The sequence below is a fragment of the Argentina silus genome (assembly GCF_951799395.1).
Source record: "Argentina silus genome assembly, chromosome: 3".
Lineage (NCBI taxonomy): Eukaryota > Metazoa > Chordata > Actinopteri > Argentiniformes > Argentinidae > Argentina > Argentina silus.
Window position 1 is genome coordinate 29080039 of NC_139657.1, and position 274235 is coordinate 29354273.

Genomic DNA, 274235 nt, shown 5'->3' on the forward strand with positions numbered 1-274235 from the left:
AGACTTTTGAACAGCTAACCATAGCTGCTCACCTGCACCTAAGACAATTTGCACTTACTCTGCACATAAACCATATACACACGCTCTCTCCTATCACTCGAAAACACACACACACACACACACACACACACACGCACGCACGCACGCACGCACACACACACACACACCCTTTTTCTACCTGCCAGCACAGACAGGAGACCACCAGATAATATTTATAGGCCTATGGTAAAACAAGCTAGTGTAAATATGCGACAAACCTTTCCCTGTCAGCGGGTGCAGATCACAACATGTTCTTCTCAATATCACTGTAATAGGCTAGGCTTTTAAAATGGGTGTCACACGCTAAATGTTGGTCTTTGGAACATTGTATTGGTATGGCTAAAACGCTGGGATTAAACTCTTCAACCACGGACATTGAAAAATGCCTATTTCAGTGTGCATGACTGATTATGTTAAGGCATGCCAAATGGAATAGCCTGCTCAAATATAAAAATTGACAGTGAACAAACAATTTTCATGATCTTTGCAGTCCTGATTAAACACACTGTAAGAAGCTAATGAAAGTAATAAGCCTCCTATTATTTGTTACTTTTAAGGAATAATATTCCATTATTTTGATTCCCATTCCGTAAGTAATGGAACAGTGAAGCATTTCATGTTCGTTTGGCTCTCTACACTCCGACAGTTCGGATTTAAATCAAACAATTACTATGAGGTTAAAGTATAGATTCTCAGCTTTTATTTGAGGGTACTTGTGTACAGTGCATATTGGTTTCACCGTTCAGAAATTACAACACTTTTTAGAGTAACCCATAGTCCTCCTATTTTAGGCCACCAAAAGTGATGGGACAGATTTATCAAATGTCCAAATGAAGCACTCATATTTAGTATTTGGTAGACAATCCTTTGCATTAACTGCCTGTACTGCATGCATGTTCAATAAATAGGATTTAAATCTGAGGTTGATTTGGCCAGTCAACAGCTTTCCACTTTTCCACTGGTCCTGATAAAACTCCCTAATTGCTATGGCAGTATGTTTTGGGTCATTGTCCTGCTGTATGATGAAGAGCCGTCCAATGAGTTTGGACGCATTTGCTTGTACTTGGGCTAACAAAAGGTTTCTGCACACTTCAGAATTCATCCTGCTGCTGTCAGCAGCTACATAATCAATGAAGACAAGTGAGCCAGTTCCAGTGGAAGCCATACATGCCCAAGCCATAACACCCCCTCCACGGTATTTCACAGATGAGGTGGTATGCTGTGGATATTGGACAGTTCCTTTTTTTCTCCACACTTTACTCTTGCCATCACTCTGGTACATATTAATCTTTGTCTCATCTGTCCAGAAGACCTTTTTCCAGAATTATGCAGGCTCTTTTAGGGACTTTTTAGCAAACCGTAACCTGGCCATCTTGTTTTTGTGGCTAACTAGTAGTTTTCACCTTGTAGTGTAGCCTCTGTTGTTCTGCTGGTGAAGTCTTCTGCAGATGGTCTCTGTCATGCCTACCTCCTGGAGAGTGTTCCTGATCTGTGGGACAGTTATTTGGGGGGTTTTCTTAATCATGGTGAGCATTATTTGGTCATCCACTATAGAAGTCTTCCTTGGTTTAGCAGACCGCAATTTCTAAGCTCACCAGTGCTTTCTTTCCGTTGAATGATGTTCTGAATGGTTAATCTTCGTAGGTTTAATGTTTTGGCTATGTTTTTGATTGATTTTTTGCTGATATTTCAGCTTCATAATGACTTTCATTGACGTCTATTTGGTTCTCATGTTGACAGACACCAATCACAAACTCCAAAGGCAAACAAACGCCTAGAATCCATACTAGACATTGAGAGCTGTCGTATGACTGCACAAATGAACCAGAAACACCTGTCAAGCCAATTGTCCAATCACTTTTGGGGACCCTGAAATAGGGGGACTATGCATAAAAAGTGTTGTAATTTCTGAATGGTGAAACCAATATGTACACAAATACCATTGAAGGATCGGGGAAAAGTGGTCATAGGTCAACTTATGAGTTTGGTGCCCCCACAGCCATTGAAAGTAAATAAATGTCTAGAATATAGAACCAGGGCTTTAGTGATTCTGACTGGTGTATTATTGCTATATTTGACATATTTTGCTTCAACAATGTAGTTAACTTTTGATAATAGAACAGAGCCTCTTTGTCTGTGAGGGTGAAGTCAAACACAGGTGTCCAGCATTAATTAGAGAACTGTTTTACTCCTTAATGTTACCTCATGGGACCCGGAGAGTTTGTGGTCCACAGAACATGGCACAGGGCAAGATAAGATGGGGAAATTGATAAACAGCTCATTGTTGCTTTGAAACCCAAAACCTATTACGGTGTTCTAATATGATTCTAATATGAGGGTTGGTTTTGATTCCTCCCATAAGAAAATACAAATCAGTGCAACACTAAATCTGACGTAGAACCAGGTATAACTGTGAATGCAGAGGAAAATGATTAAGGATTAATTAAATTAAGGAGACTTTGAGAAATGGCTGATCCAGAACTTTCTCCCAGGCACCTGTCTTGTTTGCTGCTTTTGTGCCTGTTTCGTCTGCGCCTGTCTTGTCAATAAAAACATCATCTTATTCTCAGCAAATCCACTGTCTGATATCTCTTCACTATTGACCACTTCAAGGAGTCCTTCACCATGAAATAAAAGCTGAGAATCTCTACTTTAACCTCATAGTAATTGTTTGATAGAGCCAAAAGTATAGAAAATGCTTCACTGTCCCAATACTTACACTGGGCAATGTACATCTTTCTGTGTTCGATTTATTGAAATGATAGAGAGGACACAGACATGTTAATTAATCCCCACATTTGATGTTTCAAGTGGCAGACTTGGTGCATTATTCACCACAAATCAATTCCACTCCAAAGCAGTTGGGCTATGGAAAACAACAGGCTATTTAGTTGTTATTTAAAGCCTAATGTGTCACAGTCCCTCCTCCTAACCGACCCTCTGGCACTACCTTGAGGCCCCGGTGATCATCGCTGGAGCGTCCAGCTCCCGGTCAGCAGTGCACCTGTTCTCTATCACCAATCAGTGCACCTGCAACCCATCGCCAATCACTTACCTATAAGAACCCTGCCCGGTCTTCACTCCAGTGCCAGATCGTACTGTGACTCATATTAACTTTCCATGAGAACCGCAGACGCTTCTGCCCTCCTAAGTATCCTTGCTATTCCTTGTGTCTTGTCTTCCCCTTGTGACTCACCTCGTTCTCCTGTGCCCCTCCAGAACCCTTGTCTCCCTCAGACCCCTCCTCATCTATCCATTCCACGGATCTAGCCCCTACCCGTACCTCGATGTCTCCCTGTTGACCGGTCACATGCTATAATGGGCCGTCGCTGCCCTGGGCAGTAACTCTGCCTTGGCGTCCGACTACGAGGGCTTCAAGGCATTTCGTTTTGTTTTCGATCACCCCCAGGAGGGCTCAGACGCAGCTGCCCGCCTCCTACATCATCTGCCAGGGGACCCGTTCAGTGGTGGATTACACATGGAGTTCCGCACCTTCGCTGCGGAGAGCGGCTGGGAGGATAAAGCGCTTCACAGCGCATACAAGCGGGGACTCAATGATGACATAAAAGACTGGCTCCTCAAGAATCACCCCGCGTCTTACCATGAGCTGGTCACCCTCGCCCTGGAGATGGACGACTGTCTGCGTGAGAGACGCTACGAACGTAGCCTCGGCCGTGGACCCCCCAGCTCTCTTCCCGGACCTCCCAGAGCTCAAGACCCCACAACCCCCATGACCACCTCGGTCCCCAGAGACGAGGAGGAACCTATGCAGGTGGGCAGGTCCCGTCTGTCCGCAGCGGAACGCGAGCAGCGTTTCCGGGACCAGCGTTGCCTCTACTACGGGCAGACCGGCCACTACATCCGGGCCTGCCTGACCCGTCCTCGTCCCCCGGGGGTAAAAGACATGGCTTACCAGAGAGAGGGGTCCTGGTAAGCCACACTACGCTCGCCCACTCTGGCACCCCTCAAAGTTGGGTCATCCCCACAACCCTTGCCTGGAACTAGGAGTCCTATAGCCTGGGTGCCCTCCTGGTTGCCCTCCAGCCTCAATGATGCCACACTGGCGGGATTCCCCTGCTCCCACTGGATACCCCTATTCACGCCCAGGCTCTGGACGGCTGAACCCTGGGTACCATTACCCACAGCACCATGTCTCTCACCCTCACCCTGTTGGGGAACCACCGCGAGACTCTCCGGCTCCTTGTCATCCCCGCGTCCATGGCTCCCCTGGTGCTAGGTAGACCTTGGCTTGAGAGGCACAACCCCCACGTCTGCTGGACCTCTGGGAGGATCCTGGGATGGAGCGTGGGGTGTCATGCTAACTGTCGAGAAGTGCCAATTCTGTGGAGTACTTGGGCCACATCATGGAGAAGGGTCACCTACGGGCAGACGAGAGGAAGATCCAGGCGGTGGTGGAGTGGCCCCAACCCTTGAACCTCCAACAGCTGAGACGTTTTCTGGGCTTTGCGGGGTTCTACAGCCAGGTGGCCGTCCCACTAACCGCCCTCACCTCCACGCTCCGCCCGTACTCCTGAACCTCGGAGGCGGAGGCCGCTTTCTCGACCCTGAAGATTCTGTTCACGGTGGCCCCGATGCTCATCCACCCCGACTCCCAGATGTCCGCGGAGGACCAGAGGATCCACCCCTGTGCGTACTTCTCCCAACGGCTGACACCAGCGGAGAGAAACTATGACGTGGGAAACCGGGAACTGCTGGCAGTGTATGCGGCCTTGGTGGAGTGGAGACACTGGCTCGAGGGGGCCCAGCAGCCTTTTGTGGTTTGGTCCGACCACAAGAATCTGACATACATCCGGTCGGCCAACAGACTCAACTCCCACCAGGCGTGCTGGGCCCTCTTTTTCACCCGTTTGAGTTCACCATCACCTACAAACCAGGCTCCAGCAACACCAAGGCCGACACACTCTCCCACCTGGCCCCGGAGGAGGTGGCTCCATCAACCCCCGGCACCATCCATTCCCCCTCCCAAGTGGTTGGCGTCGTCACCTGGGCCATCGACTCAGTGGTCAGAGCTGCCCAACGCACTCACCCCAGCCCAGGAGGCGGACCCCCTGCATATGTCTTTGTTCCCCCGTCAGCCCGATCCCAGGTCCTGGAGTGGGGGCACGCCAATAAATTCGCCTGTCACCCAGGGGTAGGCCGTGCTCTGTCTTTCATCCACCGACGGTTCTGGTGGCCCGCCATGGAATTGGATACCTGGGAGTATGTCGCATCAACCCCCGGCCGGACTAATACAACCCCTGTCTATCCCCCGCCACCCTTGGTCTCACAAAGCCCTGGACTTCATGACCGGTCTCCCTGCCTCCCAGGATAACACCGTGGTACTTACCATCGTCGACCAGTTTTCGAAGTCTGTCCATTTCATCGCCCTCCCCAAACTCCCTCCTCTGCCGAGACCACCGACCTCCTAGTGATCCATGTCATGCGACTCCATGGGATTCCCCTGGACATCGTGTCTGACCGTGGTCTCCAATTCACTTCCCGGGTGTGGCAGGCCTTTTGTAAGGGCATTGGGGCCACAGTCAGCCTCACCTCCGGGTACCATCCCCAATCTAACGGCCAGGCTGAACGGGCCAACCAGTGCCTAGAGGCTGCCCTCTGTTGCGTCTCCTCCAGCCATCCTTCCTCCTGGAGCCGACACCTGCCATGGATTGAGTACGCACACAATTCCATGGCCAGCAACGCCATGGGTATGTCCCCATTCGAGTGCTCCCTGGGCTACCAACCCCCTTGTTCCCCAGTCAGGAGGTAGAGGTGTCAGTTCCATCCACCAGGGTCCACCTCTGCCGGTGTCGGCAGGTCTGGAGGACCGCTCGGGCCGCTTTGGAGTTAGCCACCGAACGGTCCAGGTGCACCGCCAACCGCAGACACAGACCCGCCCCGACCTACCGTCCCGGACAACAGGTTTGTTTACGGGCCAAGAACCTTCACCTTCCCTCCACCTCCCAGAAGCTCGGCCCCCGCTATGTGAGTTCCTTCCCAGTCGACCGGATCATCAACCCTACAGCGGTACGTCTCATCCTCCCAACCTCCATATCAATTAACGCCGTGTTTCATGTGTCCCAACTCAAACCAGCAGTCTCCAGCCCTCTGTCTTCCCCTGTCCAAGCCCCTCCACCACCCCGGGTACTGGACGATGGTGATGATGGAAGATGCCTGGAGGCCAGGTGGGAAGAGTAAATCGGTGCAGGATTTACGATCATCCTTGTTTAATTTTTGTTGGGAGGTGACTCCTACTCTGTCACCCCTCCCTCCTCTTCTTATTGCGGTTATTTATGATAGAAGTTCCCCGGTAGCCACTGTGTGCCCTTTCTGTTTAGACCACTGTCTTGTTTGGTTTTATGTCTGGCTACTTGTGGGCACCCTGTCACTAGAGTACATGACAAGATACTGACTTCACAATTTTGCACAAAGGAGACAGTAGACCTCACACAAAAGTATGAAACTAAAGATACAGGGAATTATACCTACAGTATCTGCTGCAGACCACCGTAATGATCGGTACCTTCGCAATCTAGAAAAAACTGGAAGTCAGATCAGACCTCTGACCTGAACTGAGTACACACACACACACACACACACACACACACACACACACTCCCTCAGTGGCTGATATTGCATTATTGTACACTTAATAATTTAACATGTACATTGTTCACAGAGGTGGGAATGGGTTTACTTCCATGTTTCTCTGACAAAAGCAATATCATTGTGTTTCTGCTCGGTAGGTCTTTGTAATTTCACACCACAATGTCTCATAGGTTTGTGTCCATACTGGGCATTTAGACCTGAATTACAATATTCATTCTTAGAGCAGCACCATTGTGGGAGTGTTTGCAATAACCAATCAAAACCAGATTTTGATTGGTTATTGCTTGAAGTTTATAGAATTTTAATTGCATTGGAATTTCATTCAAATTGCACCGTGTAACTGTGAAATTGCATGCAATTTATTTGCACGCAATTTCACAGTTACATGGTGCAATTTGAATGAAATTCCAATGCAATTAAAATTCTACAAACTTCAAGCAATAACCAATGGAAACTAAGGTGTATATCATGTCATTCTCTATGACACAGTATTCTATATGACAAGCTATATTCTAGAATACATTCTTGATGTGTTCTCCCATGCTGCCATGCAGACATACACGCACAAACAACGAGAAATTTATGATGCAGTTTACATCGCATGGGGCATGGGGATCTTTTTCTCAGGGGGCCTCCGTCGGTAATACATCAGGAAAAGTGTGTCTCAAAACTATCTCCAGCTGCTCCCTTGCTGACCAGCATCAGCACTACATATGCCAACTCCTGCTGTTTTTGAGTGTCATGGCCATAATGCTTTTGTGGCTGTACATTTTGTGATATTAACTGTTTGGAGTAACTCTTTGTGATATGTTGATCGTGCCTACCGTGGTTAAGGAGAGCTGTTTATCTGGGGTTTGCTGTTAGCATTGTAACTCAGGTGTGTGTGCTCTGCCAGATTTCAGTCTTGATGAAGACTGACTTAAAGAGCAAGTCACAAGTGAAGAGAGCAATGTCCTGCATCTCTCTTTTGGAAAGCCATTGCATATGTATGGCCTATCAGTTGTAACATTTGTCTTCCTGAATCAGTTGACATTTAGCCTGCATATGTTTGCATTAAATAAGTTATTAATTAATAGTTTTAGAAGTTTAGTAGGCTAGACTAGTAGAATGTGAGCATTAGTAATACTTCAGGGCATTAGAGAATATGTGGCCAATTGATAGTTTCGAGACACACTTTTCCTGATGTATTACTGATGGAGGCCCTATGTATAATAAGATCCCCCATAATACTACAAACATGTCTTGTAGTTTAGATGTAGTGACAATGTCAATCCGATCCATCTGTGCTGTCTGTGTAGCAATGATATGTTTTGATAAGATAGGAGTGCATTTAGTTTGCATTCCCCTTATGTTTTGGAGACTGAGGCAATACAGTGACGATGCAATACTGAGGTCTGTCTGGGTCAGGGAGAGTTTAAATAAGTTGGACAGTGAATTGGCGGTTGTTTTTGTGTTGTGTTCGGCTTTGAATGCTGGGGAGCAGCCGGAGTTCAACATGTGACATTATTTTCACTCTTCACAAACTAGAGTGATTAAAAAAATGCCTCCAACACACTAGAAGAGCCTCTGTGGAGGTATATCGACTGCAAAGTCCTCTCTTCTCCCCTGTCACTTTCTATGGCAGGAGACTCCTTAGGCTGACAGGTTGCGCCAAATGACTTCAACTGAGCTCTCCTGATATTTCAGTCTCCAACTGAAACTGCCCACTTTTTTGTCAGATAGCATGGCCAATGCCGGGATAAGAAGTTGTTATTTGCCTAATTGTAGACGTTCCCCAACAGGCCGAAATCCTCAGTTGCCCCTGCTTAAGTCAAGCTCACTTTATTCCCCCCCCCCATGATGAAATCGGAGAGGGGACTATAGATCGGCCTCTGTCTGTTCATATGTCACAAAATTCTGGCAGTTCGTATATCACACGCTTCATCTCCGACACCACTTGGACTATTTAATGAAACTTGGGTGAATGATGCGCCTTGCCATACAGATGCAGCATTTACACAATTCAACTGATTGGCCCAATTTTGACAACACTTGGATGAATGATGAGTCTTGCCATAGAGATTGATAGAAGTTTCGAGGTGACAATCGAGGTAATTTCGAGGTGATGATCTTGTGATGGTACGGTTAAAATTATAGGTTGTTATCATTAAAGACGTAATAATAGGATGCAACGAGGAGAGCACTGCTCAGACAGCACCAATTGACTGTTTTCAAATAATACTGTCAAATCCTTGGAAATTAATCAAATAACCACTACAAGCTCCGGTAACTTTTCAGTCTACCTCAAATCCGTTGACTGCCTAAACGCAAAGCTGTAAGAAGCAAGACTGATAACGAATCAAATAAACCCAACATCCTTACTCCTGTTTCGCATGGAAATTCCTAACTTCATTCCATAATCAATACATTACATTATTAATGCCGACTTGCGCTTATTCATGTCAGACTGCGTTAAATCATTTCCCTCTGTTTCTCTGTGCTGAGAGAACGCATATGAAATTAGATAGGAGTTGGTCCCATTGCTTGGTCCTCGTTAAAATAACCTGATATTTAAACCATTTCCACTCTTCACCTCTGCAATTCATGAGCTGCTATAATAAACTTGACACAAATATACACAAATACCATCACATAAAAGCTGATCATTTCTATTTTAACCTCATAGTAATTGTAAACTTTTGAAGTATAGAGCCAAAAGAAGATGCTTCTCTGTCCAATTACTGACATATACGATATATCTATATCTATATATATAAGACATGGAAAACAGACATACAGCATAGTATGCCAATACCAATTTTATTTAAAGTCCAGTATTGACTTAATTGACTTAATTATATTAAGTCCAGTATTGACTCATATTGCGTTATAATTTCTTAAGAATCTTGAATACAGTTCGCAACAGTTCCACAACAGTTCCACAAAATGCTTCCTGAAAATAATCATACACTGAGGCCTTCTTGGCCAGGTCTCCCTTGAGAAAGAGGTATTTTGACCTCAATGGGATTTAATGGGATAAATAAAGGTAAGGTTGTCACCAGCATTGCAGATTAACAAGGAAATAGCAAATGAACACAAACACTCCTGAAGCAATCTTACTATCCTGCTGTTCGTCTCTGCCAGTGATGGCAGCAAGTATCCCTTTATCTTGCAACATCTTGGCTTGATCCTCCATGATCAACAGCAAAGTACATACCACTAGTAAAATTGGATAGTCTGGCCCTTGATAGTGGTGGTCTTCGGCTGACACTGAACTCAGTGTTGGCCATGCCAGGTAGATTAAGCTTTTGTCATAACCTGCTGGCAAGCAAGCAAAAATGTCTCTTTTGGAGACTAGTTTTCTCAAACAAATCCTCGTAACAGAACTGCATCATACACTTCTTCTGAAATGTCCAAGTTGGAGAGTAGGCGAGGGCATCCCAGGGGAACGCAAACTGGGGGGATGGTAAGGGGGAAGGTATTGTTGGACATTATTGGTTGATAGATTAAGCCGATTAAGCCAATGGTAATGCGCCATCCGTTTTCTTTCTTTTGGGTTAATGAAGGCCAAGTATAACACGTTGGTCCACCAGACCTTTTGCGCATTCGGGGGAAGTGTCTGGGAACAAGACTATTGCTCAGGAGAATGTAGACGAAATGCTTGAATAGTTAAAGGGTTCCTTGTACTATCAGGTTCTTTTTGCGATAAAAAATGGCAAGTGAAGACATGGACAAAGAGTTTGATGAGTTTTGCTAGGAGACTGTAGCCATTTTACTCATAAGCACCCTTTTGGAAAGCCCTTGACTGTATCTTTGCAATATTGTCAGATGCAATTCCAATGTAGTGTATGCTGCAGTGCTTCAACCTCGGCTGCTTGCTGGCCTTTGATATCCTCAGAGGGTTGACACTGCATTCTATCTCCCCTTCACAAACATTGTATATACAATATACAAACTGTGAATACAATAATCGCTGGGGGAATTTGTGCGGATGTTGTCAGTCTCAGTCTGCCAGTGTATCAGGAGCTTATAATCATGTGTGCATGGGTGTTAGTAAGCAACCTCTGCCACAGAAAGTTGAGTGTACAGACGTTCTGATATGCGATTTGAACAATAATGTATCCCGTGGCGCTGCTGACACCTGACTACTTATTCTTGAAAGAAAAGGATCCAAAGAATAGGAACTTTCCCACAGTTTGTGACAATACGTTTGAAAAACTGAGAGAAACTTCAAACGCAGAGCATGTTTACTTATTCATATTATTATCCGAGACAGGAGACAAACAGGTATAGCGATAAAAATGTTTTCCCAAGCAAAAATGTGCCTTTCATCCAACCCAGCTTGTAGGTCGTGGGGCATGGTCAAAAAAGCATGATATGAATTATGGAGCGAACAAGGAATGAGATCACATTTTAAAAAAGGTTCAGAGTAGAGCATTGTTTTAGTCCAAAATGTAACCACATTGTCAAATCTATCCAATCCTCACAGATCTACAGGAATATGGGAGACCGGGGACAAATGTAACAGGGGTCAGTTGTAACACTCTGTTTTTATCCAATCAGAAACAAGCTAGAGAGATGAACTCACTCAGTACATGCACAGTTAGGTTCAATCCAGTAAAATATCTCACCACCTGCAGGTTTTATTCTGAAAATTAGGGGTAAATGCAACTTATCCCACCACCTGTATGTTTTTTATACCGTCCAGAGCTTTAATATCCAAGAATAGCTAAACATTGACATGATGGATATGTTTTTGTGTCTTGCTAGCACATGAGGTTTTGTCATGGCTGTTAGGGTCGGGGGCGATTGTAACACAATGTTACATTGCCCCTAAGCCAAGCAGCTATATGATGACAACTAGTGATTTTAACTTTGAGATGGTATGAATTATACAAATATCTATCTTTTGATAGCCTTTGGATTGTGAAGTGCAAATAAAGCTTTAGACGGGAATGGGCTGGGCACTAGGGCAAATGTAACATCAGAATTTTGGGATTGGAATCAATAATGTGATCCAAATGTCCTCTATAATGATCTATACATGGTATGAATGATTAGAACTGTTGTATGTTTTTTAGATGTAAATATGACTGGTCTCGGTTGAGTGGGATCTGAGTAATTGAGTTAATTGCAAAAATGTGTACAATTGCCTCCGGTTACCCCTATATAGGGGGTGGGGGTGAGGGGTCGAATTGGAATTCCACATCACTAGGGCATTCCAGTCAGGGCCATGACCATAAACACTTGTGCTTGGTCACTGCGGTCTTGATAGAGTCAACACTCTGTACTTATGGGCTAATGACTCTCTAAGGCCATAGTAGCCAGACACAACCCCTCCATCTGGCTCCAGATTTAATGGCCCTCTGAGTTCTATGAGTTCTAATTCAACCCAAGGATACACATACTGAATAATGGGAGATAGTGTATAATAGCAATGTATGAGTATGTCTTTGATGGGCCGTTTGACTGTGCCTATGGGACTGTTTCATGGACTGTTTGACTGTCAGGACTCTCATTAAATCTCCCTGGCTGAGTGCATCTGCTCTGAGCTTGTATAAAAGCACTGCCATTACCGGGTCATAGACACATCTGTGGGATGTGACTGAGGTTTATAGGGCCTAATTGTACCCTGTGGACAGGATGTTCTGGGTGTTGCTGCTTTGACATGCATACACACCCTTTTAAAAAGGACCCAAATCAATATGGCAAAGAGCCCATAACTGTTCAAACCCCCAACACAACAGAATCATCCCACACACGAAATAACTGACTAGTGACACTGGTTTCATTTGAGGTGAACCCCCTGGTGTCCCCCCTGCACCTTCTTAAGTGCAGAGATACTTTTGGCCTTATGGATCAGACAGAGGTCATTCTAGCATTATGTGAAATAGCAGACTATGGGCCCAATTTGCATCCATTAAAGATTGCTGCTTTTCACTAAAATCATGTTTAATACAGACTGTTTTGGTAATTTGGTGTCACTGCAAAGTGCATCTGCCACAGACTAAAACAAACTTTGCACCAATATAGGCTGAGCAGTAAATGGGAGTGTAACGAGGTTCTTTTCACACAGAGGCAGACGCAGTATCTTAGTGAGGGATTTGGTCCCGTTTATTTGCACACTCATTCAATGTCTTAGCTTTTCAGCCCGTCTTAAAGTTTTGGCGACTTTCCAGTCGTCAGTCTCGAAAAACCTCCGTCGTTCCCAGCCCACCTACTGAAAAAGCAGAGGCACACACATCTTAAGCATCTAGTCAACGAGGCTTCATTTGCAACAGGTGTGCAACGGAGCCTCGCCAACATAACCCTGGCCACGGTCCTGTAGCTCCCTCTACAGGCCGAACGCTGCATGTCCCCCCACAGGGAGTGTTCAGAGGGTTGGCAAGGGGAGAGGGACAATTATCCATTCGATGTTAATTACCAATAGGCAAAAAAAGACACTTTACAGTGCCCTGCATAAGTAATGGGACAGTGAAGTATTTTGTCTTCTTTTGGCTCTACACTCCAAAAGTTTGGATTTGAAATCTAACAATTACTGTGCAGTTATAGTAGAGATTCTCAGCTTGTATTTGATGGTATGTGTACATATTGGTTTCACCATTCAGAAATTACAACACTTTTTATGCATAGTCCTCCTATTTTAGGGTATCCAAAAGGTGATGGGGCAATTGGCTTGACAAGTCAGGTGTGTTCCATAAAATCATTTGTGCAGTCATAAATTAGCTCTCAATGTCTAGTATTGATTCTAAGCTTTTGCGTTTGCCTTTGGAGTCTGCTATTGGTGTCTGTCTTACTTTATGATGAAGACCTGTCTAATGAGTTTGGAGGCATTTGCTTGTACTTGGGCTGGCAAGATGTTTCTGTACACTTCAGAATTCATCCAGCTGCTGCCGTCAGCAGTTACATCATCAATGAAGACAAGTGAGCCAGATGATATTTCACAGATGAGGTGGTATACTGTGGATACTGGGCAGTTCCTTTTTTTCTCCACACTTTACTCTTGCCATCACTCTGGTACATTTTAATTTTGTCTCATCTGTCCACAAGACCATTTGCCCGAACTCTGACTTGGGGCTGGTATTTTAACAGTTTTATAGAAAAGGCATGTAAAGATCGAATGAGCAGCCTACTTCTAATATGTGCACCTCTCCTTGGCTTTCCTCAACAACAACAATGCACAAATACACTCGCCTACTGCTGTTGCCTCTTGATTGTGATCTGTCATACAATTTCAAAAGAGGAAAGTATTTGAATATGAACATGTAATTCCATTCCATTAAAAAGGGTAATGTTACCATTAAAGTGCATAACCTATATCAACTAAATGCAAACCTAGAAGGCTATTCTTCTGAAAACAGTCCACTATACTGTAGGGTCTATTACCTCTTTGAAGAGTAAGTATTAGGTTGTTAAAGAGAAGCAAACAACATGCCCAGTGCTGATTGTAGCCTATGTTGTTACAGTAGCCCAACATTGTAGCAAGACTCCAAAATTAAGTTCAAGTTGAATGGCGCAGCTGTCTGTCAGGTGACGGACCCTCAGGTGACGGACAGCTGATTCACACGTATGCAAAACATCCATCACATGCCTCTACATCCTCATTAAAACCTCTTTTGGCGCAGTATACAATAGTGCCCTCCGCTTCATTATGGGAGCCAAATTTAACACACATCATTGCTATCTCTATCAGAAAGTAGGTCCTCTCGACGAGGAGAGAACAACATTGCCTTCTGTTTATTTATAAAGCCCTTTTATAATAACTTCCAATCTACATCACTCCTAAATTATAGGAGTTCGTGAGGTCTTGCACGTTGCATGTACCTTGGAAAAACAGCTTTTAGCCAGTATGGTCCAAAAAAGTGGAACAAACTCCAAGTGATATTAAAATTAGACATTAGGTTGATGACATTAGCAGCTCCTTCCCTCTACCTCTCACCAACAATGCTACCTTTCCTCCCAAACCCACTGTGCAACACCCAGTCTCTGGTTTATCAGATTTCTCCCCCCTTCCCCTGACGATGTTCTAAAACTGGTCACATCCAAGCGGGCAACCACCTGCCCCCTCGTTCCTTACCACTTTAATCAATTCCTCTCTATCCACAGGATCTGTCCCAGCTGCCTTCAAGACAGCCAGAGTCAAGCTTCTTCTCAAGAAACCAACTCTTGACCCGTCTGCTGTCCATAACTACAGACCGGTATCCCTTCTCTCCTTCTTATCTAAAACCCTTGAACTCTCTAACCAACTGTCTAACTACCTCCTTCAGAACAACTTCCTCGACCCTCACCAATCCGGCTTCAAAGCTGGGCACTCTACTGAAACTGCTCTCCTCCCTGTCACAGAGGCCCTCCACTCCGCTCAAGCTTCCTCCCTCTCCTCTGTTCTCACTCTTCTGGACTTGTCCGCTGCTTTCGACACAGTAAACCACCCGATCCTTCTCTCCACCCTCTCAGAATTGGGGATCTCTGGCTCTGCACTCTCCTGGTTTGCATCCTACCTGGCCAGTCGCTCCTACCAGGTGACGTGCCCTAACCACTGGGGTCCTCCAGGGCTCTGTTCTTGGGCCTTTACTGTTCCCTCTCTATACCAAATCTCTCTGCTCTGTAATTTCTTCACATGGTTTCTCCTATCACACCTACGCTGATGACACTCAACTTTTTCTCTCCTTCTCCCCTTCTGACTCACAGGTGGCAACACGTGTCTCTGCATTTCTGCTTGGATGTCAGCCCACCACCTCAAGCTCAACCTTGACAAGACTGAGCTGCTCTTCCTCCCAGGGAAAGCCTGCCCTCTCCAAGACTTCTCCATCACAGTAGAGAACTCTACTGTGACCTCCTCCCATACAGCCAAGAACCTTGGGGTGATCCTTGACAACCACTTATCTTGTGCAGCGAACATCACAGCGACAGCACGCTCCTGTAGATTCTTCTTCTACAACATCAGAAGGATATGCCCTCCCCATAACCTCCCCAAATTCTCCCATGTCACGCCCCTCCCCTGCACCCTCCACTGGCTTCCGGTAGCAGCTTGCATCAGATTCAAGACCCTGGTGCTCGCCTACCAGGCGGCAAAAGGAACAGCCCCTCCCTAATTGCAAGCAATGGTTAGCCCCCAAAGCCCTGCATGATCACTCCGCTCTTCCACCTCGGCTGCTCGCCTGGCACCACCACCTCTACGTGGATGCAGCGGCCGCGCCACTCGGTCACGGCTTTTCACTGTCCTGGTGCCCTGCTGGTGGAATGAGCTTCCCTCCACTGTCAGAACTGCAGAGTCACTACCGATCTTCTGCCTTAGATTGAAAACCCATCTCTTCAGGCTACATCTTAACAGTCCTTCCTAAGACCTCTTCACCCCCACTACCCTCCCTGTACTAACCCTAACCCCAACCCATGAGACCTCTTCACCCCTACTTCCCTGCTGTACAAGTTCTCTCCTGTTAATAAATAATTTAAAAAAAAATAATTGGCTTCTGGCAATGGCCCCTGGTGTGAGCATTGATTACTTTGTCTTATGATGACTATTGGATAGATAGATTCACTTATATAACAAATGTATTTGTTGAAAGTCACTTTGGATAAAGGCGTCTGCTAAATGCCACAAATGTAAAATGTAAATGTTATCGTGCTTCGACCTCCGCCTGAAAACCCTCTATTGGATTATCTGCCTGTCTCTGGACTGCCTTCTTGTGTACCGACCGCTGATCTACTCGCCTGCCTCCCCTGCCTGCCCTGCCCTGCCCTGTCTGCTCTGCCTGCCCTACCCACCTGCGTACCCAGTCACCCTGTTACCCTTTCCCTGTTTTGTTCCTTATCAAATATCTATATGATTTTATACCTGTGTCCCGACTTTGTGTGCTGCACTTGGGTTCACTAGTTCTAATACTTGACAGCCCTAGTCCTACAAATGTTTGTCACTGGTAAATAGAATGAAAGATATAATCACTAGTGCTAGTGCAATAGAAGCAAGCTGGCCATCTTGCTGGTTAGCTCTTCTTGTCTCTAGATAGCTTGCTCTGTCATTTACCACAAAGACTCCACTGAACTACCTCCAGCTTTAGCAATTCTCAGAACCTCACTGCTCTTACACTGTTGAAGCTAGAAACACCAACCAACTCACTTATTGATCTTACTTGAATATTGAATATTCCATACACCATATGTAACACTCCTCCACTAGTACACCCAAGCAGGCTGTAAACCCTTACAGACGTGTAACATTCTGCAAAAAACTCAACCTGCAAGAGAAGATAATAAGATCATTGACAAAACAAGGATTAGGATGTTCAGAGCTTTAGACATTCAGAGACATGGGCAGCGTGGGCACTCCTGAGAAGCATGCTGAGAAGCATCCTAAAAACAAGAAACACCCACCAAACACAGCCGAGAAATGGTCGGGAATTGAGAAAGATGGGGAAGCACTGTTGTTTACATTTTCCAAGACGTTGAAAATGGGAGACCATCCTACCGAAGGAGCCTTGAATGTCCCAGAGTGGCAGGAACATGATCTTCCCTAACGAACAGAGTAGCGCAGCCCCTCTAGTTTGGCAGGGCATGTTTGGGAGGGCTGCCCCCCCCATTCATTGTCCCACATAAAGGATAACACAGTGGTCTTTGAGAGCTTTTATTGGAAGGTGGAGGAAACACCTCAAACCATTTGAGTGCAAAAAAGCAACATTACATCCATGTACATGTATTTACAGATGCACTGGCACTTCAGAGGCAGGGTTAACTCAATTAGTTGGACAGGTTAGGATGTTGGTGTAGGCCATGTTCTACCTTTAAGTCCCTTATCCATGGCTCAAGTTTGTTTTTAGATCATAAACATTCCCTCAAACCGAAACTAAACCAAGTAGAAAATGTATAGTGGAAGAGTAAACTGATGCAGTATCAGGTCTGAGGCTCACCATCCTAACCTGTCCAACTAATTGAGATAACCCTGCCTCAGACCTGATACTGAATCAGGCCTACACCAACATCTGATGAACCATAGTCATGAATTAGGATCTGGTGTGATCAGTCTTCAACTAAAATGAAACAAAAACACTTAAGATTTTCTTTTTTTAAGTGCATCAAATCACCTGCAATAGGACCTCAGAGCAAACTGATGGCAGCAGTTCCCAGTGTGTACCTGACGTTACCATGCCATAACTGCATCCCAATTGGCTAAAGGTGACCAGCGATGATCTTTCCTGCTCTCTTACTGGTCCTGGAGTGGAACAGGTCCAGAAGAGACAGCAGGTTGCAGCCGATGACCTTCTCAGCTGACCTAATGGTCCACTGCAGTCTGCCTTTGTCCTTGGCAGTGGAGGCAGCGAACCAGATGGTGATTGATGAGCTGAGGATGGACTCAATGATGGCTGTGTAAAACTTTCTGCAGCATGTTGAATTTCTTCAGCTGCCGCAGGAAGAACATCCTCTGCTGGGCCTTCTTGATGGTGGAGGTGATGTTCTCTGCCCACCTGAGGTCCTTTGAAATGATTGTCCCCAGGAATCTGAATGACTCCACAGTGTTAACTGGGGAGTCACACATGATGAGGGGGGCGGTTGGGGCTGGGCTCCTCCTGAAGTCTACTACCAAGCCAGGCTGTCAACTTCCTTTCTGTAGGCGGACTCATCCCCATTGGAGATTAATTCAATGAGGGTTGTCTCGTTCACGAACAGGAGTTTGACAGAAGGGTGGCTAGAGGTGTAGCTGTTGGTGTAGAGGGAGAAGAGTAGAGGAGAGAGCACATAGCTTTGTGGGGCTCCAGTGCTGATGGTCTGGGGCTCCGAGACAAGCCTGCCCAGCCCAACGTGCTGCTTCCTGTCTGTCAGGAAGTCAGTGATCCAGTCACTCACACATGCACTGTCATCTTAACACATATGCACACACATAATCATCCATCTGCTATTTATATTGCTTACTTATATGCTTACTGCTTATACTGTTCATATTGTTTATACTGTTTATACTGTCCATACTGTATATTTTTTAGTACTTCTATCTTTATTTTATTGTATTTTAAAACTTATTGTATTGTTGCACTACTCTGTGGCACTGTCACTTTTGCATTTCACTGTATACTTGTATGCACGTGACAAATAAAGAATCTTGAATCTTGAATCTTGATCCACCTGCAGGTGGGCTCAGGCATGCTTAGCTGGGATAGCTTGTCCTGGAGAAGAGCTGGGTCGATGGTGTTGAATGTGGAGCTGAAGTCCACAAACTGGATCCTGGCATAGGTGCTGGGGGAGTCTAGGTGCTGGAGGATAATGTGGAGTCCCATGTTGACTGCGTCGTCTACAGACCTGTTGTCTCTGTAGGCAAACTGCAGTGGGTCGAGGAGGGGGTTGGTGATGGCCTTAAGGTGGGTAAGCACAAGGCGCTCAAAGGTAATTCATTACCACAGGGGTCAAGGTGACTGGTCTGTAGTCATTAAGGCCTGTGATCCTTGGCTTTTTGGGAACGGGGATGACGGTGGATGTTTTGAAGCAGGCAGGTACCATGCATTCAACCAGTGAGGTGTTAAAGATATGCATAGTGCTTCAGTGTGGAGGGGGAGACAGCGTCTGGTCCAGCTGCCTTGCGGGGCTTCTGTGTCTTTAACAGTTTGTTGATGTCTCTCTCCTGGATGGAAAGAGGTGTAATGGGGGGGGGGGGGCTGTCTGGGTCTATTGTGTAGGGGGGGGGGGGTGTCTCTGTCCAGGCTGGGAAGAAGAGGTGTGATAGCTGTGGAGGGGGGTTGGTTGCGTGGGTCAGAGTCAGGACTGGTCCATTGTCTGTCGAATCTACAGTAGAAGTCATTCAGGTCATTTGCAAGTCTGAGGTCCTCCATAGAGTGGGGGGATTTGGTTTTGCAGTCTGTGATCTCCCGAAGGCCTTTCTAGACTGATGAGGAGTCGTTGGCTGCGAATTGTTATGCCAGCTTCTTAGAGTACTGCCATCTGGCCTCCTTAATCTCCTTGCCAAACGTGTACTTAGCCAGTCTAAACCTTTCCTTGTCTCCACTCCTGAAAGCCCTCTCCTTCTCCAAATGAAGCTGTTTGAGTCTCGCTGTAAACCAGAGCTTGTCATTGTTGTAACTCATCCTGGTGCGTGTTGGAATACATCTGTCCTCACAGAAGCTGATGTATGGTGTCACAGCCTCTGTGTATTTGTCCAGGCTGTTGGAAGCAGTGTTAAAAATGTCCCAGTCTGTGTTATGCAGGCAGTCACATAGTTCCTCCACTGCTTCTCTGCTGCTCCAATTCTTAGATCTCCACACAGCAGGTTTTGAAGGTTTTAGTTTCTGCCTGTATGCCGGGATCAGATTAATAAGAGAGTGGTCAGATAGTCCTAGAGTCGCGCGGGGAACTGCATGATAAGCTCTGCTGATGGTGCTGTAACAATGATCCAAAATCTTCTCCCTGATCGGGCATTTGATTAACTGTTTATATTTAGTGAGTTTGTTAGTTAAGCTGCCCTTGTTAGTCCTCTCTCCACTCCTAAAATTTGGTCGGTGAGTTGACGTTGAGCCTCTTGCATGTCAGCTTGCGGTGGGATATAAACACCAGCCAATATAAAATAAGTGAATTCACATGGAGAGTAAAACGGCCTGCAGGTGATGAAAAATGATTTCAGGTCAGGAGAACAAGTTTGTAAAATCACTTTCACATTGTTGCACCAGCCTTGATTTATATAGAAACAAATCCCTCCACCTTTTGTTTTGCATGAAAGTATCGGGTCGTGATCCGCACATAACAGCTGGAAGCCAGGCAGTTGTAAGGCGGAGTCCGGTGTAGATTCAATCAGCCACGATTCCGTGAAACACAGAACAGAAGAGAGAGAAAAGTCTCTATTTGTCCTGATAAGAAGACACAATTAGTCCATTTTGTTGCAGAGTGAGTGGTCATTTGAGAGGAGTATTTCTGGTAGAGGCGAGCATAATCCTCTCTCCCTGAAGTGCACCACAGCCTCGGTGTGCTTATCTCTCCATCTCTGCTTGGCCAAGGGCCAGAGCACCTTTGACCAGAATGTCCAGTAAATCCACAGATGAGGCGAGAAAGTTTGGGACATAAATCAGATGGTGTTGAGTCCCCGATGTTAAGTATCTTGTCCCTTGTAAAAATAATCAGAGTGGAATCACAATAAACAGAATTAAAGACTAAAAACAAACAAAGTATTGCACATCAACACACCATGGCAGCCGTAGGAGGCGCCATCTTGTAAATCTCATGTACATAAGTATTCAAACCCTTTGCTATGACACACAAATTACGTAAAATGCAAAAATGTCATCAACAAATCATTCAATAAGTTGAATTGAGTCCATCTAATGCAAGGATAATAGTTCATATAATTTTGGAATTAACATCTTTGTTTTCATAGGGTCTCTGATTTGCATAGGAATCAAGTACACATTGTGTAGATTAGGATGTCACTGCCAACTCAGCAAATTTCATAATTTCCTTTTGATCCTGACAAACTCCCCACTATTCTTCACATGGGAGATGGTGCAGAAACTGCATTGCATGTGTTGGATTTGCACCAAACTTAATGTTTTGTAGTAAAACCAAATAAACACATTTCCAGCCACTTTCTTTGCTGTATCACTTGAATTTATTGTTGCAAACACAATTATGGATATGAGATAGATTATTTTCCATTAAGGGATTATTTTTGGCCACTTGGTTATAGACCAATTTTGTAGAGTGACTGAGATGATGTTGTCCCATCGACTGTGCTTTTTCCTCTCCACCATTCAACTTTGTAGATTTTTGTAAGTCTCCTCAAGCTTCAGGGTCGCATTGCTGAGCAGTTTTGTTCCTCTCCATTTGCTCAGTTTGTAATGACAACCTGATCCACAGTGTGTAAATGATTCCTATGCAAATCAGGTGACCCTATAAAAACAAAGATATTAATTCCAAAAATACATCAACTATTATCCTTCTATTAAGATGGACTCAATTCAACTTGATATGTTATGATATATTCTGTATTTCAATTTTATTAAATGTACTGACATTTCTAAAAGCCTGTTTTCACTTTGTCATTCTGAGGTACTGTGTGTGGATTGATAGCAATTTTTAATTTAAATTAATCCATTTTAAATTGAGTCTATAACACAACAAAATGTGGAAAAAGTGAAGGGGTCTGAATACTTTCCAAAGGCACTGTATACAGAAATAGTGGAACCAAAAAAATCGATATGCAAGTGTCCAAATTCTGTTTCTTTAGAGTCTATTGTAGAAAAAGTTGAATTACAAGTTGAAGATCAGTAACGCACGTTTTTGATTTCATTTCTTCTCTTCTGCCTTCTCCCTTTTCTCCTCTTTGTTTTCCTTCGATGTTTTGGTTACTTGGTTAGTTCTTCCAGTTTCTCTGCCACTTTGTCTGTGCTGTCAGAGTCACCTGCAGAGAATGATAGAGGACTATAATGTTAACCGTTTATGAATGTGCATTGGTTGTTGCCCCCATTGAGTGACCCATGGCAGCCCGTGGCCAGATTTCACACTTACATTTGAACTGTGGGGAAAGTACTATCTGCATGGTTTATGCTTAGGCCATAGTATATACAATGACAATGGTGGTTGTTTGTCATTAGAACTGCAGAGAGAATCATTTTAAATGTACTGTTATGCACTTGGACACATGCTAACACACACACACACACACACATCCACCCACCTACCCACCTACCCACCTACCCACCCATCCAGACAAACACACACACACACACACACACACACACACACACACACACACACACACACACACACACACACACGCGTGCACACACACACAGAAATAATTGCTGTTCTAAAAATGACTGCGTTTCATCACAGCTCTCCTCAATATTATTCTGGGGACTGTTTTACTGTGAAATTCAACTGGTGTTTACTGATTCTTATTGAATGATAATGGAGGAAAATTCCTCTCATTCTTTTGGAATTGAATTTCATTATCAAATGATGTAAATGAATCCTGCATACACGTTTTTGCCAGATTTTTCACATTTATTTGTAAAAATAAATAGGTCAACCAAATGGTCAACCTTCAAGTCAATGATTGTCCAGGCATTGTGTGGACAATGAAAGAGACATTGAAATTCCATCTGAATCTCTGGCATCTTCTCCTCCGCTTCTTGGGGATAGGGTCATCCTTGGAGTTGCTGTTGTGTCCCAGTGTTTCCTCCCTCTTCCTCTTTCTGGAGGCTGAAGGACTCAGCACATTTAAGAGGACAGAGCTTTGAGGGTCAGAGGCCATCGTGTAGTTGCTGCAGATGGAGGAGGTTATATTTGCTGTAGTAGTACCTGACCTCTTCAGAGCTGTCGCTCACCATCTCCACATCATTGGGGTATGGGCTGGAGCATCGGGAGGTGTCACTCACCATCTCCACCTTCTTGGGGTATAGGATTAAGGAGCATGGAGGGTAGCTGTAGGCACTCTGACCGTTTACTCCATGATTCGAGTCAAACACAGGGGTGAAGGAATAATGAGAGCAGGAGTCTCTAGCTGAGAAGACAAAATATTACACAAGTGGAAGTGGAGTTACCATGAACTGCTTACTAAATCGATAGTGGCAGGCGAGTTTGTTGAATCATAACCTTCCTCATGTCTTTACTGCTGACTTTTTAATGACAAGCACTGCATTTTTCTGTCTCTGTTGATTATTCATAATACCATTTAAAAAAAAAAAAAATTACTATTGAATACATACACATCTAAATGTTTTAATATATACCAGGGTAATTAATCTGATCCAAAACACTATGGGTTTTCATCTTGTTTATGGCTGTTAGAGTGCCCTGCCTGAACTAACGCTATGCATGCGCTAACACTAAACATGCTTACCATTCATTTTCTCTGCGAAATTAGTTAGCAGGCTATACTGTCCATACACATTTTTTGATATGAGCCTATATGAGGCCTGAAGTTATTGTGGTAAACTTTAATATTTAGTTAGACAACCATTCAACTTTACACCAATTTGAAATACTTTTTCTTTCATTCAAAAAGAGAAATTGCAGTACTTTTCAAACAATATCCATGTTGCCTTGCTTGCCTGCCTCAAGTAATTACACATTTACTGCAACAAAGAGACTTGTTTGGGTATTTCAATCACTGCCATCATTGGCACATTTACAGAGGCAGCAATATTTGTTTAGCCCTTTAATTAAAATCCACTGTCTGACAGGAACTCTCTTCTCAGTTTGACAGAGCTTTGATGAGATGCATTTGTCCAAAATGGAGAAATGGGCATATTGAAAGATGAAAGTCAATCTCCTGAAACGAGTCTCTCTATTCACAACAATAAATAGAACAGTTTAGAACAGTATTATTTTAACTGGGATGGATTAAATATTGTGAGAATATGCTGGGTAAACAAAAGTGGTGTCATTATCTGCCATATTTCAAACTGGCAAATGATTTGTCAATATATTGCATTTCCTTTTTCCAAATGTGTAGGCATTGTTTGTGATTTGTAATTACATTTAAAAATTCTGTATTGCATTATCATTTTCATGATTGAGTATGCATAATGCCTGCCAAATTGAAAATTGAACTGCCACATTGAAAAATAAAATGCAATTGCTTCAATGACAAATCAATTCTCATGTTTGTCATTTATGTTTCTTGATGTGAGTGCATGACTAAATAAAACAAATAAAATGAATACTCAATATACAATTGACAATTTTGTTCCATCTTCTGATAAGTATGAGACTGTCAAAATTAAAATGTTCTATCAAATTAGATAAATGAATAATAATGCCTCATTTTGCTCTTTCATTTCCTTACAGTCTACAGCTAAATCGAACTTCTGGAGGAACGGAACTTGTTCTGCACTCACACTTGTAGTTATAATGCAGTGACATTCTAATACCAGTATATGACGATGCATGACAGTGAAGAAGCTGCACCAGAAGTGTGCTGCTCTGCTGAACATTCATTTGCCATCGTGGTTTGTTTTGGTTCTGTCTTTCTGTGCTCATATGATCATGAGGACTGCTCACACAGTCGGCAGTACAGTACTGTAGGTTATCACAGTACTTAATGAAAGAACATTCTTAGAAATGCTGAAATAGCATTTACAGCTTGCCAGTTTTTTTGATTAACATCAGGATACAATGTGAGATTTCAATTCGTACAGTAACTCTTGCATTTGCATTTATGAAAAGCCCCCCCTGACAGATATGCCGACCCCTCCTGGCTGTGCGAGGCTCAGGGTCTCCAACATGGGGCTCTCAAGGAGGGCACTGCTATTGGGGAATTGGGTATCCAGTCGCCCAATTCGAACTGCAACATTAATACATTAACATTTAATATTTTAATTATTCAAATAGTCCCCACAATGAAACCGAGGAGGAAACTATGGATCAGTCTCTGTCCATTTGTATGTCACAAAAATCTGTCCATTCCGTCACACGCTTTAGCTCCGACGACACCACCGCGACAAATTTGAAGAAACTTGGGTGAATGATGGGTCTTGTCATAGAGATTGTATTGACGTGACGCCGACTCATCTTGTGATGGTGCGTTAAAGTCATAGGTTGTTATCATTAAAAACGTCATAATAGGGTGCAAAGAGGAGACCGCACATTCAACTGTTTCAAATAATACAGTCAAATCCTTGGAAATGAATCAAATAAGCACTACCAGCTCCGGTAACTTTTCAGCCTACCTCAAATCCGTTGACTGCCTTCAAATAAATGCAAAGCTGAATAATGAATCAAATTCTACCCGTCTGCCTGCCAGACCCCTGCCTGTCTGACTACCCATATGCCTCTTCTTATTTTCACTCTTCTTATTTTCAAACATGCCTGTATCATGTGAAATAACAGAGACTCACTGCTTGCGTTGTGAATTATTCATGCCTATGGGTGAAGCTTACAGTACATGTAGCTGCATGTGTTGTGAATTATTTATGCCCAATGGTGAAGCTTACATGTAGCAGCTGGGGTTGCATGTTGCTCATTTGATGTCATTACTGATGATATTCATGTGTTATTGTTTTTGGGGAAGTGCAGGGACTGTTTGTGAATGTAGGAAATTTCAAGTGTTCTCATGGAAATCCTGTGTTTATTCCTCTCATGACTGAGTTTATCATTAGTGGTTACGTGGGGACAATCATACTTTCAGGAGCTTTATTGGCCTTGGCCTGAAACATTAACATACTACTAAACATATATCTTTACCTCTGTCTCTGAATTGTAGATGATAGTGGCATAGTAAACTCATTGTAATGGTAGTTATCTTGCAGTTAGACTGTCTCCTTATATGCAGTAAATGTTAGATTTAGAGCAGTTGTTATTATTCAAAGACATGTTAGATTGTCAGCCTGCCTTACCAGACACTCAAGGTCAACACATCTCTTGAGTTCTGTGAGTTCGTCATCAAAAGTTTAGTTCCATTGGTTCCACTATGCAGAGAATATAGTGAGGAGACCTATGTCTCTATTCAATTCATTCTATTTCTGGGAATCACCTTCCAATTACTGTAGCATTCATTGCCATTAACATTGAAGTGGCACTTTGGTAAATAATATGAGCTGGAGTGATTGGGCTGTCTTGGGCTGTTATTGTTTTGAGACAATCAGCAGCTGGTAATTATTCTGGAAGAGTTGCAACAGTATGCAAGCATTTAACCCCTGAGAAGCCACCCCAGGGCTCTCAACATTCACAATTAGCAGCCCATTGTGGTGTGATCATGAAGGAGTTCCGTCAACTGTGACTCTGTAGCCCGTGTAAGAGCCCCTACATCTCTTCTCATCAACCCCCTTTCTACCAACTTTCTCTCTTCTCTCTCACATATGCACAAACACACACTGATATAATTATGCAGTTCATGATTGGAGGCCACGGGTACCAGTTCTATTTCAAACAAAGGAAGCATATTATGAGGGAGAGGAGTGTGGATTACAAAATGTTTGGAAAACCACCTGGATCTGCTTGAAGAATTATGAGCCTTAATATATGTTTTTTGTTTGTTTGTTTCTCTCCACTTTGATATGGACATGGGATGGTCTGGAACATGATATGGACAATACAATCATTTGATACTTTGGATATCATACAACAGCCAAACACTGTTGGAATCACTGAACAGTAATGCATAGAGCATGATAAGCTTGATATTACATATTAAAGTAGCAGTACACACTTGTCCCTTTCTTACATGACATGTTATGGTATGCATACCATAAAAAGTTAACTACTGGATATCCTCAAGTTTTTTTGGGAGAAAATAAATGCAGTCATCCACCTAACTGGTACATAGCAATTGTTAAAAAAAAAATTCAGCACAAACTATCATCACTTTGCTCAACCACAACATCATTTCAGCCCTCTTGATGGGCCAGGCCACTTTCATAGAGGCCACTCCCCGATCGCCACATGATGTAAGGTGGGGAGCGGCCCCTCCCAAAGTGCAAGTAAAGTCAACAGGTTATCAAAATTCAAACAGAAACTGAAACAAAAATAGCATGTACATTTAGCTGCTGTGATAAACTAGCTTCAAAATTGATAAGAATGTACTAAAAAGAGAAAAGGTAATACCAAGAAACTGAGGGGGAAAAAGCTACAGTGCCTTCAGTAAGTATTCATCCCCCCCTGGACTTTTTCTACATTTTGTTGTGTTACAACCTGACTTTATAATGGAATTAATAGATATTTTTGTCACTGATCTACACAAAACACCCCATAATGTCAAAGTGAAAATAATTTTTTCCCCAAAACATAATTTAAAATTAAAAGATCAAATGTCTTGAGTCAATAAGTATTCACCCCTTTACTATGACACTCCTAAAATTAGCTTAAATGCAAACATGTCTTCAACAAGTCACTCAATAAGTTGAATTGAGTCCATCTGAATGCAAGGATAATAGTTAATGTGATTTTGGAATGAATATCATTGTGTTTATAGAGTCTCTGAATTGCATAGGAATCAATTACACACTGTGTGGATTAGGCTGTCACTACCAATTGAGCACATTTAATAATTTTCTCTTGATCCTGACAAACTCCCTAGTCCCTGCCAGTGACAGGCATCCCCATAACATGATGCAGCTACCACTATTTTTCACACGAGGGATGGTGCGGAAACTGCATTGCATGTGCTGGATTTGTACTAAACTTAATGCTTTGTAGTAAAACCAAATAAACACATTTCCAGCCAGTTTCTTTGCTGTTTCACTGGAATTCATTGTTGTTAACACAATCATGGATGTGAAATAGATTTGTTTTCATCAAGGGAATCTTTTTGGCCACTCGGTTATATAGACCAATTTTGTAGAGTGATTGGGTTGTCCCATCGACTGTGCTTTTTCCTCTCCGCCATTCAACTGCAGATTTTTGTAAGTCTCCCCAGGCCTCAGGGTAGTATTTCTGAGCTGTTCCTCTCCATTTGCTCAGTTTGTAATGACAACCTCATCCATACAGTGTGTAATTGATTCCTATGCAAATCAAAGACCCTACAAAAACAAATATGGAAAAATACTTACAAAGGCACAGCAGTGGATTTTGTGGGCTGGTGTGGGGATGATGAACGGAGGCCGTATACATATTTCAGTTAAGAATCCACATTAACACTAGTCTTACCAACTGGAGGTCCATGGGCGCGATGTGACCCTATAATTACATAACTCTGCTGTTGTAAAACCAATGGAAACCTCCTTCCCTGACATTTCTTAAATATCTGTTTTTAACATAATAAACATCTGGAAGCCTTTTCATGACTACCATACCTTTTTTTGATAGCCAACATCTCCAAGTCACATTCTGGGGCACGATTAACACCTGCTGAAAGGCTGCCAGCCTGACACTAGCTTTACCTTCATCATGGTGATTTGAAACTGACATTAATTAAACTGACATTAACTTTATGTCTCTAAACTTTTGTTATTTCTTGCTACTTGGGTGATCATTATTAGGATTGACCATTTGTAAAATGTTTGACTAATAGTATTGGCTTTTTGCCGACTAAGTGGTTTACGGAGAGCTGTGATTGCTTTCTACGGACTGTGAAGAGTGTTTCTCGTAGATTCTATCTGTTTGACTTTATTACCAAACTTAGATTACCCTCTTGAATCTCGTACAGCGAAGTGAAGCACTAGCGAGAATTGTGTTTTGAACATGTTTTCTGACTGTGGGTCCTAGTGCTATCACGTATCAGAACTAGTGAACCCAAGTGCAGCACACAGAGTCGGGACACAGGTATAACATAATATAGATATCTAATAAGAAACAAAACAGGGAAAGAGTAATGAGGTGAGGTGGGTAGGCAGGTGGGCAGGCAGAGCAGGCCAGGAGGGCTGGGCAGGCAGGGGAGGCAGGCGAGTAGATCAGGCAGTGGTCGGTACACGGGAAGGCAGTCCAGAGATAGAGGCTTATTCAGGCGGAGGTCGAAACACGATAAGGCAGTCCTTAAGAAAAGCAGATAATCCGGCAGGAGTTAGGCAAAACACAATTCAGAAAGACAACAGGCGTGGAATTGCTGGGACGTATAGGGGTAGCACTATAACGAACTGGCGGGGAATGAATGAAAAACCTTTAGTTTAGTATAAATCACAGAAGGGTGATGAGGAGACGAGCCGCAGGTGTGTAGATGATGACGTTACTATTGGCAGCCACGCCCACACCAAACACCCAGGCTGGGAAGAGGGAGAGAGACTGACATTGGCTAGGTGGAAGTGGAGGGCGTGACAAGTGCTGGCTGGTTTCAAGTCTGTGTTTGGGTTCTGGCTTGCTGCGTATACCAACTTGGTGGTTTTATGAATGATGTGGTTCTAACTTGGTGTCTTGCTCATCCTGACACGTTTGTTGCTGTTTTCTTTCCTACACTGACATTTTTCTTTTGCTACTCTTTACTTCTGGATACTACTGTACTGTATATCTGGGTGCAACTTAATACTGACCGGTACTCAAACCGGTGGTCACAGGTAGCGAGAAGAAAACCAGGCAGGCTGCCGAGAGTTTCACTCCCCAAGTTTTCCCCCATTGGGGACAACCTGGTGGAGCTATCAAACTGCTTTGTCCTCAACCATGGTGCTTCCAGCTCCATCGACCCCTGATGCCCCCTCGGATTCCCATCCCACCTGGACAATGGCGTTCCTGGCAACAGCAACATCCTCAACTCCTACCGGTGCCACCAAGCCTCCCCAACCAGAACACCAGACGATTATGAAATGAGAAATGGGCTTGGACTACTACATTTAAATGCCAGAAGCTGAATAAATAAAATGGACTTAATCAATACATGGGCTCAGCAGGCAAACCTTTATGATCTCTGAAACTTAAATTTGTCAGTGCCTAACAATGATGTGTCCTTAAATGGTTATACCATATTTAGAACAGATAGAGAAGGGAGAGGGGGAGGTGTGTCTATTTTTGTCAAAAGTTTTTATTGCATCTGTTCTGCAGTCCTCCACTGTCCCAAATCAATATAAATTCTTAGTCCTCTAAGTGTGTGTTTTGGAAATAACTCTATGTTGCCTGTGATAGGAATGTATCGCCTACCATTTGCTCATCATCATGCTCATGATAAGTTAGCTGAACGTCTATAATATCCTCCTATGTACATTCTGAAGTAGTAATAATAGGTGATATAAACCTGGACTGGTTGTCACAAGCCTCAGATAGATTCCTATCCAAATCAGAGACCCTATAAAAGCAAAGATATTAATTACAAAATTACATGAACTATTAAGATAGACTCATTGCATTAAGATAGACTCAATTCAACTTATTGAGTGATTCGTTGATGACATTTTTGCATTTTAGCTAATTTTAAGAGTGTTATAGGAAAGGGTCTGAATACTTATGAACATGAGGTATTTCTGTATTTCAATTTTAATAAATGTACTGAAATTTCTAAAAACCTGTTTTCGCTTTGTCATTCTGGGGTATTGTGTGTGGATTGATGGCAAATTCTTTTAATTTAATCCATTTTAAATTGAATCTATAACACAATAAAATGTGGAAAAAGTGAAGGGGTCTGAATACTTTCCGAAGGCACTATATGTAGACAACAAAGGCGCTAATTTGATAAAAACATGTGCTCAATAACACATGTGCCTGCATCTCTCTCAGATCTATATCTTACCTATGGAAACAAACTTTGATTTGATCTCTGAAGACAGAAAATCCACCTTGCCATTTATCTTAACATTCAAAAGTCTAAAGAGAACATATTTGATGACAGAAGACAGCTGATGAGTAACCACTGAACTATAAGCTCCTCCACGTCATCTAACATGACATATTGAGGACATAAATTCCCAGCAAATGAGATCTGAATCAACAGTGTTTGGGGTTATGTAAGAACAATCGTTCATGCTATTTTGGATTGCAGACATTAAATTAGTGAGTAAGCATGTTGTGAAAGGTATCTTCAGACCCTCTAACACTGCAAATATAATTCACATGGCTTAACATTCACATACTTTGTTTTTGAACACAGCAAGGACATGCTAAAGACTAAACAGCCACAACGTACAGTATATCTAAACTCACAGTTCACATTATAGATCTGGTTAGTCAAAAATAATAGTGACTTTGATCCCACCACTGAGATTGAGGCAAGGGGATTCACCACCTTGAGGATGTGAGCTTCTTTTGGTCTTTTGGTATTTATTTCACTCCTCCATGCTGCATGTCGACAATCTGTTGAGCCAGCTTTGGACTCAATTTACACAGAGGGGATCATCAAGAGCCTTGTTTATGACATGCAAAAGGTGGATGACTCACACACTTCCTGTCCAACAGTTCTGGCCTGACTATAGAAATAGAATGAGAAGAGCGGAGCCCATTCATATCAACATTCCATGGTGGATGAACTGGCGGCCATCTTTTGGTGTACCATTTAGACGTATTACTTTACAATTTTATTAACAACTAACTCAACTCAACTGACATTGAAAGTTCAGTCAAATAATGCTTAGTTGCTATGGTGCTGCCTCAGAATTTGAAGCTTCTCTCTGTGTTCTACACATGCAATTACAATGATTACCATAGCAATTTATGTATTACAATTCCATGTCGGCCATCTTTTGGTATACTTGCTATGGTCTGAGGGACCATGTCCGGTCTATTCATGGGTCTGACCAATGAGCATACTTAAGGATTGTCACTGAGGTGTTTGTGATATCATATTACAGTAAATTAAGATAGAGCCTGGCTCTTTTTTTACCAAACATCCAGAGTGCCGCCTTTATGCATAGATTTGTTAAAACAGCCACACAGTTAACAAATAACAAATGCTTTCATGCGGCAGCGATGAGCATTGCATTTAAAGCTTACCTGATGATCAACCAAAGAAAATGGCCAATAGAGCTGTGTTTCATTTAAAGAAAGAGAAGGTTTCATACAATGGCAGGCAGTGGTGCAGTAGATCTTTCAGCTCCAGGACACCCTTTAACACTAGAAGCACCGGGCCCTCATTACTAACCAAAGTATCCAGAGTGATGTCTGGAGACCTCCATTTGTTGGCATTAGTGTAACAGTGTAATGATTGAATTAGAACAATACCATGCAAAACATAATGAAATGGTTATGTTTAGTCAGGACTACAGAATCATGAGAATATCACATTTTGTATTTTAAAGAGCTACATATCGAATATAACATATTGACAGTTGGTATAACTGTATGTAGCCTATTGTAAAAATAAAAAATAAAAAAACACTGTTAAATGTGAAGCGTCAATGTTTAATAACTAAAACAGAACACAAATCTGAAGCAATAATGACATGTAATGGAATATTATAATAATCATTTGATAAAGTAAAAACGCAAATGTGTCCAAGTCCACAGACAAATCCGTTGGCTCTTATGCTCCACCATGCAAACTCGCAGAAGTGTTCCAAATGTCTTTAATCAGGGAAAATTGGTCGTCTCCTTGCCCGTGGATATCGTGTCCTTATCATCCATCAGACACACATAGACTACTGTAGCTTACATACACACACAGATGGAGAAAAATAGGTTATAATAGACTGAGAGCAAAACTATGGCTTGAGTAAAACAGATGTAATAAGCCTACATTTCGAAATACTGGTGTGATGAAGGGAATGAGTGTGTTCTTCGCAGGCTGGGTGCACGCTGCGCGGGCTTCTATTCCCATGTAATCGCTTTGGTCATACAAATAACTTGTCAAATAACTTGATTGTCTGTCTGACTATGTTACTGATACTGCTGAATTCTTCTTACATACCCCCAAACACTGTTGATTCAGATCTCATTCATTTATTTTCTGGGAATTTATGTCCTCAATATGTAATGTTATATGTAATGGGTTGAAATGGGTAAGCCATTCATAACTGTAAGGTGCAATTCATAAACCCGCCAGACACACACATGCACATACATGGGTAAGGAAAATGTTTGTCTCATCCATTATTCATGCAATCATTATGCATTGCCCACTTTAAGTATTCTTATCAACATCACTGGCCTTTACGCAGACACATATACTATAGCCTACATACACACACACACAGGAAGAGATATCATAGGATGCTCATTGAAAACAAGGTCTAAATAGACTAAGAGAAAAACTGTGTTTAGATATACAGGTGTCTCTTTTCGGCTAAGTGTGTGCTGGCTTTTATTCACATGTAATTGTGCACTGATCATGCAAATAACTGCTATTGTCTTTCTGTTTATGTGCGTGACCCATAACGGTTGAAATGGAAAGCCATTCATAACTGTAAGCTCAGTTTCGATTCACCATGATGAGGGTAAAAGATATGGTGAGGAGCGCAAAGGAGCACATGTTAATCAAGCCTCAGGAGGTGACTTGGAGAACTTCAAAAAAAGCTGTGGTAGTCATGAAAATGCTTCCAAATTTTTTTCTGTGTGATTCAGAGATTGTATAAAAGCTATTATGTTAAAAACAGACTTTTAGGAAAAGTCAGGGAAGGAGGGGGACATGGATTTCAGAACGACAGAGTTATTTTATTATAAAGTGTCACACACCTGTGGACCTCAGTTTTAGACGACTCGTGTTAAAAGACTTTGACAGCCTTGCGGATCTCTTTCACAATACCGTTGACAGATATTCCAGAGAGTGGTGTTAAACATTGAGTAGTTAATTGCAAATAATTGTTTTAGGAGTATACAGTAAGAGCATATAACATCCTCTATTATTACTTCAATTACAAATTGTCCGCATCAGTCTGCACCTGTTTTGTGCATCTGCTAGTTCTCAACTTTTAAAGGGAAACAAAACATTCTAGAGCAGTGCTTACTGGAATCCTCAGTGCTACATTATAAGGCTCAATCTGATTTTTTGGGTGTCTCCAGCAATACGGTTGAAGTAGAACCTAACTGATTTTTCTCAGGAAATGTCAGAATGTTTACCTGATCTTTGACCTTGTGGTAAGATATTTCTGGAAGACTTGATTATCACCCAAAGGGAACTAATTACTAACTAACTAAATTGTCTGTAGTGTCTGTCTGTTTTACAGACTCTGTCTCTGGGAGAGTGATGCGAAGCGGCAAAGCTGTGTTGTGTATGGACTATGTTGTATTGTCTTTATCTTTGTAACTTGTGAAATCTATAAAAGTAATTGTCCTGAAAGACTATGTTATCAGTGTCTATTTTAGGACATCCTCAGTTCTCAGATCAAAATGATCTAGTTATCAGATCAAACTGCTATTCTCCCTCAGGTGTAAGTCCAAACTGCCTTAGGCGAAAAGGCTATACTCCCTAAGGCCTTAGACTGAAAGGCTATACTCCCTACGGCTATACTCCCTACGGCTATACTCCCTACGGCTATACTCCCTACGGTCTTAGACTGAAAGGCTATACTCCCTACAGCTATACTCCCTACGGCTATACTCCCTACGGTCTTAGACTGAAAGGCTATAATCCTTATGGTTTTAAACTGAAAGGCTATAATCACTACGGCTATACTCCCTCAGACTTCAGACAAAAAGCCTACATCTAGACAAGAACAAACAAACGAACCCACATCACAGGTACATCAGTTAGTGATATAATGCAACATAAAGAACAGAAATTCACAATTCCCTACCAGTGTTGCTTTGAAAGATGCATTGCATTAAAAGTAATGGGTCTGCTGGTGTCATAAAATGATGGTATGCAGATTAACGTATTTAAAGTCTTGTGTTAGGGTTAGAAAAAACTAACTCACTCTTAATTTGCCTACCATGCCATGACAAGCAAGGTTGCTTCTATAACTTTATAATCTTTTGAAGTGTGTTCCAGGATGAAGGGGTATTATGTGAAAAGGATCTTTTCCCTGTCTCAGTTCTAGCCTTATGAACAGATAATGATATCAGCGACTGCGAGGGAAGACTATATTGAGTGATCTGGTCAATACGGAACAGAGATACTGAGAAGGAAGTTGCCTTAACAAAACTGTGTACACAAAGCTGTACCAGTGCTTTAACATCCTGGTGGAGAGAGAGGTCCATTGCACCATGGCATACAATTCATAGTGATGAGTGAGAGATCTGCAAGAGCAGTACTTGCTGAGGTTTGCATATAAACAGTATCACCATAATCCAACCCAGATTTAAAAAAAAGTCCTTTCTAACTGAAAAGCAGATTTGTTCCTATAATAAAAACCCTATTTCAACTTCAGTTTCCTGTCAAGTTTCCAATGTGCTGTTTAAAATGTAGCTTTTGATTTAACCAAATCCCAAGGTATGTATAAGAGGGACACTTGTACACTTCATATGTAACACGTTTATAACATCTGACACTTCATAACACCTTCATAAATGTTGTGTCAGCCGTTTATAACTGATTTATGCAATATCTATGTCATATATGATATATATGTGGAACAGTATTTTAGATTAAATTGGATATGGATGTCAAAATAAAATAATAAAATAAAATAAATAGGATTCTTGGCTCTACTAGGCTACAGCTAGTGATAGCTAGAAAGTCATAGTTTGTGTTTTAGATTTTAAATTAGGCTATACAATGATGGAGCTAACATTAGCTAGCTAATCAACTCAAGCTGTAATTGTTACTACAGTAGAGTACTTCAACTAGTTTTTTAACTCATGATTGGGTTTTTAATGTAAAATGGCTTTTAAAGTGCCTACTGTTTATGTCTAAATTTTTGGCTGCAGGGAAGCTATGGTTCAAACATTTTTAAAACCACAATGTTACATTGTGCTCATTTTGTGTTCGAATATTGATGACTGATTCATGCTGGACTTCGCCCTGACAGTCTGAGATGCAGAAATCCACCTCTACATCCATGAGGTTGTCCCCAAGTTCTCCCATGTCACCCCCCTCCTCCGCACCCTTCACTGGCTCCCGGTAGCAGCTCACATCAGACTCAAGACCCTGGTGCTCGCCTACCAGGCGGTAAAGGGAACAGCCTCTCCCTACTTGCAAGCAATGGTCAGCCCCCAAACCCCTGCCTGATCACTCCGTTCTTCCACTCCAGCTGGCCGCTTGGCACCACTGCCTCTATGAGTATGCAGCGGTCGCACTCTTCAGTCACTACCTATCTTCTGCCGTAGACTTGAAGACCCATCTCTTCAGACCCACCTCCTAAAGACCTCTTCACCTCCCACTACCCCTCTGTACGGTTCCTCTACTGTGAATTTAAAAAAAAACACAAAAAAAGTAATCCTTCCTTCTTTTAGCATTGTGACTGCCAATGGCAATCTCTCACAGTCTCTGCATACACATCTCTCTAGCATAGATGTATAGATGATTCACTTACTTTAGACAAATGTACTTTGTACTTTGTTGTAAGTCGCTTTTGGATAAGGGTGTCTGCTAAATGTCAAAAATGTAAAATGTAAATGTCTGCATCTACTCTGCAAACCCCCTGAAGTGGTAAGGCATTGTATAATAATCATGTGAGGGATCTCACTCCTGCTGCTTTGACTACTGGCCACCAGAGGCCACTATTGACTCTTTTTGTTATTTTCCTTGTTCATCTCATTTTGGAGTAATTAGTGACACCTGTGTCCTATTTTCTCCCCAGCATATAAGCCTGTGTTTAGCATATAAACTTTGTGTTCAGCCTTGATTCTGTATGTACCTGTGCGACCTTGCTAATCTAAGTAAAGTCTACGTTTTGATTATTGCAATTTTGAGTCCTGCCTCCTTCCTGCACTTGGGTCCATTTGAAACCCTGTTACAAATCAGTCATATAGGCACCTCTGATTTCTAAAAGAGTACAACACCCATGCCATGACAGAGTTGCAGGAAGGGTAGAATCTGCAATTCTCACACTTCATCACATGACATTGGGTGACTTCCATTGTACAGACCAAAATGTTCCCACAGTTAATAAAGTCAGTCACAGCATGTTTGATTTCTGCCGTTTATATCAACCACAAACCCCTACTCCTATGTATTTGTTTAGACCTGATATTGGATAGATGTATCTAGTGAATTTGGTTCAAATTTCACCTGGCCTATCAGAGAGCTAGATGAGATAGAGGGCAGGGGCTTGAGGTTGTTGTCAGATCTGTGTGTAAGCAGGAACTCAACCTGTGGCAACATGACAAGATGGATAGCTATATTCCTTTCCTTTGATACCTTTTTGGGTGAAAATATGTTTAAGGACCATGGAAGACTGCCCGACAACATGTGTGCATGGAGATGCAGAAGCCCCCCTCCAGTTCCATGACATCATCTATTCTGCAGACCAGAAATGATCAGTCATATTATAAGGTGTGGAATCATCGTGACTTGTGAAATTAGTATGATGATATAAGACTGTTAGACCCCTAGAACTGTTAGGGGTAACTTATTATGTCTTGCTCATTGTGCCCAGTAATAATTTAAGGAATTAATTTTGCATTACATTTCTGCTTTTCTGCTTTATTTTCCTGTCTCTGTTCATGTGTCTGCTGCAGTCATGAATAAGGATCTACAGGCAATCGGCAATGACATCGAGGGTGTCATGGCGGACTACCTTAGGCACTCTGCATAGAGACCCTTCAGTGATGGATACAAGAAAGATATTCCTGAGATGACTCATGACTCTTTACATGTCAGAAAATGTGGAGGATGAATGTGTAATTACATGTTGATTTTAGTTGAAATCGAACCGCTGAAACAACCTCAAAATGACCTCTTTTCTACTTTCACATATGTCCCTGAAATGATCGTGGCATCAATGTCGGACATAGAGGTCTTTTTAACATAGAATCAACCACAAAAAGTTTACTGGGATGCCATGCTTCACTTAGATTGAAATGTATCCTCATCTGTTCAGTAATGGAGAAATGTTAGAATGTAACACTTGCTGCATCTGTATACGGTACAGTTGTCAACTGTACAATAACAGTGTTATGCTGGCTTTGGTATTTTGGTTTTGTTTCATCAAGTTTTTCCTTTTATCATGGCATGTTAAAAATATTATATATATTAAATATATATATTAAAAATTAATTTAATATATTAAAAATATATTAAAATCTTTTTAAATTGTTTTCTGGTGGTATTTATTGACTCCCTTTATACCCTTTTTTACTACCCTGCCCCTGTAATCTCACATTCTCCTCAACTTTTGAAAGTATTCATAGATATAGAATTGTAAGTCACTATACTATGCGATATCCAAAAACCTCTATATATGGTTATGAGCTATGAATCATTCATTTGTATTGCTTTGCACGTCACTTTACTATAGGGGCGATACATGCTTTGTATGTTCGTTATGATATATATGAACAATAAATGAATGAGTTGGTATAAACATTTTGCCCTTGTAATGATTGACTCTTATACAAGTGTATTGTAATGGGCCTTGGCCTACAATGTTGAACATGCTGGCCCTCAATGTACTGTACGTCACCTTTCAGTCTGAGAGCTCCATCCAACGCACATTTCATTGGAGTAAGTATTTATATCAATTTAGTTAATTACACAATTGTGATAGAGGGGCAAAGACCAATTCTTGGTTGTATGCCGAAGAGGCAAATTCTGACAGAAAAATGTATAGTTTGGGGGGATTTTTATTTTGACACTGTTCAACATATATGTCATATAGGACATATATGTTACATAAATACTTTATACTTTACACAACATTTATGAAGGTGTTATGAAGTGTCCATGTCAGATGTTATGAAGGTTTATGCATACCCCTTTCATATAAAGTGTTATCATAGTAGGCATACACAAATAGATGAAAAATTGTTTAATAAAAGAACATCTTTTAGAAGTGTCTTCACTCATACTTTTGAAAACATTTAACAGATAATAAAAGCTGTTGTAAAAATTGGCTTTTTTAACACTGACAAACCCTTGAGGGGCAGATAAAATATGAATAAAACAACTTGAGAACTTGTTAAAACATTGTGACAAAACATTGTATCATTCAATAAGGCATTTGTGGTTAGAGAACACATTTTACAGTAGGGCAGGCAGACTGACATAAAAGAGACTGTGCCACCTTCCTTTCCCAATGAATCTCAATACATTGACTTTAAACAAGCTCTTTTTTAAATCTGCCACAAACCTATGGTAAATTGTCTGTGACCTTCCATCATCCCAATGTCACAAAGAGAATTAATTCATAAAACCTTTAACAGTTTATCAAATTAAAAGCATGGGAACTTCAACAGTGCTGCAATATTTTTAGGTGATTGTTTCAGGTTGTACATCTGTGTCAGTTGGTCACCATTCAGAGAGATCAGTGGTTGGGCCACCTCTCTCCAACAAACGATCACAAACATTGGCTTTTGCACTAGCTCTTTGTGTGATATCTCAAGCAGGATGTCTGCAAGTTTCTCTGCTGTAAATCTCCTTCGGCAACCATAGTTGTCAAGGACCACCAAAAGGTCATCAGGCTCAATGGAGGAAAAATCTTTCAGCGCTTGACTGAGGATCTCTCACACAGCAAACAAACTGCAGAAAGCTTTTGTTCAGGTCACTGTACACTGTACTGAACAGCATCTCTTCCACAAAAGGGGGTGCAAGCTTGACTGGTAGGTATTGGCTAGTCTCGTTCCCACACACTTCCGCCCGAATGCGCGAAAGGTCTGTGGACCAACACGTTAAACTTGGCCTTCATTAAGCTAATAGAAAGACCATTGAAAATGGACGGCGTATAGCCATTGGCTTAATCGGCTTAATCTACCAACCAATCATCTCCAACAACACCTTCCCCCTAACCCTCCCCCTGGGATGTGCTCGCCTACTCTTCAACATGGACATTTCAAGTGTCACACCCTCTACCTCTAGGTAGAGGCCAGTCTTTCTCTCTCTCTCTCTCTCTCTCTCTCTCGGACGACTATCTGCCTACCTGCCTGTTCCCCTACATGACTGCCCGCTTCCCTGCCTGACCTCTTGTGTGTACGACTGCCTGCCTGCCTACTCGACCTATGCCCGTCTGCCAACCCGATTACCTGCCTGAACTCTGCCCGTCTGCCTGCCAGCTTACCTGTTTGACCCCTGCCTGCATGACCAACCGCCTGCCTGACCCTTACCGGACTACCTGTCTACATATCGGCTCAGTCAGCCTTCTCTTAATTAATACACCCCAGCTTGGGGTTTCACTGATCCTGTCTCTTAGTCTGTGTTCTGCACTTGGGTTTACCTGTCTGACCGTTACACAAAGTTTTGGTGCAGTTCTGTCACAAGTGTGTAAACTGCACACATTAACATCAATAAAGGATGTACAGAGGATTTGCTTGAGAAAACTAGTCTCCAAAAGACACTACCAGGCATGGCCAACACTGTGCTTCGTGTTAGTCGAAGATCACCACCATCATGAGCCAGACAATCCGATTTTATTAGTGTTATGTCCTTGCTATTGATCATGGAGGAGCAAGCCAAGATTGCAAGGTAAAGGGATACTTACTGCGATCACTGGCAGAGACGAACACCAGGATTCTCGCTTGAGACCTTCGTTGGCATCGATAAATGGAGAAGTCAATTTCATTATTAGTATAGTACAGTAGAATTAGTAAGTGTTTGCATCTGTTTGCAATTATAATGTTGATTAGTCTTCTTCTCTACTGGCTAACTTAATGCATTTGTCATTTATCTTGACTTGATCATTCTTGACAGCAAAGAACATAGCTTAAATGAACGACAGGATGTTTGTACTTGCTATTTTGTTTTCCCCACAAGCGTGACACACACCGACCACAGATTTTGAGGGTGTATTGCATTTTTTTCTCCTCAGTAAAGCATATCATTAGCTAGCTTGCTGTCATTTGTGAGCTAGCAAGCTCGTATTGTTTTTTTTTTCTCCCATTGTGCCCAGGGGGAATGTTTTTGGTAGCACACCCCAAGTTCCTTCCCGGGTTCTGCCTTCATTTGGAGCCACGCCTTGCAGTCGTGTGATTTGCTAAAATTAAATCATGATAAATACTTTACTCAGGGTCACTCCCATATAATTCTATGGCCACTCCCAACAATTTTGAGTGGTTTATATTCCAGGCTTATCTGCACTGTGAGCAATAGCCTGGGGACAAGGTTAGGTATTCTTGTTATCCCTTCACAATAATGCTTCCAATAGCCTTCCAAGTGTCTGTGTTGAAATGATGTCTGATGAAGGGCACTTTCAGTGTTGCTCCGGGTGTGTCACGGTCATAGAATTCTTGCCAGAAACTACTGAACACATTCCTCAGGATGCCCAATCCACTGTCTGCTTCTTCAGTGTTATCTGGTAGTAAACGTCTCACAGCCAGTGGTTTGGTCAAAGCCTCTGGGTCAGAGAAAGCTTCAAGAAAGTCACTGAAGCAGTTTGCATGGCGTAGGGTTATCATCTTGTAACTCACTGGAGGTGGATTTTGGGGCATTACATCAGGTTCATAAGGCTCTGTGTCATCCAGGTTTCACCCTCTTAGGGTGGACAAAATGTAATCTCAGGGTCAGGTATATCATCAAGTTGATCACCAATAGCCTCTGAAGGCTTAGACAATAATATCTGCCTGTTAGCTGCCTGTTCCATCTCAGGCAGCTGAGGAAATTCAGAGTCTCCCGGAGGATCCTTCAGTCCTTCTACTCTGGAGCTGTGGAGAGCATCCTGGCTGGCAACATCACCGTCTGGTACGGTAACAGCACGGCCCAGGACAGGCGAGCTCTGCAAAGGGTGGTACGCCTGGCAGAAAAGACCATGGGAGCTCCAACCCCCCCTCTCCATGTCCTGTACACCAGGAGGTGTAGGACCAGAGCCTACAGGATTATGAAGGACCCTCACCACCCGAAACATGGACTGTTCCAGCCGCTGCGGTCAGGGAAACGCCTCCGCTGTCATGCAGCAAGAACAGAGAGGCTAAGGCTGAGTTTCTTCCCCCATGCCATCAGAATCGTCAACGATGACCCCACCAGTGCCCCCCTCAAGTCACTCACACATGCACTGTCATCTTAACACATATGCACACACATAATCATCCATCTGCTATTTATATTGCTTACTTATATGCTTACTGCTTATACTGTTCATATTGTTTATACTGTTTATACTGTCCATACTGTATATTTTTTTAGTACTTCTATTTTTATTTGATTGTATTTTAAAACTCATTGTATTGTTGCACTACTCTGTGGCACTGTGACTTTTGCATTTCACTGTATACTTGTATGCACGTGACAAATAAAGAATCTTAAATCTTGAATCTAATATCTTCCTGTAAACTCAGTTCAGGCCATAATTGGCTTCACTGACCCCACATGCCTGGTATTCATTCGAGAAAACAATCACTCCAGGCATGGACCCAGTGCTGTCATACTCATCATCAAAATCAACATCATCATCATCATCATGAGAGCCATCACTCAAAAGCTCAGAGTTGGAAGTGTCTTCAAACTTTGGCTTAGTTGCAAAAAAACAGAACTTGGGTAGCTTGACTGTCTCATACATTGTGCCAATGGAAACATCACCAGGGACTGTGGATCTTTTTGCTTGAAGACCCACACTTCAAACTCCTTCCCCTCTTTCAGGACCTCAGTAACTCTTGTACTGCAGTCTATAACAGCCCTTCTGGTGCCTCCTCCTTGCTTTGCTGACTTGTTTGGTCTCCTTGTTATCAGTGTGAATCCACCCTATTTCAATAGTGTGAGTGGTTGATCTTGCTCTGGTTTTGGGTTTAGAGGTTTGAGATTCCTCTTCCACATCGCTGGATTGGTTTCTTAGTTTCAGCTTTTCCCTACTCTTTATTTTTAATTTTTTATAAAGACTGAATTTCCGTTTCAAAACTGGCTTTTTTTTTGGCAGAAATTTAAAAGAATAATCCTGTCTCCATATGAGGGAATGTCGTTGACCAGATCTGCATCCTCCATAAGAAGGATAACATCTTTGTCAATATGTGGAGAAAGCAAATATTATATAAAATGCTAAGCAACAGTGTACACTGTCATTTCATTATTTTATCCTCATTACATTGCCCTTACATGGATAACTGCATACGAAACAGCTGACTGTCTTGCACTTTTCTGCTTGTTTGCACATCTGGTTAGACGCTAACTGCATTTCGCTGTCTCTGTACTTGTACTCTGCACAATGGCAATAAAGTTGAATCTAATCTAATCTAAAATCTAATCTTATTATCATGCAGCAGGGGGTGACAATACAGTGTTTGTCATAACATCGATTTATAATTAATAGTCCTTAGAGAAGCTATATCCCACCAAATTATTCATAATTTACAATGGTGGTTATCTTCATCCCTACACTGGTTTTCAAATATAATATCAATGTTCTACAGTCCAGAACAATCCTGTAATAAAAAATGCAATGGCAACAACACTCCACTAGATGGCTTCATAATTATGCATGCTGTACACATAGGCTGCTAGGCTTATGATGAAAGCAAGGATATCTAGTTCAACCCTTACACAAGCACAGTAGGCTGATTTTATTCACATCAGTATTTGGCACTGATCTACAGGAACCTAGTTAGCAGACACACATTTGGTGCATGATATTATTTAGTTCACAACTGAAGATAATGGCCCCTCAAATATTAGGGATTATGGTTGAGAAGCATGCTTGAGATCATGGTTGAAATAGCACCAATATTGTCCTATGTAAGATGAGAATAAATATGAGTTGAGTATGAAGTATTTGAAGCATAGAGGAAATGCAGAGGGTACAGTCCAAAACAGATGGTAAGGCACTGATCAAAGATAAATAACACCAGTAGTGTCTATACGGTAGTGTAGGCGAGTGGTGACGAGAACTGCAGGCATAATCTAATAGCCAATTTGCTGAAATTACAGTTAACCTCTTCTGCTGAAAGCCCTATTTGACTAATTTCTGCCTAAAAGCCAGACCCAAACTAAACTGCTCATAACATTAGAAATATGATGATCAGATGCAAAAGCAGGATGCCATTTGATAGGTAACACCTTTAAGTTTTGTGTGGATATGCTCAGATCATAGTTCAGAATAACATACTACACAGATACAGAATTTGGAACCAATTATGGACCCATCTGGCTTAAGAGGAGAGTACTCTACAGTATGTCCATGAACAAATAATTGGTACTCAACTAACTACTGAAATGTAGACCTTAAGCATTAGCCTACTTCCACAGTTACCTCATTCATAACCTGTAGGCTAATTATGAACCTGTAGTCTGGTTCATGAACTTTGCTGCCATCGCTGTGAGGAGGTGTAGTATACATTTCATCACCTATACAATCCATCACGTTATAGGTAGGAATGACATGAGATGTTTATTGTTTCCTTGTTTATTGATCACATTATCACTTACTGCTTTAAGTGCCAGCTTCTACCGCACAGCCATAAGACTGATGAATGAGCCTGTTGATCACTGACTCTCACACATCCACTCACCAACATGCTGCTATCTTACTTTTACACTGTTGCTATTGACTTATACACTGCTATCTAATGAATAAGTTGCACTACAGATACATACAGTGGGTAATGGGCGTAAGTAATGGGACAGTGAAGCATTTTTTCTTCTTTTGGCTCTGAAATCAAAACATTTCTATGATGTTAAAGTAGAGACTCTCAGCTTTTATTTGATGGTGTTTGTGTACATATTGGTTTCAGCATTCAGAAATTACAAAACGTTTTATGCATGGTCGCCCTTTTTCAGGGTACCCAAAAGTGATGGGACAGATTTATCAAATGTCCAAATTAAGCATGTTTAGTAGTTGGTCAACAATCTTTTGCATGCAATACATACCTGAAGTCTGCAACCCATTGACCCCACCAGACGCTGGGTATCTTCTCTGGTGATGTTCTGCCAGACCTTTACTGCAGCCATCTTCAGTTGTTGAGGACGTTTTGCCTTAAGTCTCCTCTTCAGCTAATTAAATGCATTTTCAACAGGATTTAAACCTGGAGATTGATTTGGCCAACAGTCAACAACTTTCTACTTTGTGTGACTGAAAACCTCCCTAGTTGCTATGGCAATATGTTTTGGATCATTGACCTGCTGTACGATGAAGCGCCGTCCAATGAGTTTGGAGGCATTTGCTTGACAAGATGACAAGATCTTTCTTGTACACTTTCTGTACACTTCAGAATACATCCTGCTGCTGCTGTCAGCAGTTACATCAACAATTAAGATAACTGAGCCATTTCCAGTGGGATCCGTACATGCCCAAGCCATAACACCCCCTCTGTCATATTTCAAAGATGAGATGGTATGCTGTGGATATTAGGCAGTTACTTTTTTCTCCACACTTTACTCTTGCCATCACTCTGGTACATGTTAATCTTTTTCTCATCTGTCAAAAGACTTTTTAGGATCTCTGCAGGCTTTTTTAGGTACTTTTTAGCAAACCGTAACCTGGCCATCCTGTTTTTATGGCTAACTAGTGTAGTAGCCTCTGTAGTTCTGCTGGTGAAGTCTTCTGTGGATGGTAGTCTCTGACACATTCACGATTACCTCCTGGAGAGTGTTCCTGATATGTGGGACAGTTGTTTTGGGGTTTTTCTTAATCATGGTGAGCATTCTTCGGTCATTCCTTGACATTTACATTTTACATTTATGGCATTTAGCAGACGCCTTTATCCAAAGCGACTTACAACAATACATTTGTTTAAGTAAGTGAATCATCTATCCAACAGTCATCATAAGACAAAGTAATCAATGCTCACACCAGGGGCCATCGGCAGTCGTAATGCCAGTAGGCTAATTTAAAAAAAAAATATTTTTTATATTTTATTCTATTTTATTAGCAGGAGAGAACTTGTACAGGGGGATAGCAGGGAAGAGGAGGTCTCGGGGTTGGGGTTGGGGTTAGGGTTAGTATAGGGGGGGTAGTGAGGGTGAAGCGGTCTTTAGGAGGGACTGTTAAGATGTAGCTTGAAGAGATGGGTTTTCAATCTACGGCGGAAGATCGGAAGTAACTCTGTCCTGACAGTAGTGGGAAGATTACAAGATGGCGGCGCGTGCACACGCAGCGACCACTCGCGCTCCAGAGAATGCGGTGTTTTGTTTGTTTAATAAGTGTTTGCCCGAAAGTTTGTCGTGTTCGTCTCGTCTGTCTGCGTCGAAATACAAGTACAGTCGACAGGCTCTGCTAGACATCTGCGAGAGCAAGATTTACAACGTTTTGGACACCACAACAGAGACACTCAAAGAGCTCGGATTACTTCGCCGGCCCGCGACTACTCGACCCGACCCGACTCGACTCGACTCGACTGCCAACACTCCCCCGGAAAGGAGAGGTCGGAAGCGGTGCGCGAGGAAGCAGAAGAGGGGCAAGCGCGGAGGTATCCGGGCTAGGCTAGCGGCTAGTCCAACTCGCCCAGCCATACCATCCATCATCCTGGCCAACGTACGATCCTTGGACAACAAAATGGATCATATACGACTGCTGAGGTCAGCGAATCGGACAGTGAGTAACTGCTGTGTACTTGTTTTCACTGAAACATGGCTGAACGACAACATCCCCGACTCCGCTGTACAACTTGAGCAGCTGACATGCTATCGAGCGGACAGAGCCCTCGTCAACGGAGGTAAACAGCGTGGCGGCGGAGTTTGTGTTTACATTCGTGATGCGTGGTGCCGGGACGCTGTGGTAGTATGCAGACACTGTTCACCACTGGCGGAGTTTATGATCATAAAGTGCCGTCCTTTCTATCTGCCGAGGGAGTTTACTGCGGTCTTGCTAGCCGCAGTATACATCCCTCCAACCTCCAGCAACAGTGACAGGAATGCGGCACTTTGTGAACTGTACCAGGCCATCAGTGAACAACAGACAGCACACCCAGATGGATTTACCATCCTCGCTGGAGATTTTAATCATGCTGACCTTAAGACTGTCCTACCAAAACTCCATCAGCATGTCAATTTCCCAACAAGAGGGGAAAACACCTTGGACTTGGTCTACACTTCTCACAAAGGAGCATACAAGGCCTCCCCCCTCCCCCACATCGGACTCTCTGATCACATCACTGTCATGCTAATGCCAGCATATAGGCCCAGAGTGAAAGTCGGAAAACCGGTCCGGAAAGAGATAACTGTGTGGCCGGAGGGGTCCAGGTCTGCTCTCAAGGACTGTCTTGCAACAACAGACTGGGACATGTTCAAGCAAGCAGCCACACAGAACAACCATACGGACAATGAGGAGCTCACAGACACTGTCCTCTCCTACATCCGTAAGTGCTCTGATGATGTGACCCACAAAAAGACCATCATCACTCGGGCTAACCAGAAGCCATGGCTGACAGGGGCAGTCCATCGGCTGCTGAGGGCCAGAGACAAAGCCTTCAGAGCCGGGGATGAAAATGGCCTAAGAACAGCGAGAGCCAGCCTGTCCCGTGGCATCAGGAAAGCAAAACGGGACTACACCAACAAGATTACCTGCCACTTCAAGGACAGCAGAGACACGCGGAGCCTGTGGCAGGGCATTCAGACCATAACGGACTACAAGCCCGCGCCACAGACCTGCGACAACAACATCTCTCTGCTCAACAACCTCAACAGCTTCTTTGCACGGTTTGAAGCAACAAACACAACAAGCCCACAGAAAACCCCACCCCCCCCCCACGATCAGGTCCTGTGCCTGTCTGCTGCCAGTGTGAAGAGGACACTCTCTACCATCAACCCCCGCAAAGCAACAGGCCCAGACAACATCCCAGGCCGTGTGCTGAGGGACTGCGCAGAGGAGCTTAAGGATGTCTTCACGGACATCTTTAACACTTCTTTGCGTCAAGCTGCTGTCCCATCACATTTCAAGACCTCCATCATCATACCTGTGCCAAAGAAATCCGCTCCATCCTGCTTCAATGACTATCGCCCTGTAGCACTGACCCCCATCATCATGAAGTGCTTTGAACGGCTAGTCATGTCTCACATTAAGTCCATCCTCCCCCCCACCCTGGACCCCTTTCAGTTTGCATACCGAGCAAAACGTTCCACAGAGGACGCAATCTGCTCTGCTCTCCACCCAGCCCTCACCCACCTGGAAAAAGCAGACTCATATGTGAGAATGCTTTTCATAGACTTTAGCTCAGCATTTAACACCATAATCCCGCAACAACTGATCTGTAAACTGGACCAGCTGGGGCTCAACACCTCCCTCTGCAACTGGCTGCTGGACTTCCTCAGCGAGAGACCACAAGCAGTACGAGTCGGCAACAACACCTCGAGCAGCATCACACTCAGCACAGGGGCCCCCCAAGGCTGTGTGCTCAGTCCCCTGCTCTTCACCCTGCTGACTCACGACTGCACATCAACCCACAGCACCAATCACATGGTGAAGTTTGCGGACGACACAACTCTGGTGGGTCTCATCTCCAAGAACGACGAGACCCACTATAGAAAGGAGGTCAACCTTCTGACCACGTGGTGCAGAGACAACAACCTCCTGCTGAATGTCAGCAAAACGAAGGAGATTGTGGTCGACTTCCGGAGAGGGCACACCGAACACCCACCACTGACCATCGATGGTGCTGCTGTGGAGAGAGTGAGCAGCACCAAATTCCTGGGGGTGCACATCAGTGAGGACCTCTCCTGGACCACCAACACCGCATCACTGGCGAAGACAGCCCAGCGGCGCCTCTACTTCCTCCGCAAGCTGAAGCGAGCGAAAGCTCCCACACCTATCCTGACAACATTCTACCGAGGCACCATTGAAAGCATCCTGTCCAGCTGCATCACTGTGTGGGGCGGTAGCTGCACCGAACACAGTAGGAAAGCACTGCAACGCATTGTGAACACAGCTGCTAAGATCATTGGTGCCCCACTCCCTTCCCTGCAAGAGACTTACTCCACCCGCCTCACCCGCAAAGCTACCTCGATTGTGAGCGACGCAAGCCACCCCGCACACAGTCTGTTCAGCCTCCTGCCTTCTGGAAGAAGGTATAGGAGCCTCCGTGCCCACACCACCAGACTCACGAAAAGCTTCATACCCCAAGCTGTCAGGAAGCTAAATTCTCTCCCCTCACTTCCCCCAGCCACATCCTCCAAGCTGTCAAGAAGCTGAAACCACCACCCCCCCTCCCAACCCTTCAGCCCCCCCCCCCCCCCAAATAACACTACGGACTCTGGACAATCCACTATTCTATTGCTACAATGCACTATTGCACTATTATTATTTTTTTTATACAGAATACACAGTATTTGGCTGCTACTTACTGTCTTTACTGACTGCTCTTTTTGCACTGTTTAAATTATTTTTATTGAATGTTTTACTTTTAGTATGTGTTATCTGTTGTGCCTGGGCACTTTATCTGTCTCACCGTGGGAGAGTGAGAAACGTCCTCTCGATTCCTTTGTATGTCTTGACATGTGAAGAATTGACAATAAAGCCACTTTGACTTTGACTTTGACTTTGAAGATCGGAAGTAACTCGCAGTCCTGACAGTAGTGAGAAGCTCATTCCACCAGCGGGGCGCCAGGACAGTGAAAAGCCGTGACCAAGTAGTGCGGCCACTGCATCCATGTAGAGGCGGCAGTGCCAGGTGGGCAGCCGAGGTGGACGAGCGGAGTGATCTTGCAGGGGTTTGGGGTCTAACCATTGCTTGCAAGTAGAGAGGGGCTGTTCCCTTTGCCGCCCGGTAGGCAAGCACCAGGGCCTACCAGACTGTGATTTCTGAGCTCACTAGTGCTTTCTTTCCTTTTAATGATGACATTTCAGCCTCATAATAGCTTACTTGACTTTCATTGATGTCTCTTTGGTCCTCATTTTGACAGACACCAATAGCAGACTCCAAAGCCAAATACAAAGCCTAGAATCAATACTAGACATTGACAGCTCTCTTATGCCTACACAAATGATGTCACGGAACACACCCGACTAACCAGAAACATCTGTCAAGCCAATTTTCCAATACTTATAATAAGAGGACTAATAAGAGGACTATGTATAAAAAAGGTTGTTATTTCTAAATAGTGAAACCAATTTGAAAAAATAAAACACTGAATTAAAGCTGAGAATGTCTACTTTAACCTCATAGTATGTATAATTGTACTCAATTGTTGTATATATTGTTGTATTTAAACTGCTAAACTAAATGCTTCCTCTTTCCAATACTTATGGAGGGCACTGTAGATGCTTTTTGGGGGCTGGTGAAGAACCTTACTCCCAGGCCAGACATCATGTCTCACCCAGCATCCTTCTTTTGAGGCTTGCTGTCTGAATCCATTCGTGCGGGCCATCGCATACATGACTTATCGGAAATCCCATGGACCACTCAACGTCAGTGTGAACAAGTCCCAAAATTATCATTCATGTACATTGCATGTTACTATTATAAGATCCTTACAAAAAAAAACAGGCTACAGGCAGGTCATGTGCTGGACCTATGGCATTCTGGGGTGGCACATCAGGAAACCTCTGCCTGTGTTGTGTCCCTGTTCCCTGAGGAAGAAGGCAGCTGGCAAGGCTTTCAACGGCCTAATTCGGGTTATGAACTGTTAATTCTCATCAACATCCATTTCATTGAGCATGTGCTGTTATTTATTTGATGTTGCTTACTGGCATGATATTAATATGAATACAATAGAAATGTACAATGTATTTTTACAGGGCTATACGAAAATGACAGAGTAAGTGTTAAGGTGTCAACGGTCTAATCTGGACAGTAGCCCTGGTGTGATGGCTGACAAGTTGTCAATGCATAGTCAGTATCGCGTAGGGCTTATGGAGACCTGGAGTAGCTTTCTTTCAGCGACTGTAGCAGAGCTGATGCATTTGCTGGGGAGAAATACAGTGCATTCGAAAGTATTCAGACCCCTTCACTTTTTCCATATTTTGTTGTTACAGCCTTATTCTAAAATGGATTAAATAAAATGTTTTCCTCATCAATCTACACACAATACCCCATAATGATGAAGGAAAAACAGGTTCAGAAATTGTTGCTAATTTATTAAAAATGAAAATGAAATATCACCTTTACATAAGTATTCAGACCCTTTGCTATGACACTCGAAATTGAGCTCAGTTGCGTCCTGTTTCCATTGACAATCTGTGAGATGTTTTTAGGACTTGATTGGAGTCCATCTGTGGTAAATTCAATTGATTGGACATGATTTGGAACAGCACACACCTGTCTATATCAGTTGACAGTGCATGTCAGAGCAAAAACCAGGCCATGAGGTAGAAAGATTTGTCCGTAGACCTCCGAGACAGGATTGTCTCGAGGCACAGATCTGGTGAAGGGTACAAAAACATTTCTGAAGTATTGAAGATCCCCAAAAACACAGTAGCCTCCATCATTAAATGGAAGAAGTTTAGAACTCACCAAGACTGCACCAGACTCTCTTCCTAGAGCTGGCCGTCCAGACAAACTGAGCAATAGGGGGAGAAGGGCCCTTCTCAGGGAGGTGACAGAGCTCACTTTGACAGAGCTCAAGAGTTCCTCTGTGGAGATGGGAGAACCTTCCAGAAGGACAACCATCTCTGCAGCACTCCACCAATCAGGCGGTGGAGTTTGCCAAAAGGCACCTAAAGGACTCTCAGGCCATGAGAAACAAGATTCTCTGGTCTGATGAAACCAAGATTGAACTCTTTGGCCTGAATGCCAAGCGTCACGTCAGGAGGAAACCAGACACCTCTAATCACCTGGCCAATACCACCCCTACAGTGAAGCATGGTGGTGGCAGCATCATGCTGTGGAGATGTTTTTCAGTGGCAGGGACTGGGAGACTAGTCAGAATCAAAGGAAAGATGAATGGAGCAAAGTACAGGGAGATCCTTGATGAAAACCTGCTCCAGAGCGCTCAGGACCTCAGACTGGTGCAAAGGTTCACCTTCCAACAAGACAACGACCCTAAGCACACAGCCAAGACAACGCAGGAGTTGCTTCGGGACAAGTCTCTGAATGTCCTTGAGTGGCTCAGCTAGAGCCCGGACTTGAACCCAATCGAACATCTCTGGAGAGACCTGAAAATAGCTGTGCACCGACGCTCCCCATCCAACCTGACAGAGTTTGAGAGGATCTGCAGAGAAGAATGGGAGAAACTCCCCAAATACAGGTGTGCCAAGCTTAGTGTCATACCCAAGAAGACTTGAGGCTGTAATCCCTGCCAAAGTTGCTTCAACAAAGTATAGAGTAAAGGGTCTGAATACTTATGTAAATGTGATATTTCCATTTTTTATATTTAATAAATTAACAATTTCTAAAAAACTGTTTTCGCTTTGCCATTATTGGGTATTGTGTGTAGATTGATGAGAAAAAAATATAATTTAATCCATTTTAGAATAAGGCTATAACATAATGCGGAAAAAGTGAAGGGGACTGAATACTTTCCGAATGCACTGTGTATCATCTTTTACATCATAGTCTAAAATGTCTTATGACTTATGACCCTTGAATCGTATTTACCATCACCCATTACGATTGACCTATTATCAACCTTTCATGAAAAAGTACATCATTTGATGTTACCTGCTGTACATGCCAAGGTAGGATAATTGTGTGTGCTTTGGTGCGAAGTGAAACACCTTGACATTGATGTAAGATGTCATGAAACATACCTTTTCCGCAATGCCAGACATTGACGAAATGTTGCACACCAGTAGTGTGCACACCAATCTCACATCAGTAGCTGCTTGGGACCTCTGAACTCTGTTAAGTATATTGTGCAATCCTTGCATTAAGATACTGATGTTACATCAGAAAAAGAAAAGACTTGAATGAGCGATGTGTGCGATGCTGTAAAACTGGCCTGGACCAGGTATAGGTCAACAACCTTGTTGACTCTGTCCTCTATCTGGGCGTACTTGGCACAGTGGCCAGGGCTGTCATATCTGCATTCTCCAGAGAGGATGAGACCTCCTCCCATTTCTTTGAGCTCTCTGATGATATTAGCCTGCTCACTTTGCCAGGCATTTACAATGGTGAGGATGGTGTAGAAGCGTTGCTGGCGAAAGTATGTGCTGGTGCCAATGCATTGCAGACCAAAAAGCTTCAGCATCTGGATTGTCTAGGTAGCCATACAGCCCGAAAAGTGGATGGCCCTGCACAACAGCAAGTTGCAACTCAGCATGTTTATGGGAGCATTGGCTGGTTCTGCCAAACCCTTGAGATTATGCATGGCATACAGACCATAGAAAGACGTCATGTGTTACTCAACTAAGCACATTAATATCAAATTATCACCCCTGGATAATGAACTATTACTTTAAACTATTCAACTTTGTAACTCCAAAAAAATCACATTGCTTTCTTTTAAGCGAACCTTTATGACAGGTAATTTGATTAATGAGCTGATTGCACAATGTCGTCAAAACAACACCGTAAGTCAATGCCTCATGTTGCCTAAGTCCCACAAATGTTCATCACTGCTAACTAGCCATGAAAGATAGCTATAATCACTAGTGCTAGCACAATAGAAGCTAGCTGGCTATCTTGCTGACTTTCTTGTCTTTAGATAGCTAGCTCTGTCGTTTACCATAGAAACTTCACTGAACATTGAAGCTAGAAACACCAACCAACTCATAATGTTCAAAAAACTAAAAGAACCGTTCAATACTGAAACTAATACTGCACACTCACATGGCCACTAAAGCTTATTGATCTTACTTGAAGATATCTCATAGACAATCTCACTGTGTAAACCCCTCCACTCATACACTTAAGCGGGCTGTAGACCCTTACAGATATGTGTAACATTTGGCAGAAAACTCACTGACTGGAGATAAAGATGTTTAACTTTCCTGATTTCTGATGGGACCGGCGTGTGCACACTGCTGGCGGCAGCTGGAACTGCAGTTCCCAGGGTCCTATGGGGTGTGACTTCATATGAACATGGGACCCCCACCAAACATAGCCGCAGATTTGTCAGGAACAGAGAAGGATGCAGAAGCACTGTTGTTTACTTTCACCATAGGTGTCGAAGCGGGTGACCATCCAATCCTGGGATCCTTGATGTGGCAAAGCTGCAAGGCCAGGTCTTCCATAATGAACGGAGTGGGACGGGCCCCCGCGTTGACACTCCAGATGCAGCTGGGACGCATACAACAGCACACCACTTCACCGGGGCCATGCTTCATGTTTAGTAATCAGAACACCGGAATCTATGCTCTCTGGAAACTCTGGCTCGGGAAAAATCTCAAATGACCAGATCATCCGTCAGTAAGATGATGATGAACACAGCCCATGATCACACAAAACTACTCTCATAGCCAGTACAACCATGTCGCAACTGTTGAATGCTATGGTAGAGGTGTAAACTTGACTGCTTTTAAGCCTCTGTCTTGAATATGTGCTGGTGTTTTTGCATACGTGTAAACCAACTGTCCTGTCACCTGATGGACAACTACGTCGTTCAACGTGTCCTGCCTGAACTAACACTATGCTCCATTAATGCAATTTTTGCTGTTGAAAATGTTCTAATGTGGTTAATGGGTTGACTTTCTATACATACATTATATCCCCCACCTTGACATAAGGTAAATAACAGGTCAAGGGTCCTGTTAGTGTTGATTTAGCCCGTCTACTCTGTTATAACTACATTAAAAGCATCATAAACGGACTGATCCCGTTTGGAACTAGGTTAATCAAACAGTCACATTTTATTACATTGGCAACAAGGATGGACAGAGCCTAGTGTGGGTGAGAGACTAGTTGAGTGAAAATAATTACCTCAGGCAGTTAACGAGTAAGCTAGCTACGATGGCAAAGTACAGAAAAATTAACTAATATGAGCCAGAGGTGGACGACTGGCGGCAACATGTTGAACATTTGGGTTAGGGTTTTATTTTGAGGCAAACGGAATTACAAATGATGGGAAGAAGAGGGCTATTTTTCTCAGTGCATGCGATAGCAAAGTTTTGCCGTGTTACACGACTTTTGCCAAAAAATGAATGAGCACTACAAATGAACACTACTCCAAAACCCAGTGTGATAGTGCAGTGTTTCAAATTTCATGGACAATCAGTGGCATCGTTTGTGGCTGAACCACAGAGACTCACAGAGTTCTGTGAATTTGGCTTGGGACTTGGGCATGACTGGGATAGACTGGTGTGGAGCTGACCATCTGAGACAGTGGCAAAGGACGTGGCTGAGCTGCAGCAGCAGGGGTTGGTGGACCCAGTGAAGAAAATCCAGCCCAGCACCGAGCAGGTTTCTACAATGGGTAGATGTTACCATTGCAGCAGGACCCACGGTGCTGTGGACTGCAGGTTCGTTTATACAGTGTGTCATTCATGCCACAAGAGAGGGCACTTGACCCGCAAACACTGCAGCAGCGGCTGTCAAAAAAACCCACAAAACATAGACAATAAAAAGGTCAGTGATGCACATTTTCTGGAGGGAGATGAAAACAAAGAGGGACATTGTTATTCACTTTTTCAAGGACAGGAAGTGGAACCATAGAGAGTTAATATGGACATTATTGGACATGGAAGTGGATACTGGAGCATGTGTGACCTTAGTGAATGAGGACATAAAAAAGGCTGGGAGGAAAATAACAGCAAACCAGTCAACTTGAGGACATACACAGGATACAAAGTGAAAGTGTTTGGAAAGTGTACAATTTAAAAGAGATACAGCCATTGTGTGTGGTTCAGGGGGAGGGCCTGAACTTACTGGGGAGAAACTGGCTTAAAGTAATTAAGATGGACTGGAGGGCTGTTTTCAAACTGGAGACAGAACAGCCACTTGAACTTTAATCACTCCTTACCCACCACAAAACAGTGTTTGAGGTAGGGCTGGGAATCCTTGTGGGGGCCACAGCAAAAATCAATGTGGAGCCAGATGCAAAGCCAATGCATTTTAAAGCCAGTCCCCTACCCTTTGCTTTGAATGATAAAGTGGAAACTGAGCTGACCAGGTTAGAAACTCTGGGTATTATCGAGCCTGTTAGCTTTTCAGAGTGGGCAGCACCCATTGTGCCAGTAATCAAACAGGACAAATCCATTATATGTGGGGACTACAAAGACACAGTAAACCAAGTGTCAAAACTAGACAACTACCCTTTACCAAAAACCAAGGACCTCCTGGCTGCATTTTCCAACACCCCATGGACAACCTCTTACTGCGTTCATCGCAGATGGTGTACTCAGGGTACAGGATCGACCGCAATGGAATACACCCAGTTGCAGACATGGTTTTAGCCATTAAAAATGCCCTAAAACTTGGCATTTTATCTCGGTGGGTTTGTTGTTTGAGAGAAATGGTTGTTCAGCTGAAAATATTGTTCTTCCCTCTCCCAAGTCCCTGCTGGCTGGTTTGGAGTTCAGTCAACTACTAGTGAACCATTGTTTTTGTTTCAACAATTGTCTATTTGTGATGTTCTTGATGCGTTGCTTAAAATTGATGTTAAGGAATCCACTGGGGATGATATGCTTGATTCTTTCCTGTTACAGCTTCCCACTCCCCTGATTGTGGAGTCATTAACTCATATTTTTTATTTGCTCAGGTGTTATCCCCAAGGTTTGGAAGACAGCCCATGTGCTTCCTCTCCATAAGGATGGTGACCCTGCTGACCTAGATAATTATCATCCAATATCAAAGCTATCCTGCCTTTCTAAAGTACTACAATCACTACCAACTCACAGTTAAAAACACTTTTAACTTCCCATTCTATTTTAAATGTGCATCAATCTGACTTTAGACCTGGACATAGTACAGTATCAGCTGCTACACTTGTTTTACATGATGTGTTAAATAGACCAAAAAAATCATTGTGTTGCCTTATTCATAGACCTCTCCAAGGCTTTCGATATGGTCAAACTCAATTTATATCTTTTGATGATTAAATCAGGTTTTCTGGATATAATAAAGGGTGTCCCACAAGGCTCGATTCTTGGTCTAGTTCTTTTTACTATTTAAATAAACAATATTGGGTCTTCTGTACAAAACTGTAACCTCCATTTGTATGCTGATTATGCTGTTGTATATTCTGTTGCCCCTACAGTTGAACAGGATTATTCTGAGCTTCAGGCTGCATTTACTGCTCTTCAGAAAGCCCTTGTTAAATTGAAATTGGTACATTTCAAAAAACAAGTATAGGTTATTTTCCAGATCACAGAAAAATGCATCTGATGACTTATGCGTACGTACTTTGGGTGGTGCCCCAATTGAGCGTACTCCTCGTTAGAAATACCTGGGCATCTACAGTGCCCTGCGTAAGTAATAGGACAGTGTTTTCTTCATTTGGCTCTATACTACAAAAGTTTGGGTTTGAAATCAAAATGGGTTAGGGTTAGAGTAGAGATTCACAGTTTTTATTTGAGGGTATTTGGGTAAATATTTGTGTCACCATTCAGAAATGGTGTCAGGGCACTAAAAGTAATGGGACAATTGCCTTGACAGGTGTTTCTGGTAAGTCAGGTGTGTTTCATCACATACTTGATTCTAGGCTTTACGTTTTCCTTTGGAGTTTGCCTTTGGTGTCCGTCAACATGAGGACCAAATACTATTAGACCAAATGCTAATTAAGCACTAAACATCAGTGCTTATTTTGGAAATGATATGAATCTGTCCCATTACTTTTGGTGCCCTGAAATAGAGGGACTGTATAAAAAGTGTTGTAATTTCGGAATGGTGACACTAAAATGTATCACAATACCCTGAAATGAAAGCTGAGAATCTATATTTTAACCTCATAGTAATTGTTTGATGTTTCATTCTGTCCCATTGCGTACGCAGTACACTGTACATTGATGATGATCTTCCTTTTAAATTACATATAGAAAATCAAATTAAAAAAAGTAAGAATCAGACTCGGTCCAGCCTTACAAAAATAGGAAACGGATAGTCAAGCGACAACTTTACCTGTAATTGACTATGGCGATATTGTATACATGCATGCTCCCACTAGCACATTAAAATCCTTGGATGCTACTGTATATATCACAGCACACTCCGGTTTATAATCAGCAACAGATATACCACTCATCATTGTACTCTATGCTAGAATGTGGGTTTCCCTGGCTAATCGAAGATCATGCCATTAGCTTATTTTAGGTCATAAAGCACCTTCCAGAAACTTGAATTGAATTGGAGGGTTAGGGTTGACTAACTACAGACTGGCTAGTTTTTGAGGTTCCCTATGCTTCCATAGTTTTTGGGAGAACAGCTTTTAGTGTTCATGCCCCATTGTCTTGGAATGGCCTTCAGGAGGCACTAAAGCTAAAGTGATTCTTATCTATTGCTTTTTTTCTGTTATCCATATTGTTTGTTCTTATCTAAATTGTGCTTATGTTTTAAGGGATTATATGATTGTTGTTATTCTTTTCTCTTTTTTCCATTCATTCTTTTGTAGATTTCCATTTTTTCCCCTCTGCTTGTTTTTCCTTGAAATATTGTATGATTTTGTCTGTCTGTAGGTTTTTATTTTATCCCCATGTACCTTGTTGTTGCAGGACTCTTCTGTAAAAGAAACTCAGGTCTCAGTAAGATCTCCCCTGTATAAATAAAGGATTAAAAAAAGACTTTTTTTTTTTTTTTTTAAGTCTTGGCCCGCAGTTACATCTGGTAACCGATCATCGATGCGAACATAGAAGCAGCAGTCAGAAAATGGTACACGTCAAACAAACCAGGCTACACCAGTGGCTGCACCCCTACATCCTTGGATGAGAGTGCATATAGACTTGTGTGGCTCATTGATGAGAAAATGTTCCTGATAGCCATTGACATGCATTCTAATTGGATTTAGGCATATCCCATGACCTCAACAACCTCATCTTTGACTATAGAGAAGCTGCGTAGCATCTTTAGAGGCTCTGGTTGTAATGGTCAGGCTAGTGAACCCAAATGCAGAACAGAGAGAACAAAGGCAGATAATGGTTAAACCCAACCAGATGGGTGTGTTTATTGTAGAGGCAAGGGTGTGCTAGGAGGGAGGATGAGGGAGTACGGAGTAGCAGGGTGGAATGGCAAGCAGGGAAGGTGGCAGGGCAGGCAGGCAGGTAGACAGGACAGGTAGACAGGTCAGGCAGGTAGACAGGGCAGGCAGGACAGCTAACAGGAGACTGGAGTCAGAGGCAGGAGTCAGGCTGGGGTACTGCAGGAACAGGGAAACAGGTATTAATAAATACATCAGAATACTGGTGGGACAGTATATAAAAAGGCTGAAAGTGCGACTTAACAGACAATCTGAAGCTACGATCTGACAGCGTGGTGAAGTCTGGACCAGGTCTTTATGGCAGGGCTAATGATGGGAAGATGACAGACAGCTGGTAACCTGACTCCTGCACACCTGACTCCACTTCTGACCATCAGGGAGAGAGTGACAGAGCGAGAGCAGGAGAGGAGGGGTACTGCAGGCAAGATGGAAGTGGAGGTCGTGACACTGGTGAGTGACAATAGGCCGAGCCTGGTCAGTGCTGAGTTTGAAGAATTCCTAAAAAGGAACTGGATAAAGCATGTGACCTCTGGAATGAGAGAGACCGGGGGAGGGGAGGGAGGGGGGGAATTAATGTGTTGACTTTCTATACCGGCATTATAATCCCCACCTTGACATAAGGTAAACAAGTGTACAGTAAACATGTTGTCCCCCACAAATGATGTAGCACCCCTCCTTTTATGAATTGGGAATTGGTGACAGTTATTCAGACGTATGACACAAGTTACCGGAACGTGTAGTGCTTATTTGATGCATGACAGCTTTGGATTTATTTATTTGGATTTATTTATTTTATCTGCTTCTTTCTGAATATTTTAGATTAATTTGGTTTACATTAATAATAAACATTCATACAGAAGCAGAACTACACACATATACTGTATATAGTACAAAGTGAGTGAATTTCATACTGCAATTTTTCCACCTTTGTTTTCAATTGAAAGTTGGCCAACCTGCACAATGCATATTGATGGTTATAGTTAGTGTGTCAACATGAAAGGAATAGTGGAATGATTGGCTTTTGTGACATGTACTTGTTGTGACATTTTGAAAAATGTACACATACACAATAACAACACATCTTTAAATAGTCTGCGTTATGCTCTGAAAATGTCAAGTATAACGTGCAAACAAATGTGACAGTAGTCAGTGACCTGGTGGTGACAACTTGTGGTGGAGCTGAAATAGGTGAGCCATCACTTCCAGGCAAAACTGTTCTTTTTATAATTTGGAACATGTGAGAAAATGACAGTTGACATAAACCAAGTATCTGATCTGCTTTATAGAGTTGCCTGTGATTTCAAATGTAGCATTTTGGGTTCAGATAAAAAAGTGAAGGGATATTCTTTTATCTTGATTGTGAAATAGAAATTAATGCACATATCACATACATGTATATGCTGTAATGTACAGTGCCTTCAGAAAGTATTCAGACCCCTTCACTTTTTCCACATTTTGTTGTGTTATAGACTCAATTTAAAATGGATTAAATTAAAAGAATTTGCCATCAATCCACACACAATACCCCAGAATGACAAAGCGAAAACAGGTTTTTAGAATTTTCAGCAAATTTAATAAATTTAAGGTACAGTAGAATATGATTAATAATAAAAGCAATGGTGTTCAGTCCTTATGGCTTCGACCAGGGTATACTCAAAGAAGGGGTACTCAGAGGGGGGATACACTCCTCCTCAGTTATAAGACTGCAAGAGTGTTAGTCATACAATAGGACATGATTGTGAAAAATACCACTGCATCATATAATTTGCCTCTGAGCCATCCTGAGGTTCTACCCCATTTAGATCAATTTCCAACCCCCCAATGCAATTCTGAGCCATCATGGGTATAGCTGTCTGTTAACCATTTTAGAGATTTTTCTTTTTGGTGACTGTGACCCAAGGTGAACAGTACAGCATAGCCTTTTGTCCTGAAAGGCTTCAAGTCTCTCTCTCTCTCTCTCTCTCTCGCTGTGAACCACAAAGTTGAGTTGACATGGGCACTAAGTTGGTAATTAGTTTGTCAACGTTTCAGTTAGAGCAGAGGCGGTGGGTGGGTGGAATAATTGAATAATGAGTTGATGTGCTGTCGTCCCCATCAATCAAAATTTCACTGCAAATTTTGGAGTGGATAGGCATGTTTATTCTTCTGACCAGCTCCATATTTTTGGCAATTGCCTTGCTGGATTCTCACAGGGGACCATTCATTTTTGACAAATAAAATTACCATATATGCAGGCAACCAATTTAACCACGAGTTGAAGTGCCTATGATAACATTATCTAACTACTCCGACAGAAATAAGCCAAGAGTGCATTTATCATTTGCATCAGCTAAATAAATATTATTCAGTATCGCTCGCGACCCAAAGTAATAACCAGAATTATCTGCCACTTTGGTTTTGTCTGACTTCTTCAGTCACCTATATTATTCTCCCCTCCCAATATCTTTTCAGTTTGTGTGTAAAGGCTCTCTGAGTGTATTTTACCATAAAGTAGGTATGCATATTTTTCAATATGCATGATATCATTATTCTGAGGTAGTAATTGGCGCAGAGAACGATTCATGTATGCAATATTGGTCATTCAATGTTTTAGGGAATATAGCCTTCTTAATTTAGTAATGCAAGAATAGTTCCACATATTTGTAGAGGATGGTGGTAAGAGGGATTTCCGTCCACTGCTGTGTCCATTATGATGAAGTAAATGTCTATTTTCGTCTATTGTTAATTGAACGTGGAATGGCTAATTTGTGATATGAACACTCCAATTTACTGCTCAGCCTATATTGGTGCCAAGTTTGTGCTGGTTGGAGCAGACGCAACAATAAGTGACACCAAATTACCAAAACGATCTTTGCACATGGTGTTTGCGCTGCCGCCACCTTTTTAGCAGAAGCAAATTGGGGCCCAGAGAATGAACAGACATTTAAAACGTCTGTAATTGTAGATACAGTATGTAATCACATCCAGGGGAAAACATTCATGGCTTTTAGCTAAGTGACCTTGTACCAGTTAGAGAGGGGAATGTTTGGGGTTATAACTGAAATGCAAGGACGGGCAACCTTTTTTCTGGCCAAGCGTCACACTATCAGTCATGGTGCAGCAAAGAGGCCACCTGGGATTTAACAGGCCTGATGGCCGCTCAGCCAATTGATTCCTTGGCAATTCAAAGAGAAACTGCAGCCCTTACCGCGACTGCCCCTCCCTACCCCCCTCTCTCTGGGCTCAGAAATGAAAGAGCTGTGCTTCACAGGACAGTGGCCGGAGTCGCCACAAATCGATAACTCAGTATATCGCCAGAAGGTCAAAAATGAACTTCCACTGTGCTAAAATCAATCAGGGTTGACAAGTCAAAAAACAGCTGTTTCTAATGAGGCATACCAGGGGACTGGAGTCCCATTAGTAAGACTGGTACAGACTTAAACAATAGCAATGGTAATCTGTTTGAGAGGGATGGTTTAACAAGGTAAGATACATTTGTGGAACTCATATTTGAGCTAAGATTCTCAGAGATAGTTAGCTAGATGTCACTTTACCAGGATCTCATTTTCCAAGGTTCAATTATTGTTCTCTCACCTCACAATAGGTTCTATATTACACACATATGTATGGAATTCATCAGGAAATGATATGCCACATTTTGGACTGCCACAGAACACACCAATTTATCTCTATTCACTCTAAAGACACAACGCTTCGTTACAGTGTTGCAAGCATATAGAGGTATCTATGGTTGCAAGCCCCTCCATAGATAATTGGCTGAGTGATCACCCATAGAGGAATGTGGAACAAGTGCTTAGGAGCAGAGAAAGTTACAGTATGTCTGTCAAAGAGCCAATTAAGTGTATGGTGCAGGATTTACCTGTCTCCCTAGCTCACTGAAGGTAAAGAGAGGGACAGGAGAGAGGATGAATCCAAATACTTTCAAGTGCCTTAGGAGAGAGGATGAATCCAAATACTTGAAAGTGCCCTCCTCTATCTTGTTCTTGTTCCTCGTCGTCAGCTGTCTGGAGAACCTGGACAGATGCAGTACTTTAGGAGACAAAAAGCATAATTGAAAATGGAGAAGACCTGAGTCGAAATAGTATTGTTTTCTTTTACTTATTGTTTTGGTTCCATTACTCCGAGCAAACTCAATCAAGCCCACCTAAAGTAACTCAACCCAAGTGTGGTAGGTACAGTGGACTGTAGGTGGAATATGTGTCACATGCTATATCTTTCTATGTCTCCCCATGTGCGGCAAAGTCGCCTAAAAAGATCAATACACAAGGCCTATTTTAACAAGCAGAGATGACACACTTGGGATGGTTTGCCTGTTGAATGTCGGTCAAAACTTCAACAAATCTGAAATAAGAAATTGTATCTGTTGAGCTGAAGAACATTGAGTGTCCAAGGTCAACATACCCAGTAGACCTAGTACAATGTTGGAGACATGGTATAGTAGTGCAACAGTATTGAAACTCTGAACAGGAAAGTGGGGCAGAAGTGGACTTGTTTAATTAATATGGTGTTGCTGCCATCTACTAGTGTTATGGGTTGAGAATAGAAGACCAACGATGAGAGTATTTATGCACAATACAAATGAATTACCAAGTTGGATGCAAGTAAGAATGTGTGGGTACAGATATGAAAAAGATATATACAAAAAAGAGAGATTCATGTACTTTCATTTGTTTCTGAGAAGCGTGTGTTCTCCAACTACGTGAAATGAGATAATCAACTAGGGAAAGAAACATAGCATTTCCAAGGGGTTCATCACTCAAACGCTCTACTTGTCCTCTCTTCTTTGTCGGAAAATGCTGAAATATTCATTACATGCTTGAGGACATTTCACTTTATTGATCGTGCCTCCCCTGTTTCATGGTGCATATTGATTTTCTTGACTGGTTTTCACATTCTGTAGAAAGGAACATACTGTACAGTGCAGCGTGTTTTTTCATTTTCTTTTGCCGCTATACTGTAAGGTGTGGCAGAATCCAATTAAATCAGTATTACCCACACAATTTACTGGGGTGGAGGCAATGTCTCCAAGCGCCTGTCATTGTAGCATCACCAAGGTCCTCCCATTCAATTCTATGCACACTCTGAATCTTTGTCTGATTCATGTTGTCTTCTCTCTTACCTGGTCATCATTCCAAGATATTGTTATATTATAGGAACTGCTACAGCAAATCAGTTTGGTATGTATACCCTTGTAATATTACCTACATTATGACAGTATTAAAAGGTCTCCTGTTAATTAAAAGGACACCTTTCCAACTATTTATAAATCCTAGCTGTTCACAAACTTCTCTTCATCAATTACAATTCGACAGGTTGCTTTGCTGTTGTGCTTTAAAAATAACCTGTTGACCTTGCTTGAACAGTTACAACATTTTTCTTGTTGAATGGAGGATTTACGTGGCAGTATGCTTGCATGAAATCATACTTTTGACATTGCAGTGTGTCTCTGGGGAAACAGTGTTATTTGTTTTCCTTTGAGACCATAGGCTTAGATATTTTTCATACTTTGCTTTGACACTTCATAAATATTGTACATTATTTGCCTACTTGCCAGAATGGTTTCTTTTCAGTGAGTGCCCAATTTAGGTCAAATTAACCACAAAATTAAAAATATAATACACCCAATTAAGAGGTAATAAACATTTTAGAGCAATGATCTTGTAATTACAAAAATCCTATCCTGACATTTTACCTTCTTATAGTCTTGAGCCTCAAATACACATCCAACCATGCTAACCATTTGCAAAACATTCCTTTATTATAAATAAAGTATTTGTATAAAAATCGGCATGCTTAAACCATGGCATTTACAGATTTCACAACTCAAGGCTAAAAATGTGTTAGCCGATGCAGAGACAAACTCATCTCGTAATGCAGGTCAGACGACATGAGACAAGAATTAGAAATCTTCACAACCACAAAATACGTACAATCAGAATAACAACTAACATGGTTGATCCCAACAATAATCTTTTAAAATTTGTTTTCCCCCTCTTTGATCACCATCCTATTTTTTGTGTCTTGGATGGTTTGTTTAGTGACCATTAGCTTTGTTTTGTCTGCTTGCAGGAGGCCCAACACAGACATATTTATTTATCTGCCACCCTCTTGTTTTGACACTGAGCAATCTCAATGTCTCTTGTTTGTTGGAAGTTCTGGTCATCTCTGGATCTGATACCTCCAATTCTGCATGTGGAATGCCCCGGTAATCCACATTTCAGAGCTTCTCTCTTCAAATGGCATGGTTAGTGTAGCTGACATAAGTTGTTTTGGTTGATGGCACTACAAAAAGAAAAAAGGGAGAGATTGATAGTTTGCTTATCTACAATAGTTTACACCATAGATTTAGATCAGTGGTCTACTGTACATGAAGCATCATTGACAATCCTTCCATCAAAATTCAGTAGTTAGCCTTGATTACACATTTAGAATATTGTTTTCAAGCCTACCATTGTAATTTGTGTGTGAGATCAATCATGATTTCATTCACAAGCTTGTGTTGAGAAATGTTATGAAATTCTACATTGGTAAAAATAATAATAAATTAAGTTTTAAATTGGGAGAAAAAAAGTGCAGTCAGCACAAATTTGACAGGTAAACAAACATAACCTTGCTGCATGAAATCTCAAACCTGTGCAGACGGAACTGAGAAAGGGCTTTGAAATCTTAATCCGAGCAATAAATTGTTCTATTCCCAGATGACTTAGATGAGAGCTTAATTTATCTTATCAACAAGCACATAGATAATTATGTGTACATTTACAGTTAAGGTGATTCAGCATTTTCAGCAAAACGCCAAAATACAAGTCTAAATGAAATTTAGAATGTTGAACCCCCCCCAAAACAATACAAACGTATGGCTGAATCCTCTCTTTAGATCTGTGTTGGTAACTGGGACTTAGTTAACTGGAGATTAATCATGCATTGATGTCAATGAACAAAATAAAAGTTTTCATACTGATCTCAAGAAAGGATTCAGCCTACAAATAAAAGGAAGTCCTCCCAACCAGATCATACTTTAATAAAACCTGGTCTCTCTCTGTGAGACTATCCTGGATAGATACAAGAGTCAAATAAAATCACTCACTGTTGGCATCCATGCCCTCGCAGAGTTCTGTCTTCACCTCTCCATTGGGTCGCTCGGCGGCCAGATGGGACAGCTTGCTGGTCATGGTGGCGGCGGTGGCGATGACCTTGAAGCTGCGCTTGCGCTTGGGCACGTTCTGCTCCGGGTGGAAGAGGATGATGTAGACCTTGGGCATGTAGAGCATCCCCAGTGAGACGCAGGCGCTCAGGCTGAGGGAGATGGTCAATGTGGCGGTCTGGATGTACATCTGAGACAGAAACAGATGGAGGGGGAGAGAGAGGGAGAGTGACCAATCAGTAAGTCCCAAGTGCTTCAAAGAGATGCTTGAGGAACGAGGGATCCTTTGTGGTTCCATGAGAAAGCAACTTGTGTCATTCCTATACACTGTAGTTACAGAGTTAATATCAGATACATAATTGCTGAAGGTGGTATTTCTTGTTCAACGGTTGTGCTTTTAATGTGCATTTCAATGTCATTGTAAACTGAAGCCATCTATACATTTTCTAACATTTCGCTGAAGTTATCTTATCTAAAATAACTTACAGTCAATGCATAAAGAAGTCTGGGATGGAACTTGGATCAAACTCACAATCAAAGTCTTTGGTTAAGGTGCATTTCAACCAACCAAACATCCTCTCTGCCCACTTACCGTGTACATAGTGTGTTCCCATAAAATGATCACTCACAGTACATTATTGTGGGACCTTCCAACCACATAAGGTAACCCCAACCACATGTCCACACCCCCCACCCCCACCCCCACATGCTGGGCTCAACCAGGCCATACAAGCTCATGCCATGTTACACTACCTTAGCGCCGGTCGAAAACTGCTGACACAAACACCCACATGCCAAACACCACTGCTCTGAGACCACCTGAGTAGTCATGGCAACAGCCTTAGAATCTTGAGCACAACTAATAGTGCTCTCATTGAGTGGTAAGCTGACAGTGGGAATCCTCAAAGGAGATCTACCCATCCATGTCTACAGATTTACTACAGAGTGGTCCTAAATAATGAAGAAGAACTCGGAACAGATGGCAAGTCTCCCTTGAGTCCAAACATCTCTACAGTGGAAGCAATTACATCACACATTAAGGTATCATTATAAAAATGTATGGTAGACATACATAAAGCATACACAAGAATAAAACCATTTAGTGAGCCTCTGAGGAACAACATCTAGAATGATTTATTTTGGGACAACATTTTTTTTTATTACAGACTCACTGATGCACACATTTCAAGGTCAACCGGCAAACATAAAACCATTCCAGTAGAAATGTTTCTAAGAAATCTATCAATGTTATTATCTTTGCCTGAAATCCTAAAAATTAAGTCCCCGCAGGTATCTTAATTGAAACTTGTCGTTTTCTAGTGGGTCTCCAGTTGGGGCAACTCAAAACTGGTGACGAGCCCTACTAGTTTGAACTAGTTCAGCAACCTCCTTAGATCTATAAAAAGAGTGATAGTGTGGGGCTTCAAAAGGCAAGAACCAAAAACCGATAACTCTTGCTTCTAGGTCAGCCAGGAATCTGGGCCATGAAGCTCAGTGACATTTACCCCCAGCGCCTGGCGATGTGGTGACAGCGCCAGAGAGACAAGAGAATGACTGCATCCTAAGCACACAGTTTGGAATGAAAGTGGGGGAAATGGGAAGGAGGCTTGGGAGTAATCCAATTGTAAGTACGTATGGACAAAAGAAGGCCTGAGATGGGGCAAAGATGTTCATTTGAATAGCTTGTCCGTTAATATCAATAGGATTCTCCCATTCAGTCTTCTCCCTTTAGAGGAACATTTGGGATAGTGATGCACTTGTATCATTTGAGCCCAAATCTCCACCTGCTACCTCCACCTGACTACCAGCGTGTAATGGCCCACTTTCTGCTGTATAGCCTTTGTGTCTACTCTAAGTGCCACTTACATTTAGACTAGAAGCATGTAAAGTCCAAATAGCAGTTTTACAGATGACTACTCATTCTACTCTACTTAAACTCTATGTCAAAACTTGAAAAACACATCATCTTGAAAGGGCTTCATAGACTTCAGTGTCCTAGCTGGTCTATGATATGTGTATGCCATCAGAAATATAAGGTGTTTTGCTACTTTCACTCATATCAATTTATTTTGTGGGTCTTTCTAAAGTTTTTGAAAGCGCGCAATTATCTTCGATTCACTGCAGATCTCATATGCTTGAACTTGTTGAAATGCGAACCACATTGTTATTGCTACTATCCATAGCTATCATTTAAGCTCCATTTTGTTGAAGTTTTATTTTCTATGAACAGACGGTTTGAAATGAAAGAGAACATATTGTGGTGATTGGTGAAGTAAGACGCAAATTAGTTTTCAGTCTCTTTATTGACTAGCAAGCTGAGAGACAAAGACTTACTTAACATGAAATTTAACACTGGGGTCATCAAACCGAACAACAATGTCACCTATGGTTTCAGTACTTAATAACGTAACTCTCCAAGTTTGAACACAATGCATGCTGGGAACAGGAAGGCACAATACTAACAGTGTAGCCCCGTCGCTACACTGTCCCCACCAGCATGTCACCTGTCCTCAGCCGACAACAAAGTCCCTATAGCGACGGGGAAGCCGTCCCCGCCGCCTACGAACCCGCGGGGTTGCGGGTCCCTGTTACCCACTATCCGTTTGGTTGGGAGGGCTTGTGGGTGTTGGTGAAACCATGCCAGATGAACTGGATTGGTCTGCAGGTCCATCAGCCAAGGGGTGGTAAGGTGCCAAGCGGTCCCTTATGAAAAACCTCTACCCGCCCCTAGACACACAACTACACTGTGCACAACATCCGAAAGCTGCTCCAACACCTCACAGGGCCCCACCCACTGACTGGTAAGTTTTGATGAGACTCCCCTCTTCCAAGTTGGGTTGTAGACTCACACCTTCTCTCTGATCAGGGCCGCGAAGGTACGGCCCTGACCACAAATGTCATACGCCTGCTTTTGCTTTGCCCTCACCTGTTCCTGGTGCTGCCGGGCGAAATTGTGTGCCTCAGCCAGACATTGTTGAATGTGTTGAGTGTACACCTCAGTGAATACCTGCGCCTCGAAGTTCCTCCCCTGATTATTCCCCTGTGTAGTTCCTCGGGCGCACCGAACCGACAAAACATCTCGCGTTGGGGACCGCATATGCCTGACCATTTCGTAAAATAGTCCATGGCCACAAGGACGTAGCGGTTCCCATTGTCCGTGGTGGGAAATGGACCAGTGTCTTTCCTGCAACCGGCCCAGTAAAACTGTTAGCACAGCCTGTTCAAGGTCTTGGCCACCCCGTAGTGACCTGCCCCCACCAAGCCGTGAACTGCCTGTAGCACCCGTTGGCACCAGTCCATGGGCACCATTAACTGCCACACACTTCTTCCCCGGCCCGGCACATACCAGGGTGGCCCACTGGGAAAAGTAGGGCCCCCCAGATCCTCACAAACTTCAACAGGTGCACCAAAAAGAGTATCCTGTCTGGCTGTATCACCGCCTGGTACGGCAGCTGTACCGCCCTCGACCGCAAGGTTCTGCAGAGGGTGGTGAAAACGGATCAGTTCATCACAGGTCGTGAGCTCCCAGCCGTGCAGGACATCTATTCCGGGAGGTGCAAGAGGATGGCAAGACAATCAGGAACCATAGCCACCCCAGCCATGCCCTGTTCTCTCCATCTGGCAAATGGTACAGCTTCTACCCGTAGGCCATAAGACTGCTCAACTGACACCACCTCAGGTGTTCACATCATCTGTGCAGGCATAAGAGAGCTGTCAATGTGTCGATTAGAAGTTTTGCATTTGCCTTTGGAGTTTGCTATTGGTGTCTGTCAACATGAGGACCAAAGTGATGTCAATTAAGGTCAAGGAAGCCTTTATTAGGCTAAAAAATCTGAAACATAGCCAAAAATTGACAGTTTGGAACATAATTAAAAAGAAGACAAAAAAGCACTGGTGACCTCAGCAATCGCAAACTGGCTGGGAGGCCAAAGCAGACTTCTACAGTGGATGAGCAAAGAATGAAACCATAATTAAGAAAAACCCCAAAACAACTGTCCCACAGATCAGGAACACACTCCAGGAGGTAGGAGTGGATGTGTCAGAGACACCATCCACAGAATATCACCAGCCAAACTACAGAAGCTTCACTGCAAGGTACAAACCACTTCAAAAAGGTTTTTTTGGTTGTGGTTTCAAACTGTGTCATAAAGAACAATGTATTCAATCATAGTGCATGGAGAAATTACAAATATAGCTTATGTCAATGTTAACTACAGCATTCAAGTTATATTCATGTAATGACATTTTATTTCTTCCCTTTAGTTAGGAATCAACGGCCAACCTTGTTACATTGGATCATGACTGTCAAATAATGACATGTACTGTAGAAAACTTTCCTTTACAGTTCACATGCAACTTTGTCACAATGTTGGGTGATTGCCATGAAATGCTGATTTTCAATTGTAAGATGGTATGATGCCGACCGTCGACTGCCAATGTTAAGAAAACTTTCATTTTCAACCTATGATGTACAATGTAGCAATGTTGGATGATGACCATCAAATGACAACCATAAACCAAGTTGCCATGGTATGATGGCGTTATCACATTCTGCTGTGTAACATTGTTCCACAGTTATTATCCATCGTCTCTCATCGTCTCGCACAAGTCAGTGAATCAACATTCTTTTCCATAAGTTTATACAATGTTTGGATTTAGACATTGCTGCACCATACCATTTTCCATCCTGACTGATATACAACAATACAACCAAAAAACAATGTTAATACAATGTAGGTCTTTCTAAAATGCCAATGGGGAAGTGTTATTGTTCATTTTGAGTATATACATTTAGTATATAAAATTGGGTCTAAAATGAAAGCTAAGAGTCTATATTTTGGGGAAATGAAGTAAGAAATACATTTCTCAACCACCTTCCATCATAAGAATAGGAATAAGCAAAGGCATTGACTTCTGGTCAAACATAAAAAAGCCTTAGAAAAGCATCTAAGAAAAATCTACCAGAAAAAAAAGTATTTAAAGGTGTTTAGAAAAACATCAAACCTCATTAATGTTCATGTAACACAAGTAAGAAGTATATGTAGACCTTCCAAATACTAGTGTTTTAACTGATATTGATTTAGTTTATGATTTAATAAGTTATCAAAACTTACCGATTTGGTAACAGAATGACCAAATCAAATCAGTAATGGAACATTCACTTATTGTACAGGTTGTACGGAACCTAAAAGGGTTCTTCTGCTGTCTCAGTGGGAGAACCCTTTAAGGAACCCTTTTGGTTTTTCACAGAGGGTTCTACATGGAACTTCCAAAAGGGACAGCCGAAAAGCAGTGGAAAATCATGCTGTAGTTAGAAACCACTACATCAACATCTCCACCATGCACCGCATCTACATCCTCATCATGCTTCAATAGATGGAGACTTAATTGTTGTTGATAACAGTGGAGGAAGCAAAGCTAGCAAATCACACACTTACACAGTAGAGCGCTAGTAACTTCCATTAAGAATGATGACATACATGTTGTACACTTCTGCAAAAAGGACAGCAAGGGATTTGTCTTCATCATTAAGGATTGCACTGACACACATGGTGTGGTGTCCCTAAGATAGATTATTAGGATCCTTCCCACACCAGTTGCAGTCAATAAATAATGTTTTTTGCAGAGGCTCTCTAAGCAATCTAGGAGCTGATTGAGTGCTCTGTGTGTGTCTGTACATGACATAGGCCTACTGTACTTCTATGTTGTCAAAATATTTGGTGCCAAAGTTAGGCTATTTATTGTGGTATAATGAAGAAAAACGAAAGAAAAAAAATGTCTTTGATCACATTAAATGAACAATTTCAAAGGCAGGTTTATGCTGCTTGTGTTTTGTGACTTTCTATACATTTCCCTTAATTGTAATTATAAGTTTATAAAACAGTACATTATTACCTTAATGAGAATGTCTATTGTATACATTTGCCTCCCTATTTTAGCTACATCTTCAGGCACAAAACTACATTTAAATGCAGAAATTATGGATTTCTGTAAGGGACCCATGCAGTCATTCTGTTACTGGATGTAATTCCACTTCACATACTGTAGCTCAACAACCAAGAGAGATATTTTCAAGGTATGATATGATAGCTTATACCCCATCCCTTGGAGCAGATAGTTTTGGGGAAACATGGTTACATAAAAAACCCAGGGAATTTTTAGTGTCATTCTGTTACCCAACTTTACAGTTGCACAGTTGCACAAAGAGGCAGACAGGTGGATTTACATGCAAGAGGAGCGAGTGAGAGAAAGTTGGATGTGCAATGTGCATTATGACATAGAAGGGAGGGCAGAGACGATGATTTGCAAGCAAGCAGCAAGTCGAAAAAGTGGTAGGTAAGGAGTAAGCAGTGTTGAAGTTGAACAAATATAAATATGATGCTCCTGACCACATGTATTGACTTGGGTATTCTAAAAACATATTGGAGCTCTTTCCTCCGTTTATCAAACAAACATCATGGTCTGTGAGTACCACAAAACAGTAATGTAAAAACAAGACAGTTGTCCAAGTTTCATGATGCTGATATCTTCTAACAACAGGGATCAACTCTAATGATGAGGTTGTTTTAATGATGAGTCACAGCACCCTCCAGATTTTGAAGTATGAGCCCTGGGACAACCAAAGCCCCAGCCTTCCCAGCTTGAGCTGAACTCAATTAAGTCAAGTAGCCAGTGAACTCTTGGGCTTATAATTGTCTGACATAAAAGGGGGGGGGGGAAACATGCCACCCACTGTAGACTTTGTTCACTATCTACCACTTCTGCCATCAAAGTGAGAAATTGCCCACAATGCCCCAGTCAGCAGGCAATTGTGGGCCAGATTTGATCTTGTGGTGGCACATATGGCTGAGTGCTATTAAGAAGAATATAGTAACAGTATTATTAAGAATATATGTGGGCCAGCTCTGGTATGAGAAATTCAGACCTGATACATTCCTGTAGCTACTCGGCCATCTTTGGTCTGAGTGTGGTTTGGACCTGGGCCACATCCACAACAAAGTTGTACCTGGGCTACCCCACACCACTAACAACTTTGTTCCCCGGGCCAGAAGTTTTTTGTGGCAAAGGCCTGACTTAGTTAAGGAAATCAGACTTGGTCCAGTTCTGGACCATCATTCCAAATGGTTACTGGGCAACATCCACATCTACCAAGATGTGGCCTTTTCATGGTGATGATTGGGCTAAGGTACGGCCACTGGAGCTGGTCCATTTCTGGCTCAGGGAAGAAACATTCTAGCCCAGGCTTGGCCTATTTGTGGAAACAGCCTGGCTTAGTTATGGCAGATGGCCCTGTTCTACTCAAATTGTGGTCCAGATCTGACAACTGTACTCCAACCAGATCGGGCCCCCTTATAGATGTTCTGTTGAGTGTGCTGAGATCCAGCCTTTTGTATGATAACCAGATCACGGTTGCATTGTCTGAAATTTCAAATTTGTATAGTAACTATAGTTCTGTTCCTTTATTCCACGTGTGATGTGTCAAGATTTCAATTGGGTTTTTAAAAGATACCCAATTAAAGAAGGCTTGTTCATAATAATCAAATATTTCCTTCGTCTGAAAATAATCTTTAGGCCAGGAGAAACATAACTATTTAGGTTTGTTTAAATAGCCAATGCTAAATTCAGATAATTGTAGCCACTGCTAATAAAAAAAGGTGCTATGGAAATACTGACCAAGTTTCACATTTGTGGGTTAGGGTTAGGGTTAGAAAAAAATCACCAAGTATTTAATTTGATGCAATTTGAGTAGATTCGGTTGTGCAATTTAAAACTTGGTTGAATGCCCCAAGCACATTTCTTTGTGAGCGGGGTCTAAAATTAGCTGATGTTAGCAGTAGTTGTTTGTTTAAAATAATAAAAAATGATGGATAATGCTGGATACTCTCCAAGTGGGAAACTCAGGTATCATCTTTCTACAATAAGTTGAAAATATCAGAGTTTCCTAGTTCAGACATGTGATGAATGCAGCATACATTTCTTCTACCCCAAAGGCTTCTTTCCAAATAAGGATCCATCTGATTATAACATTAAATATCACAAACGTTTCCTTTCAGGGAAGGCAAACAGTTTGAGCACAAAGGAGGGCAGTAGCGAAACAATACAGAGACTCAACACACAACACACTCACCACATAAAATACAGGTCATATCTAGGCTGTGCTGGGTATTTATTTTAGTTCAGGGCAGATCAAAAACTTTAACAAAATCCATTCTAGTCAGGTTAACTACAATTTAACTGAAGCAATCTAAACTGTTGCATAAGCAGCCTAGCCTTCGGCCTCCTGCCAAAGAACTCCCATCAAATTACATTGAGGCCATAGCTTACATCCAGCCTTAATGAGTGGATGGGTATCAAGTGTGTTGTCTTCACCGGCCACACCTGAGTCTAATTGGGTGTCTCCTATAAATGGAGGATCTGTCAAGTGTTTGGAGAGTTTATTGGAAGTCAGAGAAAGCTGATGTGTTACCAGTTTGTTTGCTTATCCAATTTGTTCAGAAATAAATAGTGTACCCTGCGTAAGTAATGGAGTAATCAGATGTCCAAATTAAGCATTCAGGTTTAGTACTTGGTCGACAATCTTTTGCATGCAATAACTACCTGAAGTCTGTGATCCATTGCTCCATTGTTTCTGATAAAAAGAAATCTGATATTTCAGCCTAATAATGTCTTCCTTGACTTTCATTGACACTGCTTTAGTCCTCACGTTGACAGACTCCAATAGCATACTCCAAAGGCAAATGCAATGCTCTTATGCCTACACAAATGATGTGACGGAACACACCTGACTTACCAGAAACACCTGTCAAGCCAATTGTCCCATTAATTTTGCGTACCCTGAAATAGGGGGACTATGCATAAAAAGTGTTGTAATTTCTGAATGGTGAAACCGATATGTACACAAATACCATCAAATAAAAGCTGAGAGTCTCTACTTTAACATTATAGATGTTTTGATTTCAGAGCCAAAAGAAGAAAAAAATGCTTCACTGTCCCATTACATATGGAGTCTTGGAACACAGATGATTTGTCTAATGAAATCTAGATTTAGGCCTATCTCAAGTTAATTGGCTCAGATCTTGTCAGTTTGCTTTGAAACTTAGAATTCTGGGATCGCTTAAACCAGGGAGGTCACTCACAACCTGACCAAATCTGAGAATATAGAACAAATAGAATATTCATAACTGAATTATTTTGTCAGTTTAATTCAGATTTGGTCTTTTTTTATTACCTGGCCACACTGACAGATTCATAAAAACCAGATTAGACGAGTCCAGATTTCTTCAAATGATCTGTATGTTTCATTTTATTTGATTTTGCTGAGTCTGTCAGTGTGCTACAGTCAGACCATTTATTTCTAAACACAGACCATTTCTGGAAGTCTATCCTCTTGACTGCTTCTGCTAAATTTGACTGTGGCAAGCTGTAAAACTGCTAAAGTCTGCACACAACTGACAAAAAAACTGCAGCTTTCAGTTATGAATCTCAGATTGTATCACTTCTGTATGCTTCCGTAGTTCTATATTCTTAGCCCAACTGACAAGATCTGAACTGTATGGCCCAGGCTTTAATGTGCACGAAGAATGGCAAGCTTACTTTGTTGAGCATTTCTTTGCAAATCCAAAAGATGACCAAGCAACGACAGTAACATATTTCGTCTACTCTTATTATACATACTGACAATGCTCATCCAGTACTGGTCCCCAACATTCAAACCAACACTGGCCTAGTAACAATGGGAACTTATTAGAGCCATACACCACATACAGTATCAGTATCATAAACAAAGTTCCAACTGTCACCCAGTACTGGTCCTCCACATTGAGACAAAAAGTGGCACAGTAACGACAGGAAGGCATCAGGGCCAGATATCACATTTCAGAGCTGTCCCATGAGCAAAATGCCAACACTCATGCAGCACTGGTAATCCACACTCAGACCAAAGATTTCCAAAAACTACAGGAACTTACCAGAGCTGGCCCATGAGCAAAGTTCCAACTGTCACCCAGTACTAGTCCCTCACATTACTATACAGAAGCCTGGTGCAAACTCAGATTACAAGGCAACCTCACACCTGAACAAATAGGTAAGATTACAGATGTTCTCTGAATCTCACACCTACTCATGAGTAAACAATTCGTTTTAAACTATGCTATGAGATATGAACCCAACCCCACCTTCTGCCTCATAGCCAATAATTTACTGTATCTCTGAGTAAGTATTTGGATCACAGCTTAAACCCTTGGGTGTTCTGTACTACATACATTATAAAGTACTTGTATGAGGCATGTGGCCAATACCACTTGATAAAAAGTGCAAACAAGCACAACATAAAGTGAAGCAATAATGACAAGGATTTGTTGATAACATTGGACACTACTGTGCCCTCTCGCTATGCACCTTTATGCAATGGCATCAGTGTTTGTTCATCCAAAATTATATATGGGTTGTCTTGAACTTCTGAGAATTAATTCAGGCCGGGTGTCAAATGAAAGCAAAGAGTCTATATTTTTGGGATATGAAGTGGGTACCTTCTCTAGTGATGCTCTGTTGTTGTTTGTTTTGAGGTATTTTTTGCCGAAAATCTTATAAATAAAATGCTAAAAATGTTAAATTGGATTTAAATGTGAAAAGTGACTTGGCCAGTCAAGAACTTTTTGGCCCTGAAAAACTCCATAGTTGCTATGGCAGTATGTTTTGGGTCATTGCCTTACTCTGATATTTTCAAACTTAAGGTATCATATGATAGTTAACACACACTCTTTCTGCAGACATATTTGAATCTTAATTTGGAGCAGAGTTTTGGCGTATCTTGGTTACATAAAAAACTCAGGGAGATTCTGTTACCAAACATTGAAGCTGCACAGTTGTTAAAGGAAATGTTTTTTTTTTTTTTTTTTTCTGTTGTTATTGTTCAAAGTAGTCATTGTGCATAGAGGTGTATTGTTTGTTAAACATTGCTATCAAGGGTTTTTGTTTGGCATACATTTAAAAGTGACAAATCGAGTCCCCAGGTCATTCTGTTACCATGGAATTGCACTGCTGGAGCTGTTCACCATTGTTCCACTGACCACTGATGGGGGGTCATTGCCGCCCACTGTCTTGTATATTCATTAGAGTGTTGAATTGTCTGAAAGTTCAGATTGTCAGGTATACCATGTGACACACAACACATTCACCCCTCTGGACATGAGAAGATGTCTGTGACAAAGATGTCTGTGCATCTTGCAAAGTGCGCAAAACTGAGATATTCCCCCTTCACCTTTTCTCACCCATGTCTTAACAATGGCAAAACAAGATTAAATTACATTACAGCCTACTGGTGATAGTTGTTCTCTATGGCAACTGTAGCAAACAGACCTCATCATTACAACAGAGATCGGAGCTAAACAAATCTCAGTTTTGGCGTGTCTGTATTCACAGACTTGAGTCAAAACTGTGGCTGATGAACATTGATGGGGGAGGGTAATCATTCTTATTACAATGCTCCCTCCAAATAGGCTATATTTCATTATTGTTAGCCTATACCAGGGAATATATCAGGGAGGATCAGGGAACCTTACAACCTAATAAAGTTCTTTGAGGGGGGTTCACAGCCATGTCCTGCAATCTAGATCCTTGAAGGGACCCAAAGTTACTGTACATTACCACTAAAGATACAGCGGACACCCCTACAGTAGGCCTTCATAACAACTTGTTCCTCTTTGAGCTGTTATTGTGAATCTTCAGTCACACATTTGATAGACTTAATGTGTGCACAATGGAATACATAGACCTATACCTGTCTCTGTCACACCATATTCAGAGTAAAGGCTGTCATAGAGCATAGGCAATTGTCCTATAAAATCCATCTGAAATTCAAAACCCTGACTACTGTCTCGATGAAAATGTCTCACTTCATTCTGTAATCCATAGGTAACAATATGAAAGCAAGTTTTGCACTATTCATTTCAAAATACCACTAAAACATTTCCACCGTTTCTCAAGCAGTGCTGTCGCTGCCCATGAGAGCTTTGGTAGAAAAAATGTGTGATGACTACAACAAACACTATGAGTCGAGAGGATTTTTTTTGTTGTAAATACGAGTTGGTCCCCATTAAAATACCTTGACAGCCTTTTTAAACAATTTCCTCTCTTCAACCTGCCGTTCATGAGCTGGTCTGCTATAGCCTACCATCCTTTGCTGTCCCTCACTCTATCCCTACCTGCTAGCTCTCATTATCCCTTGATGCCCTTCTCAGATGTATTCTTGTCAGTGCACATGGCATGTAAACTTTTTTTGATTTATTCATGAAAGCTCTCATTTCAATCAAGTGAAATATGTTCAATGTGAACTTGATGGCCTGAGCAGAAAATTCATGACACACACTGCGCTCTTGGCATTTTTCACTATGAGTTAATTAATATACAATTTCAATTTTCTGCCCGCCCAATTCAGTGGTACAGAAAACACTGCCATATATATTTCATGTCTGACATAATTGTATCAAGTGTCCATGAAGACACAAATAAATGAAGGTTTATCCAAGGACATAATTTTCTCCAATATAATGTAATTTATAATTTGTCTTTTTCCAAATTGAAACAACAACCCATAGGCTAGGCCTTACGCTGCCATTATTGTTAATTCAGAATGAAAAAATAAATAATTACAATAATACAAATTAAATTGAAATATACAATTAATATCAGCTCACAAATTGGGCAAGGGAAGATGCTGATATGCGCTACACAACAAGCCCATCCATTAGAATTGCTCAAAATGACCCCCCCTGGTGGTTGTAATGCTGAGATGAAATACCTCAAATAAAATGTGTGAAAAAAGTCAGTTGACTGTCGCAGTACCTCTGCGATACTGTCGCTCAACCAAGAACCTTTTAAACACTGACCTACTGTATAGTACAGTACAGCCATGTGCATATACAATGATGCAATGTAGGTGCAAATAATACACTTACCCTTTCTGCCGACTGCGCCGTCCCAAAGAAGATTGGTATAAAAGCTAACCAAATGATGCAGGTAGTGTACATAGTAAATCCAATAGGCTTGGCCTCGTTGAATGTCTCTGGCACTCCCCGCGTCTTGATGGCATAAATAGTGCATGTGACCATCAAGAGGATGCTGTAGCCCAGCGAGCAAATGAGTGAAAGGTCTGAGATGTCGCATTTGAGCACCCCGCGGGCATTCCTGGGGTCTTGGGTGCGCTGCTCACCATAGTCCACCACGGTGTGCGGCGGGTCGGTGGCGAACCACACAAACACACCCAGCAGCTGCGCCGAGATCAGGCTGAAGGTGATGACCAGCTGGGAGGCCGGAGAGATGAAGCGGGGTGCTGTCACTGCCTTCTTGCCCTGTTCAAAGATGCGGTGAATGCGGTTGGTTTTGGTCAGCAGTGCCGCGTAGCTGAAGCACATGCCTAGGCCCAGGAAGATGCGTCGCAAAGAGCAGACAGCGACGTCTGGGGCAGCGATCATGGGGAAGGTGATGGCATAGCACAGGAAGATGCCTGTCAGCAAAACGTAGCTCATCTCCCTGCCTGAGGCTCGTACAATGGGTGTGTCGTGATGGCGCACAAAGGTGACGATGACGAATGTGGTGACCAGGATGCCAAGGACGGAGATGAAGACGGGCATCACCGCCCATGGAGAGTGCCATTCCAGCTTGATGATGGGGATGGGTTGGCAGCCGGTCCGGTTCTGGTCGGGGCGTTGCTCGTATGGGCACAGCTCGCAAATGAACTCACTGGCCTGGAAGTGGTAGCCCTCACAACGCTCGCAGTGCCAGCAGCATGGCACACCCTTCACCACCTTCTTCCTCTCACCCGTCCTGCAGGCCAGGCTGCACACAGAAGCGGGCACGGTGGGTTCCCCGCTTGTCCACTGCATGGCATCCATCTGAGAGGGGAGGGATAGCTCACTGAATTAATCTTGAATACAGGCATTGACTGAGAGAAGATAAAGAGCAATTTTTATGATAATTCTTATCTTATGTTTATGATCATCATCATCAACATCATAATTGTCATCACCATCAACCCCTATCTCATCTTTATCATTATCATTAGCTTATTTTCAATGTCTCTGAATAATCTTCTCTTTTAATAATAAGCAAATTAGTTACCAGTATCTGACAGTTTGGCATTCTGAATGGCATTCTCAGAAATAATGATCTCTGTGTCATTGGATTTAAATTCGATTGATGAGATACCAGACTTCCATCCAGTAACATTTAACAGACAAAGCTGGAACATAATATCTAGGGAAGTAATTAAGTTCCACTAGTCCTTACATTCAGATGTAGCTGGTCCGTCCAATGGCCAATGACCTTGTACTCTGCTGTTGACCTGTTGTTGATCTGGTACTGGAAGATGTCGTAGCGTCCTGGAGCATCCCCATTCTCATTAAAGATGACAGGTGTCCCAGCACTTCCTGTAAAACAGGAAACACAATCAATCATTCAAACAATTATCTTGGCAAGTATTGTTTAGACAATATAATGTATCTTTTTATAATATTTAATCTTTTGTCTCATGTCCCCTTACAAGGTTACCAGTATTAACCTCAAGAAATGAAAAAAAGACAGAGAGAAATTGTTTGCAGTGAGATCTAGTTCTCAAAACAGAGGGAGAATGCATTATCTCTGTTATGGGCTGTAATCTTAACATGCAAGTCTCACATTTTATTTAGGTATTTCACCTCTGCAAAACAACCACCAGGGGCATCGTTGAGCAATTACAATGGATAGTCTTGTTGTGAAAGTACCTCATATTTCACTTGCCCAATTTATGAGCTGATATTAACTGTATATTGTAATGTAATTTGTATTATTGTAATTCATGTTTTGTTTTCATTCTAACAATAGGCAGCCTGCATGACATACATGAAGGCTAGCTTATGAGTTGTTGTTTCAATTTGGAAAAGGACACATTTATTAAAACATGGAACAAATACAATAATGTATTTTAATCTGGTTTTGTATATTTTTTTTTTATCATAATGCCATTGACAACCTCTCCGCTTCACCCCACCCAAATAGGGGATGAAAACCTGAAGCAGGTTGTTAAGAGACTTTGCACCCTGGCCATTGTTAACAAATGGGTGGGGGAAAGTGAAGGGGGAATTAAACGTAATAGAGAAAAAAAAAAGTCACAGCCATCTTCTCATGTTCTATTTAGGCTACTTTTCTATCCAGTCTCAATCCCACTGAAACACAAAATCCATACTCATTTCTCGCATGACAATTCCTCACTGTATTCTTCAATCCATAGGTTGCATTTTTAAAGCCGACTCACACTTCATTCATGTTGAATGACTACAAAAATCCTCTGTGCTGTCGCATGTTGGTTGCTACCTGCACATAGGTCCTATGAGAGAATGCGTGATGACTACAACAAACGATATGAGAGTCGATAAGGATATTGAGTTGGTCACATTGCTTGGTCCCCATGAAGACAACTTGATATTAAACCATTTGATCCTCAAGAATCAGATAAAGAAATGCGTCTAATCTCAAAACACCCTACAATTCAGACATTTTGCAGCTGCCGCACACCTATCACCTTTTTCCATTTGTGCTATGACTGGCAGAGAGCCGCAAATTAAACAGGAAGAATAGCTCTCATTGTTTGGCCACACACACGGCACATCTATCTGCTTCTCACAGCAGTACTCAGTAGTCTTTATTAGAAATGGGAGGAAATCTGGCGGTTGTAAGCCGCCCTTCATATTTTGGGGACTTTCAAGACTGCAGAACACAGTTCGTACAGTGTCTCAGATTCCTTTAGCAAGGAGTAGAGGTCTAGTATGTTTTTGGGGGTATTTGAATTATTAAAAGAGCATTCCTAAATATACAATCTACAGTGGGCCAGTGGTTAATAGGTTCCATCGCAGTGGTAGTCGACCTCAATGCCGCTGCCGCAGCAGACACAAGGTGTGAAGTGCTGCTGAAAGCCATGACAAGATGATAAGAGCTGTGTGCCTCATCAGCTTGCCTTATCAGATAGATTGGCAAAATCAAGTTTATTATAGCAGCTCAGGAATTACAGAGATGAAGAGTAAAAATGGTATAAATATTATTTGAATGAGGACCAAGCAATGGGACCAACTCCTATCTACTCTTATACCATCATCACACATTCTCTCACAGAATGTGTCTGTCAAATAGCAGAGAGATGCACCACTCCTAGCTGCCTAAACCAGCTAAAATTAAGGGTTTGCAGTAGGCCTATCTGTAACTATCTATCTACCAACATGACATGGAAAGAAACATGCGAGCTAGCCGAGTGGATGGCTCTCTCAACTAGCAGACTGGCTTGTTGCGTAAGGCATATGTATGGCTGCATAAACTTCCAGTTGATTTTGCCTCATTTGTCACTGATTAAATATGGTAATGTAATTGTAGGTAGGTAGTCAGCTTTCCAAAAAAGTTTGCATGGATTTGGCAGAGCCTATTTTGACACTTAATGATAACAACCTATATAGGACAGCAGAAGATGACTGTGACATCAGCCCACATTTGCTGACAAAGTCATTCACCTTCCCCCACTTCACACCTTTCCCCACACCTTCCCACACTATATTGCTCATCATCCTGATTCTATTTGTGATCTGTCTAATGTTAGCCTATGCATGTTGTCATGTTACGATTTAGTTGTTATAGACAACATAAGTATTTTTGTCTTAGCTCACTAAGTTTCTCTGTCTTAGCTCACTCCTTAATATACAGATAGCAACTCGTGCTCTGGTAGTCTAGATATCACACTGGTTAGGCTTCTCCTAAAAATAATTTGAAATGCATAAAAAATATTATTTTCGTGATGTATAATGGAATTGATAACAGTTCTCTAAAATACAACAGTAAAATCAATGTTTGCATGTCAATCTTCTGGACTCCATTAAATGAAGAACTTTACTGTGGGACTGGATTGTACTCAGCATTCAAATTGTATCCCTAAAAAACTGTCTTTATCTGGCTAGATAAATTGTCATGCTTTTGTTTGTTAATGGGAAAAAATTTCAGCTTGTTGTAAACGGAGCTCAAGCAAACACACACAGGACCTGAATTAAAATGTGTACCCTACAGATCATAAATATCACACATATCCAACTGTCCAAGGCTACAGCAATTATATGACATCTATATGAAAGTTATACATTTGTAGCCAACTGTGATACATGGTATGATGGACAGGGGCAAAAAAACCCAGTCAAATACAGATAGTAGGCAACTACAAATGACTCGTTGGATACGGGCAGTAATACAGTGAAAATATAATTTGTTTTATTTTCATCATTGCACATGGCATGTAAACATTTTTTATTGATCCATGAAAGCTCTCATTTCATTTATGTGAAATACATTCAACGTGAACTCATGTTGCCAGAGCGGAAAATTAATGACACAAACTGCACTTTTTGCTTTGTGTCCATATAGCCTACTGCTGAAATGTGCAGAATCAACTGAGAAACATTATATCACTATGAGTTAATTAATATGTAATTTTGCGGACTTACTGACACATATGCCATGCCTGACATCAGTTTATGAAGTGTCCATGAAGACATGATTTGTTCTCAATCAAGGTTTATCCAAGGACATAAATTTGAATTTTTCTGACCAGGCAATAATTTGTCCTTTTCTAAAGTGAAACAACAACTCATAAAGTAATCTTCATGTAATTCATTAGGCAGCAATGTTTGAAAGGGGTCTATAACACATTGTAAGCATATCTATTGGAACCTGAAATAGAACATGGCAAATAGTCGAGCTGACTCCCTACTGCCGTCGCTGTACCCCAGCGACATCGTCGTACAATCGTGAATCCTTTAAACTCTGACCTACTGTACTCAGGGTTTTAATGAAGTTATAACATATGTATTGCTTTTGGATGGCTAGCTAGTTCATAAGTTAACTTGCCTTGCATACCACTGTATTTGACATGACTCTAGTTTGTAACAATCTAATGCTATTAATATAACCTTTGAATCATTGTCAACTGTCATGACATGCTATTGATAGTGTAGAAAGGTTCAAGTGGTACTAGGCAATGGAACAACCTGTAACTTAATAAATAATGAAGGAGCAGTCAAGGGAAGCACAGGTTTGACTCATCATGGTACGGTCGGAAAACTCTAAATCTTCTGACAACACTTTAAACCTTTTTACACGTCAGTCATACCCCTTGATTACAACTTTAACAAACATTACTCAATTTCCTTATTGGGGTTAACAGTGGCTTTTTACATCCAGTAGATGATTAAGTGATTGGTTGATGTGTTGACTGAACCAATCCCAGGCATAATCACAGGTTGACTCACTCTCTAGTCTCCAATTGAGCCAAGGTAGATTCCTTTATAAGTAAAATCCAGAGGAACAGCATATTGTAATGAAAGAGCACCCACCCACCCCTAATTTATGATTAGTGAGTGGGCACGAGTTTTGATTATATCCGAGCCCTACTTTCCACAACATGAATAAATGCATCGCAAATCACATGAATCACAACCACAGCCAGCCTCGGGATCTAGCTCCCCAAACGCCCCCCCACCCCCCAGCCCTCTCCCTCCCCTGCTAGCAAAATCATGTTGATATTAAGCATATACCAAAACAATTTTCTGAATACCATGACAGTACTGGTGTTCTGATGCCCTATTGTTTTTTGGTCATTTCTTTATTTTTAGGTACTTAAGATACTTGCGTTACATATTTATGTGATTTATTGACTTTGCTTTCCTCACTGTAAACAACAACAATTAATTCTCCATTTATTAGAGTATGAAATGAGGATGTTGATGCAGTGGTTTGTAACTACTACTGTATGATTTCCCACTGTTCCACATGGAACCCAAATGCATTCTACGTGGAACCCAAAAGAGTTCCTTAAACGGTTACCCTACAGGGACAACCGGAGAACCCTTTTAGGTTCTGTACAGCCTGTACAATAAATGAGTGTTGCCAAATACATTTCAGTAATTCTGTTACCAACAAATGTACTTACTTTAGACAAATGTACTTGTTGTAAGTCGCTTTGGATAAAAGCATCTGCTAAATGTCAAAATGTAAATGTTACCAATTTGGTTCAGTTGTTGGTAACAGAATGACCAATTTGAATCCCTTATTAATTCATGAACTGAATTGATATCAGTAAAAAATAGTACAAGTATTTAGTAGATCTACCTATACTTCTTACTTTTGTTAACTTTCATTGTCAATGCTCCTCATGAGGCAGAGGCATTTACAAATATTTCATACATATGTGTTTTTTTGGTAACAGAATGACCCAGAGACTGGGCAATGGTTCTTAAACTTACAAAAGCCATTTCCAACAAAATATAAGTATTGAAATTAGTTGACCAGGGTCTATAGTTGACTTTTTCTGGTAGACTTTTTCTTCGATGTTTGGCAGTCAAAGCTTTTTTCATCCCTATTCCTATGATGGAAGATGTTTGAGAAATGTATTTCTCACTTAATTTCCCAAAAATAAAGACTCTTAGCTTTCATTTGACACCCAATTTGAATTTCACATTTTGGTCCTCATGGGTCCAAATGCTACAAATGCTTTTCCAAAATGATAATTGATGCTCATATGATACAGCTCATATGCTCATATGATACAGTGTCAAATCAACCCTGTCAAATCAGTTTTATTGGTGATGTTTCTTTTCTTTCAACACAAGACTGTGTTAGATTCAATAACTTTTCAAACTTTCGAGTACCTTTCCAACAATGTTCAACTTCCTTTCAGTCAGAATAATAAAGGTAACTCTCAAGGTGTTGGGTTTGACTGCAGTTGGAGTGAATGAGTGGGAATGAAGAGAAGTACAAAAAGAAGAGAAAGAAAATGACTTGAGGTACTGCAAGCTTTAACACTCTTTCACCTCAACCATCTCCCACACACCTCTGTGACAGCCAAGTAAAGAATGAGGTGGAAATATGAAAGGAATGAAAGCAGGAGTAGGTAAGGAGGAAGAGGACTCATCCCTATTATCCCACCCACACCCACCAGAGTGCGCGCGCACACACACACACACACACACACACACACACACACACACACACACACACACACACACACACACACACACACACACAGTTTCAACTACTTCCTCAAACTGCTGTCAAAGCCATGGACACTTGTAAAGGTCAGTGGTATGTGATTTACAAGCCAGGTAACATACAAGGATCTCATCTCACATTGAAGATCAACCTTGGTTTGGCCTTTCAATTCAGCTGCTCATTGTCAATGGTTTTTCATTTACAAATTCCAAAAGCTTTATTGTATGCCTTAGTCTAGAAGCAATGCTTTTGGAAAAAGGAATGTGATGACAAATGACTGTAGGTGGGCTTGTGGATCTGCTCAAGAAGCCCACATGCAGTAATTGTTGGTAAGCGATATTCTTTGTTATGCTTCACAACCTGATTATTGTGACTGTGCTTGCCAGAAAAAACGTGGCAAGTTAAATATTGTACCCTCCTCACAAAAGCTTTTATACTGTATGAAAACACAAATTGTGTTGGGTTAAAGGAGGGCCACAACTATAATAACAATACATGTGATGGAGGGGTGTTCTACAGTAAGTCATCCGGGTGCTTGTAACTGTCTGACTTCTGAGACACATCCACATTTCATTTACCTCTAATGGGAGCGAATGTCTATACGTATTTCCTGTATTGGCAGCAATGTATTGGCAGCACAAACAAGCCGTGGCATTGCCAATATACCGCTGCAATTTCCTGCTTAAAGCGCCAATGGTGTCATGGTTCAAGCTTCTAATGCCAGCCCTGCTATTTGTCAGCAAATAAGGTAAGAGCAGCTCTTGCCAAGACGCTTAATGTTCTATTAAATCACAGATCGCAATTGAATGGATGCCGGACTGAAGTGATCGTTTAAGACTGACAAGGCAGCATGCATTAGGCCTGAGAAACGGCACTGGGAAATTTCGAGCTTATTGAATTCATCTCCCCGTATTGATTGTTCCTCCACTTCTCAGCAGACTCAGGGGTGGGGAAATGTGTTGTACATTCTGCAAAGTACTATTCTTGAAACCTTTTCGAGAAGTCATGTGTGTCTTGTTTGCTTGTATATTTGTTGATTCATTCATTCATCTATCTTTCTGTTCCTCTGTCATCAGTCTAACTTTACATTTACATTTACATTTACAGCATTAAGCAGACGTCTTTATCCAAAGCGACTTACACCAAATATTAGCTCAGTAATAGCCCAGCGAACTGCAAAGTATGGACAAAGTATGCAGTGATAAATATTGGTTCCACTTTACAATAAGGACACATTAATAAACATGAATTAATGCCAAAGTAACTTGTTTGCATTCTCAAAATATTGTTAATGCTTAATAAAGGCACTAACAAATGGTTAATTCCAGTAATTATTCATGTTAATGAAGGGGTGGAATCTCCAGTTGTCATTAACAGTCACTGACATTATGCAAATACAGCTGCAAAGCATTCTGGGGATTGCAAAATTATTGGATTTTCTAGGTTAGTCTACTTGTTTATGTGGGGAGTAATCATTACATTAATTGTTATTAATCGTTACATTAAGAGTTGGTCATCTTGATTGGTGAGGGTCCTCCCAACCGCCGTAATAGCCCAGCTAAATTGCCAGGGCTCAGGGCCCAATTTAATCCCTGTTTATAGCGCATGTCTCGCACAAACATGCGACTCTCATTCTCCCGTTTATGACTCCAAACCGGCTCCCAACTAATCCACATCTGTGGGCCGCTGTAGAATGCATCTTGAAAATAAATACATGTCCGATTGGCTCACTGTCCCGTTTACTGCAAATGTTTTTGAAATTGTTTAAGAATGAAAGGCTATACTGTAAAATATGCGATCCTATTTTTGCACTATGAACCGTGACAACGGTAGCAATGTTCAACAGTTCAATATATTTTATATACAGAGGGCTTTAATACGTGCACACTGATATCGCAGAGGGGTATACCTCAATGTCGTTGCTGCAGCAGACACACGGTGTGAAGTGCTGCCGAAAGCCACCACAAGGTGGTGACAAGAGCTGTGAAGGATGTTTGAAAAGAGAATGGTTTGCCTTGTCAGCTTGCCTTATCAGATAGATTGGCAAAGTCAAGTTTATTATAGCAGCTTATGAATTGCAGAGATGAAGAGTGGAATGTTTTAAATATAATCTTAACGAGGACCAAGCAATGGAACCAACTCCTATCTACTCTCATACCGTCATCACACATTCTCTCACAGCGCAGAGAAACAGGGGGAAATGTTTTAGCGCAGTCTGACATGAATAAGCACTAGTCAGCTTTAATAATGTAAAGTATTGATTACAGAATAAAGTTGGGAATTTTCATACGAGACAGGAGTAAGAATGTTGGGTTTCAGTGGGATTGAGCCTGGATAGAAAAGTAGCCTACAGTTAATGCTTAATAAAGCCACTAACAAATGGTTATTTCCAGTTTTGTATTATTAAAACCGCCATAATAGCGTGTGAACGTGGTGCGAGAGGTTGGCAATGGCATTATGAATGCGAAATAACGCTACAAATCGCTCACAATCCCCCACTGTGGTTAATGTTTGGAATGTTGCACGTGACTGTACCCACTAATTCTATTCAAATGTATTTGAGCAGATTGTGCAGGCCTACCACTGTATTTGAAAAGTGTTAATGTTTGGAATGTCTCCGATGGTCGTAGCCACTGATTCTATTCAAATGTATTTAATACAGTACGTGTAAATATTTCAAATCAAATCAAAAATCTAATTATATTTGTCACTTATCGCATACAGTTGTAATAGACAAGTGAAATGTTTTGGGATTTTGCTCCACAGTCAACAAAGCAACAACAACAATGTAATAGTGCAAAAATGTCAGTACAATAATAAGTGCGATAATGTGAGATGTCTTCTGGGGGGTTATTATAGGGCTCGAGTTTGGGGGGGAGAAAAGAAAAAATGCCATGGCGGTACTGCCGCACTACCGTCACTCAACCATGAATTTATTAATCTCTGACTAGGTCTGCCAAACGCCAGTGATGACAATACTAAAAGTGGGCGGTCAGTGTGTAATGTCGATAATGGATGAGACAAACAAACTCTCCTGTGTGTGTGTGCTTGTGTCTGACGGGTTTATGAAATGTACCTTACAGTAATGAATGCATCGATCCACGCGCAGGGAGACGGCACAACGGACAAATTCGCCCTGATTACAGACATTCGGAACACTTTTGTGAGTAATTCGATTGTTTGTTATAAGCCAGGAAACAAAATTAATATTTGCGACACATTTGTGTAAAGTTCATAGCCAGTGAAAGAAGCCATTGTGTCCACTTTTTTTTACTTTAGCAAATGACTTGTGACTTCTTGCAAATATGTATAATTACATTAAATTATTGGCGCTTCACATTTGACCGTGTTTTAGGCTCAAATATTGCTATAGCCAAATTCATGTTGATTTCATTATTTAGAGTATGCTGATATGCTCGGATAAGTAAATTAACCCAAATCTAGGATTGCTGACTACAGGTCTATACACTGACTGCTTTCCATGCAAAATGAGTTTAAAGGCCCAGATTACTCATTTTGATGCTGATATATGACATTCTGGGGCGGCAATGTTATTGCACAATGATTCAAGTCAGAAAATTGCCATTTAAAGTATGTGCATTTTGGGCAATACATTATATTTTTTTAGCTCCTCCTAAAACGATTTCCCATGTGCCATATGACATTTCATATAGCTATAGAGCTCGGAAGTGTGAGGTGGTGTAGAGTAGGACCCAGGCGCAGAGACGCAACCAGATGAGAAAAAGCAGATCAAAGGCAAATAGGCCACTTTACTTGGTATTTAACTAAGTGAGATGCAAGGAACACTAGAGAATACAAAACGCAGGAACTCTAGAGACATTTTAAGTTTGACCCCATTACATAAATGAACTTGCACCCTAATACACCATTTAATGTACAACACATACATAATCATCAGGTTACATCTGAATACTATTTCACCCCTTTATTCATGTGAACAAATAGTATTATCAATAGTTTGTGTCTTATTTCTAATGTAGTAAACATATATTAGAACGTGTTATGCTTTGTAAATGTATTACCAAATGGTTTATACATGTTAACTACTGTATTAATACATGCTAATTAATGTATCCTTATTTTCTTACCAAAATATCTTACTATCATTTCAAAAGACACAGTAGGCTGAATAACGAAATATCACAACATTCCCCAAAACAGAAATTGGAATTGTCCAAACTGTAGGAAAAAACACCCTGATGGCTGTAATATCCTTCTATGCTCTAGTAATCATGTTCAAAACCATACAATACTTTGGCAGAAGGGCATATCATTGCAAATGTTAGCATTAGAGGCAAATGGTCCTGGTTATACTCATTATCCATTAGCCTCCCAACACTAATCTAAAAATAAACGTAAGTATGCAACCACTCAGGCGAATAGGAATGCGGTTGAGTTGGCGATTACCCTATGGCTGAAGTCATAGTCACTGTCAAAGCGCCAGTCAAAGCCAAAGGTTTGATTCGCTACATTTCAAACTCTGATTATGGGTAACACGCACACACACACGCAAGACCCCCCCCCCCCTGAACGCAGTCTTGCAATTTCAGCCCTGTGGCCATATTCATTGCTAATTCAATGTGGGGGGTTTTCTCAAAATAACACAGAGCAGTTCCACGTTCATCAAGCTTGGTGGAGATATGAATCCCTTCAAGGTCTGAAGATTGTTAAAAAAAATAATCCTAACTAATGCTTTACAAGTTCAGAATGTTTGCCTTGAAAAGCCAGTGAATATGCCCATTTCCCTTTGCTCCATATCTTTCCCTAGCCCATTGACTGAGAAGAAGATAGGAGAATTATTAACATTTTCTCTCATTCTCAGGTTGGGGAGGCTGGAAGGGAGGAGAGGTGCTTGTGGATAGGGAAGCTCTCCCAAATGAGGTATTAACACTTTGAGACAGCTCAAGGCGGTTGAGGCAGCAACACAGGAGGGGAAATGTGAGGATTGCAGAATGCTTTTACGCAAGTTACTCTACTACATGTGGACAGCTAAGGGACATTTGGGTATGCCCATTAGCCAAGTTCCAACTTTCATCCAGTACTGGTACCCCCCATGTATACCAAAGATGGCCCTGTAACTACAGGAACATATCAGTGCCACATTCCTCATAACAGAGTTCGCCCATTAGCAAAGTTCCAACTGTCACCCAATGGTCCCCCAAATTCAGACCAAAAGTGGCCCAGTATAGACAGGAAAGTGTCAGGGCCAGTTATCACATCCCAGAGCAGGCCCATAAGCAAAATGCCAACTCTCGACCAGGTCTGGCCAATATAATACTTGCCATTTCCAGCACTTAGTGCCACCATAAGACCAGATCTGGCCCACAATTGTCTGCTAATGAGGAGGAACGTATCAGGGTCACATTCTTCATTCCAGAGCTGGCCCACAGCAAATTGCCAACTCTCACCCAGGGCTAGCCCCCCACATTCGGACCAGATCTGGCCCATACAATACTCGTTTCCAGTATTCTGCCAAACAGTATGTGCCCCACAATTGTTTGCTGACTGGGTGCAGATGGAATCAGTATATTGGTGATGGTCTATTTAGTCATCTGGTCTATTCAGTCATCATGGAATTCAGTCATCAGTCATCATGGAATTTCCAAACTGGTATTCAAACTGGTATGGAATGCAATTAATAATGCAGCTACACTTGACCTTTTAACTCTGTAAATTCTATATACCCATGTAAATGATCTCCTTGAAATAATGAGATAGTTTCTTTCAAAACAATTCAGTATTTCTTTGTCTGCATGCGTTTAATATCATAAATGCAGGGTAAGATTACAAGTAGGGATATAACTGTATGGTTGAATAGTGCATATAGGTTGAATTAAAGATACATTCAGATCATGGGGGATATGTGTAGTGTGGATTCTCTCCTTTGTCCCTCTATCTAGGCATTGAAAATCTATGCAGAAATAAAAGGTGAGAGATGAAGACAGCTTCATCTAGCCTCTTATAAAACCCACTGAAGAGGTACGTTACTGCAATAAAGAGAGGAGCCAACCGTCAATGAATCACATTGTTATCTCTCACGACTGAATGTGAGCTATCTTTGCACATGTTCACAGCTGGATAAATGAAGGGACATATATGTTCAGTAAAACTCTACCTGACGTTGCTCTTATACCTGTGAAGTTACACTGTTATCACTCAAGATATAACATTAAAGAGCCTGCAGAGTTCTGGAAAAAAAAGTCTTGGACACATGAGACAAAGATTAGCATGTACCCGACCCAACCCAGGCCCGTTTTTTTCGCAGCCTTTAACACCAATTCAGTAATTAGGACTGACAGAAACAACAAGATAACGTATAAAAAACATATAGCCTAAACGAAAAAAACAAAAACAAAAACATTGAATGTTGCAGGTGCTGCTGCTGTGCATCTATGCCTAGAGCAGAGGGAGAGAGGGAGAAAGAGCAGTAGGTGGCTGCAAGTCATCAATCACACAGCCACACAAGATTATATAAACAAATATTAAACACATCTTTGTTGCGGCAAACCCGAGCCTCTCTCGTCAGAAATCAATTGTCCGAAAATCAGGCTCAGCCCAGGTCAGCCCGTCAGTCAGAAATGTTAAACTTTGTGTGAAGAAAAAAAAAACTGCCCGAGATCCACAGAATACCACTATCATCTCTGAATGTTGGAGGCAGTGTTATGGCTTGGGTATATATGGCTGCCACTGCAATTGCCACTGCAATCTTCATTGATGATGTAACTGCTGACAGCAGCTGCAGAAAGTTTGTCTACTTAAGTCAAAGTCAAAGTCAAAGTGGCTTTATTGTCAATTCTTCACATGTCAAGACATACAAAGGAATCGAGAGGACGTTTCTCACTCTCCCACGGTGAGACAGATAAAGTGCACAGGCACAACAGATAAGACAAGACATACTAAAAGTGAAACATTCAATGACAGACAAAAAATAATTTAAACAGTGCAAAAAGAACAGTCAGTAAAGACAGTTAATACAGTAAATAGCAAATGCTGGTAATACTAATAGTGCAATAGATCGGTAGATTGTCCAGAGTAGTGTTTTTAGGGGGGGGGGGGGGGGGGGGGCTGAGGGGTTGGCGGGGGGGGTTTCAGCTTCCTGGCAGCCTGGAGGATGTGGCTGGGGGGGGTGAGGGGAGAGAATTTAGCTTCCTAACAGCTTGGGGTATGAAGCTTGTCATGAGTCTGGTGGTGTGGGCACGGAGGCTCCTATACCTTCTTCCAGAAGGAAGGAGGCTGAACAGTCTGTGTGCGGGGTGGCTTGCATCGCTCAGAATCGAGGTAGCTTTTCGGGTGAGGCGGGTGGAGTAGGTGTCTTGCAGGGAAGGGAGTGGGGCACCAATTATCTTACCAGCTGTGTTCACTATGCGTTGCAGTGCTTTCCTGCTGTGTTCGGTGCAGCTACCGCCCCACACAGTGATGCAGCTGAACAGGATGCTTTCAATGGTGCCCCGGTAGAATGTTGTCAGGAGGAAGTAGAGGCGCGGAGGAAGTAGAGGCGCCGCTGGGCTGTCTTCGCCAGTGATGCAGTGTTGGTGGTCCAGGAGAGGTCCTCGCTGATGTGCACCCCCAGGAATTTGGTGCTGCTCACTCTCTCCACAGCAGCACCATCGATGGTCAGTGGTGGGTGTTCGGTGTGGCCTCTCCGGAAGTCGACTACAATCTCCTTGGTTTTGCTGACATTCAGCAGGAGGTTGTTGTCTCTGCACCACGTGGTCAGAAGATTGACCTCCTTCCTGTAGTGGGTCTCGTCGTTCTTGGAGATGAGACCCACCAGAGTTGTGTCGTCCGCAAACTTCACCATGTGATTGGTGCTGTAGGTTGGTGTGCAGTCGTGAGTCAGCAGGGTGAAGAGCAGGGGACTGAGCACACAGCCTTGAGGGGCCCCACACAGCCTTGAGGGCAAGTAAGTAAGTACAAGCAAATGTCTCCAAACTCATTGGACAACGCTTCATCATACAGTAAAACAATAACTCCAAACATACCAAACATTGCCAAACAGCAACTAGGTAAAAAAAGTGGAAAGTTCTTGACTGGCCAAATCAATCTTCAGATTGAAATTCATCACCAGAGATGATACCCAGCAACAGGTGGGGTCAATGGGTAGCAGACTTCAGGCAGTTATTGGATGCAAAAGATATGCAACGAAATACTAAACATGATTGCCTAATTTGGATATAATATGAATCTGTCCAAATCCGTTTGGTGGCTTAAAATGGGGGGACTATGTTTAAAAAGTGTTGTTGTTTTCAAACTAATATTTGTAAAAAATACCCTCAAAATATAAAGTAGCAATGAAACAGTGTTCAAGATATGTAAGCATCATCATCAAGGTTAGCAAATTGCATCAACGTCAAAAGGCCCAAGAGTCATCAGGTAGGAAAGCTAGAGATAGTTGGTTTTGGTAAGGGTAATGGGATAGGAAGGGATTAACTGATACTGATCAACAAAGGTTAGGGAATTTAATTAAGTGACCAATGTCTATAGACAACTCATGGGGTCTTTTCCATCCCAATTTCTACACCCCTTTTCCTTACTCCCTCCTATTGAGTGAGCCCTTCAGTGACGCTTGATGTCATCTCTGTGAGTGAACCCGACTTAAGTGGAGGGGATTGAGCAAGGGATAGCCCAAACTGCCGATAGTGGTCACTGTTTCATACCTGTCTGGGTATGGTTGCCTTGGTGAAGGGGATATTTGGAGGGGATATAATTCCCCCCTCCCTTGCTTACAATGAAATGGAATTGACCTGATGTTTGCCGCCATCTTACATCAAAATGGGGATTCCCACCCTTGAGTGAAGGGAACTGAAGTAAACATTAATTTCAGAATGGAAAGGAGCCCTGGTGTTTGCCTCCCTCTTCTTGGCACTTGGTGATATGACCTGAGTTCCTCCAGTCCCATGGGAAAAGAAGCATTACAAAACTAATCCAATCTTGGCATCTTCCCCAACAAATGACAGAACAGACAGAACGGCATGAGCACAAATGACGATAAGCCGGAATATTACAGAACAAATAGGAAATAAAAATCTTCTCTTATGTCCCAGGCTGCCGAAATAGGAACTGAATGTTGAGGGATACAAACTCGATCATTGCATTCAGTTGCATAGCTTGCCTCAATTCACTCTGCAGAGGCACGAATGAAGCATGCATGATTTGCTGCATTGTCACACGCAATATATTTGGCTCCATCTGTAAGAGCAAGTGATGCTTTGTGCTCACCTACTGTCAAAAGTAACAAACAACTTTGTGGAAAATCTGCATTTTCAGTCAACTGAATTTGAAATTACTGAGATTCCCTCACAAATAATACGTCTACGAGGGCAGGCGTGAAATGAAGATATTGACTGTACAATAACTTTAAGAGTAGGAGTTTGTCTCTGATACCATGAAAGAATCTCAGTGTGGCAGATATCAAAACTTGTTTTGGCTGACTTTGAGGTACGTTCATGCCTTGAAATTCTCAAAGCAAATTGTCCTTACAATATTTCTGACACTTCCCTAACCGTTAAGAGAACATAAGCAAAGTTCTAAATTACAAAAGATTATACACACTCAAAACTAGTGTGATTTACTCTTTTCCTTAGAGAGATTGTCACACATTCTGTGCTTTCAAGTACCTTTCAATTTCATACAACAATATACTTCAAATACATTGTGAGGGGTTCATTTAGGCTAAAATATGCCAGGATTTGGGGTGGGGGTGTACTTAAAGCTGAACATGAGGTATGTGCAGCCAGGTCAATCTTGTTATAGACAGACCTGGGATTTTAACCCACGTCACAAGGTAGTCTGAAAAGCACTATCAATGCCAAAACAATGCATTTGTAAATCTGGGGTGACAGTACATGTAACTCAAGTCTCCAAATTCTACCAATGCAGTTTGTGAGAAGGATTCAGACTGATCTTTTTTTTTTTCTTTAAAAAAAAAAATATGTTTAGGGCATTTCTGCTTTATTGGGATAGAGACAGTAGAGATTTGACAGGAAGGATGGGAGAGAGAGGAGGGATGACATGCATGATATGTCGATGGCCAGAATCAAACCAGGGACCTTGCGATGTTATAGTATGCGCCGTAGTGTGCTACGCCACTGAACGCCCCAGACTGTTAGATCTTGAAGTGTTTCTGAAGTTGGCTCTGACAGCAATGTGCTTATTAATTATATAATATTAATAATATATAACATTCTGAACTGATAACTACACAACTACACAAATTATTAAAATATGGAAGAAAATTAGATAATACTCATTGAAAAGTATATCATTATTCAGATGTAATGAAGTAAATGAATTCGAATTTGGAGTAAACCTGAAGACAGTTGAACACAGAAACAAACTTGGGCCATGGTGTGAATGCCTTGTTGACAAAGGTCTATTCTTACTTTGCAAGAGGAGCCATCTCAACGGAGCCATCTCAACAATTGGCCAAGGCTGTTCTGTCTATATCTTTGTGGAAAACCAATAAAAAATAAAGTTACAAAAAAAAAGACTCTGAATGAGTAAAGGGAGAGATGTGAAAATGGATAAAGCAAGATGAGAGGAGAAGGTAAAGCGAAAATGGATGAATCAGTGATAGAAAATATGGAGAGCAAAAGAGGATGAATGAAACAATCAAAGGATGTGTTAAGGAGTGAGGAAAGGTGGGTGAGGAGATGGATGGATGGAGGGAAAAAGAGAATAAATGGAGAGTGAGATGGAAGGACAGGACAACGCTAGGAAAGTGAGAGGAGTGGAGGTGGCGAATGTGTGCTGTTGAAAGCATGACGAGGTGACGAAATGTGAAAAATGTGAAAAAAACGAAACAAAGGAAATATCTCTTCCTTAAAGATGATAAATTGCTGTGGTAGGTTTTTGGAGGGTATAATAATGATGATAACAAAGGAGTTCAATAACCCTGCAAATGAGGGGGTGGATAGCCTACCGTAATAATGATAAAGAGTGGTTGATGAGGAGAGGGAACCAGTAGAAGTGTATGATGAAGTGAAAACACACTAGAGGGTGTGCTATATCAGGATATCGATAGCTGTGATGCGGTCATAGGCACTGGTGCTGCCGAGAGCCGTCGACCATCACAGCCACTCCGATATCCTAGATGTACTGTAGCACACCCTAGAGTGTGTTATTGCTTTTATACAACAGGTTTACACCGACAGCAAAACATTTTTTATCTCGCTGAAATCCCTGCCATTTGAAGAACTCCTATCTACTCATCAGTAGAATCTGTGTTGCTAGTGAAATTCACCGGTATGCAAAACCGCCCATCAGCACTTTTTGATGGGTGTGCCATCAGACTCTCTATTTAAATGGAGAGTCTGACTTTGTGAGACTATGATGATGACGTTGATAACAATTAGGATGACAACGTTATGATACATGATGATGAATAAAATAAAGACAGCAGTTGAATCCACTCCATTTCAAAATCAGAGAGTTCCGAAAATACCAACATAGTCTCCTAGCAAAATGTACGCAGAAACAACAGTACAAGGCCACCATAATGTGCACATCCACACGTTACTATAGTGTGAAATCTGCATCTACCATGCACTACCTTTAAAATATATCTATATATAACGGTATTGTATTTTTGTTTGTTTGTTCTTTCTTTTTAACACTATGTTAGCAACGCAACTACGTAGTACTTTGCCTTACGTGGTGGTTAGGCATTTAGGCCTTAACTTTGAGTGGTTAAGGTAAAGGTAAGTTGTCAGGGGAAGGCATTAGCAAACTACAAGCACTTTTGTCAAAATGGCCTGGAAAACACAAAGAAATTCAACTCATAGATTGATAAAAGATGCTCAGTGACAATCTGAGGGCCTTACCGTTGAAGTTGACTGCACGGATGTGGTTGAGGAGCTCCTTGCCATCGATGTTGGCCATGCGTGGGCACAGGCCTGGGTACCCTGAGCATAGCTCACGGTGCATGTGGTGAAGAGCATGGGCCATGGCGTACACTGCATCCATCACAAACTGCACCTTCCCCTCCTGTTCGTAGGTTGAGTCCCGGCCCACCTTCTCCAGTCCTGGGTGAGAAGAGCAAAATGGCAGGATGCCAGGCGTTATGCTGCTGCTGCAAACAGTATTACTTCCTTGCAACTCAAGAGTTGCTCAAACGAGTCTCGAACCTGTGTCTGTGACCAACACATGTGACCATCACTGAAATACCCAATGTTAATAAGCTAACCCACCGAAAAGTACTTTCACGGCGCAGTGGGCTTGTTTCAACTTGTGAGGAGTGAGTTTATTACCTTTTCAAATCAGTTACACATGGCTGACTTACTTGAGTTAGGACCAGTTTTTCTGACCTAGATTACGCCTACTCCTTGACTAAAAAGCATCTTTGATGGAGTCTTTCCATTGAAAGAAAGCTGTGGTCCAGTATTTGGCTTAATTTCTGTGGTAACTTTGTCAATTATTAATACTCATTTTGGAGTTTTCATCTCCATAACAGTTGGTTCAATCCTAGAATAAGGCAGACTCCCATGTTTGTGATCTATTCAGTATGGTTGTCCCTGGCCTTTTCAATGCAAGCATGCACACACGCACGGCTGCACTCACACACCTCTCTGGATGTTTGAGCCACAGCAAGTAAAAGACAACCCTACAATCCCACAAAATCTAAAACATACAAACAAAATACATCTGTTCAGATGCAACACACTCACAAAAAGAAAAAAACACACGGAAACACAAGATCTTTTGTAAGAGAACAACCAAAAGTTGTAGTTAAAATACTGTATCCATATTGTGTTTTTTGCATAGACTTCAATCAAAATTCCATTTCAGTACGTTCCAGAGATTTTTTCTGACCATGTGACCGGACCATTAAAAACTGCAGGCCCCAGTACAAGCACCAGTTATGTAATTTACATGGCAGACTGGAGATAATGATTTTTTAAGTATTCTCTGGCAGTTTATTAGATTATTTTTTTATATGTGAGAAATGGCCACTATTACATTTTTCAAATGTAAAAAAATAAGCCAAAGAATTGGTAGTGAAGCTTCAATCAATGAACATGACACCACTGAATTAATAGGAAGTTGTAAATGAAATCCAATTTAATTTAATAGCAGCTCTGGGCGTGTGAAAGATCGGTCTGAAAATGAGACATTTGCTCCAGCAGTAAAGAATTATTACTTGTCTGTGGACCTGTAATGAATGGAGCTTGAACAGCAGCTGGGATGCAATGTCAAGACATCACAGAGGGAGGAAAGACATGACTGAGGCATGGTTTGTACAATTCATGCTCAAATGGAAACAAGTAAATTTATTAACCAGGGCATTACCTTACCAGAAGGAAGCCATAATGTACTTTCAGAGAGTAGTTGTGCACTAACTTTGTTGCTCACATTCCAAATTATCAAATGGATAGCTACAATTGATCATGTACTGGACAAACCCTTTTGCACTCAAGGACATCAGAACTATTATGGATGCATTAGAACTAGGATATATGGTGATTTAAAAACCCTCACTTGGTGAGATATACATGGAGGAGGCTAAATCAAGCTAGTCATAGTCACTATTTCTTTGTGTCTTAACTGTACTATAGAAGAACAGAACAACTTAGAAAACATGTCAAAATAACTGAAGGAACATATTCAAAAAAGATCAAGTACAGTATATTACAAAAACAAAGTGAATTGGACGGAACATATTGAACATTTTTCTTCAACTTTCAATACAGAAATGCAACCCAAAAAACCTTATTACAAATGATGGAACAAACCATGTATCACCGAATTATATTCTGAAAGAGGAAGCACAATATTTTAAGCATATGTTTTCTTTTCATTCTCCTCAATCTCCCCTCAATGATGATCATTGCAATAACTTCTTTTCTAAAGATAATGTTAAATGATATGAGATCAGATGGGAAAAAACCCTGGTCTTGATGGCATACCAGTAGAAGTATATCAAACCTTTTTTTGAGATACTGAAAGATCTATTGTTAGCAAGTTTTAACTATTCTTACAAAAACAGCAAACTATCTGATATGCAACAAGAGGGTCTGATCTCGTTATTACTAAAACAGGATCTGGGTGGTCAGTATAAAGACCCAGTCTATTCCAGTCTATTCCAGTCTATTCCAGTCTACCTGGAGGACCCTCACCCTACAGTGTTGTGATGCAAAAATCCTGGCAAAATGTATAGTGCACAGAATTAAGAAAGTCTTACCAGATATTATTCATCATGATCAGACAGGATTTTTGCTTGGATGATACAGTGGAGATAACATACAACAATCACATGAAATAATAGAACATTATGAAACATCAGAGCTTTTTTTCAGAGGCTTTTGATCATGTGTTTAGAATTTATTAATATATATTTATTAATATACTTTTAATAACATCATTTTGTGAAATGGATTTAAGTTATGTATAGCAAACCCGGGTGTAAAATATTTAATAAGGGATACTTCTCAGAGAGAATTGAACTGTCAAGAGGTGTTAAACAAGGTTTATTCGTTGTCACCATATTTGTTTGTTATGGCCATCAAAATGCTAGCAACTAAAATCAGATCCAATAATTTGATCAACGGGTTTGATATTCAGGAATTAAACACAAAAGTGCTAATGTATGGGGATGATACAAGCTTTTCCTTGAGTCCACAATCCAGATCACTGCTCGGCCTTATTAAGGACTTGGACAACTTCTCTAGTCTCTCTGGATTAAAACCTAATTATGAAAAATGTACTTTACTACGTATTAGATCGCTGAAAGATACAGTGTTTTCAGTACCATGCAGTTTACCAATAAAATGGGCTGACGGAGCAGTACATACCTTGGTATTCAAATCCCTGAAGATATAAATGAACTTACTACCATAAATTTCAATAAAAGGTTAACTAAAACAGACAAGATCTTGCAACCAAATACCTATTAATTTATGGAAAAATCACACTGATTAACTCGCTCACCAGCGTCTCTTCTTCCTGAGGAGACTAAAGAAGGTCCACCTGTCTCCTCAGATCCTGGTGAACTTCTACCGCTGCACCATCGAGAGCATCCTCACCAACTGTGTCACAGTGTGGTATGGCAACTGCTCGGCATCTGACCGGAAAGCACTGCAGAGGGTGGTGAAAACTGCCCAACGCATCGCTGGTTCCTCACTCCCCTCCATTGAGGCTGTCCAGGGCAAACGATGCTTGCGTAAGGCACGCAGCATCGTCAAGGACATTTCTCACCCCAACCATAGATTGTTCACCCCACTCCCCTCCAGGAGGCGCTACAGGTCTCACCGCACCCGAACCAGCAGGTTCAGAGGTAGCTTCTTCCCTGCGGCTGTCACCCTACTGAACTCCAACTCTGCACCTAGGTGACAACCTACCAACCCCTGCACCCCTCCCCCCCCCCCCCCCGGACAATTGCACTACTCTTACAGTATTCACACTTGTACAAACTGCTCTTACTCCATACCACTGCTCTTCTGTACATATCTGTCTATACTGTTCATAATCTGTCTATAGTGTTCATAATGCACATATCGCTATATTTTCTTTAATACTACTGTTAATACACCGCACATATCTGTACATACTGTACATACCTGTTTATACTGTTCATACGGCATTCCATATTATATTTATTCTGCTATCTACCCTAAATGTTACTGTTAATACATATATACTGCTAGACTGCATTGCCTATACAGCTCATATGCTGCTACACTGTTCATACTGCAATCTATTTATTCTGCTTATAATGCCACTGCTAATTCATATACTGCTTACACTGCACTACTTATACTACACTGCTCATATACTGCACTACCTGTATATACTGTTCATTGCACTTTCTGCTTTTTTGCACTTCTGGTTAGACGCTAACTGCATTTCGTTGTCTCTGTACTTGTACTCTGCACAATGACAATAAAGTTGAATCTAATCTAATCTAATCTAATTAGTCATATCTCAGCTCGCATATTTACTTATGGCACTACCAACTACAGACCTATATAATGAAAATAAATATGAGGGGTTGAAATGATTCAATATAAAAGCATTGAACCTCTCACAAAAAGCTTTATACAGTGGGGGAAATAATTATTTGATTCCCTGCTGATTTTGTTAGTTTGCCCGATTACAAAGAAATGGGCGGTCTATAATTTTTATGGTACTTTTAGTTTAACAAATAGAGACAGAATATCAACAAAGAAGTCCAGAAAAAACACGTTATATAAAGTTATAAATTAATTTGCATTTGATCGAAGGAAATAAGTATTTGATCCCCTACAAACCAACAAGAATTCTGGCTCATACAGACCGGTTATATGCCCATGAGGCACACAGATTACTCCTGTCACTTTAGGAAAAGTACTCCTAATCTCTGCTTGTTATGGGTATAAAAGACACCTGTCAATAGAATCAATCTCTTCCATTCCAACCTCTCCACCACCATGGGCAAGACCAAAGAACATTCAAAGGACATCAGGGTAAGAGTTGTAGACCTGCACAAGGCTGGAATGGGCTACAAGACCATCAGCAAGAAGCTTGGTGAGAAGGAGACAACTGTTGGTGCAATTATTAGAAAATGGAAGAAATACAAAATAACCATCAATCGCCCTCGGCCTGGAGCTCCATGCAAGATCTTGCCTCGTGGGGTAAGGATGATCATGAGAAGGGTGAGGGATGGAGCTTGGTAATGATCTCAAGGCAGCTGGGACCACAGTCACCAAGAAAACCATTGGTAACACACTACACCGTAACGGATTGAAATCCTGCAGTGCCCGCAAGGTCCCCCTGCTCAAGAAGGCACATGTACAGGCCCATCTGAAGTTTGCCAATGAACACCTAAATGATTCAGAGAAGGCTTGGGAGAAGGTGATGTGGTCAGATGAGACCAAAATTGAACTCTTTGGCATAAATTCGACTCTTCGTGTTTGGAGGGAGAGAAATGCTGAATGCTACGATCCCAAGAACACCATCCCCACTGTCAAACACGGAGGTGGAAACATTATGCTTTGGGGTTGTTTCTCTGCTAACGGTACAGGACGACTTCACTGCATTGAGGGGCCAATGGATGGGGCCATGTACCATAAGATCTTGGACGAGAATGGGTCGTGGATGGGTCTTCCAGCATGACAATGACCCAAAACATACAGCCAAGGCAACAAAGGAGTGGCTCAAGAAGAAGCACACTAAGGTCATGGAGTGGCCTAGCTAGTCTCCAGACCTTAATCCTATCGAAAATTTGTGGAGGGAGCTGAAGCTTCGAGTTGCCAAGCAAAAGCCTTGAAACCTTCAGGATTTGGAGAGGATCTGTAAAGAGGAGTGGACCAAAATCCCTCCTGAGATGTGTGCATACCTGGTGACCAACTATAAGAAACGTCTGACTTCTGTGCTTGCCAGCAAGGGTTTCTCCACCAAGTACGAAGTCATGTTTTGCTTGGGGGTCAAATACTTATTTCCTTCGATCAAATGCAAATTAATTTATAACTTTATATAATGTCTTTTTTCTGGACTTCTTTGTTGATATTCTGTCTCTATTTGTTGAAATAAAAGTACCATAAAAATTATAGACCGCTCATTTCTTTGTAATCGGGCAAACTAACAAAATCAGCAGGGGATCAAATAATTATTTCCCCCACTGTACATATTACAACATCTAATTTTCGGTACATTGGAAATTAAGTACTGTACAAAGTACAGTACACTTCTTAAAACAAGCCATACAAAGCTTGTTAAAATTTGAATTGTATCCTCCAGAACAGTCAGATCAAATATTACAGCAAATAATCTGTTTAAATTCAAAAACATTGATTGGAAAAAAAAAATGTTTATGAGAACAATGTTTCACAACGGAATAATTTTCATCAATGATATCATTAAGGATGGAAATATTGTGTCATATAAACAACTTTTAAAAGAATGTGGGACTGTATGCTCAATCCAATATTACAATTAACTGATTGCAGCATTGCCACAAAATTGGAAGATGAAAATTGGAAAAAGAGAAGGTATAGATTTAGTTTGTCTGCCTCATATAAAAAAATACAGTTGTCTGAAAAAGATTATTATCAATAAATAATTTATGTTCCAATGTCCCATGGCATCAGTTTTATGAATCAATATATAAAAGAACAATTGACTTATCACTTAACTTTTTCAACTGAAATTAGTATATACAATTATTTCTCACCAATGCTCACCATATATGGCTTGAAAAATATGCAGATTTTGTAGTGAGGAAACCGAAGCAATAGAACATCTGTTTTGGTATTGTCCTGGTGGCTGACTTTTGGTCTAAGGTTCAGGAATGGTTGGCAAAAAAAAAAAAAAGTAAATAACAAAAAGCACAATTGGGTGATTTAATATCTGATGGACAATAACCAATATAATTATACTCTTAACAAAAAATAAGTTTAGTTGAAAATCTGTGCAAGTTCTACGATTTAAGTTGAAATTAAAAATATGTTAGCATGTACAGGTATTTGGAAAGTATTCAGACCCCTTCACTTTTTGCACATTTTGTTATGTTACAGCCTTATTCTAAAATGGATTAAATTCATTTTTTCCTCATCAATCTACACACAATACCCCATAATTACAAAGCCAAAACAGGTTTTTAGAAATGTTTGCTCATTTATTAAAAACAAAAAACTGAAATATCACATTTACATAAGTATTCAGACCCTTTACTCAGCACTTTGTTGAAGCACCTATGGCAGCGGTTACAGCCTCAAGGTTTCTTGGGTTTGACGCTACAAGCTTGGCACACCTGTATTTGGGGAGTTTTTCCCATTCTTCTTTGCAGATCCTCTCAAGCTCTGTCAGGTTGGATGGGGAGTGTCAGTGCACAGCTATTTTCAGGTCTCTCCAGAGATGTTTAATCAGGTTCAAGTCGGGCCTCTGGTTGGGCCACTCAAGGACATTAAGAGACTTGTCCGGAAGCCACTCCTGCATTGTCTTGGCTGTATGCTTAGGGCCGTTGTCCTGTTGGAAGGTGAACCTCCGCTCTAGTCTGAGGTCCTGAGTACTCTGGAGCAGGTTTTCATCAAGGATCTCTCTGTACTTTGCTTCGTTCATCTTTCCCTCGATCCTGACTAGTCCCCCAGTCCCTGCCGCTGAAAAACATCCTCACAACATGATGCTGCCACCACCATGGTTCACCGTAGGGATAGTATTGGCCAGGTGATGAGCGGTGCCTGGTTTCGGTCCAGACATGACGCTTGGCATTCAGGCCAAAGAGTTCAATCTTGGTTTCATCAGACCAGAGAATCTTGTTTCTCATGGTCTGAGAGTTCTTTAGGTGCCTTTTGGCAAACTCCAAGCAGGCTGTCATGTGCTTTTTACTGAGGAGTGGCTTTTGTCTAGCCACTCTACCTTAAAGGCCTGATTGGTGGAGTGCTGCAGAGATGTTTGTCCTTCTGGGAGATTCTCCCATCTTCACAGAGGAACTCTTTGTCCTTTTCCAACAAAGACAAGTTGGACAGTTCTAGTCGCAGCTACACATGCCCTAACATTAACACCCCCTCCACCATGTTTAACAGATGAGGAGGTGTTCTGTAATTCTTGGGCAGATGTTTTTTTGTCCCATCTTTCTACTTGCACAATAACTTTTTCCAGACCTCTGCAGGCTTTTTCGCAAACTGTAAGTGACCTCCCTTTTTGAGAATAACTAATGGTTTGCGCCTTGCAGTGTAGTTCGGCTGGTGACGTATGCTGCGGATGGTAATCTCTGAGACATTCGCACTTACCTCCTGGAGAGTGTTCCTGATCAGTGGGACAGTTGTTTTGGGGTTTTTCTTCATTTTTCTTAATTATGGTGAGTGAGGCAAGTCTGCCTTGGCCTACCAGCCCCTTTGCGATTGCTGAGGTGACCAGTGTTTTTTTTTCTTTTTAATGATGTTCCAAACTGATGATTTTGGCAAGCCTAACGTTTGGGCTACTACATGTTTCATGTTTTTTTTCCGATTTTTCAGCCTAATAAAGGCTTCCTTGACTTTCATTGACACCGCTTTGATCCTCATGTTGACAGACCAATAGCAGACTCCAAAGGCAAAAGCAAAGCCTAGAATCAATTCTTGACATTCACAGTTCTTTTATGCCTACACAAATGATGTGTGTGGGGGGACATGCAGCGTTTGGCCTGTAGAGGGAGCTACAGGACCGTGGCCGGGGTGTGTCGGCGAGGCTTCGTTGCACACCTGTTGCAAATAAAGTCTCGTTGGCGAGTGCTTAACATGTGTGTGCTTCTGCCATTTCAGTAGGTGGGCTGGGAACGGCGAGTGGAGAGAGAGAGAGAGAGAGAGAGAGAGAGAGAGAGAACGAACCTTTTGACGAGGCTGGAAAGCCAAATAAGAGTTTGACGAAAGACTTTATGAATAAACGGGAGCAATCCCTGATCCCTATACTGCGTCTGCCTCTGTGTACTAACGGACCTTGTTACAATGTGACATAACACACCTGACTTACCAGAAACACCTGTCAAGCCAATTATCCCTTCACTTTCGGGTACCCTGAAATAGGGGAACTATGTATAAAAAGTGTTGTAATTTCTGAATGGTGAAACCAATATGTACGCAAATACTCAAATACTATTCTCAGCTTTTATTTAAATCAAATAAAAGCTGAGTATCTCTACTTTAACCACAAAATAATTGTTTGATTTAAAATCCAAACTTTTGGAGTGTAGAGCCAAAAGAAGAAAAAATGCTTCACTGTCCCATTACTTACGCAGGGCACTGTATATGTCAGAATGTTGACGCATCAATTCATAGTTCATAATTCATAATAATCATTCATAATTTGGACAGAGGGTCTGGAAGTCCTGCGGGAAAATGTTGTCTACTGTACTTCTACATTGTTTTCAGCATAATTTATATTCAACAGTTTTGCTACAGAGCCAAAACTCTGGGGAAAAAAACCAGCTGAAAACGTCCCGCACATATCAGTGTTTCCCCTGGAATTATTTTGGGCGGGGCACCAGGTGGTTAATATTGTTACATCATATGGCTACAGGTGGATCAGGGAGCCTTATAACCTTATAAGGTTCTTTGAGTGGGGTTCACAGCCATGCAATCTAGAGCCTTGAAGGAACCCAAAGTTACTATACATTACCATCAAAGATTGTCGCCAAGGGCGAGTCTAGTATGGCCTTTCCCCGGCCTAAACACCATTCCCAACGTTACTCAGTTAAGCACGGCAGGATTGGCTGAAGTTTGAGAGCAACCTTGGTGAATCACCACGACACGGCGAGAAAGAGAAAAAGCTTAGCAGCTGGGGGCCCAACCGGACGAGGGCACATAACCGTACGAAGACACAATCACCGGTGCAACCGGAGGATGACCAAATGCCAACCCTTACTCTAGACATGGAGATTTTACAGCTGAATTCTCCACCAGAAATGGCCTACGGCTCAGAAGTGAGCTTCCTTGATCTACTCTACGAGATGACCCTATCTACTCTACGAGATGACCCTACCTACTCTACGAGATAACCCTACCGCAGCTGGAAATGACTGCTTATAAATGATAAGTTGATTCAAATATGTGTAACTGCATAACTAAATAAGAGAAATTAGAATGCGAGTGTATGACCCCGGGTCAACATATCTGCTTGGGCCTCACGGTGATGACGGCTTACTAACACTGAAAGTACTAAGAATATAAAAATACTAATGTGTGATTGTGGTCTGAAGTAGGCTACCATAGGACTGAAGTTTAATTTTGATGATACAAAGTTTTATCACGGCATAAAAAGGGTTAATAGTGTGAGCTTTACCACGCATAAAAAGGGTTAATTGTGTAAGCTTCATCACGGCATAAAAAGGGTTAATTGTGTAAGGCCTACGGAGTGAAGTAGGTCAGGTTGTGGAAATTCCCAACAAAAAGTACCCTTGTGTCCATAATCAAAGCATGAGTGTGATAAGAATGTTTAGCAGAAACAAGGTGAACCGAGGGTGATTTACTGGATTCTAGATCGAATTCTATGCCTGATTGCTATGTAAGTATAAGGGTCGAATGTATTATTATGTCTTGTGACACTGAGAGTTGAGGGACAGAGAAACTTCCTTAAAAAGAACTTCATATGACCTTAAAAACACACACACACTGTGTTTAACACAAATATTCGAGCACAAACACACAAAGTACCTGCACTCTGGTGTTAGACAAACAGGAAGCCACATAAGAAGTGTTAGACAAAAAGGGAGTCACATTGGAGGACTTTTAGCAAGAGTATAAAAAGAGATCCCCGGAGCAGTACAACGGTCATTCCCCGCTGAGGAGCGTTAAAACCTGAAGCCTGAAGGACCGGAGCAGGACGGAGCGTGTTGGATACTTTACCCCGGGGTGGAAACTGGAGCTCTCATACTCTAGTGCCCGAAAAGTTCTCCGTGACCGGAACTCACACTCTGATTAAATTCTGACTAACGGACTCGCCACTGGACTAGACCTTTCTTTGTATAACAACGACTCTTTTCCACAGCCTGGGCGGAAAGAGGAACCGGCTTCGCTCGGCCAAGTGAAACTGGGACTAAATTCACAGACGAGTAAAGGACAGGCAGAGTAGGGACAGATTGATAGGGTTTTTATCATTTTGACATTTTAACACTCTGTCTGTAACCCATTTTTATGAGAACTCAGCTATGCTGTAATGCTTTAAGCCATTATTAAAGAATCTAACCTGCATTTAAAGGAACAGTTTTCTCAATTTAATTCTTAATTTTTATTTATTTTTATTTTTATTCCTTTGGGTAAATTGTACTTACCGATAAACTTTTTATCCGCAACCACACCAACTTGCACTCATATAAGATTAGAGCAGTCGTTAACCATAGAGATTACCCACTTCTGTGTACGGTTTTTTGGGGTGATTTTTCAGTTCAACTGAGGTGGGTAAAGGAAGTCAATGGAGGAACTATGGGACATAGACTGTTAACAGCGGAGTGAGTCTAATCGACACCAACCTACATAGGACCTTTTAGTAGCTGATAGGGTAAGACCCTGCAGGCTGAGGTCCATACCTGTTGAATAGAGGGTTGGTCCGGGGCACCTGTACAGGGCCTGAATTGCCGAGGGACAAGATACAGGGGACACCGCTACAGTAGGCCTTCATAAGAACTTCCTCTTTGAGCTGTTATGTGAATCTTCAGAGTCCCACATTGTTTGATTTTTCTTGATGCAAATTCCTCACCTCATTCTGTAATCCATAGGTTGCAATATCAAAGCATGTTTCTCGCTATTCATTTCAAAATACATATATCTCAGATTTATTCTTGTTATTGCACATGGCATGTAAACTTTTTTTCATTGATTAATGAAAGCTCTAACTTCAATCACTGAAATACGTTCATTTCACCATGAACTCGCGTTACCGAAGCTGAAAATTCATGACACACATTGTGCTCTTGGCACTGTGAGCACGCTGTGTCCATGTAGCCTACTACTAAAATGTGTGCGGCATCAACTGAGAAACATTACATTGTTATGAGTTTATTAATATGAAATTTCTGCCCTCCCCACCGATATAATGGTAGGGGAAACACTGCCACATATATTTCATGTCTGACATAGTGTCCATGAAGACACAATTTGTTCTAAATAAAGGTTTATCCAAGGACATCTCAAATTTCTCCAACCAGACAATAATTTGTCCTTTTCTGAATTGAAACAACAACTCATAGGCTACTCCTCACCCTAACCCTAACCATAACCCTAACCCTAACCCTAACCCTAACCCTAATTCATCCAGGCTGCCATGATTGTTAATTCATAATGAGAAAAAAATAACTTACAATAATAATACTAATTAAATCAGCTCACAAATTGGGCAAGTGAAGACACACATATAAGCTACTGTTTTACAACAAGCCCATCCAAATATATTATCCCAAATTTTAAATTGCTCAACGATGCTCCATGCTGGTTGTTTTTCCAAGGTAAAACACCTCAAATAACACGTGTGGAAAAGGCCAGTTGACTCGCTACTACTGTCGCGTTACTGTACCCCCAAAAATATAAGTTTTGTATATGACACGGTTAGGAAGTACAGACAGTAAACATGTCTGTAGTTCAATGGAGAGGAACACTGACATTGTTACTGACGGCTTGCGCATGGCATGGTGGAACGCAGACACGATGCCCTCTGACCTCAGGTTGTTAGATATTTAATTATCGTAATTTATTACAATGGATGACTGTGGCCCTCCATGACCACCCCTAGCTAGGCCATGGAGCATGCCCTCATTGTTCTTTAACCTTTGTTCTCACGCACACTCTCTCTCTTTCTTTCTCTCTCTCTCTTTCCCACTCCCCTCTCCCTTACTCAGGAGGAAATCAAAAGGACCACATAGGGGTGTTTACCCCTTATTTTATATGCTTTATAGGCCAAATGGACCAAAGCCCCTGAGGTCATAAGATGTGATAAAAACATGGGCTGAAAAAGATACAGTAAAGGGTTGGCATGAAATCATTACCACTGTATTTAATTTGCTGCATTTTTGCTGTTAACATTTATTAAGATGAGGATTGAGGCTGGCCTCAAACTTGGAAGTTTCACCGAAGAAAAAGTAAATAACTGCTGCGTGTGTTGAATCACAGTGATAATAGCCAGCGATAACATAGAGCATTTTCACCCTATAGCTATCCCTCTTGATGTCAGCTCGTTGTTGATTCCCTCTCCTCTACTCCAAAAGATAAGTGCACAGCTTATTCAATGTCATCACGGCAGGATACTGACAAACTGAGCAAAAGAAGGGAACTAAATTATGAGTTTGTGATGCACAGCAATTACCATTGAATGGAGCACTTAACATGCTTGACCTACTTTACACTTTTGCAGAACAAAACATCTTTTAGCCTCTAAAGCAACTTAATAGTTCCGCAGTATTACATACATTTTAGTACATGGTGAACAACCTCTTAGTGCACAAGTGTCTGTTGATTGCCAACGTCCTTTGCTTGAAACATTTTCAATAAGGGGAAAGCTTGAGTAAAGCACTAGTACATATACAGCTCTAGTACTTATTGTTTTGTGTTACCTCAAGGCAGGGGGTTAAACTAGTTTTGTAACCACTTTTGTGACTGAACAAATGAACAAACACACTGCTCCAGGGTGCGTGTTCTATATAGTCAGGTTCATGTTGCCTTATGTTTTCCTTGTTGTTTCTGTGCAGCTTAAAGGCCCATGGAACTTTATCCTGGACTAGTAACACAGATTAGAACTGAGAGAAGTGAGAATTTCTAGACAGTGGGCAACAAAGATAGGCTTGGGATACAGTAGGTACTACCTAACTTGAATAATACTAAGGGAAACAAGGTTTAAAGCTCTCAGGGAACAGAGGATAAGCCTGTGGTTGTGTATTAGTGTGCAGTAGCCTATTTACATTAGCATCTAGCATTGCATAAACGTTTGCCTTATATACTGAAGGATCGTATCATGAAAGTAGAGAGCCTAGCAGTGCCAAATCAAACACATTTTAACATTTCACAAGATATCTGAGGTCCACGTCTGAGAGCATTAACTGTACGTCTGTGTGCTTGAATCTCCTGTCTATACCAACATTTTGTGGTGACACACAAGTTTGTATACACACACACACACACACACACACACACACACACACACACACACACACACACACACACACACACACACACACACACACACACAAACACACACACACACACGCACAGTGACACACAACACACACAGTGACAAACACACACACACACACGCGATGACCGGAGGTGCTGCTGATTCAGCCGTTTGTCTTGTTTCATGATTACTCTGCAGACAGTGACAGCTCCAGATAAAAGATGCCCATACAGCGCCTCTCTCTCTCCTTATAGCACTAAAACTCAATCTCGAGTTGCTAATAAAATCAATTCAAGCTGCTCTTTTCAATCCCCACTGCCATGAAAAGAATACAGCCAGAAAGCCTGGGAGTGCATCTGACAGTGGCAAACTGCTCTCAAACCTTGCTCAGGCAAAATTACTTGAAGTTTATTATGGTAGGAGATGTGATACTTTCTCCGAAATCCTGTTTTGTGTGTCTGACACGTCTCCAAAGGATTTAGCCCAGAGTGCCAGTGTTCCCGCAAAAAAAAGAGTCCTCAAAATCATCAAGGATTAGATTTTGCCGCCCACACATTTTGCCGCACAATATGACTCTCTGTAGGCAAGCTCTGTGTTAAGCTAAGTGATGTGGAATTCATTTCGGGCAGCACCCCCCTCGGTCTCTCTCAGTAGGGCTAAGTGCAGTGACTTATATAATTTCACAACGCAACCAAGGTTAGCGTACACCATTTGCTTTTGCTGGATCACACATCTGCATCGGTTTTGGGTTCTTTGGACAGGAACAAATTATGCCCCCTTCCGTCCTCTCTTTAAAAAGATGATAATAAACAGACGATATGGCTGTGTGTTGATGACAGACGTATCTATCAGCAGTGGAGCATGCATGCAGATAAGAAGAATAGAGAGAAGGGGGGGGGGGGGGGGGCGGGGGATGTGCAAGAACGACAGCACCACAATTATTCTCATTACTTCAAGTTGCAGTGTCAGAACAATAAGTGTAACTCGGTACGGGCAAGGGACGGACGTCTGCCTTTGCATACGTGCTGCCAGACAGAAATAGATGATGGGGCTAGGGAAAGCTCACACATGCATCCGCGTTAATGCACACATAATGTCCACAAGCACATACAATATGAAACATGCCTCATGGCTGAAGTTAGCATTATTATTTTCATGCCTGAAAAAATACATTTAGCTACACTCACACTATCAGAGATACAAGCAGAAAAATAGTCACACAGAGGCTCTCTGTCTCTCTAACGCACGCACGCACGCACGCACGCACGCACGCACGCACGCACGCACAGTAAGTTTGAGTATCATCCTGTGTCACAGGTCTGCTGGGTTCCAGCACAAATGTTTCACTTTCCAACTGCAGTCTTGGTACATACTCGGTGAGTAGGAATTTGTTCCAGTCCAGCACTAACACCACCATCTCAGACAACGAACTAATTATGGTCTTCAGTCATGAATAAAGAGATGCTTATTTGTGTATAGGTTTTGTGTCAGCCACTAGTTCTAAAATGAGCCAAAAACCGGTCACTGAAATAGACAGAAATATTGTCAAGAAATTACCTTATTGGACAGGGGCACACTTCTCACACCCATGAGCAAAAGCTTATTTTGCAAAAGTGTATTGGCCTTAAACTGAGGACTGTGTTGTCTAATGTATAGTGCTGTGCACTAATGGGACAGTGAAGTAGTTTTGTTTGTCGCTATACTCTTTGGATTCAAAATAAAACATTTACTATGAGATTAAAGTAGAGATTTAATTCAATGTTTTCTTTTTTCAGATTGGTTTCACCATTTAGATATTACAACCCTTTTTATACATAGTCCCTCTATTTCAGGGCTCCAAAAATATTGGAAAAAAATAAACACATTCATGCCTACCTCCTGGAGAGTGTTTATGATCTGTGGGACAGTTGTTTGGGTTTTTTTCTTTTTCATTAATCGATTCATAGAGTATTTTCCAATACCTTGGTGCCCTGAAATAGGGGGACTATGTATAAAAAGAAGAAGACATTGAATTAAAGATGGTAATTTCTACTTGAACCTCACAGTAATTGTTTGATTTCAAGAGTTGTTCATATGTAGCCAACTATGACACACTGGACAGGGGCAAAAAATAACAGGGATTTTTTCTTCACATCATCGGGCCATGATACTGTTGATAGCCTACTCCCTCTCCGTCTCTGATGATCAGTGGAGAGGAATCTCACACCATGTTGCCTATTGCAAATTAAGTTGTGCTAATATTTTTACAGGCCAAAAAACAGGAGGTAAAACAGGACGGAATTATTACAACCATGGTCGCTTGCAGTCCGTAAAGATTACTGACATTGCCGATTTGTACAGGACTAAAATCACGGAGATGCACTGGCAATGATAACATTAACCTGTCTCACCTTGTAAAACAAATTTAGCATAATAGGGTTTAGATTGCTTTCATATAATACTGTCCTTGGGCTGTTTTTAAATAATAGGCTATAATATTGTTAAATAAGCACTACAAATGTTTTAAGTCTACATGCAACAGCCTAGGAGAGACAGGATGGACGGGACAGGAGGAGAAATAGTTTAAAATGTTTAATCCATTGAATAGGCCAATCTTCATGAGCATCTTCCCCGATGAATGAATGAAACAAAATGATTAAATGAAGATGCTGATCAGATCCGAAAGAGCTTGGCTAAAATGTCTCTTTAACAAGTTTGAAAGTGAGCCTCAAGGCAAGCGCAACTCAAGCGCCATCTAAAAATCTCAAATAATACTATCCCTTGGGCTGCTAATGAATCAAATAAAAATGGCAAGGCCTGAAGGCAGAATGGCATTTAGTGAAAGGAATCAAATCCAACGATTTTTGATCGTCAGGGGTAAGGTAGAGTAGCATGCACATCTGATTGGCCCGCTCTAACTGTCCGTTAATCCCAAACCAACATGAATTACAAGATTTAAAATTACATTAAAATATATTAATATCAGCTCACAAATGGGGCAAGTGGAGACACTGATATGTTTAAAAGCACATTGCCTATCCATTAGAATTGCTCAACAATTGCCCCATTGTCACCCGATTCATTTCAATCATAGTAACTTGTGTCTCTAATCTGCTAACGAAATCTGGTCCGGTCTGTCTGCCCACAGAACGTGCTCAGTATTCGCTCTCAACTAGAACAACACAAATAGAACACGTCAGCCAAAGGCAGCTCCTGGGCAGCCCCGGGCAGGTCTCTGCTGATCAAGCATGCACACTAGGTTACCAAGACGAGAAGCACACAAGACCAATTCAATTTGGCCATTTCATGTTATTTGATCATCAACTTTATTGTCAATCCATCTAACCTACTATATAAGATTTTATTCTTGATGTATACTAATCATAACTTGAGTACCGTAAGTTGTTGGCTCAAGTTGTGACTCAAATTGTAATGATTTGAGAAATGAATTAAAACTAGTTGATCCAAAGCATATCGATCACAAGAGAATAGTAAAAGTTGCATTACACTTAGAAAGTCTTACATTCAGCCATGATTTGTACATGTAATGTACATGTAATCTACTTGATATCATGATCCGAAGTAAATTAGCATCCCACAGAAAACATGGTCCAAATGTATCGCCAATTTTTAAATAGCCAAATAGGCCTCCTATGATATCTTTCATCACTAGCCACGATTGACAAGATTGTTGATCTCAAATCATGATGTTCGCTCATGACAGCATCCCTCGTTCTATCAAGCCTTGTTATGAATAAGATAACATTTATTATTTTTCTGTTCTGAAGCTGTGATGTCTAAAAGTGCCCAAATAACACAAGCAAAAGTAATAGCCTACTTTTGCCACAGAAGCCGAGTTATACATTGAGTCCTGTTTGCCTAATGATTTGATAGATCCCCTGGGTAAAATACCTCAAAGAAAATGTGAAAAAGTCAAGTTGACTCGATACTGCTGTGCGATATATGGCACAGCAAGTACATCAAGGTAAATCTGTTTGAATTGGTAGTGGTAAACTACCAAAATAAACTACAAAATATTGGCGCTGATAAACTAGGTATTCTGTGGCTGAATGAGGTAAGACAGTGATTTAGTTCATAGATTATATTTATACAAACTATACGTTGATGATCCAGGCCAAAACGAGAAGGTTAAAATATATACAGACATAGTTGTGAAGATGCCATAGTATCTCTTTAGGAAACATGCTGCACTGTACCTGTGCATTTCTTGGGGCTCCCGGGTCGTTTGCCATGCATCCCTAGCTTGCAGACAAAGTTTTCCTCCCAGAATTCAGCAAACCACACATTCCTTCTGTTGTTGGAGAGGGATCGGCTTCGGAAGTATCGGTCGAAGGCTGGGATTGAGGTGTGGTTGGGGTATAAAGGTTATATACAATGATAGAAGAACAAAGAACATTGGTTAGCTCATTGGGCCTACAAAAATATTCAGCGTTTGGGCATGACATCAGTCCAGGAAGACCACTGTGTGTGCAGGCTCTTATTCCAGCCTAGCTCTAACACATTCGATTCAGATACATTTGTTGTGTTTGAATCTGAAGACCATGTTTACACTCCAAGCAAAGTGACTAAACCTATTCTTTTTTTTCATATGAGATTTTTTTGGCAGACTGTTCACTCTAGTTTTACAAGTGACCAATATCAAATACAGTGCCCTGCGTAAGTAATGGGACAGTGAAGCAGTTTTTCTTCTTTTGGCTCGAAACTCCAAAATGTATACAAATTATAGGACAACGTCTCAAAGTCGACAGTCACCAAAGGCTCGATCGAGCACTCATAAGCGCATCAAGAACCAAGGACAAGTCCCAAATGGGACAGGTGGCCTGGAGACCAGACGGGTGCAAGGTGCTCCCTTCACAGAATGACGGACCAGGGGGTGAGCCCCTATAGTTGTTTCACCAGTATCAACATGGCATGGTGGATGGTGGCCATGTAGCCTTTAATGGCAGGTCCTGTAAGAAGGAGAGGGCTGTGGGAGTGGAGCACTGAAAAGACACCACACCATGCCTCTCAAGCCTACCCTTAAACGCCTTTCCATTAAGGTTGTGCAGACTGTGGAGGGGCTCTAGCACCCTGAATCGTGCTGAAACACATTTGCATAAAAAGTGTTTTCTGAATGGCAAAACTAAATATATACACAAATACCATCAAATAAAAGCTGAGAATCTCTTCTTTAACCTCCTAATTATTGTTTGATTTCAAATCCAAACTAGAGCCAAAAGAAGAAAAAATGCTTCACTATCCCATTAACTCAGGGCACTGTACGTGAGTTTAAACAGAGATCGCATTCTTAAAGATTCACTTGCGCAGTGGTCATTCTGCTTCTGTTCCTTTAAGAATTAGTTTGGTATAAAAGCTTTGAAACAAACAAGTCAGACAAATGTAGCCTAGACTTTTATTTTGGCATGAGTGTTTTGAGAAGGGAAGGGGAAAAAAAATCACTTTGCGTGATCTGACTGTTCACATGGCCAGGTATCAGAATTCAGATGAAATGTGGTCCAAATCATAATTGAAAAGATCAGATTTCTGTTTACATCAATAGCAAAACATCAGATACCTACAGTAACATTTGATATGGATCAGATTTGACCTGCATTCTAAATGTAGACCATTTGATCAAATGATCGTTGATCATTTAAACCAGGTACTGTGTTGGAGCTGGTCTTGGGAAAAAATCCTACGAACCCGTCAAACTCTTCAAGCCTGGAATTGCCCATCCATCCTTGACTCTGCATTTTATTAATTGCTGCATTTCGACAGTGGTGCCAGTGCGTGCCAAGACTTACCAGCTAATGCTCAAAGCCCTTTGCTTCAAGCCTAGTGAACAAGCCTTTTTGAATTTCCACAGTTGGGTTTACTAGTCCCAGCTCATATGATCTCCAGTTTGTTTACATTCTGCAGTTCATAAGGTGGAGAACTATGGAGATACTAGTAACAAGCGAAATCCTCCGGTTTCCCAACAGGTTCTGGTAAGTTATGCACTTTTTGACAATTATATTTGTAAAATGCACAATTCAAATCAATTCGACAGCGTGCTAACTTGATTATATACTTGCCACCCACAAAGTTCACTAGCCAACTAAAGCACTTGGATTATAAGAATATCCCACCCTCGCTCTAAACCGCAACCCTAACCCTGTTTGGCCTCAAAAGGACCAAGGGGGTAGAGGAGGCTAAAAGCCAGAGTTTTAAGCACCAAATAGGCCTGGAGTAAGCCCTGTTGAAGCCTGGGAGTGACTGTGGAGAAACATTTGACCCTGACATGCACTGGCATGCATGGCATAAGCCCCGCGGTGAAAAGCCGGCTATTTAGGCTGAGTTGTCTCACCGTCCACAGAGGCTCTCTTGGGGAGGATGGTGACAGCCCCCTCAGCCACCCTCTCCTGCTGGACCACCGGGGAGATCTTGGACCCCCAGCTGTCTGACCCCACCCACAAGAAGTGACCGGTCTGGTTGTTCCGTTTGGCCGCATCCAGGATACGCCTGTAAGACAAGAATGAGAGATGGTGTCAACCAACTAGAGAGAGAGAGAGATAATTAGGTGCATCCCATTAACAAACTGGTCCCAAAAGTATAAACCCCACCCACCTGGCTGAACTAAACCAAGCACACTTACTGTCACACCAAAGCATTGTCCAATTAGAAACAGCCTCAACCACTCTGGCATCAAATTACAATGAGATACACATGTCAAGGCAGCAGACCAACCATCACAAAAACTTGTTATCTTCGTGGCAACGGCTGTACCAATCTCCAATGATCCAGAGAGCCTCTTCACCAACATGAAGTGAGCTTTCCATCATTTTGGTAGTTTTGCCTATCCATCACTTTCAGGAAGAAAATAACCTAAAAAGGGATCCATCATAATGCGGTGATTTCTGCAAAGTTGCTGGCCCTCCCCCTCTCTCAATTTCCTCAAAGTCCCACCACAGGCAGACCATAATGTTACAATGAAGGCCTCAATATCAAACCTCAGGAGTGGGAAGCAGAGTACTCTTAAAATGCATCCTTCCTTCCTCTCCTCCTTGAGGAAGTCAAGTTGCTGGAAGTTGGAAGTTGGTGAAAGCAATGCTGTGAAAAGCTAGTTTTGACCTATACAGTCATGTTAGAGCAGTGATAATGACAAGGAAGGGAGGAGGAAAGGACACATCTTGAAAGTATTTCGAACAGGGCCAGAGTTATATTAATTATTCCAAGGCATGAAGACTTAAAATGATGAGGAGCATGGGAGATTGAGTTCTCATTGAGTTCTCTCCCCCCATTAGCATAGGCTCGACACTGGGATCCAGCCTGCACAAACTCAAACGTACGTTCAGTGCAGTAGTTTTACCTGCTCCCCCAGAAGCATGAACAGTTGTGCGTGTGGATGAAGAATGAGTAGCCCTCACAATCTGTTTCTACATGAAACTTCAAATGAATCAATTCCTAGTATTGAACTTGTGGTTTTATGTTGAGTGTCCTGTCAAACCTGAATATCTTCAAATGGAGTGTTGTCTACAGCATCCTATACCTCCAAATATAAACTAGGTAGACTGTATTTCCGTTTATCAGCTCAGTTTTATAATTAGTGTTTTGCTCGTAATGTTTCTATGACATTATCATACTAGCTGAATGAATATGTTTTTAAGCATCCAAAAAGCATTGATCATTTCAGGCACTTTGTATGGGGTTAACGTGTGTGGATCAGATAAAAAATTACTCCAAACCTAATATTACGTTGCTGCCTACAGTAGGAGCCTATCATCTCTGTATCACGTGATGGTGTAGGAAGTAACATTGACTACAGTAGGAGTCTATCAACTTTGTATCACTCGCTGGTGTAGCAGGTAACATTGACTACAGTAGGAGTCTATCAACTCTGTAGCACACCCGTATCATGCAAGTTTCACATACATGGATTTCACATGCATGGTGTAGCAGCCCAGTAAGGTAGAAGGTGTTGCCAGTGAGAAGTACTGCAGTGCTTTCATTCCAGTTAGGGTTCGGGTAGATTATCATTAACACTTCAAGATTCATCTGATCAAGAGGGAGAAAACCCTGGAGCGTTATGTTAACCTTATGCGTTGTGAGGAATTGCAAAGAGAGGGACGTGGACGCATAAACAAGGTTCCCTTACCCAGAGTTCCCGGAGTTAATCGAAACATCATTATCTCAATCCACAGTGAGCCGTTTGTGGATTAACTGATGGAGGATAAACAGTTTGTTCTTGACTCTGAGGTGCCTAGAGTATAGTGGAGAAGTGTGTGTCTCTGTGTGTGTGCATGTGTGTGTGTGTGTGTGTGTGTGTGTGTGTGTGTGTGTGTGTTTGTGTGTGCATGTATATGCACTTGTATGAGTGTGTGCACTTATGCATGTACACATTTGTGTGTGTGTGTGTGTGTGTGTGTGTGTGTGTGTGTGTGTGTGTGTGTGTGTGTGTGTGTGTGTGACCCACCGGATGTCGTCCTCATTGGCAAACATGATCACGGCGCGAGCGTTAGAGGTCTCCAGCAGACGGAGGATGAGCTTGTCAAACTCCCCCGGCTTGGGCTCCCTTGGGATCTTCAGTGACTGGGCTATGCATACGCCACCTGTGGGGAGGCAGGGAGGGGGGTGGGAGGAGTGGGGGAGTAGGGAGGGGGGAGAGAAGAAAGGGACGGGGAGAGAAGAAAGGGACGGCGAATGAGAGGAAGATAGAGAGGGGTTGGATAGAGAGATAGGGGTAGAGAGGAGACAGAGAAGGAGGGAGAGGGAGTGAGGGAAAAGTGGGGAGTGAAGAAAGTGACGAGGAAGGCAGAGAGGGGTTGGATAGAGAAGTGGGGGGTAGTGAAGAGTGAAGAGGGAGGCGAAGAGGAAGAGAGGAATAATACGAAGAGAAAAGGGTTGGATAGAGAGATGGAGGGGTTGGGAGGCAGAGAGAAAGAACAAGGGAGTGGTGCAGAAAAAGAAAAAGAGGGGAGAGTTGTAGTGAGGGTGAAGAGAGGGAGAGGTGTTGATGGAAAAGAGAGAGAGTGAGGAGAAGGGAATAGTGTGGTGGAGAGAGGAAAATAAATGGGGGGAGGGAGAGATAGACAGAGAGAACCATGTAGACAGGGAGAGAGGATAGGAGAGAGAGATGGGATAGAAAGGAGAAGAAGATAAGAATGAGAGGACGATTGGAGGGGTGGGTGAATGAAAGGTGAAGTGAGGATGAGGACATGAAAAGGTGAAGGGTGTAGAGAGAGCGAGTCGAGGAGGAGAGTGGATAAGAAGAGAATGAATAAAAAAGAAAAAAGAAGATAGAAGTAGAGACAGTTAGAAAAGAAGCAGGGTCATGACAGAGAAACAGAGGAAAGGAGAGGAAAGAGAGAGAGAGGGAGAGAAACAGACCATTACTATCTGATTCCCTCATGTGGACAGTTGCAGCATACTGATGAGAGACCCAGAGAACAACACAGAGTGCCAAAGCCATCCATCCATCCATCCTATCCCATCCCTTTCTCTCTCTCTCTCTCACACACACACACACACACACACACACACACACACATTAAGATCATTATCTTTTCAAGGGGGTGTGGAAGCGAGCCACCTGACAATACACTGCAGAAAACCTTTCGCTAAATACTCTCAGCTACAGTATGTTGATGCTACTCATATGGCAAGAAACGTAAGCAGACACCGATTGTTTTTGATCTCACAAAATTAGATTGTTACATGTTTAGGCATGGATGCTAGAGAGGTTATGATTACTGTTAGGGGTTACAATAATGTAAAAAAACAGCCAATATTTGTCCTGTATTCGACCCAGCAACTCATGGCATGCATTCTGATTATTCCCCAATTAGGAATAGCTTAGCATTGAATAGCATCATGTTAAAGCAATGTATAATGAAATGACACACAAACCATGACTTAAATATTATAATGTATCCAAACAGTTTTATTCAATATAAAAGTAATTTATATATTTAAAAACATTTAAATGTATTTCTCCATGTTACATTCGGTATAGTTGGATAGGAATAACATGTGTGTGTAATGCCACACTTATGAAGCTGGTCAAATTTGCAATTAGATTAATTGTACCCTAATGAATAGACAGATTACCCATGGCATGGTACATACATTAGTAATTATACGACTAAATGATTGTGCCTCATTCAGCATTGCAAACTGGGGAGAGCTCTTCGCCTGGTTAATATGCCATTTATTTTTATTATTCAATCATTGGTCTTTATATGAAATATAAATTACTATTACTCACCTATTGTGGCCTTGTGAAAATCACACTGAGGGGTCAGAATAATTTACCGGTGGCTCGAATGATGGTGTGGAAAAAATTAAGGAAGGGGAGTTCAGCAGCTCAGTGTTGAAGAGAGAGGCGGACTCTCACAATGTAATAACTCCTCTTTTGTAAAAGGCCGTCTCTCATTCACTCTTCACACATTCAATATTAACGAAGGCTAACTAGTTTGACGGTGGGTGGTTGGCTGGGAGAGGAAAGGGGTGGTGGCTTTCTGAAGTTGCTTTCTGAGCTTTACACAGCATGTCATATGAAAATGTGTGAGGTGTTACCTTGATACCAATTTACAAACAATTGCTCGCAGGAGAAAGGAGGCTGTTGGTAACGTCAACCATCTGGTATGAAATTGACATTCCATTATGTACAGACACTATTTATGTTTTGCATGTTGACATATTTAGCATATTGTTTTAGACGAGGATGGAACTGAATCATGTGTGAGTTTCAAGAGGCATCCTGCTGATACCGTAAACAACATGTCTAAATACAAATTATAGCAGAAAAATACCTGATAAGCTGTAGACGGATTTGGTGGCGCCAACCATGTGATTTAAATGTATTTAAATGTGGCTGACACAAAGACAGGGATCGTCTGATCTTCCATTGTGAATGTTAATCAATGCCCACCTCTCTCAGCCAGGAAGACCTATTTACAATTAAATGAGCCTGCCTGGAGGACGCCCTGAAGATATCGTGCCTTGCCTGTCCTCTAATCCTTTGCTATTGTTATGTGTATAGTATAGGCCAACAGGACTCTCCCATCAATGTCTCTGATGTCCTATTGTTGGGATGGTATTTAAGGACAAGAACAGCAAGAGTTTTGTGTTAGGCCTGTGATGAGCACCATTCTCCTGTGTGTCCTTGACACGCATAGTGTTAGAGTTATGGTTAAACTTCCATTCGTTTACTACAGTTTGCTTATTTTATATGTTTCTTTGAAACTATTAAATTGGTTAATTTGTTGATACTCTATTCTCATTCTTTCTAGGTGCATTTATGTGATGTTGCACACTAGATAAAGGTTCTGTTAAAGCAGTATGACATAATCGTGACCAGGCTATCACAGAGTTCAATCTAGGATCCGATATGATCGAGTGTGTCACACAGGGATGAGCAAATCATTATCAATCATACAAAATAATTAATCATAAACTATACTTTGGAGTCAGATATAACGTAATGTAACTTGTGTTAATTGGTCATGTGACCACTAGTGTAGAGTCCGCTTTGTCATGTCCATAACTGTCTTAAGTTGTACTTGTCACGCCTAAGGTTGCTGTTCTGGTGACTCTGGTGCCCTCCTCTGGTGGTCCAGTGCCAGTGCTGCCTCATCACTACTCATTCCGATCACCTGTGTTTTCCTGCCCTGTGTATATATATAGCCCTTTTGTTCCCCTGTGTCTTTGTCAGAGATTCTCTCTGTCCGATCGTAAGTGGATCCTGCCTGCCAGTCTGTTGTCCGTATTATCTAGTCGTTTACCCCTTTGCCTTGTACTTGTTAGCCCGTTTATTATTATCAATTATTATTATATTATTATTATTTAATTATTATATTATTATTATTAATATATTATTATTTCTTAGTTCGCCGTTTACTCCACTTGTGAAGTGTGTACCTTAGTTTATGGAGACTGGTTTTCTCCACTTTTATTTTTTACCCTTTTTTTCAAGTATATGCCTTTGTACCCTGCGCAATCCTCTCATTAAAGAGAAACTTTATTTTTGCTATATCTTTCGTCTTGAGTTATCCATCCACACTTGGGCCCACCCTACCAACACTTAACAGTACTGGGGAATACATGTACAGTGCCTATAGAAAGTCATCATACCCTGTGAAATCTTTACCTTTTGTCACATTACACCCTGGAAATTAAAATAAATCAAATCTAACTTTTTGGAGCTGTATGTACACATTATAACCCTCATAATCAAAGTGAAAATAAAAAATGTAAAAATTCTGGACAATTATTAAAAATTAATTAGTGAAATACCTGGTTTGGTTAAGTGATCAGCCCCTTAGAGTATACCATTATAAACTTGCTCAGGTGCAACCAATCAACTTCCAGATCAAACACCAGGCTAATTGCCCCCCACCTGACATCAATTGTAGTGGTTTTGATTACTTCAGAATAAAACCAGCTGTTTCTTGAGGATTCCACTACTAGAAGTGCATGGTTCTGCAAAGAATTCACCATGGTTGGAAAAGTACTTTCAAAAGGCCTCCGGGATAAAGTTGTAGGAAGGCACAAGTTAGGTGAAGGCTACAAAAAGATTTTGAAGGCTTTAGCTATCCCTCTGAGTACCGTTCAGAGCATCATTAAGAAGTGGAAGGCGTATGGCACCACCAACACCTTGCCTAGATCAGGCCGTCCGTCCAAACTGGATGACCGAGCCAGGAGGACATTGATCAGAGAAGCTACCAAGAGGCCAAAGGCAACTTTGAAGGACTTACAAGTCTTTATGGCTGGGACTGGTCTGTCTGTGCATGTGACAACAATCTCACAAGCTTTACACAAAGCTGGCCTGTATGGCAGCAAGAAAGTCTCGTTCTCGTTTGTGCTATGTCACACTCAGTCTCGTTCACTCAGTCTCGTTTGTGCTATCCCAATTATTCAAACACTTTACATTAAGTGGTGCTTAATTAGCATGGTATTGAAATGGGTTAGGGTTAATTAGCATGGTTATTATATGGGTTAGGGTTAATTAGCATGGTAGTTATATGGGTTAGGGTTAATTAGCATGGTATTGAAATGGATTAGGGTTAATTAGCATGGTTGTTATATGGGTTGGGTTAATTAGCATGGTAGTTATATGGGTTAGGGTTAATTAGCATGGTAGTTATATGGGTAAGTTCTAGCATAGTTGTGACAAAATGAGAAGGCAAAGTGTAATTACAGTGTAGGTACACGTTATACTGTTTATACTACTAATTAACTTTATATATTCTTTACACCTTTAGGATAACATCACAGTGCACTCAAATAATGAGCACGGCAGGCCTTTTCTTAATACTCAAGCATATCCGCCAACACAGAGCTATTCTGCCCACCTACATTGAGAGCCCATCCTCAATGAGGAGACAAATGGCTGTGAGCTCTGTGGGATGTCTGAGCTGTGATGTCGTAAGTATAGAAATTATAGAATGAACTCTTGTTGGGTCTCTTGCCAATAGCTTGTAATTTAAATACTGTGGTTGTAGAGTGATATAAAAGCAGAGGTCAGGGAATAGCTTGTTCTCTTTAGTTTGGTTCTCGTCATGAGCTGTGAGTAGCATTGTTTGAATGACCTGTGGTCATCTCTCTCTCTCTCTCTACTCTCTCTCAATTAGAATGTAACATTTTTCAATTAAGTATTTGCCTTGTAATAGTTGTATAAGTATACAGTATTATTAATTGATTCATTCTATTTGAACATTCTTGCACTAATTCAGCACAAACTCAACAATTCTTAGCACTTAGTGATAATTACATTGGAGTCAGATTATCAATATAAGATATGCTTTGCTATTAACAAAATATAGCCAAAAGTCTCAGCCAAACCTTCACATGGAAACTGACATTATTATAAATCCACTACAATACCAGATGCTCATGCAACATGAGACAATCACTCCACTTATGCATAAACCATAACAAAAATCACACTTTGTCGATCGAAACCCACCACCTGTTTAAAGGTTGACCAAATTTGACAGTGGGGTGACATTCTGCCCACGGACATCAACAAAAACTAAAATCTGCCTACAGTACAGTGCATTCGGAAAGTATTCAGACCCCTTCTCTTTTTCCACATTTTGTTATGTTACAGCCTTATTATTATTATTATTATTAAATGGATTGAATTATTATTTTTCCCTCATCAACGTACACACAATACCCCATAATGACAAAGCCAAAACAGGTTTTCAGAAATGTTTGCTAATTTATTAAAAAAAATAAACTGATCACAATTATATAAGTATTCATACCCTTTCCTCAGCACTTTGTTGAAGCACCTTTGGCAGCAATTACAGCCTCATGTCTTTTTGGGTATGACGCTACAAGCTTGGCACACCTGTATTTGGGGAGTTTCTCCCATTCTTCTCTGCAGATCCTCTCACACTCTGTCAGGTTGGATGGGGAGCGTTGGTGCACAGCTTTTTTCAGGTCTTTCCAGAGATGTTCGATCAGGTTCAAGTCTGGCCTCTGGCTGGGCCACTCAAGGACATTCAGAGACTTGTCCCGATGCCACTCCTGCGTTGTCTTGGCTGTGTGCTTAGGGTCGTTGTCCTGTTGGAAGGTGAACCTTCGCCCCAGTCTGAGGTCCTGAGCGCTCCGGAGCAGGGTCTGGTTTTTTTAAACCAAATCTTGATTTCATCAGACCAGAGATCATTTCTCATGATCTGAGAGTCCTTTAGGTGCCTTTTGGTAAACTCCAAGCGAGCTGTCATGTACGTTTTACTGAGGAGTGGCTTCCGTCTGGCCACTCTACCATAAAGGCCTGATTGGTGCAGTGCTGCAGAGATGGTTGTCCTTCTGGAAGGTTCTTCCATCTCCACAGAGGAACTCTGGAGCTCTGTCAAAGTGACCATTGGGTTCTTGGTCACCTCCCTGACAATGGCCCTTCTCCCCCTATTGCTCAGTTTGGATGGGTGGCCAGCTCTAGGAAGAGTCTTGGTGGTTCCAAACTTCTTCCATTTAAGAATGATGGAGGCTACTGTGTTCTTGGAGACCTTTACCACAGATGGACTCCAATCAAGTCGTAGAAACATCTCAAGGATGATCAATGGAAACAGGATGCACCTGAGCTCAATACTTATGTATCTGAATGAAGGTCTGAATACTTATGTAAATGTGATATTTCAGTTTTTTATAAAAATCAGTTTTCACTTTGTCATTATCGGGTATTGTGTGTAGATTGATGATGAAAGAAATGAATTGAATCCATTTTAGAATAAGGCTGTAACATAACAAAATGTGGAAAAAGTGAAGGGGTCTGAATACTTTCTGAATGCACTGTATATATCTGCCATTATTCAAACTCAGGGAGGTGTAGCATAACATGTTACAAAGATGCAACTGCAGCTATTGTACTGATATTGAACTGAACTATATATTGAAAAATATTACCTCAAATGCACTGTAGTCTAAATCACAACACAGGCCTCTTCCCATCTGTCTTCACAAACATCATTAAGGTTTCCACATTTGCCTCTGAAGATTCTGTTTCTAAAAAAAACTATACAGTTGTCATATACAACCCAATGCTACTCCCAGTGCTGCCCCTGGGACACACAACACAGCACGGGCCTTTGAAGTTGCACTGATGTTGACTTTATGCCTTAGACAAGGAAGTACAGTACAGCTCCTCAGTAAGCTCTTCTCTACCATCAACCATTCACATTTAATTGCCACAGAAAGATGTGTTTGGCCCAGAAGAGCTACAGTAGCACTTTGATTGAAGAAGTGTCTGTCATCACAAAACTTGGTGAGAAGAGTTGAGATGCAGCAGTTACATTTCTGTCGGTATTCAAATCTATTTATTTTGTCAATAACTTTAATAAAATGTTTCTTAAATGGTGATTGGTGAAACTATGGTGTTTGTATTTCTGAGGTCCTACTGTACACAGTATGATGAGACTATCATTGTTTTCGTGATTATACTTATTTATTGGTTTTCAACAAACAACAAAAATACAAACAAGAAATAATACAGGGTTAAACAGTGAAGCAAATAAAGGGGCAGGGAGGGAGAAAACATAAAACAAAACAAAATGAGGAATCATTGAGTTGTCCTGAGTTGAAGTGTATTCAGAGAATATGAAGTGACCTAGCCTAGAAGAAGTCTCATGAATAACACAAACTGTAGATGCCAGGGAAACTTTTTTGCCCTGTATTTCTCCTTTTATTTATGTTTAAGGTTACAGTACATCAGCACAACAATATGCAGTTTGAAGCACACTCATCCCCGATCATTGTGTGGTGAGACAGCAGAATAATGCAGTGACATCCAACCCTTCTGAAACCCCTTCAGCCCAAACATTCTCAGATGTCATGTCTAAGAGCGAGATGGCTCTCTAAACCCACTCTCTCACATCCCTATACTGTACCACTCCACAAGGCTGCCAGCACAGGCATTGAGTTATGCAAGATGAAACTGTAGGGTCCTCCAGATTTGCATGTACTGGAGAACCTAGAAACACAAAGCAAGTCTATTAAATATCCACAAAGAGTGAGCTCAAAGGTATTGCAGCAATTTTCCCATTGAAAGTCCTGTTCACATTGCAACAAAATGGTACAAAACACTTTCATGCTACAAAAACAAAGATGACAAATAGCTAGTGTCATGTCTAATTTCAGTGTATCAAATAGAATGTGACTATGAATATGTTACTGGTGCAGTTAAAGCCTCTCTAACGCTCTTCCCCCACTGTGTCATTTGGGTGTTTTGTGATTTATTTCATTGCACAATATATATAATTATATGGCATTTAATACTTCACACTATCTCCTACTCAGAGTGTGTTGCTACATTTGCATGCAAATTATATTGTTTTACCTTGTGTGGGGGGACAGACTTTACAATATGGGAATGGATGCCGAAGAGGCGGGATGTCACATTACCTAGATACTTTCAATTCAACACCTAAATTCCAGAGCACTTATCTGGCACTATGGAAAACAGATACATATAGTTTAATCTGGGGGAATGTAGAAAAGCATTGCAGAAAACACTCAGGCTTGACAAGGTCAGAAGAGAGTCAGGTAAATCTGGTTTGAGCTGAATGTAAGTTTGTTTGAAATTGCGTATTGCTCTGAAGAAGTGGTTTATAGAGGGAGAGGTCATGATCACCGACGATGATGATATTAGTATTGTTGAACTTGTGCTATTGTGAAGAATGTCTGACATGAACATATTAGAATGATAACTGTTTCGAGGAACAAAAGCTTTCAGTTCTAATTCTATGCAGCCCTTAGTTAGAAACCAGGCCCTCATATACACATCTTGGATGGCCAAACCCCACCAGCACCCACAGTTGACTAAACGTAAGATTTATTGGAGAAATGTTCCACAATATCAATATGATTGCTCAACTGATGTAGAGAAGACATTGTTTGTCGAAGCGTGTTGCATGAACAAATTGAGTTTATGCCACTTATAGACAACCTAGACCCTTGGGGGTAGAGATCTCCGATGATAGCTAGGATGAGTGCCTCCAGGGTGTCAACTCGTGCCATCAAGTCTAGGTATCAGCTAATTCAATCAAAAGTGATACACAGGCTTTATTACTCTTTCACTAAGTCACATTCTTTTTACCCTTCTGTTCCCCCAACCTGTAATAAGTGTACATCTGCTGAAGGGACCCTGGGACATCTCTTTTGGCTATACTCAAAGCTGGAGAAATTCCAGGAAGAGGTTGTTCAGTTTTACTCAGATATATATAGAAATACTCTCTCTCCAGACCCAGAAACTGCAATCTTCGGCTGAACTCAGAACCTAGCCAAGTTAAGACACTGGGAGTAACTGACAATACAGTATGGTATGATAATTGCAAAGAGATTAAGATTATTATTACAGATTAAAATAGTTTGAATGTCTGGATAAGGAATCAACCACTCTCTTTAAAACCAATATGCTCCACATGGAGAGAATATGCTATGATATCTCTGGGAAACCAAAAAGGTTCACTGACATATGGCAGCCCTTCTTATCCTACCTATCAAGGAAAGATGCACAATCCAGGCACTAAATAACTGCCAAAGTCGCACCCTTGATTCATAGCCACTTTTGTGTGTCTGTCATGTTTTACACTCTGTAACCCTTGGCAGTACAGTCAAGGGTTTGTTAGCTTCAAAAGAGAACACTTGTTTGTTTGTTTTTCTTATTGTTGTTGTTGTTGTTGTTGTTGTTGTTGACATGATGTATCTCATTCAGTTTTGTTCTCCATTATTTAATTAGTTTGTTTTTCCTTTTATTGTTATAAGTTTCGTTTTTAGCCTCTGGTCACTACTGTTACTTCTATTATTGTCCCCCACCAATGAAATCACAAGCTTTTTCTCCGACACCACTGGAACAATTTTTATGAAACTTGGGTGAATGATGGGTCTTGTCATAGAGATTGCTTATGAGTTTCAAGGTGACATCATTAAACATGTCATAGTATAGTGCAAAGTGGAGAGCTAGGAGAGCTAGCAAGGGTCCGGGTCCACAGAGAGCTTTTTTTTGTTAAAGCAGCACTGGGCTTTTGTTGTTGCTTGGCTACCTGATACAGTCCTTGGCAAGGTAGCTAGCAACGATTAGTGATTATGCCAAAACAAACTTTGTAGGCATTTCTATGCTAGTACAATAGTAGCTTACTAGTAAGAGGGGGTCAAATACATTGAGACTTTCTAAATGTATTTGACCCCCTCTTACTAGTAAGCTACCACTTTGGTTGTTTCATACAAAAAAAGTGTATATTTAGTTCAGAAACTATAGTGGAAGACATAAGACAAACTATAGTATAGGACAGCTCTCTCGTGTTGCTATCTTTACTCTTAATAGTATTTGATCAAAACTATAAAATGACATATAACATTTAGAAATGATCGGTAAGGTATGGCCAACTGCTGACTCAAACAAATAAATAAACATGTAAATCACATAGCGCTAGCAATTTACTTCAAAGATGATGCTACTAACTAGCAACACAAGTAAACTAGCTAGCTATAAATGCTCGTTTTGATACTGTCATGACTGGCTAATGTAGAGCTACTTAGCTAGCTCCACACCAGTGTGGCTTTGTTGTAAGCTTGAAACAACTTGTAGTTTAAACACCAATAGTACACAGTTAGCTAGAGGGACATGTTAGCTATATGTTGTGTGGGGACACTGGTGTTGCTCACTAATGTAAAATGTTGCTAATGTAAGTGTTCTTAATGTAAAGTGTTACCAAAAAATCATTCAGATATTCCATAATATCTATAAAAGTGAGGATTCAAATGGAATCAGTTCTAAGCATGGTTAAAGCATGTATGGATCAAGTTGTGTCTTCTTGTGGCAGGTTGGAAGGGTATTTTCAGCTCTGCAGAAAGTGTGATTATAAGAAGTACGACCCAGGGTGTTAATATAGCCTGCTGCTACGCTATGATAGCTCTTTTCGTGTCACCTGTTAATACAGTTTTGTGCTGCCTAAGTGTTCTTATCTCCATCTTCACCTCTGGGTGGTGTTCCCTTTTTCAAATTAAAAAGCCCATAAAAAAAGCATTCCCCAAAACACAATACTTTCAAGAATAACTGATAATATTTTATTGAAACTCTCAGAAAAGGACAATGCTCACAAGCTATGTACTTTGCACAATGATGTGAACTGACATACTGCACTACACCCTCAGGTCATGTATTTAATGACCTGAGAGAGTATTTAATGTCAGAAAATGTGATATCATAGTTATAATTCTGTGTGGTAACCCCTAAAGTCACTTGTGGGATGCTTGTAGTACTTTATTGTTTAATGCAATACATTGGTCTTTGGGGTTCACATGTACTTATCTGCAATTTTACATCTTTACTGCCAGCCCTATATAAACTATAGGATGTTTGCTTAAATATGGTAGTAGATACCCACTAGGCATTTGTGTATTAATGTACTGTATCAGCCAAACATAGATGTTTATGCTTTGATACTGTGAAGGTGTTCACACCTCCTACTGTGGGACTATTGTTTCTGATACACATTTGCTTGGAGACTGTTGTTACAGCACTGCATACTGAAGTAACAGTAGGGTGGCTGTTTGAGGTGAGTAGTGGTTGAAATGTGGCGGCATGTTTGTCATATGCATTGCTGTTAATTTCATTCTACTGCTGGCTCATTACCAGAATACTGGATAATTCCAGAGAGAAAATCACAAGTTATTTATATCATACATGCAATATTATTGAATCATTTCACTAAGTCAAACTCTGATTCGAGTGATCCCTCTGGCAGAGTTATACTCACTGGCGTACCGCAGTTTGTCTGGGCCCTCCTGCAAGTTCGAAATTCGGGACCCCCTCCAAAAATGTAATAAAATCGAATGTGTCAGCCACTCAATCACAAAGTGTCATTTGAAAGTTTATAAAATACCAGCTAGACTGTATTGCTATAAATAGTACACTGCACAATGAAACAATCGTAAGTTGCCTATATTCAGTCCCACTATAACCTAAAATACTGACTCATGTCTCAATTTCCTCACTTTATTATATAATGCATAGGGTGCGTTGTTATAGTGCGTCTCGTTCCTATCCATCCATGTCAATTCTCCACTATTTCGTCACCAGCCTAATCTTTGCTATTTTGCCCTCTGATCTGTGTAGCTATGAAAAGTTGCTCATTTTATAGAGCAAACATTTGAATGTTTGAATTTGAATATAATACTGCATGTTATATTCATGTTAAACATATGAATTAACTGTTGGCACACAATCTGCATGTGTTACAAGGAGAGGAGCATAGGTGTGAGATGACAGGAGGCAAACAACCCCCAGAGCATGTGGGCCCCCAAAAAGAAAGACTGGTTGTTGACCCTGGTTGTTACCCTGGAACATGGTCCTTGGAGAGCTCTGGTCCTGCTAACAAGAGATGTTGTTAGACTAACAGTATCTGTCATGGTTTTGTAATGCAGCGACATATGGTGATAACTAAAACACAATGCGACTCTACAAACACATTCACCCTGTCACCCGGATATCAAACCTTTAACGCTTTACTTTCCTCCAAGCGCTAATGGTCCATTGAAACTTGCCTCACCCTAGTTTTACCCTGATAATAGTAAATCAAAACTGACATTACAGTTACAAATGGCTTACCCATTTCATCAGTAATGGCTATCAGCAACGTTTACAGAAAGACAATAACAGTTATTTGGATGATCAATGCGCGATTACAAGTGAATATAAGAGCGGGGAGTGTGCACCCAGCCTTCGAAGTAGAGACACCCTTCACCACAATTGACTTGTCTGTGGATCTTGCACACAGAAATCTCAGAAGATTTGTTTTGAATGTGGGAATTTGGGAGCATAAGAGCAGACTTCCCACGTGTTCTTTTTTACTTGTTATAAGCATTGGCGCTTCACATTTAACCATGGGTTGAAATACTGTCCTGACTTAACACAACCAGTGCATTATGTATATATTTTGCATGGTATTGATCTAATTCAATGATTATACGGTCACACTAATGTCAACAAATGGAGGTCTCCGGACATCACTCTGGGGGCTTTGGTTAGTCTTGGGGGTCGGGTAATAACGACAAACTGAATCCAGTAAGTATCCAAGACTGATCTGCTTGCAAGGGTTTTCCCTATGTTTACTGGGAAACCCCCAGAATATACTGTGCCTTTGGAAAGTATTCAGACCCCTTCACTTTTTCCACATTTTGTTGTGTTATAGACTCAATTTAAAATGTATTAAATTAAAAGAATTTCCCATCAATCCACACACAATACCCCAGAATGACAAAGTGAAAACACGTTTTTTGAAATTTCAGTAAATGTATTAAAATTGAAATACAGAAATACTTCATGTACATAAGTATTCAGACCTATATTTGCTATGACACTCTTAAAATTAGCTAAAATGCAATCATCAAATCATCATCAACAAATCACTCAATAAGTGGAATTGAGTCCATCTTAATGCAAGGATAATAGTTAATGTAATTTTGGAATTAATATCTTTGTTTTTATAGGGTCTCTGATTTGCATAGGAATCAGTTACACACTGTGTGGATTAGGATGTCACTACCAACTCAGCAAATTTCATAGTTTTCTCTTGATCCTGACAAACTCCCCAGTCCCTGCCGGTGACAAACATACCCATAACTTGATGCAGCTACCACTATTCTTCACACAAGAGATGGTGCGGAAACTGCATTGCATGTGCTGGATTTGCACCAAACGTAATGCTTTATAGTAGAACCAAATAAACACATTTCCAGCCACTTTCTTTGCTGTATCACTTGAATTCATTGTTGCAAACACAATTTTAGGGATATGAGAGATTATTTTCTATTAAGGTATTCTTTTTGGCCACTTGGTTATAGACCAATGTTGTAGAGTTGTCCCAACAACTGTGCTTTTTCCTCCCCACCATTCAACTTTGTAGATTTTTGTAAGTCGCCTCAGGGTCGCATTCCTGAGCAGTTTTGTTCCTCTCCATATGCTCAATTTGTAATGACAACCTGATCCACACAGTGTGTAATTGATTCCTATGCAAATCAGCCACCCTATAAAAACAAAGATATTAATTTAAAAAATACATGAACTATTATCCTTGCATTTAGATGGACTCAATTCAACTTAGAGTAATTTGTTGATGACATGAACAGTGCTGAATTGAGCAAATAACACAAAAGAAATCTGAATACTCTACAGCATGATTTTCATTATACGTGCATTGTCTTTAACAATGTTTTTGAGAAAAAGTAAGTTAACAACGTGAAAATGTATTACACACTATGCAATACACCGGTAAAGTGATTGCATCACAATGACAACAAAAATATCTGGAGACAAATATAGCAAGCTTGTATAGAAAGCTCCATAGGATACTGCAAATACAGCTATTTTATCAAGACTGTTGAATGTGATACAATATTTTTAATTTGATATTCGAGACCTGTGGTACAAGTAACGTGGCTAAATGTGACCAGTTGCTAATATAGGTAAAAAACGAGTTTTACACACTGACTCAGTTTCTGGGATGATGGGGAAAGCGAAACAATGAAGAATATTCAATTACAGTATATTATGGTGGGAGTACATTTAGCAGCCAAATATTTCGATTAACATTTTACAGCACTGAATGTTCATTTGGCCGACTCTGTGACGTTCCACTTTACCAGTGTATTGCCAGCTTACATTACATTTACATTTATGGCATTTAGCAGACGCCTTTATCCAAAGCGACTTAGAACAAATACATTTGTTTAAGTAAGTGAATAATCTATCCATCAGTCATCATAAGATAAAATAATCAATGCTCGGACCAGGGGCCATAGGCAATCACAATGCTAAAAAATACTTTTTTTAAAATGTTATTAACAGGAGAGAAACTTGTACAGGGGGCTAGTGGGGGTGAATAGGTCTTTAGAAGGGACCGTTAAGATGTAGCCTGAAGAGATGGGTCTTCAATCTATGGCGGAAGATTGGTAGTGATTCTGCAGTCATGACAGCAGTGGGAAGCTCGTTCCACCAGTGGGGCGCCAGGACATTGAAAAGCCGTGACCGAGTAGTGTGGCTGTTGCTTCCATGTAGAGTGATCAGGCAGGGGTTTGGGGGCTGACCATTGCTTGCAAGTAGGGAGGGGCTGTTCCCTTTGACGCCCGGTAGGCGAGCACCAGGGTCTTCAATCTGATGCGAGCTGCTACCGGGAGCCAATGAAGGGTGCGGAGAAGGGGAGTGACATTTTGAATTTGGGGAGATTGAACACCAGACGGGCGGCAGCGTTCTGGATGAGCTCCAGTAATAATTGTTATACATTTTATTTGTAAAGTGCTTTTCATTTGCTAAATCTCAAAGCACATATAACTGAGTGCATTAAAAAAAACATATACATACAAACATATACAACATATATATATATACAATATATATACAATATACAACACTAAAACAATAAAGGAGACTACAGGAAGGCCTGTCTGAAGAGGTGAGTTTTTAGTCCCTTTTAAAGGAGAAGTGCCTGGGTTGTCTTGATATTAGTATTCTAAACTGAATTATGTCTCATCTGGTCTATTTGCAATATTGCAGGTATTATGGACAACTTTGCTCACTCTTTGGGACTGTTTTGCTCAATTCTTTCTCATAACATATCTTAAACATGTTCTCAGTAATATTGTATGTTGTAATAACTCCGCAGACATTTTAACAGGGCCATCAGCCTCAGATGGAACTATTTCCTCTTAATTACCGCTTATCTTAATAGATATCTGTATCATTTATAATGCTGCACACAACCAACTGGTGAATGGGTGCCCCAACCTCATCTTCAGTATTCTTTGGACCAATGAAAATGCTAATCTCTAAGAGGTACATGCCTAAAAATATTAGGCTCTCCTTCACTGTTGACTTTCATGAATTCAATTTAATTCCATAAAACTCCTGACTCCTGACTGTATCGTTAGCTTAACATTTATCAGGCCCCGCTGTTCACATTACAACTCCCAAGACCTCTGTGTCATTGTCCAAGTCTGTGTCCGTAGAAAAAATACACACACCAAAAACGTGGCAATGAAAAACATGGGAATGTACTCCCGGCTCCCTATGAATCAGATTAGGGCATCACTGCTGCTTCTTCTTGGCTAAGGACTTATATCCTGCAAGCACATACTGTATCTGCCCTAAGCTGCAGTATAGGGAGCCTTGCATCTAAAGCCAGCAATTTGTCACTGCTCTTGGCCCCGCTGTTCCCTTCCTCAGCTTTCATTCTCAACCACTGTCAATGTCCTTCCACGGCTAGCAGGACACCGGGTTTATGCATATTCTCCAGAACAGCTCTTGGAAAATGACTAGGAAATGATGCAACGGTTCTTGAGTAGTTCCTCAGAACTCCCTTGAGTGTGAAGTCTTCAAGATTTTTTTTTTTTTTACAACAAAGCAAAGAGAGAAGACAACCACCACCTACCAAAGCTGTCAAGCTTCACTGGTAGGGGAGGGAAGGTCGTCTTGAGATAGACAGCTTGGGTCAAACTTCTGATTGAAACCCATGTTTCTACACACAAGTAGTTCTTGGTCCTCTCCATATTATATATAACACCCTAGCTAATACCATGCTGCTGAATTCACAGTGAATGTATTCCTACACTAATTGTAAACACCATTACAATGGTCATTATAACAGAATAGTTATGGTTTAAATCACATTCAACCACGTAAAGCACATCAGTAATGATATTGATATTGATGTCATTCTTCAGACCTGTGCCACAATGCACAATTATTATACAGTACATTGTCCATCCAGGACTGCTATTTAACGCATTGCAGTGGTAAGCAAGTAATGAATAGGACTATAGGTAATAAAAATAGACTTTGCTCCCTTTTTTATCTTAATAACCAATGACCATGGTCTTATTTACTTGGTAAGTGTTATGGCTTTCCATTATACAGTACAAGAAATCAGGCAGCTAAAATGTGTCCTAACACTGTGGCAATAACTGTATGTGCTGCTCAAGCAATTATCATGCCATACAACTAAGAAGAAAAAAGTGACTGAAGTACTGGACTCTTTCATTCAATAGACTTTGCACTAAGCAACATCACAGAAAGGCTATCCCTGCACATTTGTTTCCGGACAGGATTATTCTCACTGTAACACAGAGTGTTATACTTGATGGGAATAGTGATTGTAGTTGATTTATAAGTAAATGATGCATTGATTGATTACAGATGCCAGATCAGTTATAGGCTGCTCGATCAGGCCTTCGTCTCCCTGGTTACAGAAGGTCCACAGAACGATTGGTTTTGTCTTATGCCAAGCTGCTGGTGCCATTCCTATACTCCGCATGTTAAACATGTTGACCTCAATGGACACCGGCTACCCACATGACAAGACAGAGCGAAAGAGGGGGGCTGAGCGAGGTCATTAGATTTGCATCTGTCATCTGTTCATCTGTCTCTGGTATGTTTCCACTGCTCCTTTGGCTCCTCAGAGATCCTTCCTACTTTGCTGTATCTTTCCCTTGTGTGCACATTGTATTAAATAATTGAAAGACACCCGTGATCTGATCTCATATCTTGACTCCACACATCACACCTGAATCCAAAAATTCCTGCAAACAAGGTGAAACATCCTCTGAGTGACACAATTGAGGTGAGTGATATCAGAGGTTGTGGTAGGGATATAAGAGGTTGTGGTAGAGATATCAGAGGTTGTGGTAGAGATATCAGAGGTTGTGGTAGGGATACCAGAGGTTGTGGTAAGGATATCAGAGGTTGTGGTAGGGATACCAGAGGTTGTGGTAAGGATATCAGAGGTTGTGGTAGGGATACCAGCAGTTGTGGTAGGGATATCACAACTAAAGGTGTGTGTAGTGACACTAAACCACTCATTTACCAGTAGATAGTTGAGAGATAGTAACAGTCACTGGTTGTTTCCAGTGCACCTGTGCTTCGTAACAGCATGTTGGACATGCCAAAGTTGTCTTCCAAAACATTTGACTTAAACTATTAAACCTACAGTTAGCTCCTACTGTCAATGGAGAGTCAAAAACAAGTTCACTTTTCAGAGATAAAAAGTTTATTTATTAAACAAATGCTGCAGTGCAGTTATTTTCGTGAGAATCATTTTTTACACATTGGATGTGTCATTTGCATAACTGACTATTACTGATGGAAAAGGGAAATGATATGAAAATGTGCCTGTGGAGAATGCGGTTACATAAAAGTTGTCAGCACCTGAGTTGAGCGCTTGAGACAGATGGGCATTAAATCATGTTGTAGCCCTTATCTTGCTGTGATGCAAAATAGACACAATACTTGGCACAGCAGTAGGTTAATGATAAGTTATGATAAGAGGATTTCTTTGATTTATAGTCCTATAGCAGGATGAATGAAGGTAAGGTGATGATTCTCTATGAGGCATGTTTAGAAACTTTCGGGTGGTGTGTATCATATAATTGCAGCACAGCATGTCTAATCGATGATAAGGTATTAGCCTTCACAATGGGGCTGCCTTAGTATTCTTTAAACTATGGTTCTTGAAAATAAGAAAATAAGCACGCATTCCAGTGAACTCATCTCATTTCACTGTCAGAAACATGTGCATTGTTGTCATCTTGAATGTAGCTTTCTCCCTTTGTCCTCATAATGTTATGGCATGAAGATTTCCGACACTAAACTTGTCGTCTCTGATAGGGGTTCAAGAACAGATGGTGGGCTGGGGTGGTCTACAATATTTAGCTGTGGTGGTCTACAGTATTTGGCTGTGGTGATCTACAGTATTTAGCTGTGGTGATCTACAATATTTGGCTGTGGTGATCTATAGTATTTGGCTGTGGTGATCTACAGTATTTGTCTGTGGTGGTCTACAGGGTTAGGGTTAGGGTTCAAGTTAACTTTCACCCAGTAGAAAGTTGCAGTGGCACGGCCACAGATTTCAATACAGTCAATACTGTCTGCTGAGCATTCTTAATCATGTCCTGTTTCAGCATTGTTGCTTCTGAGACAATTTTCTGCTCTTCTGCGGTAACCCACACTGGTAAAAAAACACACAAGCCAAAGAAAAGCAGGGATCTTATCCTATTGCTGTCTAAATAAATCAATCAAAAATAATACAGACGAGAGAGGTGTGGGAGTACTGTGAAACGAGCATTTTGCTCGCTATGAATCCATTATCAACTCTGGGAAACATGGAGCCCTCTAATTATCTGGAACTCATCGACAATGGATCTGCAGTAAAATTAATTGGAACACATCCCTTTTCCTGCTGTATCTCTCCATTGCATCTGTATCTCACTATTGCTCTCTATTGCTAAAGCCCCCCTACTTTCAGTTTCTTGACAATTGTTTTGTTATTGTTCTAAAATCTCTCACCATTTTCTCCTGTACTGACTTCACTTAACTGTACTTTATACCAGAGTATTCACTGTGTGTAGTTACCCTGTAATAGACTATCAAGTACATGCAATTATGGTGTACAGTACCCCTTTTGCACCAATGTGTTGTATTTATTCTGAAAACAATTGTACCCATATACATTTACATTTACATTTATGGCATTTAGCAGACGCCTTTATCCAAAGCAAGGTACAACAAATACATTTGTTTAAGTAAGTGAATCATCTATCCAACAGTCATCATAAGACAAAGTAATCAATGCTCACACCAGGGGCCATTGGCAGTCGTAATGCCATTAGGCTATTTTTTTTTAATTAATATATATATATATATATATATATATATATATATATATATTCGGCATTCTAGTCCATAAACCACCTTTGTGGTCTGAATACCTAATACGTGTCTAGATATTCACCATTCAGAAAATCCATTCGAGGAATGTTATGGTTGAACACTATCAGTGTCATTTGGAAAACACATTCTGTTGATTTCATTTAGCAGTCGCAAACACATTCAGCTATGAAAAACATTTGTTTACATGGAAAGCACAATTCTTGACAGCTTTTTCCCCTCAATAGATTAACACAATCTGGACCGACTAACACAACCGCCTACTCTGCATATCAATGTGTGTGTGTGTGTGTGTGTGTGTATGTGTGTGTGTGTGTGTGTGTGTGTGTGTGTGTGAAAGAGAGAGAAGGAGAGGAAGAGTGTAAAAAGCAGATTACCTCTCACTGACTTTCACAGTTCATACACAATACATTGCTCGATTTGGCACTCCGTATCAAATGTACCAACCACAGCTTCTGCCAGCTTTACATTACATCAGAGAAAACATGCAGCCCTCCCTGAATCCCTTTGTATATTCACAAAGAATGTTGGATTGGGCTCTGGACACTCTCTCTCACACACACACATGCACGTACGCACACACACACGCACACACAAATCAGCATCGTCTTCAGAAATAAGTGATTTTCTCACTGTAAAATTAAAAGGCTTGAGAGCCTAACTGTAAAATGCATGGTGTTATACTGACACTGAAAATGAAAAAAAAGTCTTAATCGAATTTTTAAAAAACAGGAGAATGAACTGCATTAGTACAGAGGTGTTGCATAATTTAAGACGTTTTCTCATAGGCTTCATCAGCCAAATTCAGACTTAAGGTATGTGCACCCACGTGTCATGCTTATACCAGCCCTGTATGCTTTTGAGATAGCATCTGGTTTTTGTACATTTGATGGTCATTCTAATTCATGATATATGCCCATTGATTATAGAAGAATATGATTAATTGTGATGCTGTGAAATATGTTAAATGTAAAACTACCATTTCAATGTAATGACCGGTTAGTTCTTGCATCCAGAGCTCCATGAATTTGAGAGCGGTCACCATTTGGCTGAAAAACGAATTAAGGATTGCTGCATTAAAGGGACCATTCACTCTTTTAAAAGCTTTACCTTATTTTTTTACCTACTGTACCTAACAGTGTTGTATTCTCATCCAGATATCCAGTTTAATAACTACCCAATGGATTAAAAAAAAATTGATGAACCGACAACACTCTATTTAAGTCATAATAAAACTTAAAAAAGAGTGAACTATCCCTTTATAAAGCTGTTGATGGGCATTAGGGCAAATTGCTGTTGTTAATGGATCACCATCATCTTCTGACAGGTGGCGTTTTTCTTACGTGCTGGTGATCCTGCTACAAACCGCACAGACGCACTTGTGCTACCCGTCGCAAGACAATGGAACGACCTGATCACAGTGCACAAAGAAACAACATGAGGTTCCTCTCTGAACAGAATATGTCCCCTACTGCTCTCAGTGATGCTGCTCACTTATTCATTGAGACGTTTATTTGAGCTCCATTAGCCGTCTCTCTTTCAGTCTTTATCGAAGGGAGGGGGCTACAAAACAAATGTAACTATCATGGCCCCATCATAGAAAATGGAGGCACAAATTAAACTCTTAATTAAATGCCAGTAACATATGAATAACTCCTGGATTGGAGGGGACCTGTCATTTGTCAAGTCGACATTCATGCAGCAACATATTGAATAGGCTCATTGTTTTTAGCCTACATGCTGTATGTGACGGCTCAATTAGCTAGCTGACAACTATACTGAAAACAATTCTGCCCTTGTGTAAATGGTTGTCAGCCCTACAAGAAATGTTCTATATTGACAAGCTATTCCACTCCCTTGATTTACAGTACGTTTTGCAAGAGACAGGGAATATGACGCCAGTCCCACATGGAGACTACATTTATGACTAATTACCACGTAGTAGTAGATATGCGTGACTGACAGAATCGTTGCGAGGACCAATGTCTTTCTCGCGCTATGTATTTTCAAGCAATTACAACAACTTTTTACAATCAAATGACTGCACAAAATGAAATGTTTCACCAAATCAATTGTAATAGCATTTATGAACTGTTCCAGTTCCAGGCTTCAGATCAGGGTTACAAACGACCTGCTGACGGCTGCTGATGCAGGTCCTCCAAGTCTCCTGATCCTCCTGGATTTAAGTGCAGCCTTTGATGTTATCGACCACTCTATTCTCCTAGAGTGCCTCTGGACCACCATTGGACTCTCAGGGACAGCTCAAAGCTGGTTTTGTTCCTATCTTACTGATAGGTCAGAATATGTTGCCCAAGGATCAGTCCTCGGGCCCATGCTTTTCATCCTCTACCTGGTTCCACTCGGCCATGTGACCCGCAGACACAGAATTTCCTTCCACTGTTATGCGGATGACATCCAACTTTCAATAAAAACAGCCCCAAATCCCTCTGCCGCCACTGCATGCCTCAACACTTGCCTCGAGGATGTAGGGTTCTGAGCCTGATTCCAGATTCATTAATGACAAGTCGAGAAGAGTAGTAGCATACAACTTTGAAATACTGAGTCTCAAACACTAGTTTATATACTTTTGAAGAGAGCATAGTCTCCTCCATCTCAGCCTATATAATGTACGTTTAAAGATTAAGAACCTTTTAAGGCACACCATAAAGAACCCAAATATATGTAAGTATTAAGGTGTCACAACAATGCAGACCAGGTGTGGTCTTTTAGAGGACAGACTATACTATACTGAATACCACATAAGGATAGACATAGATGAGGAAACATATTCACCCGGCTACACTGAGTTACCACAAAAGGAACAATTTATACACAACGCACACATACAGTAGATACAGGTTCTATTTGAGTTTCCAGGGAGATAAAGGCCTGGGTGACAATCAACCCTCACCAGGTCCAGCATTCTAATATAACCCACCTCTCCCTTGCTAGTCAAAATATCTCTCTCCAACCTTGGCATAAAGTTTGACTCCTCCCCAGTGTTTGACATTGACATCAAAAACGTGTAAAGCCTCTTTCCTACACCTGATAAACATTTCAAAACTTTGTTCAACCCCCACACAGCCTGATGCAGAGAAGCACATCCACGCCTTTGTCTCCTCAATGCTGGATTACTGTAAAGCACTCTTGAAAGGTATCCCCAGCAAAGAGCCTGCAGGAGCTCCAATACATCCAGAACAGCGCTGCCTTGATGCTGACCTTCAAGTGTGTCCGTGGAACTGCTCCCTCATACTTGAAGGATCTTATACAACCCCTAACCTCATACCGCAGTCTGAGGTCATACCTGAAGGATCAAAGACAACCCCTAACCTGCAGTCTGAGGTCCGGCAACAGCCTCCAACTCCATGTTCCCAGGACCAAGCTGTGCTCAATGGTTGACCGCGCCTTCTGCAATGCCGCCCTTTGTCTCTGGAAAGACCTCAAGAGAGCCCAGACACTCTCCTCCTCCTCAATCAGGATGAAAAACTCTTCTTTGTTGTTAATAGGAGTATTGTTTGTTTATTCTGTTCATGAGTTCTATGCGCTTTGAAATTGTTCAAATGAAAAGTGCTTTCCAAATAAAATGTATTATTATTAGCATTACCATTTAATACATACACTATATGGGACTGTGTGGCTCAGTTGGTAGAGTATGACACTAACAATGCTGAGGCTGTGGGGTTGATTCCCGCTGGGACTATATATACAAAAGATATATGCAGTACTGTATGCTGCTTTGGATGAAAGGACCTACCTGCTCATAAACTAACTCTCCATAATAAAGGCATTCGTCTGTAGTGATCTATCATCAAACCGAACATATGCTGCAACCTGCAAATAACAACACTGATGTTGTTGAAGATTAATAGAATTAGCAACTTGAAGCTACAGTTGACTGTGCAGTGCAGCACACATCTCTCGCTGAACATAACTCTGATTAGTTACAAGTCAGCCTTTTGTCAGCCGATTCTCCCGCTGTGAGAACAGGATGCTTCGGAGTTAGCTTGAGACATGCAGTTAAACCATATTCGAGCACGGGATGCTTGCACGAGCATCGTGCAACAACTGTGTCGGGATCATTACATGAGGGAAGTGATGGGGCGTTTTTTTTTAACATCACATACTCGTTACAGCCACTCTCCTTCCTTCTCTCTTTTATTCTCTCAATCTGTCCTCTGTTGCAATCGGTGCTCTGCCAGCTTCTCCAGTGAACAGTGTAATAATTTGCCCGACTTGGCTGGAGGAAAATCACATGAATCTCTGCGGCACAATTTTAAGTGGCCAACATTCGAGGGCAGCTGTTGGTTTGCTGTATGCCAGTGGTGCACAGCTCTGGTACTTGAGGGCAGCAGTGAGTGTTGGTTTTTGCTTTTGCAAAGAAGGTGAAAATGCCCATAAATTACTTCCTCCCTGTACAAGGAAACTGATGTCAGACAGGACTTGTTGTCAACTGGGCACGATGTAATAACCACTGCAACAGGGTAGTAATTCTCCATATTTCAGACCTGGCTAATTAGCACAGAATGGGTGCCCATTTATCACACTGTGGGGTCACCAGTCAGGCCTTATTATTACATGCAGGGGGTAATTCTCTCTGTCTCTCTCTTTCTCTCTAAGATGTAGGCCTACACATGAAAATGAATACTTGCACTCAGCTTGTAATCTTGGAGATTTTCTTACTTACAGGGAATAGTGCTCAGTCTTTGTGGATTATCATAATCTTTGAGGTATATCGACAGAGAAGGTATACAAATACAAATATGTTTTCCAATCACTATAATTATTAATGGCACACAATCACACATGTAATTCACATGCTGTACTACTACCGTATATGCAAAACCAGTATCTACTGTAACCTCTGCTCTTCATTAAACTTGGAAATGACATGATTGTAAATGATAATTACATGTATCGGTGACCTGGATTGGTTGACGTATGTATTTGATAAGCTTAAAGATGTATGCAGTGATCTAAACTTGACACAGTTCATTTCTAAGCCTATGCGGCTTATTTGAAAAACCCTGAGTAATCTACCATGGCTTACATTATATTAACAAATAGACCTCAGAAATATATATCCAGTGGTGTAAATCTAATCTCTGTATAATATCAAAGAGAAACTATAGGAATTTAGATACATGAACATGAACTGTATCGATGTGATCTACCTAGTGTTTCCCGATGCAGAATTAGCTCTCAATTACTTTTCATCTATGTTTATTTCTGTGGCAAATAAGCATGCTACAAGGTTGAGAATCAAAGATTGAATCAATCCTTGGTACTCTCCTGGGCTCTCTCAATTTATCAAGGAAAGCAACCTAACTTGGGCTCAAGCAAAATCTACTGATCTAGTTACTGAGTGGCTATCCTTCAGACAGCTCAGAAATAGATGTACTGCCATGATTAAGAAGGCTAAATCATGCTTTCCATTTAAACACTACTTCTGATTCTGGTGGAGACCCAACTACATTTTGGAGGGCTGTTAAATCACTGAAATGTAATAGTTCCTCTCCTTCTCTACCTCAACAAGTTTGATCTAATTCTAACATCATTACAATAAAAAAGGAATAAGTGATGACTTTAACCAACATTTTATCTCTGCAGTCTACCGATATGAAATAAATAATTATTGAAATATCCCTGATCAGCTAGATAGCTTGGCTAAGTCTCCTGTTCAGATTGATATTTGCCCAAGGCTAACAATGACCAGGGAAGTGTTTGATATGTTGTGTAAGATTGATGTTAAAAAGTCTACATGATTGATCCGTATCTCCTGCAACTCTCTGCCCATTTAATAGCTGAAGTCCTGGCTCATATTTTAACATGACAATTCTCTCTGGTACTATTACCAAAGTGTGGAAGGTGGTGTACTCCCTCTTCATAAGGGGGGTGATCCCAGCGACTTGAATAATTACTGCCCTATTTCAAGACTTTCTTGCTTAGCAACAATAATGTAGTTCCTGATCAACTCTCAGATGCGGTCCTTTTTTATCAATTAATTGCATTTTGAATGTGCACCGGTCAGGTTTTAGGTCTGGACAAAGCACCATCTCTGCCACGTCCTTAGTTGTGCAGCCCTCTACATTGACCTCTCTAAGGCTTTTGATACTGTTTATCATGCCCTTCTAATACAGAGGTTATCTGCCATTGGTTTGGATCAGTCAGCCTCTAATTGGTTTCAAAATTACCTGCAGGATAGGTATTTTAGTAAATGAAGTCTAGTTCTCAATGTTAATAAAGGTGCTTGATCAGCAAGGATATATTTGAGGTCCACTGCTATTTACCATTTGCATAAATCATGTTGGTTTGTCCTTGAACAACTTGAAATTGCATCTGTATCCTGATGATACTTTTGCCTACTCCTGTGCCTCCTCAGTTCAGCAGGGTATTCTTGGTTTTGATTCTATAAAAAAAAACACTTATTGATCTTAAGCTGGTGCTGAATGAGAAGTTTTTTTCTAGATCATGTTATTGATTACAATGATCTTCATATGTGTAACCTGAAAGGAGCACACATTAAAGTACCTGGGCTTTTGGATAGATGATAAACTGTTTTAAAACACATGTTGAAAAACTGATTAAGACTTTCAGAGTACATAAATAAGTCCTGCTTCACATTTGATGATAGGAGGATGATTGCCCAGGTGACATTCCTGACTGTCCTTAATTATGGTGACACAATTTACATGCACATGGCAGCCTCAGTTCTCAAACCGTTAGACTGGGTTCATCTCTGCGGTTCATCTCTAGGGATAGTTTCCGCACCCACTAATGTATTTTATATTAGTCTGTGGGTTGGGAGTCTTTGACTTCAAGAAGGGCCTATCAATGGTTTTTATTTGTTTATAAAGCAGGTCTTTTAAAACTCCCATTTTAACACGAGTACATGTTTAAAGTTCCACATGTTTTGTCTGAGCTGGGTAAATCGGGCTATAGTTTTTGTGCGAATACCTGGAATAACTTTCAAAACATTTTCAAACTTGAATCTCTTGTGACTACCGGTCATCAGAGGGGTGTACGCGTCTTGATTGATTATATTGTGTAAACGTTGTGTAATTGTTTGTAATGTAGGCTAATGTAATGTATGTAATGTATTGTTTGTAGTAGGCTAATGCAATGTAATTTTAATGTAATGTATTTTAATGTAAGCAGGGCTCCCTTGAAAAAGAGCCCTTGGTCTCAGTGGGAGACCTGTGTTAATAAAGGTTTAATAATAATAATAATAATTTCATACAGTATGAAAAGCTATTCTTCTTTGCGAAGTGCACACATTTGTGCTTCTGCCCAGTTTTAACAAAACATTTTGCTGAGAGAGAAATAACCTTAGGATAGCTGCCTGCATTGAGCAAAAAGGCACAGTATGACTGTACCACAGAATACATTTATAATGCATCTACATCTCAACTCTTCAACTGAACAAAGGCTCCTGAATCCATCCTGCAGCTATTTTTTTCAACTGACAACCATCCTTTGATTCTTTCCTCAGCGCCCCGGGACCTGCCTAACTGCATAAACCATGAATATGTTACGTAAAACGAACCTTCTGAGCAGTCCAATATGAAAAAGAGTATTACATTTGTGAATCAAGCCCATTTGATGCAGAGAACGCTTTGAGCGAACGCATAAGTTCTTCATTGAGCTATGTTTTTCGCTGTCCACGTCCTGTTTAGGAGGATTTCAAAATAAAATGTCACTGTGTGGATAGATTAAAATCTGATTTTCTTTTCCTTGAAAGGCAAAGAAAATGGACTGTTTTGTGTCACCATCTCCAAGGAGGCTTATCGTCACGTAAATGTTCCATATCTTAGTCTCATATCGGCGTTGCTTTTGCAGTTTATTAACCATGGCATTCTGACCCCCGTTTAAAGACACTTTACAATTGTTAACACAATAAAAGCCAAACACAGTGAACGGTAAAAACTACTGAAGAGTAAAAACAGGGTACTTTGAGGTAGAGTGCACTGCTGGAATACATTCTACATGGAGGGGACCTTGTCTGGATTACTCTCCCGCCCAATGGGGAGTTCTTTTATCCATTGGTTCATTGTTTCATCAAATCACCTCACTGAGATTCAACCAAATGTTACCGTATTTGAGTCATTGGAGCCACAGGCCAATTCATTCACCCAATCACCCATCTATAAAGAGCTTCAATAATCTAAATTGATAGTTACAAGACAGACAAGAGGAATTACTGTATGTGTATACATATGTAGAGGAAAAACAATTAAATGCTTAAAGTCTCTTTGGATTTATTAAAAACACATACACACACATCCATCATATTGTAATACACCATAGAAGGACAACATCACCTTGAGACCGAAAGCTGCTCAATTACAATCGGTACTCTACCATATGCTTGGCAAGGAACTTGATAAATGGCAGCCATCAGCAGCATTGATCGTGGGACTCAAGTGATACATTCGGCAATAAAGTACATACAGTACAGTACCACCCCAAATTAAAAGCTTATAGCGAAACTGTAATCAAAGCTAATTATGTCCCTTTCGGCAGAAAAATGAAATGCAAAAGCAATAGCCACACACTGTAGAGGGGCAATAGCTCCGTGGTATAGTAGTCTATTACTTTTTTTGTTCATTTTTTACAATTGTCTCCTCTACTCCTCAGATTGGCTGATGGCATCACAGGGTGCGGTACCGTTCACCCAGAAGTGTGCCCTCTTGCACTTCACCTTCATATATTTAAAAGCATTTGTAATGATTGGTGCAGGCATGGCTGGAGAGAGTTTCCACCCTATTCTTAACACCAGCCTATTTCATTTAAATCCATGAGGGGAAGTGTATGAGTGCACACTTCAGAGAACCACAGTCTCAGATGTACCCTCTGACCTATACAAGGTAGTGACCCTGCACTATAGTCCTGTTTTGCAGTGTACAGGCACACTGTCAACTGTACTGAGCAAGGTAAAAACTACTCTAACGTGAACTTCTCTTGCCTGAGACCTGAGAACTTGCTGTGTTTGCTCCTGCAGCCAATGCCTAGGCTTCAGCTCCATGGGCTAATGCAGTCTTGAGTCACCCAAATGACACAAATTAGATCACAGGTACAAGGTACAATAACCACCTGCTGGGAGAAACTTAGGTTAAGCCGTGTATGCACAACGCGTGACTTTGCGCTTGATACAGTAGTCACCTTCCCACACAGCAATCATCCTGGCCTTAAGTTGTGATCATTAGACACATCTCATTATTATGTAATTCTGGCAATGTGTACAAAAAAACACACTGATAAGTAAAGATAATCCCCTCCCTCCCCACAACCCACATGAGTCAGACCTGGATCGAAAACAGTCAAAATACTTGCAAATGCCAGGCAAACTCAAATCAAGCACAGCTAGGTATTTTAAATGATTTCAAATAATATTTTAACCCAGGTCTGACTAGTGCTGCATCTCAATAGTCTAGGAAGTGTCTGGCTGTCTTTGACTCATGTCTCTCATCTTATCTCTACCTGAGATCCGTGGTACATAGCTCCTGCTCTACTTATAACACAATGTCTGCCCGTCACATTCAGTTAAAGATACCCAAAACTCTCACATCCTCTTTTCAGTTTGTTGCAGCCAGTCACCGGAATGAGCTGCAAGAAAAGCTGAAACTCCAAAAAATGCATCTGTTTATGCCTTTAAGAATTCAATCACAGACAGGTGTTCTATCAAATCTTATCAAACGAGTGTCTACTGTGTGTGCTGACTGTTTTTACTGCAACGTGTTGTTGCCATATGTTTCTGTCCCACTGTGTTGTGAAATCCACTTGTCTTGTGCTGTAACTGTTCTGTATCGACTCGTGTTTGTGATGTGTTCTTGTCCTTCAGTGTTGTGTCTTGTCTTGGGATGTCAATGTATTTTATTATTGTATTTTTTGCACTGCACGTCACAGTCCTCACTGCCAGGCAGTCCTTGTAAATAAGATTTTTTTTTTAACTGACCAGCCTGGATAAGTAAAGGTTAAATGAAACATTTAAAACAATTGCACTGATCTGAAAGAAATGGACAGTTGCATGAATGTAAAATCCCCTTATTGCTTTCACCTACACTGTCTTTATGCACAGTATCTATGCAAAAAAAGGAGATTTAACTTAACTCTTTACTTTACTTACTTTGCTTGTTTGACATGCACAATAAATGTGCCAGATTAAATTAGCTGTACGATCAATTGTCATCTGCTGTCCCCACGTTAAAAACACCAACACACAAGGAGAGGAAGCCACTTGAAACTATTGAGATACACCCACAACAGAAAAGAGACACCAGTAACCTCTTGAACTCCCTTTGACGGCCAATGATCTCCCTCCACTAGAACCACATACACTTGTCTGCTTTACCAGCCAATGATCTCCCTCCACTACAACTACATGCACCAGCCTGGTATGTTCTGAGCATGTCTGGGCTTACTGACCCCTGCAGTCAAGGGGGGAGTGGTTCCTTCCAATTTTGCAGTGTCAATAAGTACACAATCTGTCACAGTGAATGTTTTTGGCAGAAACAGCTTGACTGAGGCCAACCCCAGGTGGTCTTGGAGTTAGGAAAGGGTAGAAAAAGGAACTGATACAGAGAAAGTTTGAAACTTCAAAGGTAAAAGAGGGAGGACACATATTTAATCTCACCCTAATAGGATTAGCAGGCTTTGGAAATTAATATTTAAAGACATTTTGATATTACCTACATGGGTGTTAGCGATTCCGCAGTTCAAAAATGAACCATGGTTCAGGCGAGGTGTTTCCAAGCAAGAGACTGAATTCCATTTGCCATGATATTATGTAAATGCCTTCTTAATCCATGACAGTTTTCCCCTGCCAATGAGGTCAGTGACTGCCAGGCTGTGAGGACTGATCACACCGTTAGCAGTTAGTATCTTGATTTACCCTGTGGGAGTTATTCCCCCCCTGTGTAATAGTGATGGGCTCATTACAGAGTTTTTAACATGAGAAGATTCAGTCTTCCCCACAGCCCCTTGGGTCTGGAATAGAAGCTTTCGGAGCCTGGCAGTTCTGTTCCAGCTGTAGATAATTGATTCAGTGCTCTGTTGATTGGAGGCAGCTCAGCGAAACAGGACGGGCCATCCAGACTACCCCATTTTAATCAGGCAAGTGAAGTGGGCAGCCTACGGGTGGGATGAGCCTGCAGAGGGACATAGATGTTGGTGATGCTGCAGTATGTGGCATACCGTCAGCGGGTCAAGGCCCAGTGTAGGGTGGAAGAGACCAGATTAGCTCTGGCAAACAATAAATGGTGTGACAGACAATGTACACTGCAGTCTGTTTGTGAACTACATGGAGAACATGGGTTAAATGATGATTACTAAATGTTTCATAGACTATTTGAAACATAATGCTGTGGACATTATGCTATCGATTAATGATTGCAAAAAATATGTATTCAGTGATTTTCAAAAACCTCAGCTACAAACACACTCCCCCTGCCTGGAAACTCATTGTAGTTTCTGAAAATCAATGAATGTATTTCTTTACCGAGAACATCGCAGTTTTCACAGACACTGGTATGGTGCTGGAGATAATGAATATAAGGTTAACAATTTTACTATTTCTAAACAATAAAGAGTGATTATACTACATATTATATTAGTAAGGCATGCACTAAGTTCCCAATACTCCATTCACCCCTCCATTTCTCTCCATGCTCTCATATTCGCACAGTGAGTATGGGGGTCATTTTTTTTTCACAAAAATATATTTAGACCCAAAGTCAAAATCCTTAGAATCAGAGATATGTCCTTTTGATGACATGCAATCGATGTCATCCAGTTCTCTGCCCGCCCCATCCAACCTTTTTTGGAAACAGGGAACACCCCCCTCAAATGGAAATTTGTTGTGTGTTGCTAGCCTGTAAGATCAGAGCAAGAGCCACCACTTCGCCCTATGTGCCTTTACGCAATGGCATCAGTGTTTGTTCATCCACACTTATCCTCCTCCTGATCCTTCTGCTCCAATACTTTAAAACTACAACAATGTTGGGTCGGCTCGAATTTCTGACTACCGGCCGGGTTGGTTTTGGGTTGTGGATTGTGCGAGCGTAACAGTATGTTTATGACAAACAGACTTTTGGCATGGGTATGGCTGTGCCCTTATCTCCCCATGTCCTCCTATTAGTGAGACACTTCCAGGCTGGGTCTGCCTAAAACAAACCTTCATCAGTGAGGAGAGACCTTCATCAGTGAGGAGAGACCGAAAATCAAAGTTCTACAGTAGTTACTTGGCGCTAAGTAGCCTCTAGTTGTAATTTCGAAAATTAAAGTTTACACCAACACTGTTGGAGCTGCTCTGTCTATATCAATGATGTTGGTGTTGGAGCTGCTCTGTCGCTGTTGACCATTGTTCCACTGACCACGGACGGAAAGTCATTGCCCCCCACTGTCTTGCATATTCATTAGTGTGGATTTACCTGAAAAGTTTGCCGGGTATACCACATGACACACAACCATTTTTACCCCTCTGTCTTTAACATATCGTATTTTTGTATCAAAAAGCAAACTCTATTGAAACAGGTGACTAACTACCATATATCTGCTTTTCCCTGTAGAGGGAGGAGAGAGAACCATGTCAAGGTAGTATTCATTTTTGAGAGCACCAGCAGGATATTCTCCTCCATATCAAAAATGACAACGGGAGTCCCACCCCACAGGCGCCTCACACTGTGAGTGTACACAATGAATACTGTAGCACAATCCAACATAAATAGCTATGAATACCCCCCTCTCCTAATGATGCCATTTACATGTGTTAAGACTATACAAGCAGGTATCATTTTCATCACTCTCCACGACTAAACAACATTAAATAAAAAACCCTCACATTCATTATTAAAAACAATATACACAGGGAAAGTACAGCTGCTCTTCCCCACTGTTCTGCCCACTGTTCTGTTCACTCATTATTAATTCACACACATTCTAAAGCACATATTGCAGGCATTTTTCATGATTACAGTTGTTGAAACCATTTATATAGAGATTAGAACAATGGAAACCTGTATGGCCGTGTAAGCATTACAATAATTAAGTACTGGGGGGGAAGGAGGGAAGTTCCAGTGATGGAGTGGGTCACGGCATTCACTGCATGCCAAACAGGACATAACTGCTTTGATAAGCAGATGTGGATCATTACTTGTTTTATTCAAGCTTTCAAATTAACTCACAATTATTTACAGTTTGTAGGCTCAGCATTTTACTACCCTAAGAAATAAAATAGATATGACCTGTAATTGGGTGTTGGGCAGTGTGTCAGTGTGCCAGTCACGGGTCAACTAGATTAGATTAGATTAGATTCAACTTTATTGTCATTGTGCAGAGTACAAGTACAGAGACAACGAAATGCAGTTAGCGTCTAACCAGAAGTGCAAAATAGCAGAAAGTGCAATGAACAGTGTTTGCAGGTAGTGCAATATATGATCAGTAGTAGTGCAGTATAATATAGCAGTGCAGTATAGCAGTATATGAGTACAGTAGCATTATAGCAGAATAAATAGTTACAGTATGAACAGTGTAGCAGCATATGAGCTGTATGGGTAATGCAGTCTAGCAGTATATATGTATTAACAGTAGCATGAGGTAGATAGCAGAATAAATATAAATATGAATATGGAATGCCGTATAAACAGTATAAACAGGTATGTACAGTATGTGCAGTAGTATTAAAGAAAATATAAGGATATGTGCATTATGTGCAGTATGAACAGTATGGACAGGTATGTACAGAAGAGCAGTGGTATGAGTAAGAGCAGGGGAGGGGAGGGGAGTAATAGTGCAATAGTGCAATTGTCCGGGGGGGGGGGGGGGGGGGGGGGGGGGGGGTTGCAGGGGTAGTAGGTTGTCAGGTCGGTGCAGTGTTCGAGTTCAGTAGGGTGACAGCCGCAGGGAAGAAGCTGCCTCTGAACCTACTGGTTCGGGTGCGGAGAGACCTGTAGCGCCTCCCGGAGGGGAGTGGGGTGAAAAGTCTATGGTTGGGGTGAGAGATGTCCTTGACGATGCTGCGTGCCTTACGCAAGCATCGTTTGCCCTGGACAGCCTCGATGGAGGGGAGTGAGGAACCGGTGATGCGTTGGGCAGTTTTCACCACCCTCTGCAGTGCTTTCCGGTCCGATGCCGAGCAGTTGCCATACCATACTGTGACACAGTAGGTAAGGATACTCTCGATGGTGCAGTGGTAGAAATTCACCAGGATCTGAGGAGACAGATGGACCTTCTTTAGTCTCCTCAGGAAGAAGAGACGCTGGTGAGCCTTCTTTATCAGGGTGGAGGTGTTGAGGGTCCAGGAGAGGTCCTCAGAGATGTGGACACCCAGAAACTTGAAGCTGGTGACTCGCTCCACCTCAGTCTCGTTGATGAGGATGGGGGTGTGTGCGCCAGCTTTAGACTTCCTGAAGTCCACAATGAGTTCTTTGGTCTTCTTGGTGTTGAGAGCCAGGTTATTGTCGTTGCACCACACTGTTAGGTGCTGTACCTCCTCCCTGTAGGCCGACTCATCGTTGTTGCTGATGAGACCGATCACCGTTGTGTCGTCTGCAAACTTAACAATGGTGTTTGAGCCATGTACAGGTGTGCAGTCGTAGGTGAAGAGGGAGTAAAGGAGGGGGCTCAGCACACAGCCTTGTGGAACGCCGGTGTTCAGGATGAGGGTTGAGGAGGTGTGGTTGTGAAGCCTAACAGACTGCGGCCTGTTGGTCAGGAAGTCTAGAATCCAGTTGCAGAGGGAGGGGTTGATGCCCAGTTGCCTGAGTTTGGAGATCAGTTTGGAGGGGATGATGGTGTTGAATGCTGAGCTGAAGTCAATAAACAGCATTCTCACATAAGAGTTAGTCTTGTCGAGGTGGGACAGGGCGGAGTGAAGTGCCGTCGAAATGGCATCCTCTGTACTCCTGTTCTGCCGGTAGGCGAATTGAAAGGGGTCCAGTGTGGGTGGTAGGCAGGTCTTGAGTTGGGCTAAGACCAGCCTCTCGAAGCACTTCATGATGATGGGCGTGAGTGCCACTGGTCGGAAGTCATTTAAGCTCGTTGCAGTGGAGTGTTTTGGCACCGGCACGATGGAGGTGGTTTTGAAGCACGCGGGGACAGCTGCTTGGGCTAGGGACAGGTTGAATATGTCAGTCCAAACCTTAGTCAGCTGCACAGCGCAGGCCCTGAGGACGCGTCCGGGAATCCCATCAGGACCAGCAGCCTTGCGTGCGTTAGTCCTGCTCAGTGCCGCACACACGTCGGTGGGAGATAGAGTGAGGGGCTGGTGATCCGCAGGGAGCACAGCCTTGATGGCCACCTCCTTGTTGTCCCTGTCAAAGCGGCCGTAGAAGTGGTTCAGCTCATCAGGGAGGGAGGCGTCAACGGAGAGGGGTGAGGTGTTAGTTGTTTTGTAGTCTGTGATGGCCTGGATGCCCTGCCACATGCGTCGGGGGTCAGAGTTGTTTCTGAAGTGATCCTCTATCCTCAGCTTGTGGTTGTGCTTGGCCTTTTTGATGCCCCTCTGCAGATTAGCCCTGGATGAGCTATAGGCCCGAGCATCCCCTGATCTGAAGGCAATGTCGCGTGCCTTCAGCAGGAGTCGGACCTCACTGTTCATCCATGGCTTCTGATTAGGGAAAGTGGTGATCCGCTTGAGTGTGGTGACACTGCTGATGTTGGAATTGATGTAGTCCAAAACAGATGAGGCATATGAATCAATGTCCGTGTGGGAGTCGTGGGTGGCCTGAGTGGCAAACACACCCCAGTCAGTGTTTCCAAAACGCTGCTGGAGCGCTGAGTCAGCTCCCTCTGGCCAGACCTTGACTGTCCTCACTGTAGGTTTCACTCGTTTGATGAGTGCTGAGTACTTGGGCAGTAGGAACAATGAGAGGTGGTCTGATTGACCTAGGTGGGGGAGGGGAACGGCTTTGTACGCCTCAGCCATGCTGGTGTATACTTGGTCCAATGTCCTGTCTCCTCTGGTGGGGCATGAGACATTTCGGTGGAATTTGGGCAGTACAGTCTTTAGGTTGGAGTGATTGAAGTCACCCGCGACAATGAAGGCTGCCTCGGGATGCAGAGTCTGTTGTTTGCTAATGGCAGCATGCAGTTCTTTCATAGCAATCTTAGCATTAGCATCCGGGGGGATATAGGCTGCCGCGATAACAGTAGACGTGAACTCTCTGGGCAGATAGAAAGGTCTACACTTAACCATGAGAAACTCCAGGTTAGCTGAGCAGTGACTCTCGGTGATGGTAGTGTCCGTGCACCACGTCTTGTTAACATAAATGCACAAACCTCCACCTCTGGTCTTACCGGAGTCGCCTGCTGTTCTGTCTGCTCGGAGAACGCAGCGCCCTGCTAGCTCGATAGCGTTGTCGGGAACCTCGCTGTTGAGCCAGGTTTCAGTGAAAACCATGATGTTACAGTCCATAATCCATTTGTGGGTGGTGATCCGCAGCCGCAGTTCATCCATCTTGTTTGCCAGGGAACGAACATTAGCAAGGAAAAGGCTAGGTAGTGAGAGTCGGTGTGGGGTTAGCTTTAGCCTAGCTCTCAGCCCACCTCGGCTCCCTCGCCTGTGTTTTCTTTTCCGAGCCGGTCTGGGGCCTCTTCCGGTCGGTGTAGCGGAGTTAGCTGGACCCGCTGTTTTGCTAATCTCGGGTATATCGGGTATATCGTCGATAAAGATGACTGGAGTGCCGGAACCGATGTCCAGAAGTTCTTGTCGGCTGTACGATATGTACGCTAAACTGTTTTTAGCGAGAATACTTAAGATAAACAAGCAAATAACTACTAGTTCGCAAACTCTGGAGAGACACTGAGCGTCGCGATGCATGCGCGCCGCCATCTTGGTCAACTAGGTCAACTAGCCCACAGTATATGATAAATTGACTCAAGGGGGAGAGCCAAGAGTAAAATGAGAATGATATGGTTGGTACTATTTGTGCAAGAGCTATGGCCGTCATTGTGGTGCGGTTATTGATGTTTCGTTTTATACAGTGTTTAGTTTGGTTGCTAATTGGATGCTTGTTAAACCCTGTGTTTCTTTGGGATTATCCTGGGCCTGTTAAGGCTGCAGTTTGTACGTCTGGAACTGTTGACAGACCCACAGGGAGACTATCGTACTCACAAACGCCCTTCAGCCTATTTCGGGGGCTAACGAACCACGGCAAAGCATGAATAAATGGGAATGGTCCCAACCCTGTCTTGTTTTCAACTCCTTCACATGTTTCTTCCTGTAGGGTTGTATTTCAACTCAGGTGCTTGGCACTCCTAAATGTTTACTGGAAGGTTGGAGCTCTAGGCTTACGTGAGACCAGAGAGTGCAGAATCGCTGCCTTCAAATCAGCACTTAAAGAAAGGATTTTAATGCACAACAAAGGGGTGTGCCCGTTATGTGGAATCAATTTCCACCTGTAATGCTGTATACCCCTACCTTCCATATCCTGTGAAGTCAGAAACTGCTTCCAACCTGTAAGAAACCAGGTGGGAGAACTCTCCTGCTAATCAATGGCTGTAATTGATCCATTAAGCGTCATGGAGAACTAGCAAGAACTACGGCCCTCAAGGATTAGGGTTGCATTCTCCTGCCTGCCGCAGTGCAGGGAGATCTAGCTCTGGGGCTACTTTGCACATACGCTGTTAATCCCTGGCATACGTGTTACAGCTTATGAATTTTTATTAGGAAATGTAATTCATGTGCGTGCTCATGTCCGCTTGGGGTGAAAGGGGCTCAGAGAGAACATGATGGGCTTTATTATGATGTATACTTACTGGTGATTACATGGAGAATCAATTACATCAGTTGTCATTATATGCATTCATCAAGAAAATCATACATTTGTTGGCCGCATTTAAATGTTACCCCCAATATCAACCCCAATCGCATTCCTAGTGCATTCTTATTTGATCATCCTCAAGAGTAATTGTGGGCAACAGTTGTCTCGTTTGAATTGTGGAGCAATAAATTACTTAGGTGCTAATGAAATAACGGTAACACTTTTAAGGCACTCATTTGTATTTTATAAATGTTTAAGAAGTAGCTAATTGGGCTATGTTATAAGTCATGTAGTAGCTGGCCAGTTAGATGTGATTTCAGCAACCCCTCCAATCACTGGCTCACATCCGGGGATTGAACCAGCGACATTGGGGTCACTGGCTAGCCTCCCTAACCTCAAGGCCAACCTTGCCCCCAATAACATGTTGTGTGGGTGTAAAGGTACAAATGAGTCCCTAACACTAAAATAAAGTGTTACCAAAATTAAAAACATCTTTTTTAGAATTGCTAGCTTTAAATATGTGATAGTAGGGGGAACAAGAGAGGAATAGCAATAATAGGAAGCTATGACTGTTGTGACTGACAGTGGCTTGGAACATGAAGGTATCCGAAGCTCTGTTGAGATGGCTGATGTGCTCAATGTCAAACTAGGCAATCCATTATGTAATCCATGTATGCTTACGTTTGAGTCAACATTGGGGCAGGAAAAAGAGAAAACGCTGACCAACAGAACACATATCCCACACAACGGAACATGTAATAATATATATCTTTTTTTTTTTTCAGTATATATGGTCCCAGCAGGAATCAAACCCACAACCTAAGCATTGTTAGCGCTATGCACTACCAACTAAACCACAGAGGACCACAAATTAAGACCACACGTCTTAATTTCAGGACATTTCAAGATTTATTTTTTGTTTCTCCTAAATTCTCAAACAACCCATTGTTTGTCCAACAAGCCTAATTGTGGATTAGAAAGTAAAGAGCAACATTTTTAACACATAGAATTACTTCTTGCTCCTTATCTATAAGGTCATCAAAATAGCCCAGTTTGACCAGACATTTTTACACATTCATTTTGTGTCACAGAAAAGCCTCACTGTGCAGACATTTTGTGTTGCAATAAAACAACCCCCACAAGCCACAGCTATCACTACAACAACAAAGACCTACCTGACTCTCTCGAGATCTGGACGAAAGCTTCCACACCACTTTCGCCGTAATTCCCCTCCGAGGCCAGTGTCGACACATAGTTCCAGCCCATCGCCGTGACGATGTCCAGCATGGCCTGGGCTTGGTAGGAGTCAGGTGGCACCACGCGGGAGAAGAAGTCGTAGCGTGTGTTGTCGCTTAGCTCTGGTGCTGTGGATGCATAGCTGATCTGAGGGATCTGTGGAGGCAAACAATAATACATGCAGCCATCAGCCATCTCAAAACAATCTTTGGTAGGTATGGAAAATTTTACCCATTGTGCTCACTCACATTTGCTCACACAAACAGTCGAGAAATGTTCTTGTAATCATAAGAAGTGTGAATGTTGATGTGCAACTGTGGAACATTTGACAGATTCTGACCAACTATATAAACTGTTTCTTGTCAGCTAGGTACAGCATAATGAATTAGAGAGAGTGGAAACTTCATAGTGGACACGCACACAGACCAGGTCATAGATTCTGTGGTGGCCTGTTAGACAAGGAGGGAATGTTAGATAATGGTCCTTTAGAGAACCATTGAAGGACTGATTGATTTCACTTCAGTCAAAGGCCATAGTGTGTGGAGCAGGCCCTACAGGCTGTCTCTTTGGCATTCAAAGAGAGGGGGAATGAATAAAAGAAAGACAGACAGGCCAAAGGCCCGCCAGCAATACAAATGCCACTCATTGGCTGGCAGCTTGAGCCGATCCCATCTCATTCGAAGACAGCTAAAAATTAGAACGTCTGTAAATACAAATGCGGCAGGCCAGTGGTTTTGGCATCATTGAGAGCAGCTGTTAAATGCTACCAGTTTGGGAGCGCTAGAAGGTTAACCCTTTCACTTAAGAGCTTGATGAACACCTTGAGGCAACTAGTGATTAAGTAATCACATTTAATGAATTTCTGTGATTAAATGATTCAGATCAGGGTTGAAACAAAGACTACAACTCATTGCTTCTGTAACAGGGCTGAATGGCTAGACCTTCAGGAGCTTTCATGGCTGCTTGAGGTTGTCCTTATCTTATCGTCAGCATAATTGAGATCTGGGAGCTGAAGTACACACTTCAAAACCAATCAATTGATAGATTAAGGAGAAAAACAACAGGGAAGAATGTATTTTCAATTGCATTATAGCCCAATAAGTCATAACCTCCAGAGATCTCATCTTTTCCATTGATTCTCAGTGGGCTTAAAAAAAGCCATAATGCATATGCAAACATCCATTATGTTTAGCAACAGAATTAAATGAATTATGCATAATAAAACTGCAAGAGTTAAAAATGTATAAAACAGGTTAACATTGAAAACTGTGCAATACATTCAGTTGACAATTTTCAAACACAATGGCTTCAAAGCGAACCTAATATTTCAGTAATGCCCAAAAAAACGTATTAAGCAAGCTTTCAGTGGAGCACAGGTGCTGCTGGTGTATACAATCACCCAGCCATGTGACACTATAATAAAATAACTATGCCGTTGTGAAACCCATGCCCTCCTCCTTCCCTGACTTTTTCAAAATGGCTGTTTTCAACATAATTGTTACAATTTCAAAATCACACATAGAAAAAAATCTGGAAACACTTTCATGACTACCACAGCTTTTTTTTATAGTCAACATCTCCAAGTCACGTCCTGACGTGTGATTATCACCTGCTCCCTCATCGTAGCTTTTATTGTCATCATGGTGAATCACAACTGACCTTACGGTTATGAATGGCTTTCCCATTTCAATTAAGGGGACAGTGAGTCATCAGACATTTGTTTGTTTTCAAGGTGCATTCTATTCTTAATGCATTCTTCAACGTGTATTCTATGAAATACTGTAGATATAACTAATGGCAACCTGTCCTACGAACGGTCAAAAATCAATGCTCCAAAATTAGTAGCATTAAAAATATCCTGCACAAATGAACATCTCCCTCCATCCCTGAGTCTCACATCTAAAGTCAATTACATGTGGTGTAGTTTCTGGTGTTAGCTCATGTTTGTAGAATAGGCCTACATTGTAGCCTAGTGCTTATTTATGAATTTACTTAGCCTTATTTGATAGCATCATTTAAAACACCCCACAGATTTGGGTTAGTTGGGAGTTGATTTGGAGTCGTGATAAACGGCAGAATGAGAGGCGCGTAGTTTGTGCGAGGTTTAAGCATGCTATAAACGGGTTAAAATTGGGCCGGAGCCGGGTAATAGGGCATGGGCTGGACCCCAAAACTGTGAAGTTCACCGATCCCTTGGGAGGAAGAATCTGCTTTTTTGTATTTGAGTCTAAATTATTTATAGAAAGCCTACAAAAATGTTTGGCATCGCTAGTTTCTGCACATATTCTTAATCATGTATCTTTTAATTATCTGTCTGCTCAGGCATTTTCGTTTTAGTACTTTGTCAATGGTCAAATCAGAACTCCAATACTTTACGCCATGGAAAAGGCAGCCAATAGTGTGCCCCAAACCAGAACAAAGAAGTAAACAATGTTCAACGTGGTAGCATGGAATGCGCTTACAGTTGCCGGTAGCCTTTCTGTTTGGTACATGATAAATCCTTTTTTGGGTGCACTTGAATTATGAAATGTCATTGTTGCGGTGTAAGTGGCTTTGTTCAAGCCTGTTTATATTGTCAAACATTGTAATGATTAGATAAATTGGCTAGCAGAGAACCTATGTGGTAAGGCCTGTTGCTATAGTTTCTAAATGTGCAACATGACCTGTTTATTTGTGTGTGTCTCTTATCTGTCTTGGTTTACTAAACTTTACTTAAACCGCACAATGTGCATGACACATGGTGGCATCACCATTAAAGATTTTAGTGCAGTGAATCCAAGTAAACTCAGTTTATCCACCTTTTTATTTAGGTGAATAAGGTTTACCTACCATTCATGCTAGGTCTGTTATTTGCATTAGGGTTTTCCAAACTATTAAATCCATGGTGTTCAGGGTTTGACCACCTGTTTTCTTTTTATCACTACATGGTAGATGGGATTCTATGTCTTTTCCAACAGTTTATCCTTCGAAGTACAGTAGCAGTTTATCATACAAATCAGCCAAGCACCTCAAATCAATCAATTATTGCCCTAGTAGGGACTTAATCAGGGATTATTCTACCAGGACTTGATACAAGACAAGTTGATGCAAAACAAGATACATAATAATAATAATAATAATCATAATCATAATCATAATAATAATGCATTTATTTATCAAATACACTACATTTCATGGAGAGAACAAGAATAAATAGATACATAAAAAGTAAAACAAAAGCAAACAAATCATTCTAAAAATATTGAGGCAGCATATGGGGTGAGGTGCTACCACAGGCTAAGGAGCTGGGTTGATTAACTGGTACAGAGGCTCAGGGAGGCAGGATAAAGGTCCAGACACAAGTCTTTATTAACATAAGGTAGATGAACTCACGCTTTCACGAGCACTTATATCAAATAGTTCAAAATAAAGATGGCCAGAGCAACAGCCACATGCTGATTGATAATCAGTCTCAGCCGGGCCCATCTAACCAGCTTATGCCCCTAAAATGGATGGGCTTGTAGTGTGGGGAGGGCTAGAGGGTTGACAACCCCTCATGGCATCAATGTATACATACACTGACACAGTTCTCATCATAGATACACAACTGACCATTATTTAAATGAGATCTGTACAAGGAGAATATGTATGGCTTGTATCTGTCAGAAAAAAGTTCACTTTTTCACAAGTTCACAAGTTTGTGGGAGGGGTGTTTCCCCTCAGGGGCAGGTCTAACCCGAGTGTATCTCGCAACTGTACGTATGTGGCTGCCAAGGGGATTGACTCCTATGGCACAATGTCGTCCTACTAAGTCTTAATGTTATTCGATCCCCGATTGCAATACCTCATTGTGAATTTGAAAGAATTGTGTATGAATTGTGATCGGAAGATTATTTCAAAGTAGTATGGAAGTAGAGGACTTCAGATTCACAATGAGGTATTGCAATCAGGAATCAAATAATGTTAAGACCGCCTGTGGGATGACTTTGTGCTGTAGGAGTCAATCCCCTCAGCAACCACAATAAGGGAGCCTTGGACCCCACAAACAAACAGTTGTGAGGCCTGCTCTGTCTTGATGAATAGGGCCAGATCTCTGGTAGCAGGGCTGAGTTGCTCCCCTCCTAGGTAAGACGGTAGAGAATTGTATAATTGAATATACATCAGGCCCCTCCCCCTCAACTCACTATACCTCTACCCCCCCTCCCCCTCAACTCACTATACCTCTACCCCCCCCTCCCCCCCATCCTCATTGCACTCTGCACTCTGACATTGCATTCTTTACACTCACCATTGACATTGCACTGCTGCTAATAATAATCCTGCTGCTAGATCCATCTATATTATTATTATTGTTTTTATTACTTATTGTTGTAAGAGTGTTGTAAAATTGTTTTATTAGCTTATTATCTTTATTCATTGTATTGTTGATGTTGAGAGCTGCTCTGCCTAAGGCATTTCATTGCATTGTGTACTTGTATATAATGTAATGACAAATAAATGAGACTTGAAACTTGATTAACCAAATGAAAGCAATACGGCATAGCATTGCAGATAAGGAGATTAACGTCCTAGCAGTATATAACTGTGGCAACATAACTACTGTACTAGAATAGAAGCAGAGCACCTTGAGGGAGCTCTGCCATCCTCCTCCACCAAACACGGACAAGGCTATAGGTACAATGTTAATGGAATTATTCTTACCCAACTACTGTCATTACCTAATATAATGTGACAGTATGAGACAGATGGTCCTGGCCTGATGAGAAACAGATGACAGCTACCTAATATGTCTGTACAAATAGTCATTTTGTATTTATCGCTCAAAGCCATCTCCTGACCTCAAATCCAAATTGGGACATATTCCTTGAAAAGGTAAAGTGCAATAGGGACATGCCTGACTGATGATGGAAATATCTGTAGGCTTATAGACATTCTCACAAAATTCTATTGAATGTACTCCTGAATGAAAAGCATGCTACAAAAAGAGCAGCCAACACAAAAAAGGACTTTGTCTATCCACCATTTCTCCCAGACCCTCTGTCCAAATTATGATTATGAATTTGAGTGGTAACTCAGTGGTAACGTTTCAGCTAAACCTGTGGCATAATTATTGGCACTAAAATTCATAATCATAATTCGCATAATACAAAATTACATGTTTATTTGTACATACATAATAAAATACCATGCTCTTACAGAACAAGTCATTGTACAAATGAATTAGCTAGCATTTTTCATACATTTTAAGAACTTACTGAAGACACTGCCCATTATGGAACACATAAAAACATGTAGCGGGCGGGTGGGTGGGTCAGTAATGACTATAGACAGAACAATCTCTCTTTTCAAAGAGTGTTTCATGGGTCTAATATGCAGACATCTAGAATGGGTTGGGGGGAGGTGTGATCCTGTCTTTGAACAAATTTGTCATCAACTATAGGCTATTGATGATGAGAACAGATGACTTCAGTTTAAAAGTGCATTTCACACTTTACATTCAGATAAAAACACGATAAAGCAATGGTGAAAAATAAAAGGATCAGTATACACAAGTTTACAAAACAATGATTTAGAGGAGAGTAAGAGTGGAGTTGAGAGCATGAGAGCAGACCATGAGATGCGCAGTAGTGTTGATATCGGCCTATGGGCGTGCCAGACTGATCATGGAAAGATCTGTAAAGACATTGTCACAAATAGGTTTACATTCTATTGCATGTATTCCTGAATGAAAAGCATGCTGCAAAAAGAGCAGCCACCACAAAAAAGGAATTTTTCAATGCACCATTTTTGATTTGTTGTGTTCAGATCTCCGTTTATTCCACTTATTCATGTTAAATTACGCTCCAACATTCCCCCGCTTCTTTGCGCTGCGTGTTGGTTGCTGGGCCTATGAGAGAATGCGTGATGACGGTATGAGAGTAGATAAGGATATTTGAAAAATACGATGAGTTGGTTCCATTGCTTGGTCCTCGTTAAGATGATATTCAAACCATTTCCCCTCTTCATCTCTATAATTCATGTTATAATAAACTCAATGTTGCCAATCTATCTGATAAGACAAGCTGATGAGGTCACAAATCATTCTCTCTCTAATTATTATTTTAGTTATTATTTGGAGGATACACCAATAATGTCAGCACTGTCAGTAAATAATACCAACAGAGGGATGGATCTTTTCAAATCTCACATCCTTCACAGCTCTAGTCACCTCCTTGTGGTGGCTTCCAGCAGCAGTTCAAACTTGTATCTGCTGCAGAAGCAGCATTGAGGTAGACCAGTATGAAGTATGAACCTTTTCAACATTGGCCTACTGTATCATGAAATTTCAATACATTTCTTACCTCATTATAAACAATACAATTAAAGCAGATAATACCCTGTAATGTTTTCATTATTCAATAGTGGACACATTCACTTTTTAAAATGACCTCTGAGTCAAGATATCTCACTTTGAATGTCCTCATCAATCCTGGTGTTCCAAATTGCCCATTTTATTCAATTCCAACAACTCACAAGATTCCCCTCTCCCTTCCACGCAAGGCACTTCTGTTGAACAGCACAAGAGTGAGTGCATGTTGCTCTCTGGGAATCACTGGCATAGCAGGGTCAGATTGGAAAAACTGTTGCCTGATGTATTTTAATGCAGTATGACACTTTTTTAGGAGGTAAACACAGATCTTGCGTTTCGCTAGCTATGATCCAGCTGCACGTGAAATTATGATAGTTTGAGTCGGTATGCATTATGGATTGACCAGAAACACACATGAAAATGGATTTTGGGTAAACTTAAAATGACCATATTCTCATGGCAATTGGGAGGTGTGGCCCTTTTTGACCAATAAGAAGATTTCTGGCACAGTATTAATTTTGACAAAGTCTTAGTATTTCCTCACGACCCTGTGCTATCAGATCACTTTTTTTATCACATGCCAGCTCATGCCAGAGTATGTAAAGTACATATATAGAGTATATAAATTACCTTAGCCTAGAACCTAGATATATTACTAGCCATTCTATAAATTCTAGCACTGCTCAATGGATGAATATGACTTTGCTCTCTGAAAGACCCTTGACCTTGTTGCACCGCTCAGGAGGAAAAAGACACAAGACATTAACTCCCTGGTATACTGATATGCACCCATGCCCTTAAACAAGTCTCAAGAAAACTCAAACAGAAGTGGTGCTCCACTAAATTAGAAGTTTTTCACACTGGAAAGATTGCCTATCCCAGTATAAAGAGGCCCTCGCCACAGCAAGATTCACCTACCTCTCAAATCTGATTGAGGGAAACAAGCAAAATCGGAAATTTCTCTTCCACAGTCAGACTTACAAGTAGATAGCCTGGCACAAATTAAGCTGCCAATCACTTCAACTGTGATGACTTTATGGAATATTTTGATGAAAAAAGAAAGAATATCAGAAATCAGACTACATTGGATAATGTGACAAACAAGGTTAGTATTGGTGAATCTGTAGAATTGTTGCAACTCCCCAGTACCTAATAGGAAGTTTTGGTAGCTTTTGATGTTATTAGCCCTGATACATTCTGCAAACTGATTATGTCTTCTAAGCCCTCCAGTCCTATTCTAGGGGCTCCTATGCTAGATATTGTTAATCATTCTCTCTCTTCTGGCTATGTGCCTAGTTCTTTTAAGGTACAGTAGCAGTCATTAAGCCTCTATTGAAGAAGCCTAACCTGTGACAGTGTAAGGTAGGACCCAGGAGCAGAGATGAGGCAAGGCGAGGGAATGATGGTGGGATAGGTCAAAATACACCACTTTACTGGAGAATATTGACAGTATGGTACACTTTAGAAAATAATAAGGTCTAGGACTAACAAAGGAGCACTTGAGAAAATAATCTGTGTCATAAACTAGAGATCCGCTGCGGAGACTAGAGCACATGGAAAATAATCCAAGCTTCAACAGAAAACACATCTCTCTTAAGGAGAGTCTTAATGAGCCCGAATATAAAACACCTGAGTGTCAAACCATAGGCCTATATCTAACTTGCCGTTTCTCTCGAAAATACTTGAGAAAGCAGGAGCCCAGCAGCTCACTATGTTTCTGAAACAGAATAGCATATACACTAACTGAACACTTTATTAGGAACACTATACTAATACTGGGTAGGGCCTCCCTTTGCTCTCAAAATAGCCTTAATTCTTTGTGGCATTGGTTCCACAAGATGTTGGAAACATCCCTTTGAGATTCTGGTCCATGATGATATGATTGCATCACGCAATTCGAGCAGATTTTTCAGGTGCACTTTCAAGCTGTGAATCTCCCGTTCTACCACATCCCAAAGGTGTTCTATTGGATTCAGATCCGGTGACTGGGAAGGCCACTGAAGAACACTGAACTCATTGTCATGTTCATGAAACCAGTTTGAGACGACTTTTGCTTTGTGACATGGTGCATTATCATGCTGGAAGTAACCATTAGAAGATGGGTAAATTGTGGCCATGAAGGGATCCACATGGTCAGCAACAATACTCAAATAGGCTGTGGCATTCAAGTGATGATTGATTGGTATTAACGGCCCAAAGTGTGCCAGGAAAACATTCCCCACACCCACACCATTACACCACCTCCAGGTACAGGTGTTCCTAATAAAGTGTTAGGTGAATGTATGAGACCCTTCAGTCAGGTTTTAGGCCCCAACATAGCACTGAGACAGCTTTAGCCAAAGTAGTTAATGATTTATTGTAGGCTTCAGACCAGAGATCTGTGTCTGTCCTTGGAATTTTGATGCAGCTTTTGATACTGTTGATCATATTGTCCTTTTAGAACGTTTCGAGAATCTTGTTGATTTGCGTGGTTAAGCGTTAGAGTCTACCTAACAGATAGATACCAGTTTGTTCTACTCAATGAGATAACCTCAGCTCTCTTTAAGGTCCAATTTGGTGTCCTGCAAGGTTCATTACTAGGCCCTTTACTGTTCTCTCTGTATATGCTACCCTTAGGCAATATTATCCGTAAGCATGGTGTACATTTTCACTATTATGCAGATGACACTCAACTTTATATTTCAATGAAACGAGGAGAGTACCATGGCTAGACGCTTTAGATGCTTGCGCTTCGGACATAAAAAAGTGGATGGCAGGCAACTTCCTACTCCTCAACTCGGATAAGACTGAGATGCTCATCCTTGGCCCAAAGAAACAGAGAAACCTACTATCAGATCTGACGCACTGCACATCGTAAGGAGGCAGTAAAAAACCTTGGCATTACTATTGACCCTGATACACATTTGATACACATATTAAACCATATCGAGAATCGCATTCTTTCATTTTGTATAATTTAGTAATGCAGAAAAATGTATTCACACGTTTGTATCCTTGCGACTTGATTACTGCAATACGCTATTATCTGGCTGCCTGAAAGTCCTGAAAAATCTCCAACTAGTACAAAATACAGCTGCTAGAATCCTTACTAGAACCAAAAAGTATGATCACATTACTCCAGTACATGGGATGTCCCTCTGCCCCCCCCCCCCCCCCCCCACACACACACACACACACACACATACACACACAGGGTTGCAGTCTGTGGCACCTTCGATAAATCATACACTAATTCTGCGCTGCACTGTGGACATCCAGATGCCTTCACACTTGGGGGACGGGGGGTGAATGAGAAAGAGAGAAGGAGAGGGAGAAAGCGGGGACAGTAACCAAGTAAGACAATTGGAGAGGAAAGAAAGTGAGGAGAGGGATGATGGTGGTGAGATTCATGAAGTATTTAGAGGGTGCGGGAATCTCAAACACACACACACAAGTTTACCTTGACCTTGACCTTGACCTTGACAAGGTAAAGGTTGGGGAGTGCTGCCATAAGGCCTTTATACACCTGTCATATGAATTACATAATGTCATGATAAAACTACACTCAATAAGAACTGACATTAATTATTTTCTTTCACAGCTTATTTCAGTTATGTCAAACGCCATGCTCAAATGATGGGTTGTTGTTAACCGTTATGACATGCTACGTCAAATGTGTGTGTGTGACAAATGTATAATCATTATTTTAAACTCTCTTGCTCTGTCTCTCACACACACACACACACACACACACAAACACAGTGTTGCACATACATGTGGCGGCAGGTAGCCTAGAGATTATAGAGGCCAGCCAGCAATTGGTAGGTCACACACACACACATTTGACAGGGAGGTTAGAGCACAGGGTCATCCGTTAAGTGCAATTAAGTGCCTTGCTCAAGGGCACAATAACCCTGTGCTCTAACCTCCCTGTGCTATGTGTGTGTGTGTGTGTGTGTGTGTGTGTGTGTGTGTGTGTGTACCACATAACAGTCTGCCTTAGTCCTTGGCAGTGGAGGCAGCGAACCAGACAGTGATTGATGAGCTGAGGATGGACTGAATGATGGCCGTGTAGAACTCGACCATCACTTTCTGCGGCATGTTGAATTTCTTCAGCTGCCGCATGAAGAACATCCTCTGCTGGGCCTTCTTGATGGTGGAGGTGATGTTCTCCGCCCACCTGAAGTCCTGTGAGATTATTGTCCCCAGGAATCTGAATGACTCCACAGTGTTAACTGGGGAGTCACACATGATGAGGGGGGAGGTTGGGGCTGGGCTTCTCCTGATGTCTACAACCATCTCTACAGTTTTTTGGGCATTCAGCTCCAAGTTGTTCTGGCTGCACCAGGAAGCCAGGCTGTCAACTTCCTTTCTGTAGGCAGACTCATCCCCATTGGAGATTAATCCAATGAGGGTTGTGTCATCCGCAAACTTCAGGAGTTTGATGTAAGGGTGGCCAGAGGTGCAGCTGTTGGTGTAGAGGGAGAAGAGTAGAGGAGCAGACATTAGAGAGTAGAGGCAAGTATAATCCTCTCTCCCTAAAGCGCACCAGAGCCCCGGCGCGCTTACCTCTCCGCCTCACTGCTTGGGCAAGGGCCAGAGCACCTTTGACCAGAATGTCCAGTAAATCCACAGATGAGGCAAGAAAGTTTGGACATAAATCAGATGATGTTGAGTCCCCGATGTTAAGTAACTCGTCCCTCGTGAAAATAATCCAAGTGGAATCACAATAAACATAATTAAAGACTAAAAACAAACAAAGAAGTGCGCACCAACACACCGTGGCAGCCGTAGCCATCTTGATCTTGGGGGCGCCATCTTGTTTTTCAATCTAGTTATATGTATTTAGCTCTCCATCCACTCTCCCTACCTCCCTCTTTGTCTCTATGTATCCCTCCCTTGTCTTATTTCTCTCTGTAACTCGCACACTTGCTTCACACAATTTGACATAGTAGGCCTATTGGGAAATGCTAATGAACAAAGACTCAAATTAGCTTTTTTGCTGAAGTCAAATGATCCAGCTTACCTAAAAGACTTGAAATACCCATCACTACTATCTGAAAAGCAACCCCCCTCTACCAGATGTTGGCCACAGAAACACTTATCTCATTCATGACATCTCTCACAACAGTAGCACTCTGGGACCAATCTGACATCCATTAGAGGCTGATGTTCCTGTTTGTTTTCATATTTCAAAGTATTTTCATACTTTCTTAATGCCTAGGTCAACTAGGTTTGAACCCCTGACTACGCCACAAGACTGTGTTAGCCCACAGCTAAAGACAAGGCATTAGATCTTAGGAGTCTTCTAGTCCCAGGCAAAGTCACTCTTCAGGTGTCACTTATAATGCGTACTGTCTGATTTGATGTGTACAATTTGATAAGCCCTTGATCTGACAATGAAAACCCCTGGTCCCTTGACATCCCACATCATAAAGACCATGGAAAGACTGGTGCTAGCACACATAAGGCCCCTGGTGAAGACATCCTTGAACCCCTGCAGTTTGCCTACCAGGCAGTCATTGGTGTGGATGATGCCATCATCTACCTGCTACACAGAGCTCACTCCCATTTAGACAAGGCAGCACTGTGAGGGTCATGTTCTTTGACTTCTCCAGTGCATTTAACACCATACAGCCCTTACTACATTGTTTCCTGGATTACGTAATACCTGACCAACAGGCCACATTTTGGATGGCTGCAGGCATGTGTGTCGGACTGGGTGGTGAGCAGCATTGGCGCCCCCCAGGGGACAGTTCTGGCTCCCTTCCTCTTCACCCTCTATACCTCGGAAATCAGGCACAACACAGATACATGCCGTCTGCAGAAGTTCTCGGACGATTCTGCTATTGTGGGATGTGTCAGTGGAGGCCAGGAGACCGAGTACAGAGGACTGGTGGACAGTTTGGTTGAGTAGTGTGAGCAGAACCACCTGCTACTCAATATCAGCAAGACAAAGGAAATGGTGGTGGACTGTAACGTCTCGCCCTGCTCCTTAGTTTATGTTTGTTTTTGTTTCATGTCATTCATTTACTGTTTCCTGTTTATTTTTGTGTTCCTCACCTTGTCTCTCGTTTCAGGCACTTCACCACCTGCCCTTGTGTGTTTCCCACCTGTGTGATTGACTACCTGATTGGCTTCACCTGTTCCTCATCATCTTTCCCTGTGTATTTAGTCTGTGTGTTCCCCTGTCTCTTTGTCAGTTTGTCTTTGTACCTTGTGTCAAGCGTTCCAGCATTCTTTCCTAGTGTTGAGGATTTTTGATGATTTTGATCTCTGATCTTGCCTTTTGCCTACCCCTTTCAGGATTATCTGTCTAATTGTTTGAACTGCCTACCTGTGTACCAAACCCTACTTTGCCTACACACTTCCTGGATTATCTGCCTACCCATTGACTGCCTACCTGTGTACCAAAACTTTTTTTTGATAGTAAAGACTATTCTATTGGATTTAAGTTTTTGTCTCCGAGTCGTGCATTTGAGTCCTTTGCCTGAGTACTCCAGTCATTACACTGTCTCCTGTTTCCATCCAGAGAGAGGACGTGGAAGTGGTCCAGAGTACCTGGGGGTGCACCTGGACAATAAACTGGACTGGACTGGTAACACAGATGTCCTGTACAAGAGGGGCCAGAGCCGGCTTTATTTCCTGAGGAGGCTCAGGTCCTTTGGCGTGTGCAGGACTCTGCTGAACATGTTCTACCAGTCAGTAGTGGCCAGCGCAGTGCTGTACACGGTGGTATGCTGGGGGGGCAGCATCAAGGAAGGTGACACAGAGGCTGAACAAGCTTATTAGGAAAGCTGGTTCTGTCCTCTGTGTCACCCTGGACACTGTGGAGGAGATGGCCAATAGGAGGATGAGGACCAAACTCCTGGCCATCATGGACAATCCCTCCCATCCCCTACATGACACTGTGGCAGAGCAGAGAAGCTCCTTTAGCAACAGATTAGGAAGGAGCGCTATAGGAGATCTTTTCTGCCTGCCGCAATAAGACTGTACAACTCCTCCTCCGGCTGGCTCGATCAGGGTGATCAGAGTCAGGCTGGGGGATGTTAAATCATACTGGACTGTTCTTACTGTATATAATGTTTCAGATGTCTATTTTATTTTTATTCTATTGTCACTTTATTTTGTTGTTGTTGTTTGTGATGCAAGCTGCTGTAATGGCTTAATTTCCCCTCGGGGATCAATAAAGTACCTATCTATCTATCTATCAATCTATCTATCTATCTATTGTCATGAGAAAACCTGGACATTTCTATTACTTCTTTGAAAGGTTAGAGTGAAGGAACCCACTATGCTGGAAGTCTCTTAAAATCTCTTCACAGTATGTACTTTCACATGAACACCCTGAGGTGACATACAGACAGTAACCTGTCCCCAATGTGACCTCTATCTTTCCTCCAGGACTCTTCCTCAGATGTAAATGTTCCCTTGCTTCTTTCTTTGTGAAGTTCAGTACAAAAGGCAACACAAATCCACTCATTTTCTCTGCCTTATTCCAACTCCATTTTATGTTGACAGTATTTGAATTGTGAAATACCTTTCTGAGAGATATATCTGTGGTTTGTTTTGTCTGTTTGGTTTTCACTACTCTTATGGTTGCATTTTCCAGAATGCATAGCACACAAAAATGATGGAGAGCCATATAATGTTACTACATTGGAGAACCAATGTAAAATCATAAAGGAGCCTAAGCCCCATTTTCTGTTTTTCAGAATATTCCCTCTTCTCATAAATTCATATTTTATAACAATCCAATAAACATGAGCATGTCAAGTGAAATACATTTTCTTTTCCAGGACAGTTACGAAAGTTTAGTAGAATATAGAATATATATATATATATATATATATATATATATATATATATATATATATTTCCTCAATGTAGGGTAAGGGTTAGAACACATAAACATGGTCATAGAAACACACACACACACATATATATATATATATATATATATATATATATATATATATATATATATGTGTGTGTTTCTATGACCATGTTTATGTGTTCTAACCCTTACCCTACATTGAGAAAATAGCATCAGTAATAAAAGCTATAAATCATTTGACATATTCAATGGCAATGGCAGTCTCAAATGTGAGAAAACACATTTAGATGATTCCATAAAATGTTTGAAGTTCAATCAAACAGAACTAATATTTTTATTTCACAATCCATAAAATTCTATGTAATACACAAGGACACACAATGCATCAGAACTGGATCCATCCATCCTAATATGACAATTTGCTGTATCTCAGGCTCTGAAGCTTGCAAAGGCATGATTTTCATATTGCCAGCCGTCTTTCACTTCTGAACACAGCAGAGCATTTTGCTACAGAGCACCCCATCTCTGGAATAATCTTCCGATTCATGTTAGAGAGTCAGATTCAGTCTACATTTTCATGTCCAGGCTCAAGACTCATCTCTTTAGTTAGTGTTACGGCCGGTCTTAGCCCGGCGATAAACCATCCGTGCTGTCTCTGCCTGGGGGCTGGCTTGCTGGGTGGTTACCGGGCGCCTTCTGGTGGTGTGGGAGCTGGGCCGGCCTGGGCAGCTGCACCTTCCCACTGGATGCAGGAGTGCCACTGGCTTGGCATTGGTCTGGTGGCTGATGTTAGCTGTTGGGGGCGATTACCATGCTCTCTTCATCCCTCGGGGAGAGCAGGCACTGGTGGGTTGGGCTTGGGCCAGCTGGGGTTGCTGCTGCTTCCGTCCCCATGCAGGCGTGTGGCATGGGGTACACAGATTGGGGGAGGTGGTGGTTGCCCCGGGCGTTATCCGGGTCTGCCTGAAGTTATTGTCTGTGGGCGGGGGTGCCCTAAAACGGTGGACGGGTCAAAGCTGGTTCGGCCTGGGTGCTTGGTATTGGTCCTCATACCGAGTTGGTACAGGTTGGGGGGACGGCATCTGCTGCCTAGGCTGATCTCAGGTCCTTTTTCCCGTTCAGTGGTAGATGGGCTCCTGCAGTGTGCAGGCTTGGGTTGGCTGGGGCCTCTGCTGTAGGCCCTCCCAGTGCAGATGTACGGCCCGGTACCGTGCGGGCTGGGATGGCGCGGTGCTGGCTTTGGACATCTCAGGTTCATGTTGCTACCCCCACTACCCCCCTTATGTCCCTCTGGCGGACCACTGGTAAAGGAGTGGATGCGGTATAAGCGGGCCCTGGCATTGTCCTTTAGATGTATTTTAGATGTGCTGGGGGCCTCAGGCCACCTGCTTTATGCTAATTCTCTCCTACTGTTTATTGTATCAGTTTTTCAGTTTGCAACAGCCTCTAATCTTGTGTGGGCTCTGAGCCCCTCAAAACTAGACTTTCAGTTCCTGAATTTAATGAGTCTACACCACCCTATATCCTGGTCCTTGCCCCCCCACCTGGGTCCCACCAGAAAGCTGTCCTTCACTATGGACCTCTGAACTCTTGCACCACACCACACCACATTAATTTACTGTTTAGCACCTGATCAGCCAGAGGAGGATTTCAAGGTTTCTTCTTCTGAGGGAGTTTTTCCTTGCCACGGTGCCCTATATTTTTATCCCCTCTGGGGAGTTTTTTCCTTGGCTTACTCCTGGGGGTCTATGATTTGTTGTTAGATCATATTGTTTGTATTGTATTTATTGTTTATATTGTTTAGTATTATTTTGTTGTGAAGTACTTTGTGACATGTGTCTATGTAAAAAGCACTATACAAATAAATTTGATTGTTTGATTGATTGAGTTAGAGCAGATTGGCTGCAGCACACGCTGTCTCAGTCACTCAGCACACGCTGTCTCAGTCACTCCATACTAGGAGCACTCGTCGTCCTACTCTTGCTGCAGTTAGAGTTCTATTTTCAGATTAGAATTAAGAAAAACCTCTCGAGTCTCTAGTTGCTTGCGTTCGTCTTCAGGAACCGCTGCAATTCTCCCGGTGGAATTAGTAAGGTCTCACATTTGTAGCAAGCACTCTAGAGCATCTTTCATAGCTCCAAATTGCAACAAATAAACAGTTTAGTGGCAACATATAGACTGAATCTGGAAACTTTAGTAGCAACATATAGACTGAATCTGAAATTCCCTAACATGTTTGATGTCAGCTTTTGTGTTGTTTAAAAAAGACCTCTAGTCCTCTGTGGCTCAGTTAGTAGAGCATGGTGCTAACAATGCTTAGGTTGTGGGTTTGATTCCTGCTCGGACAATGTATGCACTCACTGCAATGTAAGTTGCTTTGGATAAAAGTGTCAGCTAAATGGTAAATATATATATATAGTCACTTCAGATTAAATGAGTCTGCCACAGACATACATTTTTAGTATAAGTAACCACTCTATGTCTTCTTTGCTTTTCACCCATGCTTTCTTTTGAGTTCAGGCATTTTTCGGGTAAGGGGAGTGGAATAGAATGTCATTGGTCATGACTACATGTTAGATTCTGGGACATCTCCGCCCCTTACTTCTGAGTCATATAGCCTTCTCAAGTCAAACCAAGAGCTTGTTTATCTTAAGGGTGACATTAATTAGATTAAACATGGACGGAACATAAACCTCATCCAAATCTAGTGGTATTTTTGTCTAGCTGAGCTCACCCCGGCCCAGACTAATCTTGGAACTCATTATACCTGCCAAGCACTTTTTTTATACACTTGGCTACGTTTGGAGAACAGTGTGTTGTTACCACCCCATTGGCTCGGCAGCTGAGCCAGGTGGGCGTAATGCGCCTGTCTCATTTATTAATTCACAGGTGCTGCCTGGGCTGCCATATTGGATAAACCACACAAAATAAAAAAAGATGGTCTGTGCAGCCAGCATCCAGTATCCAGCCTAAGTGCCTAGTAAACAAACACGAGCGTGTGACGCCAAGTGTGATGATAAGCTACCGCATTGAGTCCATCACAGTGGTTTAGGGGCTTCTCCAAACCTCTCCACTGAGAGGGATTTTCCAGTAATCTCCTGTAGACGGTGGACAAGCTAGACCCCCCCTTTTCAGATTAAGTTTGACTCTGTGCATTGGCTCCATTTTACTGTATCTTCTGGGTTAAAGTAAGTAGTTATTTTGACACTCTTATCCAGATTGTCCTATAGTACTGTAAGTACCTCATACGGTGCATGCACACATCATGTAATGTCAGAGGAAAAGAGGAAATTATGTAACAATTTAAGGACATGTATTAAGAGGGCAGACATGTTTTATGGTACATTAGTACATTTGTCTAGACAAGTGTTTGCAGTAGAGTGCTGTTGCATTATAGATGCATGTGAGTGTTTCTCACAGACCAACAGTACGTTTAGCTTATGCCCTTTAGGTTGGGAACATGGTGCATTTGGGAACACAGAAGTGTTGGCTTTGTAGCACTCATCTATACTTTACGTGTGAACTGCCATTTGCAAGTTTGCATTTGTAGGTTCACACCTCTAGTCTACAACATACTCTGAAATCTCTCTGTCAAGTCTGCCACACCTGTACATATTCTTCATGAGAACTGAGAGAGCTTACTTTCTGAAATGGTGGATTGTAACTATAATTATTTTGCTGTCATAATAGAACAAATACACAGATTGGCATGGTGGTCTTTGTGTAAAAACACAACAGACTTGCATCGGAATGAGCTGTAGCCAGCGGTGTGCTCTGATCGGTCACATTGACGTTTAATTACAGTAGCCTGTGCTCGGAGTTGGACACAGTGACAGGTGATTTTTCTCTCCTCTCCTTTCTTGGCAGTGGCATAAAGAAGTGTTGGATGTTGTCGAAATTAGTGACTAGCCAACAGTGACAAATTGGTGCTTGTGCGTGCTTGCTCTCTCTTTCTCTTTTTCTCTCCCCCATCACCTCATTTCTGAATGTAAAAAATACTAATAAATAAAAGCTGACAATCTATACTTTAACCTCATAGGTTTGATTTAAAATCCAAACTTTTAGAGTCTAGAGCCAAACGAAGGAAAATCCATTACTTATGCAGGGCACAATCTATCGTCCAAATCTTATATATTAAAATATTTTTAAACCTTTTCTACTACCATCATAAGACATTGCAAGCCCACAAAGTTTCTTCTGGATCTTCTTTTTCCAGTTCATGAATATTATTTTCCAATGAGGGTCCAGCAACACAATGATAAGCAGTTCCTCAGTCGATGCTTGATTGCTCAAGGACAAAAATAAATATTTCATGTCTGTGTGTTTATTTACACATTTATCCAGGATGCCCTATATTACTGCATCTAAAACACATACAGTGACCCACTTGCCAAAAACAGCTGAAATACAGTATTCTGTTCAAGCCTTTGTGTACAGTATTGGCTGTAAGACACTGTCTTAGTTATATATCAACTCTGTAATAAGATATATACAGTTAGGTCCATATATATTTGGACTCTGACACAAATGTTGTTATTTTAGCTGTTTACCAAAACATATTAGTTACACTTACAGCTTTAATTTGAGGGTATTCATGCATACCACATCATCTATAAAACACGGTGGAGGCAGTGTGATGGCATGGGCTTCCAATGGCACTGGGTCACTAGTGTTTATTGATGATGTGACAGAAGACAGAAGCAGCCGGATGAATTCTGAAGTGTTTAGGGATATACTGTCTGCTCAGATTCAGCCAAATTCAACAAAGTTGATTGGACAGCGCTTCACAGTACAGATGGACAATGACCCAAAATATACTGTGAAAGCAAGCCGAGTCAATCACCTGATCTCACCCCAATCAAACATGCATTTCACTTGCTGAAGACAAAACTAAAGGCAGAAAGACCCACGAACAAACAACAACTGAAGACAGCTGCAGTAGGCCTGGCAAAGCATCACAAAGAAGGAAACTCAGCATTTGGTGATGTCCATGGGTTCCAGACTTCAGGCAGTCATTGCCTGCAAAGGATTCTCAACAAAGTATTAAAAATGAACATTTTATTTATGATTGTTAATTTGTCCAATTATATTTGAGCCCCTGAAAATAGGGGACTGTGTATAAAAATGGTTGCAATTCCTAAATGTTTCATACAATATTTGTGTTCAACCCCTTGAATTAAAGCTGAAAGTCTGCACTTCAATTGCATCTCGATTGTTTCAATTCAAATCCATTGGGATTGTGTACAGAGCCAAAATTATCAAAATTGTGTCACTGTCCAAATATTTCCAGGCCTAACTGTATTTAGCTCCCTGGTTCTGCATACAGTGGCGAATAGCAAGCCAGCTGGCATACTTTCATCACATTTCAAACACTGTGGTCCCCAATTTGCTTCTGCTATAGAGTGCTGTGCAACACTAAAACCATGTGCAAAGACCATTTTGGTAATTCAGTGTCACCACAAAATGCATCTGCCCCGACCAACACAAACACCTATGACATTCCACATTCAATAATTACTAATAGGCCAAAAATAGACAGTTACTGTATTTGATCATAATAGCAGCAGTTGTCACCTGTTGGGGATAATCCCTCATACAATCAGTACATCTTCTATAAATATGTGGAAGTTGGCCGAGTGTATATTCTCGTATTACTACATTCTGTAAGCCTAAAACATCTCATGAGCAATGTTGTGAAGAATTGTAAATAAAACACTGAAGAACAGAGGACAGGTTAAGAATAATACATACATTTATTCCCAAGAAGTTAAATATAATTGACATTTTCTTTTTTTAATCGTCACCCACAGCACACCATTCTATTTGACTAAAAAAGTAAAATCACATTTTTTGGAGAGCCTTTACACACAAACTAAAAAGATGGTTGTTAGAGTCATCCTGAAAGTTCCACTTATTCAATACATGGTAATATTGGGAGGGGAAAATATGATAATAATATAAACTTGCATTCAATAGGCGTATGTAAGTCCACCCCCGCACTGCCATGACTCTATGCTGATACCTGATAGGATAATGTTTCCGGTAGACTTTTGGACCATCATCTTTGAAGTCTGTGGCGAGCAGCAATGATTGCAGTTATCCTTTCATTCCGCTTTTTTTGTTTTTCATTTCATTTCATTTTTTTTTCATTTTACATACTATTCATTTTCCTCTTGATGCATAGTGTGGTTTTCCATCCTCTCCAATTTGTTTTCCATCTTACCTCATCCTCTCCCATTTCTCTGTCTCCCTATCATCCTTTTCTCTAATCCCCTGAAATTGCTCTTTAAGTGTCTTGCACATGTTATCCACATTGGAATTCCAGCATACATGACTCAGACGTGAAATTAAGATAAGTTAACTATATTTGCTGAAAACAACAGCAGAATGATATCTTCGAGACAAAACATCTTAAAAGTGTTACTGGAATATCCTGTCATGATGGACATCTTGCTGCTTTAGGAGATTGAAACATGTATCTGAGGGATTTCACTTAAACACTGGACAGATTGATTAATAGTGTTTACTCATATCCTCAGATAGATCCAACTTTCTCTGATGCGATATTAACGCTAAGAAAGCATTGGAGCTTTTCGGGGAATAGACAGCGATAAGAGCGGTAATACAGCTAGCATTGTCTGAACAATGTGATTGCTGCACAGTATGTGATATCCAAGTTTCTAATGTGTGAACAACAATATACTGGAGAGAGAGAGAGAAATCTAGCAAATAGGTGCAAAACAAAGTTGTCCCCTTTAAGGCAACGATGGTTGGTGGTGAACAAATGCAGGCAAGAGAAGATGATGAATGTGTATCTTTCTGGTCTGTTAATATCTGTACATTTTTCAAACAGCCAACAGCACAAAGTTCATGTCAAAGTGAAATATTAGTAGGAAAAGCAAGGTCTCTCATTCTTCTCATTATGCATTCATGAAGAACTTTTTTAAAGTTTGAAATCTGCAACACACTTGTCATAAAATAGTTAGCTTGACATATTCAAATCTATACCAATAGCTAATCCCTTTCACATGATAGTGTTTTACACACACAGTAGATTTCCAATTCAAGACCCCTAAAGACGTGAAGGTTGATTGTGAACATTCTCATACTGTATCCCTCAAAACTCTCTATCTGTCAGTTTGATCAACTTTGACAAGTGCAGCAAAGCGGTTCTTTCCCAATGTACCCACAGGGTGACTTATGCAAATTACGTCTCAGAATCGTCAGCCTTGTGTTCACCTGAATAAATTCAGTTTGCTCCTTCATGCTGACTGGGTTTTGGTGTAATCCTTCCCTCTCCAGGCCATATCCCCCCAGATTGCCGTAATTTCAGTTCTCACAGCAGTTCTAATCAATGCTCTATCAGATATAAACTGAACGCAGCCAAGATGTCCATTGAAAGTCACTGAAAGTAGAGAAAGTAATGTAGGAGTGAGTACCTTCACATGCATGTCAGTCTGGTCCTGTTTTTGTGCAAATAAGGTTGCAATGGGAAATGTTACATTTCTGGTGATTTATCACTAGAGGAGTGTGTTAATGTTAATGTGACGCATTGGTTGTTCTGTTCATGGCCAATGGCTTACTAATGTTCAAATGTAACTCATATTTGCCATTCGTTTTATTGTCAACATCAGAATTGTCAGTGTGCCTTCTGTCATGTGGGGGAATGACTTGTTATAATATTTGAATCATATGAAGGAGATTGAGGGCTGGAAATGCTGAGGGCGGCAGCCATTTTTGAGTGAAACTCAGCAGGAGGTCCAGATAAATGTGACAGTCATCTGCTTGCCAAAGCAGAGGTTGTTGGGTTATAGGGAGGGACTTATTCAGCTCCAGGGCACTTGATTGGGAGGTGCATAAGCAGAATGGGGGGGGGGATAAGGCCATGATGGGAAGGGTTTGGAAAGGGATTGTCATCAACTTCTGAGGTGGAGGCGAGGATGACTTGGTTATGGTTCTTTGTTGGTGCCAGGAGGGAAGAAGTAAGAAGTCAGGGGATTAGAGAAAGGAATGATAGGGAGACAGAGAAATGGGAGAGGATGAGGTAAGATGGAAAACAAATTGGAGAGGATGGAAAACCACACTATGCATCAAGAGGAAAATGAATAGGATGTAAAATGAGAAAAAAATAAGCATAATGAAAGGATAACTGCAATCATTGCTGCTTGCCACAGACTTCAAAGATGATGGTCCAAAAGTCCGGAAACATTATCCTATCAGGTATCAGCTAAGTCTCAGCATGGAGTCATGCAGTGCAGGGGTGGACTTACTATTGTATGTGAGTTTATATTATTTTCCCCTCCCAATATGACCATGTATTGAATAAGTGGAATTTGACAACTTTAAGGATGATTCTAATAACCATCTTTTTAGTTGATGTGTAAAGGCTCTCAAAACAATGTTGTTTTACTTTTCTTTTTTTTTTTTTTTTACATTTGCAATACAAATAGAATGGTGTTGTGCTGTGGGTGACGATTAAAAAAAGAAAATGTCAATATATTACATTTTTCTGATCACTAGGACAGATATAGTGACACAATTTTACTGAGTAAGCCACGCAACCTTCAAAATGCTGTTTTCCATTGTTCGCTAGTAAAAGGCTGACAAGTGAAAAATCTGCGGAGTCGTTGTTGAAATTCATCAACATTTGTTGCACAGTGATTGCATGAAAGATCTGAGTTTTTGGTGCATGGGTGAGATTAAGTGCAGGTTTAGGAGACAGCCAATGTTGTGTGTGATGCACACTTCACTGAGAGTGACTATTTACTAAATATGTTTGTAAAACTAAAATAGTGGTAATTGTTTTTTTTTTTTTTTTTCCTGGGGCCTGGTAACCTCAGAACAACTCATTGTATCAGATCTCTTTTCAATTATCCACTCAAGCTGACTTTGCACAACAGGGAGACATATTTCTCAAAAGAGCCTTCCTCAAAACTTCATCTAACCCACTGCAGGATATAGGAATAATAACAAGTATGAATATTGTTTTCCTATCCATGAAAACATACAGGACAAGTCCCCAATAGGAGAGCAGAGTCTAAGGATAGTAGCCTTGAGGACAATGGGACTTGCCCATGCTACACTTTGGGTCCCAATTTGCATGTGCAAAAATGTGTAAAATTGGGGCAAAGTCTGCCATATTTTCCTTAACTCTGTATTTCTAATAGAGGCAATAAGAAATTATCCAATGGGAGTTTTGAATTCTGCGTCTAGCATTTCCATGATATGCAATGCTTAAAAAACAGTTTTTTCTTAAACCCATTGTTAAAATCAAACTACAAATCATGCTGTAGAGTATTTTGAGTTCTAAGGTATTTTTTGCTCTGCTCAGCACTATTTGCTGAATCAAACTGGGGCCCTCTGACAATAAAAATGTACACAACTCCCAACGTAGCTCTCAAACATGTGAATGTCACACGGTTCTGGTGGTGTTATATGGGATTAACATAAAGCACTGTGTCTCCATAGTGCCACACTCAATATGATTTAATGACCCCTACTGCCTTTAGGGGGCGGCAGGTAGTCTAGAGGTTAGAGAGGCCAGCCAGCAATTGGTAGGTCACTGGTTTGATCCCCACCCCAGGAGGGAGCCGACGGTCAGCTGGTGATTTTGCTGGCTGCTGGCATCATATCTAAGGCACTTAACCCCTAACTGCTCCTGACGGTGGCTGACCCAGAGCCCAGAGCTCTGTTCTCCCTGGGAGTTTGCATGTGTGTGTGTTGTCTCGGGGGGGGGGGGGGAATATGATAATTCCCCTTGGGGATCAGTAAACTTCTTCTTCTTCTAGGGAAGTAATGGAACAGGATTGATGGGATATGTACTAATATGTCTTGGTGTACTCAATGACTCACTAAACTCTGGCCTCTTCTCAGCTACACATTTATATGGCAGTACACTTGTACAAATATTATCCCTCCATACTCTCAATCACTTTCGAAATGATCAGCAGTGCTCAGTCCTGCTTGCTATCTGGAGCCTGAAGAACCTGTTTTGTCTGGATGTCACCACATAGAGAGACAGATAATTGGAATAGAGAGAGGTGGATGGTCAGGATATCTATGACTGTCTGATGGATATATGGAGCAGAGTTGTGTTTTTTAAATATGTGATGTCAGTACATTACAGTAATTAAAGGAGTACTTTACTCAGAAATTATTGATGCAAAACGTATCATCAAATAACTTTTCCAGGAGGTAAATACAAGCTTGTCATTCGGATATTTATAAGGCTTTAATGCACAACATAATTATATTTTGGTACCATACGGTGGTGGACTGATGAGAAATATACTGACAATATTCATTGTCACAGGTCTTGTGGCCAGGGGGTCAAAAAGGCCTGTCTGCTCCACCAATGAATAATAGAGTAGATCACAGCATAATGTAATGTATATGATTAGCCTTATCAGGAGCAAGATCATCTCAAGGTCCTTGTCTAGTGCAAACCTGCAGATGCCTGTACAGAGAGAACAAGCCGCTGTGCTTGTTTCTACAACGTTACTGACAGATATGGAGGTGTCTTGGGTTGAACTTTGTCTGGGTCACAGTCAATGTTTACAGCATCCTCATGTTTGGAGAGATAAAGTGGTTCCCATAAAATCCGCATGATAATGAGAGATGGATAAAGGTGACATTAGAGAGAGAGGTCTGTTGTTTTTCCTGAGAAAGGTGACACACTCTGAGTCAGTAGTCAAGGGTCAAGGACAGGTGTGTGTTGCTGAATGTTTGTAATGTGTCTTGAACACCTCGATTGACTGAAATGGTCCTGATACTATTCAGAAGCCAATGTTGACTTTTTACTAACATTTTTGTCTTTCTGTGTTGAAGCTTGAGGCTCCTTTGCAAGACCATATGCTGGTATAGCAATTCAGAGAGGTGTTTCTGTGAAATACTGCATTAAGGCTATATCTGAGATAAGGATTTACTGAAGTCTCCTGACTGGGATGTGTTTCGGTCCACTGAGTGCCAGATTACTCAAAGTTCATAGTTCATAGATACCTATGGCATTTCACTGGCATTTACAAATCTTCCCTTAAGGAAGGAAAGAAACACATTCATGACATTCAAGTCATAGAGCAGCACCTCTCTCTATTGCAACCATTATCACTCACCAAAATGTAAGTTTGTCTGTCATTTTGACATGTTAACTGATATTCCTTGATATTGACATACCTTATAATTCTGACAGACTCTGCCTCTGCGGCTCACAGTGTAATTGGGGTGGATCAGGCAGCTGCACAAATCAGAGAGTTGCTCGCGTTCATATCACATCTAGGCGATGGGTCATCCGCAAGGGACGAGTGGTCAATCACAAAAACAGCCTATTTTTCAGGTGAAAAGGAGAGAAATCACAGCCATTCTTTGCTTTTTACAGTAACAAACACAGCCAAAACATACACAACATGACTGATGTACACGCAGTAAACACTACACCCTGTGCGCGCGCACACACACACACACACACACACACACACACACACACACACACACCACTCTCACACACCACTGTGACATTGTGATGACAGGAAACAGGTCCTATACCCGGGTGGCCAAGGGCCCAAGGCGGGTTGGCCAATCAGACACAGAGGTGTCAGGACACATGAACATCACTAAATTGGTGGGCGAGTGGAACAAGATGAAAAAACACTGTCACCAATCAGCAATCACTGTGTAACAGCAGTGTGTGTGTGTGTGTGTGTGTGTGTGTGTGTGTGTGTGTGTGTGTGTGTGTGTGTCTAGACCCTAGAAATACCATCTCCTTACTAGACCTAGTTTATGAAATAAAAACAATTGAGGAAGATGATGACATCTTTCAAGATGTGAAGCTTACAGCCAGCAACATGTAAACAATTGATGTGCATATATAATTCGATGTTCATAAGATCTAAAAGTACTTCAAGTAAAGTAATTTACCCAACAAAAAGTCATTACCCAACAAAATGACATAATGGTAGTTACAGTGACTTTCAGTGTAACTACCATTGTGTTATTTGGTTGGGTAATGAGTAGGTACCAGACTATAGTATAAATAATAACACATTAGCCCAAACCCTTTATGGCAAAGTATCCTTATCATTCCTCTCATACCAGGGTAATATGACTGCTGGCATATTTGGATTTCTGATTAAGATAACTAAAGCGAGTGCATTTTCTGCTAAGGAAGGCCTGTGGCCACAGGGCCAATCGTGTTTCCCACCAGGAGGCCTCCTTCCAGAGAGCTGAGGGGCCCTTCCACTACAGCGATGAGCAAACTACTGCTGAGTGTCACAGGAGACCTGCCAGCACCCATTATGTCTAGCATGTGTGTGTGGATCGCCATTCTCCCTCTGGTAGCCCTGAAATGTCAACCCAACACAAGGTTACTCTGGAGAAATGCTAAAACAGCACAAAGAGGGACATACAGTACAATCATTTTAGTAAGATGAGATTACCGATAGTACGACATGGCCCAAAGTTTCTTGAATCCTTTATCAGACAGCACATTTTTTCAGTCAGATCTGGCTGGTAGTTTATTATCTGTGGTTTATCGGCTTAAAAAAATGTCTTAGTAATTTCTCAAATTGCAGTGCAAAGGCAGAGACTTCATCTATTACACCTCACATCAGTTCACTGGTGCCCTGGCGCGTTAACTGCACATAACCGATAATGTTTTGATGCTAATTACGCGTGGGATCATCAAACCAATGTCTCTAATGCAATTTCAATGGCATCTCCATTATGTAACACCCGGGCTGCAAAAAGTGGACGCTGAACAGATTGATCTTCATGCATTGTCGATAGATAATGACCTAATGGATTTGTCAGTTTACATGGGACAAAGAGAGCGTATCGAGTCATGCCTGAATTAAAATACCACTGAGCCTCTGTATTCTATTGGTGCTAATTGTGCATTGATTATTCATCTGAGTCATCTGAGATGCTGCAGAAAAGAAAATCCATACTGGGCCCTGGTGGAAAGCAGCCGGGAGGACAGAAGACGCATTGACCACCCCCACGATTAAACCATCGCTAAAGAACCTTATCGGTAATAGCCACCACAGCAGAAAATCATTTCCCCAACACTGAAGGCTAGAAGTTCGCCAGGAGAGAAATGATTTGTTTGGCCACGTGGAACAATGCTTTCATAGGTTTCCTTTTGTTGTTGAATTACATAGCCTTGAGCTCTCTTTTTTTTTTTTTTTTTCACTCTCCCCAAGCACTTTACAAAATAGAACACAATAACACAGCTTCACCGAGCCTGTACAGAACAGAGATAAATGCATTTCTTTACCCAGGCCAGCACACAGACAAATTCAGCATTTAAGAGAAGGTCTCTATGCTGCAGCAATAGTTGTTGCCTTTCCCTCTGTCTGTTTTTGTTTATCCTGCCCCTGTGTCCTGGCTGAGAAACAGGGACTTAATGCCACTCAGGGGACCTTATCTATTGTGACAAACTATTACAGAATGTAATTGTGCGATGGGCATAAATCACATTCAGGTCCTGTAACAATGCTGTAATTCTCTGGAATTCAAATGAACACAGCACAAGTGAACAATTTGCGTCTGCATTTTGCAGAGGGCATAAAACAATTGTGTGAAAACATCTCTAAACAAAGCTGTCCAGATTTCTCAAGGGATTTTACTCAGTGGCACTCCTATTGCATTCCAACCCCTTGCAATCTACTATTAGTCTTTGCCTTAAAAAATATATGATCCCCCTTGAAAAAATGATCACTCTCATATATCCATGAAATGCTCACCGTTGCCCAGAGGAAAATACTTAACAAACATACACGCAATCTACAATATATGTGAGAAAGAATCACTTGGAGCCATGGGCCATAAACAAATGGGAAAGGGTGTACAATATCTAATGGCCAAGTATATTTTAGAGAAATACCTTCTAGCATGAGGCTCTATGATGTGGTGTCATTCAAGCAAAAAATATTTTCATCAGTCGTAAATGGTGGTAGTGGTTATCTCTGCTCCAGCAATATGTTTCCTCATGGCCCCTCTGTGGAATAATATTAGGTTTCACAAGTAAAACCTAAGTGCAAGAAAATACCATTTTGTTATCATTGTATCCTGCCCCAGGGGTGTTGACAGCAGTGACATTGTAACATCTCTATTTCCTGCACATGGAATAATCGATGGTGACCACAGAACCAGGGGGATCAGGGAATGCATTGGCTTTTAAACAATTTGTGAGGTTAAACATCCCTTGGTGAGTAACCGGCCGCGTCACAGCTTGTTTCCATTGAGCTAAATCCATACCGGAGGGGTAGTAGTTCTGTGGAGACCAAGTGAGGTCAAAGGTGAGTAACTTGCACCACGGCTGGGATGAGTCATAGTGGAGGGTCCCCCCTGCCAGCGTATCCCAGCCAAATTCAGCTGAACAGACATAACAGTGAGTAAGGGTGAGGGGAGAGGTCAAAATTCTGTTGCAACAACTCACCGCCTCTGGGCGGTGAGGCCCTGTGTTCCTCCAATAGGGAGCCACAGCTGCCTGGCAGGGAGTTCAGGCCAGGCTTCTGGTGTGGTGCCTGACAGTGTTCAGCAGGATATTTGGGGTACCAGTGAGCAGACTAGCACTACCAGCTGTATTTCCCTTTCAAAGATTCCTCTGAAAGCTCTAGGTTAAACAGCAGTTATTGGAGTGTGAGAAATTGAGGACTGGGAAATATTGCCCCCCCCAACACTCTAAAAGACTCCTCTGAGAGTTATTAGGACTCTTCTTAGATGAAGACTTCAGTACTTACATTATAAACCATGTCTGCTTTAACCTGCCCAGGGACTGCAGATGAATAATTGTTTTGTGACTCTGGATATGAAAACTGATTCATGTGCCCTGTCATTGTTTGTTGTCATTGTTAACAGATAGAAAGTCACAAGCTCTGAGAAATCCTTTTTCTTTGATCAAGTACCAATATGGTTTTTTTAAGGTTGGTTTTGCCTTTTTGGTTTTAACTTTTGGAGAGAAAGATGCATTGTTGTGAGGCATTAACAACAGACTGACACTTTCTGATAGCTCTTTGATCACACGTTGGCTAAACAAGCTATTTTGAGGAAATCAAGCATCACTTCAAAATTCCCACACCAACAAGCTCAAGTGTGCAATTAAAACTGCAAGAAATTGCACCTATCCCAGTGAACACATTATTTTTAACTTCAAACACTGCTGGTGGATTTGAACGGTTTCATCCTTGACCAAACTGTTTTCCTCCTCAGCATGTCTTATCATCAAACAGGGGATAAAAAAAGAGAAAAAGAGAAAGCATGTGTATTATTCATTGAAGCTGTCCTTGAATAAAGAACGTTAGGAATATTAACAACTCAGCCCGACAATGAGGTATCCCAACACTGTTATCTGAAAGCTCTCTGATGACGGAATGAGATAAAGGGAAGAAAGGAAAGAAGACTAGGAAAAGAGGGCGAAGGAAGAGAGGGAAACAAGCGTCTTGTTGTCGGACCCAGCTCCTAAGTGGTGATGACAACGTTTTACAAGTCATGACTCAGCTCTCCTTTTTACATTCATGTGGTAAATTGGGTTTGATGGCTCTTTAGTGGCGGTGAGTGGTTGTTATTAAGGGTCTACCGCCCACAGGTTGTGTCCATTTGGTTGTCTGTAATCGACTCAATAGGAGACTCAGAGGCAGATGATTGCACTGAGGGGGGATTACACCTTAGAAAATGAGAAAGGTAATATGTGGGAGGGGTTTGTAGAATAGTGTGTCCACAGTCTAATACACTGTATATACAAAATCATCCACATTACCACCCCCATTCCTGCAGAGAATGCTCATTCAAAAACACATACTACAGTACTGTAAGCAGCTCTCTTTCTCTCTCTATTACTTAAATAAGCAATCTTGGCACCTTGGGGTTGTACAAAATAAATTGGTTATATTTTACTGTAACTACGCACAAGTACACAACCATGACTGTCAGCCCCATTAGGGTGACAGATCTGAAGTGATTCTGAGAGCAACTGACCCCTGAAAGTCCTCCATCCCTCAGCATTCCCTTCTCCAACTCCCTGAGCAAGTGATTATATGCAGAGGTCAAGCTCGGTGAACTCTGTAACCCACTTAGTAATTTCATGACTTGGGGACCCAAATGCTCCTTTATTCCTGAGCTCAAGGCAAATTTCACATTATTTTTTATGCTATTATGCTATGAACGATCAATCGCCAAGAGGGTATAATGCAAAGTCTTTCTGCAAATTTTAAATGTCTCATTTTTAACTACACATTGTATATATCTACAGTGTATCCTCATATACACTATACACACAGTGCCCTGCTTAAGTAATGGGACAGTGAAGCATTTTCTCTTCTTTAGGCTCTACACTTCAAAAATTACAACACTTGCATATTTTAGGGTACCCAAAAGTAATGGGACAATTACATTTACATTTACATTTATGGCATTTAGCAGACGCCTTTATCCAAAGCGACTTACAACAAATACATTTGTTTAAGTAAGTGAATCATCTATCTATCAGTCATCATAAGATAAAGTAATCAATGTTCAGACCAAGGGCCATTGGCAGTCACAATGCTAGAAGAAGGATTATTTTTTTATATTTATTATTAACACGAGAGAAACTTGTACAGGGGGTTAGTGGGGCTAAAGAGGTCTTTAGGAGGAACCGTTAAGATGGATGGGTCTTCAATCTATGGATTGGTCGTGACTCTGCAGTCATGACAGCAGTGGGAAGCTCATTCCACCAGCGGGGCGCCAGGACAGTGAAAAGCCGTGACCGAGTAGTGTGGCTGCTGCATCCATGTAGAGGCAGTGGTGCCAGGCGGCCAGCCGAGGAGGAAGAGTGGAGTGATCGGGCAGGGGTTTGGGGGCTGACCATTGCTTGCAAAGAGGGGCTGTTCCCTTTGGCGGCTGGTAGGCGAGCACCAGGGTCTTGCATCTGATGCGAGCTGCTACCAGGAGCTAGTGAAGGGTGCGGAGGAGGGGAGTGACATGGGAGAATTTGGGGAGATTAAACACCAGATAGGCGGCAGTGTTCTGGATGAGCTGCAGAGGCCTGATGGTGGAGGCAGGGAGACCGGCCAAGAGTGCGTTGCAGTAGTCAAGGCGAGAGATCACAAGTGTTTGGACCAAAGGTTGTGCTGCTTCTCTGGTGAGGAATGGACGTATCCTTCTGATGTTGTAGAGGAAGAATCTACAGGAGTGTGCTGTCGCTGTGATGTTCGCCACACAGGATAAGTGGTTGTCAAGGATCACCCCAAGGCTCTTAGCTGTATGGGAGGAGTTCACAGTAGAGTTCTCTAGTATTGTTATTAGGCTTTGTATTTTCCTTTGGAGTTTGTTGTAGGTGTCTGTCAACATGAAAACCAACAAGGTATCAATGAAAGTCAAGGAAGCCATTATTAGACTGAAAAATCTGAAAAGAAAAAACTATCAGAAACATAGCCAAAACCTTAGGCTTGCCAAAATCAAGAGTTTGGAACATCATTATAAAGAGCAAGTGAGCTGCCAAGCAATCGCAAGCGGGCTGCCAAGGCAGACTTCTACAGTGCATGACCAAAGAATGCTCACCATAACTAAGAAAACACCCAAAACAACTGTCCCACAGATCAGGAACACTCTCCAGGAGGTAGGCGTGAATGTGTCAGAGACTACCATCCACAGAATACTTCACCAGCCAAACTATAGACTCTTCATTGCAAGACACAAACCACTAGTTATCCTCACAAAGAATGGTCAGGTTACAGTTACTAAAAAGTACCTAAAAAGCCTGCAGAGGTCTGGAAAAGGGTATTGTGGACAGATAAGATGAATATTATCATGTACCAAAAGGATCTGCCCAAGATTTAAACCATACCACCTCATCTGTGAAACATGGTGTTAGGTTTGGGCATGTATAGCTGCCACTAGAACTGGCTCACTTGTCTTTATTGATGATTGTAACTGCTGATGGCAGCAGCAGAATTAATTTTTAAATGTATAGAAACATCTTGTCTGCTCAAGTACAAGCAAATCCAAATGCATTGGATGGCATCATACAGTAAGACAATGACCCAAAACATACTGCCATAGCAACTAGGGAGTTTTTCAGGGCCAAAAAGTGGAAAGGTCTTGACTGGCCAAATCAATCTTCAGATTTAAATCCAATTGAACATGCATTTCATTTCCTGATGATAAGATTTTAGGCAAAAAGACCTCAGAACAAACAACAGCTGAAGATGGCTGCAGTACAGGCCTGGCAAAGAATCACCAGAGAAGATATTCAGCATCTGGTGGGGTCAATGGGTCACAGACTTCAGGCAGTTATTGTTTGCAAAGGATTGTCCACCAAATACTAAACACGAGTGCACAATTTGGACATCTGATAAATCCGTCCTATTCCTTTTGGGTACCCTGAAATAGGGGGACTATGCATAAAAAGTGGTGTAATTTACACCAATACCATCAAATAAAAGTTTGATTTCAAACTTTTGGAGTGTACTGTAGACCCAAAAGTAGAAAAAAGGCTTCACTGTCCCATCACTTACGCAGGGCACTGTATATTCATCAGTACAGAGGGGTGACAAAATGTAGCATTTGTAATACATTGAATAGGATAGAATACAGCAGAATAGATAGAAAATACTTTCATTGTCCCATTCATTCCAATAGGAATTTGCTCTCAACCCACTAAGACACTAGGTCCTAGCTCAGTGTCACAGACCCTGACAATGTGGGTTCACAGACTCTGACTGCCCTCTTCCCACTTATCTCCTCCACCTGCCTCCTCATTACTGTACCAGCACGTACCCAAAGTTATATCCCACAGGGCAAACACCCAACGTAAACAGTTAAATACTGTAAATGTCCATTTGTTGTTGATATTTGAGTTAAAGATTGAAAGTGAGTAAGATTTTTGTGATCAACTGAAATTCCACTTGAAATACATTAAGCCTTGAAAACCTGTGACAAGCTGTGACATCCAACTACAGTAATGTCACACTCTAGCTGTGATATCTATCATACGTACTTTATAGCTTACGGTGTCCATTTTAGGTCATCCTCAGTTCTCAGGTGATAGACAGTGTCGTGTAGAGTATCGGAGTGATTGTCCATGATGGCCAGGAGTTTGGTCCTCATCCTCCTATTGGCCACCTCCTCCACAGTGTCCAGGGTGACACCGAGGACAGAACTAGCTTTCCTAATAACCTTGTTCAGCCTCTTGGTATAGAGTCAGTTGTCAAATTAAAATGATCTAGTTCTCAATTCAAACTGTTATACTCCCTCAGTTGTGAGACCAACTGCCCTAACATGAAAAGGCTATACTCCCTAAGGCCATAGACAAAAGGCCATAAACAAAAAGTCTATACACTGTAAGGCCTTAGACAAAAAGGCTATACTCCCAAAGGGTTAGGGTTACTAGATCCTTTTTGATCTGACATGACTATCAACTGAGAACTGAGGATGTTCTAAAATGGACACTGTAATAGCTACATCATCTACAATAGTTGCTTGTTACATCTATCATAGTTACATATGTGACATCCATCCATATAACCTGTGACATTTATTGCAGTTACCTGTATCCCTCCAATTAATGGCCAGCTATCTATCTTACATCTACTGTACACCTGTCTAGAGATAACTCTCTCCATTGGGGCTTTCCTTTTGGCATACTAAATCATGGTAAGAGTGAAGACAGAATCATTGTCCTCACAAAAATGTATTGCTGCTGGAACAGACTCACAATTCCAAGATGAGGATGAGAGAGAAAAAAGTTCCTGTTTTGTTCAAATTGAATTTCAAGCCTAATTTGTGGATGGCACATCCCTCATTCACAGCCCATCACCCCTTTGCAAATACATAATGTGATTGTGTCTGTGGTTTAAGATGTATTACAGTTGTGGTGGCAGTGAGATTGCAGCGAATTAGCAGCAACATGGGCTCTTCCCCTCTCCATCATCACTCATATGAACACACGGCACCCAAGAAAAACAATTTTATGGAGACTGAATTCTACTGCATATTGTTTTTACAATAATAATAATACATCTGATTTCTAGTTCCTTTCACATTGCCACACAATACAACTGTCATACTGTGCGGTACCTTACTGCTCTCCATATGAAAACACATGATTGTTGCTTATGCCTATTGCGCACTAACTTTGAATAACACAGACAAATCTAGTGGACATGTGCTGTTCCAAGTCTGCCAAAAATAGACTTTGGAGAAAAAGAAAGTTGAAATGATTGGTTAAAGTAAGTCTTCCACTGCATGCCAACAGTGGTGGACACATTCCCCCATTACATTTCATTATCCAACAACAACCCCCCTCTTTTATTCAACAGTGATACATTTTTCAGTCTGTAATAGGTAGCGAAGCATCGTTTTCACATTAGCCTTCTTGACTGGTAAATATTTCATCATTTCATCCTGATTGGACCTGACATTGGATGTTAAAGTCATTTCGAAAATGATCTGAGAATGCTTATTCTTAGTCCATAAAAAATGCATATTTCATTGTCTTCCTTTGATCAAGAGTATTGTAAGAGTAGTTAAGAGGATAAATGGTACAGGTACTGGCGGAAGCTACTGTTTCTCAACTCTTGTCCTGGGGTGCCGCCCCGATACATTTTGTGTTGTTCTTGACCAGCACTAATAGACATGGCCATGTTCGGAAAGGGCTTGATGAGTAGTTGAGTAGATGAGTCAGGTGTGTTAGGGTTAGGAAAGGGCTTGATGAGTAGTTGAGTAGATGAGTCAGGTGTGTTAAGGTTAGTCAGTTGTGTTCATGTTACCTGTCACCTCTCTGACAGATGTCAATCCTGTCAGAGGACATCTCTTGTTACAACAATTAGGGACAATTATCTAGGTTAAGTGCAAATGTAAGCCCCTCACCCAATCACGCACCAAATTGTTTGACATCAACAAACATACAACACATCACATGCTGAATAAACACGTTTTTCCAATAATATCTGCAAAAAATGTTGGTGCCCTGAGTGGCACTCCCAAAAAAAGGTGCATCACAATGGCTTTGGAGGGCACTCAACACTCCAAAGCAAAACAAATGAAAATGTTTTCCAAATGCCCTGGTGCTCGCCTACCGGGCGGCAAAGGGAACAGCCCCTCCCTACTTGCAAGCAATGGTTAGCCCCCAAACCCCTGCACGATCACTCCGCTCTTCCATCTCGGCTGCCCGCCTGGCACCGCCGCCTCTACATGGATGCAGCGGCCACACCCATCTCATCTTCTTCACCCCAGTACCCCCCCCTGTACTAACCCTATCCCCAATCCTTGAGACCTCTTCACCCCCACTACCCCCCTGTACAAGTTCTCTCTTGTTAATAAAAAAAAAGGCTTCTGGCATTACGACTGCCAATGACCCCTGGTGTGAGCATTGATTACTTTGTCTTATGATGACTGTTGGATAGATGATTCACTTACTTAAACAAATGTATTTGTTGTGTGTCGCTTTTGGATAAAGGCCTCTGCTAAATGCCATAAATGTAAATGTATATGTAAACGTAAATGCAAACGTATATTTTTCTTCAAAACAACGCAACAAATACAAAGGGCAGTATATTCCATTCTTTTTCAAGGTGTTTCACTGACATGTGACTAGATAAGACGGAATCTGGGTACATTGACAGATTCTAAAAACATGTGCATAACATTTGCACAACGTCGCATTGGCAACATGCATTCCAACATGTCCTCATCTGCAACATCAATTTCCATATCCCCCATACCCAACTGGTGCGTGGGAGACCAAGAGCGACAAAGCTTATATTTATGTACCTTATATTTATGTATGTTGCAGCCTTTGCAAAAAAGGGGAAAAATAGCAGAGAGAACCATTGTCTATCATTTAATATAAACCGTCATTCTAAAGATGGAAAACAGACTAGAAAGATGATCAAAGAGATTAAGCCTCTGGCAATGACAGTCAAGGCTTATCGAGAGATGACGGCTCCCTAAAAGAAAGAGTATAACTCCATGGAGCGAATGAGCATCTTATTTATGTATGCACACTGTCGCCTTTCCAGTGGAGCTATTGACGGGGGGAGACCCCACACATATATTACCGACCAGCCCACCTCAGTCCCTCTTCAATGATAAGTTCTACTCAACCATAGCTCGGTGCTTGGGGCATTTGACCACAGCTGGTTAGTAGGGCCTGGGGAGAGATTTGAACCTGGAAGAGATTGTTCCATGGGGGATCATTTATTTAACTGATTTTTTTATTTTTATTTAAATGATCCAGACATTAGATTCCGGCTGTGGATGTTAGCTGTTTTACTGTTTAACTGTTTCAACTTAATAAATCAGACAATATGCCAGAAGCTATATTTAGGGTGTGTTTATTGTTGTACTGTTGTAATGCACATTTCTATCTGTGTGTGCTTGAACTAAGAATTAACATATCGCCGCACAGAGAGAGGACACAGGTTGGCCCAATGTTACAACTATATAAGCTCCACAATCTGTAAAAGTTGTTCATAGTCAATGCTGTCTTTATAAATCAGAGTGTAACCATGTGTGACTGTAATGCTGCATCAAAGCAACTGAACACAATCCAATTTCACTTTCGTGAAAACTTGAACAACAATAGCCCACTGACTCTCTTATGGTACAGTTATACTCTTGATAGTAGGAGTCCAACTCTCTTGATTGTCCAGTATGACTCGTCCTGAATGGCATCTGATTATATGAACAGTTCCCTTGTGGACTGAAACACCTCAGCCTGAAAGTAAACCTCATATCTAAGGATTAGCTTTAAAAAAACAGACATAGGCCTACACACAAACAAACGCTATTGCCTGGGAGTATTTTAGCTCCCTGTTGACCCACTGCGTGCAGAGTCTAGGAAATTACAATTAGAGGAGTACGATCCGACTGGAGGCTGCCATTACAGCAAATGGAAATTATTTTACAATATTGCACATGATTGTACAATATTGTCTGTAGAGGTGGTGTGCAACTTCTCAAACAGGCACCTCTGCACATTGGCCAACCCAGATCACAGTGTGAGCATAATCATGGTGCATTTAAAGTAATTACTATGTACTCAAAATAATGTCTGTGTCCATTTGCCAGGCTGCATAAAGTCCTTTGGCTACGCCATAGGATATTGCACTGTTACTTCTGTTAAATGTATTGTTTTATTGTTCTATTTTGTAAATTGGTAATTTGTTATTGTTATTTTGTTAATATTTTGCTATTTTGTCAATTTTTTGTCAATATTTGCTATTGTTTTTTATGTCCCATGCACCAACCTCGCCAAGTCAATTTCCTGTATGTGCAAATATACTTGGCCAAATAAAATAATTCTGATTCTGATTCTGATTCTGCTCTATTGCAATTAGATGAAGAGCCGGTTGCAGTCGCAAGGGATTTCATGTAAGGCATATCCTGGTCTCTAGGTAGATGTTAATGCTTTGTATACTGCTTCAGATGTAGTGATAGATCAAATGGTAACACACTGCAATAGCTGATGGAAAAATCTGTTCATGGCCTCAGACCACATGGCTGGACCCAGAGCATGGACTTTCTCTGCTGCCTAATATATAAGTAAAATATTCCTTAAACACAGAAGTTGTTACTGTCCTTTATTTTCTAACAAATGGCGAGCCACCCAGCGAGACAATTGCCAGAAGACGATTGTGGAATAAGAGAGATTTGATTCTGAAGCACTGGAATTGAAGAAGCAGAGTAACTGGATCAACTGGATGCTGGACATTGTTATCGAACACATGAGATATGGATATTCCCCTCAGTAAAACAACCTAGGAATTAAAGGACACTTTTGGAACCTTTCAAATAACTGGCAGATGGAGTTGGGATTCTAAAGTACTGGAATCAGAAGAGAAGATTCAAAAGCAACAGGATATTGGTCTACTGTACAAATGCAGAGCCATAGCAGCCTAAAGGAGCTGGACCAGCTAGACCCACAATAGTAGACATGTTTGGTTGTTGTCTATTTCTAAAGCAACAGGAATACAAAGAGGTTTAAAGCAACAGCCTTAATAATAGTACATGATATTTTGAGATTTGGACTGTTATGCCAAATAGTTTCTAATCCTAAAGTAAATGGATGTTTTATAATTTCACCCTAAAGTAGTTGGGATAGGAGAGACAATAATAATCCTAAAGTAACTGGATTGATTCCGAAGTATTGGAGTTGTGCTATACATCCTAAAGTAACTGGGTCAGGTAATCTATTCAGTTCGCAAAGCACAGAGAAATGTTAGGTAACAGACCTAAAGTATTTGATTCAGGACTTTTGAGCCCAAGGTCAGGGGCAGTATGTTTGTATTGTTCCTAAAGTCATTGGAATACGGTTACAAGGGGTTGCTCATGTTGCTGGTTTAGATTCCTAAAGTAATTGAATAGACAGCCGTTTTGACTTTTGTTGGGGAAAGAAAGACAATTTGAGTTTTTCATGGTGTTTTTTTATTAGATTTGAGTGCACCATTGGTTTTGCAATGTTATTGCGTCAGTAAATTGATAAGCATGGGCTACCTGATATACTACAGGGGTTAGAGAGCCAAAATGAGCCCTATGAGTGGGCTATGTCTAGGCTCAACAGTAACCCAAAGATGTTAAAGAATAAGAAGGAAAAGGTGGCCACAGCATTACAAGCACTTCTTGTTTTTCACAAAAAGTTCAAGGCAGGAATATCTACACTAGAAAAGAAAAATAGTGTATTACAGGATTAGGTTGAACAGCAAGCTTCTGCGATCAAAACATATAAGTTCAGTTACAGCTAATGAAGGAAGCGTCTGGGCAAAAGCAAATCATTGCTGCCACACAAACAGCCTTAGAGGACACATATGAAGTTTTAGCGAAAGTGCAGACAGCTTATGATTATTTGTTAGTAACATACAATAAGAGGTCTGAATACACTTTTTGGGATACACCAACACACCCAGACACACAAAGAGAGTGGGATAGTGTATTTGTTGATACAGTAAGGTTCTCAATAGCCCCAGTGCACCAGGCAACCACTTATACACAGCTCAGGGTGATACACCATGGTGCACAGTCGTCGCCGCGACAGTGAAACCAATGCCTCCCAGAGACATACATTCTATAGTTAGGAATATTGGGAAGTTTGAACCTGCTCAGTGGGACCCAGTGGAATTTTTAGCTACTCTAGAATGCACTGCTGATTTACATAGTTTAACTGATTGTGACATGTGTGTTGTGTTGATGGCTTGTCTACCCCATTCTTTGGCCAGCGCTCTTCCTCAAAATATACAGACGAAGAATGATGCAGAAGCTAGGAAAAAGGCTTTGCTTGCTGTATTGGGTACTTGTTCAGTAGACTGGGAAAAGATAAAGGAGGTCAAAATGGCATCAAGGGAACATCCAGCAGGATATGCATGCAGGTTGTGGGAGGCTTTCAATTAATACAGTGGCATTATTAGGTTAACTCAGCGGGACCCCCTTTTCAAGTCAGCACTGAGTGCACAGAGCGACGCCAACACACAACAAGCCCTTGCATTACACATGGATTCTAACCCCCCGTACACAGAAATAGTGATAAAAATGACCAAAGTCTACAACACTAATGTCAGAAACTTAATGGCAACTACAAGCTACCCTGTAGCTGCTGTTATAGAGGTTACCCCAATTGAAACAAAGTGGTCAAGGAGGGAGAGACCCCCATCATATGACTCGATGGAGTTATTGTTTTCTTTAAATCTGGGGAGGGTGGTCACAAAGCAAGACATTGTAAAAGCTATCACAGGGAGAGATCCAATGGAATGGTTGTCGGTTTTGCATGTGGTAAAATAGGGCATATTGCTAGACAGTGTAAAAGCATTGTGTGTTTTGCATGTGACAAAACTGGGCATATCGCAAGACAATGTGAGTCCCATCAAGGTGATACGCCAAGCTATCAGGACCTTTTGAGGAAGGTAGAGGAATTGCAAACTGACATTACAAAAATGTGTTATGGTTAGAGTTAGGGTTGAACACTGCTCTTTTGCACAACATGGAGCTCAGAAGGGAGAAGTTGGAGCATTACACTTAAAGGACTCCTAGATGACCAGAACAAACATGGATTACTAGCAGAAAGAGACAATGCAAGGTTTTGGATTTGGACAGGAAACCTAGTTGTAGTTTATACACAATTAATTGAACATTTCCTTGTATCAAATTGTCATCAGTGATCCCTATCTTTGTTAATACTTTGAAAATGTTTTGTTTTTGTATTTTGATCTATTTACTCTTGTCTAAGGCAGCTACATTTATTTTCATTTGGTTTAAAAGCAAGGAGATTTCCTTTCAAAGTACAACCATATTTTAAGCAATTGAATCCAGGGTAAAGAAAGAATACTAATTCAGAGATAAGTAATATTTCCCTAGCAAGAAGGAGACAACCTTAAGCAGAATTGTATGTTCACTAAAAATGAAGAGCTTATAATTGTTGTGATTCTATTTCAATGAAGCGAAAAAGCATAAAAGGGTGAAATGTAAGATTTAGACTATTAGGAAGCAGGCTAATCAGGCCAACCATTTGGAACTGGTTTCCACAACACCCTGTGATGGTGAGTAATCAAGTTAAGTATGTCAAGAACTATCAAACAAATTTGAATTGCTTTGTATACTGCTTCAGACGGAGTGATAGATCAAAGGGTAACACACTACAAGAACTGATCGAAAACTCAGTTATTGGCCTAGGACCACACGGCTGGACCCAGAGCATGGACTTGCTCTGCTGCCTAATATACAAGTAAAAGATTAAACACAGAAGTTGTTACTGTCCTTTATTTTCTTACAACAGGCACAAGCCTGCCTCTCTTGTCAGCTTGGCAACATGGATCACACACTCTCACTCTCTCAATTTCATTCTCACATATTCTCACATAATCTCTCGTACTCTGCCTTTCTCTCTGTTCAGTATGAATGACACTAAAGATAGCGTTCAACTGAAAAATCTCTCGAAAGTAATCCTGAGGCAAAGTGCCTCTTGGCCTATTGAGGCTGATATCTGAGTGAGTGACATTTTATAGATAGGATAAGTAGAGGACATGGAGATACATGAATATCAACATGGATTTAGCCGATTAATGACCCACTTTGGATTCCTGTCTCTGTGGGTGAACCCTTTGAAGAACCCCTTTTGGGTTTGACGTAGAACCCTTTCCAAAGAGCTTTCCACATGGAATCTAAAAGGGTTAAAAAGGGTTCTTGCACAGGGACAGCCAATAAACCCTTTTGGAACCCTGTTTTCTAAGACTGCACAAAGTAGGGGAGACCGGGGACAAATGTAACAGCGGTCAATTGTAACACCCTGCTTTTCTCCAATAAAACAGAAACAAGCTAGAGAGATAAAACTCACTCAGTACATGCACAGTTGCTGTAGGTTTTCACCCTGCATGAAAACATTTCGTCAAATATCTCACCATCTGCAGGTTTTATTGTGAAAAGTAGTTTTTTAGGGGTAAAAGTAACTTTAAAAAATCTCCTGTATGTTTTTGTACAGTCCAGATTGTAAAGTGCAACAGGTATGGTCTGAGTACCGTCAGTTAACTCTTTGACAGAGACCATTGCAGAGCTGTAAAATGCCTCTAGTGATACAAATGTCATGTCTCTACCATGTCTTGACAGGGAACACGTACTGTAGAAATCTAAAATAGCTAAATATTTTTGGGGAGCTATGTGAGGTTTTACAAATGTCCAATTTTTTTTAAACGTTAATATTTTAATATTTTAATAATTAAAAAAAAAATGTTCACCTTCATGAAGACAGAATTTCTGAGCCTCTCATACCAGACAGACCTTGGCTGAAAACCAAACCAAACCCACACATATTAGAGTCCTAATCCTGCTTTTTACTCAAAGATAAATAAGCAGCTCTCTCAACATGGGAGATATCTCATAATTAAACTGGTTCTGTGTGCCTATTTCCACACTCACCCCAAACGAATGTGCAGACCCAGTAATTACATTCAGAGATGTCTCCCCTTTTTAGATGGGTCAGTGGTGAGTGAGTGAGTGAGTGAGTGAGTGAGTGAGTGAGTGAAGGCCCTCCCTCCAAAAGTTTATCTTCTGGTCACCCTGGCCCCAGTCATCTGCACTGTCACTGGTACAGGAGCTCAAGGGTTAACCAGAGTGAATGGACAACATGCCACTATAATAGGAACCCTGCAGAAAACCATGCTGCTACAGTACAATGACCATTTGAACATTTCAGTTCAGAGTCTACAACCATTTCCTTTCAGGATTTGTATGCAGCAAAACAGAACATCCGAAGAAGCATAATAGCAGCCAGGAGAGAGACATTCAATTCACATTTTATTACTGAAGAAGAGTCTCTAATGGAACAAAGGTCAGTCATGCAGAGAACAATGCAGCAATGCACCACTCCACTGATCCTGCTGGAATTCATCTAATACTGTGTCCTAATGTTTGCACCTGATCTATTGTCATGGGGCCCCACCACCATACATACTGTATCCAGAGAGTTTGGCTTTTGTGATTTCAATTTAAAACATGATGATGCTTTTACTGTATATGACAGCACATAATGTCATGGCAGCCATATAAACTGTTAACAATATATAACCATTGATTATTGAAGAATAGAATGCATCATGAGCTAAGATGAACTGTCTTACCCTATCAGAACCCAAAGTATATGCCTGTTTTACTCCATTCTTTGTAAAACAATACAATTGTAAACAAACACTGTATAGCTTCAAAACATGGGTAAAACTATCATTTTGATCTCATGGATGGTACGTCTTTGCATCCATAGCACTGTGGTTTAGAGTGGCTACATTTCTCCAGCCCCATCCCTCAGCTGTTTCCCAAAAAAAGTTGTTTGAATTACAGATTGCACCTTTAATGACAAAACCAATTCATGGGATTTGAGTGCAGCAACATACTCTGAAGATGTCCAAACTATCGATGGGTGCATTCCAATCTGGCATGGCACTGCACAGGGTATTCATTTAAAGGGAAATTCCAATTAAGAATGAAAATGTTCGGTTCGAAGTAAGCTGCATCCTGGGCGTAACGGTAGGGAACAACAGGTGTATATTGGTAGAGCTAAGCAAGGATTGAAGGAAAATAACAAAAATAAGTTATCATATTTTTTTGTGTGCATTATGTGAATACATAATATAGCTTTTTGTCAAGTCCTACATATAGCATGTTTTGCTAGTAATGTACTGATATTAGGTGATCATAAATAAAATGCAACTTTAACATTAGCTGGCTAGCCAACATAACTAACACATAAAGTAGAGTAGCAGCTAAGATACTACATAGGTGTGTAACATTAACAAAAAATACTGTCAGTTAGGGATGCACTGATACCACTTTTTCATTACTGTTACCGATTTTGAGTTCTAAACTTTGAGTATCGACCTATACCAAGTACTGATTCAATAAATATAATTTAAAAAAATAAATAAAATTAAATGTGATATGCCACTGCCACCCCTTGAAACAGTTGCCTTGCAAATTTTGCAACAACCTGTTTTACTGTCTGAAGCGTGAAGTAATTGTTATTGTTGTCACTGCACTTGCATGTCATCTCAGCTGTGCAGCCGAGCTGTGTCAGTCGACGATGTACATGTTTGGTGAAGTTTTTACGACAGTTTGTGTCATGGCATTGGATGTCTCCAATTCCTGATCCAGCAATTTAGGCCAATACCGATGTTCAGTATTGGATCGGTGCATCTCTACTGTCTGTAGTTACTTAGCATAAATGTCTGGCAAAGATCTTTTGTTTACATCTCTGTTGTGTGCGTGACTGAAATACATGTTGTGTCACAGTTTGATGATGCTGTAGGGCATTCAGAACTAAAACAAAATTTTACTCAGTGCACCACATAGTTCCCTGTGCAGGTTTACCCTGGATTATCCCTATTGATTGGAATACAGCCTATGACTTTCCATCACTCTTCAACAATGTCTTATCTTAGCTAGCTCCCACTAGTGGAACCTACAACATCAACAATATGCATAGTATCATGGTATTGCACCCAAGTCCATCTGTCAAAAATATTTTGTTGATGAGCAGAAAGGTAAATGTATTTTGTGGGGCGCTTAATGGCGTAGCACACTAATGCACTTACCATGTAATTGCAAGGTTCCTGGTTCGATTCCGACCCTTGACCTATCTTGCATGTCATCCCTCCTCTCTCTCCCATCCTTCCTGTCAATCTCTACTGTCTCTATCCCAGTGAAGCAGAAATGCCCTAAAAACATATTTTAAAAAATGTATTTTGTGACACTGTGGCTACAGGGTTCATGATATTGTGGGCATATTGTACAATCACTCGTCCCTCTTTTAACTGAATACTTCTGGTGCAAGATGGTACCTACTACATTATGGTGAAACACTGTAAAATCTGTTCTCACCCTGAAATACTGTGCGTCACAGTTGCACCGTTGAATGGTGTGACAACGGTGGTGGGTGGGTGGGTGGGTGAGAAAAACTGCATCAGCACAATCTACTACCTCCCTCAAGTCATTTATGGCTAATTTTAGATAAGATGTTTCTAGCCCCTTCTTTCCTCGTTAGGCATGCAAGACTTTAACAAACATGGAGGCTCTTCAGTTAAAGATGAATCATGTCATCACAGATTTAGCACAGGGTATTTTTGTCACCATGTCCCAATCCCTAGTGTAGCCTCCGGCTTTATAGTATGTCTTAATTATTTCCATGCACAGTAGTAAATAATTTTTATGACTGAAATTACACTTGTTATCATTCACTTTGGTGACTTTCACTGTGTCTTTTGTGGTGAAGTGTAGCCTCGAGGGAATTTTGTCTTAATGAGGGTCTCTTATTTGTGTTGTTTGATGGAACTTACATGTGCCTGATAGCCACCATCATCATTTAGAAACAAAACAGAAGACATCATTACGGCGTGCAGGACTCTGTTCGACCACACACCTCTGTGGCTCTGCCTCATCAGTTGAGTCATGCCCCTGCATCCAGCACACACATCACACACCGCAGGTCACCGTCATTCAGGTCAGAGAGCACAGTGGAGGGCCAGACCCACGTGGGCCTCACCTTGGGGCGTCTGCAGGCTCATCGAACCATACACCAGTGGGGCTCTCTGCCTAGTCACATGTTCTCATTACGTCATCACAGAGCCATTGCCATGAAGGCTTTGCACACTTTCCCCACAAATCAAATTCTCTCCAATTAAAGAACGGTAGTGCACGGCAATGTTTGTGTGCCTGATTTTGTTCATTACGGGAATATTCCAATATGGTTGTTGTGTAGCTCTGGCGACAACCACATCATTAGAGAGGCACAGAGTGTCAGGACCATTGAGAAATGAGCCTAATGAATTAAAGGATCTCAGAGTAATATGTATTTTCAGATTAGTTCAGAGCTGTTTAGCCATGCCTACCCACCATTTCCAGAAAAATAAAATGAGCCTATTAAGAAGAAAGGCTCTCCATATTTCTCTTAATAATCCCCCTGTGACAACAAACAACCAATTCCCGTTGCAAAACTGATTAATACAGTATACTTCCTATTCTTTCACCACCTCCCCACAACCAATCATTCAACAGGCGTAAATAAAAAAAGATAATAATTATTCTCAAGTTACTTTTAAAGCTGGGTTTTGGTAAACCTTTATTGTACAGCCCTGTTTCAGCTGGTATTTAGCCAGCTATTCCTAAGAAACTATGTCATATGTGGTAAGTAACAAGGGGGTTCTGTAAAATAAAGAGTTGTTGGGTTTCCTAACTCTAAAACACTGTTGTGTTTTAGTGTCTTCAAGGCATCTAGGGAGCCAATTTTGAACTTCAAAAGACATACTACACTCCAAAGACTTAATAAATTGCAGCATTTCGAACTGACGGGTCAATGGGATCTCCTCACACATCTATTTTAAACCACTAATTCGCCATCACCAAAGACCAATGTGAATGTGCCACAAACCACATCCCCCAATGGTTAAGGTTGGGATTGGGAACATGAAGGTTTGTCCCGGACCAGTACAAGTCCCAGGAGTGTTCCTCTTGTCTCGAGGATGAAGCTGTGCATATCCATTCCATTACTGAGCCTGTAATTGGGTCAGCCCCGACATATGGATCGATAATCAGGAAAGCAAGGTTAGTCTGTTTATGTGACTCAATGGAGTGTGAAATGTTAGCTTCCGTGTCCAGGATGTAACATATCCTGAGTGGGACATTGATATGGAGGATTTCTCAGACACCATATAATCACCAGGAGAGGTTGGGTGGGGGGGCTGGCCTGTCTGGGGTAAGAAGTCGGTGACTGAGGATTTGAATATTTTCACAATAAGGAGATGCGGTTCACTTAGCATCTTGTACCGAGCAGATGGCTTACATTGTCCACTTTGTTAGGGCAGCACCTTTGTATGTAGCCTATCAGGTCTTTCCTTTCTTTTAATTTTCGAGCTCTGCACCTACCTGCTCCTTTAAGGTAATCCATCAGCATATTAATTCATCAGTTAGGGTCACTCTCCAGTTTCACTTTTTCTCCTCAAGCAGATCAGTGAATATGTATACATTCCCTCCATGTTGGCTAAGTCATACAGCACATTTGCTGACTATGAAAAGGGCAGTTGCCTGTATGACATTGATGCAGTATATCAATGTGTGTCTATTATTTTTCAAACCTGCTATTTTTAGCCCCATATCACTTCTCCTCTGATGAAGATCAATTAAATCACATATACTTGCCTATGTGCCTTTGTAATTGTATCTTTGGTAAACGGCAGAGAGAGCCCCTAAACCCCAATCTGATATACTGTATATACAGTTGTGGTCAGAAGTTTACATACACTTGTAAAGAACATGTATGTCATGGCAGTCTTGAGTTTCCAATCATTTCTACAACTCTTATTTTTCTGTGATGGATTGATTGGAGCACATACTTCTTTGTCACAAAAAACATTCATGAAGTTTGGTTCTTTTATGAATTTATTATGGGTCTTGTGACAAAATCTGCTAGGTCAAAAATATACATACAGCACCTTGAATTATCAATTTTGGTGAGAAAGTTGTGTCAATCAAATTTGCTTTGTGGCATGGCCTCTTAACTTCTTATGAGTGATTATGATTGACTACAGCTGGTGACTTATTTCAGCCCATTTAAATAGGGCTTGTTTGATACACTCATTACACTCAGCCAAAAACGCTACAATGGGAAAGTCTAAGGAGCGCAGCGTGGATCTGAAAAAGCGCATCATTGACTTGAACAAGTCAGGAAAGTCACTTGGAGCCATTTCAAAGCAGCTACAGGTCCCAAGATGAACTGTGCAAACAATTGTTTGTAAGTATAAAATGCATGGCACAGTTGTGTCACTGCCACGATCAGGAAGAAAACGCAAGCTATCACCTGCTTCTGAGAGAAAATTGGTCAGGATGGTCAAGAGTCAACCAAGAACCACCAAAAAGCAGGTCTGCCATGAATTAGAAGCTGCTGGAACACAGGTGTCAGTGTCCACAGTCAAGCGTGTTTTACATCGCCATGGGCTGAGAGGCTGCCGTGCAAGAAGGAAGCCGCTGAGGTGAAAATGGCCAAGGGACATTTAACCAAATATTAGCATTGCTGTATGTATATTTTTGACCCAGCAGATTGTCACATTTTCAGAAGACCCATAATAAATTCATAAAAGAACCAAACTTCATGAATGTTTTGTGACGAAGAAGTATGTGCTCCAGTCAATCACAGGAAAATAAGAGTTGTAGAAATGATTGGAAACTCAAGACTGCCATGACATACATGTTCTTTACAAGTGTATGTAAACTTCTGACCACAACTGTGTGTGTATATATATATATATATACACACACACACACATACAGTACCAGTCAAAAGTTTGGACACACCTTCTCATTCAATGGTTTTTCTTTATTTTTTATTATTTTCTACATTGTAGATTAATATTGAAGACATCAAAACTATGAAGGAACACATATGGAATTATGTAGTAAACAAAAAAGTGTTAAACAAACCAGAATATGTTTTATATTTTAGATTCTTCAAAGTAGCCACCCTTTGCTTTGATGACAGCTTTGCACACTCTTGACACGGTGTGTCCAACTTTTGACTGGTACTGTGTATATATATACACTCACCGGCCACTTTATTAGGTACACCTGTTCAACTGCTCGGTAACACAAATATCTAATCAGCCAATCACATGGCAGCAACTCAATGCATTTAGGCATGTAGACATGGTCAAGACGATCTGCTGAAGTTCAAACCGAGCATCAGAATGGGGAAGAAAGGTGATTTAAGTGACATTGAACGTGGCATGGTTGTTGGTGCCAGACGGGCTGGTCTGAGTATTTCAGAAACTGCTGATCTACTGGGATTTTCACGCACAACCATCTCTAGGGTTTACAGACTCTAGGGTCCGAAAAAGAGAAAATATCCAGTGAGTGGCAGTTCTCTGGGCGAAAATGCCTTGTTAAAGCGGTCAGAGGAGAATGGCCAGACTGGTTTGAGATGATAGAAAGGCAACAGTAATATATATATATATATATATATATATATATATATATATACACACTCACCGGCCACTTTATTAGGTACACCTTGCTAGTACTGGGTTGGCCCCCCTTTTGTAGCCCATCTGCTTCAAGGTTCGACGTGTTGTGCGTTCAGAGATGGTCTTCTGCATACCTTGGTTGTAACAAGTGGTTATTTGAGTTACTGTTGCCTTTCTACCATCTCAAACCAGTCTGGCCATTCTCCTCTGACCTCTGGCAGCATTTTCACCCAGAGAACTGCCGCTCACTGGATATTTTCTATTTTTCTGACCATTCTCTGTAAACCCTAGAGATGGTTGTGCGTGAAAATCCCAGTAGATCAGCAGTTTCTGAAATACTCTATGACTTACAGCATAGACACTTAAACACTCTCTGCCCGGTGCATGCATTACGCATCTACATGAACATAACTGAGGTGTTCAGGGGATGTGATCAACTGTTTGTGTGTTTCACCAACCCCACACAGGGTAGGGCACTATCCAAACAGTGGGTAGTGGAGGCTATTACAGAAGCTTACATTCAAAGGCCTGCAGCATCCAAAGGCCCGCAGCCCCCTTTGGAAGTCCAGGCAAGGGTCTAATTTGGAGATTTATGCTGCTGCCATTTGGGTTTCCCCTCACACTTTCATGCGGTTCTCCACAGACACGCATCCTGGGTGCTGGAGCTGAGTAGGGTGGACTCTATCAGGTTTTCTGTACAGACTCTGGCAATCTGGGCATTGTACAAATATCCCATAGTGAGATGTTGAAATTAGTCGACTGAAAGAGAACATTGGATAATGGTATGTAACCCAAAGATCTGCAAAGGCAGACTCATAGCAGCCTAAAGTAACTTGACCATCAAGGCCCACAATAGACGTAGTTTTTATTTTTTTATTAAGGTAACAGATTTAAAGTATTTCATTCAGGACTTTTGAGCCCAAGGTCATGGGTAGTAGATGTGTGTATTGTTCCTAAAGTAATTGGAATACAATTACAAGGGGTTGCTAACGTTTCTGGTTTGGTTTCTTAAAGTAATTGGATAGACAGCCGTTGGGAACACTTTTGTTGTGACTTTTGTCTGAGTTTCTTTTGGAGAAAGGGAGACAGTTTTACTTTTTCATGGTGTTTCTCATTAGGTTTGAGTGCACGATTGGTTTCACAATGTTATTGCGGCAGTAAATTGATAAGCATGGGCTATGTGACATACTACATGGGTTAGAGAGCCAAGATGAGCCCTATGAGTGGGCTATGTCTGGGCTCAACAGTAACCCAAAGATGTTAAAGAATAAGAAGGAAAAGGTGGCCACAGCATTTGCAAGCACTTCTTGTTTCTCACAAAACGTTCAAGGCAAGAATCAGGATCGTGTTGAACAGCAATCAAAACATATCAATACCAGACTAACCTTAGTGCAGACGTTCTGTTACAGCAAAGGATTCTTCCTTTAGTTTCTTGGCAAAAGGAAATCATCTCTGCCACACAAACAGCCTTACAGGACACATCTGCAGCTTTAGCAAAAGTGCAGACAGCTTATGATTACTTGTTGAACACACTTTTTGAGATTGACCAACACAGCCAGACACACAAAGAGAGTGTGATAGTATATCTGTTGATACAGTAAAGTTCCCAGTAGCCCCAGTGCACCAGACAACCACCATTACAACAGCTCAGGGTGATACACCAAGGCACTCAGTCATCACCACAACAGTGTCTCCCAGAGACATACATTCAATAGTTAGGAATATTGGGAAGATTGAACCTGCTCAGCGGGACCCAATGGATTTTTTAGCCACTCTAGAATGTAATGCTGATTTACATAGCTTAACTGATGATGACACGTGTGTTGTGTTGATGGCTTGTCTGCCCCATTCTTTGGCCAGCACTCTTACTCACAATATACAGACTAATAATGCAGATGTGGAAGCTAGGAAAAAGGCTTTGCTTGCTGTTTCACGTAGTTCCTGAAACTTTCTAATTTTAGAGCACAGATTTGAACAGTATTACACAGATTTTAAGCTAAAAATGAATATTTTTGATAAGAGTATAATTATATTGATTATTGATTGTCCATCAGCTACTAAGTCCAATAGTGCTTTTTGTAGTGTTATTTTTAGATTAATATTGGGGTTTTTTGCCAGTCATTAACAACATTAGACCAAAAGTTAATTCCAAAACAGATGATCGATTGGCAATTGTTGAATGCCTCATATGATGAGCATTCTTTTGGTTGCAATAATTTTATACAGCAATTTCAATTGAAAAAAACAAAGTGATGAGTCAATTGTTGTTTTATATATTGATGCCATGAGAATGTCAAATATCTGTTCCCAGTAATCTTGTATCCTGTATGGTGTAGCGGTCAGTGTTTTGGACCTTAAATGAAAGTGGTATACTGATCTAGTTAGACTAATCTTCTTCAGCCATTTGTGATTTTAATATGAAACTAAATCCTTACCTTCTCCTTTTCAAATGTTCCTCTTCCAATTTTGTGGCAAGGCTGCAATCAGTTGATTTATAACAATTTTGGATTGAGCATACAGTCCCATATTCTTTTAAAAGTTCTTTATGTGACATAATATTTTCAGCGTTTATAGTATCATTGATGAAAATTATTGTTTTAAGAATGGGTGATACTTTGTACAGTATTTGATTTTCAATGTACTATTTAATCTGTATAAAGGCAAAAAGGCCATTTTGAAAAAAGAGGATGAGCTTCTCTTAATAATCTGCTAGAGAAACAGTTTGGAGTTGGTAGTGCCATAAGTAAATATGTGAGCTGAGATATCACTAAGGAGTTAATCAGTGTGATTTTTCCATAAATGGATAGGTATTTACCTCCTCAAGGTTGCAAGATCTTGTGCATTTATATTTTTAGGGATATGAAGTATGTCTCCTGGAGTACAGTTGGGTCCATATATATTTGGACTCTGACACAATTTTTGCTATTTTAGCTGTTTACCAAAACATATTCAAGTTACAGTTATATATGAATATGGGCTTAAAGTGCAGACTCTCAGCTTTAATTTGAGGGTATTCACATCCAAATTGGAGGAAGGGTTTAGGAATTACAACTCTTTTACATGTAGCCCCCTCTTTTGCAAGGGACCAAAAGTAATTGGACAATTGACTCAAAAGCTGTTTCATGGACATGTGTGGGCTATTCCTTCATTATTTCTTTATCAATTAAGCAGGTAAAAGGTCTGAGTTGATTCCAAGTGTGGCATCTGCATTTGGAAACTTTTGCTGTGAACTCACAACATGTGCTCAAAGGAGCTCTCAATGCAAGTGAAACAGGCCATCCTTAGGCTGCAAAAACATCAGAGATATAGCGGCCATATTAGGAGTGGTCAAATCAACAGTTTGGTACATTCTGAGAAAAAAAGAACGCACTGGTGAGCTCGGCAACACAAAAAGGCCTGGACGTCCATGGAAGACAACAGTGGTGGATGATCGCAGGATCCTTCACAACATCCAGCCAAGTGAAGAACACACTCCAGGAGGTAGGCATGTCATTATCCAAGTTTACCATAAAGAGAAGACTTCACGAGAGCAAATGCAGAGGGTTCACAACAAGGTGCAAACCATTCATGAGCCTCAAGAATAGAAAGGCCAGATTAGACTTTGCCAAAAAACATCTAAAAAAGCCAGCCCAGTTCTGGAACAACTTTCTTTGGACAGATGAAACTAAGATCAACCTGTGCCAGAATGATGGGAAGAAAAAAGTATGGAGAAGGCTTGGAACGGCTCATGATCCGAATCATACCACATCTTCTGTAAAACACAGTGGATAGAGTGTGATGGCATGGGCATGCATAGCTTTCAATGGCACTGGGTCACTTGTGTTTATTGATAATGTGACAGAGGACAGAAGCAGCCGGATGAATTCTGAAGTGTTTAGGGATATACTGTCTGCTCAAATTCAGCCAAATTCAACAAAGTTGATTGGACAGCGCTTCACAGTACAGATGGACAATGACCCAAAATATACTGCGAAAGCAACCCAGGAGTTTTTTAAGGCAAAGAAGTGGAATATTCTGCAATAGCCGAGTCAACCACCTGATCTCAACCCAATCAAACATGCATTTCACTTGCTGAAGACAAAACTAAAGGCAGAAAGACCCACGAACAAACAACAACTGAAGACAGCTGCAGTAGGCCTGGCAAAGCATCACAAAGGAGGAAACTCAGCATTTGGTGATGTCCATGGGTTCCAGACTTCAGGCAGTCATTGCCTGCAAAGGATTCTCGACAAAGTATTAAAAATGAACATTTTATTTATGATTGTTAATTTGTCCAATTACATTTGAGCCCCTGAAAATAGGGGACTGTGTATAAAAATGGTTGCAATTCCTAAATGTTTCATACAATATTTTTGTTCAACCCCTTGAATTAAAGCTGAAAGTCTGCACTTCAATTGCATCTCAATTGTTTCATTTCGAATCCATTGTGGGGGCGTACAGAGCCAAAATCATGAAAATTGTGTCACTGTCCAAATATTTCTGGACCTAACTGTATGTCTACTGTTCCTTCAGCCCATTTTATCGATAAACTGCATGGTAATGAAAACATATCGTATTTCAGTTATCCAATACATAGTATAGCAAATTTTTCATAATTAGGATTTAACCCAGAGAGACTAGAGAAGTTGTCCAAGTCCTTAGTAAAACCTAGCAGTGATCTGGATTGTGGCTCAAGAAAAAGCTTTAATCATCTGCATACATTGACACTTTTGTATTCAAGCCCTGAATATCTAACCCCTTGATCATATTATTGGATTTGATTTTTGTTGCTGACCATAACAAACAAATATGATGACAATGGACAACCTTGTTTAACACCTGTTGACAGTTCAGTTCAGTACTACCATTTTTCATCATTTTACACCTGGGGCCCTGAAAAGCCTTTTCAAAATCCACTATGAAGAGCAGGCCTGGTTTCTCAATGTTCTATTTTTTCAAGTAATTGTCATATGTTATCTCTAATGTAGGACCATACAAAAATCCTCTGATCATGATGAATAATATCTGGTAAGATTTTCTTAATTTTGTGTTCTATAAATGTTGCCAGGATTTTTGCATCACAACACTGTAGGATAAGGGGCCTCCATTTTTTTTTAAATATACTGGTCTTTACTGAACTGAACACCCAATCCTGTTTTAGTAACAGCAAGATCAGACTCTCTTGTTGCATATCGAATAGTTTTTGTATGAATAGTTCAAACTTGCTTCCAATGGATATTTCAGTATCTCAATCAGTTTTTATCAAGCCATCAAGACCAGAGGATTTTCCTGTCTGAAAAGATTGAATTACCTTAAGAAGTTAATCTTCTGTTATGTCACCTTCACACATTTTTTTGTACTGATGATAATTTAACATTATCACTAGGAAAGAAGTAATTGCAATAATCATCATTGAGTGGACATGGAGGATAAAATAAAATAAAAAAATATTATATTATTAAATATTATTATATTGCACTTCCAATTTCAGAATATCATTTGGAGATACATGGATTGTTCCATCATTTGTAATGAGTTGTATATTATTTTTGGTTACATTTCAGTATCGAAGGTTGAAGAAACATTTTGTGAATGTTTACTATTTTCCATCCAATTTGCTTTATTTGTTTATAATAAGTAAAATATATACTAGATCGTTCTTGAATAAGTTCCTTCAGTTCTTTTTGTTTGGTTTTCTCAGTTGTTCTGTTCTTCTATAGTACAGTTTTTATCCGTATCCACTTGTCCTGTTAGTTTCTCTATTATTGTTATTAGCCTAATCTATTTTAACCGTTTTGTTTTAACGATGAGTATTGAACTGAATGGCTTCTGAAAGCACATTTGAAAGTGTCCCACACAATAAGAGGATCAGCTGTACCTATATTATCAAGTCCATATTCTAAAGTCAGTTATTAATAATGTTGTCTTATTTAAGAACATACTATCATTCAAAACGTTTTGATTAAATTTCCAATATCCCCATCCACATGGACATTTTGTAAGAGTTATTTGAAGGCCAACTACACAGCTACATCACATTCTGTCACCTAACACTTTTTTAACTTTTGGTGGCAAAGAGAAAGGCACAAGGAAATAGTCAAGATGACGAGCTTTCTTTAGCCTCCTCCATGTATATCTGTATATATGATCATTTACAGTATGGTTTCCTCCAATGATGTACTTAAAACTGTGTTGTGGTCCCCTACCATAATAATAGGATCATTTGTTGCTTCTGAGCTCAATAGATTGTCATAAATATTCTCAAAGAAGTGTGGATCATCATTATTTGGACCATGTAGATTAAGAAGCCAAATCTGTTTATCGTCCAATAGCATCTTCAAGATTACCTTACTGAACAGATATATTTAGATAGGATCAAAGGAAATTTGGGATCAAAATTGTTTTTAAATAATATCATCACCCCTTTTTGTTTTTGTTTGCCCCAAGTCCTTTTTGTACGCAACTTCATCTAACGCTGTGTAATGGGTTTCTTGCAAACAATAAATGTACTCTTTCTCCTTCAACCATGGAAAAACTGCTCTTCTTTTCTTATAATCTGCTAAACTGTAACAGTTATAGCTAGCTGTACTTATTTCACCAATTACCATACACATATTTCACATACTTACACATATTACAGTATAATCGCCATTAATCCTGCTACATTTCTACAAAAAAAGTACCATGATAATCATACTGCTAGACATAGGTGTCCCTGAGATTTACAAAGTATCTCACTGTCCTCCGTTTTCCCTCCCTTAAAACATTTTTCCCTATCCCTTTCCCTAAACATGCCATAAAACCTCCCATCCCGGATCACCCCACTTGCGCCATCATCACTTTCCAATGGCTAAGTGTGTAACACTCCAACTGTCCCATATATAATATAATATCGGATAGCCATGTTATGAGATGATTTCACTAGTCAATAACATAACAAGAAAAGGGCAAAAAAAAATGACAAAGAAATGAAAATAAAAAAGAATGAAAAATAAAAAGAATAGCATATAAGAAAACAAGCCTAAAACACCAGCCAACACCAACTACCTTGATAGTTACCACAAAGATAACAGCCACATTGACCTCAACACCAGCAACAGTCATAGGTACATGTAGCGTATAGTCTATCCACACCCAGCGATGGTGAGGGATCAAGTTACAAGAGTCACAAGATCTATCAAACCAATGAACATACAGGTTGGTATAACATGAAGATGTAAATGTTTTGTATACTACATCAGACTGGGTGATAGATTAAACGCAAAAACACTACAAGAGCTGATGGAAAACTCAGTTCTTGACCACACGCCTGGACCCAGAGAACGGACTTGCTCTGCTGCCTGATACACCAAGTAAAAAACTAAATCCTTAAACACAGAAGTTGTTACCTGTCCACTAAGCCAGATATAGAGTGAAAGCTACGCACTTTACACCATACTTGTGTTAAACACTTCTGGTATGCCCTTCAACACAAAAAGAATGACACCTCAAAATGTAGGCATTTGGTGTTTACCCAGATATTTGTTCTTTGTCAATTCGCTTAACATAAGACAATGTCAAATTGACATTGTATTTCCATAGCTTTTTGTTACATTTCTTTCTGACCCCTCTGGGAACAGAGCCTCTGTCTTGTAGTCAGTCACTTCGCATCATTGATGTGACCTTTCATGTGTCTCCCATTGGTCAGTCACTGACATTATATCACTGTTTCGTGATTCAAATGAAAGTTCCTTCTGAAAAGACTCAATTGTCTTCCAGCCCTCTAGACTTAGCAGAGGCAACACTTTAATAACACTGACTACATTCTAATGGGCTGTCGTAATTGAGCTTTATCTGCTTCAGTAGTTAACCAGCCAACCATGCTTAATGTTTCAATGCCAGAACAGAAGTGGCAACCTAGCCTCACATTCACTGTCATATCCTCTGACATAAAATGACAAGATGCTCATGTCAAGAAAATCTTTATATTTCCAACAAATGCTCAGTCACTAGCCTGGGAAAGCAAAATAGTTATCGACACAAAGGCCTTTGCAGAATGTTTTCAAGATGATTCCCTAGAAAGCCTTGGGAAGCCCCATCTTGCATTCTGATGTCCAAGACAGCGGAACTAAGCCCACTTTGCAAGCCAACCAAAGCTCAGGGGGACGATTCACAAAACACAGCATGAATCTTTGGATTTCTGATCTCTTTGATAGAAAATGGGAGTCCATGGATCTCCACATGAGCCAGGCTGAATTGGACCTTTCCATGTCATGATGGTTGCCAACTACCTTGGTCCTAAAGAGCTACAGGGTGTGCAGGCTGGGTCATCCCAGCCAGCCCAACACTAAGACACCTGACCTATTTCACCAGCTTATCGTCCAGAACTTGAACAACGGACAGACCCTCAAAGGCAGGGAACAGAACACTTACCTTGAAGAGGCGCAGGATGTTAGCCACCATGATGGACACAGAGCTGGCCGCGGCCCCTATGACCCCCACCACCTTATCCGGCTTGGCGAAGATGGGTGGGTCCCCATTGGCGCAGCGCACGTCCGAGCCGTCACGCTCAATGAGCGCTTGGACGAAGGTCAGTGACTGCTCCAGGGCGTAGGTGTCGCGCGAGCATGTGTCCAGAATGCGCGCCCCCAGTGTCACGTTGGGCAGGAGCTCAGGGTCCTTGTTGATCAGGTCAATGGCGAACAACATGGCCTCCAGCCGGTGGATCCCCTTCTCCTTCTTCAGCTCACCGCAGGGTACACCCCTCTCGCCCCGGGAGTGCACGGGGAACAGGCCGCCCAACATGATGTCTCCGTCTAGTCGGATAGAGTGGGCGTATTCCAGTGGTGGCTGGGGGTCCGTGGGGGATTTCTGTGTCGCGGAGCCCAGCAGCCAGACACACTTGGCCGTTAACAGAAGGAAGAGGAAGCTGTGGTGAGAGAGGGAGGGGCCCTTGGACTCCCTAGCCATGGTTGGAGCAGAAGGATAGTGGGGCGGTGGAAGAGTGGTGAAGCAGCACTGGGTGATTGTAAAGGCAGGCAGCAGATGGGTGGCGATGGTGGCGGCAGTGGTGGTGGGCACACAAGGTGGGATGGACCATGGGTGCCCTCCTCTCTGGATCAGAGCAGGGTCGGGGATAGTGGTCTGAACTAGGAGGGGTTACCTCTGTGTTTTAGAGTGCCACTGATACATGTACCAGATGTCCCAGGGGGGAAGCGGAGGAGGGGGATGTAGCTTGAACCCAAGGCAGGAGCTGGAGAGAAGAGACAGACTGAGCCTCTCAGACTTACTCCAGATCTCTGGCTCTCACATTCTCGTGGGACCCTGTTTGTTGTGGGTGAGACGAAGGGGAGAGACAGTCAATCTGTTACACTCTACATTGGTTCATATCTCTCTTTTAGACACAGATGCATAGGTCATTAAACACATAACACATCCATAGCATATACATCACACACACCCACACACAAAGTCCCATATGGAAGCTTTCATTCACACACACACACGCACGCACGCACACACACAAACAAAACAATAGAACAAGCAAAGACACTGCAAACATCCACATGACACGGCAGGGAATCTCTCTTTCAAAATTGTGAAATCTTCAAACGTGCAGTAAGTGCTGTCATATCTGTGTAAACTGTTAACAAAACTGAGATTGTGATTGATCAAAAACATCAAAGAATTGTAACATCATGTTATAAGCTACTGCAATATCGATGAGTTTAATTCTTGCCCTGAATTTAAATTGTTATTGTGTTTTTAACCAGCAAGTTAATAACGGAATGCAGTTATTCTGTATATCAAAATGTATTGAATGCACGACAATCAGCATACCCTAGTCTTATAGATATCTTGTCACACAATAGAATTGATTGCTGCTCTATTTCACTAACCCTTGCACATTAAACCCTGTGTGTGTGTGTGTGTGTGTGTGTGTGTGTGTGTGTGTGTGTGTGTGTGTGTGTGTGTGTGTGTGTGTGTGTGTGTATGCGTGCCTGACTGCCTATGTGCAAAATTAATAATTAAATGCAGGTCCTATCTCCTCTTATTCAGTTACAGTAGGTTTGTTTGTTTATAACAGGATACAGTGGTGTGCCATCTCATTCCATCTAAGACAGGATACACTGAATAGATGTTGTTCCCAAAATATATGTGTGTGAGAGAGAGAGAGAGGGGGGGGGGGGGGGGGCTGCTGCCTCGTTTAATAATCCATTATGTTCCTCCTCTGCAGGTGTTCCTCTGAGACATATGAAAACTCATCATTTCTACTACTGTATTGAAATTATGATCAGTCTCTTACTCTGTTCCTACCTTTTAACTTAATCATGACCATTTTAAAAGCATAATAATGGTCGATTGGTTCTCCTCACTTGTGCTATAGGTTAGCCAACTCGTCAAGGGAAAGCCATTGGCCATGATAAAACGGGTTAGTCAAAAATAATAACAGCTAAAATGAAGCTGTGAAAACTTTATAGACACTATAACAAAATTGGTCTTTCTCTTTCAAGTAACCTGCCTAAACGGCCCTTTAAAGCGCGTGTAAACATACACGCACCTTTACCTGCTGAATAGCGCATCAACGTGTTGTTCTGACAGGTCATTCCTTATATGGTCATTAACTTCTAGTTCAGGGTTGAAACAGCCTTCTCGAATGATAGTCAATGTAATGTAATATCATTCGATTTATATCTATAAAATAATTATATAGCATATTATTCAGACTGAGAGAATGATGTCAATAACCAATCAATTCGTGTAGCCTAGGCTACTTCAAAAATAGTTATGTTAACGCTTAGGCCTATTTCATATCAAAACGAAGAGCATTATGCTTCATATCAAAACGAAGAGCAGTATGCAATCTCGCACAACCTGTTCAACTGCTATGATCTTGTGACTCGCATGTGACAATTAACTGGTGCATCGAGGAGCGTGTCGGTGGGCTAACTGTAGCACAGCCTGTATAACCATTGGTATGCACCTTCTGTTCATTCCGTCAAAGTATGCTCCCCTACCTGATCTCTTAATATCAATTTACATAACCTATCAAAATCCCTAATATCAAAATATTGTTTTCTGTCCTATTTCTAGGCTATTTCTGTTTGAAATTCACTGATATTTTTACACTTGCGAACAGGTGACCGATTGGAACATTGAAAGGAGAGACAATAAATACCACTCTGTGTGTGCTAGATATTTCGTTTTGGAGCATTCCCCCTCGCAATCATATTGATGTTAATATGTAATCATCTTCCGCAAAAAAAAATATCCCACTATCCTCTTAAAGCTGTTTATGTGCAATATAGGTGATTACTTTTAGTGTATAATTGGAAACTGATTGTACATCTACAATGGTGAAGAAGAAAAGAAAGAAGAAGAAAGATGAAAAACATTGCGCTTGTGAAGTTATGTCGACGGTACTGTACACCAGGATGCAGCGTGGGCAATCCGTGCAGTACCCGTCAGCGTAGAAATGTAACCTGCTACACCAGAAACGTGTAGTTACGTGTGGATGTAGAATAAATAGCCCTCCCTGTCTATTTCTACAAGGAACTTCAAATGCATCAGTTCCTGATGTTGAACTTGTTGTTTTATGTTGAGAGTCGTGAATATCTCCGAGTTAAGGTTTGCCCTTTACCTCCAAATGTACATGAGGACTGGTTTATCAGCTTGTTTTTCAAACAGGTACCGCTATTGTATGCATGCACTACGATTATCATTGCTTCTATTGCATGACCATACCATGAAGCCGAGTGAATATGTTTTTACGAGTCCAACACTGAAACCTATCATTTCAGGCACTTTTTACGCGCGTGGATCCGAGAAAAATACACTTCAAGCCTAATTTGTTATTAGCCGCACATCGTCTACTACGCTTTACACACGCGGTAACATTTAATACGATATAGTCTATCAACTCCGTATCACGCTAGTCCCACTGGCGTGAATTTCACGCGCTTGGTGTAGCAGGGCTGTTAGGAACAAGGCAAATTAAAATATGGATCATCTTTCATTTGAGTAGTTATAGGTGTTTTTGTTTGAACAAATAAGTAGCACTTACCTGCCGGGGACTGAGATCGGGTCCCTCACGCTCTTACTGCCAAACCATTTCTGTGCGCGCCAATGCTCGTGGTGCTGAAAGAACAGCTCATCAAGACGGCACAAGCGCGTCTCCGTCTAATGGAAGCACCCAATACTCCGGCCGTTATTTCATTGACTATTTAAATAAAAATAAAAATAAACATTTTAGACTTGAACGGATTATAATAACGTTTCAGAATCGTAAAAAGGCTCTTTCTGCTGGCGCGACAACTATTCCATACCTCAATACATTTTGGTCGGCTCGTACCTCAGTGCAATATAGGCTAGAGGTTTCTGTCATTTATTATAGATACTTACTTGTAGACAATTTAAAGTGTCTTTTGAAGTAAGATGCCTGCAGGCTCTACATCAAACGTTACACCCAGGGGGAAATCGTATGCACTGTGGATGCTGAAGTATGGGAAACAAGAACTTTCCTTTGTGAGACAGTGAACAAATACAGTAACCATGCGCCATCTTGTGGGCTAATAAATAGACAACAGTCGCACAGCTGTCAAATACTACGTACTGTACCAATCTTCACCCTTTTCCTGCAGTGTGCACTTGTAAACTCCCCTGTGTGGATTTAAAAGCATGACATTGGACTTGAGAGTGGTTTCTCTCATATCTCTTTCATCAGCCCATTCCTCTTTTAAAATGTGGGGAGTACACAGCAGGAAAAGGGTGGAAAATTGGGAAACAGCATACAGAGGACACGAGTCAGGGGTCCAGGAAACAGGCGGCATTTGCAAGTGTGGTCACAGATTGCTGGTACATGGCCCCTGGAGTCCGCAGGGTTGACATCACAGAGGGAGGAGTCAGGGACCCTCCCTCTGTAGCAGGTAAGCTAGAGGCACAAGGTTACACAAGACAGGGGGCTAATGGGTAAAACACCCAGTCGTAAACTCACATCAAAGAAGGCGCAAAAAGAAAGAAGAGCCAAAAAAAATGTATTCAAAGGTATTTATTATTGAACAAGTTAAATGGGGATCATACACACAAAGTAAAACAATTGAATAATTACTATTAATAATTACAAAAACAAGGAAGATCATTCATAAAAACCAACATAAAAGCAACAATAACAATGAAATACTTACAATATATAACAATCAAACGTTCTCCTACTAATTTCTAATTTAATTTAAACTGCTCCAGCCACTGCTCCTTCCACACTGTCTCACTGGAAGGGCAGTAGATGGTGCCCGTAAACTGGCTGTGGCCAGTCTATGCAGTCCGGTGCTGACCATACGTTTTGCAGGTGTTGGCCAGCACTGTGCTAGTATACGCCCGTTTTTGTGGGGCAGGAGGGGCAGTAGGAGCTGAAGTGGCTGACCCTTGTATGAATAGTGTGTGGGGGCCCAGAAACACCAAAGGAGCCCTCAGAACCACACTTTGGCCAGGGGCCACAGAGGGCATTGCAGGGGTTCCAGGAAGCATTGGGGCTGGAGTGTAGGTGGCACTAACAGAGGCCGTAGGAGGGATGTGTGGGCACAGAGAGAATGGGGCTTGGTATAGGGTCCTCAGAGGCCGTGGCAGGGAAGGTGGCACTCGCAGAGACGGTAGGAGGGTGGAGATGCCTGAGAAAACTGGGACAGGGCTAGTGGTCCTCACAGAGGTAATATAAACTAATCACTACAATCCAAGCTATTGATGGTTTAGCCTGTAGTATATTCACCTGAGCAGGCCTCCTAGACAAGTCAAAGTTTGGCTTTGCCACAGTAACATGAGCACCACCAAACATTGACTTATTGAACTGAAAGACAGAGAGAAAAAGCTTCTTTTTTTTTCAAGAAACAGAGAACAATAAATCACAGTAAAAAGGATATGTTACAAATGATCATGACCAGATCCATAGTTACAGTGGTGGAGTGCACACGTATTGTGACAATAGTGCATATAAATAAAATATTTACCGTAGACAAGTTCAATGTCGCCCTTGGTGTGGAGGCTGGCACAGGAACAGAGACAGTCAGAGGGGCAGCAGAGGCAGCTGGTCCAGATGGGTGCTTAAACAGAGGCATTATTAATGTATGGCATTTCATTTCAGTTAATCAGAAAAGGTAATGACTGAATGTTCTTTGCCTCTAAGCCTGTTTAAGATTACCATCTGTGAGTGGAATCCACAGACACACCTCCGCATCCCTCCAAACAAGGTGGTCTGGCCCCCGACCTGCATCGGACATGTCTATCTGTAACAATGGATAATGTAGACTTGCTGATGGGATGTGTTGCATTTGAACTGAAAATGATCACATAGCTCTGAGCAAGCATAATACTTTATGATACAATATGCAATGTACAGTAATGACCATTCGGTGACCAAATGTTGTATTGTAAGGAAGTTGGCATTTACTAGTGGATCGTTTTCACAAGTAGGCTATGCATTTAATGACTGCGTTTAAGAAACAGACAATAAAATGACAAATTCCATTTGTGAAACGGTCCATTCAAGATATTCCTCCTGAAAGAGACCATACAACCTCTTTTGATGGGGAGCTGGCCTGTTGCATGCCAGGCCAAGCCTCCGTGTTGGCAAATGCCCTCAGCCGGGATATCCATTCTCCATCCGACATGGCCTTGTGTGTCTTTGGTTTTGACAGCTGAACCCAACAAAGGACAGAGACATAATATTACCACCATTACAATGAACAGGGAACAAGCGAAATTACAAGGCTAAGACAGGACACATGTACGGATGGTCTTATTGATAATTAATCAGTCAGTGTCCAACAATGTTATGTATAGCTAATATACAGACAAATGTTTGAGCTATTTCAAACACCATAGCTAAACAGTGAGCCCCTCAATATCCATGTAAAGGAGGTTTGTGGATTCTAGAGCTATCATATCCTAACAATACAATGATGAATATGTTTGATTGATGGAAACAATGATCGAGGGCTAATCAAACACATCGTAACATGGTAGTAAAAAGTTCAATCTGAGAAACAGACATAGGTTAATAGCAGGCAGGAGAATGACAATACCGGTAGATATAACGTTACTTATCTTATCATAACCACAGCTCTGATCGGTAATCAATGTGACATATTAAAAATGATTACTTGTAACAAAGACAACTTTGAACATTTCCTGTATCGTTATCTTCTACTACTCGACAGTAAACTGGCTACTGTAACGCCGGTACCTCCTCACGCAAGTCTCCCTACCAAAGCATAGCTACTGTATCGGTTTTCTAATGAACTGGGCAACTTGACAGACACTAGATATTCGATTATTTCAGATATCTAGCCAATTAAATATTTACCTCACTCTGTAAACTGGAGAGAAATCTTGCTCAAAAAGTAAAGTTTTGCTAGCCACTAAAAGTAGCAGCTACATAACTTAATGGCAGTTTAACACATTACCACTGTTGAATAGCTAACATACAATTATCTGTCATGACTGTCATGATCATATTTTACCATGTGAATTGAAAGAAAGGGTGTCCGCTCCTCTTAGTGATGAATTGGCAGATTAATACAAAAAAGGATTTGCACAGCTATCCTCATTTTACAGCCATTGATCCTAATAGGGCATAAATAATTAAACATCAGAACAAAATAAATACGATAAATAATTATGATGTAGGCTACCCATTAAGGTTACTGGAGTTTATCTATATGTGCTTTATCCTTGGTTAAAGAAAAGCATCTTCTATAGCGCGTATTGTTCTATCAGCAGAATTATGTACTGCACCTGCATTGCCCTGGTGCCAACATAGCTTGTTGGCTAAGGCGTGTGCTTTTCATATTGGTAAGCCAGTGCGCATGCTCGATCGGCAGAGGCCTACGCGTTCCTGTGTGATTCTTGTCTTGATAACCTAGTGTGCATGCTCAATCAGCAGAGGCTGCCCAGGGGTCGCCTTTTGCTTAGTTGTTCAAGAATTGGGCATCTCTGGCTCTGCACTCTCCTGGTTTGCATCCTACCTAGCCGATCGCTCTTACCAGGTGAAGTGGAGAGGATCGCTGTCCTCTCCACGAGCCCTCACCACTGGGGTCCCCCAGGGCTCTGTCCTAGGGCCCTTACTGTTCTCCCTCTATACCAAATCTCTTGGCTCGGTAATTTTCTCACATGGTTTCGCCTACCACAGCTACGCAGATCACACTCAACTCTTTCTCTTTTTCCCCCCTTCTGACTCACAGGTGGCAACACGTGTCTTTGCGTGTCTTGCAGACATTTCTGCTTGGATGTCAGCCCACCACCTCAAGCTCAACCTTAACAAGACTGAGTTGCTCTTCCTCCCAGGGAAAGCCTGCCCTCTCCAAGACTTCTCCATCACCTCCTCCAATACAGCCAAGAACCTTGGGGTGATCCTTGACAACCACTTATCCTGTGTGGCGAACATCACAGAGACAGCACGCTCCTGTAGATTCTTCCTCTACAACATCAGAAGGATACGTCCATTCCTCACCAGAGAAGCAGCACAACTTTTGGTCCAAACACTTGTGATCTCTCGCCTTGACTACTGCAACGCACTCTTGGCCGGTCTCCCTGCCTCCACCATCAGGCCTCTGCAGCTCATCCAGAACGCTGCCGCCCAGCTGGTGTTCAATCTCCCCAAATTCTCCCATGTCACTCGCCTCCTCCGCACCCTTCACTGGCTCCCGGTAGCAGCTCGCATCAGATTCAAGACCCTGGTGCCCGCCTACCTGGCAAAGGGAACAGCCCCTCCCTACTTGCAAGCAATGGTCAGCCCCCAAACCCCTGCCCGATCACTCCGCTCTTCCAGCTTGGCTGGCTGCCTGGCACCGCTGCCTCTACTTGAATGCAGCAGTCGCACTACTCGGTCACGGCTTTTCACTGTCCTGGATCTCCAGTCTATTTACATTCTGCAGTGCGTAAGCTGGCAAACTATATGGACACACTATAGCAACACGTCAAACCCTCCGGTTTTCCAAGAGGTTCTGTTAATTTAAGCACTTTGTGTTAATTGTATTTGTAAAAGCGCTATTCAAATCAATTACATTGTGTAGTTACAGCGAGCTAACTTGGATTATGCTTGCCACCCACCAAATTCGCTAGCCAACTAAAGCACTTGGATGATAAGAATATCCCTTGGTTGTGTAGATTCCTCCACCCTAAATGTATGGAAAAGATTAGCACTTAATAAAACCAGGAAAACAAGTAAATTAAGTAAATCTACGCAACGGACAGCATGGGATGTGGACATACCGTAAAACTTCCAACAGGCGCTGAGTCTCCAATAGTAGCCGGGTCACTAATGATATTGAAGCAAATAAGCTCCGATCCCTATTAAACGCCGGGTCAAAATACATTGTTTACCGGAAGGCCTATATATATTCTGTTGATATTAGCGGATGATTAATGCGACGCATTTTGATTCTGAGCGACCTGCAACATCGCAACATTACCGGTATATACAGTCTGACAGATTGTTCAATGAAAACGATAATAAATGACCAAAGATGAATCTTGTTTTGACTGATTTATTGTATATTATTGTGGCGATCGTGAAAAGCAGAGGCTTAATAGCTTTTAGTGAGTTTATTGTAATTTATACAACAGTACACAAAAGACTTAACTTAACCAACAAAACTAACATTGGGCCATTAAAACCAACAACACTCAAACCTACAGTTTTGCCCCGGACATTCACACTGCAAGGCATGATGGGAATAGAGCAGCAGCCAATAACAGTAGCCTAAACAATAGAACAACAATAGCCCCGCCCCTCACTACATTGCCCCCACCAGCATGTCGTCTGTCCTCAGCCGACAACAAAGTCCTTATAGCGACGGGGAAGCTTCCCCCGCCGCCTGTGAGCCTGTGGGGTCGCATTTCCCAGAACCCCCACTGTCTGTTTGATTTGGAGGGCTCGTCGGTGTGAGTTGAGCCGTGCTGGGTGAGCTGGATGTGTCAGAAAGTCCGGCCGCCAAGGGGCAGTAGGGTGCCAAGCGGTCTCTGTGCAACACCACCACCCGCCCACAGGCTATGTCCACAGGGGTCCGCAGCTCTCTGCTGAACATGAGTGTGGCTGGTGTGCACCCCGTGCTCTCTTGCACCGCTGATCGATAAGCCCACAGGACAAGGGGTAGGTGACGGTCCCAGTCTCGCTGGTGTCGTGAGGTGACGATAGCCAGTTGCGTGGCAAGCGTCCGGTTGAACCTCTCCAGTAGTCCGTCGCTCTGGGGGTGGAGGGGCGTTGTCCTGGTCTTGCTTACCCCCATGCGTTTGCACACCTCAGCGAACACTTGCGCCTCAAAGTTCCGCCCCTGATCACTGTGCAGTTCCTGAGGTGCCCTGAACCGACAGAACATCTCGCACACCAGGCGCTCGGCTGTGGTTACAGCACTCTGGTCAGGGACCACAGGGACCTCTGGCCATTTAGTGAAATAGTCCATGGCCACAAGGACGTAGCGGTTCCCGCTGTCTGTGGTGGGGAATGGGCCCAGGATGTCCACCCCAACCCGCTCCATGGGGGCCCCCACCTGGTATTGCTGCAAAGGGGCATGGGAACGTCCAGTCGGCCCCTTCTTAGCAGTGCAGGCGTCACAGCAGTGAACAAAAAGTTCTGTGTCCTTCCTGCAACCAGCCCAGTAAAAACGCTGGCGCAGCTTGTTGAGGGTCTTGGCCACCCCGTAGTGCCCTGCCCCCACCGAACCATGGACTGCGTGTAGCACCCGTTGGCACCAGTCCTTGGGCACCAGTAACTGCCACACATTTCTCCTCCAGCCTGGCGCAAGCCAGACCCTGTATAGCAGTCCATCACGCCGTGCCAAGGTGGCCCACTGCGAGAAGTAGGCCTTGGTCTCCACTGACGAGGCAGAGACAGCTTGCCAGGGGGGGCGTGCCCGGTTGTCAACCCACTGTCCCACCCTGGCCAGTGAGTGAGGTCACTGTCCTGCGCTGCCTGCCACTTCTCATCTGGCCCAACTTGACCTGTGGCGGCAACCTGGAGAGTCGCTCCATCTCGCTCCTCCTGGCACAGTGTCTACAGTCCTCACAGGGACGTCGGGACAGGGCATCTGCATTGCTGTGCAGGCGCCCAGCTCGGTGCTGGACCTCAAAATTATAGTCCTGCAGGGCCTCGATCCACCGGGCCATCTGACCCTCAGGCTCCTTGAAGCTGAGCAACCAGGTCAGGGAATCGTGATCTGTCCGCAGAAGGAATCGCTGGCCGTAGGGGTAGGGGCGAAAGTGTTCGAACGCTGTGACCACACTGTGACCAGGAGCTCACGTCGGGTGACGCAGTATTTGCGCTCAGGGCGAGACAAGGAGCGACTGTAATAAGCCACCACTCTCTCTACGGAGCTGGGCAAAGGCGGCTGTACAGTTGTCCTCCCAATTGAACTCCCTCCCCTTGCCGGTGAGACGGTGTAGGGGGCTGGCAATCGAAGCAAAGTTGCGGACAAAACGTCGATAGTAGGAGACGAGCCCTAGGAAGCTGCGCACCTCACTGACATTTTGGGGGATTGGCCATTCCTTTACCGCCTCCACCTTGGCAGGGTCCGTAGCCATGCCTTCTGGTCCCACCACATGGCCCAAGAACTTGGTCTCGCGCTGAAGCAGGTTGCACTTTTTGGGGTGTAGGCGCAGGCCTGCCCCCCGAATGGCTTGGAAGACCTGGCGGAGATTCTCCAGGGCCAGCTCGAAGTCCGTGGCATGGACTAGAATGCCATTGAGGTATACCACGCACTGGTTTCTCGGAATGTGAGCCAGCACCCTCTCCATAAGTCTCTCGAACGTGGCGGGGGCATTGCAGAGACCAAAGGGCATCACCCGGAACTGCCAGAGCCCTTGGCCGATGGTGAAAGCCGTCTTGGGTCTTGCATCTGGTGCCAGCTCCACCTGCCAGTAGCCGCTCCGCAGGGTCTAGTGAGCTGAACCACTGTGACCCTGCGATTTTGTCCAAGGCGTCGTCTATGCGGGGCAAGGGGTAGGAGTCCTTTCGGGTTGCATGGTTCAAGCGACGATAGTCCACACAGAACCTCCAGGTCTCGTCCTTCTTTTTGACCAGGATGGCAGGGGCAGCCCAGGGGCTGTTGGATGGCTCTATCACCCCCGCCTCAGCCATCTCCCGGATCATCCGCTCTGCGGCTTCTTGTTTGGCAAACCCTAGTCGGTGGGCTCGCAGTCTAATGGGCGGGGTCGTGCCCTTGTCAATCGAGTGTTGCACCAGGTTGGTCTGGGTGCAGTCCTGATTACGTGCAGCAAAAATGTCTGTAAACTGCTGGAGCAGGTCTCGCAGCTGTTGGCTCTGCTGAGCATCGAGCCCTTCACTGCTCCGCTGGTACAGGTCCTGGATAGCGTTGTCAACGTCTGACGATGGGGCCTGAGGGATCGTAGCCTCCGCGGAGGTCATCGTCGTCGTAGGTGGACCAGGCGGTGCCGTTGTCACCTCAGGGGGTGGTGACAGTGGCTGTGGAGATGGTGGTGGTGTGGCGATTGGTGGACACAGCTGGGCTTGTGTACATCCTACCTTCCCCCCTTGACGGCGCTGGAGGGCCAGGGTCTCCATGCCGAGGTGAATGGTGTTCCTCGACACATCCACCCTAGCCCCCCAACGAGTCAGCAGATCCAGCCTGATGATGCAGGGGTCTAGAATTTCGGCCAACCAGAACTCATGGGTAGTTTCGGTGTTCCCCGCCTTCACTGGCAGCGTGAGTTTCCCCAGCATCCCAGCTAGTTCTCCGGTCACTGTTCTGATCTTACAGGCGGTGGGCGTCCACCCTGTCTCTGGAAGCACCCCTGGACGTACAATAGAGATGGTGGAACCCGTGTCCACGAGGGCCCAGCAGGGGTGTCCCTTGATGGAACAGAGGAGGTAGAGGCCGTGTGCGTGGCCCACTCTACCAATCTTGTCAGTGTTCTCGATGGGGGTTATGGTTGGTTGGACGGGTGGCAGTCTCCCCAGGGTGCCTACCCGCACTAGTTTCCCGACTGTGGAGCTCTGGTGCTTTGGTGCAGAGGCGGGGCAGTCGCGGGCTATGTGCCCCGCTTCTCCACGGCGGTAGCATGGGTCGTTGAACCGGCGTTCCCGGGACCAGTGGGTTGGTCGATGGCGGTCTGGTCGAGTTGGTGAAGGACGAGCCTGGCAGACGACCCTTCCTTCGACTTCCCCCTCCTCATCGCTGACGTTGGCCTGGCACACCCGGGGGCCTGGTTGTTTGAATGGGGTCATCACAGCCTCCACCCTCTCTGCCTCCTCCAGCGCAGCACTGAGGGCGATCGGTGCCTTGATGCGGAGATGTTCTTTCAGTCTCTCTGGTGTGAGGCCATGGATGAAGGCACCTAGGGCTAGCTCCTCACGAGCTGCTTCCTCAAACATGGGGTAGCCACGACATGCATAGAACCGCACATCTGCGGCATAAGTACCCAGCATCTCGCCCTCTTGGCGGCACCGGCGGGTCAGCTGGTCTTGCATGCTGTCCGTTGAGACCCGTTGACCAAAACGCCGTTCCAATGCAGCTGCCAGCATCGCATAGTCTTGTCGCTCGGTGGGCGTAAGGTCGGGCAACACCTGCAGCGCCTTCCACTCAAGTGCTAGGGCAACGTGGGCAGCAGTGTCTTGGTTGCTCCAATTGTTATTCACTGCCGCCAGCCCAACTTGAGCAAGGTATGCCTCCAGGGTTGTGATGCCAGCGTGTTGTGGGAGCTTGAAGGTGGTCCGTGGTGCTGGGATGGCGATGGGCATGATAGCAGCAGCGGTCGACCCTTCGGTGACGCCGATCAGCGGCGAGCTCTCGGCGGCGGCGGTCAGCGACGCCCTCTCGGCGGCGGGGGTCAGCGACACCCTCTCGGCAACGGTCAGCGGTGAGCTCTCAGCTCTGGTCAGCAGTGGCAGTCTCTCTGCGTCGGTCTCTCGGCGGCGGTTAGTGACGTCTACTTCAGCGCCCACCTGACCATGAAGCCTGACAGCTGCGCTCGCTTCCGCGGCTGGCACACGTCTTACATGGCGGGGGGGAGCACTGGCACCGTCGGGTCGATCACTCTCCTCCGCGGGAAGATCTTCGCCGAGACGCTGAAGAAGAACTTCAATCTCGCGAAGTTTCTTAGCGAAATAGCTTCTCGACGTCGCCATCTTCGTAAGGGTTAATTTTTATAATATCCCACTTCTAACACCAATGTGGCGATCGTGAGAAGCAGATGCTTAATAGTAGTGATGGCAGTACGACACTGAAGCTTCGATATGTGCTTCAAACCCTGAACAACAATTCCATAGAACCACTGCTTCAAAGCTTGCTTTGGTGCGAAAAAAATCACGTGACATATGACGTCCGAAGCAGCAACTGCTTCATTGCCTGAATGAATCACCTGACTGGTTCGCGGTCCAATCAGGTGATTCACTGGCACTGCCTCGTCTCGATTCTGACAGGTGACAGGTTGCGACAGTTTTGAATTTGAGCGCCTCAACACTTTATAACCGCTCTAAACAATGCACAATTTGTGGGTTGTCGTAGCAGGTGCGTTGTTGGTATTGCGTTTGTATTGGATTATTATGGAGCCAGCCAGGAAGAGAGGTGGTTCTGACATGTGGGAACACTTCAATCTGATCGCTCCTGATAAGGTAGGTGTGCTGGCTGTTTAATATGTAACGTAGAAAAAGTAAAGTAACTTATACAACAGTAACTGTCAGTACAGTCCTATAGTTATGGTCTATCTCAAGTCTATATTAAGTAGCATTACAGTAAAATGATGTATATGATTAGTGTAGCCATTAGGCTACAGCTTTATAGACTCAAATTGCATTTTTATTTACAAATGGCTTTCTCTACAGGTCCGGTGCTTGGTGTGTTCAACTGAACTGAAGTATCATGGGAATACTTCCTCCATGATTAGGCACTTCACTGCCAAGCACGGAGCTGCTGTTAACCAGGGGAACACAAATCAAGGTAGGCTATATGTATTATATTGTTATTAACTAGACACACTAACACAATATGATATGACTGTATTCCATGACTCATAGGCCTGCTTCATTTAAATGCAATTTCACATAAATCCTTTTCTTTTATTCATTTTCTTTTTCTTTCTTCATGTTTTTATTTATTTGTCTTAGTGGACCGGAAGCGAGAGCTAGATGAGGCTCTTGTGAATATGGTGGTGAAAGACTCGCAGCCTTTTTCCATCGTGGATGACTGTGGCTTCAAGGAGTTTGTGGCATTGCTTGATCCCACATACACTCTTCCATCCAGACGGGCTCTAAAGAACATGGTGGTCCAGAGACACGAGGAGGAGAAGACCAAGGCCAAGGCTGTCATGCAGAGGGTAGAGGCTGTGAGCCTGACTGCTGATATGTGGACCTCCATTAATATGGATGCATATCTAGCAGTGACCTGCCATTATGTGGATGACTCTGCGAAGCTGGCCACAGTGCTTTTGGGAGTGCTGCCTTTCCCTGAAGCTCATACAGCTGGTAACATCACTGCTGCAACGAGGTCTGTCATGGAGGAATGGGGCATTGAAGGCAAAGTGACCTCGATTGTGACAGATGCAGGAGCTAATATGGTTGCCTCTGTCAGAAGTTTAAATCTAAGACATGCACTTTGCTTTGCTCATTCACTAAATTTAGTGGTGAAGAAGTCTCTTGATGCAACTCCTGGCCTAGAAGACCTACGCACAAGGGCATGAAAAGTAGTCACATTTTTCAAAACCAGCACAACAGCAAAAGAGAAGCTCAGAGAAGTGCAGGAGCAGATGAATCGTCCAGTGATGAAGCTTATTCAGGAGGTGGACACACGCTGGAACAGCACCTTCCTCATGCTACAACGCCTTTTCGAAGAGAGACAGTCAATGGGGGCAGCTCTTGCAATGCTGAGAACAGACGTGAGACCTCTGTCCTCTGAGGACTATGAAACAGCTGCTGCATGCCTGCAATTGCTTGGCCCCTTTTACCAGGCAACAGTAGAACTGTCCGAGGAGAAGAGAGTCTCAGGGTCAAAGGTTATCCCAATGACAAAAATGTTAATGTTATACTTGTATGAAACAATGGGGAAAAGAAGCCACAACACAGCTAAACTGCTGGGACAGAACTTGGTGTCACTGATGCTAAACAAGTTTGACACTATGGAGAACCAAACAGCACTGACCCTTTCAACACTGCTGGATCCTAGATTCAAAACCATTGGATTCTACAATCAAGCACAGGCACAGGCATCAGTAAAACGACTGACAGCACAATGCTCACAATTGATAAGATACACACCACCTGACACACCTACAGAAGAACAGCCCTCCACATCAGCTCAACCAGCACCAGCAAATGTTGAAAATCCATCATCCACAGGTAATGTTATAAATAGTTAATTGATAAAATGCAGGACAAAATAAGTACAAGTAAAAAAGGATACAAATTGAAACCTTTCAGTACTGATGATTACCGTCATGTTTGTCTTTCAGAAATTAACCTTTGGGCAACTCTGGACAGAGATGCTTCTGAATCAAGGAGGGCAAGGAATGCCACAGCGGATGCTATAGTGGAGGTGCAGCGGTACATGACTGATCCACTGCTGGAAAGATCAGAAGACCCACTGGCTTACTGGCTGAACCATCAAAATGTGTACCCTCATCTGTTTAAATTAGCAAAACAATTTTTATGGACGCCAGCATCATCGGTTCCTTGTGAGCTCAAAAGTTGTGAGCAAAAAAACGGCTCAATCCAAAAACTGTTGAAAAAATAATGTACCTCTATAAAAATCTTTGAGTGTTCCCCATCCCACATAATCACCCCCTGCCATAGTTACACAAGCACACCCAACCTATGCCATATTTTCCCCAGCACTCTCTCCTCAATAACACAATAAACACATTCATCAATCTTTATTTGTAAATAGAACATGATATTCAGTCTTAGTGTGTGTGCATCAAATAATTTTCAAAGCAAAGATACTTTAAATCCAAGGGTGATCAAAGCAAAGACGCTTCAGAACAAAAGATCTTTTCTACAAAAGTAAAGTAGTTTCTCCAACACTGCTCATTGAGGTGTGTGTGTGTGCACACACGTGCAAAATTAAAAGCCTTCTGTCCACCAACTAGCCTGCCTAATTTGACTACAGCCTTGACCTCCAGGAGAGGTCACTGTAACTGAAGCTTCAAGTAATGAACCCAATTTCAAAACAATTGGCTCAATGCTTCATTTGCCTATCATTACTTAATAGCTTTTAGTGAGTTTATTGTAATTTATACAACAGTACACAAAAGACTTAACCAACAAAACTAACATTGGGCCACTAAAACCAACAACACTGTAGCCTACGGTTTTGCCTCGAACATTCACATTGCAAGGCATGATGGGAACACAGCAGCAGCCAATAGCAGTAGCCTAAACAATAGAACAACAATAGCCCCGCCCATTATGTTCGCGCTACATTATGTTCATATACTGTTGGTGGCTATTATGTGGCTATTTGTTCTCAGTATGGTATATACTGTATATTCCAGCTCTGTCATATCAACTTTGCTAATTATCAGGTGATGGAATGTGGTCTATTTGCACAGCCATGCGGAAGAATATCACGCCACGGCGCCAGCTGGCTACATATAAAGCATCAAACATAATTGATAGTCATTTTTTAATTAACATCTTTCAAAAAGAGTGATGGGGAATGATTATTGGTTGGTGTTGTTATTGATCGAATGTGAAATGATCCTTCAAGACACTACGTAAACTCCAGGCATTTTGTCTTTCTCTGGCTGCTGCACCTTTTTGAACCGCTGGGGCCGCTGGAGCTCGGCCCCTTGACTCAACGGAGAGGCAGAGAGGCCGAACGGGACTGGCTCCACTACCATAGAAAACAGTAGCACTGAGCCAGCCAGCTGCGAAAACAGCATATTTTATGCATTTCAGCGCCATTTGCTGGTGGGTCCGGTCCCCACCGGCCTTGAATGACGAAATGCCACTGACGAAACAGCCTGCGGTCAAATGTGCAGACAAATCCGTTGGCTCTATGCGCCACCTTGCAAACCCCATGCACAATTTTTCTCCTTCCTTATAACAAGCAATCAGGTTACTCACAGTTTTCCAAATGTCTGTAATCAGGGCGAATTTGTCCATCTCCCTGCGCGTAGATGTCATGCCCTTATCAACCAGACACACATACCTCTAGGCTATTGTAGCCTACATACACAGACATGATTGTTGCAGACTGTTGTTGAGCGAGGAGCAAGATCCCAAAGCATTTCACTGTCAATTACGGCTGTATGCGATGTACGTGACAAATACAAATGAGGTGGAGAACATATGGTAGTTCTAATAGACTGCAAGCAAAATTATGGCTTGAGTAAAACAAAGGTAATAAGTTGTTTCGAAATATGGTTGTAGTACGTGCTGCGCAGGCTTCTTTTCACATGTATTCGCTTCGATCATGCAAATAATTATAGTCTGTCTGTCTATGTTCCTGATATCGCCATTACGATATCATATACCCACCAGACACATGCACACACGGGAGAGTTTGTTGGCCGCATACATTATGTACATCATTACGCATTGACGTCCCACTTTCGGTATTGTTATTGAAGGACTCAAAGTGATAAATAATGAAGGATCAGACGGTGGAACTTCAGAGTACAAGATTATGTTTTTATTGACAAGACAAAACAGACACAAAAGCAGCAGCAGACAAGACAGGTGCCTGGGATAAAGTTCTAGATCAGCCATTTCTCAAAGTATAATTCTCCTGTACATTCACAGTTACAGTATATCTGGTTCTACGTCAAATTTAGCGTTGCACTGATTGGTATTTTCTTATCAGAGGAATCAAAATCAGCCATTAGAACACCATAACAGAGGAGGTATCATAGGATGCTCATAGAAAACAAATAGTGCTGTCACTGGGCCTGGGGTTCCGGAGGAGGAGTTACTGAATAATTTCATCACAGATATCAGATCAGGATAAAACATTTGTAATTAAATTGCCTCTTTGTCTTCCTATTTATCTTGTTAGCATAGAGTTGGACAACAGACTGCTCACAAATTCACAGTGCTGCGATATAGGTGCTCCTCAAGGAAGTCAAGGGTCTTCTGCCAGGAGTCTTCCTGTGCATAACTGTGTGGCACTGTCTCTCCTCCCCAAAGAACCACCACTGCAATTCAAACAAGTTGGGAAAACCATGTTTAGACACCATGTTGTTCAGTAAAAAGAGCAATCTGGGATTCAAACAACAACAAGCGGTAAGCCACTTCATGGTAATGGGGAGTAAACAGCTGAGATATGAGGCTGGAGCATCATAACTTCTAGATGCAAGGACTGACCATCCATGAGATAAAAAATGATATATATCTTTTTTTTTTAAAAAGGCTTGATTGCCTAAACAACGAATTAGTTCAGAATATGAGACCATATGCGTAGAGTTCTTTGCAAATAGCTTTTTAGTTGTGAAAGACTGTAGTGTTTGGGAGACCAGGGCTAGAACTTTCAATGCTAGATTGTCATAGTGCTCTTAATTAAGACTCTGGAGGGGCTATGAGGTGATTTTACTTTCAAATTGTGTAGTAGTTGTTTGTTACAAGTAACTTGTTGTTTGTCACCAAGAATAAAAAGTAAATCTTACTGTTCTGGGTATCCATAAATTAAGATTTTTTTGGATAGAGGGAGAAAAGAGCAGCACTAAGGTGATTAGTGGCACTTGACCACTTCTTAATATCACATTCATTATCTCTAGCACCATACAGTACCAGTGTTTACACGTGGAAACGGCAATGTTCTACATTATGGGGTCAAAGGATAAGAAGAAAACGTTGTTGGAAAACTCCTCAGAATTATGTCATTGATGATGTGATTTGAATTAATATGATGTTTAAAAGGTGGTCAAGTGCCCCTTTTAAACATTAAACTATAATCAATCCGTTAAGACCGGTCTCAACCTTTTTCTTTGAGGTAAAATGTTGGTCTGGTCCAGACCAGTGACCTCAACAGAGGCACCCTCCACGGCCTTCCCCCCCTCCCCTGGCCTCTCCCCTGGCCCCTCCGGGCAGGCTCCTACCCTGGCCCCTCCGGACAGGCCCCTCCCAGGACTGAGGACCGCAGTTCAGTTGCACATGGGAACGCGACCCAAATCCTTCAGGAGGAAATATCCTCTATGTTGGCCAAGGGCACTATCCAGTTGGTTCCCGAGGCAGAATCCCAAATTGGGTTCTACAGCCGGTACTTTGTGGTTCGGGGGGTCTGCACGGCCCATACTGGACCTACGGCATGTCAACAGCCACCTGTAGACCTATTGGTTTCGCATGCTTACGCACAAGGCCTTGTTGGAAGCCATTTGCCCGGGCATCTTCAACAGTCAACCTCAAAGATGTAGGTCCACATCGAGGTTTGTCAGGCCCACAGACGGTTTCTGAGATTCGCCCAGTTGGGAGTATCTTACAAGTACCTGACTCCATTCGGTCTGTCAATGGCCCTAAGGAAATTCACGAAGAGTGTTGAAGCCACCATTGCCCCCCTTCTGGGGAGAGGCATTCGGACTCTCACATATATCAAAGATTGGCTCGTATGCACAGACTAAGAGGTACAGCCAGCACATCAATCACCAAGGACGAACTTTCAGTGGTACAGAGTTTGTTGATGTGAAGCAGCTAATATTCGTTGTCCCTCTGGGCCACTCATCTGCCACGAAAGCTGAACACAGGAGCAGACTTACTGTTGTGGGTAGGATACTTTCCATGGGAATAGTGATTATACCCGCATGTCATCCAAGAGGTTGGAGACTGTATGGCATGGCAACCGTGTTTGCATTGTGCAATGTCTGTTATTATTCGCAATCATAGATCACTGCATTCCACTAGGTACATACACAGCAGTACAGGGCTACAGGAGTAGGGACCAACTGTTCACTCTCACTCTGTCAAGTGGAGGGAAGGCATACAGTCCTGTATGCCTTCCCTGAACAGTTGGTCCCTACTCCTGTAGCCCTGAATTGGCCTGGAAAACCTTGGAGGTCATAGATATCTCAACTGCTCTACGTACTCCATTGGAAACTCCCATTGCGCAGGGACTTATTGGACCAAGCGCAGGGCCAATGTTTCCATCCTCATCCCGAGCTGATGGATCTGTGGGATTGGCCCGTGATGGGTCCAACCTAGGCCCAATCCACCAGAGGCCTTACGACCTAAAATGGAGGCTATTTGAGGTGTGGTGTGAGAGCCGCGAGATTGTGCCCTTTCAGAGCCCTATCTTTGAGATCTTCTCCCTCTTACAGGACCTGCTCGGTAAAGCCTTCTCTTTGGTGAAGACCTAGTAGAACGACTACAGGGGCCCACCCCCTTGTCTGTCGTTTCATGAAGAGAGTACAACGTCTTCATCCGGTCATCCGGAGGTGCTCACTAGTAACTGCTTCAACCTCTTCAGACTGTTAATGTAAAGACGCTGTCTTATAAGGCCACAGCCAGCCTCTACACAGTGCCTCTCCCATTGAATTGTGGCGGCCATTGTTGAGGTTTACAATTCTAGGGGATTGCAGCGCCCTGTGGGGATCCGGACACACCCGCACTCCACTCGCAGGTTGGCGGTGTCCTGGACCCTGTTTAAGGGTGTCTCTGTTTTGGAGATATGTGCTGCTGCCAGCTGGGCTTCTCCACATATCTTTCAAAGGTTTTACAGCCTAGGCGTGACTGTGCCCTCTGCACATACCATCCTTAGTGCTGGTTTGGAGACTACAAGATATAGAAGGGATACATTCTTGGATCCGTACAGGTTTCCAGTTTGGACCAGGCAATCAGGAGTGCATGTCCCATAGTGAGGGGTCTCCCTCATCTCCTTCAGAGAACCTGCTACTGCAACTGCTATGGAACTTTCAGAACTCTTGAATAAAAACAACAGTATCCATCTATCAATCTATCGAACCTTCTCTCATCTATCTATCTATAGATCTATCTCTTTAACTATATATCATCTATCAATTCTTCCATCCAACCAACCAACAGGCCAACCAACCAACCATTCATCCATCCATCCATCCAACCTAACTTTATCGACTACCATAATAACACTCTCACTTTCTTTCAACTACCCAGCAAATCTATCTATCATTCAAACCTCTGGGGTTAGTCAGATGTGTGACATAATATGTGCAGGCATAAGAGAGCTATCAATGTCAAGTACTGATTCTAGGCTTTGCATTTGCCTTTGGAGTCTGCTATTGGTGTGTGTAAACATGAGGATCATGTTGACATTTTGATTTGCTGTTGGGATTTAGATTTAACTCTTCATGATCATGGTGCTTGAGGAATGTTGACATTAACTTACTGCATCTGTCCACACTGTAGCTACTTTAGGTATTATTAGGCCTGCATTTTACATGGATTACCCATTATGAAATTATAGTGCACAACATGTTACACAGGCTACATTGTTGCTAACTACAGTAGCATCCATCAAGTTTTGTATGGTATTTTTGGGAAGCAGTGTGTAATGTCATTCCTGAATTAGCTAGCGGTGCATCACGATCTTGCTACACTGTAGAGACAGTGAGCTGAGAACAAAGCATAGTCAGCTAACTACCACATTGCTTGTCCCCCACGATGAAATCGGGGAGAGGACTATGAATCGGTCTCTGTCCGTTCGTTTGTATGCTTTATTTTACGACACTACTGGGACAATTTTTGGCAAAACAGGGTAAATGATGCATCTTGCCACAAAAATCCAGTGTTAGGAGTTTCGAGGTGGTACAGATTAATCTTGTGACGGTGCAGCTAAAAAGTGTTGGTATCATTAAAAATAGGGTGCATAGAGGAGAGTACAACCCTTTTTAGACCGCACTTTTTTTTGCCCAGTTGACTGTTTTCAAATAATGTCAGATCCTTGAAAATTAATCAAATAAGCACTACAAGCTCCGGTAACTTTTCAACCTACCTCAAATCCATTAACAATCCATTGACAACTCTGGACTGCTTTACAAAACTGTAAGACGCAAGCTGGGGGACAACATGTTTACTGTACACTTAACGTAACACTTGTTTTAAGTGTTTTAAGCTTGTTTTAAGCTTTGGTTACTGGGTATTACACTACGTTGCTAGCTAGCGTCCTGGTGGTAGCCACATTGTTATTGTTGATGCTGATGGATTTTAAAGAAAACTGCCACACATTCAGTCTTCTAGACATACACCTGCACTGCTTCATGTAAGTACCACATTTTCTAACCCCAACCCTAATAAAATGCTAAAATAAACTACCAAATGTTCACACAATATGTTTTAATGAAAACAACTGAATGGATCTCTATGAAATTTGGCCTATATTTAGTCTGTCACCACTCCAGTAGAAATGCCAAACGGCTTTGAGAAATATTCAGTAATGGCAGGGAGAAATTACGATGTAAAACAGCCTTTTTCAATGCGATGTCCAAGCAACTCAAAATATTGTGACACGCTATCCTGTGTCTCTATAACATGGCATATCAGGAGTTCTTTACACCGAGTCAAACTAAATTCAAGGTATTGTTACGATATCATGACCACTCAGCGAACATGTGTGTCAATCAACAGTGAACAAAGCAGTTTATCACAAAATCTGTGAGGACATGAAGATATGTCCGATTAGCAAACAAAAAGCTCATAACCAGAACCCCACTTCGTAAACAGATAGAGAAAGACACACACACACAAAATTAACCTACACTTCTTTCTTGTCTGAGCCACCACAAAGTTGCTGGCTCGGATGTGTGGGCTGTAAGGAGGCTCAATCAGGTGACCGGTCTTTTGATAGGACAGGGTGGTCAATAGGTTACTGTTCCCTGCTCTCTCCATCATCTGCTTCATCTAAGGACATGAGAAAAGCATTAGAACAGTTGCCAGTGTCTATTTAACAAAGTCTAAGACATCTAAGACATTTAGCTTTTACTGAAAAGCATTAGAAATGTTCTGCTAATGAAAAGGCATGGGGCTCAGTTCTGGCCAAATAACCACACATAATGTATCAACTGAACTCAATTTAATGTCATGAGCTAAAACACTGTTTTGTTTTGCACTCAAATCGACATCATATTGCATGGATTTGATTTACTTCCCCAATGATTTGTGTTCATTCTATTTCATTCATTACATTTTTTTTGTTACTGCCGGTGTGGGACACTGGAACCAGCACAGAACTGGAATAACATGACAATTTAGAAATCAGTGCAAGTAGTACTTTGTGTCTGTGCTAAGAATATTCAAATTGACTACTGTCCTACATCATATCTCTTTGTTACTATTTCAGGATGGATTGCAATGGCAGACAAATTGTGGACAAAAACACTCACATCCTCTGCTGACTCTGAGGCGGGCCAGTTCTGGTCATCCTCGCCCACGATCAGTAGAACAGGACATTGGAGTCGTCCAACCTGATGGTGACACAGCAACAGAGGAATGAAGTTTACGTAAGTTCAGACAGGACACTTTAAGTTGAACGGCGTAGCCGGGTGCCGAGAGATGGACAGCTGATTCACACGTATGCAAACATCATCACATGTCTCAGGGAAAAGGCTTAAAAGAGCAGAGTATGCAATACATGGTTAAACAGTGTAACGCCACAGAGAGCCATTGTTAAAAGTTTATGGATAAACATCTTGCTTCATTCACATGTTTTCTTTCTCTCTCCTTATAGAGTTACATCATTTGTGGAGGAAGACATGTTTACTGTACACTTGTTAACTATGGCACTGTTATGGTGGATGCAGGGTGTTGTCCGACATGCACTAGTCCTTGCTGTGGGGGTCTTAACAACCTTGGTTCAGAGCACCGTGCAAATGATTATCCTGCTGAAGGTGCCTGGAGGCTGGCCTGCCAACATGCCTTGCCCCCCTTCAGCTATGGTTAGACTCTAGACTAAAGACGTCCTGTATGTCCAAGGCTGCTCTATACATGTGAATGGGGCGGCAAAGACGACAGAACTACAGCCTCTTAAGGCTCAGATGGCAGGCTTCTGTCAGCTGCGGTGCATGATTCCTGTAGTTTATATGTTCAGGAAGTCCTCTATAAGTCTCCTCAAGGGATTAAGGAAACACAATTTAGCAATGGTAAAAGTTCTAACCCTAACCCTAAGAAGAGGGTGTTTAAGTTGCTATGTTGATTCAGTCACTGTGTAGCTTTTCTAGGTGTTTCTCACAGATCCTAAGGCGTGGTGAATACACTATTGGTGATTATTCTTCAATCCTTATGATTATCACACTCTCTGATTTGGAAATGGACAAGCATTTGTTTACATCGCTGTCAAACACTTAGTTTGATAGAGGTAGCAGAGGAACTCTTTTGTAATTCTCAAGTAATAGGTATTTGCTATTTGCCATGCGGACGATGCCTACCAACCAGATGCTGGTTCGCGCACATATTTTGTTTTTATAGGGTCTCTGGTTTGCATAGGAAACAATTATACACTGTGTGGATTAGGCTGAGAAAAAGGCTTTCAACCCACATCCACTTTCTTGGTGGGGTCTGTAGGAATGGGTAGGAGAAGATCACGCCAGATCACTCGATTCTCCTCATCATAGCGAGTGTTCCTGACATTCCTAGGTAGAGACACAGACAGAAAATACATTATGATAGATGCATGAAGCAGACCTGGGTTGAAAAGTATTACTAAGTAAAACTTTGGCAGTTTGGTTGAGCCTGGTCAGATTTGCACAATTTCATTGGTTCCATCATGCACGGAACAGTCAACCAATCACAGCAAAGTATTTGTAATACTATTTGAACCCAGATCTGTTATGTTATCATATGAGGACAAAATAAGTGGTACATACTTATTTATCTCAGCAAAGACATCAGAAAGGGATCCTTTGACTGGCTGGACATGACTGCCACTCACACAGACCAAACACCTGGGCTGAGGAGAGGACGGGGAGGTTACACTAACCAAAAATAAGGAAAAGACGTGCTTGACTCTGAATAAAGATCAGTTTTTTGTTTTAATATGCTTTTAGGGCATTTATGCTTTATTGGGATAGAGACAGTAGAGATAAGTAAATAATACTAGTAAATAATACTGCCAGCACTCTCAAATAGAAAAATAAATAATGCTTCAATGCATCAGCATAATGCACTGTGGGCTCATTTCGGCATCAATGTTACACTTACCGACTCACAGACACACACACACAGTTTTTATCAAGCAGAACAGTGTGAGGTGTGAGCTCTGTCCAACCTGAATCACAGTTGAGTATGCAGCTATTCCCAAAGCTACTGAGGTTCCAAAGGACAGGCCCAGTATGGCAACCCTGTCCCCACACACCTGAGGGTGCTGTTTCAGAAAAGTGAATGCAGCCTACAGTACAAAAACACAACATTAATAATCCATGTCTGGAGTTAACTACTCATATCAGTTTGTATGAGCACATTTTCCAACTTCAGTCCATGTTATGATATGTCGTACGTAATTAATGGATACAAAGCTTATTCACTAACTGTATGAAGTGATATAGCAAAAAAAATGTGTTGAATTTTGTCTCATTCCTACGGGTATAATTTTCATATGAATGCAAATGCTAGTGCATAATGCTCTAGTGCACCAAAGTTCAAACTTCTATTTTTACAGCATACTATAAAGATAAGTGTACACATATAGTCCCACACCAATCCCTACACTAGAGTTTGAATTCAATGCATAGTTTGGACCATGAATTGTTTGATGAAAAGGTCAATGAACCTTTAAATAGGGATTGTAAGTTTAATAGCTTATGCCCTACACCTACCAACATGAGAGAGTAAAGGACACCACAGCCTCATTAACCTGTGCCTCCATAAGTAAAACATTTGGATAACTCAAGATTGTGAAAGTGGCTTCTAAAATTGTAGAAGTATTTTGAACCCGATAACATTTGAATTGAAAAAGTATTGTGACACATCTTAGACATTTTATAATAGGTGAAGCCTGATGAATATACAACTATGGTTATTATGACCGCACTGAGGTATCAGTAAAAATACACTTGGACGAACAAAAATTCTTGATACCTCAAAGTACTCGTGCCCCACGTGAGTGGTCGAGCCCCCCATTGTTCTGGGCGTCATGTACTCCAGCGCTAGAGAGACATAGCCACGGGAGGCCAGGAGGGCAGAGCGATACTCCACCAGACCTCCACCCCCGCCCCACAAGTCCAACAGGGCAGGAAAGGGTCCGGGTCCTTTTGAAAAGCAAATATCATGGTCATAGTAGTCTTACCTGGGCAATAGTCTTACCTGGGCAATGACGGCACTCCGCTGCATGTCGTGCCTAACAACTCCCCCTACCCTTGACAATATTGACGATAAATCACAGCCTCTTCGGCATTATTGCTTGATTATATATGACATGACATTATACCATGACATGTGCTACCTGGTGGCAGGAAGAGGGTCCCTGTGACTCCCTCTGTGATGTCAACCCTGCGGACTCCAGGGGCCATGTACCAGCGCTCTGTGACCACACTTGCCAATGCTGCCTGCTCCCTGAACCCCTGACTCAGGTGTCCTTTATACACAGAGATGTGCATCAGCATCGGAGTGTGGACCTCCTTCTTCCTCAATCTAAAGTGATAGGAGAGAGTATTTCATCCCGCTGGTCTGGTGACAAAAAGCTTCTGGAGCACAGCATTACCATTATAATAGGCTATGGACAGAGTTTACCTGAGACCAGTTCTACTGCCAGGTATGGGTCTCATGCTCCACAACAGACCCATGGGTTCAACGCCATCATATGTTCCTCCCAAACTTGCATCATGGGAAGCTACAGATGTGTAAACAAATTACGTGAGGTGGCTGTAAACTGTGGATCAGAAATGAACTTGTAATTGTATTGATGACAGCTGCAGTGCAAGCAAACTTTAAACATTTATTTCAACGTTCCTCACTCAAACAATGCTTAATGGTGGGACCATACGTACCGTTTACTACGCCTGTAGCATCACTAACATAGTGACCAAATGCGTCCCAATAGTCGCCGTCATCTGAGTGGATCAGAGCGTGAACGGTGATCTTTTGTATCGGAGACAAGTTCTGAACCAATACCGTGAACCTCTCATCCACGAGTCCTCTACACGGGGAAACCACAATCATAGGGCTCGGACCTCTTTCTGCCATCCTGTCAACCAAGATAGATGAAACTTTGGAGAAAAAAAAAGTAGATGATCTAGTAGGTGCGTGTTAAAGGTTGCAATAGCTTCTTTAAAACAAAACAAAAACAGTAGCATATGTCTTTCTTAAATTCGTTTAAAATGTATTATAGTTCTAAAGCGACCCAAATGTTCCTGTCTGTTTACTTCAAATGAATTTGACATTCGTATCAAAGTTCGCAACGTTGGTATTCGTATCAAAGTTCAGGGCGCTGGACAACGGGAAATGGTAGCAGCCAGGCGAAGGTACTTTGTAAACATTGTCCGAGATAGTGTATATTGCAGTATGGACAAAACGGTGATGGTTCACAAAATGTATTAGCAATATCACATTATTTTGTAAGTGATCGTTGTATTACACAAAATCCCAAAGTGTATGGCCTACAGTCTCATTTTAGAGTTAAAACAAGGCTGTGCATGTTTTAAGGAGGAGCTCTAATCTGGAAATCCGGACCACTAGATGGGGCAATTTATCCAACAATCCATATACTGTACTGTAGATAAATAATGCTTTGCACAGAGGAGTTGCTGGAGATTTGGATTAATTAATTGTGTTATAGGCCTAGTCGTTCGCAAATGGTTACACATAGCTTAATTTACAGATAGTTTGGTGTATTAATCATTGATAAATAGCTCTAACTCATTGTGTGATAGTCATAGTCATATTGTATTTAACCATTATTTTTTAATTTAAATATTTAATAGCTGGGATGAGATGGCATGGGATTCCCTGAATCACTCTCTCTAAATCACTACAGAGATCATGTGATAGGGAATAAATGTTTATTTCTTATGTATAACCTATAAGTGTATAAACTATGCAGAAGGCGGTAAATTACATAATGTAACAATAATCAAACATGACTAGTAAACTTTGTATAAACCCTGTACAAACCAGAGTTACCTTTACATGATTGTAAAGACTGGTTAGGTTACCTTTATCCGAGAGCAGAGTGCCCCACACTCAAGTCTATTATCCCATTGCTTTGAGCCAGATGAATGACAGTGTGAAGACCACTACTAGCATAAATGTTAATGGAACTGTTCACAATGAATCTGAAGCCAACACTTGACCCATGTATTGTCCAAAATTACAGACAGGTATCCCTTCTTTAATTCTTATCTAAAACCCTTGAACGTGCTGTTTTTAACCAACTCTCGCACTATCTCTTCCAGAACAATCTCTTTGACCCACATCAATCTGGCTTCATGTCTGCTTACTCGACTGAAACTGCTATTCTTGCTGTTATGGAGGCCATCCACACTGCCAGAGCTTCCTCCCTCTCCTCTCTTCTGGACTTATCTGCTACGTTTGACACAGTAAGCTACCAGATCTTCGTTCCACCTTGAGCTGGGCATCTCAGGCTATACACTCTCCTGGTTTGTATCCTACCTGGCCGATCACTCTTACCAGGTAACGTGGTGAGGGTCGCTGTCCACATCACACACCTCACCATTGGTGTCCCCCATGGCTCTGTCCTAGGGCCCTTATTGTTGTATACCAAATATCTTGGCTCTGTAATTTCCTTACATGGTTTCTCTTACCACTGCTATGCTGACAACACTCAACTCTTTCTCTCTTCCCCTCTCTCTGACACACAGGTGGCGACACATGTCTCACAGACATCTCTGCCTGGATATCTACTCATCACCTCAAGCTCAATCTTGACAAGACGGAGCTGCTCTTTCTTCCTTTAAAAGCCTGCCTTCTCCATCACGGTTGAGAACTCCACTGTGTCTCCCTCCCAGACAGCCAAGAAACTTGGGGTGATCCTGGACTACCAACTGTCCTGTATGGCTAACATAACAGTGATGGCCTGATCCTATAGATTCTTCCTCTACAACATAGGAAGGATACTCTGGGACCATATATGTATACTGAAAAATGTATGCACTTGCTAAAAATAATAATAATAAGTCGCTTTGGATAAAAGCGTCACCTAAATGGCATATATTATACATACCCATTCCTTAAGTCCTGGTCCAGGCACTTGTCATCTCCTGACTACTGCAACTCATATCTGGCCAGGCCCCCCACCTCCGCTAGCATGACATTGTAGCATATCCTCATTAAAGGATGAGGCTATGTGTAATGATACTTGTCCTTCTACTGACAAAAATACCTCCTTTGTCCTATCTCGCCTGTGTGACACATGTACACCATCATTCATATTCCTATGTAAAAGCTTGTGCGTATAAGCACACCTGAACTGAGATACTTTTTTGGGGTTAAATGAGATGACCATTCCCTACAGTACTGCATATCGTGTAGCTCTGAAGTCTGATTTCACCCATTATTAGTGGTTAGTAGACTATCATCGACTAAGGAGAGTCTCTATACTATTATTTGTGTTGTTAGTGGTATTACAGTAGGCCTATACTATGCCAGAACTTTTTCTGACCACGTGTCCGGACTAGAATGCGGTAGTTATTAGTTATGTTCAGTAAACATCACTGGTCCTATGGAACTGTTCTTAACAGTAGATGGCGGTGTTAGCTAGGTTTTCCAATGAGTTTCTTTGGGGCTAGCGTTGGTGTTCTTGGATCAGTACATAACAGTAAACTGGGTCCGAAGAGAGGGGTCGATCAGGTCATTTGCAAGAGCTTTAACCCAAATTGATTGGTTGTCACAAGGTTATAACCTCCTCCATGTTTATATTGTCAGTGAGTTGGCCCTACATCAGGGATTGTGTGTGTGTGTGTGTGTGTGTGTGTGTGTGTGTGTGTGTGTGTGTGTGTGTGTGTGTGTGTGTGTGTGTGTGTGTGTGTGTGTGTGTGTGTGTGTGTGTGTGTGTGCGTGCGTGCGTGCGTGCGTGCGTGCGTGCGTGCGTGCGTGTGTGTGGGGTAGTGTTTATTCATTTGTATTTGTGTCTGACTTGAATACATGTACGTATGTGTGCGTGTGTATGATACCTTTGTTGTTACGTCGACTTTTCGCATATGTGCACGTACGTGAATAATAGAGATACTCTCTTACTCTTCTTTTTTCGTTCCCTCTGAATTTATAGTATGTAATCCATATTTAATCTAACCCTCAAACAAAAACACAGGCATTAAAATAACATAATCAAAACCAAAGAGACCCTACACACCCATCCAGTCCCACTGTACAGTATGACGATTTCTGTATACACTAGCTACATACACTTGGAAAGGCTGGAGAATGCCGATATGTGGCCTATGTTGCTGATGTGGACATTCCTGGTGGATAGAGTAAGCCAGTGCAATGGAAAAGAATCACAAATATGGAGCAGAGACAACAGGGGATGAGATAATCCACATATTGCGAGCAACCCGTCCCCCTGCACTCTCTCCGCCCTATTGCTCCCATCTGACATTCCGATGCAAAGCGCACTGTTATTCCAGGCTGGTAAACAGGGGCGAGCAAAGTGACGCCAACGGGAAGAGCTCTGGACTGGATCAAGCGTGCGGTTGCGTGTGGAGTTGGTGATGTCATTGTGGTTGTTTGGAGGGGCGGTGATGGTAGGAGGTACAAGGATAAGGGCGTACTGGGGCAAGAGCTTGGAGATAGCTTGTGTCTGCTGTTGGATAGTGAGTTGGTTGTCATGGTCAAGCAGATGGGAAAAGCACCCCCCCGGACTCAAAGTGATTGTATACGGATGTGTCCCAATTTGCTTAACTCACTAACTGCCAAATAATTCCGGAACACTCACCACCTAGAGTGCTAAGTGTTGTATGTGGTATTTACCTAGCAACAATGCCTTGATTGGCTACAAAATGAAGCATCATAATTCATGAATTCATAATTCATAATTCAATGAATAAAGTCACCCTTGGCACTCTAGAATGTTGACAATTTGGGCGACCCTTGGTACTGAATGAGTTAAACAGTGTACTTTCCTTCTTCTATTTGTTTGTGACAAGTCGGTTTCAATCTTATTGCTCGACTAATAAAGACCGTTAAATGGTCATTAGGATGGGATATGAGGAAAGGAAGAAGTTCAGGACTATCTGAACAGCCAAAAACCCAAGCAATTCTTTGTGTGTACAAAACAATTCCATAGGCCTGAACATGAACTATTCTATGGTATATAGATGTAGTCATCTAAAGAGCTATACAATGTTTTCTCAGGACTTTCCCCACAGCTGAACAACCCAATAGGCTATCCTTTGGGTGTTCTCTCCTTGTGTGTGCATGTGGCATACTGTACGCCTTTAAAATTTGGGTCAAAATCAGCAGGATTTCGAGTGAGCTCAACGCGTTAAACCAGAACCATGTGAGATCTGTTAGCAGAGTGGAATCAGACACGGTGATCTCATCGTCTATACCGTGACCCAGACCCAGTCCCAGGCAGTGCAGTCAGTCGCTGGAAATTTTTAACGCTGAAGAGAGACGTCTTCCCCCCCTGATCCTTTCCATACATCTGACTCCTACAAAACCCCATGTGCACACCGAAACAACAGACTCACACATTCCTCTACAGGGTGGGCCTTCACTTTCTCCTGTTTTTCAAACCATCGATATGAATTAAAGCCTGTTGTATTTGGTTTTGGACTTAACGGCACACCACATATATTGCTCATACATGTTTATGTTTTCTACTGTATTACATGGTTGGGTCTGAGAACTGCATATTGTCAGAACAGCAAATGATATGTTCTTGGTGTTATGCTAAACAACTCATGAAAATATTGATGATACTCCCATCATATCCTACTATAAAACTTTTTTGGGTTGCTACCTTTATGGTGCCTTATGGAACCCTCTATTTACAACAACAGAAGCTTCTGGTTCTGTGCTGTTGTAGACCAATAGACAATCACATGCAAGCTTCACAATGACACACCCCTAACAAACCAATTGAAAAAGCAGACAAAAACAAGTATTCCCAGCACCTGGTGCATAAACTCAGTGAACCCTCTCTGTTTATTGAGCCCCACCATGCTCTACACACCCACTGACCTTTGACCCCTAGAGAGGCCACGTTTGTTGTGGCGTTAGCTGAGTGAGTGCACAATGACAAACTGGCTCGTCGCTGCGCCACTGCTGAGGCACACCATCTGTCCCGGGGGTCCTTTTGACCCTCCGGGAGGTCCGAACTCACCGATCTCTGGCCAATTACATAGGTTGTGATGGATCACTGTAGTTCTGCAGGTGCGCAGGGCATCAGGTGAAAGTCTGCAATTCTGATTGAAAACAGTCACAGAGAATGACAGAAAAGGAGGGGGGGGACTTTCTTCCCAATGAAGTCTTTTTGGATTGACGTAAAACTGAACTGTATGAGAGAAAGAGATGCGATTCAGGAAGAGGGGAGGGATAAAAAAAACAATAGAGAAATGGGTATTAAAAAACTAAATATGGGTGCTTGTTAGCTCTTTAGAAAACTCTCGACCCTATAGAAACCAGTATAGAAACTTAAGCAGTCAATAGATAGCCCTCCCATCCTGCACTCTGCAACCCCCACGACACAACCCAGTGCACTCTGGGTATCTGTCTGTAGGCGATAATGGATGTCTGGCACTTGGCAGGGCATCAGATGTCCGACAGCGCCCAGTTCACACTGGCATTCCCTGGCAGGGATGATCTGTATCTGGATCCTATTGTGAAGCATCTGAGAATAGAGGTTGGAACTTGGAGGCATAGAGCTAGTTGTTTTCGTTTCAGTATAGGAGTGATTGAGAACATCTTATGCAACGTGTGTAACTTGATATATTTAGAGGTATTCCCAGCCATGATCTAGTAGAACAGTAGGCTACAAAGACATTGAGACAAGCCAAACCCCATCCCCCAATGTCTAAAAGGACTGTGCAGCCACAGTGCTCCATCATCTTCTACTTAATATGTCATCAGCAACTCCTCACTATCTTTTTGTCAATGCCGGGACAATGACAGACTGCAAGACTACTTTTAAACATGAATAAATGCATTTTTGCATTTGACATAAAAGCACAGGCCATAGTAACTGCTATATGTACTGTAAAACAAAACTGATCAAAACACTTCCAAGTATTTTATTTTATTTTGCTTTCCTCTACAAAAAGGACACTATCTATCATGAAAAGACCATTCTAACATATACCAATGTTGTCATATACTAAAAAAGTTATAGTATACTTTTAGTTACACTAAAACATATTTTCTGTCACATTATTTTTTTGCAAAGGAAAGCACTCGGGAGAAATGCTTGAACTTAGGAAGTGTTTTTATTAGTTTTGCTTTACATATCATACAGAATAATGCTCTTACTGCAAGGAAGAGGTGTCAATAATTCCATGCTTTTCTCAAAGAAAGTTTTTAACAACATTGATAACTACATCAGACCAGAATGTGCATGACACAAAACACATGCTGCATTATTTGTGTATCCTCCCCCTTCTTTGTCACATTTGACAAATGCCTGCAATCTCCTCCTTTAGTCTGGATATTTATATCCATGATAAATTGGCTAATGCTAATAAAGCTAACAATAGCGATTTGTATAGAATGTATTGAGATGAGTGAAGCAGACAAAGTTGGCCTGTCTGCGCCTGATGAAAAATGTCTGATACCACTCCCCCTGAGCCTAAAAAGCATATGCTAACAATGCTATAATGGTAACTGGTTAAAGAAGCATATTGAAATGAATGTTTAAACACATGCAGGCTTAGTCTACCCCCCCCCCCCCCCCCATTTTAAGATATTCATCATTTAGGTATTCATAGTTCTCACACATCATTGTCTGCTTATTCACAGGGGGAGGGGAGTTTCATTTCTGGACAAAAGGACACATTAGAGGAGACACCTGTTACCAGAGGGGCCATGACCATTCAATCATGGATCCTCACTGTGTGTGTGTGCGTGTGCGTGTGCGTGTGCGTGTGCGTGTGTGTGTGTTTGTGAGGCAGTTTGCATTTAACAGTGATGTATGTATAAATAAGAGACACTAGAGAGACTGTGAAACAATGTTGATCTTGAGAGAAACTGTGCGATCAAACTAAGATTGCATTTAGATTTCCGTCATGGATAAATGACAACTCAGACGAGTGTAATGCATTGAAATGACCAGAATCGTTGCAATGATATCTTCGTATTTCAGTATAATATTGACCTAAGCAATTTCACACATAATATGAAACATTACATTCCAAATGATATACTGTAGCTAAATCAACCACATTTACTCGGCCCATTTCACAGGCATTTAAACATGTTTTTCATAAACATGTTTTTCCGCCCTGTCCCACCTCGACAATAGCAACACCTATGTGAGAATGCTGTTCATTCACTTCAGTTCAGCTTTCAACACCATCATCCCCTCCAAACTGATCACCAAACTCAGTGAACTGGGCATCAATACCTCCCTCTGCAACTGGATTCTGGACTTCCTAACCAACAGGCCGCAGTCTGTTAGGCTACACAACCACACCTCCTCAACCCTCACTCTGAACACCGGCGTTCCACAAGGCTGTGTGCTGAGCCCCCTCCTTTACTCCCTCTTCACCTACGACTGCACACCTGTACATGGCTCAAACACCATTGTTAAGTTCGCAGACGACACAACGGTGATTGGTCTCATCAGCAACAACGATGAGTCGGCCTACAGGGAGGAGGTCCAGCACCTGTGTGGTGCACCGACAACAACCTGGCTCTCAACACCAGGAAGACCAAAGAGCTCATTGTGGACTTCAGGAAGTCAAAAGCTGGCACACACACCCCCATCCTCATCAACGGGACTGAGGTGGAGCGAGTCACCAGCTTCAAGTTTCTGGGTGTCCACATCTCTGAGGATCTCTCCTGGACCCTCAACACCTCTACCCTGATTAAGAAGGCTCACCAGAGTCTCTTCTTCCTGAGGAGACTAAAGAAGGTCCATCTGTCTCTTCCGATCCTGGTGAACTTCTACCGCTGCACCATCGAGAGCATCCTCACCAACTGTGTCACAGTATGGTATGGCAACTGCTCTGCATCTGACCGGAAAGCACTGCAGAGGGTGGTGAAAACTGCCCAACGCATCACCGGTTCCTCACTCCCCTCCATTGAGGCTGTCCAGGGCAAACGATGCTTGCGTAAGGCATGCAGCATCGTCAACGACACTTCTCACCCCAACCATAGACTGTTCACCCCACTCCCCTCCGGGAGGCGCTACAGGTCTCTCCGCACTCGAACCAGCAGGTTCAGAGGAAGCTTCTTCCCTGCGGCTGTCACCCTACTGAACTCGAACTCTGCACCTAGGTGACAACCTACCAACCCCTGCACCCCCCCCGGACAATTGCACTACTCTACCCTACAGTATTCCTATAACTGTACATACTGTATCCTCACTTGTACACACTGCTCTTACTACATACCACTGCTCTTCTGTACATATCTGTCTATACTGTTCATAATGCACATATCCTTATATTTTTCTTTTAATACTACTGTTAATACACTGCACATATCTGTACATACTGTACATACCTGTTTATACTGTTCATACGGCATTCCATATTTATTCTGCTATTTACTCTAATGTTACTATTAATACATATATACTGCTTATACTGCATTGCCTATACAGCTCATATGCTGCTTACACTGTTCATACTGCATTCTATTTATTCTGTGTATAATGCTACAGCTAATTCATATACTGCTTACACTGCACTACTTATACTATACTGCACTACTATACTGTGCATATACTGCACTACCTGTATATACTGTTCACACTGCACTTTTCTGCTTTTTTGCACTTCTGGTTAGATGCTAACTGCATTTCGTTGTCTCTGTACTTGTACTCTGCACAATGACAATAAAGTTGAATCTAATCTAATCTAATCTAATATCCCTGAGTCCCATTTTTTTATTGTTCATCCATTCATGCATGCCTGTGTGTGTGTGTGTGTGTGTGTGTGTGTGTGTGTGTGTGTGTGTGTGTGTGTGTGTGTGTGTGTGTCTGTGTGTCTGTGTGTGTGTGTGTGTCATAGTATGTCCTTCTCTATCAGAAGGGAAAGGTTTTATTCTCTCATCATTAAGAAAGACACTATGCTGAAGTTGTATTTATGTCTCTCCACTGGATGAAAATCATTCCTATGGGATTCATGTTACAATATGTCCTTTTCTACCTGTTTACTTATAAACATTGAAACTAGGGCTGAAATAACAGTGATTTTGACCATTTGTTGGGCAATTTTCACATTTTTGCCAACCAACACATACCTGGCACACTTGTCTAATGTTTGTGTTATCTACACTCACACACTCATACTCACTATACACATTATAAACCAGCATTGGTCTTAAGTGCACCAATAATCTTTTCAGGTATGGTCATTCAAAATAAGTATGGTCTTGACCATACTTGAATGATATTAGCAGTCATTTTGAAAATAACTGCCAGAGGGGTTTAAGAAGAACTGTAGAACTATGCACTATAGCATAAAATGCTCCTTGTAAAATGTGGTGCTTTTATCACAAAATGTGATTTAGGTCAATAATATATCAAGACACACCATTTCAATGACTCTGGTAATCATCTCCCTCCCATCCCTCTTTCTCTCTCTCTCCATCTCTCTCTTCCATACCTAGCTCCCTATCCTTATCCCATACCTGTGTCTCATTCAGCCCAGAGGCAGGCTCTCCAGAGTCTCCAGGGTCATTAGTGTGGAACACAGGAGTAATGCTAAGAGGAGATCCAAACCATGGAATCTACAGTACACAAAGCAGAGATACACGCACAAGCATGCACGCATGTACCTTTACTAGTAGCCTATGCACTGTGTCACCTTGCATTTCTTTGTACAAATGTTTTAACCGCGGCCTGTAGGGCCAGATTGCGATGACTGTTTTCTGTTTTCCATTCAGAGTAGGGGATTTCCATTCAAAGTAGAGGATGGCATGGAAAGAAATATGATGTTCTCCTGCTGTTACGGTCCCTCTCCCTAACCTACCCTCTGGCACCACCTTGAGGCCCCGGCGATCATCGTTGGAGTGTCCACCTCCCAGTCAGCAACACACCTGCACCCTATCGTCAATCAGCACACCTGCGACCCATTTCCAATCAGCACCCTATAAGAACCCCGCCCAGTCTTCACTCCTGTGCCAGAACGTACTGTGTCCATGGTAACCTTCCCAGTAACCCACATTACGCTTCAAGCCATTGATATCCTCCCGTGTTCCTTGTGTTTGTTTGTGTTTCACCGCGTTCTCCAGTGCCCCTCCAGAACCCTCGTCTTCCTCGGATTCCCCACGTTTACCTTCCACGGACCTAGCCCTTTCCTGTCTGATTACCCATCTGCCTGCTCGATCCCTGCCTGTCTGACTACCCGTCCGCCTGCCGAACCCTGGACCGACCCTGGACTACTCTCCCTTGGATTATCTCTCTCTCTCTCCTACCCCTCTCCCTATTACTTTAATTACTATTAAATATGCCTTCGGGCTAAACCCTATCCTCTCTGTGTGCCGTCATTCTGGTTCTTCAGACATTCTCGGGTAACAGAATGTTCTGCTGCCCTGGAGATGGACAACTGCCTGCGTGAGAGGTGCTATGAACGCAGCCAGGACAGGACTCCAGGGTTGACGACCACCCTCGGCCGATCTCCCCCCAGTTCTCTTCCCGGACCTCCCCGAGCCCCAATCCCCACGATGCCCACCATGATCACCTCACTCCCCAGAGCAGAGGAGGAACCTATGCAGGTCCCGTCTGTCCGCAGCAGAGTGCGAGCAGCATTTCCGGGACTAGCGTTGTCTCTACTGCGGGCAGACCGGTCACTACATCCAGGCCTGCCCAACTCTCCCTCAATCCCCTGTGGCAAAAGACATGGCTTACCAGAGGGAGGGGTCCTGGTAAGCCATACTACACCAGCCCACCCTGGCATCCCTCAAACTTGGCTCATCCCCACAACTCTCGCCTGGAACCAGGAGACCTATAGCCTGGATTCCAGGGCTGACGATAGCCTCATAGACGCCACACTGGCGAAGGAGGCTGGGATTCCCCTGCTCCCATTGGAGACCCCTATCCACGCCCAGGCTCTGGACGGCCGACCCCTGGGTACCATCACCCACAGCACCGTGTCTCTTACCCTCACCCTGTCGGGAAACCACTGTGAAACTCTCCGGCTCCTTGTCATCCCTGCGTCCACGGCCCCCTTTGTGTTAGGTAGACCTTGGTTAGAGAGACACAACCCCCACGTATGCTGGGCCACTGGGAGGATCCTGGGATGGAGCATGGGTTGTCATGCAAACTGCCCTCCCTCCCCTCCGCCCTCTCTCCAACTTGACCTCCCAGACTGGTCGCCCCGTCCCCAGTCCTCTTCGGCGTGCCCCCCCTCTACCACCACCTAGCCAAGGTCTTTAGTAAAGAATGTGCCCTATCCCTTCCTCCTCACCGCCCCTATGACTGTTCCATTGACCTCGTCCCTGGAGCCGCCCTCCCGTCCGGCCGACTGTACAACCTCTCACTCCCGGAGAAGCAGTCTATGCGGGAGTACATCTCTGAGTCCCTGGCCTCGGGCATCATCCGGCCCTCCTCCTCCCCGGTGGCAGCGGAGTTTTTCTTCATAAAGAAGAAGGGAGAAGACTTCCGGCCCTGCATTGATTATCGAGGCCTCAACGCCATCACCGTGAAGAACAGATACCCACTCCCTCTCCTTAGCTCAACCTTTGAGCCCCTTCGTCACGCAGCCGTCTTCACCAAGCTAGACCTCCGAAATGCGTATCATCTGGTGCGCATAAAGGAGGGGGACGAATGGAAGACGGCCTTTAACACTCACCTGGGGCACTTCGAGTATCTAGTGATGCCCTTCGGGCTCACTAATGCCCCAGCCATCTTCCAGGCCTTGATGAACGGCATGTTGCGTGACATGCTGAACATCTTTGTGGTGGTCTACCTGGATGACATCCTGGTGTTCTCCAAGACGGAGGTGGAGCACAAGCGGGGGGTCCATCTGGTCCTCCAATGACTCTTAGAGAACAGACTCTTTGTGAAGGCCAAGAAGTGCCAGTTCCACGCTGCCTCCGTGGAGTACTTGGGCCACATCGTGGAGAGGGGTCACCTATGGGTGGACAAAAAGAAGATCCGGGCGGTGGTGGAATGGCCCCAACCCCTGAACCGCCAACAGCTGAGACGCTTTCTGGGCTTTGCGGGGTTCTACAGGCGGTTCATCCGGGGTTTCAGCCAGGTGGCCGCCCCACTGACTGCCCTCACCTCCACGCTCCGCCCGTACTCCTGGACCTCGGAGGCGGAGGCCGCCTTCTCGACTCTGAAGAGTCTGTTCACGGCGGCCCCGGTGCTCACCCACCCCGACTCATCCCATCAGAAGGTGTCAGAAGGTCTTGAGGACCGCACAGGCCGCTTTGGAGAGAGCCACCGAGCGGTCCAGATGCACCGCCAACCGCAGATGCAGACCCGCCCCAACCTACCGTCCCGGACAACAGGTTTGGTTGCGAGCTAAGGACCTCAACCTCCCCTCCACCTCCCGGAAGCTCGTCCCACGCTACGTGGGCCCCTTCCCTGTCGACCAGATCATGAACCCCACCGCGGTACGTCTCACCCTCCAACCTCCATGTCAATTCACCCTGTCTTTCATGTATCACAACTAAAACTGGCAGTTTCCAGCCCCTGTCCCCCCCTGTTCAAGCAACTCCACCACCCCGGGTACTAGACGACGGCGACCCCATGTGGACCGTGAGGGAGATCCTGGCGGTCCGCCGTAGGGGCCGCGGGTTCCAGTACCTGGTCGACTGGGAGTCCCGGCCTCCTACTTCGTCGACCCCTCCCTGTTGGTCGAGTTCTATCGGACCCATCCCGACACTCCAGGATGGTCACCCAGTGTCTCCCGTAAGGGGGGGAGGGTACTGTTATGGTTCCTCTCCCTAACCTACCCTCTGGCACCACCTTGAGGCCCCGGCGATCATTGCTGGAGTGTCCACCTCCCAGTCGGCAATGCACCTGCACCCTATCGTCAATCATCACACCTGCAACCCATCTCCAATCAGCACCCTATAAGAACCCTGCCTAGTCTTCACTCCAGTGCCAGAACGTACTGTGTCCATGGTAACGTTCCCAGTAATCCGCATTACGCTTTGATCCATTGATATCCTTCCGTGTTCCTTGTGTTTGTTTGTGTTTCACCACGTTCTCCTGTGCCCCTCCAGAACCCTCTTCTTCCTCGGATTCCCCTTGTCTACCTTCCACGGACCTAGCCCTTTCCTGTCTGATTACCTGTCTGCCTGCTCAACCCCTGCCTGTCTGACTACCCGTCTGCCTGCCCGACCCATGCCTGTCTGACTACCCGCCCGCCTGCCGAACCCTGGACTGACTCTCGACGACTCTCCCTTGGATTATCTCTCTCTCTCCCCTACCCCTCTCCCTATTGCTTACTATTAAATATGCCTTCGGGCTAAACCCTACCCTCTCTGTGTGCCGTCATTCTGGTTCTTCAGACGTTCTCGGGTAACACCTGCCCTGGACAGTTGCCTATGTCCCTAACCAGTCCCAGTCTCACTATAACCTAAAATCCTGACCACTGTCTTGATGAAATTTCCTCACTTATTCTGGAATGCATACAGTTGTTATAGTAGGGGAGAGCCATCTAAGAGGTTGCCTTAAGCATTAGGCATGTGCACGTGTGTAACACACACACACACACGCACACACACACAATCTGTGTCATTGTCTCTCTCTATCTCTATCTCTCTCTTTCACACACACACACACAGTCACCTTAGAGAGTTACGGTGCACGGTTCACACTCATACAGTAATTATCCCACTAGAGACAGGTTCTTCATGATGTCCCTCCTCACGGCACACACAACTAGTACAAACTATGAAATAATAATGTCAGCACCTCTTATTTTTCCTCCCCCAATATCTCCCCTTTCTCCTCCCGTCCATTAGCTTCCCTTTCTCCTTTGCTCTATTGCACTCTTTCTTTTCCCCTGCTTTCTTGCTGTACAGTAAAGCAAATGATGAGACTAATTGGGTTCAGATCTCAGAGGGCTTATGAGGACAGAGTGTATTTGAGGACACAGTGGGAAAATGGAGAGTGTCTATGTTGTTAAAGCACACCACAACAAGCTAGACATAGAGAGAGAGAGAGAGAGAGAGAGAGTTGAACACATTTAGACTGAGAAAAGGGAAAGAGATATTGTTATACAATGTGTACACACACACACACACACACACACACACACACACATACACACACACACACACCACAACCACTGACACCAGATCCAGACAGCCTGTCTCCTCGTCAACCCCACAGTGGCTAAAGCAGGAAGCTGGTGGTTATAGTCCGATCAAGGCCTTATACATCCTGTCTACAGGCTGCAATGGGACCATAACTCAAGCATTCACACTTTGGTATATGATTCAGTCTAACTTGAATACATGTATGTGTGTGTGTGCTTGATACCATCTGTTTTCTGGTGTGTGTGTGTGTGTGTGTGCGTGCGTGCGTGCGTGCGTGCGCTTGTTTTTACTGTCTGAACCCACCCTACTTTTCTTCTTTATCACAAAAAACATAATTCAAAAATTGTCTCCTATAGCCACCCTTGAAACAGTTCTCCCCACTCGTAGAATCACTCCCTAAAGAATAAAATGTGTATTATTGTCAATAAAACTCCAATCATATGCATCAAATCATCCTTAACATACTGAATCTTTGAATTGAAATGCACTGGTGCTAGAACCTCCTGAAAACCAAACACAGTCAAGTGTGGTTGCCAGGGGTTACAGTTTGCAAATTGTCCATTTCCTATTTCACCTTCAAAGTTAGTCCTTTTCTGTAACTTTTCACCAGACGATTCACCAGACAATTTGGTAAACTCAGACTCCATGAATCAAAGAGAGAGATACTGTCATTTAAAGGGAATGAGGGCATTTTCAAAAGTGACTGAATCAATAGACAGATCAATGTGAGAGGGAGAGAGGGAGTGTAATGGTGTAAGTGAATGATAAATGCTTTGGCTAAGCTGCGGGCGTATGAGTGATTGTGATAATTTGAGAATTGGAAATGTGAAAATTATGCTAGGTTACTTGATGATGTTGTGTGTGTGTGTGTTTGTGTGTGTGTGTGTGATGGTCTTGATAAAATAGGACGGAGGATAGGCCACTCAGCCAAAACTCCCCTAGACAGACTGACAGACTGTTACACACATTGGTTGCATAACTCGTGAGAAAAGCCACGTCTGCTCCCATGGCATTTACATCACACAGTGCACACACTATTTACTCATGTTTTTCCTCTGACTGCAAAACTGCAGGAAACTGATAACACGAAACCTTACTGTAATAGGTACAGCCTTGCTATTCATGCACTGATATTTTTGGCCCTGACAAAATATTTACTTTGATAGTGAAGTAGGTCTTATTCTGGTACAGCCTGACCTCTTTTTAGACTGATATGAATTTGAGTTGAGCAGTTGCCCTCATATCAGAGCTACATGCAGAGAGGCCACAAGTCTGACCAGACCAGTTATGTATTGACCCTCTCTTTGTATAGTGATCAATAAAGATTGTAATACTTTTCTTCTAGACATTTCAATCTAAGCCATAATATGTGGAATGAAAGTAAGTAAGTAAGTCAGCTGTCATAATGAATGTAACCGAGTTGAAGTAGTAAATTCACTTCTCACTACCTACCCGCGCCATTGAATTCTTAGCTTTTCTCTGGTGAAGTTAGTTAACATTGGATGTTTCAGAGAAGGGTCACATATTTTGGCAATACAGAGGATGCAAGATGGAGTCGGGTGTGAGCTTGTGAACAAGGATGCGATACTGTTTCGCAGCAGTGTGACACCTGTTACACTTCCACCAACTGTCATGACTTCTATAATATCTATTGCAAAAAGATCCACAAGTACATGTACATACCTCATACGTGTCCCTCACTTTATCTCATGTTTTAACTGCAGCAGCTCTTCCACCATTGCACTTGGCCATGGGGTCTAAAGCATGGAGCTAAAAAGGTGACCTAAGTTACATACATACTATTTGAGGGAGTGACTGACTGGCAGACTGTCAAAGTGATGCCCTGTGGATACAGACGGACCCCAAGCGCTAATTAGCTTGCTGATTGTATTAACAAGCCAGGTTATGTCAGGGCTGGCAATCAACCCCCCATTGCTTTTGTATAATTATGCCTCCCCCTGATTACCACGGCTCTCCTCCCCTGCCCTAGAAAACAGAGCCAGCATGCCCTCATGCATGCTACAATCGCTTCACACTACGAGCGCCAATGCATGTTTTCACTTTTTTATTATTATTATTGAAATACCTTTGCCTTTGTGAAAGCCACATCCCCCTCTTTCCCTGACTTTTCCTCAATAATTGTTTTTTACATGTTAGCATTGTTTGAATTTCAAAATCTCACTTAGAAAATATTTTTGCATGTGTGTGTGCATAAAGGCACATAGCCCATTGAAAGGAAAAGGGCACAATATTGTGTGCAGTAAAATCAACAAATGATTTATGTGTCTAGACTTGATTGTATATACTGTGTTTACAATTCTATTCCATTACAAGTGTAACTGGTAGGAGGTTAGGACCCTGCAGGTGCCAATCAGGGCAGATGGTTTGTCGTTGGGTATAAGCCTCAGGCATGTTGTTGCCCAGCTCTGTTTGTAACTTAGCTACTTTAAATTAACTTCAAATCTTGTAATGATGAATGCTTTCTTGCTGTAATGTAAAACAAATGATGAGAGTAATTGGGTTTAGATCTCAGAGGGTTTATGAGGACAGAGGGTATTTGAGGACACAGTGGGAAAATGGAGTCTCTATGTTGTTAAAGCACACCACAACAAATTGAGACTTAGAGAGAGAGAGAGAGAGAGAGAGAGAGAGAGGGTTGAATTATAAACACATTTAGACTGACAAAAGGGCAAGATATATTGTTATTATAGTGTGTACACACAAACACACACACACACACACACACACACACACACACACACACACACACACACACACACACACAGTTTCAGACAGCCTGTCTCCTTTATTGCATAATAATATTTTTGTGACCAGTTGCACATATAGCTGAAAAATGTTTTTTTAGTGTATATATATAGATATACATATATATAGCCTATATATATATATCTTCTAACCTGTGCAGTTTTTCACAGTGTCTCCGTTTTTGGGATGATGGGAAAAGCAATATAATGAACACTAGACAATTTCATTGCGGTGGGATCAAGTTTGACAGACAAATCTGTATGTCAATGTTACAGAACTGCACACCTGTGGAATACATATTTACATTGTGCTCAGCCAAGAAAATGTTGTTTGTGCTAAACTGTTGAGACCTTCCTGTCATTACTGGGCCACTTTTGGTCAAAATGTGGGGGGCCAGTACTATGTGACAGTTGGAACTTTGCTTATGGGCCAGCACTTTCGACAGCGAACAGCGACATTCAAGAGAACAAATCATCTGTCCTGAAGTAGGCAAGCTGAGGCGGTGCTGGGATTCAAACTCAGGGTCTCAGGTGCTTTCACCAGCTAAGCCACAGCGCCCACAGCTAAAGGTGGTAAACTTACAGGACTTACAGGAAAGGGTTTCAAAGCAGTGTTTTCCATTAAAGCACCACAGAGTCCAGTTGAAAAAATCAGAGAGACCACGGACAAGAAATAGTGAGTTGGAACCACACAAAAAAGAATAATATTCTGTGCATTTAGTTAGCTCAGGGTTTGAAGGCCAACACACCTTCCAGCAGTTGTATGGCAATCAGGAGTTTGCAGTGAGTGAAGGTTGACAGAATTTTCAAGGGGGATTTGACATTGATGGCAGTTTGCAGAGATGCTTTTGGTGGAGAAAGCAATCACCCAACATGGGGCTTGAACCCACAACCCTGAGATTAAGAGTCTCACAAAGAAATCAAGTGGCTCCTGTGGCGTCAATTGCTTTGCGCGCTGTACTTATACAACAGTATACACCAGAGCAATGTTAAAAGCACAAGTCAGGGATTTTGGTGCCCTGAAATGGGAGGACAATGAATAAAAAGTTGTCATTTCTAAATGGTGAAACCAATATGTACACAAATGCCCTAAAAAAAAAACTGCAAATCTATACTTGAACCTCATAGTAATTGTTTGATTTCAAATTCAAACTTTTGGAACATAGAGCCAAAAGAAGGAAACAGCGCTTCAATGTCCTATTATTTACGCAGGGCAAGTCAAAATGATTTTCTAACAATAAATGTCGTTGGTTTTGGACCTATTATATATCATTAAATATGTAATGTAATAAGCTTTTAGAATTAAGAGTAAAAAAAGGTTTAAGATTTGAAAAAATGTGTTTGTTTGCAAACCATTCATACAGAGCATTCCGAGAAAGCTTGAGTGCTGCTATGCTATCACACATTTTTCAACTCTAGGGGCATAGAAAGATTCAAACAATCGCTATGAGACATCAAAGCTCCAAATGGTATTGACACTCATTGTAAGCTAATATATCATCTATTGTTGAGCACAACTGTTTAGTATGAGAGAACAGAGAACGTGTTAAGGAGATAAGTGTTATGAGAAGAGGAAGAGGGCCAGACATAGGAAGAGGAGGATGTGGTGTTGTTGGTGAAACCCAGACATGTAGAGCCTACTAATAATGCACTTCAAGTGTTATGACATGAGTTAAATAAATAGAATGATCCTTAAAGTAAGTGAATTCGTACTAAATATTAGACACGAAAAGGAAGAAGAATATGCAATGATTGAGAGAAGCTAAAATCTATGAAAAATAAGATGATATGGGATACATTCATGGTTAAAAACTGGAAATGGTATTCCATGTAAGAACTTGGAAAGGTGATTTGTGGATGACATCATTATCATTTGGCAGTATGTCATTAGTTTTTGCAGAATTGAGAAACTATTCAATCAACCAATGAGAACCCTAGTCACGTTGTGAGTTAACCAATCAGAAGTGTAGATCCGCCCTACGCCTCTTTGGATCATGGAAAAATCATGTCGCTGTCTTTTCCGTGTTAGCTCGTTACTGATCAGACCTGTATGTACTATGCGCTGGAGATTCCTGCCACGTGTGTGAAGAAATGCTTTCAAAGTATTTTTCCTTTGCAAGATCTGCTTACTTCCATTATTGAGAATATAAAAGACGAGTGTTACTTTGACCAGCGTCGAGTGAACTAGAGTGTGGAGTAGCATAGCTCTGCTAGCAGATAGCCTCATAGCTAACAAAGTTATCTATGGAGTTGTTCAGTTTTCAAAGACATACGAGCCTTCCACGAACCCACAATATCCGAATCACCTTTCCACAGTTCCTGTTCCAAGCTGCTGTAACCTTGAAATATTTCCCTTGGTGAGTCAGTGTTTTCATTATATTAGCAGCGCTACTCACAAACTAACGTGACGATAGCAGTAGCATTCAATTGTTAGCACCACCAACATATATGTCTTGCTAATGTGTTAAGTTGAATGAGCTAACTCCAGCTAGTGATACAGTATCTCCGTTTTAAACTAAGCTAAGTTAAAGCATTAGAATTAAATGAATATTCGGTTGAGTGAAAACTAGTATTCAGTGGAAAGAGAATTGACACTTGAATTGATATGGAATTGAAATATCTTTATTGAATAAATTAGAAAGGAGATTACAATGAAACAAACATGTTGAAAGTTGAAATTAAGAGGTAAATGAATGTAATTCAGAGAGATCTTGTGGCTTTGTTCTGCAAGGCCGGGTTTTGTGGTTGAGTTCATTCCCTTTGGATCCTGGATTTCGTCCTCGTCCTGCTACGCTTCTGTTGGAGTTGTGCGGAGCGTGGATTGGCGAGCCATTCCCAACCTCCCTTTTGTTGATTTGATTTGATTTGAGCGAAAAAAGGAGAGACACTGTGTATTTTGCCTTCTGGATTTCGGTAGGACAGGTCCTTTGCATCCACACACACTTGAACCACTGGACGTGTAATAGCAAAAAATTTATTTGTACTATTTTGCTTAAGTCTTATATGAAATGTATTGATCTTGTTGTGACCCAATGTACTTTGTTATTTTCCTTTATGTGACTGAGGAAGAACCAAAACCGACTGCTCCTTCTATCATACAATAGACAGTGTGTGACCTTGAAACACTCCTAACTGCAGGCTGAGACATTGTAATAGTGGCTCACAACGCCTACGCTTGTTTCCCAGCTTCTTTATCAGCAAACAGGTTTTCAGCACAATCTTGGGGGCTCGCCGGGGATCGCTCGACTGAGGGGACTCTGACCAGGCGCCGGCGGTGACCAACCGTCCTGAAGAAACAGTCTTCGGCCTTAAACCTCATTAGAACCGAGTGACAAGGACCAAGGGCCCTGGGACAGACTTCACTCAGCGCTGCAATCCCTTGAGCCTGGTGAGGAACTTTCAGTTTATTCTTTGGCAACAATTTGACCAAAACACATGACATCACAAGACTAAAATGTTTTGATGTGTCCCTCATGAAGTTTTACTGATAAAAATGTATTATTAGTTTTAAGAGTAAAAGAGCGAAGGTGTTGTGTGAGAGAACATAGGAAATGATTTTTTTTGGAGACCGGACGAGGCTCCTGAGTATTTTTAACCAAGGTTTAGTAAAACCTGGAGTTGTACTGACGAGTTCAACTTACAGACTGTTTAAGTGCTTGCATAAAATATACCAGAAAGTATATGAGCTAGGAGATCGGACGAGACTCCAGATAAAGCAAGTGCAGACAGGGCTGAAAAGCGCGCAAGTCACGTTCCTATTGTTAGATCACCAATACCAACCTAAACTACTAAAAGATCATTTATAGAAAAAAAGAAAATACCAACCTAAACTACTAAAAGATCATTTATTAAAAGAAATGTAATACTGTCCTTTATAATACTTTGGGTAATAATAATTGTTATACATTATGTTTAATTGTCCAACACTCTTGTATGAACACCTCAAGTCAAAAGGGAAATTGAAATAAAAACAAAATGGGCTCAACCTAATAAACAAAATCCGAATCAGGCCTATACTGCCCCAATGTCAATTTCATGAGAAAGAACTATGGTGATGCATCAATTACTCAATATCATGTCTGGGTACAACATCTTGGTTTTCCAGCAGATGGTAGTTTTAGCCTAAGACAACCAGATCAACTAAAACTAAAAATGGAGGAAATGGAAAGGAAGAGCAAGGGAAAGAACAGAGGTGACTGGAAAGCATATGGAATGTGGCAGAAAGAGGCTATGTTAAGGGATAGGAAAAGTCAGGCAGGGAAAACCTCCTGTGTGCCTCATTGTGTTCAGTTGCAGGACACCGACCTCGACTGCGCCCCGCCCAGAAGACGACAGCAACAACTGTAGTAGAATTTAAGTTATAATACTTTGAAATAAAATACTGTTAACCAGAGCTGTTGATTCATTCAAAGACTTTATTCATGCAGAATGTGTAGCCGTTCAGGTTTGCAAAGCTGACCCCATTATCTCCTCAGTCACCTGCCTTTATAGACTTCGCACAGGTTAACGCCTTCTATTCAATGTATTTCTGTTTCCTGTCTACATACACCAATAACATTCAAGATCTACATTTCGTCATCAAGATGTGCGCAGCCCACCGGCTGCAATTTCTGTCAAGCTCCCAGAGAGGAAACAGGGTAATGTGAATTCAACATCACCATCTCGCTCTCATGCACACTATCCGGAGTATCCTGCACCATTCCATGTACCTGGCTCTCACCCACATGTGTCACTTGCCAAACACAAAAAGGATGACTGGGAGGATCTGGGTCCATGGGTAAAACGATGTGTTCAGGACTCATGTAAGCAGAAAAATACAGCAAATGCAAAAGACAAATGGAACCGTGACTTGAAGGTTTGCATAGTGCATGCAAATAGAACTGTAGAACTGGTACCAGAGAGCTCAGATATGTTTCAACAGGTAAAAAGTGACATCACAACCAAACCAGATCTAAACCCATCAGACTTGCCGGCCCTCAAGGAAGTTTCAAATTCCCTATGGGCACAGGGCAAACATGATGTGGGCCTAATAAAAAATGCAGAACCAGTAGTGATTATTCCCAAATCAGACTACAGACCATGTCAGAAACAATATCCGCTTAGGAAAGACGCAATTGATGGTATTACACCTGTCTTCAACTCTTTGTTGACGGCTGGGGTGATTGTTCCCTGCAAAGCCTCACCAGTCAGAACTCCAATCTTTCCTGTAAAGAAAATTAGAGACAAGGGTCAACCTGATGAATGGAGATTCGTACAAGACCTACAATCAGTAAATGAAGCTGTCCAGCAAAGGGCACCAAATGTGCCAAACCCTTATACCATCCTCTCACAGGTACGTCCTAAGAGTAAATAGTTCTCCGTGGTGGATTTGGCAAATTTTTCAGCATACCCGTCCATCCGGACAGCCAATTTTGGTTTGCGTTTACATTTAATGAACAAACTTACACATTCACATGTTTGTGCCAAGGTTATTGTGAGTCTCCAACAATTCACAATTCACAATTCATATTTTCAAAATGCCTTCGGGTGCAGCAAAGCACAAAAAAAGGAAGAATATAGAGGAGGACAGAAAACGACAGAAAGTTTCTCTCGGACCCTTCAAGCCAGCCTCAACTACCGGCTGCAACAAGGCCCTATGGAAAGACGGACCTCTCTATTTGTGTCTATACTGTAGGAAAGTATTAGTTAATATTGTTGACCAGTTGCATTTTGAGTTGATTATCAGTGTAGACAATTTGAGGGATGTGACAGCAAAAATACAGTAAATGGTGAATTATTATCATGATATTATATTATTATTCATTATTATCTTCTTCTCATCATTCGTATAGATTATTATTTATTTTTTTACAAGAAATAGATGATATATTCCTTGGAATTATGTCTGTACTCTCCAATGAGATACTGTTCAGATGAACATTGTGATCAGAGGGCGATCATTGTGAACACCAATCAGAGGGCTGTATTTAACTGTATTTAGCCAATGAGAGGGTTCGATATTGCAGCCAATCAGAGGGCTCTATTTAACAGCCAATCAGAGGGCTCTATTTAACAGCCAATCAGAGGGCTGTATTTAACAGCCAATCAGAGGGCTCTATTTAACAGCCAATCAGAGGGCTGTATTTAACAGCCAATCAGAAGGCTCGATATTATAGCCAATCAGAAGGCTGTATTTTATTTTACAATCAGAGGACTGCATTTAACAGCCAATCAGAGGGCTCTATTTAACAGCCAATCAGAGGGCTGTATTTAACAGCCAATCAGAAAGCTCGATATTACAGCCAATCAGGGAGCTCTATTTAACAGCCAATCAGAGAACTCTATTTAACAGCCAATCAGAAGGCTCGATATTACAGCCAATCAGAATGCTGTAATTAACAGCCAATCAGAGGGCTCTATTTAACAGCCAATCAGAAGGCTCGATATTACAGCCAATCAGAAGGCTGTATTTAACAGCCAATCAGAGGGCTGCATTTAACAGCCAATCAGAGGGCTCTATTTAACTGCCAATCAGAAGGCTCGATATTACAGCCAATCAGAAGGCTGTATTTAACAGCCAATCACAGAGCTCTATTTAACAGCCAATCAGAGGGCTCTATTTAACTGCCAATCAGAAGGCTCGATATTACAGCCAATCAGAAGGCTGTATTTAACAGCCAATCACAGAGCTCTATTTAACAGCCAATCAGAGGGCTCTATTTAACAGCCAATCAGAGAGCTCTATTTAACAGCCAATCAGAGAGCTTGGGGGATTCCCCATCGTGGCACTATTTCAATTAACAATGCTTTTGCCACTGCTGAGGAATCTGCTTTTCCAGATGGGAAAACCTCAACCCATTTGGATAACATGTCTACAAAGACCAAGCAATATTTCTTTCCCTCACAGAGGTTTAATTCAATAAAATCCATCATAACATGATCAAATGGGCCATCAGGGGGAGGATGGCTTGATTGGGGAACAGTTTGTCCCCGTCCTATGTTATGTCTTAGGCACACAGGACATTTTTAACTAAAATGTTGTGAATAATTTGAGAAGCCTTGTGTGTACCAGTGTTTATTTACAATGTCCGTCATCCCCCCTTTTGACACATGATCTTTCCCATGTGACAATACAGCATAAAAATAAAACGTAAATACGGGTTACCGTTTGGGCCAACCCAAATTTTATTTACATAGGTTGCTCCTGCTTTCCTCCATTGTTCTCTCTCTTTTGGAGAAGCATTAGCCTGTGCCTCAGTTAGATCAGCGTGTGAGACGGTGGGGGTTATCGGTATCATTTGCAGAGCCATGTCTACAGGGGTCTGTGCTGCCAGTCACATTTACATATTGCAGTCTGTTTGGGGAGCATTATAACTTCTAAATAACAAATAATTTATCAATTTTCCATGTTGTATTTCAGTTCCTGATGACGTAATAAACTCTCTCATTTTCCCACAATGTTCCAAAATCATGTGCTACTCCAAATGCATATCGACTATCAGTGTAAATGGTTACACTTTTCCCTTCTCCCAAAATACAGGCCCTTGTTGTAGCCCTCCACTGTGTCATAATCAGTAACAATAGCATACCCCACATTATTTAGGGAAGATGTTAGGCATTTTGATGCAGATCCATCAACATAATAGATAATATCACTATTTTCCAAAGGTTCATCTGACAGATCTGGTCTAGGTGTACACTGTTGATTGATTGCAGCAACGCAGGGAGGGAGAAGTGTCTGATTAGGAGCTGTACACCTTACGATATTGATATTTGGGAGTGATAGTAGAACATTGTGGTAATGAAGAAACCTCGCTCCTGACAACTGACTAGTCTTGTTCTAACAATATTGATGAAACCGCATTTGGTACTCTGAGCTCGAGTGGCTGATAACAAGAGTCACAACGAGAAGTTGTGACCGGATCACGGCATCAGCATCCGCAGCCACAGCTTTCAAACAATGGGGAAGTCTCTGAGCTACAGCATCGAGCTTAGAGGGAAAATATGCTATAGGGTGCATTTTATCACCATGTTTTTGCATCAGCACAGAGGACATAAAACCATCTTTTTCATCTTTTTTGTTTGTTGGGATCAGGCAATCCTAATGTTGGAGCAGTGGTCAGCATGGTTTTAAGTGTGTTGAAACTAATCTCTCCCTCATCTGTCCATGTAACCTTGTCTGTGGAGGATAGTTTTTGGTCATGAAGTGGTTGAGTTATTTTTGCATATTCAGGAATCCATTGTCTGCAGAAACCTACCATTCCCAGGAAGGACAGTAGGTGATTGGCTTGGGTATTTTAGTGCATTTACATTTACATTTACATGAATGGCATTTAGCAGATGCCTTTATCCAAAGCGACTGACAACAAATACATTTGTTTAAGTAAGTGAATCATCTATCCATCAGTCATCATAAGATAAAGTAATCAATGCTCAGACCAGGGGCCATAGGCAGTCATAATGCTAGAAGGATTTAAAAAAAAATGTTTATTAACAGGAGAGAAACTTGTACAAGGGGGTAGTGGGGGTGAAGAGGTTTTTAGGAGGGACTGTTAGCCTGAAGAGATGGGTTTTCTACGGCGGAAGATTGGTAGTGACTCTGCAGTCATGACAGCATTGGGAAACTCATTCCACCAGCGGGGCGCCAGGACAGTGAAAAACCGTGACCGAGTAGTGCAGCTGCTGCATCCACGTAGAGGCGGCGATACCAGGCGGCCAGCCGAGGTGGAAGAGCAGAGTGATCGGGCAGGGGTTTGGGGGCTGACCATGCTGCTTGCTAGTGATCGCGTCTATTCTGTCTGCACTCAAGCTTTTGCCCTCCCGGGTGAGTTTATGGCCTAGAAACACCACTTCGTCTTTTACAAACTGTAATTTCTGCAGGCTTGCCTTGTGGCCCTGCTCTGCCAAATATTTTAAGAGAGCCACCGTATCTTTCTGACAGGTCTCTCCATCAGGTGAGCAAAGTAGGAGATCATCAACATATTGGATCAGAGTGCTACCTCCTTCCAGCACTAAATTCTCCAAGTTATCCTTTAAAGCTGCCCCAAACACAGCTGGGCTCTCGATGTAGCCCATAGGGGCTCTAAACCACGTGTATGAGCTATTTTTGAGATGTGAGATGTATTGAGAATCTTTATGTACAGGAATACTAAAGAATGCATTGGCTAGGTCGACCACAGAGAAAAATGTAGCATTACTGGGTACTTGGGTCATAATGGTACAAGGGTCGGGGACAATAGAGGCGCGCGCTTGAACTGTTTCATTAACCTTTTTAAGATCCTGAACAAAGCGCCAGGCTTGTGGTTGCCCTTCCTGCTTGGCTTTTTTCACTAGGAAGATGGGGGTACGGCAAGGGCTGTCAGGACATAGAACAATAATGCCTTTGTCTAACAATGCTTCAAAAACTGGAGTAATTCCATCTATGGCTTCCTTCTCGTTCTGGGATCAAATGTATACTTCGTACTCCCACAAATGTACATTCAAATCAGCTTCTGTAAGCCTTTGCTTTCGGCGAGTACTCACCCCTCCCTCACATGAGACCCTGTCTCTTGCCTGGTTACAATGTGCTACCCAAGCCCCTATATCCTGCCACCTGAGCCCATACAGCTTGGCAAGAGAAATATGTGAGTCAGGCCCACAAATCTACCAGACCCAAACTTGAGCACTTCCTGAGTACCCCTCACAGACATAGCACAATATCCATGGTCATTCCGATAAAGCCATAGTCCTGACAATAAATCTTCTCGTTGAACCAAATTTCTTAAAGCCCTCATCCTGATTCTCTGAGACTTTAGCTGTACAATGCAGGTAATCCTTATCCATAAATGTACAATCTTTAACTCTTCGTTTAGCGTCTGTCAACAACTTTTGTTTAATTGATCTCAGCCCGGAGCCCAGCAGGTCCCATCCGTAAAAGTAATTTTGCTGTGCATTTCCTAATAACACATTTTGCATAGCACATTTCTCAATCATAATTCCCTTATCTGAACACCACAGACTGAGTCCTAAACCACACATTGGTCTCTACCTAGCAAATTAACTGGGCAACAGTTAGATAATATGAATGAATGTTTACGATATTGGCAACCATCTTCATCATATACAGATAAGGGGACTGTGAATCTTTCTTTTACCCCTCTTCCTTCTGTTCCTACTACCGTAACTATTCTGCCACTAAGTTTTGGTGGGGGTTGCCAATCTTCTGTTTTTAAAACAGAATACCCTGCTCCTGAGTCTACTAAAAATGTAACAATTTTACCAGCAATTTTCAATGTCAATTGAACTGTGTGTGTGTTTAGGCATTGGTTTGGTCTCACCAGTTGATCGTCCCCATCCCACCTCCTCATCAGTACCCCTCTCGCTCTCTCTCCTCGCGTCTCCCTCTTGGATTGTTAACTGTAACCCTTTGCCTGTTGCCTCGATTCTCTTCCTCTGGCTCAGGACAGTCTCTTACCCAGTGGTCTTCTGCCTTGCAGCGAACCCGCTTGGCCTGTCACGTGACTTGTCATTGTTTCTGCCTTGCCTTCACCTGCCTCTGTTTCCACGGTACTTCCCTTTTCCTCTTTTCCTGGGGCCCTGCTGTAGTGGTTCAGCTCAGCCAGCTGCAGTTTTGTCTCCCTTTTTCTTTGTTTTCTCCTTCTTGGCCTCTTTTTCTCTATCACCTTTTCAGCGTGCTGTATGTATGGCCAGAGTTCTTTCATTCTTCCCGCTTCATAAATTAATCAGCTCTTTCTCACATGATCCCGAATTTCTGGCAACAGTCCCGCTATCAAGTTAAACTTGCACACCTGCTCCCATCGGCTGTCATCATTCCCATCTTGTTTGGTCAGGCCACTGTAATCCCCAAATGTTTTCTCAAAATGCAATCTGTAGTCACCCACTCCCTCATCCTTTCTTTGTCGGCAGTATGCGATTTTCTCCCAGTTCATTCTCATAGGGAAATGTTCTTTGATCCGATCACACAGTGCAGCCACAGCCACTCGGTAGTGGCCCCCAGGAACACCACTCCATCCGACAGACTGCTGGGGCCAGTTTCCCTTCACCAATGTCCATTTTAGTTCGAGAGCTTTCATCATCACCATTTCGATCTCAGACGTGCTAGGTTTGTATTGGCTAATTAGCACTTCGAGGGCTATTACAAGTCTCTCTCCCCCCTCTTTGTCTGGTCTCGGCAGTGCTAGTGCAACCTCCCTCAGGTCGCCAGGTGACCAGGGGCGTGACTGTAGGCTGTTGGTATGGGGGTGGCCGGACAGAGGGGCAGAGAAGGTCCACATGAGCCTCTTTAATTTCTTTCAGCTGTTCGGTAAATTCTTGTTGGGCCCGTTTGGCCATACCCTCCTCTTTCCATGCACTAAAAGCTTTCTAATCTACTCTGCACTGCTCTTTCTGTAATTTTTTAATTTTACCTGCAGCATAACCTTCAAGTCTATCTTTCAGTGTGTCAATTTGTCTCAGGCTAAACCTCCTATTCTTGATTAACATGTTCTACAACGGTTTCCGTGATTAATATACTACCAACAATCATTAAATAGCCCATCGGCCCTCAGCGACAATTTTACCTAGGTTTAACGCCAGTCCAACTGGAGAGTTGCAACTTTTGATAACAAATATTGTGGTCTCACCTCGCTCCTTTCTCCTTTCAGGTGCCCTTCACTCCACCCCTGGCGGGTTCTAACCTTCAGGGGGAGGATTGAGGCTCCAGGACCCAGTCTCTGGCTGTGCATGGATGACCTGTCTGTAGGTGGAACACTCAGGTAGGTATCTCGGACGAGCCCCCAAATTGTGGTTGAAATTCTAGGGTAACCACTCTGTACTTTTAGCTCTTTGGAGATTCAAGAAATAAAGTCTTGCAACACCACAATATGATTTGAGTATTTATTAATAGAAAAAATGCTTTACTGTCCCATTACTTATGCAGGGCACTGTACACGAGCCATCCTGATGGCTTTTCAAAACAAAAAACATCTCTCTCATCTCGAATTAGGTTACCACTGGTTACCACAAAAAACGACGTCAATATCTCAATATATTGACAATATAACAATAAAATACATGTATAACATGCCAACACTCTAATAACACGACCCTGATGGATGTCGTACTAGCTAACAAGCGATTGTTTGTCAGTCATTTTCTAGTTAAAATCCCTAACCCTAACTAGCATTGGACAAATGGTAGCAAGCTAACATACTTGTTCGCTAGCTATTCTACAAGCCATGACCACCAGTGCTGTAGCTAGCTAGCTTTTTTTTTCTTCTTCTTTACAAGAGAATGCAGCTGGCTAACTAGTTGGCTGAATTGGAAATAGTATCCCTATGTTGGCATATTCAACTTAGTAATTTAGTTCTAGACTAGACACATTATACTTGAAAAATCAGATTTGCCATAGGGATTCAAGCAGCAACATGAGTGAATTCCTGAGAAATATTTATGGAATACCTGGCTGCTAGAGACATTCCCCATGGGAAAGTTTGTAACAAGTGACAAGTGCCGAATATGCCTGTCAAAAGTAAGCACACCACTTGAAAGTGTGTGGATATTGCTTTAATGCACACCCTGTCATGCGTAAATGCTTACATATCGATCACCGGCGATATCTGGCTGCAAAATCATTAGCTGTAGTGCATAACTTCCTAAAGCAATTTCCTGGTTAAGGATTTTCTGTCATGAAGGAACGGGGTTAGAAATGGGGGTAGAAACACCCATTTGAAACTCAGTAATCTTTTTAAAAACATTTTTTTTTTGTCCTTTCAATTAAAATAAATACCATACTGTATCAATAGTATGGCTGTTTAGTATCTATTAGATCTATTAGTAACTAGTTTCAATATTCTACATGCACTTGGTGTTTTTGGCTCCTGTGTGCACAGTTTAGAACCAGTGACTGAAATTATACAAATGATCCTGTTCAATCACTTTAAAATAGCCCATGTTTGAAATTGGCATGAGACTTCTCAGACTATGGTTTGTTGTGAGAATAGGAGAAGCACGTGGATGGCCATGACTGTGTATACTGGCCTGGCTTGTGTGTGTGTGTGTGTGTGTGTGTGTGTGTGTGTGTGTGTGTGTGTGTGTGTGTGTGTGTGTGTGTATGTGTGGAGAATGAGTGTTTCTATATGTGTGTGGGTACATGTGAGCTCTGCTCAATGATCCATGTGATGGTTCAGAATGCTCTGCCTGGTTACCATAGCAACCCTCTACTCCCATCCTGTGGCTAGTTTTTGCTGGTGGTTTGTTTTGAAGAGGCTGGCTATTGTCGGCCTTTGTTATGAAGAGTGCTGAACGGTGTCATCATCACATTGACCAGGTCATGTGGGGTCACCGGACAGGAACAATGACAGGGACACAACCCTGAAATACACAAACACATGTACTGTACATGCATAGGTATAGACACACTCTCGCACACTCTCGCACACACACACACACACACACACACACATACACAGACACACACACACACACATACACACACACACACACACACACACCAAGAAAGGCCATGCCTCCCTCCCTCCCTCCCTCTTTCCTTTCCTTTCCTCTCAAGGCTCACCCTTTTAACCTTGCAGCTGGTGTGTCCTAACTACACTGTACACTGTTATGTGTACCCTACTTGGTCAGCTGTTTCTCAAAAGCCGTCCAGCTGCAGGGTTAAAAGGGTGAGCCTTGAGAGGAAAGAAGAGGGAGGGAGGGAACATGGTCTTTCTTGGTTAGGGGATGGGGATGGAAATGTGAGTCTAGACTGCATCAGAATGTCATCCAATCCTGCATGCATGCCGTCGACGGAGAGGGGGTCCTCCAGGAAAATATCCAGACACCATGACTCAAGCTGCTGATATGCCTGGAGAAGATAAACAAGAGGAGGAGAGGAAGAGGGGGAAGAGGAGGGATGGAGGGAAGACCACTCCCTTCTACCCCTGTTTGCTTTGTTCCCTCTACTTTTAGCAATTCTGGAATTCTCATCTGCTGTATGTGACATATACAGCAGACATAGA

General features: G+C 42.1%; 2 protein-coding genes across 3 annotated transcripts; both read right to left on the bottom strand.

Annotated features, from left to right (window-relative positions):
• Nucleotides 1–65006: 65006 nt before the first annotated feature.
• Nucleotides 65007–216237, bottom strand: grm8b (glutamate receptor, metabotropic 8b; the record flags this gene model as incomplete). Its single annotated transcript, XM_083667148.1, has 10 exons — nt 65007–65056; nt 65862–66108; nt 78875–79810; nt 80205–80344; nt 97814–98014; nt 115733–115870; nt 117862–118016; nt 119968–120103; nt 158645–158861; nt 215701–216237. 10 exons carry the CDS (start codon nt 216235–216237, stop codon nt 65007–65009), a joined length of 2757 nt encoding a protein of 918 aa, XP_083523274.1.
• Nucleotides 216238–233915: 17678 nt separating this feature from the next.
• On the bottom strand, nt 233916–243471 carry LOC310802660 (acyl-coenzyme A thioesterase 3-like). 2 transcript variants are annotated; one of them, XM_083667149.1, is made up of 10 exons: nt 243151–243471; nt 242894–242993; nt 242607–242794; nt 242243–242412; nt 241434–241553; nt 241033–241115; nt 240705–240798; nt 239554–239634; nt 238930–239071; nt 233916–234402 (listed from the first exon to the last, which is right to left on the bottom strand). In XM_083667149.1, exons 1-10 carry the CDS (start codon nt 243344–243346, stop codon nt 234287–234289), a joined length of 1290 nt encoding a protein of 429 aa, XP_083523275.1. In that variant the 5' UTR covers nt 243347–243471; the 3' UTR covers nt 233916–234286. The 2 variants fall into 2 exon arrangements, with proteins under 2 accessions (XP_083523275.1, XP_083523276.1); XM_083667150.1 differs by having other exon boundaries at nt 242894–243032; nt 243151–243191.
• Nucleotides 243472–274235: the final 30764 nt, after the last annotated feature.

Bases quoted from the DNA above. Each gene is read 5' to 3' on its own strand.
- LOC310802660 (XM_083667149.1), bottom strand. From the start codon at position 243,346: ATGGCAGAAAGAGGTCCGAGCCCTATGATTGTGGTTTCCCCGTGTAGA. The intron at 242,994-243,150 runs GTACGTATGGTC...ACACATCTGTAG, and splicing joins TGCTACAGGCGTAGTAAACG to CTTCCCATGATGCAAGTTTG. The intron at 242,795-242,893 runs GTAAACTCTGTC...CTATCACTTTAG, and splicing joins GGCAGTAGAACTGGTCTCAG to ATTGAGGAAGAAGGAGGTCC.